Source organism: Hirundo rustica, chromosome 2 (genome assembly GCF_015227805.2).
Source record: "Hirundo rustica isolate bHirRus1 chromosome 2, bHirRus1.pri.v3, whole genome shotgun sequence".
NCBI lineage: Eukaryota > Metazoa > Chordata > Aves > Passeriformes > Hirundinidae > Hirundo > Hirundo rustica.
In genome coordinates this window covers 84,919,472-85,206,733 of record NC_053451.1, presented here as the reverse complement: position 1 = coordinate 85,206,733, position 287,262 = coordinate 84,919,472, and the positions used below count along the sequence as shown (strand labels likewise).

General features: G+C 40.4%; 7 protein-coding genes and 1 long non-coding RNA gene across 16 annotated transcripts; 6 read left to right on the top strand and 2 right to left on the bottom strand.

Annotated features, from left to right (window-relative positions):
• Positions 1 to 5,653: 5,653 nt before the first annotated feature.
• Positions 5,654 to 71,273, top strand: JADE3 (jade family PHD finger 3). Of its 4 annotated transcripts, XM_040056302.2 has the most exons (13): positions 5,654 to 5,690; positions 24,673 to 24,725; positions 27,858 to 27,912; positions 38,704 to 38,763; positions 39,891 to 39,973; positions 50,605 to 50,762; positions 52,623 to 52,813; positions 54,884 to 55,095; positions 57,630 to 57,797; positions 63,410 to 63,526; positions 63,985 to 64,458; positions 66,212 to 66,329; positions 67,803 to 71,213. In XM_040056302.2, the coding sequence occupies exons 4-13, from the start codon at positions 38,715 to 38,717 to the stop codon at positions 68,693 to 68,695; spliced, it is 2,463 nt and encodes an 820-aa protein (XP_039912236.1). In that variant the 5' UTR covers positions 5,654 to 5,690; positions 24,673 to 24,725; positions 27,858 to 27,912; positions 38,704 to 38,714; the 3' UTR covers positions 68,696 to 71,213. The 4 variants fall into 4 exon arrangements, with proteins under 4 accessions (XP_039912236.1, XP_039912235.1, XP_058275412.1 ...); XM_040056301.2 differs by lacking the exons at positions 5,654 to 5,690; positions 27,858 to 27,912 and adding an exon at positions 7,042 to 7,082 and having other exon boundaries at positions 67,803 to 71,273; XM_058419429.1 differs by lacking the exons at positions 5,654 to 5,690; positions 24,673 to 24,725; positions 27,858 to 27,912 and adding an exon at positions 7,056 to 7,082.
• A 7,194-nt stretch (positions 71,274 to 78,467) lies between these two features.
• LOC120748513 (regucalcin) lies at positions 78,468 to 90,006 on the top strand. 2 transcript variants are annotated; one of them, XM_040054915.2, is made up of 7 exons: positions 78,468 to 78,543; positions 78,802 to 79,011; positions 81,856 to 82,038; positions 83,325 to 83,540; positions 85,031 to 85,162; positions 88,825 to 88,979; positions 89,711 to 90,006. In XM_040054915.2, exons 2-7 carry the CDS (start codon positions 78,852 to 78,854, stop codon positions 89,759 to 89,761), a joined length of 897 nt encoding a protein of 298 aa, XP_039910849.1. In that variant the 5' UTR covers positions 78,468 to 78,543; positions 78,802 to 78,851; the 3' UTR covers positions 89,762 to 90,006. The 2 variants fall into 2 exon arrangements, with proteins under 2 accessions (XP_039910849.1, XP_039910848.1); XM_040054914.2 differs by having other exon boundaries at positions 78,539 to 78,632.
• Positions 90,007 to 98,323: 8,317 nt separating this feature from the next.
• On the top strand, positions 98,324 to 104,227 carry LOC120748512 (regucalcin-like). The gene is made up of 6 exons (XM_040054912.2): positions 98,324 to 98,489; positions 98,946 to 99,128; positions 100,339 to 100,554; positions 101,989 to 102,120; positions 102,735 to 102,889; positions 104,068 to 104,227. Exons 1-6 carry the CDS (start codon positions 98,324 to 98,326, stop codon positions 104,116 to 104,118), a joined length of 903 nt encoding a protein of 300 aa, XP_039910846.1. The 3' UTR covers positions 104,119 to 104,227.
• A 22,072-nt stretch (positions 104,228 to 126,299) lies between these two features.
• PLCXD1 (phosphatidylinositol specific phospholipase C X domain containing 1) lies at positions 126,300 to 144,801 on the top strand. Its single transcript, XM_040055929.2, has 7 exons — positions 126,300 to 126,420; positions 130,883 to 131,025; positions 134,371 to 134,507; positions 137,733 to 137,861; positions 138,384 to 138,539; positions 141,994 to 142,177; positions 143,343 to 144,801. Exons 2-7 carry the CDS (start codon positions 130,914 to 130,916, stop codon positions 143,636 to 143,638), a joined length of 1,014 nt encoding a protein of 337 aa, XP_039911863.1. The 5' UTR covers positions 126,300 to 126,420; positions 130,883 to 130,913; the 3' UTR covers positions 143,639 to 144,801.
• Positions 144,802 to 145,030: 229 nt separating this feature from the next.
• GTPBP6 (GTP binding protein 6 (putative)) lies at positions 145,031 to 156,392 on the bottom strand. Its single transcript, XM_040055266.2, has 10 exons — positions 156,038 to 156,392; positions 153,095 to 153,232; positions 152,603 to 152,673; positions 150,938 to 151,068; positions 150,160 to 150,230; positions 149,564 to 149,722; positions 147,991 to 148,199; positions 146,503 to 146,651; positions 146,040 to 146,192; positions 145,031 to 145,746 (listed from the first exon to the last, which is right to left on the bottom strand). Exons 1-10 carry the CDS (start codon positions 156,366 to 156,368, stop codon positions 145,605 to 145,607), a joined length of 1,554 nt encoding a protein of 517 aa, XP_039911200.1. The 5' UTR covers positions 156,369 to 156,392; the 3' UTR covers positions 145,031 to 145,604.
• Positions 156,393 to 156,486: 94 nt separating this feature from the next.
• LOC120747800 (cohesin subunit SA-2-like) lies at positions 156,487 to 214,774 on the top strand. 2 transcript variants are annotated; one of them, XM_040053847.1, is made up of 33 exons: positions 156,487 to 156,561; positions 156,684 to 156,853; positions 161,189 to 161,273; positions 161,897 to 162,043; positions 163,342 to 163,438; positions 164,470 to 164,546; positions 168,541 to 168,612; positions 170,353 to 170,557; positions 171,652 to 171,803; positions 173,048 to 173,121; positions 173,556 to 173,679; positions 177,674 to 177,772; positions 179,861 to 179,940; positions 187,724 to 187,831; positions 189,745 to 189,853; positions 190,696 to 190,810; positions 191,691 to 191,794; positions 192,237 to 192,329; positions 192,415 to 192,504; positions 193,497 to 193,700; positions 195,247 to 195,323; positions 196,272 to 196,359; positions 197,331 to 197,408; positions 199,150 to 199,242; positions 199,864 to 200,032; positions 202,569 to 202,714; positions 203,574 to 203,675; positions 205,004 to 205,158; positions 205,259 to 205,387; positions 209,282 to 209,472; positions 210,567 to 210,741; positions 211,712 to 211,845; positions 213,780 to 214,774. In XM_040053847.1, the coding sequence occupies exons 2-32, from the start codon at positions 156,810 to 156,812 to the stop codon at positions 211,842 to 211,844; spliced, it is 3,615 nt and encodes a 1,204-aa protein (XP_039909781.1). In that variant the 5' UTR covers positions 156,487 to 156,561; positions 156,684 to 156,809; the 3' UTR covers position 211,845; positions 213,780 to 214,774. The 2 variants fall into 2 exon arrangements, with proteins under 2 accessions (XP_039909781.1, XP_039909788.1); XM_040053854.2 differs by having other exon boundaries at positions 156,488 to 156,561; positions 211,712 to 211,799.
• Positions 214,775 to 215,965: 1,191 nt separating this feature from the next.
• On the bottom strand, positions 215,966 to 263,805 carry PPP2R3B (protein phosphatase 2 regulatory subunit B''beta). 3 transcript variants are annotated; one of them, XM_040055472.1, is made up of 14 exons: positions 263,741 to 263,801; positions 261,966 to 262,328; positions 232,289 to 232,474; positions 230,515 to 230,618; positions 229,866 to 229,968; positions 229,009 to 229,083; positions 225,464 to 225,550; positions 224,894 to 225,050; positions 223,482 to 223,530; positions 222,291 to 222,380; positions 221,425 to 221,600; positions 218,571 to 218,689; positions 218,380 to 218,486; positions 215,966 to 217,144 (listed from the first exon to the last, which is right to left on the bottom strand). In XM_040055472.1, the coding sequence occupies exons 2-14, from the start codon at positions 262,311 to 262,313 to the stop codon at positions 217,000 to 217,002; spliced, it is 1,746 nt and encodes a 581-aa protein (XP_039911406.1). In that variant the 5' UTR covers positions 262,314 to 262,328; positions 263,741 to 263,801; the 3' UTR covers positions 215,966 to 216,999. The 3 variants fall into 3 exon arrangements, with proteins under 3 accessions (XP_039911406.1, XP_039911408.1, XP_039911407.1); XM_040055473.2 differs by having other exon boundaries at positions 216,033 to 217,144; positions 261,966 to 262,346; positions 263,741 to 263,805; XM_040055474.2 differs by lacking the exons at positions 261,966 to 262,328; positions 263,741 to 263,801 and adding an exon at positions 246,636 to 247,099.
• Positions 263,806 to 269,087: 5,282 nt separating this feature from the next.
• On the top strand, positions 269,088 to 281,257 carry LOC120749175 (uncharacterized). 2 transcript variants are annotated; one of them, XR_009207577.1, is made up of 5 exons: positions 269,088 to 269,143; positions 271,750 to 271,832; positions 275,608 to 275,699; positions 279,124 to 279,196; positions 280,405 to 281,257. It is a non-coding gene; the product is annotated as an uncharacterized LOC120749175 (long non-coding RNA). The 2 variants fall into 2 exon arrangements; XR_005699566.2 differs by having other exon boundaries at positions 275,608 to 275,705.
• Positions 281,258 to 287,262: the final 6,005 nt, after the last annotated feature.

The following is a 287,262-nucleotide window of genomic DNA, read 5'->3' as shown; positions in this document are numbered from 1 at the left end:
AAAATCCTCCTGAAAACAGGTGAACATTTAATAAATTTCCAAACATGGCTTTAAACTGGTCAGAAATGTGACTCTTTCAAGCAGAGAAGGTCTAGGGTAACTCTCACTAAGCATAAATATTTGGGAAGAACATAAAGTACTGTATCAATACAATTGTATTTTGAATATATTGAGTAAAATTGTGAAGCTTTAAAGTATCAAAGCTTTTGGTTTGCCTTTAGCTATTATTGTACAATTTTACAGTTTAAAAACCATCTTGTTACCCCATTTGGATCCAAGTTGCCTAATAATCTTTTTTTCTAATGTAGTATCTGCATCATAGAAAGCTGCCCTTAAGTATTTTCACCATTTTTACGAATCACATCTTCAAATATGCACATGAAGAAGTATCTGTGCCCCAGTTGCTAGAGGATCACCCACTTTCTTTTGGCATATCTAATATACATGCATTTTTTACATTGACTTTAATCCACATACCAGGCTGCACTTACGTAACTTGGGCAGATTTTTATCAATTCCATAAAGCAGCCTTAACCTTTTATTACAAAATATATGCTTAAGTCATTCTGACTAATAAGGGGGGAAAAAGCTTTACTGACTTAAGCATGAGTAAAACTCTGAAGCTGAATATTTTCTTATTTAAATGCTGGCTTTTAAGTGTTTAGGTTTTATTAATACAGAATTCAGTGTTTTGCACAAATTTAAATCAGCGTTGATAATAGTATCTTGTAAAAGATGTTGATTTCACAGGCTATTTTCCTAAAAAATTAATGTAGGACATAGTGAAATAAATCTTTTAACACCTAGGAGCAGCCTAGTTGCCTGCCTGAGTAGTTCCTAAACTCTAGGTCTTCTGCTATCAAGTTCCTTTTTGACTCATTGGGACCTTTGTTCCATTTCTTTTGTGAATTAATGCATAAGCCTCTTGAATCCACGAGAGTGACACAGGGCTTTGGAGGTCTGCAGGAACAGCTCTTCCAAGCCGTGTTTAAATCTGACCTAAATCATGTGAATTCTGGTCCAACAGTTTCAAAAGCTGAATAAGTGCCGATTGCAAGTATTGTCTCTAGCATCCATGGATTTGAGTGGGATGGTGCAACTGGCTGTAGCACTTTCTGAAGCTGCATGCTGTAGTAGTGCATTTTGCTGCTGTATATGTTGGAAGGCAGCTAGCTCTGGGAGTCCACCCCATTCCCTGGGCATTGACTGCAGAGCTTGCAGTCTGAGCTATAGTAATTTGCTGAGGACAACAATTTCTGGAAAGTAATCATTTGCTGTACTGCCATCCTGGAGGTTTTTCTTAAAGCTGTCTGTTCTGAGTTCTGTCTCTCAACACAACCATCTACATATGGCAAAACTTTGCAAATATCAAACCTGGTAGAAACAGAATGTGCAGGAGGATTAACTGAATGACTGGGAGTCATGGAGCGTTAACAGTCCAGACATTAATATCTTGGTGTCCAGTTTGATAGAAAAATGCTTTTTACTGCTTTCATCTCTTCAGAATACCCAGCTGCCATAAGACTGTTGCTGGTAATGTTTGTGGTCAGAGTCTTCCTGAGACACATGTAGTCATCACTGCTTCTGAGTAAGAGAGAAGAAAAGGAGAGGGAAGTGAGAGAAGCTTTTAAAAAAGCTCTGAAGTTTTCTGAGTACATAAATAAAAATGTGCAACTGTTCTTTTTTTTTTTTTTTTTGCATTTAGTGATTTTTTTTTTTAATGTATTTAGTGTATATAGCCCAGCTATGTACAATTTCATGGCCAGAGTATCTGAGTACTTTCCCAGAATGTATATTGAGCAATGTGACCAGCATCTGTCAAGTATAAGTCATCCTCTTTCCAATTGCTCAAGGCTTTAAAATTGCCAGTGCTGTAAGGGTCTAGGAGATCTTTCAAATATGTGTGGATTTTCCTTATATCCTTTTGCTAAAACAGCTGTAGAAAGTTCGTCCTTCAAACAGGTAAAGTTGATAGATAGGAAATTACAGTGATGTTAAAAGGCTCTAGAACCGTGTTTAAATGAATGTTTGTCTGATGTTCCCAAACTGCAAAGGTTGAAAGCAATGTGCTACTGTAGGTTCTACCCAAATGATGAGGCTAAATTTAAGGCAAAGCACCTCTGCAGTACGGGGAGCTCAAAGGACTGTGTCTAGATGACAGTGGTATGTATCTCTCTGCTTTTCCAACTTCATTTTAGCACAAGTATTGTGGTAGTAAAGTTGCAGTTCATAGAGTCATGTGAGAGTCTACACTTTAATTTTTAGGGACCTTTTGTCATAGGGAAGAAAACTTGGAAAGTTTGGGTTTGTTTATTTTGGTTTTTTGTTTGTTTGTTTTTTCTTTCCTGTTTAAGCCAATAAACTCATGTGCCTCAAAAATAAAAATAAGAAAAAATTAAACCTTTTGGGGGATATGGAAAGGTGGGGTGACCACAGAGCTCTGATTTCTGGGCACTGAAAGGAACAGCAGCCCTACTGTCCCCTGCTTACATGGATGCTGTCTGCTGTGCTGAGATTTCCCCCAAACTGATGTACATCACCAGAGAAGCAGCTAACTTTCCAGGTCTTTTAGGCAATTTTATTTCCTCACTAATACAAGTGTAAGATGTATTATTTGATTCTTTTTTTGTTAGGTACTTACTTCCATGCATTTAAGGTACAGAGCTATAATACTAATCCGTTTTGAAAGCGACTGGTAGCTGTCTCCATTCTGTGCTACTGTCTTAGAAGGAGAAAGATAAATCAAAGATCTCCCTAAGCACAGAACTTTGAACTTGTCAGATTCTGGGAAGTGAAGCTGGCACATTTTGCTCTTGAGAGAGTAAATGGTTCATGATTGTGAAAGTACTATTTTTATTTTATTTTTTGTCTGAATGTGCTGATCTTTTTATGAAGGGAGATCCCCCCCCAATTTCTGAAGTCCCTCCACAAAAAAAACCAAAAAACCAACCAACCAACCAAAAAACCCACACCAAAACACTTCAGGGGCCTTTTTTTATAGGGTCCTGGAGATAAAATGGAAGGCCTGTACTATGACCTGGGGGCATCTTTTGATAGCTGCCCCAACAAGTACTAAAGGATTGGATTCAGGGTTTCAAGACTTATTTTTTGGAATCCCTGAGTGTTCTTTGCTTCTATGTCTACTAGTGAGTATCAGCAACATTTTTAGTCATAAGGGTTTAAAGATGGCTAGCCATCCTTATTTGAAATTCTGCTTTGCATTTTTTTCCACAGAAGGATGAAAGTCTCTCCACAGTCATAATAAATGATCTTGTTTTCAGGTGCATGTTTGTGCTTTATGGTAACAATTCAATAATTTTGCTCACTGTGAAAGGAAAATAAAGGAGTTAAGCTTTTCTGTCTCTTGCCAGTAACTGCCAATGCTTGCTCTGGTTTCAAGGACATTGTATCAAGGTTTCATCAATGGTATCTGCTCTGCTGATGAAGGAAGTTGTATGCAGCAACTACGGATTTCAAAGAAAAGTGGCATATCAGCCTTTGGTACCTGTATATTTCTTTTGTCAGAGTCAACTAGAATTGCTGGCCATGGAGGCTTCTATGTGCAGGTTGGGAATGACACAAACACATGGAGGTAAGGGTTTGAATTAACTCACAAGGCCTTTCCAATGCTTATTTCCCAACTACTTCTCTGTGATGTATTTGTTGTCTTTTTCTCCTCTGGCATCTGATCAGTGATAGCAGATGCAGTATAAAAAAATTCTTGTTGTTGTTGAAATTTGCTGGAGCACTTCTAGGTATTTCAGTTAGAGGTGCTTCTTTTGTGGCTCAGTTTCATGTTAAACTCTGCATGACTGTCTTCTCAAACATTAACCAATACTTCCGTGCAACTTTCTTAATATCCTAATCACAGGCAGCTTTTATACAGCTGAGTTAGGACTTGGTTCAACATGGGTATGGTATATATGCATACATTATTTTACCCTGATCATACCTCTTCTAGTTTCCAGATTATTCTGCCCTTGAGGAGACTTCCTGTTTGTGCTACATTTTATCAACATGTTAACATCTGGCTTTGTAAATTCCTTATATTCTCTAGGTGCGTAAGAACATCTGTAGTTCATCCTTTTGACAGCAAATGTAGAAACTGTGTTGCATGTCTTTAAAAAGAACAGAAGTGTACAATCTGCTTCCTATTCATTCATCTTGCTTGGTGTTCCTTTAGAAATACACAGTGAATGTAAAGCATTTATTGAAATTGGTAGCCCCACAAACTTTCTAATACAGATTTTCCTATGTCATTTTTTCTTTTGGCTATGAGCCCACCCACACTTGTGGATTTACTATAGAATTAGAAGCTTGGATGTCATTTTCTCATGACATGTGACAGCCAGTGTAGGGAGGTGTATGTGATTCCAGACACGGGAAATAAAGATAGCTGCTAAACACCTTTCCTGGGCTGGGCTGCATCTGCTCCTGATGAGGTCATTCATATATAAAGTAATCTGGCAGGAAACTTCTTGTAGGGATGTTTCCTTCACTGATGGGAATATATATTCTTTATTGTCCTTCAGAATGATGGATACTTAAACACTATATGTGTGTGTGTATGTATATATATATATACATATATATACACTCTACTAAGCAGGTTTATGGTTTATGTTTAGTTTAACTCAATCAGACTTTATTTTTTTTGTGACTAGAAAACAGGTCTGTAGTACATGAACTCAGTTTTATCACTCTGAATTCCTTCATTTGCGTCTTAAAATCTCTTGTCTTAAATTCAATATTGACCACCCTGCTGCCTGGTCTGCCTGGTTTGATATAGAAGATTCCACAAGTGGCAGTGGCAGGGTCAGCATTCTTGGTGTTTAACTTGACATTGTGGTTTCCTGAAGCTGCTCAGAGTGCTTTTCTGGCAGGTAAATGAACTGAAGGCAAATGAGGTGATTGCTGGTGTGTGAAGGAAGTCATACGTGTCAGCACTGCTGTTTAGTTGTGGTCTAACTGCATTTGTAGAAAGCCTCATATAACACTCAGGAATTCATATGAACCAATTATTCCAAAGAAACAAGACTATTTGTTTTCATTTTGCAGCAGGTAGTAGATGCATGGAAGTCCTTGCCAGCAGTGATTTACAGTCAGAAGCCTACAAGAATTCAGTGAGAGCTGACTTGGACAAGTACTCGGAGAAGTGATTCGTTGAGGGTTACTAAGCAGATGCTCCACATACTGCTTGCGAAATGTGATTAAGTACTTGGAGGCTTGGAGAGTACTCAGGGGAAGTATCTTTCTGTGGATGGCCACATGGGCCAAGAGGAAGTCAGTGTGAGGTGCCCTTGACTCGGTAGAGCAGGTGGGAGGCTAGACTGAGCTAGATGGAACATTTGGCTGAAACAGTGCCTCCTTTCTTATGATCTGTTTCTCTTCATCTTTCGGCTGCTGTCAGGAAACACTGTAGAAATGCAGCTCAAGCATGCCAAACTACTCTTTCCATGCTCGCTGCTTATCTCTTCCTTTTTCTCCTTTGTACTTATTACAATTTTGCTGTTTCTTCTCTGTGCCTGACCTCAAGAGAAGGCCTGGACCCCAGAGTCCCCAGGCTCCATTTCTTTCTCTGCCAAGTTTCCATAGCCTTTCCATGCCTCAGTTACTGTGTGCATGACAAAATGGGGCTGCAGCAGATGAAGGATGATCTCCAGCTAAGACTCTTTGCAGCAGTCCTTCTGGTAAGGAAGACAGAAAGGGTTTCCATAGGGTTTGATGCAAATGATACTTGGTCATAGCAGTATGGGAAATGAGTACGGGTGTGGGTTGTAACAATGGAGGTTTGCTGAATTTTTGCCACTGTTTCCTTTATTCTAATGCTTCCTTCTGTGCTTTCCATCTAATGTTGTTTCAATGTCATGGGCTGACTGATTAACACTGATAGCTGGCTAAAAGCTGCCCTAAGGTAAACTTTATACTCATTATTTTACAAATTGTGCCACTTAGGCAGTAAGTTTCCAGTTTAATGCCGGACTGGGCTGAGATGGGTGCACTGCGTCCTCAGAAGCTGCAGGAAGGTAAGAGGGATGTGGTGATGAGCTTGGCCACCTCTGCCCCTGACACCAGCTACCCAGTCCAAAGCTGAGCCTCGGTAGAAAGTAACTTCAGGGATGCAGACCAGGCATCGCCCCTTGGCTCATCTTCTGAACTGGCAAAGGGAAAAGTAACACACAGGAGTGGCGGGAGCCAGCTCCTGTCTCTCACCTGGTTTCAGGTATGGTTCTCTCCCCTCCAGCCCCTGACACCCACTGGAAGGGCTGAAACTGTGACCTTCCCTTCCTGCCCCTTCACAGAATCACAGAATGAATTAGGCACTGAGTGCCATGTCCAGTCTTCTCTTAAACACCTCCAGGGACCGTGACTGCACCGCTTCCCTGGGCAGCCCATTCCAATATCTAACCGTCCTTTCTGTGGAAAAATTCTTCCTCACGTCCAACCTGAACCACCCGTCATAGTTTTAGATTATGCCCTCTTGTCCTGTCGCTGGTTGCCTGGGAGAAGACGTGGACCCCCACCTGGCTACAGCCTCCTTTCGTAGTTATAGAAAGCGGTAAGGTCACCCCTGAGCCTCCTCTTCTCCAGGCTGAACAACCCCAGCTCCCTCAGGCGCTCCTCACAGGACGTGCGCTCCACACCTTCACCAGACCCGTTGCCCTTCTTCCTTCCCCGCCGTCCGCTTCCCGCTCGCCCTCCGGGCGGGGGGCGGCTCTGCCGGCGCAGCTGGCAGGAAGGCCCGGCGCGGGCAGGGAGGGAAGGGGAAGAGGCGGGGCCTGGAGCCCAGCAGTGTCAATAATACAATAGGGCTCTTGTGCGGCCGCCGCCGCCGGAGGAGGAGCGGGCCGGGCTGCGGGCGCGCCGAGCAGCCGGCACGCAGGGCGGGAGCCGCCGCCGGCCACGGGCCCGGGCGGGCGGGCGGGGGCGATGCGCGCCGGCGCGGGACGGCACCAGCAGCACCCGCAGCAGGAACCGCCGCCGCGGCGGGAGCGCCAGCCCTGACGGCCGCGGCCGCCCACGGCAGCGAGCAGGGCAGAAGGAGGAGGCGGCGGCGCGCCGGGCCGGGCCGGCGGCGGGAGGTGAGCGCGGCCCGGGCTGCCCGCATGGAGGCGGGGCGGGGGGCGGGCGCCGGGGCCGCCGCGCCGGGCCTGTGCGGGGGAGGCGCCGGGCCTGCGGCGGCGGCGTTTGGCGCCAAGGCCGGGCAGGAGGGAGGAGGAGGAGGAAGCGGCGGCGAGCGCGCAGAGGCGGCGGGCGTCGCGGGTACGTGGGGCACCGGCGGAGAGCGCGCGGAGCCGCGCCGGGGGCGGCGGGCAGCCCGTCCGGCGTGGGCGCCGCGGCCCCGGCCGCGTCCGGAGGGAAAAGTTGCCGCGGCTCCGGAGCCGGGCGGGCGCTGCGTCCGCGGGGGGCGGCAGGGGCCGGGCGACCCCCGGCCGAGCGCCCTTTTGTTCGCCGCAGCCCGGAGAGGCGGCGACCCGGCGGTGCCCGAGCCGGCGGGGCCCTGCGGAGCGCGGCTGGGCGTGGCTGGCGGGCGGGCGGGCAGACAGACAGACAGACAGCCGGGCGCTTGTCCTCCGCCGAGCACCGCTCCGCCGGTATGTCGAGGAACTTGCTAGAACTGAGTTTGACAATGAAGCGCTAGCGCAGCCCTCCCGCCTGCCTGGCCGCGCCGCCAAGGTAAGTTTTTTCCTGAGCGGCGGGGGCGGATGGCGCCTCAGTGCCCCCTGTGCCTGTAGGCAGAGGAGCGGCAGGGTCCCGACTTCACTTCTCCGGATCAAACCTTCCTCTCTCGCATGGTGTTTTCCTTAATGCTGTTCATCTTTCTGCAAAGGCATGGCTTCCGCGACCGGTATCGTTAGCGGCTGGAGATGTAGAAAAAGTATCACTTGCGAATAATAATGGGGTGATGAATGGGAGAATTTGCTACAGGGCACCCTAAAATACATCTTAACAGGCAAATGAACGCCACTTTTTTCTGTCTTTTAACTGGAGTTATTTGTAGTTACTTGAGGAGTTCAGCTATTGTTTGCAAATTGTTATAATGAGTAGCTATGTATTTTTATTAAAATAGCACTAAATTTGTGCTGTACTTCAAAGCTCTATTTTTTTTTCACGTTTGGGAGAAAAGGGATGCTGAAGACAATATTCAAGTGTGGTTAGAAAACCTTCAATTACTACACACTAGATACTGTGTAGAAAGCTGTTGTGCCTCCCTATTAATGTAAAAGAAAGAGCCTTTGCACGAAAACTGAAAGATTTAGAGGAATGTATTCTGTCCTGGTGTTTGCAAGATGCTTAATCAGCAGCCGATTTTTTACATCAGGTTGGTGCTTGTTGTGGGCTGTTCTGTAGAGCATCTTGAGCACGCCTGCTCATCTCTACACAGTGAGACCGCATCTTAGTGATGGTTAGAGAGCTTGGAAATGTGAGAGCCTTAGGCCGGAAAGGTCGACCTGGATGAAGGCACGTTTGCATAACTTTCAAGCTTTCCGCAGAGCTCCTAAAGGAGACATCAGGAAAGTCTTTACCTGGCACTTGCCAATGGGAGAAAATGCAGTTTGAAGTCTCTTTATTAAAGAATGTACCTTTTCAAAGTAGAAGCAAATTAGTACTTTTAGGATCTAAAGTTTGTGTTGTTTTGTTTTTGTTTTTGAACTGAACTTCTGACCTCTTTTCAGACTAGACGTGACATGCCCTGTTTTTATTGCAGTGAAGAGGAGAAGAAAGCTTTATTTGCTAAACTTGGACTTTAGATGCAGTAAAAGTAATCAAAATAGCAGAACTGTTTCTGTTACCTGTCCCGGCTTTGATGTTTCCTCTTTCTGGGTTCCTTTTACAGAACAAGCCTCCCTCCTCCAGAGGGAAAAAAATCCTCTGAGTTGGGCTTGACTGTAGGTCTTTTTTTGTTATATTTGCATTACGTACATGTAGCAGATACCCGCAAAGGTTTGCTAGAGAACTGATCTAGGAACATATGCAGTGGCATTTATTGGCAAGGATGCATGTTCATTTGGGATCTCATTAAAACCATGAAAATCCACAGTGAGTGTAAGAGCCTGGGATAGATAGAGAGATCTCAGTGTAGTGTTAGAAAAAGCCCAGCTGTTTTTTTTCTTTGTGTTTCTGTGGACCTCCCCTCAGGAGCAGAAAATCAGGAAGTTTGTGTTTGGGATTTATTGGGATACCTGGGGTTGTTGTGGGCTTGTTATTTTGATTTTTAGGATATACATACTTTTCATAGACCTGGATGATTTGCTTATGGAGAAGAATTTATGTGATGTCTTCTTATCTACTGTTGAGTATTATTTGTACCTGTACAGTTTTATATGTATGTATGCGTGGGCAGAGACACGTGTGCATGGTCACTGTAGTAGCTACCACGTGCTAAATGCTGTAGAGCATTTCCCCCAAGAGCTTGCTGCAGCTGGCCTGGGAGATGTCCTGACTAGTGACCTAAGCTCCTGGCTAGTGTGTTGGCAAGTGTCCAAGGCTATGGTGAAAATGGCTGGATTTGTTAGACCTGATGGGGAGAAGTGAGGCTAAACCCTGTACAAGCTGACTTGAGTTTGAAACACTCCTACAGTGCTCCCTGTGATCTATTTAGGTAGCTTGTTTCAATTTTTGTGATTAATTTCTGACCATTGTGCCACAGTGGGTAAGAAGCAGGGCATAGTGCCTGAATATTTTTGGTTTGCTTGGTAAGACACAGGATGCATCTGGAGAAGGAATGTGCACCCATTTCTGTAGTGCATCTTTTATCATCTGTGGATGGAAATGTCACGTAATCATCTGTTTCTGTGGTTTGTCTTTCTCCTTTAGTCCCTAGAAGTCTCCTTCAGAAGCTGGTATGTGCTTTGGGGGGCTATTACGTGAGTGGGCTTGTTGGTGCAGTGGTATGCCCGCTCTTCAGAAAATACCAGGCAATTTGATAGCAAAAAATGTTGTATTAAACCGAAATTTAAAAGTTAATATTCTATTAAGCATAGGTATCATTTTCTCAATGGATTTTATAATCAAAAATTTACTGTTTTGTCTAGATCAGTGGTAGTGTTGTGGTTTGGTTGGTGACTTCTTTCATTATGGGCAGAAATGGACAGAGCCAAAACTTGCTGTTTGCACATGCTACTTAATCTCTTCCACAATTTTTGTGGGAGCTATAGCTAAGAGGACTCAGGGACTTTTGAATTTTGTGGAGAGGGGAACCTCTGAAATTGTGTGGTGTTTCTCTTTTCTGAAGATTAGAAGTGCCTATAACACTCCAGGCTTCATGTAATTGGAGACATAAATACAATTTTTGCATACTTTACTTAAAATGGAAACTAACAAGTTAATAATAGCTCTTATCAGGGGTATTTATGTAATGGAAGCCAACAGATGCTGTTTGCATCTTGAAGAGCTGATGTACAAAATGTTATGTCAAGGCCCTGGCAGGTTTTGTGCTGGCGGAGACTGGGTCAGGTGGGAGTGAGAGATGCTGGAGATCTGGAGGACTTTATGGCAGCTCTGAAAAGTGAGATGACTGTATGAAATTTTGCATTTTAGCACATAGCTTATTTTAATCTAATTCTGCTAATAAAAATAACAGAGATTTGATTTAAGAATTGATTTCTTTTATATTTATTCATGTTAAATGATCAATTACACCTGTCACTTTAAATGTACTTTCCTTTATGCTATGTTCTAGCTACAGCTGCACGTCTGATGTTCAGTAATCCCTAAAAACTGTGTCTATAGATAGTATTTTTATTGATACTTCAACTTATTTTGACTACAAGAAGGTATCTGGCAAATTCATTTCAGAAATGTAATGTGACGAACCGGGTGTTGCCTTCTGTAGAAAGATGCCGATGTAATTACCCAGCACCTCCCTATTTCCCTGTTCACTCCTTCATATTCATTTGCTTCCAAGTTACCCTTTTCTAGATGACGTCTGAACTTTTCCAACATTGAATATCTTGTTTCAGTGTGTAGGAGATCAAGAATTTGGGGATTAGAGCAGTCTGGGATGCGTGATCTAGGACCCAAGGAAAGCTCCTGCATTTATAGAGCTATAATGCAGGTTTTAAATAATGGATTTTTGGATTTAAAGAATGGAAGAGACCCCGAGCTGTGAGCATGACTGCGGAGGCTTCGCTGGCACTTGCTTAGTCGCCCTCTTCAGAGAAGCGGGAGAAGGTGGGAGGATAAGCTCGTGACTGCTGATGCTATTTGTTATAACTTTCTCCTGGATTAAATACTGGGATGCTCGCCTTAGCTTGTTAAACTGAAAACTTTGCAGTGCTTTTCTTCTTCAGAGTACACCTGTTACAGCATTAGATCAAAGAGCTGTGTTTCTTGATTATTGAATTGAATGGTGAACATATCGTGTCATTAATGCCTCTTTGTGTTTTAATTAGAGCTCTAGGAGATGCTAAAAAACAGGTTTATACACATGCCTGACTGGTTGCTAAACTGAATATGCTTTTCACACAGTCTTGAAGGAATTATGTATTATTTTGCTAATCTACTGTTCTGGGCTTCCCCCAGCCCCCTTTCTTTACTTTTTCCTTTTAGCCCACCTTGCTCTAAAAAGTTCTTGCTTGAATATTGTCTGTCTTATCTGTTTAAAGCTCCTGACTGTTGATAGCCTTTGCTGGTGAAAGGCTCAGGCTCTTGCTCATGTCCTAGAGAGGAGTTTCATGCCTGCACAAGTGGTTTGGTGCATAGCAAGTCCAACAGCTTCCAAGGGTTAGTGCAGTGCCGTGGGTGAGCAGAGGCTGGGATGCTGGAGATCCGCCAAAGGGAGAGGTGATACCCCACACACAAGGTGCTGCAAAGGGAAACAACTGACCAGGAACATTTACTGGAAGTAGTTAATTTTGTGTGACTGTGTTATGAAGAATTTTCCAAGTTGTGTTTTATATTTTCATGTAGTTCTTGTTTTGGAATATGCTGTTGGGTTGATGACAGAATAGTGAGAGAGCTGCATAGGAGAAGCTGTGCCTGCATAGTGCTATATAGTTTATCACGTAATATTGAATGACTGAAATTCTTCAAATCTGTGGATTTACTACAAGTGTTAAACAAGGGTTACAGTAGCATGGCTGTTTACAAGCCCTTGAAAACCATAACTAAACTATGATTTTTCATTCCTACCACTTAGAAATGTAAGTCTTGCTTTAACAGACCAGACAGTTTTTAAATAATGCTTCCTCCACAGACCATGGTGTTATTGAGTAAATTATTACTTTTAGTGTGCAAATATTTAAATCTTACGCTACGTATCAAGTATAGCAGAATAAAATGGTGGTATTTTCTATCTGCTGACATGTCAGAAAACCTGACATCTTGAACCGCTGGATATAAAAGTGTATAGGAGAAATGAATACCCTATCAAGAGAGGAAACAAATGTCCCTAGTGGGAGTCCTTGTGTTGTTTAATTCTCTTTATTTGTTCTGCTTTTAACTGCTTGTATTTATTTAATATTCTCTCAGTGTTAATTTGCAGGCTTTGATATCAAAGTGGCTGTAGAGGACCTATTACAGGAAATAGTGCCCGTGTTTCTGCCCAGGTTTTGGCTTTAATGAAAAAACAAGCCAACCAAAGACCTAGTGGAGGTGAAATATTCAGTATGTGAGTGCGTTACAGACACACAGGAAAATGTTATGCTCAGCAATTAGCTGGCCAGGAGGAGCCTGAGAGGTAGGACTGATACCACTCCCACTTCTATTAATACTTGGATAGAAAGAGCAGAAGTAAAGTGGTGCTCCTCTTCCTGCTTTCATACTAATTGACTCTTCCCAGCAGGAAAATAGTGACTGAAATAGTGGTAACGAGTGATTACTCTGCAGTGCAATGTAAACTTAGATGTTAGATGTTGTTTGATACGAGGGAGGAAAAAAACGCTCATTTCAAGCACAGGTAGCAGCTTTTTATGTTAGTTTTTATTTTATTTTATTATTATTTAATTTTTGGGGTTTTTTTTCTGAATTGCTGACTGGAGCTCAGAAAAAGGAAGGGGTACTGGTTGACAGTGTTGCTGCTGCACTTTGATATCGTTAACCTTGTTTGTGGGAGTTTTAGCAACTCTTCTGCTTGGGCTTAATTCAAGAGCAGTTGTGTTCTTTTACAAAAGTCGAATTGCCTGTCATTTAAGTAATTGAAAGGGAGATGCTTAAACCTGATAATGAAGTTACAGTCTTCCTTACGGTAACAATGTAATCATTTCCATTGTAGCATGAAATGAACAATCTTAAGAAGTAAGTGAAGCATTTTGCTTGACAAATTTGAACTTGCAGCTCTGCAGCAGAATCTGCCAAGAGTGAGAGAGGAACCAAAAGCTGATCTTAATACAAGGTGCACGTTTATGAGCAACAATATTGTAATGGCTATTGGCATACCTAGGAAGTATAACAGGTACTAACTTTCTTCACTTTCTTTGGTTAGTGCTTGTTGAGTTTTTTGGGCCAAAAAAGAAAAAGCTGAAAAAACCCAGTGGGATTAAATAATTCCATATTTTTATATAAATAGAAATGATGCAAAATTATTTTGCATACCTTTTGCAACCGGTATCCATAAATTCAGGTGGTTTCATTTTGATTCTTGTAGTTTTGTACTTTTTAATGTATCATACTATAATTTCATGGGATATTTTATGAAAATTGTGAAAGCTGTTCTTTATTCAGGTATTTTTTCAGATGCCTAAGTTTGCTGAAGTTAGTAGTAAACATATTTTTGATCCAAATACTTAGGTATGCAGCTAGTGTACAAAGAGTTTACTTAAAATGGCAACTGAATGAGATTTTGCAGGTGACTGGCAGGTTACATTCATGCGTGTTTCTGCAGTTTTGATGGAGATCTGACTTGCCTTATTTGGTTGTATACACCTATACAGAGACAGAATATCTGTGGTATAACACTGTAGAAAATGGGACTCTGCTCTGAGCTCCGTGAAAGAGGAGGTTAAATTTTGTTTCAGTACTTAATATTCTTAAGTAGTTTTTCCTCTGTTGCTTAAAACTGAATACATATGGATCTGATGCATGATGTTTTTATTTTTCTTCCTCTGTAAATGCCATAAAACTTCACAAGGTGGGGCATAAGTTATTAGAAAGCTTACACTCCTGCCAATCAGCTCAGTATCAGTCAGAGCCCTGTGATTCCCAATTACGTGGATTAATCTGGCTTAAGTGCTGTCTTAGATCCTTTGGCATCTTCTATGTACTTGTTCTAGATTTTCAGAAGCCTCTATATGTAGCAACAAACAGGGATGTGCATTAATTTAGCTTACTGAAATCTAGTAGCTTTTGCAGGTGCCATTCTCTTTTTTAGATTATTGAACTACTTTTTTTTCTGTGTTCATGTCTGTGTGCTTGACTTCTACATTTCAATCAGTCCATTTTTGAAGTATGAATGGGTTAACAGTGGAAAAAGGAGTCTGAAGAAACTTAGAAAAGGGAAAAAGTAAAGCCTCAATTGCAGATGAGAACTTGAACATGATTTGTAGTTCTTACTTAGCTCTCTCAGCCATCCATGCCTTTGCAGTCTCCCTTTGGCTGTGCTTTATTCTTTTTGACTTAACTTTCCAACATTTTCCTTATTATTGGCAAAAACAGTGTTTCCAATGAATGTCTCACATTCTTCTTGGGACCCGATAAATCATCTAGGTAAAATTAAATTTCTCTCCTGTACCAGACTACAGAAGTATGGACTTCCAGATTATTTGCAGTCACCCTGAAAGTATTTTGGCAGACTTGTTGGTTTGGTTTTCTTTTGGTGTAAGTTTGCTCAGTCTGATAAAGGGGGCCTTTTCCTTCATCAGTGGGTTGGTTTTTTTTTTTTTGTTTTTTTGTTTTTTTTTGTTTTTTTTTTTTGTGAGGTTTTATTTTTCATGACTGGTACATTTGTGGGGGTTTGCATATGTGTATGTACAAAATCATCATGCACTGCCAATTCAAGTTGTATTTTTAAAAATTCATTAAAAGAAGCGTTTGTGGTATAAAACTTTTTTCCCGGTGAATGCTGATATTGGTGTGATGGTTATTTAGCTAGTGTTTAACAAAATGCCCTTCTGTGTTATGCCTTTACATGGGTAAATTTTGCTTGGTTAAGGAAGTTAAATCTGTATGTTTGACTTTAACACAGATCAGCAATTGTATTTACTTTGGTACAGATAGTAAGAGAGCTTCAAAACAGACTTGCTTTTATATAGGGAGGAGTTGCTAGAAAAAGTGAGACAGTGGCAAAGCATGAGTTTAGTGGAGTAACTTTTAAAACATTTAAATGCATCCTGGTTACTTGTATCAAACCCTTTTTAGCCATTTGCTACTCTATGATAATTTCTCTGTCAAAATGCTTTCTTTTCTTTTCCCCTTTAAATAATTTTAGCGAATCTATTCTAAGGTCATTCTATCAAAGAGGTCAACTTTCCTAACAGCTTGAAGGTGTTGCTCTGGTGTAGTGATCCAACTGGTCATGTACCCCTAATTCTGAAGTGGCATTAGTCTCAGCCTTTGCACAAGGGCTGTACAAGTTGAGCCAGCTTCACTCCTGTACCAGATTCCTTTGGCCATAACTAAGCGTCTTAGATCTATCTTTCAGAGGTTTTAATGTCACAGTAGGGTACATTGTACCTATTTGTGGTCTCTTCTAGGTACATAGGGATTTAATCAGTCAGAATTGTGGATTTAACTGCAGGATGGCAGCTCTCAAAGGAGAAGCAGCTCATCTCCTTTGTGTACTTCTGCTTTTGAGCTTTCCAGGTCTGGCAGGATTATAGAGGTTTTTGTGCTTCAGGTAAGCAGAAGTAATGTAAAACTCTAAGGGAGCAAACTTATTAAGGCAAGTTTTCTCTTTTATGTTTCTTTTTTTTTTAATGCCAGTGTATTGTGAAGGGCAGTGTTACCTGCTGTCCTTCTTGGAATTGGTGGAAGCCCCTCCATGATGATGTGGGTGGGAGACTATCCAAGTCTAGTTTTCTCCCTTGTTAAACAATATCAGAAGTTTTGCCTCCAGAAAGGTTACAGCTTTGTATAGCGGAAGTGTTAGGTTAATAAACTATGAGAAATCAGAAAGGTCTAAGTATTTTAGAAAAGTCTATTAAAGGTTTTTCCTTTTGACAGTAAGTTTTTCTGACAGTGGGTGCTTTAAAAAAAGAATAGTTTTCTTGCATTACAACTTGGTCTTGCAATCCCCCGTCTTTCCCCAATATATTTGCATTAGAAGATTTTAAGAAGAAATAAACTGAGTTTTGTCATTTAGGAATTCTGCTCACAAATTCATCAGATAAATGTTTTGCTAATTTCTGGCTTTATTTTGGTGGTGGCTTTAATTCCCATTGACTCCACCAAGATCAAATTTTCCCTGCTTCATTCTCAGAGCTTGTCATGTGTTTTGTCCGAGTGAGAAATGACTTTGGAAAAGGATTGACACAAGTTTCTCCTTCATAGCAGTAAAAAATACGAAAAAACCCATCACAGCCCTTTCCAACCATTTAAGATCATCTTCAAGGAAGAGGGCATATTTGGTTGCTGCTATGGGATTTGCAGCCACAGAGGCTGAAGCTGATGAAGTCTTGTTTACTATGTTTTAGCGTCTGTTGCTTCATTAATCATCATTTGATTGTACTCCAAGCCTTGTGTTTTTGCGGTCTAAGTGCAAAGCTTGGGTGCTTTATTTATTTATGCAGTTTCTTTGCAGGATAAGGTGACAGTTTGGATGCTGGTGTGATGTCTGACCATGAAAGAACAGAGAAGCTTTCCTTATGAAAAATCACAAATACCGATGACCCAGGTTTCATAAAGGATGTCCAAAGTACTTTAAATCACTCTGATAATCAAATGAAGTTAACACTGTTACCTTTTTCTTGCCCCCTTTTTTTTCTTCTGGGAGCTGTCATTCGGTTAAATACTTACTAAATGGTTTTATTGTGAGGTGAGCTGTTTATGAGGGTTATTTTTCTGTGGCCACTGAGACTCCCTTATGGGACAGGAATATTCAGTATATCTACACTACTCTTTACTCAAATCCCACATAGCCGGAGCAGTTGAAGAAACTAGAAAGAGTGTGCTCTGTAGCCTTTCTGAATCCCTGTGTTGTACACTGGTGAGCATAACTTAATGTATCTAGAAAAGGAGACAAAACCTTTGCTTGCTGTCATCCAGTTGTGCGATAACTTTCCTCCTGTAATCCAGGCATAAATTATTCTCAATCTTTTTGTTTGTAGTTTCCTTTTTTTCCTTTTTGCATTGACTAGGATTGGAACAGCCTCATTTGCTGTGTAAAAGTGGATGGTGGTTTGAGTGAGGAGCTCCTCCTGGCACACCCTAGCAACTGGTGGTTGGTCATCCTGCAAGTAAATGGTTGAAGCAAAATATCACAACATAGATAAGAAATGCTTACACAGAATGATGTTCTGGTGAAGTGATGGGAATGACCATAGATGCTTAAGTGCTGTAGGTAGGCAGCAGTAGTTGTGCAATGGAAAGGGTTTGAGGAGAAGGGAGAAAGTGCTGGGGCAGACTCTTGGTGGACAGGAGAGGAGGGCTGGGAAAATGAGGTGAAAACTAAGGACAGCCTTTGCAGATGTGGCAATTGCTGACACATTATGGGATGCCAAATTTGATGCCTGAAGAGTGCATGTGAGGAGAGGAGGAGGAAAGGTCCAAGCATGTATCTGGTTCCTGAAGGTATCCATTTACAGGACTGCAAATCAGTAATTGAATCTGTGAGAAGAGAGATTTCTGGCATCATTCCCTATTTGGTGTGTGAGCTGGCTGTCCTGAACATGCTGGGCACTTTGAATCCCACTGTAAAGACCTTTCCACTTGCTGCATGGGGAGTTAAAACCTTGTGGGGTTTGCTGTTTCTTGTTCCAGAGCTCTAGCTTGAAGACATTAAAGTGTACAGTTTGGTATTACTTTGGTCCCAAATTTAAATATGTCCCTTTATATTTTATATTGTCATTGTGTGGAGGATCCGCACACTGCTTTTAGTATTTGTGACTCTTGTGAGTGTGGTGGGGTCATGGGACTTGCTGTGGAGAATATGGAAGTGGCATAGCTGTGCCATCAGAAAAATAACATCTGTTATCTTTAGAAGTTCTCACACTTAAATAGTTTTATTTTTTATTTTAAAATCTCCACTAAAGGTTCCTAACTGTGTACAAATATAGTTGTATATTAAATAATAGAATTTGGCTGTGGGAAAAGATGTTTCTTGGTAATCTAGATTATTGCTTCTGAAATGTTTGTCTGAACCTCCCTTCAGAAAACAGCATGGAACAGCACTGCCATCACTCAGGTACAGGAGATGCACACAGGCACATCTCTTTAGTACAGGAGGTACAAGTCGAATGAAGTGAGTTGATACTTAAAGTCCAGCTGGCCAGCGTGTGGCTGTGGTTAACAGCAGGACATGTAATATTCTCCTTCCTCAAGAACTGCATCTATTTTATTTTGCTCCAGATCCTCCTAGCTTGTTTTTGCTACTCTGTGGCTCATAGACTTGTTTTTAAGTTCCTGGTAGTAGGTAGTGCCAAAATACTTTTGTTGTTTCTGCCTGTACCCCACTGTGGATCAGGAAGCCTCCTGCCAGTCTTTTTTTTTTTTTTTTTCAATGTTTTTATCTCAGTTTAGATCTTGTACTGCAGCATTCTGCCTCATGCTCCTGTATTCTCCTTCTGCTACATTCCTCTACTCCGTTGAGGTGCATCCTGCTGCAGGGAATAACCCCACTCTTCAGGGAGATGCATCCTGCACCAGGCTGAAGTAACACATCTCAATATTTCATCCTGAAAAAGAGGAAGAGAGATCTGAGCTGCTGTGCACTGACTGTGCTTGCATCCAGCTGTACACCATAGCATCTGTCAGGGATATCTATATCTATCTATCTCCCCCAGTCTCTGATGTAGGGAAGAGACATTGAATGGTGGGATAGCTACCTGGAATTGCTTTGCCCTCGCTAGCATGTAGTGATACACATGAGTTCTGTGGAGTAGCTGATGCACAGTACTTGCTGCTCCACAGCACAGTGTCTGTATGGTGAGGTGCAGTCCTCAGCGCAGACAGTCCCAACAAACCACTTTGTGCAGTGCTCTTTATAAAGTCCCATTTATTGTTGCCTTGCCCTCCAGCTGGGTTGAGAAGAGCTGAACTCTGTGGAGCATGTTGTGTTGGCAGTGCAGCAACCAGCACTCTTGTCCAATCTTTGTTTAAACGTCAAGAGCTGCAGCCTTCAGTCCTCCCCTGGGGACATGGGTCAGCAGTTCTGACTCTCAGGATGTTTCCTTAATGCTAAGCCTAAGCTTTTTTTTGTTTTTTTTCTTGAATTTATCCCATTACATTCCATCTCTTACAGACCCAGGCTTTTGTTTGACTAATTCTAATCTCCTACCTGTATATGAAGAATGTAAACAAGTTTGCATCTTAAAGTAGGTGTTTATGTTGATCTTAATAGCTTCTCCCTGTAGGGGCAGATTTTTCAGCCTGACTCAGTTTTTTGCATGTATATGTTACTTACGTTGTGTAACAATTATTTTCAAGTAATCGATAAGATGTTTTGAGTGTTTTGCAGAAAGGTTGGCACTACACACAAGCTAAATAACTGCTGTGTTGGGTCACCATCTGAGTGCCTGGGGCCCTGGACTTCAGAGCTTTTCATAAAATGTCTTGATGTTACTTGCTGTATGAAACCTATCCTTCTAGACATCCTGCTGCATTGTTTGTCTGAAAGTGGGGTAAGCCACTGTGGGAAATTGTTTTTCCAGCAAGTTTTAATTGGTTGCTGGGAATTACTAAATCACTGGCTGTTATTAAGAATCGGCTTGTTGCTGCGTAAAGGTGTCATGAAATAGTTTTGTGATAGTGGAAAGAACTGAAGGTACTAGAGAGTTGGGGGTTTTACTAAATGCTTTCAGTGTCTGTGATCTACCTTAAGGCGAGATGGGCTATTTTTAGATTTTTACAATGAAATTGTGAATTTATACTGAATTACTTTGTTGGCTAAACCAGTGTGGAAGAGAAAAATCAAGAAGCTGCAGAGTACTCACTATAGTCAGGACTGTTTAGAAACTTGTGAAGAAGAATAAACAACAAATCAGTTTATTACACGCAAAAATCCAACACTGTTTGCTACAAAGACTTTGTAGGGATTTTACAAGACTTAAAGCTTACTGACTCTTTCTTTTCTACCTTTAATCCCTGTAGGATAAGTATTGCCTGGAAATAGCTCTTCAGTTAAATATGATGGATACTGTTTTGGTATTTGGATACTTGTTCTGTTATGATTTTTTCAGAACCATAAAGGAAAGAGTACCATTACCTTCCTGTTTCATACTGTATTTATAATCTCAAAACCTATTGGCCTTATTTCTTTTGCTGTCTTGGTAGTATTAAATTTTTCATCTGCCTTTTGTAAGAGGTCTGTGTGATGTTTACTGGTAGTCCATGGGGAGCTGTCTGTATGTGCTAGATATCTGAAACAGTCTGTAAAAACCCCAGGAAATTATAAAATTATTTTCTAATACCTTTCCCACCTAAGCAGTGTTATATCCCTGGGATTGTTTATGGAGGAGATGGGAAGCAACACAAGAGACCAGCTTTCTAATTTAGTTTTGCAACTTTGAATTAGTGAGGTAGGAATTGCATAGCAAATGATGTAAGTTATCAGGCAATCCATATTGTCAGAAGCTAGCTAAGGAAGAATGAATTAGCTGAAATGCTCGCAGGAATGTTTGTAGCTTCTGAGAAAACTGAGAGGATAATTGCTAATTAGTTTCAAAGAAGACAGGTGAATTAATATTTGCAATTAATGATGTGGGTGAAGGAATGAGGACTCTTTTCATTCAATACCTGAATCAAGCTGAGTGGAGCAGCATGTGTGCTTGAGAAGATGCTTTGAACTCAGAGGTACTTTGACAGATTGGAGAAGGAGTCTGAAAGGAGGGGTTGGATGGGGCTGAGCAGGGCATGGAGGGGCAGCTCTGTGGCATAAAGGTTTGGCTGCGTGCCTGCAGGCTGGGAGCAGTGGGCCCCAGCAGCAGTAACTGCTCACAGCCAGGACTTGAGACAACGGTCACGCTGTTGCAAAAGCAAATGCGCTGGAGTTTATATGTAGGATTGTTGTCTGCAACTCGTGACCGTAAAGGATATTTTTTCTGTCAAAAGAGAATAGCGTTTTCTGCGTAAGGAAGGATTCAGATAGGAGACTTTGTCCAGGACATCACGACTTCATACTGTTTTAGTGTGCCAGCCCTGGAAAAGGTGGTGGAAGGCAGAAACTGGAAGTATCAGAAATGTAGAAGACGTGTCCTATAAGCAGAGCGTGAAAGAACTGGGTTTTATTCAGTCTGGAGAAAAGATAGGGACCTACTGACAAGAGAGTTAAGTTAGCGTTCAAACTGTGTCAAGAAGAAAGAGATGAAATCGTCAGGGTCCAGTGCTGGGAGAGACCTGGTAAAGGCTTGAGCAGCATGGGGAAGAGTGTGCTTAAAGTGCTGGGACAAACTTGCTGGCAGTAAGGGTTAGCGCAGTGTAGAAGGGGCTCCCCTGGAGAGGCTGAGGAGCCTCTGTTATGCAGAGTCTGAGTTCTTGGTCCTACCTGGCTGTCCTTTTCCAGCACCCTGGCAGGTCTTTTTTCTGTGACCATCTCTGTTTTTGCAAATGGCAGTGCCGTGTGGGATGGTTGACAAGAAAAGCATGAAGCTCTATTTTCAACCAGTCCAATTCTTGTTTTGGTGGCTTGGCTGTTGGTAAGCACTGTGGTAAATTACAGAGAGAATGATAGTATAACAGTAGTGATAACTACCAAAATAGATCTGTGTTCCAAGTGGCCTTCTGTTGTTTTAAGTTGTATTTTAAGAAATAAATCTTTCTGATGCTTTTTTCCCTGGTGACGCTTAGTTTTCAGGGAGTATTTATGAAAAGGTACTGTGCATTTCTAAGTTTGTTTTCTATGTCTACACTGTCCGTTAGTTCCTATTTTTTTTTCCTGTTTCTTCATGCCACAGTTTCTGTTTCTGGCCTATTACTTTTTCAGATGCACCTGGAAAGTAGGGGTTAATCTGTTGGCAGTCTGGGTGGGAGAGGGTGAACATCTTCTGTGCATTCTTTACCCTGCTTCTGAACTTGCTCTCAGGGAGGTTAGCATTCTTCCTTTTTTTGTTTGTTTGTTTTGTTTTAATCTATTGGAGAAGAACCCCATGATAATTAATTTAAGGTGACTTAATTTAGTATTTCTCAATCAATATGTTAAGACATCTTTTAAAGCTTTTAAAACAAGGAGGGGGAAATAGTATTTTGTGGGGGAAACTGTATTTTTCATCCCATTTTGTATATTTGTTTTTGGTTGTGAAATAAGTAAAGTTGGGGCTGAAGATTGTGACTGTATACTGTAAGGATTAGAGGGAAAAAAAATTGTAGCTGAACCTTCCAGTACTTCAGAGTTCATCTTGGCATTTGACTGAGCAAATAAATGTGTTTTTAATGAAGAGTTCAAAAATATATTAGTTTTGTGGTTCAGCTGGGAGGCAAAAGCTGTGGTTTTGTTCACACTTAAAAGTTGTAGGCTGTGTTGCATTTTAATGATGCCATTTGAGCTGCCACAACTGGGGCTTCGCTTGTGTTTCTATGGAAAACTTATATTAAACAGGTTCAATTGGGACATTAAGGAATTATCCCATAATGAAATATGTCATAAGAAAAATTCATTCAGAGTCATGTTTGGGAAATGCAGCCATCCATTTATTAATTATTTACTTATTTTCTTCACTTGCCCTCCCTCCTCCAGTGCATTTTGTGGGTGAGGCTCTTGGCATTTCTTAGCTGGAGGGTAGAGGCAGAGCACCAGGACGGGTAGTGCCAGGCAGAGCAGCTGTTAAAGGCAGCCCCTCTGGTCACCCCCACTCCCAGTGTGCCACGTGTTTCTGCTGCCCCTGAGCTGGGTCCCTCTGGATGGGTCCCTCTGGAGGCTCCTGTACGGACCCTGTGGGTTGCTTCGGGCCATCTGTGTGGTGGTGGTGGTGGTGGCAGAGTGTGTCTGCTTATCTCAAGTTAAAAACCCGACCCACGTAGTGTGATTCATGTTTCAGCAACCTTGGCTCTGGTACTGCTTTGATCTACAGATCTTCTTGTTTGCTCAAAGTTAATTGTTTCATGTGGGGTATAGCCAGAGAATGTCAGGAAGATGGGAAGAGGAACTTAGGAAGATTTAAAAAAAAAAAAGCAAAACAAACCCCCAAACCAACCAAGCACCTCTGCTGCACCGCCCCCAAAAAATCCACCACCACCAACAAACACGCCAAAAACAAAAAAAACCAAACACCCCACCAAACATACAAACACAAAAAATGCCCAAAAATTAAACCTTAAATCAAAGAGAATTAGTAGAGCCAAAACTTCAAAATTTTGCATAGTCAGTGTACAGGAGCTGCAATATGTTATGTGTTCCCCTTCTCTTCCCCACCCCCCAGATTGTAAGGAAATGTTTTCCTTTGATGCCACAGCCTAAGTTGAGCAACAATAGTTGTAATAAGTAATGGGATGTGTGCCACTCCTCAGTGGATGGGTGGTTGTATCTATTTCATGTACTCCAGATGGGTGGAGGAGCGCAGATGTTAGTGTATGGTGCTGACACTTCGGCCAGAAACTGCCTTGTTTCAGTTAGGAAAACACTGTCATATCCCCTTTCTTAATTCTTTTTCTTCTGGCAGAGTATGCAGTTATCGCTTCCTTGGTTTTTACTTGCATTTTTGCTCACTAATACTTTCTTCCACAGTTCATAGCTGTCCTGTTTTTGTTAACTTTTTGCTCCGAGGCGTGGGGTGGACTGTCTGCCAGGACAGCCCCTGGCTGGGCTGCTGACATCCCTGAGGAGTGCTGCAACTCATCTGTTGGGTGTGACTGGCTTTAATGCCTTTGCCATATGCATTACAATAGGGCACAAAACATATATGTGCATGGTCCTGCAGGAGGGGAACGTGGGCAGTTGGTGGAAGAAAAAATTCCTCTATTCCCATATTTAATATTGCTCAAGGCTCAGGACTAGATTAAGAAGGGCGAGTAAGCAGAATCCCTGCCAGGATAGCAAAGCTATTTGGGATTGTCAAGGAGAGGATGGAGGAATGTTGTGAGGAATTGAATCAGGAGCCACATGGAGCTTTCCCTCTATGCTTATTTTGTTTGCCCTCCTATGAATTTCTAAGCACACGTGGTTCATAGAAGACCATCTTGAATGAGGAAAGCATTAGTGTATAAGGAGAAATCAGCACCTTAAGCCTGCTGAAAAAGTTGTGCATCTGTCTGAATGTGTTGTTGAAGTGTTTTTATTCCCAAAACAGAATATATAAGATATTAATTAAAATTTCACTTTGTTGGTATTAGTAAAGTTGGTTCCCTTTCATGTTAAGAGGATGGCGAAATCACCTTGGAGGGTATTCTTACAAATTTGTTTTTAGCTGTAGTACTTACTGCGTTTCTATCACAGTATGTGCACATATAGCTGATACGTTTTTCCACACATCAAATAAGAATTGTGGAATTTAAGGCTTTGTATTCTGGGCATATCATTTACTTGGGAAAGTTGCAATAAAAATATAATACGACCTTCACTTACTTGCCAAAAATTAAGTTGTAGCTCAACCATGAAATGCCTGATGTCACTCCTACTACCTAAAAGCATTACTTTCGTTTTTTTAGGAGCTTGTGATGTCATCAGCTGAAGTGAAAACATCTACCTCATGACCTGGCATGTAAGTGAAGGAGGAGCTGGTACTTGAAAATAAATAAATAAATGTGTGTGTTGGTGTTTACAATGTGTAAATTGAATCTATATACCTTCAGCTTTCAGATATCACCTTTTAAATGAAAGCTTTCTGAATTTTAAAGGAATATAAAGTCTTTTAAAGGGGAGGAAGTCATAAAAGAAGCTGTTAACAGTAACATTTCAGCCTGCAGGACTCCTTAATAATCTCAGTTAAAATCTATCTTGTGTATCCCATAATGCTTGAAATGCTGGTAGGCATAGATGGAATAATTTTATCTTACCTCAGTATTTACATGTGCGGTTTCTACCCCTTTCTATTCTGTGCTTCTTTTCTGGATATAAATTCTGATAGCTGTATTGAATGCATACTGTACATGGTGATACCCTTCCTAAAATTAAATACTGTGCTTGTGCAGAAGATTTAGATTCTTGGTGTATAGTGAACTTTCTGCAGCTTTGTGACACTTCTATTTTATTCCCTTAAGTAAGCAAAAATATTTCAATCCTCTGCAGAGGCATTTTTAGATTTTTTTTTTTTTTTTTTGTCTGCCCACTCTGCTTTTCTTTTATGTGGCTTAGAGGATTAAAGTGCAGTCAGTGCTTTGAGGGGCCAATGTCAGCAGTGAGCTGAGTGTTCCTAATTGGTGCCAACACCTGTCCCTCATTATGAAGCCTTGTTCAAGCTGTCCGGTGAACCGAGGTAACCGGTCTCCCTTGCATGTCTCTAATGTGATTATAAAGCCCTCTCATGCAAGTTTTATTACTTATTCAACTTTTGGACTGATGAGGAAAGTGAAGCTAAGCTGAGCCATTTGGCTGGCTACCAAAGACCATAAGGAGTGGCAAAGAGAAGGGATTCACTCATCTCAATTTCAAGAATTTTAGTTCAAAGCTTGCTTCTGTTTTGACTGTTTGAATTTTTTAAAAAGGAGGGGGGGAGGACTGTTTTTTGGGTTTTTTTTCCTAGTTTTCAATGTCAAATACTCTGAATTTAGAGACCAGATCTACAGACTCCAGCTGAGCTGTGAACATCTGAGTGCTGCTGCTATTGCATAACCCAATGATTTTCTGCAAATAGAGCTTTGGCCTTGACTACTCTTGCACCATGGCTTTGTCTTCGAGGGGTCAGGGCTTAGCAATTCTTTTCTACACAAAACCAGCATCAGCCTCTCCTCCCACCTGATTCTGTACTGTTAGCAAGGCTACGCTGCATTGTGCTTTGCCATTGAAATTGGAAAAGACGACCTCAGACAGATTTCACCAGTGAAATGAATGGCTCAGATGAGATAGATCACTACCATGTTTGGGCTTTACAGGCAATAGTTTAAGCATGGTTACGTTTTTATAAGTAGGTTTTTAAGCACTTAGCTTGCAGAATTCAAGCATGCAGCAATACAGTGCTGGCTGGAGGTTTTGGGTTATTTCCTTATGAGGGAGGAGAGAGACAGAGTAACTTCAGATGTGTATCTTGGAAAGGTTTGAGATAATAAACCTGTAAGAATCACATGAGTACACTGTTAGTTAGTCAGATTTGGAAAACGGTAAGAAGATGAAAGCAAAGTGGGTTCTTAAACTTAAGGCATAGAATTGGAAGTCTAGTTATTACAAGGGATTGAATCTCTGCAGAATAGGAGAGAATCCAAAAGGAAATCTCAGGTGGATAGGGTCCTAAGGTGGATGTAGGCTATATCTGTACAACTGTTTATTTGATTTATTCTTAAAAAAGAAAAATTAAAAATCAACAACTCAAGTACACTGGGAATGATCTAATCTTTTACTTAACAGTTTTGACCAGAATAGTCCCATGAACAGCAATCAACAAACTTTAAGGGCAGCAGTATGTCAAATGTCAGAATCAATGCTGGTTGTGCTCATCATAATCAAAATCTTATTTGATAAACATACCCATTTCAATATTTATCATGGCTCTATAGACACCCATCTGATCTGTAGTCCACAGAGGTCAGGTCAGGAAGTGATAAATTAAAAAACAAATCCATAGTACAGAGAGGAATTAATGGGTTATGAGTATGTGTGGTTTCAGATGATTTACCTTACTCAATTAGGCCAGTTGCTGTCTCAGATAATGGTCAGCAGTGGACACCTAGGGGAAAAATTTTAAGTTCTATTGACTGTTTCTTGTAAAATTTTGGTTTTGGGATTTCCAGCACATTGACGTGAGATTGTGTTTAATAGCCCTTGTTCTCCATTTTGCCTAATTTTCTTCAATCTGTTTGCATTTTAACCTCTGCAATATGCCATAGCATGGAGTTTTTCAAAGTAATTTTGTACATAATGACCTTTTTTTCCCTTCACTTATTTACTTTCCCTTAAAGTTTCTTCTGTAACTTTTTGTTTATCTTGTCTCCTCCTGGGCCATGAGAAGCTGTGAGTAGTCTCTTCATTTTGTTGCTTCTCTTTGCCGCTTAAAACAGATCTCCCCTCTTCTGCATCCTCCTTTCACAGATAGTCTCAGTTTGTTTCATCTCTTACCCTAAAGTCATGGCAAACTTGCCTTAGAGCTGTAGTTGGGGGTTCACATTCTGCAAGTACTTCTCCAGTGGTTTTGAGGGAGCTAGAAGATACAGCCTTGCACTTAGCCTGAATGAGTGATCCACTAACGTTGCTCATCCATAAAGCTTTCTCTGTGTCGCTGAGTGGATGTAGCAAATGAAACCAGGCAGGCTCATGTCGCTTGTCGCTGCTCTTGGGCCTTCCCAGAAGGATGCCTCTCGCATCAATGTGCAGTAGTTTGCTACAGGTGATTTGGGAATGTCCAAGTACCATATTTTTGAAGACATTCAATTTATGTGTGTGTTTTCATCTTCTTCAGACCTAGAGGTGTCTCACAGGTGCTGTGGTGTGGGTGTGTATGTATTAACTGGAAACCATAGTTGACGTTGGGACAGGCCAGCAGCACTCTGCCTCACTGCAGGGATGTCTGATGGAGCAGCTGCACGTGCCTGATCCGTGATCTGCTCCAGGATCACAGCTTCTGTGTGAACAGCCAGTCACTTTTGGTGTTGCAGAGCTGAGGAGGTGGATGGCTGGAGTCTGGGGTGGCTTTATTCTGTCCCAGTCCAAGTGCAGGCTTGATTGTGCCTTCTCTCCTTTGCAGAGGCCCTGGTAACTGGTGCAGCTGCAGTCTGCCCCATGTCCTGCAGCTGGGCGAGGTAAGAGCCTGCAGAGTAGGCAGCTTCTTTACAGGTCTGTGAAAACCTCCCTGAGCAGGTGGAGTTGCATGTACAAAACATATCAGCTGCGGGTTTTGCATTGCATCATGGAGTCTTAAGAATGTAAAGGTGATTTTGTTTGTTTTGTTCAGTTCCACAGTTGTACTTTCAGTTGGAACCTCTTTTCCTGTTTCTCAGCAGGGATTTTAGTACTGCTCTTGGCAGCATGGGATTCAATTGCAGCAGCTGCAGCATCTTACAGCTCTTACAACCATGTAACCATATGAATAAACAAGTGGTGAAACACCTTCCTACTTCCATGGCTTGTAGGCATTTCCATTCCTGCCAGCACAGGAGTGCAGAGTGGGCAAGAGACCTGCATTACCTCACACCTTGGCAGCTTTGGAGGGTCAGCTGTGATAGTTCTTTATCCTCAGGGGATGGAGACTGTTCTCCTCTACTTTCAGAGCTCACCCCTTTAAGTCCCCATGTTCTTTGTGATCCACCCTGTGGATTGGCGCCTTTTCTCCTGTGCCAGAAACCACCTGCATCAGTTCAGCTTCAGCGCAGCTGGAGAAGGACATATTTTCTATTAGGTGCAGTAGGATAGTGATGGTCTAATCTTACTCCTTGAAATCTTGTTTGTTTCCACAGGACAGAAGAGGAAGGAGGAATTTAGAGGACTGTTAATGGTCAGTCCTCATCAGTGTCCCCTCATTAAAAAATACAAAACTACTTTGGCTTCAGCTTGGCCATTTGAGGAGAAATTGAACTTTATGTGGTTTGTAGGATGCATGTCTTGACTGCTTTCCCAAATAAGATGTGACATTTTTGAAACCTTGTGCAAATAGAATCATCCTTTCCTCTTTTCAGCGTAGCATCAGCCCCAGTGAACAAGTTTGTTATTTATTTAACCATTGCTGCAGCTCATGTTATGACAGAGAAAAATACTTTTTTTTTGCCTCTTCCTTGTACATAAAAATGGGCAAACATCACTTGACCACAGTATCTCTTTCATAATGTTTTTCCCCACCTCAGTTTGGTGATATAGAGAAACCTGGAATGGTATTTATTTTAACAAATCTATTTTAAATCTCTTTGACTAAAAGACCCTCTGTGTCCTTTCATGTGTTGTATATTACAGATTGTTGTACATAACATTAATTTATTTGACCAGACATAAAAATTAATTTTAAATCTCTAGTTATTAAGGCAGAATTTTTTGTCTGTTCAAAAGATTTTTTAAACTAAAAAGTACTTTAAGAAACTTTACAGTAAATGTTTTCTCATGCTGTGGTATTTTGATGTGGGGAACCAAAATAATAATGCAATCGCATATATACATGTTGTGTGAAATGCTAGAAAATGTAGTAGGATGTTAGTATTAGATTTGAAATATTCCAAATACTATTTAGAGTTCTGGCTGTGACAGTACTTCCCTTTAATTGTTCCTCTCCAGTGATCCCCTCAGTGCACTCTTCTTACCTGGGGAAAACTTTAGCATCCAGATTGTTTATTTCAGCTTGTAGACAGCCATTTTTCGTCAGATAAGGAAAGAAATTCTCAACCTAATATTTCCTGCAGGAAAATATTTGTGTTCTTAATTTCTTTGAGTAGGATATAAAGATGCATATTGATGTTTTCTGCATTTTACAATCCTTCAGGTTTCGTTGGTGATGCAAAATTTTGCAGTGAAGTAGTTAGCCTCTTCAAAGCATTATAAGTAAGAAAGAAATTATTCAAAGCAGATAAAATATTTAATGCAGGCTGCTGTTGTTGATTATTTTATTTGAGTTTTGAAAAGAAGAAAGCAAGAACAGTGAAACCTACTTCGATGTATTTATTAGCAAGTACAAAAAATTAAATTATTATTTTAAGCAAATATTTTGTAGGATATAAGAACTTTTGCCTATGCTAATAATAGAAAAGGTGTTTTTCATAATCCCAAATAGCGCATACATTTCTAGATCCTTCCTTCTTTGATAATATTTCCTGCCTGTGATCCTAGCTGCGATACTAGTTCCACCTGTATTTTATCATGAAAGCATGCATTAGTACAGCTGAAGAGCCGAAAAAGATACAAGTGGGCAACTGCTGGCAGCATCAGGCAGATGGGGCAAAGTGGGGCTTCACTTGAAATAGTCTAATACTGCTTATTGCTTAATTTTCAGTTAAGTAGTGACACTTCTGTGGGGTTTTTTTTGCCCCCATCTTCACCCCCCGCAAGTTTCGTCACTGTGCAACAGCAGACCAATGCTTAGTGCATCGCAGGGATTTTTCTGATTTTTGTTCTGTTTGTTTCCACACGTGCATCAGCAGGAAGGGCAGTGAGCGGCAAGGTCACAGAAAATGCGCTTGGGAGACCTGGATGCAGCTGCCTGCTGATGCCCGAGGCTCTGGTGTGTGATGTATGGCTGCTCTGCGCTGCAGCTCTGAAATGTCAGGGCTTTCAGTGCTTGCTTAATATGAGCTTATCGTGAGGGTAGATATGGTGAAGACTGAAAAACACTTAGAGCCAAGGTAACGTGAATCATACCAGTTCTTAAAATAGAAAGCCCAGCTAAGCGCTCAGAGGTTTTTCTGCTCAGTCATATTGGTGAAGCGTGTGCTGCTCCTGTTCCTCGCCGGTGCTTGGCATGCCCGTGACTGCAGTCTCCTTGCAGATACAGGGCACGTGGCTGTCTTCGGGTGTCGAATCTCCTGGGCAGCCAGCCCCTTATTTGCCTGGCTTAGCATAGGGTATGATGACCTGTTCTGGTCCTTTTTTAGTAGCACTGTATCCACATCATTCTTCAAAGCAGACGTTGTCCTTAGCTTCATTTAGTAGGTGGGCTTTGTGAGGTTTTCTTCTTTTGTCCCTTGGTTCTTGAATGTCTTAGTGTTAATTCAGGTATGAGTTTTCTTTCGAGGCAGCCCTGTAAAACAGACAGAACACAGTCAAGAACTGTGTGTCCCCCCAGCTGAGGGCTCTTCCGAGCAGATGAGCTTCCTGAGCGTGAATAACTGGGGTAGGTGCTTTTCCATGGCTCTTGGTGCACATGCAGTTAGAGGGCTGTACGTGAGCCGGCCCCTGCCTCCTGGGCACTTCCTTCGGGGATCAATTAGCTGCTGTGTTGTTTCCAACAGCCTGACAAGAGACGCTTTGTGATGCTGAGCAGAGGAAGTGAGAGCTGTAGTGGCATCCCTCTGTTGATGATGTCCTGCTGGCCACCTCAGCAGGTGGTGGTGCTTGTGTGTTCAGTATCACTGTGACTTTCCCGTTGGGAACTTGTTCCTCATTTCATCATGCTGGGGACTTCCTTGCTCCCCCAGGGAGGGACCTGGCTGGGGTGGGCAGGCACAGCACCCTGCTGAGGGCCATGACTCCCTTTCCTGAGGGGTGTACCCTTATTTTAGCCTTTTCCCTGCCTGGGAGTGATGCCGGGAGGAGGGTTTGAGCAGTGTTCACCGGGCTGCTGCCAGGCGGGCACGCTTCAGGCGTGAAGCGTGGCAATGCCAGGCAGCACCAGACTGGTTGTGGTTCTAGGGAAGGAGGTGGTTTGTTTCTTTTTTTATTTTATCTTAAAACCGGACTGGCATTCAAATGCAATATGGTGTTTTGAAGGAAATAATTTTGTGTGTCCAAATCTCTGCCGCTGTTTTAGGAAGATGATAGTTAATAAACAGCTGGTATAAAACCAATGTTTTTTCAGGAGTACAAAATTGATAATGAGGACTGAAGGAGAGAGTAGCTCAGAACCATGTACACAGCGGTATATTTGCTTGAATTAATGACAGTCTGATGTTTATTTTTCTTTTAATTGACTCTGCCCAGATCAGCATTGTCTTTAAGATGCTAATGCTAAAACGGCATGTTTAATGGACAGAAATATTGCCATGTCAGCCTGGCCCAGCTGGCTGTTCTGTGTACAGGCCAACATGAGTAGCTTGCCTCAAAGATGAAAATAAGGCTGCTCAGTCACTGCTACATGTCAGGAAAGCACTGGGAAGACAGTACAGTTTAATCTTTTTGTAACCTCTTGGAGAGTTTCTGTTGAGGTAATGGTGGCACTGCACGTGTTGCTGGTGATTTGTTCTTCTGAGGATTTTAGGTTTTTAACAAGCTGCTTGGTGTGAGGCACTTTAGAAGGCCTCTGGTATAAATCTGCTCCCCTGCCCTCACAATGGGTCAATGCATGGATGTGGTACCGGAAATTAAAACCTGTACTTCTGTTTCAAGGTAGGAAAGGTACTTGGCGTGTGCTGTATTTTATCTTGTCATCAAAGCACGTTATTAATATGAGGTAGCATCACTTACCCTCTTTTTATACTTGGAAGACAAGGCGATGGTTGTTAAGTACTTTGTACTAGACTGAATGGTGGATCATCATGATAAAAGGGCACATGAAATGATGTCAGGGTTCCCTTTTGGCCCATAATCCACAATGAATATGTGTGTGTGATTATATTTGGGGTTTCTTCGTCCTAGTTTTATGATCTGTCAGATGACTTCAGAATTTCGGGGTAACAATTTCAGGGGTAAGTCGTGTTGGAATATGATACTTTGGACTTCTTTTTTCTTTTCCTTTTTTTTTTTCTCACTTTTTGAGGCAACTGCCAAATTGCCTTACATAAAGAGGTAACAAACAAGGAAGACAGAGTTTGAGACTACGTCTTATTGCTGCTGCATTTCATATAGACTCATGTTATTAGCCAGATTCCTGTAATGTGTATTTCCTTGCTTGCTACAATTATTTATTGCCTGATGACAAAGGAATTGGCTGTTGCTGGTACTACTGCTTCTAAAAACTGGTGCATTCCTCCTTTGTTGAATTACAGATTATTATGTTAATCAAGACTTAGTATGAAATAGTAGCATGAAAAAAAATGTTTTCTGGTGGGCACAGAACAATCTTCACAAAATAATTCATTATTTTATTTTGGGAGTTAGGGAAGACTAGGATAGATGTGGTCACTCTGTTATGGACTTCCTGAGCAGAGTAGGAGTATAAAAAAGCAATCACAGAATTGTTAAGGTTGTTACTTTGTTTGCTGAACATCCTCTTCTGTGAATTGTATAACCTTTCAAACCTTTTCAGTGTAGCAAATATTGCTACACCGGGTTCTAAGTGAGTATTTTTTCCAATTTATATGGTCTTTTTCTGATAGGATAGGATATTAAAAATAATAATAAAAAACCTAAACACGAGTGATCTCTCTTCCTCTAGTTATTTGAAAGGTTGTATTAACTCTATTCATATTTTGTAATTTCCCTGGCAGTTGACTATGAAATCTGACCTATTTAAATGGTTTTACTGTACTACATTTCCTGGAGACCTTTCAAGATAATTTGCTTCCTAATCTAAATTTAACAGTTACATAAACCACATTTTGGAGCCTTGGAAATTGCTACCTACTGCCTCTGCCTATTTTTTTTTTTTTTTTTTTTTTTTTAAGACAAGCCATATTGTAACAATGTAAGTACAGAATTTTAATCTGAAATTTGTGTGTAGCATGTCCTTTGGCTTTCATAGATAGATGCTGTTTTTCTTTTTAATAAAATAAAGTAGGTTACTTTTTATCCCACTTGAAAATTTCCAGTGTTGTGGCCAATTCCATTTTTGTCAGGCTATTTTAAGATGCAAAGACGTAAAAACTCACAGGTCTAAGATATATTTGCTCAACAGTTTCTTGAATTTTCTGGTTCTGTTTTTTCCATCTTGATAGGTCCTAACAGGTACTGAGTAGCGTATGGATGTATTTAACCTTTGTCTGAACAAACTGAAGCCAGGAAGCATTGCTATTCCTTGGAGATACTGTGTTGTTCAGAAATCTTGGCTGGCTTTAAGGATTCATTTTGTGCACTTGTCACTGATGTCTTGCCTAATATGCTGTACAAATTCAGACTCTGTGATATCTCACCCTTGTGTCTGCTGTTACTGATGAACTATCCAGAGGAATGCATTAGAAAAAGAGGCTAAATGTAATAGGTTATTTGGTAAATTTAGTTGTTTACTCTGGTGCAAATTGAAAATGAAAAAAATATTTGTTTGTCGTGTTTCTGCAGGTATTTGAAATTGGTTTTTGTTTTGGATAAGGCTCTGAAATTTTGTTACCTGTCTGCTACTTACATGTGCTGCTTGAGTGATTTTTTTTTTTTTTTTTTTTTTTTTTTCCCATGTAATCCATGGTAACTAGCTTTTCAAAAGTGGGACGTGCCTTAAGTCAGTGCAGCATTGATTTTCCTCAGGGGCAGGAGAAAATGGTGGTAGAGGCAAGTGGCTGTTTCTTTCACTTTAGCAGTGCAGATACTTGTGAATAAGCAAGAAGGAGGAAATGGAACTTAGAATTCATTAATTACAAAACATATCCCTTAGATTTTTGGAAATATGAGTGTTACTGTCTTGAGATTCTTGCATGTGCCAGCTGAGGTGTTGATTCTTCTTAGCTTAGGGTCTGTGTTATAATTTCAGCCAGGTGAGTGCAGGGTGGCTTTTTCCTGGCTTTCCTTGAAGGTGCAGTGATGTGTTGGATACAGGCATCGGTTCTGTCTCCAGGGCAAAATTCCCAATATGTACAGCAGCCTTCTGGAAGCCAGGGAGAGCTGGCAGCACAATGTTGCTGTCTGTGGTAGAGGTTGTCCTGGGATTGTTTTCTGCTTAAACACACAAGAAGGTTCAGGGCATCTTGACCTGCATTCACTTGGTTAAGGTGATGGCAGGCAATGAGTGTGATTTCTCTTTTTTAAAGTTGCAGTTCATGTCTAAAGCTGTTTCAAGCAGATTGGGCATAAATGTGCAGCCATGGCTTGGCAAGTCAGAAGTGCAACAGGCGCAGAATACGGTTCAAGTTTAGGAATAACTCTAGTAATTCATAATAAAAATGATGCCAGCAAATGTTTCATTGCAGTAATTGCCTGGAGAGTTAAAGATCTTTTTCCTTGTGACAATGATGATTTCTCACTGCTGCTTCTGTTTTTCAGTTTTCATTTAGAAGATCCCTTAAGGGTGGGCATATTTAGAATTTGTATACGTTGTCATACAAGTGATTAATAAGATGTTAGTCCCTCTGTGGATTCTGTGGATTAAAAAAAAAAAAAAAGGGACACACACACGCACAACCACTTAGTGTATTATGTTTGTAATTTTAATGATAATCTTTGAGGTAATCTGCGCTTGCCTATAATGCCTGAGCACTCCTCAAGTCCATAGCGACAGCACCTCTACTTACTTTCTAAGGTACTGAGAATCAGGATCCAGTGACTGAGAAACAAGGATTTTCTCCAGGCATTTTGGGGGGGGGGGGGGGGGGGGGGCGCAGAGCCACATCTCTTTTGCTCTGCAACAACGTTTCAGTCTTGAGTTGCTGTACACTCTCTTAGATTGTACACTGGAACTGCTAGAAATGTAAATGTTAAAACTTAAGTCTATTCAGTCAAGTTCATTGTGCCCATTTGCAAAATGCCTGGACAAACTGAAGGAGGCCAGTCTGCTTTGGGGATTTTGGACTGAAGCTGGGAAAAGCTGACATCAATTGTCATTGGAGGGGTCAGGGGAGGAAGAGGAGGGGGGGGTGTCCCCTGTTTTTCTGAATTGAGCAGTTTCTGATTCTTTTTCATTCTTCAAAGGCAGGTGAAGTGAGGCAGGAGCTTTCCCACTGAATGGATGTCACTTTGGGATCCCTCTCTAGTGTCCAGGGAATGAAAGCATCATTGTCACGGAGCCTTTCTAATGAGCCCTCATGCTTTGGGGTGGAAGTGAGCTGGAAGTTGTGTGGCAGTCCCAGTGCACACAAGGGTACAGCAAAGGGGTTCTCTGTTAAAAAGAAAAGTGAAATCGCCACTAGAGGTGGTCTCTGCTGAATGGTGCTGAGGCTCTGGGTCCTCCTGCATCGTGTGGGGACATAGGGTGAACTTGTAGCCTGTTAGGCATTCAAATAACCTGACTTACCAAACACAACACTCCTGTAATTTGATGTAACTCTGTGGATTTTTATACACTCTTGATGTGGTTAATATCGCTGAAAAAATCAGGGAGGAATCCAGTGCTATTACTGTTCAGGGCTTTTTGCCTTCAGTGACTGCTTTTTGTCTTTCTGTCTGCTATCATGGAGGTGTAAATCTCTTGCCTGAGCTGCTACAAACCCAGTTCTCAAATAACAGCTTGTTACTTTTGTTTAATGAATGTTTGTTTGTTTTTTACTCTCTTGGAGTTGTTGGCAGAGGTGTGCTTTCTGTTCTAAAGTTTCTGTTAGACTTGCCATTTCTGTGTAAGCTGTCTTTGAAGTGTAGGCATCTCTGCTCTTCTTTCCCAGTTGCCCAGGCAGAAGTCCAGGCTTCCTGGGTGTTTTATCCTGTAGCTGTCTCTCTCAACCTCATGTTTGACCCTACTTTAATTGAATGTTCATGTTTTGCTCTGCAGATAGCTGTCCTTAGTACAGAGTGAAAAGGTTTTCTAGCTGCATGTTTATATAGACTCTAAGAGATGGGAATCACCTGCCATGAGCTTTCAGCACCTTTTAACAATTGCTCAAAAATTCACCTGAATATAAAACCAAAGCAAGAAGCAAGCACTTCCATTTCTTGCTAAGAAATGGAAGTGGTTGCTTATTGCTAAGAAATGGAAGTGGGAATACTGCTTGGCTCATCTAGATGCTTCTTTTTGTTGTCTCCCAAGGTCTTAAAATGTACCTGATGGTCTTTAAGCCAGGTTGTTTGGAAATGAAGCCTGCTAGCAGATAAGTTGTCATGGGCAGAATCTGCATTTTTTTTTAGCGAGACTTGCATGCTTCAAGGGGCTGGGTTTGGCCTGGAGTGCAAGCTCTCAAATGGCAGTACAATTTTATTTGCTCTTGATTAAAATCCATGCCTTTAAATTTCACAAGCTGACAATATGAAAGTAGTCTTCTAGACCTCCCTTCAGTACCCTGCAGCCAGCTTCAAGTCTGATGCCCCCAAAACACGTACAAAGACATGTCCTTCTGACCTGAGTGCCTTCTGCATGTCCAACAGCTTTTGTCCAAGAGCTTCATGGAAGTTTCTTCATCTGTACAAGTTGTCTTACGTTGCTTGCTGGAAGCAAAGCCCTGTGGTGTTTGGGTCATTTAATTTTCGATGTCACTCTTTTCTTGGACACTGGTCTACACATATAGCATGACTGCCTTGTCTCCTTTATGTTGCCTGAGCTGTGAGAAGGTAAATTCATGTGAGATTATTTGTTGTGTAATGGAATTTTATACCTTGCTTAAGTGATGATGCGAATGACCTTTGTCCTGTGTCTTTCTGTCTTCACCCCTGGTTAAATACCTGACTCAGAAGTTCTGTATCTGCTTTCTTGAAAACTGGAAGCATCCCTTCCTTTGTCAGCTTTCATGAGTGTGGACAATGTATTTTTTTTAATAACAGATTGAAAGGATTGATTTAAACTTTGAGTGATCACTGCATTTAGATTCAGTAAACTCACTCTCTTAAATACAAGGACTGCTGAAATTTTCCACTAAATTAAACACTTGTGTTGCAAACAGTTCAATTTCAATCTCTTCAAAGCCTTTAGGCAGGCTTCCCTTATCTGGAGATCTTGTTTATCCTGTGGTATTTGGATAATCTCAAGATCCATTGTACAGTAACTAATGTGGAGTGCTTATCAAATGGGATATTCAGCTGCGTGTCTTTTTTTAATGGCATGTGGTTATGTTTAAGCCATGAAGCTGCTTACATTTCAGGTGTAGCCAAGCTAGCACTTCAGAGTACTGCAGACATTTCAGGTTCAGCTATCTCTAACCTACTTGAGTATATCTTCTGCTTAAAAACAAGCAGGGAAAAAAAAATAGAGTACTTGTATATTCCTGCAGAATTACTTTTTACTTCTTTTCTCTATTGATTTTCTCATTCAATCCATTACAAACATAGTGGTGACTTTTATTTACTGCTATTAATTGTAAACCGCTATTGAACCTTAGTTAACAAATGTAACATTGAATATTATAAAGTGGCAGGACTAATAAGAAGGTGTATGGATTTTTCTTGGCACTTGTTTAGAGTATATAGCTGATAACTGGTTTGATTTTTCTTTTATTAAGTAGAGGTGCAGAAAGTTCTCTCTGTAGCATTACAGGTTCAAAAACGAAATTTGAAAAGTAGAATACTTTTTTTAATGCAACTGGCGCAGTGCCAGTGAAGTATTTCTCGGTGATACTCTTGATCACTTCTCAAACTTCTGAAAACCACATTGCTTGTGAAATAAATGGTGATAAATGGCATCAGTACTGCTTTCTATGATTGTCCCTATTTAAAATCTGCCTTTTGCTTTGCATGGATGCCTTAAGGTTTCTTTGTGCCTTTTTTTTTTTGTTTGTTTGTTTGTTTTGTTTTTTTAAGGTGTGTTATATTTCTAAATCCTTGCCTTGCTGTGCATCCACTTTATTTCCTGGCCTCCACCCGTCTCTCAGCTAGCTGCTGCCACCATGGCAACTCTTCCTGCAGCTGAACAGATGGGACATTGAGTCGAGCAGTGCACCGCTCATGCCCTGCCGGGAATCAGCTGGCGGCTTGCACTTCTTTCTGCAAAATGAAAAGCAAGCTCTACCCAGCAGAGGCATGCTGGTTTTTAGGGTGCTCGGTTTCACAAGCAGTACTGTGATCTAATAGTTGCTTGCAGAAATAAAACATGGTGACTGAATTGGGATTATTTCTATGCCTGAAACCTCTTCAGAGGAGCTTTGCCTTTAGTGTGAAGAACTTGGCATCAGCCAGCAGCCCCGGTGATTTTCTGGTAGAACGATTGTCATCAACTATTTTTTTTTTTTTCTCTTTAGGATGCGTCAGGATGAAACGCCACAGGCATCTAAGCACCAGTGATAGTTCAGACAATGAGAGTAAGTAATACCTGCTAGTGTTTCTTTGGTCTGTCACCCCCTTGTGGTTTCCTTCTGTGGTTTGAGGGCAAACCGCTTCACCTCTTAAAATTTAAAAAAAATATGTTTCTTGATTGATTTCTTTTTGCATTTATGGTCTTTGGTGTTCTGAATCATGTTACAGGAGGAAAGTAAGGTAAAGGGTCTTATAAGGGAAGTTTTGAGTATACTTAGAATTTCAAGAGAAACTTTTATATCTTTCTCATTCACAGTTGGCAAGAAGAAGTTTGTAAATCAAGAGAAATTTTACTGCTTGAGATTCTATTCTCTGATTATTTTTTTAAAAAGAATCCTGTTGTCTCATGGTATGCAGAGCTTCAACGTTAAAATAGTTGGGGGTGGCAAGTTACTTGAGCATTAATGTGTTAGAATTATAATCAGTATATTGATCGTTATATTATCTCATACTGGTTCTTGACCTATTCCACTTTGGTCTGTTCAACAATTTAGTAAAGTTTCATTTTAAGTGTTCCTTGGCAGACCTCTACCTGAATATCTTCCCAAGAAACCCAAACAGAATAACCCTGTGTGGCAGGGTCTTGTTTGTTTCTTATAAACCTGTGCCTGTCTAAAAGCTCTATAGGTAACGATTCACTGTCGTATTCACGGCAGGTCATTGATGTATCCTCTGCTGAAACAACATTTTGCCAGAAACATCTAAGATACCACACCAGGGGTTTTTTACATCTCTCGTTAGCACATTTTAGTATCATTGCTTTGTTCTTCAAGGTTTGTTTTTTTTTTTCTGAGCATTTTCAAACAGTTTCACACTTCCTTCCACTTTGTTAAAAGGGAACTTAATGAAGGAAAGCAGTCTGTCTGCTTGTTTCTGTTTACTCATGCTTGTATTGGGCAGAGCAGAATGTACCCATAAACTTGGTGTGCTGTGGTTTTATAAAGAATGAGTGGAACAGGAGGAGCTGAAATTAAGCCTACAGACTGCCTAACAGTTGTTTTTTTTTTCCCACATCTTGTCAAAAAATTATAATTTAAGAGATTAGAGTGCCTTGTGTTTTACTGGAAAATTTAAATGAATTGAACCGAGCTATAATGATAATTTTTTATTTCTTTTTATTTTTTTTTAACAGGTCCTTCCACTTCCTTTTCTTCTTGTTCTAAATACAGGAGCAAGTCAAAAACACCAGCAAATGAACAAAAGAAGCCTGCTGAGGTAAGAACTGGGTTGGTCACTGGTAGTTTTCTTTCATACAGTTTTCATGTTTCTAAGCCTTGAAGAAGTGAGCTGTGAATCTCGTGCTGGTGAGTCCTTTTGTCACCTGTCAAATTCTCTGTGAACCTGCAGTTTCCTCATTGTGTGAGTATTACAGGCACTGTGGTGTTTAATTGACCAAAATGACTTACAGGATTTGCAGATAGTAACATGTAGTTCATTCTTTCCCTGGAATTTTAATATCATTTTGAAATTGGCAAAAGCTGGTATGGTCTTACAATTTGAGAGCATAGCACAGTGAAGTGTATATGAGCATAGCACAGTGAAGTATATATGAAGTGGTTCATATATATGTTTGGGAAGGATACTGTCTTTCTGCTTCAGGATTGAACAGTGGGACACTTAGGTGGGTAGGATATACAGTGTTTGCTCTGCTATTTTGTTACTCTTGGCTTTTTACTGTCAGTGTAGCTTTTTTGTTTACTCTGCCATCTTCACCTGTTATAACCTCAACACTTACCACCACTGTCACTGGGCCTGTACTGACCCATATAATAAATTGACATTTATGCCCAATCCAGTGTCCAAAGCCATCCTGTTGACCGTTCCATTAGTAGCCCCTCTTAGTGGAAGATTTGTTGGGTGCCTTCTCCGGATTTTATGCTTGTTTTCTTAAGGGCTGAAGTCAGATACTAACTGCAAATTGGAGAAATATTTCTTGTAGCTAATTCCCCTTGTTATCACATTTCCTCTGAATGAGTCCTTCAGAATTTTCATATCACTGCTGAAAAAAGACTGAAAAACCCCACTTTATTTCTACAGAATTTAAAGTTATTTCCCAGAAGTTGTTTACTATACCAGCAGTTTTTTACCTGAGTGGTTACTGCTGTGCAAGGTTGTGTGAAATATGTAGATTATGCTCCTATAGCTTAAGCCATTCAGCGAACATGCTTCCTGCTTCTTTTCTAAATGCTGCTAACTAGGTGGGTTTGGTGTGGTAAGAACAAGGTAAATGATACAGAATGTGTAATTTCTTTGGAAGCTTAATTCTTATTGCAAGTTAATTCAAGGGAACTCACTTATTTTTAAAAGAAGATGTAAAAAAGGTTCTAAAACATAAATTTGACTAGAACTAGCTACATAGTGTTTTATTTGCAGCCACCAAGAAGATTAAGAAATACCCACTAAGCTTTTTGCCCTTAGCATGTTGTTATGAGGATTATGGTTCTGTACGAATTTAAATCTTAAAACAGCTTGTGGCTACTGAGGTCTTGTAAGTGTTGCTCATGTGTGCCTAGGCAGTAGCTTTGTTACCAGTCAAGCTGTGCAAATGAGAGCTGAAGCACATGTATTGCCAGGCTTGTTGCTGTTTAAAATACACCTCAGTGCTAGTCCTTTCACCTCAGTGCTAGTCCTTTGCCAATCCCTTCTTTCTGCCCAGCCATCCAGTTTTCTTCTTGTAACTCTTCATCTTAGGGATTGTCCTATTACTATTATTATCAGCCTTCTTTCAATTTGCTCCATTCTTTCTCTAGGTGTGTATGTCCATTAAAACAATAATTATGAAGATGTGGTCCAGCTATGTAGCATACAGGTGTTCTGTTCTTCTAGGAATTAAAATGAGCAATGTTTTCAGTTCCTCCTTTTGAAATAATCTTTGCTGCCTTTTACCAGTTCCGAGGCAAAATCTTGATTCCTTTAATGCTTGAAAATACGAAACTTTGAAGAACAAAATCTGGAATGTACACTTGAAATTTAAAAACTCTGTTAATAATGTAATCCTTCTAGTAATACTGGAATCTCTTTGTCATATTTGATTTAAGATGCTCCTCTTGAGGGGAAAAAAGGAAGGAAAAAAAAAGGGAAAGAAATCCCAAACTTTAGAATATATCCTCATTAGAAAGAGTCTCCTGAGTATAATATCTAAAAGATCCCTAAAACAAATTCAATTCTCCTGGAAAGGGAATGGAAGAGAAGGTGACAGTAGTACTGTACCGCTTGTACGTAAGACTTCTGGCTATTCTTTATGTTTTTGCTTTTGTTCTTCTAAAAGCAAGCACTCCCTCCAACCTCTTGAAAAGCATATGCTGGGAAGTGTATTATGTGAAATGCTTTTGTCAGCAGAGCATTGAAATTGATTATTTATGCATCAAGTGGTGACAAGGGTGCAAAGCAAATACTGAAAAGGGACCCCACTACACACCCTTCCAAAAATCATGTTGTAATCTCACAAGCTTTTTGTAGTAATAGTTGTTTAATATCTATCAGATAGAAATTTAAATTTTCAGGCTGACAGCATCTCTTTAGCAAGGCCTCTCTGTAACAAGTTGGCATTGCTCTCCTTTCATTCACCTCTGCTTGCCAGGCAGCAGGCTGTTTCTTGAGTTAGCGATGCAGAAAATCTAGAAGGTCAAAGCTATAAATAGCTTTTTGGGAATATTTTTGTTCATGGTCTTCATGCATTAATTTTTCTTTCATGCTAGTAAGCCTTGGTTTTTCAAATAAATTGGATGTGAATACATAGGCTTTCTTCTCCTTCCTCTACCATCATCAGCCCAAGCTGAGTACCTGGGTGCTCTCCAAATAAAAGCTTGGGTTTGGTACTACAACAAGTAAGTAGTGAGTGCATGTGCCAGTTCAGGACTTATCTAAATATGCTGGTGTCCTCTAAGGTTGCCTCTGAGAAGTGATGAGTGGCTGCATCTGAGAACTGCTCTGCCTGGAACTGCCTTCCAGGTGCTTTGGAATCCAGGGGGGGTTGGGAATGGCCTCAGTGGAGGAGGGTCATCTGGTGTTACTGCCAGGCCAAGAGGTGTCATGTTACAGCAAATGTCAAGCCCATTTCCAGAGACTGTATCAATCCAGAAGGGATGTTACTGCCTTGTACCTGGTTTCAACTTACTCCAGTCCCCTCCTTAGAGAAGAAAGTGAGAATAAGGGAAGCCTCTAATGAGGCTTCTTCAGACTGTGGTGCTTCTGTAGGTAGTGTCAAAAGCAAGGCTGTGTCTCTTTTCTTGCTGCTTCTCTTCTGGATTACAGTCTCTCACAAACTACTGAAATGGTGACTTAAAAATCCTGTTAATCCAATTAGCTTTAGTATTTGCTACGAATAAATTAGCAGTGTTGAGGTTAGAGGCACACCAGTAATGCAAAGTCATAGCTGGTTTGGAGACTTATGATGATGTTGGCCACATACCATTTGTGGTGTTGCCCCTCAGTGGATTTAAGCTTAGACAGGAGGGACTCACAGCCCTCTGCAGCAGGCTGTGTGAGAGCAGCAGGGTAGGAGGCATTTGGATGTCTGGCTCAGCATGAAGCCTGTACTTGGCAGTTTCCTGTCTCCATGAAAGCTGTGGCAGAAAATGATGGCAGAGTAGTGGGAATCATTTTTGCAGGGAAAACCCATTAGCTGGACTGTCCTGAATGACTGACCATGTCTTTTCCCTTATGCTTGTGGGATCACAAAAGAGCCTAAGATCTTTATGACACTAATTTATGTATATCTTTTTTTCAATCCTGTCTCCCTCTTGAAACTGCAAAGAAGTTAAGTTAGCATTGTGTTTGTTTTTAAAACCCTTTCCATATAACATGGCAATATTTTACTTCTCTTTGCAAATAGGGTTTTGAGTCTCACAGCAAGAGTAGTTTTTAATTCCTCGTTGCTGATTGTGAGCTGTTTTATCATGTGAAATGCAGCTTATCTCCCAAAAGTAAATGGTCTGCATTCATTACTTGGGTACGTGAAACTCTTTTTAGTGGCATTTAACTGCCACATAAATTGTTGGTCTTGATCCTTAGAAGCACCCTCTAAGGCTAGACTCTTGGCAGCAAATGGACTCTTTTTGCAGTTTGAAAGTGCTTGATTTTGTTCTGTGAATGAATGGGCAATGTGGTCAAATTATATTGCTTTGCATGTACCGTGTGTAATAAGGGACTGTCATTTTTATGTGCATGCTTATCTTAGAAAATTCTGAATTATCTGGGACATGTGTACAGGCTTCTCAAGACCTCTGGCAAACATGCCTTATCCATGAGCTACTTTTTAGCCTGCTTGGGTGAGTTGATTTAAAAAATATATGTAAGATGGGAGGTGCAAACTCATCAGTTACTTCTGTGATGCTTTTTTTTTTCTTTGAGATACTGTCTCAGGCTCTTTGAACTCTTTGGGAAGAGGTGACCCAAATGCAGAAGGGTGTGGAAAAGCTTACTTGTGAAAAGGCTGAACTATTTCACCTTTGAAGTGAACGAGCAGGCATAACAGTAAAGTATGAATGGGTTGGAAACAGCAGAGCTGGAGTGCTTCAGTCCTGCATGTCCTTGTGATGGAAGAACTGGAGAGAGAGAAAAGGCAGCCATGAGCATTGATAAATGAGGCCAAAAGTTAGAAAATCTGTAGCAATTAAAAGGATATCCTTTTCATGCAATTAGACTGGGAAGTTCATCTGCTACAGGAAGTTGTTGAGACTGAGAATTAAACAAGATTAAAAAAAGAATTGGACAGATGATAGCAAGTACAGATTTTTTAAAATATCTGTATAAATTAATGCCACTTTAAAAATTGATTGTTAGGATTAACCCCAAAATCCAAAGCTTATGTCTGATTAGCAACCAGAAGGAAACTTGACATGTTCTTGCACATTCTTCTGGCTCATGAGATACTGTCAGAGACATGATGTTAGGTAGCGTTGATTTAGTATCCGACTTCCTGGCTTTTCCTATACATGCTTGTAAAAGGAGGCCAGGAAGATTCATGGCTACTTAAATGAAGTGTACATGTAATTTGCTTGAGTCCTGGATAATTCATTAAAATAGTTTTAGGGAGTAGGGGGTTTTGACATCAGAATTTACTGCCTTGCTTGTCTGAATATGTGGATGTTTAAGAACTACAGATTTAATTCTACACATATTCCTATCGCAGTATTTTTAACATTTTAAGTTTCTCAGTCCAGTTGGTATATGTGCCTGGAACTGTAGTTTCATTTCCGTTTGAAATTTATGTTGCCTTTTGTTTACTTTGCTGTTAAAAATCCCTCAACCAACCAAAATCCAAAGTAAACCTGCCTTAAGTTTCTACGAGTTTCTCTATAAGGTATGTTGCTTAGTTCAGAAACTTCATGCCCAGGTTGCAATGTATTAACAAGAAGAATTCTGCCTTTCCAGGATGAGCTCACCAAATTCTGTTCCTGGAGCATCATCCCCTGTAAATGGGCAGTCTTTTGCACATACTGTCAAACACCCATACAAAGATAAGCTATGCTCGGATACTATGTGGCTGTATTACACTTGTAATAGGTCACATTAGAATTTAAATTTTTATCATTTATGAGGTGATTTTAGGTGTAAACCTGCTGCGTCGTAAATGTGTTTGCTGAGGGTCTGTACATGAGAGCTACAATAGCAGAGTAAGCCTTAATGCTTGGGAGTGCTTATGGGAATAGATGTTAATGGATCCTTTCAGAGGGGAATAAAAAGATGATTTGACCCTTAACATGATGGAAAAACTCTTGCATAATTTACGTTTCACATAAACTCAAGTGTTTGACAATGGAATTTCAAACTTGACCTTCAAGATGGGTTGGGAGGGACACCAAAATCTAGGTAATTCCAGCTGTTGTCTGGTTCGAGAGGATGTTGGCCCTCATTCCACTCTGTTTGCTGTAAAAGATTTAATATGCTACTGTGGGCAAGACAGGACGTAGTAGTTCCCTCCTGCTTTTTAAAAAAATCATAGCTCTGTGTTTCTGTGCAGTGGGTCCTCTGACTCCCTAAGTGATGGGTGTGAACTGAAAAGCCTGTTGCTGAGTTCTGCTGAGTGCAGGGGAAGCCTCACAACTGAAGCAATTACAGGCAATCCAGCATAAAGTGGGCTTTGATTGTAACAAGAACAGTTAACCCATAATTTACTTAAACTCTGGAGGTGTGGTTCCCAGTCATGGCCTAGATGCCTGTGACAAGTGACTAACCCGTGGTGGGAGTTTGTAAGCAGTTGATCAAAGAGCCTGAAAGGATGGAGAGTGTCACAAGAAGAAGTATCGGCTTTCATTTCATTTTTAAGAGATGACACAATCCATTTATTTTTCTTCGCATGTGCATTTGGGTGAGACGTGGTGAATGAGCAGTGGCATCAGTCAGTTTTGGTAGTAGCTTGCAGAGGAGTATTGGAAAAGGAATTTCACTCATTTTTTTCTTTTCTTAATGTGGTTTTAAGTTTGCAGTGGTCATGAACAGAAGGTGCCTGACAGTCTGTGCAGATCTGACGTTTGATTTGTTCATCACAGATGGGGTTTTATAGAAGGCCATTTTACTGTCAAGACCATTCTCTGTTTTCAGTGCTAGTATTTTATTGTAATTCTCTATAGCATTACTCGTGTTCTCCCTGATATCTTTAATAGATAAGGATACTTCATACAAAATCATAGTCTTTGTTTCAGAGCCTGATTTATTCAGAGTAAGCACAGCAGGGTCCAGTGAGGAAGATTATATATTGCATTTCCATAGAGTGCTTCCAGAAGGAGTTTGGGTTCAAATCCTGGATGGCTTTCAGTGAAGCATTTTAAAATAAATGCTAAGAAATTAGTTTTCCTTGGATATACTGTTTTGCCATAATTTCCAAACAGGACTCAGAATTCTGAAAAACAAATATAATACACGAACCATATCTTTGATAAAATTCTTTCTTGGCGTATTAGTGCTTTAGGGGAGCAGAGCATACATATTTCTCAATACCTTTTGTAGAATTTAGCTTTTAAAGGCTTTATAGATGGCAATGTGTCTGCAGAGCTGACTAGGAGGTTCTCATTTCCTCAGCAAAAGCAGGCAGGCTTCTACTGCAGAGCAAAACACTAATATTGACCTGTCCTGGTTTCAGCTAGGGCAGAGCTAAATCCTTCTCCATAGCTGTTGCAGTGCTGTGTTTTGCATTTGGAATTAATATGGTATTGATAACATGCTGATGCTTTGGTTATTTGGTAATTTGTGTTTACCCCAAGTTTAAGGACTTTTCTTTTTTAACATGTCTCAAGCTCTGTCAGTGAAGGAGGTATGCAATAAAAAACCAAACAAACCACAAAACCAAAAGGACTGGGAGAGAGCATAACTGGGACAAGTGACCCAAACTGACCAAAGGGATATTCCACACCATAGAATGGTTATATAAACTGAGGGAGTTACCCAGGAGGGAGGCTGGTCTGGGTTTGGGAAGTGGGGTCTGGCACTGGTCAGTGGGTGGTGAGCAGCTCTATTGTGCATCACTTGTTTGGTTTTTTTTTCCTTTTTATTATCATGATTGTTACTATTATGTAGCATTATTATTGTATTTTACTTTATTTTCAATTATTAAACTATTCTTATCTCAACATTCAAGTTTTACTTTGATTCTCCTCCCCATTCCACTGGGTTTGGAGGGGAAGACAGGGAAGGGGTTGAGAGAGCAGTTGAATAGTGTTTCATTTCCAGCTGGGCTTTAAAACCACAACATGACTAAAGAACAAGGTCTTTTGTTCTAGATTTAAGCCCCAGTTCTAAAGCATGAAATATGTAATAGAATTTCTCAATTAAATGGTAACGATGAGATTATGAGACAGTGATGACATAAGCAGACACATGTCATTGATGTAATTTACTCGAAGTGCTGCGCTGTTTGTGGTTGAAGCTCAAAATTCCTGGCAGCAAAATGAAATTTTAGGTTCAGACCAAGCAGTCTTGCATGGTAAGACTAAAACTCATTTGTACTTTCATGCTCTCTTTGCTAAAAAATATTTTTTAAAAAATCCTCCTATCACACATACCTACTGTGGAATGCTCTGAGTGCTGGGGACTTATCCACTTCTGTGTGTATGAAGCTGGCTCTGGGAGCTGCGCTCAGTTATAGCTCAGCTCTGCAAGGCCTTGTTCTATTGTGTGCTAAAGACACTTGGCACCAGCTGAGTCTGGCTGTGAGGAGTGATGTTTCTGGATGGGAATACCTTATAAGCCTAGCCATGGCATGCTCAGTTTTCAGGTATTTTCATTATGTAGGATATTACAGGTGATGTTAAGATAACGTTGAGGGGTTGTGCTCTATACAAGGTAAAAAGTAGAACTGCTTTGGGGTGATTGAAAGATGACCACTGTGCTTCATGGTCTAACTGGAAGTTCAGGTAGTTCTTGCCAAGAGGGGAGAGTGTGTGCTGTGGAGCAGACTGGCTGTTGTTCTATGGACACAGGTAGTAAAGGGGCAGCATTGTTGTTCAAATAAATGTTGGGAAAAGGCCATGAGGAGAAGCTGGCTATCTAAATCCTGAAGCTGTGTGTGCTGCTGTTTGTGTAGATGGCTTAGTTCGTAGCCTTGAGGCTGACTGCTTAAGTAGAATTTGCTCTATTTGTCAGAAACCTCCCTTTGGGTCCCCCGAGTGTTTTGGTTTACTTCCACAACAAAGGAAATGCAGACTGAGTATTCTCATACGTTGCCCTCTGAGAGTATTTTACTGTTGGAAGACACTGCTTTGCCACATGTGAAGAAATGAAGAATGACTAGAGCTTAAGATTGTAATGATTCCAAGTGTCTGCAGGAAATCCTCAGTTGCACTGTTAATCACAAGTATGAACAGGCAATTCTTAGGAAGTCTTAGCTGAGTTTTGGAGTCCCTTAAGGTTTCAACAGTTATCTTTTTATTGATTAAGTATTTGACCTTCAGTGGTACCTGTACTGTAAATTGTAGAAATCTGAAGCTGAGAACTTAATGTTGTGTTGTGGTGATGATGTGGTCAGTACTTAAAACAGTCGAAAGAAATGCAGAAGTTCATGCTCCAGGGGGTCTGTGCTCTAAAAATAGAGATACAGTTTGCATACATAATGGATCATCAGAAGATTTGCTGCTAAGCAATGTCATTAGAGTACTGATGCCTTTAATAGCAATTTTCATCTAGTGGTTAAGAAGTAGTGGGTTTGATATGAAGTACTTCACTTTTATATTCTGTCAGTCACTTAAAAGGTAGTTGGTAAAGCACTTACCTCAGATATGATTTGAGAAATATATTTTCTGGTAGTTAAAGCAGTCATTGCACTTTCCTGTATCATACTTTTTCCTTCTGGTGTTCTTTGGAATTGTGCCCTGTTAGTGCATCTCATAATCCTGGCTCTGTACCTATAACACAGAAAACGAAAATGTCTTTTAAATGGCATAAATCATTTTACATTTTATTTTTTGGTGTGTACATATAGTGCTTGAAAAAAAATGGATACTTGCAGTCTCAACGCTTTCACTCTTGACATTCAGATTTTATTATAGGCCTGTTAGGTACCTGAGGAGTTTTATACAGAAGGCAGCAGTGAACAGTCTGTTCTGAACCCAGGCAGATAACACACTAATAGCAAATGCAAGACCCTTGAGTCTGTGGGTTTGAGTAACCTCGGTCAGCCTGGTCTCCTGGCTGCCCATATGAGCTGCAGTTGTAGAACATGATGCTGATGTTCCAGGACACCAGCAGGCTAAATCAATACCTTTTTTGTACAGAGACTTTTATAATAATGTTTACTTCATGATTTCCAAGAACAGCTGAGAATTTTTGCAGTAGGCATAACCGGTCTGGTACTGTCAAATTGAAAAGGGTACATGAAGATACTGGGCTCTGCGATAGTTCATTACTTTTCTGGTTATAAAACTGAATTAGTAAGAAGAGAATTCAACCTGTCACAACTTATTGCAGGGATATTTCCATTTCATTTTATTGCTCTTTAAGGATTTGATTTCTCCTTCCAATAATACAGTTAATTAGTTGCAATGTCGCTCTAAAACCAAGTCACAGTCCCTGTTTTGTTTTACTGAACATTAGGCTGGTGCAGTGTAGTGCTGGAGGAAAAAACCCACAGAGGATATGTATGCCCTTTATTTAAATTATATGTGCCTGTAGTTGACAGATACTAAGTAAGCTTTCAGATGACTGATAATCATGTTTGCATGCTTGTAAAAACTTAACCCTCTGGAGCCAAGTGTTATGGCTATAGATTTGCCACTATGGTTTGCTTTGTATGAGGATGGTGTTTCATTGTATAGGTTTGCTAAAAGATGCTGAGGCTGGATTTTGTCCATCACTGCCTAGACACAGAGCAACACAGGTCTTGTGTTCCAGCAAAGGAAGCTGTTCATCTTTGATCTCACAGATCCCAACCAATAAAACTTCAAGTGGTTTTAATAAATGAGCAAGTGCCAATCCATCACTTTTGCTATGGCAACTGTTTGTAGCCTGTGATGAATATGACAGTTTAAAGTAGCTAAACTGAGTGAAAGAAAAGGATATCCTACCTTGTATCTAAGTTAGGGTACTGCCTACAGACTGGCAATAAGCTGATTGAAAATATGGTGAGGAGTCTTGAATCAGGTGCAGGCTTCCTTACTCCTCTCTCTAGTTACCTGTAAAAACCTTTTTCCTTCTGGTTAGCCTTTGGGCAGCAACATGGTTTTGAATTATGCTGTACCTAATAAATGAAAAATTAATAATCTAGGTAGTTTCAAATTGATTTGTTTGTGTTGATACTCTTTAAAAACATTATCAATGTATATGCATTGTTTCAGTGTAGATAAGAAAAATACTTGTCAGATTCCCTAATGCAATGTTCTTTCTCAAATCCGTCTTTGCGCTGTTTCCTGCAGGTGTTCCGCAAGGATCTCATTAGTGCCATGAAACTCCCAGACTCTCACCATGTCAACCCTGATGAGTATTACGTCTTTGCGGACACGTGGAAACAAGAATGGGAGAAAGGGGTTCAGGTTCCAGCCAGTCCAGAAACTATTCCACAGCCTTCTCTCAGGTATTGGTGATCAGACATGGATCCTGTGCACAAAATGGTAACTCAGAGAAGATGGTCTCTCAAAATCAAGTTGTCTAAGTGCAGTCAGCTTTTCTGTGTTGGAATGTTTAAATCTTCAGTGTAGAAGCCTTCAGACGTGTTCTTAAACCACACAAGTGCCTATTTGGAAAGCATTTCTGTGCTGCTTCAGTCCAGATCTCATTCTGTCTGCACACTGTTACAGTATCTACAATGCAAGTGTAAAAAGATTTTTTTCCCTCAGTCACATGGTGCTATAGATTAAAAGCTGTTTGCTGTTTTTCATTTGAGTATGGGGAGTTGAATAAATTAAAAATAAACTCACATCTTATGCATATTACTTGAAAGGTTTCCCTACACAGCATGATGATATAGAGCACTAGGCTTGCAATAATCACTGATACCTGGTAAAATTACTCATTTGTTTATATAACCTAATTTTGGTTATTCTCAATTTTTAACCCTTTCTACCTTACCTCACCACAGTTGGCTGCTTAACATTATAGAAGTCCAGTGGTCTCAGATTCTGGAGCTAGATAAAGAATCTTCTGTTCTCTCACACTGTGTTTAGACTAGGGAAACAGGCACTGTAGTCCTGCAACCATTCCTGGTGGAAACAGTGTGTTTCGGCACAGAAAGGTTAATGCCAGTGTGGTCTTCAAGATGAAGATAAATGAATTGTCTGGTGAAAGTGCTGAGCCAGCATAATTTAATTTCCACTGAGGCTATTGTCAGTACCAACTTATTAAAAATAAGTATATTGCAGTTCATACCAGCTGTATTATATTAGAGGAAAAAAAATGCTATAGATTTGGCTGGACCAGGGAAAAACAAAGCTCACAAGAGAATCTGAGGAAAAAATTAGCAGGGTGAAGGAGGATGAAGAATGGCAAAAGGACATTGTTTGTGCTCACATTGATAATCCACATTTTTCCAGTCAGAATTATGTAGGATACGGCTTGATAGCTGCCTCCCCTTTCTTTACTGCCTTATTTTCCAGAGTTTTTACCTATTCCTTGTCCTGTGGAGGGTCAGCTCGAGAAAGCTTGTAGAGGTGCTCATGCATGGAACTATTCCATTCTTTATCTCTGGCTTCCTTCCACATGTGGGGCTTTTTGCATTGAATTCAGAGAAAGATCGGACTTTATCTACTTAAGATTATTCTTTCCATTCCAAAATCAAACCAATCAAACACTGAGTTCCATCTCCAAAAATACTTGAAAAATTGAGAACACTAAGTCTTTTTCTCCCTTGCTTCTTGGATGACTGTTCCCCTTTACATTTTTGCTTGGCATCAGAATGTTTCTTGCATAACAAAAATAATGTATTTGTAATGTGGATAAGGTGTCATTTACAAAATAAGGGTAGATTAAGTATCCCAAATGGAGAGCAAGGATTTTTCCCCCCCCACACCCACAGACACTACAGTAGAATAAATCAAGCTTTCGTGAAACAGCTGGTATTTTCAAGAGATCGGTTGACAAGATTTCCTTATATCATTTAGGAAGAACATAGAACAAAGATTGTATTGGTTTTGTGCAAAATGCTTTCTGTGGGTTTCAGAAACAGTTGCTTTGTTGTACTAGTAGCATTTGTTAAATTGAAATCGTATGGACAGGCTTACATTTTAAAAAGGGTTCTGTATATGTAGTAAACCTTAGAACATTTTGGGTGAAAAAATTACATTTACAGAATCCTGTCTCCCTGGGCTGACTGTACTTACTGGCTAGTTTAAAATATATAAAACCCCAGCTTTCTTCGCACTTAGAGCAAATATTTTGTTTTTCACGGATGAGTCTTAAAAAGCTGTAACTATTTATTTTTCTTTCTTTTCACTCACAGGGTTGTAGCAGAAAAAGTAAAAGAAGTACTGTATACACGACCCAGGAAATACATCCACTGCTCCAGCCAAGAACCCACAGAACCAGGTTACATCAACATTTTGGAATTAGCAGAATCTGTGTGTCGCTATGACTTGGATGACATGGACATCTTTTGGCTCCAGGAGCTAAATGAAGAGCTTACAGAAATGGGTAATTCCACAACATGTTCTCATTTTAAAAGCTGCACTTAATTTCTGCTGTTTGAATTGTAGTCTGCTGTGTAAGGTCTCTTAAAGATTGCTGAATGAGAATTGAATGGAAATGCTAAGATAAACAGGAGCTGAAAAAAGTAATTACTTTCTTGATCTGTTAATGTTTTGTGTTTTACCTGTTGTGCCTAAAATTTTTTTGACATCCAAAATCATCTTCAACTTCTGCAGACTGAGGCAGGAGAGAAAAAGCCCACATTAGGTGGAATTAATTTTAGGACTTCAAAAGTTAAAGATTTTATGTAGGGAAAGCAGATGTTTCCATTTTTTGAACTTGGAGCATATCTCAAGATATGTTCTCAAGAGAGTAATTAAGTTTCACACATGTTAGCCCATTCAAAATCAGCTAAGTAAGCTTTCTTTTGCCATGCAAGTTGTGGGTATAGAGGTCTATGAGCAGGAGTGAGCCATGGAAAATAATACTGGAATTATCACTGGATGAATTGTGGTTGTAGCCACTGTGTGGCTAGTATTCTTCCATGGGTGATTGTTGGTCTTTTAGGAAGGACAGGTTGGCATCTCCTGGATTTGCTGTTAATAAAATAGGGAGCACCTGTAGAGAAGTGACAATCAATGGCAGCATTGTCTGTAATAGCAATGATATAGTGGTGACTGAGATCTGGAGTTTTACTGGTCCTGGACTTTCAGGACAGCATGTTTCTACTTATGTAACTGGGCGGGATCTGGGGGGCAGCTCTGAAGGGTGGAATTACTGAAGAGAGCTAGCAGGACTTGAAGAACACTGTCCTCCAAGTGCAAGAGAGTTACAGCTACATTCAGGAAAATGAGTACATGTGTTGGGAGACTGGTTTGGTGAAGTATGGTGTTCATGACTGAGCTCCAGTGCCAAAGGATGCACATAAGTAGAAGCAAGGACAATAACTTCCCAGGCATACAGGAATGCTGTTAGCAAAAGCTGTTAGCTTTTCAAGGGGGCAGATTTTCAAAATATGACTACATGTATTTCTTGAGCAACAACCTTTTTTGGATTTCCTATTGACTCTGCTTGGAGCCCAGGCAGAGGCTGAAGCCCTCTCTAGGACCCTTCCCACCTGAATGATTTAGTAATTCTTTTAATTCAGGCAATGCAAAAGTATTAGGGCATGGGAGAGAACAGTTTATCTCTCCCTGTTTATTGTTTGTAACAAGGAATCACAATTAGTAGACTTATTTAAAATATTAGCCTCTGCAATTAATGTTACATGAATATCCCAGCTTTTGAAGGCCAGAGTAAATCATAAGCTGTGAACATCATGATCATTTTTGAGCACGGATTTTGACGAGATGCAGTTTGGGGATGTGTTGTAGCTGTGAACATCACAGGATTTCTTACTCAGTGCGTGTCCTGAAGCTGCAAGCTGAGGGCCAGTCTCATAGCAAATACTTTTAAGTGATCCTGCTTATGCTGTTTGATCAGTGGTGAGTGTATATAGTGTGTGTAGTATTCAAGGAAACAGATGGAATGGACTGCAACAGTATATTTATCTACTGTTTTATTAAAAAAAAAATCAGAAAAATAAAAACACTTTTCATAATCCTCATGCTTCGAGCACTACATCACAGTGGACTTAGAGGTACTGGGTGGCACAATTTGTGTATCATTATAAGATATGAAGTATTCTTGGTAAGTTTTATTTCCTAGGGCATTAGTCTTCAGAAGAACACGGTGTGATTTTTGGATTTCATTAATGTTTTGTAAAATTTCAGAGGTGCAGGAAGGGTTGTATAAGAGCAGCCAGCAACTGCTGTCTTCTATGCTGCAGTGTTTTTTTTTCCAGGCGCAACCTTGTGGTTTGTGTAAAATTTTTACTCAAGTAGGAGTTCTGCTTGTATTTATAAAACAATGTAATAATTAGTCTGAGAGCAAAAAATCATGTCTATTTTTATTTCATTTTTAGATGCTGTGTCTACTGCATTACTTGCTAGAAATTGTCTTTTTTCTCTTCCTGCTTCTCTGACTCAGTCCCCCCTCTGACTGTCCTCTAATTGCCCTTTCCTTTCCCTGTTGTAGGATGTGGGCTCCTGGATGAAAACACAATGGAAAAGACAATTGAAGTGCTGGAGCGGCACTGTCATGAGAATATGAATCACGCCATCGAGACTGAAGAAGGCTTGGGTATCGAATATGATGAGGACGTCATCTGTGATGTGTGCCGGTCCCCGGACAGTGAAGATGGGAATGACATGGTGTTCTGTGACAAGTGTAATATTTGTGTCCATCAGGTCAGTGCCTGCAGAAATGTTGACACTGTCCTGTGTTCTACGTTTACCCGGGCAAGTGTGGAATTTGAATGGGTATTAAATGTCAAGTGGAGGACTTTGTGGTTTTCTTCATACGAAGGGTGGTGTGATACTGAGGTGAATTTTTGGACTCTAACAATTACAGTAGATTAAGTGGCCTAGCATAGTTAATAAGTGGACAGCTACAGTCTAACAGGAATGCAAGGTGTGTTTTGGGACGTGCAAGTATTTCCTCTGTGACTGTAAATAATTTTTTTTCCCTATAACTAAATCTGCTTTTGAAGATAAACAGGACAGGAAATACTGCCTTGCCTGTTTGTGAGAAATCTAAAGATCATTTGTTTCAGAGCTATTTTCCTTTACTGACTAGTTATTTAGTTAGACATAGACTGTCCAAATTCAGCCATCTGGAACCGCATGTAGGCACTTTAACAGAGTGATTTTTTTCAAAAGCCATCAGCACCCTCAAAAACCATGGTCTCAGTCTGAATGATGCTCATGTTTATATTGTTTCAGCCGTAGCCAAGACTTTGCACTGCCTGAGCTCAGCATAGTCAGGTAAAGGCATTCTTGTAATCAGAAAAAGGGGCATGAATCCTGTGGTTTCTGTGCATGCTATTCTGGAAGGAAGTTTTGCTCTAAATTGAAGAGACCATCTTTTATTTTTACTGTATTTTTGTACTGATTGCAAGTAATATTTGGAAAACGTATCTGGCTGAAAAAAGACCTGTCACCTCACTGCTCAGAGTGGGCTGGCTTCCAGCCTGGCTGCTTTCCTGACCTGAGTCCCCCTGTAAAGCAGCCTGAGAGTCTGAGCTGGCAGTGAGGTGGCCAGTGACAGGAATATGGCTGGCAGCTGGGCTGCCTGCTTTGGTCCTTGCTTGTGTCTGTTAAGGAGTAATGATGGATTTGCAGTCAAAGGCTCATGGTTGTCTGCTGACAGCTGAGCTTGAGTTGATGGGCTGCCGCCTCCTTGCTCCTCACTCTTCCTGGTGCTGGATCTGCCTGAAACAAACCTGGAGAGCATGTCTGGGCTAGAGCTAATCCTAACTATAACAACAACTTGTTTCATTTTTAATCTGGGTCAGCTCAGTAGCCTCAGGTCTGTCTGTCATCACACCGTTTGGAGGTGGAGGGGAGGAGGAGTGTGAGAAAATTCCTCCTTCATGGTACCGTGTTGTGCTGGCTCAAACACCTTGTGAAATTAATGTTTTAGTAGTCTAGGCATCCTTTGCTTATCAGTTAAAATTAGAAAATAGTGTCAGTCCATTTCCAACACCCTAGATATGATCTTAGATGTAATGCCACTTCTTCTCTAGTAACAGAAAGAATTCTAGTGTGAAGGTGCCACCGAGGAGGAAAAGAACACTTGTAAAATTTGGATTGCAGCTCCCCCTCTTGGGCTTTTACAGGAGTTGCCTCATCAAAAAAAAAAAACATTTTAGGTTAGTCAAGTCTTGCCGCATTTAATTTAGGAAAGTCCCCCTTCCTACAAGCCTGACATAAATGTGCAGTGTTTTATGATATTGTTTAATATTAAATACTGAGATCCTACAAACAGAAGGCTGGAAAGGCAAGTATGGGGATTTTATACTGGATTTAATCTGAAAGGATGGTTACAACTAATGATCATGTTCTTTTGAGTCTTTTAATGTTATCATTACCAGAGATAGTGTTAGAAATTGAGATTTCCTGTGATATCCATCCTTTTGATAAAACTTTTATTTGGAGTGGTTGAGTGAAATTAGACTTTGGTGGCAGCCGGTGATTTCAGTCAGATATGCTCAGCTTCGTGGAGGTAGGGGGGATGTGTACGTGTACAGCAGGATCCACCATTGGTTCCATTAAGAACCACAAGGAATTTGAATTGGAAATCAAACTATTTATTTTCTTTTTTTTCTTCTTTTAATTCTCAAGCCTAGCAAAAGGTAAGAAATGTCTTATTTTCCATGTGTTTAAGTGCAATAACTGGGAAATAGGTATAAACCCCAGCATCTTATAATTCCAGAATATGCTGTAAATTTTGTTGCAATATTATATAACTATTTAAATTAAAAAAAAAAAAAGTAGATGGAACTGTACCTACAAACATTGCAGGAAATGATTTTTAGTCAAAGAGCTCATATCCTTTCACATCTAAATAGAATTATGTTAGAGCATTATGTTTTTAACAGTTGTGAGTTTAGAAAGTATTAGATACAGAAGCTAATTTAAAGGAATATCCATGTTGTTTACTTCAGGAATTTAGAAGTCACTAGAAGCAAAGGTGTTTTTAACACCAGTGCTGTTGTGCAGTCTCAACTGATACGTTTTACAAACAGGTGTAAAAACTATTGCTTTTAAGGCTGTTTCTCTCTGAGATTACTTGACTCATTTTAAGGAAAAGAAAGCACAGAAAGATTAAATGAAAGCCAGATTGTGCCTTTACTTTTTGAAAGCTTTGCTCTGTGTGAATAGGAATGCTTGTGTGTGAAATAATTTCATCGCAATGATTCCAATATCTGTTTTTCCCCAAGGCTTGCTACGGAATCTTAAAAGTACCTGAAGGCAGCTGGCTGTGTCGTACCTGTGTCCTGGGAATACATCCTCAGTGCCTCCTCTGTCCCAAAAGAGGAGGTGCCATGAAAGCTACCAGGACAGGGACCAAGTGGGCACATGTGAGCTGTGCTCTTTGGATTCCAGAGGTAAAATGCTAATTTCTCTCCTGTCCTCCTTCTTGTTCCATTCTCTGCCTTTTTACATTCTCATAATTTAATGACATAATACTGGGCTTTGTTCTGATAGGCCTGCTCAGCCTGGGAGAGAGTCTAACTTATATTCTATTAATGAGTCACTTTGTCACCTCCATTTACTCAGCAATCACTTCTTGGTGTCATTATGGTATCTGTGACCTGTTAGAAAGGGCAACTGATATAACCTATATTTTAGAACTGCAGCTTCATTGTCTCTCATATATTTTGATGAATTTGTATGCACAGATACATGTGTAATTTGCATTAATACCTCCACTTTTTTCAGAGTTATGTTTGTTTGTTTAAAGTTTGCCTGCATTACATTATTTCTATGGGATGTATGCTGAGATTTGCAGTTAAAGTTTCTTTGAACTAAATTTTTTCTGAATGATGGGAAGATGAGAATTTTTATCTCCATGTTATATATACTTTAATAAGTAAAGGCTTTTTTGATATATCTGTATATAACATATCTGGAGAGTTTCATGAGGAACAATTCCTCCTCCATTTTGAATCAAGTTTAGCATCACAGTGTAGTTCTGTAAAACAGAAAGTTCACTTAGGTATAGATGGAGTTGTGTTTAATTTTGCACTTGGAATATTTATGTTTTATTTCTGGTAAGATTCAAAAATCTTATGGTGGGTGGTTTAATGTGAGACAGTAGCCAGATCTGTCAGCACCATGAAATCAAGGATACAGTATTTTCTGAACCTTCTGCTCCCAAGTGCAGACAGGCCTGATGTGTGCACAGCTTTGAGGAAGATGTTAAGATTTTGGGTTGGTTTTTTTTTTGACTTGGCAACTGGATATAATGTGTAATTCTTAGTTGTCTTAGGCATGTATATCTGCTTCTTAAGGAGATTATCTTTGTAGTTGCACTTTTCCTTTTAAGCCTACTTGTAATTTCTATCATCTCTTTCACCTTCAAGGAGAGAGGAGTTGAGAAAAAAGCCAAAAGTATTTATTTTTAAAAAATCACTTCTCCTCTTGTGCTTATGACATGTCTTGACTGGAAGCTGGCTCTGAGCTGACTGGTTTTTCTAAGAAATCCATTCTGCATGTGGTTGCCTTGCTGCTCTCATGAGTAGAAGAGGAACAGTGAGGTTTGGGAAGGAGGTGATGGCTGGGTAGGAAGCACAACCTGGATTCCTGCCTGTCCATCTCACTCTGGCTGAGGAAGAGAAGATGCTGGGAGACACCCAGAGTGGGAGAGGTTGATTCCAGCTGTTTTCACAGCCCATTCAGTGATTCCAGGTTTTGGACACCTCCTCTCCACACCAAATGTGTCAGGCATAGTGAAGAGTTAGCACATGCCTGCAGGCATAGGAAATGCCTCTTGGATCCATTCTCTTGGGCTTGTGTGTAGTCACTTGTAAAACAATTCAGTTACCAGAGAAGCCAGGAAAACCCTTTGTAAATATCTACTAAAATGGTAGGTCAGTTCCTGTCAGAAGTGACCTCATGTTCTGTCTGGGGGCAAGAAAGACATAGAGTTTGAAGACCCAGGGATGGATGCTTTAGGGGAGAATGTGTATTCTCATATACCTGTTGTTTTTTTTTCTTCCAAGGTACTAGCATGCTGGAACTCACTAAAAGAAACATTAATTATAAAGTCACTTGTGTTTCCTCTTGTGGCCCTAACAAAGTGGAGCAAGGCAGAAAGCAGGGAGGAAGGGGCTATAAATATGTCTGTGGCTTGTGGCAAAAGGTTCAAAGAGGCTTCATGAGTCACCAAGTGTAGTCTAGCATTGTTGCAGTCAATTGTACCAGGTATTCTCCTGCATTAATTCATTCAGCACTGTCTTAAAATCTTTTTTCTTCCCTGTGAGTTAATGCTGTTTAAAGTTCCCTTTCTTCCTTGTGAGTTAATGCTGTTTAAAGGCTTTCTTTTTGCTCCCTTGACTGATTGGGATGATTGGAAGGTTTTTACTTTCCAAAATGTACTCATTGGTTTATATCCTAATTTTCTTCTGCCTTTGCTTTAGTGTAAATGTATGGTCTATTTAATATTTTTTAAAAAGTGTACTTCTAAATCTAAAAAAAAAAAAAAAAATCAAAAAAGTAAACACTGATACCAGAAAATCTGTATTGAGTGTTTTGAATTTCAAGGTGTTTCTCTGCCTTAGATAACCTGTTACAGATCTGTCCTCTGCCTATCAATGTGGTGTTCGCTGAAGCAGAAAGCAATGACCCCCTTGTGTACTGGTGCAGCTGCTGGTGGCACAGTTAGCAGGGAAGCAGAGGACAGCAGGGTGATTGATCATGTGCATAACAGTTGCAGATAATAGGCTTCAACAACCCATTGTCTTCACTCTCTCCCACTCTTAGAACTTCTTCAGAGTATAGCAGTCAAGATGTAACCTGATGCAAGGTGAAGAAATGGAGAAAATGACTACATTTTATGGCAGATGGATGATTTCTGCCTTGGAATGGGAGTTCTTGGGGGATGAAAATGTTGGCCTCTGCTCTCTGGATCCCTTGTGAGCAGCAAAGTTCAAACGGACTTTGCCTTGATTCCTCTCTGCAGAAACATGCAGGTGGCACAAGGCCAGTATAAATAAATTGCACCTGACTCTGTAAGTGCCTCTTTGTGCTTTTACAAAGTAGGGTAATATCAGCAGTCAGCATTACAAGCTGAATGAACATTATTTCCAATAGAAATGTTTCCTGACCTTACGAGTCCCCTCTGATGAAGGAGCAAGGAGAATATTTAAAAGGCCAGAGAGGGACAGAGAACAGGTCTGTGTCAATTCCCAGCTCCTGCTGGGAATCCCAGTGGAAAGCTGATTCTACTCAATCTCCAGAAAAAAGTCATTGCAGTTTTGGTTTCATTTTGAAAATAATATAGACAACCTGACAGACACATTGATACAATCCTTTAATTCTTAAGGGAAGTCTTGTCTCTCTGACTGTAGTGGTAATAGTCAATCTTTGTACAATATTTCAGAAATACCTGTGCAACTTGTAACCAGCTGTTTTGAGCATGGTCAAGTTAGGTTCATGAAAGGCTCTTTCCTTTTGGAAGCAAAAAAGCTATATTTCATGATATTGAAGAGCGCTGACTGTAATTTTGTTGGACTACTCGGGCATTCCAGGCACAGTCTTGTCACTTTTCCACCAATTTATAGGAAGGCCACAAGAGGTTAAATAGTTAGTCATGGCTTTCTCATGAGCACATCGTGTATTGCCTGACTGCTCTTCTTTAAAACCTGAGCCTTCTGAAGCATCTCATCGTCTTCCTAATGAAGACTTTTGGAAATGCCATGCAGCCAGTTGACCTCAGTATATTCCAGAAGATCTGGCCTTGCACTTGGAAGATCAGAGAGGGAAGTACTGTAACAAACATTATCTTATTTGAGTCAATTTATGTCATTAATTCATGAACTGTTGGTCAACAATTTTTTTTTCCTTTGTGGAAATAATGAACTGTGTAATCTCTTGCAAAAGTATTTTTTTCACCTACTTAAATGATCCTTAAAGCAATGCATGATAAGGAGAGAGTAGCAGAAATATTCTAAGCATAGCAACTGTGACATAGCACTGCTATCTTTGGGTAGGTCTACCCCACTGAGGATGTCTGCTGAAACAAAGCTTTTCATCCTTAGGGATTAAACAGGTTTTAAAATGAGTATGTTCATCAAGTGATTGATGATGTTCCCCCAAAGGGAAGCTAAGAAATTCAGCTTTGTCTACTGGCTCTTGAAAAGTTGCCAGTTTAATTATCACATGTTAAACTAATTCATACAACCAGATTTTCCTGGGTGTCTCTTACTGTAATGTAACGCTCTTGTAGTTTTCTAGAAAAACAAAGTAATTGTTGTTCAAATCTCATTCTTAACTGCTTTTTTAAGCCATCAGCTTTCTTCTGGCCTCACAGTACCACAGAGCATGACCTAGGAACCTTCTTTCTTTGAATTCTTAGGTTTGACCCCTTTGAGAAGAAGCCCATATTCCTACCACAGGAAATACAGATCTGCTCTATTCAGATTAATTGTTTTTAGAAAGTGTGGAGAGCTTCCTAGTTAGTATCAGCATTGTGATTTTGGTTCAGCCAGGTAGCCCTCTAAGGCACACAACTGCTGAATTCAAAAAGTGTTGAAGTGTGAAAATCCAAGCTTTTGGAGACTGATGTTCTTGGGACAGTTATCCCACTGAAATCTTCTGCCATGTGCCATTCTCATACTGGCCCAGTTCTGCATGTTAGTCATTCAGAGCTGGCCAAGTTTTTGTTTCTGTGCTTCGATAAATCCTGTCAGGAGTGGCTCGAGGATGCCTACAGATATAGATATATCTGTTTTGGTTTCCAAATCACAGAGGAAGGTCCTCATTTTCCTTGTATAGACAATAGGCAACTGAGAAACTTCTATCATAATGGATATATGGAAGTTAATACAGCAAAGAATATGAAAAGCTATTCTGTCTATATCTGGGGTTTTCTCCTTTCTTTTAGTAATATCTATAATCTGGTCTACCAGAGACAAATTGATCATCCAGACTAAGTCTGTGAAAACTAGCACAAGACAATATATCCTGCTTTTCAATAAGAGAATTTTTTTGTGTTTTTTCTCAAATTATATTTGATAGGGTCCATAGTCCAGTGGGATTATCTCTTGCAGTGGGAGTGCTCAGTGGAGAGGCAGAGCTGGGAAGCAAGGCTTTTCCTGGCTGCTGACTGATAGAGACCTGGTTCTGTCCCAGATTTTGAGTTGACAGAAGTAGATACTGTAGCAGCTCTAAGGATTTTATAGAAGGAACTTTTCAGAAAAGTGTTCCTCTTTGTTCTGAGGGGCTTGTATTTTGGCACTTTTTAAGTTAGACCTGTGAAAGCAGCACAGAGGGAAAAAAAAATACAACTAAAAAACAAAGCCACAAGGGAATGGAAATAAACTTAAGTATCACTTGCTGGTAGTGGTTTAGGAATGATATTCCCCAATTTAGTGATCCCACTGAAGCACTTCAAACCATGCTTCACTCCCCCCTCCCTTGCAGCAGACTGGAAAGGGGATTTGGAGGCACAAATGGATAAGGATCATGGATCGAGATAAGAACAATTTACTGGAAGCAGCAGTACAATAAGAATAACAAAGCAAAACCAACAGTAAGAGCTACAATATCAGTAAGAAAAGGAGCCAGCACTACCCGACCACTGGCTTCACACTACACTTACCTGACCAGAAGAGAGCACTTCCCCCCACTCTCAGAAAATTATGTGAGCTGGGACCTCTGGGTCCTAGCCATGCTCCCTCCTGGCTACTGCAAAAATTAACCTTGTCCTGGTTGGAACCAGGACACAGGTTCATAACAAGGGCATGCTGTAGGTGCCTCAAATGTTTTGAATAATTGCAACTCTGAATCACCAGGTTAAACTGATAGTATTCCACACTATTGTCTGCATATGGGATCTTTTGGGGTCCCTTTCTGTGAAGTATGAGTACATGGAGGTCTGGCAGGAAGAGAAATGAATGGATGGCTTTCTTTTTCTGGTATAAATGGAGAGCTTGGTTTGTTTTGTTTTTTTTTTTCCTTTGATAACTGTTTTCTACACTGTTTTTCTTCTTTACAGGTTAGTATTGCTTGCCCAGAAAGGATGGAGCCAATCACAAAGGTGTCTCACATTCCACCAAGTCGATGGGCTCTAGTGTGTAGTTTATGCAAACTGAAAACTGGTGCTTGCATTCAGGTACGTACTTGTCCCATAATGACTCTGCAGGGTGGACCTGTCAGAAGGGCAATTTTGGTTTTGCATTTTTTTCTTTGTTCAGAGATGCTTTACAATGGAGATGACTGTTGGATAGATGTCTGCTTCTTCATAGCCATTTGCTATCAAATGAGTTGACTAGACAGAGGTTTAAGAATTAGTCTGGGTTGCTGCCTTTTGAATAAGGCTGCAGTGCTTTTAAGAGCCACTACTGTGTCTGTCAAAGATGGGCAGAAAACTCCTTCCACTGAATGCTCTTTGCAAACAAGAAAATACTATATTGGATAATATCAGCTTCAAGGGGATCAATATTTTTAAGAATGTGTAGGAAATTGGTTCTGAAAGGGATGGATTTTCATGTAGTTGAGGTAGTTATGTCCTTTTTTCTGGTTTGCTGCTACTGTTAGTAATTGGGTCTTTTTGTTTTATTTTGTCTGCAGTGCTCTGTGAAAAGCTGCATCACTGCCTTTCATGTCACCTGTGCCTTTGAGCATAGCTTAGAGATGAAGACTATCCTGGATGATGGGGATGAGGTCAAGTTCAAGTCATATTGTCTAAAGCACAGCAAGAACAAACAGAATTCGTTGCCTGATGTTGAGGAGCACCCCAAGAGCGTGTCAGAGCAGAAGCAAACAGAGAGTGAGAAAACGAGCCTGCGAGCCCAAAAACTCCGAGAGCTGGAAGAAGAGTTTTACTCACTAGTAAAAGTGGAGGATGTTGCAGCAGAGCTGGGCCTTCCTAAACTTGCTGTAGATTTCATCTACAATTACTGGAAATTAAAGCGAAAAAGTAACTTTAACAAACCATTGTTTCCTCCCAAGGAGGATGAAGAAAATGGCTTGGTGCAGCCAAAAGAAGATAGCATTCATACTCGCATGAGGATGTTCATGCATTTAAGGCAGGACCTAGAGAGGGTAAGAATTAATTTGTAAAGTTTTGAAAAGCTATTTGCAGGTGAGCAGGGTCTTTCTTTGTGGATGAAAGTGAGAATGCAGAAAGCAAAGTGAGATGATTTCAAAAATAATAGTTTAAAAAATAAAAAGGTAAGGCTTTCAGCTCCAATCCTTTGATATGCTGCACTGCCTGCTGCAGAGACTTCCAGGAGCTCCCCTCTCAGTCCAGTGAAAGATCCAGTGTGGAAGCAGTGCTTCCTGACTTGCTTAAAGGTTATTCCTTTATGTATTTTAACATGCATATTTCTGTGCACAATGGACAAATATGACTTCAGCTTCAGTTGGGTAAATGTTTAAAAAAATTAGGAAATTTATTTGACCCACTATAGGCATAGTTAGTGATACAGATTAAATGAGGGGGGAAAAAAAGTTACTTTTATTTAAAAAAAATAAGAGTAAGGCTTGTTACCACTTGGAGGCTGCCCATTAGGTTGGCCTGTTGGGTAGGGGTCACCTGCAATTTTCAAGTGCCTAGAGGTAGGTAGTGAACATAAAAAAGGTAATAAAATAAAATAGATGTGATGAGGAGAGGGGAAGTAAAAGCAGAAGAGAGGTAATAGTGTTGTAAGAAAAGAGGAGAGAACAACGTGAAAATACAGGAAGATTGTTGGAGCCAAGATTTGCACTTGTCACTGTAACTGTTGTCTTGAATCTATCATAATCAATCTCAGATCTTTTCCAGGACTGCTTTCGATATGGAAGCTTACTTTAAGAAAAGATTTAAAACTCATAACATGCCTCAGATGGAGGGTTGGTATTTGGGGGTGGGGGTTTTTTTATTTTTCAAGAGACAATGCCAAGCTTTTTGTTTGATAAATATTTGGTTTGCACCAAATTTTGTTGAAATTGATGTATTTATTCTGAGTGGAGGTGATTCCTCATTTGAAATGCCTGTCTCCAAGTTTCAGAACTTCTTGTGCCACAAGATTTTCTACTCTGTTATATCTTGGGAGAAATATAAATTTGGGAATCTTGGAATTTTGTTTCTAGGTAAAGAGATTCCAGTTCTGAACAGATGGAACTGGGTGCTGGGAAAGTTGGCGGATACCTTTCAACCAGCCCCTATGCGGCTTCTGTGTTTTAAAATCACTTTTAGGTGTTTATCAAGAACTTCCAGTGTCTCTTCTTATTCTATTGCCTTAGGTGGAAATATTGCTATTAACTCAAACAAGTAGTAAAAGTAGAATTATATGGAACTGAATCAGAATGGTTTGGGTTGGAAGGGACCTTAAAGAATATCTAGTTCCAATGCCCCTGCCATGGACAGGGACACATTCCACGAGACCAGGTAGCTCAAAGCCCCATCCAGTCTGGCCTTGAACACTTCAGGGACGGGGCCTCCACAACTACTCTGGGCAACCTGTTGCAGTGTCTCACTGTTAACAGTGTCTTTCTTACACCCAATGTAAACTTACCCTCCTTCAGTGCAAAAGCATTACCTGTTTTTCTGTCACTACAGGGTCTGGTCTCTGTTTTTCTTATAATCCCTTTTCATATAAGGAAAAACTGCAGTGAGGTCTCTCCAGGGCCTTCTCTTCTCCAGGCAGAGCATTTTTTTTAATGCATAGTTAGGTATGTTCAGTAATATTTGCACGAATTTTACCAAGGGATTTTGCACGTAATGTTGTTTTGATTCTGTTGTTGATACACTTTTTAAACTATGTCGGGATTTATTTTCTTACTGCTTGTTAAGTCTCCTGTTACTCCTCTGCAGGTAAGAAATCTCTGCTACATGGTAAGCAGGAGAGAGAAACTGAAGTTGTCCCACAGTAAAGTACATGAACAGGTCTTCAACTTGCAAGTCCAACTCATTAATCAGGAAATTGCTGCAGGTAATTAATCATAGAAACATAAAATATTTATAAATCCTGCCTGTATTTAAACTAAAGCAGTGTATTCTCTTTATGTTCCTGGTTAGCGCTTTTAATATGTAAAAATGCCTTAAAGAATTTCCAAGTGCATAGTCAATCAAAGTAGCGACACGAAAAGAACTCTATAATCGCTTAAAATATTTACTTGAATATTTCTTTATTTTATGGCTGTTTCTGGTATATGCCTATTGCTTATCACTGTGGCATCCAGCTGGCAGAAATGAGCTGGTGGTGATCTCTAGGCTTTTACAGCATTGGGTTGCTTGTGCGTGGCACTGGTTCCGCACAGCAAGCTCTACCCCGCTGGTTGGTTCTCCAGCTGAGAAGGCTTTTTTACTTGCTGTCAGTAGTCAGTTCTTTCAGGCACGAGAAAGAGTGACTGATGGGAATTGCTGCTGTTCTCATGTGCCTTGTGCACGTCATGAGCAGCGCAGATTTCTTAGCTTGCCATCTGCAGTTGCTCTCCTGCCTTCAAAAAGAGTTTAAGTACTCTGGTTATTAATAGGGACTGGTAACTGTTTAGGAATGCTGAGGTGTCAAACCCCACTCTGCCCTTCACATTTACAGCAACTTTTTAAAATAAGGAACACAGTATTTGGAAAGAGGAAGAACAAATACATAGCAGTGTAGTTACTGGGATTTGTGAAATTAAGATATCCCTGGTCTTTCCAGATACGAACTTGACCAGTTTAGGGTGATGACTTCGTGTTTTTTTCTCTGCCCCTGAAACATGGATAGGTTTCATTAGTGCTATAAGGTTTGGGGGTTTTTTTTAACTGTTTTAGATCAGACTAGTACTTAATGGAAGCAGCAGCACTCTGAAGCTCCTTGTTTTTGTGTAAATGCATTTTATTAGCAATGTCTACTAAGTTTATTTAATGTCTTTACAAATGCATTTTTTTTAATACTTACTATGATAGCTTGATACTTGCAGTGGGTGCTGTATGCATATATAACCATAAACAACTCATACATTGATGTAAAAAAACTTCTAAAGCTTAGAGAATTTTATAATACGAAGCAGAGAGTTGAACTAAGGCCAAATTGAAACTCAGTTTGAAGCATTGTTTTTTCTTTATCCAAAACTGAATATGAACATTTTTACAGCTTTGTTGGAACAACTTCAGTCATATCTCAAATCTCGTTCAATTCACTGGCTTAAAGTCCCGTAAAAAGGGCACACTGTTGTTTTTAATGGCAATATTTAAATGCTTACCCAAATTCCAAAGTGGTGGATAATTTGGAACAGTTCGGTTATCCCAACTTCTCCTTAGTGTCCTAAAATAATTTCACACTAATTATTTGCAAATGCTTCTTACTGTTGCATGACTGTATAATGGACTATAAAACTTGTTACGGATGACAAAAGAAATTACCTTTTTTAAAAAAGCCTTTTTTCTTTTTCTTCTGCTTCCTTGCCTCTTTCTCCTGTAGGCCATACCCTGACAAGTGCACTAGAGAACACACTGTTTTACCCACCTCCCAGGATCACCCTGAAGTTAAAAATGCCCAAATTAGCGTTAGGAGACTGCAAAAATAACTCGCTGAAGCCTGGCAACAGACCGCTTTCTCCTGACAACAACAGCACTGTTTACAGCAAACGGAGTGTGCCAATGTCAAAGGAATCGTTTGAAATTAAAGCAAAATCTTATGCCAGGTATCAGCACGACAGCAGAAGTAACGGGTTGCTGGCAGGGATGGGCAAGCCTCGGAGCGAGGCAAAGGATTCTGGCCCCACGCAGCTGATGGAGTTTCACCGGGGCCAGCCATCTGGGAAGCCTTTAGCGCTCCAGGCTGCTTTGCATGGACAGTCTTCTATTGGGAATGGGCGGGTGCAGCAGGAGAACTCAAGGCTGGTGTCCAAATCCAATGGTCTGATGGGCAGGGCTGGAGATGTGAGCCAGAGAGACAGCTCCAGCCAGACATCCTACGAACAAGAGTCTGTGCTCACGGCTCACTTGGCCAGCCAGAGTGGATTCCGAAAATCCACCATAGAACATTTCAGCCGGTCCTTTAAAGAGGCTACCAACAGCCTGGTGAGGACCACGGAAGATCTCCGGTGCTGTGAAAAGCCAACGAGAAGACTCGCAACAAAAGATCGCTTGTGGAGCAAGCAGACACTTGAAGGTGCTCCGTACCAGGACAATGATGGGTACTGTCCTGACTTAGAGCTGAGTGACTCTGAAGCAGAAAGCGATGAAAACAAAGAGCAAGTCAGGTTAAGACGAGGTAGCTCAGAGAGAGAAAGCCCAAGTAAGGACTTCGGAAGAGACTGTCACAATAGAAACAAAAAGAATATGATATCTCACAGTTCGGTACAAAGGTGATTAGAAGCCCCCACGGGGTAATCCAGCCTTTATGTATTCCAGTGTACCAGTGCAAAGCTCAGCATCAAAAGGTTCCAGAAATTAGTCTAGGACCTATTTAGGAAGAGCGGCAGTAGGGGATGGGGGAGGGGAGAGAAATCAGAGTAGTTTTGTTCAACTGTGAATTGGTTTGCAGTCTTTGCAAGGCTAGCTGAGTTATCCACAAAGCCATGTGGAAATCGTGTGTTTTATCAGAAGGTAACATCTGGGAGAGCACAAAGCAGTTAATTGTGCAAAACTTCAGGAAACTGCTTCTGCCTTGCCAGCTTAAGTGCAAGGCACCGTGTTCATGTGGAGGTAGTCTGGTGGTGGTGGACAGGTTTTAAAGAAGTCCTTGCATTGCTCTAACGCGTTGCAAGAGACTGCAAATGGAGACACTGAAACTGCGTTGTTATGGCACCTGCAGTATGGCTTTGATCCAGCAATGCACTTGCGGATGTGTTGGGACGTTAAGCGCGTGAAAAGTCCTGCTGGTTTCCCTGGGAACGTTTGTGCTCAGATATCCAAGCACATGCCGGTGTGCTCTGCTGGATCAGGCCCAATGTGACTACTAAGTGATGATCCCCTTCCAGAGGCTTTGAACTGCAGTGGCGTTTGCAGGCTCCCTGCGGAGGGTGGAAGCAGGCGTTGCTGGCGCTGCCAAACTCGCTGACCTCTAGACGTGCCCCCGTTCCCTGCTTTTGCTGAAGGTTGTGTTTCTCTTCACAATGATTCGCTTATTTTGTAAATATACAACTTCTAGTACTTCAGCTTTTTTAATCTCTGTACATAGATGCTTGTTGTGGGATGCACTTGTAAATATTTTACCCAGCTAACAAGTACAGATGGCTAATTTTGTGGATAGTGTTTACAAAAGTAGATGTACTACTTCAAAGAAAAATGCTATTTGACACTTACATTTAGGCAATCACCGGTGATGCCAGGTTCCTCTTGAAACTGAGATTTCATATCCAGAGGTGTTTTTACCTGGTATTTTTAAAGTCAGCTGAATTAGAAATAATTTTTGCTGAATTTTTTTTCAGGTGCAAATTTTCAACCCTAGTTGCCTGAACACAGGCATAGGAGTCTTCTGGCATCTAGGTCTGTAAAATTTTAGCCAGTCATCTTTTAGAGTATGATGGTTTAATTAAAAATGTGGTTTTTTAATTGCTGAAAATCTACTATTTTATTACGCTGCTTTTCAACCTCTGGATCAGTTGCTGTTTCCCAGTCTAACGCATTTTTTGTATGTCCTTTAAAATCAGCAGTTGTTAAATAGTGATTAAATTTCAGCCAGTATTGACTGAGGAGTCAAGAAGGGGAGGGAATGAATCCCTTTCTGTTTGTTTCAAAGACAGGGGATTTTTGTTTGAATGCAAACTAATTTCTTGTTTTACAGATGGTGGTGTGTTGATCAACAAAGCAGCTGCACTGGTTTTGTCTGAAATGCTGTACATTTCATAAACAAGCAACATCCTCTGTCCCCACATCACTGGCTGAAATGACCCATAGGTTGTGCAGGGCACGTTGTACAGCTCTCTTGAAGGTTCAATTTTGTATACAAACAAAAAGGGGTTTCCCCCACAGTGTGAAGATGACTATGCAGGATCTGAACAGCAACTTGTTTCGCTTCATTTCGCGAAATGAAATTTTAATTTATTGCTTTTAGGTTGGGAAATGGCAACGATACTTTCAGATTTGTTTTAAACTTTGGAATCTCCCTAGTTGCAATAGAACTAGCAGGTCAGGGGCTGGAGGACTCTTCAGTAGTGAAATAATAAAAAAAATACACTTGGCCAATCTGCTCTGTTTGCTTCATGCATCTTAAGGTTTTTTTGGGTTTGTTTTTTTTTTTTACTTTTTGATTTTATGTATATTTGTGTAATTGATCTTTCTAGAGCTGTATCTTCAAAATTATTTCTTTTGGTGTAAATATGCAGTAGCAATTTAGGTTTCCACATATTTTATTTTTATGGGAAATGCTTTGTGTTCTAAGCCATGGGTCACTCAGAATAAGTAAACAAATGTCCGTTCATTTGTATTCCAGTTCTGATTCTCTTAGTTCTCCTTCAATATTTATTAGTAATCCTCTCTCACTGGCCATGAAATTTTATGAAGCTTTTATTGGGAACACTTATCTGGGAGGTCAGCAAAGTGTTCGTGTTATTTTGTGGCTGGAAGCATATGACAGAAGAGAGGGAAAATGGTGCTTCAGCAAAACTCAGCATTTCTGCTCTTCTGGGGTTATCAATTCAGTTGTTTCCAGTCTGGGCAATGGTTTTGCTAACTTTTACATGATTTTAATAGACATATGAAGGAGCCCTTGGTTATGTAGTTCTCAAGTATTGTCCCCAAAGTGCATTTGCTAGTTTTTATTGTGCGTTCGGTGGCTAACTGTTTGAAGTATTACCTCTTAACCTTATTTGTCAATTTTTTGTTGTGTTTTTGCATTTTGTTTTATATATATAAATATATATATATTCAATTTTCCAAGATGGACTCGGTCTTTTTCAGATGTCCCCTTTTTACAAGTACTTTTTCATTAAATTATGAAACTGCTAACAATATTTTCATTTGTTGTGATTTATTCAGGGCTTTACCCTCTGCGTCTGGCAGGTTGTAAAACTCATCAGTACTGTGTCTGGCAGGTTATAAAACTCATCAGTACTGTGTCCGTCGGGAGTAAATTATTTCTGCAGATTTGGCAATACTTTAACAAGTTAAGTATCCAGGAAAACCCTTCCCCTTTAGCCTCCCAAAAAAGAGTCGCTGAGCACTAATTTGCTGTGTATAACAAATAGTGCAAGCCTGGCTTTTGTTTCTGCCTGGCTGAGCAATTGTAACAGACCATTTGCTGCCCTGGCCTCACTTTTCAATGTATTTGCTTATGCTGTAGTATGTGTGGTTTTCCCTGGTCGGACAAAGTGAGTTATAGAGGAAGAGCCGTAGCCAGGCCTTCTGTGTGATCTCTCTTCTTGTAGCCCCGCAGACGCGCGCAGCTGAACGCTCACCAGTCTGCATGCAGAGGACACAGTGGGCGAGCAGCTTCCTGGGCTCACGTCGGTCGGCTTCGTGTCGGTTTTAGCCGACCTTTGGCTGTAGTTCCCCCTGCTCCCGCTGGCCGGTGCTGTGAGGTGCCTTGCTGGCACAGAGGAGCTGTTCCCGGGCCTAGAGCAGGGAAGAAGGCACAATGAGAAGGTGGAGGGAAAGGTGCTGGGCTAGCTGCACAACTGATCCCATAGCATCCCTCCTGCTCTGACTGGCTCTGCAGCCGGCAGCCTTCAAGAAGGATGGGATTTGCAATGTGGGTGTTGCAGGCAGCAGAGACCCTCCTGCCTGTGATGGGTCTGGCGGCAGCAGGGTGAGTCAGAACTGGGCAGCCGACAACACACTTGTGGACTGGCTTAAGGACTGGAGTGCCTGTGCAGGTGGCCCCAGGCAGGCTGGAACTGCAGCTGGAGAAAGCTTGGGTGAAATGGAGCCCAAATCCCTCAGCTGAAAAGCAAACAGGAGGTAAAAAAAGGGGAAAAGGCAGTAAAGGTGCAGACAGAAGGAAGCAGCAGTAAGCTTTGGACTGTCAGTTGTTTTTCAGGACCAGGATTTCTTCTTTCCTAAAGGCATCTTGCAACAGATACCAGCAACAGACTTCCTTTTCTTGTGACTTTTTGACTGGTGGCTTCTAATTCCCTCTCCACATGCAGTCTGCTTGTGGGAAGGACAGAACCAAGGAAGGAGACTGATGTCCCCATTAATTTGGAAACAGTTACTATTGGTTTATAGAGTCTTCAAATAACTAAGTGTGCTTACTTGTTGATGGTAACATGGGCCAATGACTAAAGGGGCTACACAACGGTTCTGAGCACCATAATTTCTGCATTTATGTTGCTGCCCTAAAAGAAATGTTTCTCAGTTATAACTTGTGTATATTACTTGTGGAATGTTTTCTTTGCACCATGAATCCCAGACAATTAAAGGAGAAATTACGAATGTTTGGCTATTAAATGTAAGCCTGAAACATTCCCTTGATTTTGATGTGGTACCTCTGGTGACTTGGCCTGGATGTACAGGCTTTACTGCAGACGCATGATGTGGATCTGATACCTGGGAGGGACCCAGTGTTCAAAGCCTACCTCTGTGAGCTGCAAAGATAATCCAGCGTAAGAAACCACTCATTTTGATCATCGTTGGGAATTTGGATGATCCCAGTACTTGTAAAGGTTTAGCACTTCGGGGGAATTGACACATCTATTAGGAAAATATGCTTTTGATGTGACTTAAGGAACAAAGGCTGCTTGCACAATCCGGGAGCTTGGCACGCAAGGGAAAAATACCGGGAAGGGCAGAGACAGAAAACAACAGAGTGCCTCAATGCCACTTTCTTAGGAAGAAGTGAAGACACACAGACTTCTGGACTCTGGATTTGTGGGAGATACCCTGCTGCTGCTGCTTCTGAGCCTTCCTTTTACACCAGCTTCATGGCTGAACAGTTTCGCCAGTCCTGAGGTGAAACTCTGCGTTATGTCCCTCTTGCAGAGATGATTCTGGGATAACTGCGGCCAGGCTCTGCTCCTAACCATGTCAGTGCATCTAGCGGGATGTGACAGGTGGATAAAAGTGACTGCAAGCACAGACTTCTGAAAGAAAATGTTACACAGCAGTTGGGTAAGTTGTTTGAAAATAGCGGATGTGCATGCCTATTTCTGTTCCTCAAGTTCACCTCTCTGCAGAGAGCTTGGATTAAATTTGTGTGACCACGTGTTTGTAGAAGGAGAAGCATCCTCAGGTATTTGCTCACTAGTTTCTCTGCCTCTGTGTATGCAGCTTCCAAATAGTCTTTTTCCACTAGGCTTCTTTTGTCTGGGACAGCCTCCTGGATCCACCTTGCCCTGCCCTTTCTCTGGGATTCTTCTTTTGTTTCAGGCTGGGCAGACGCTCCCTACCTTCCATTGCTTTCTCAGCAGCCTTGGAGCTGGGTATCTGCCTCGCCTTGGCTGCTTTGTCTGATACACGTTGTTTTACATCTCTGGGTAGGCTCCATAATGACATCTTTATGGTTTCTTTTGGCTTAAATATCCTGAAGACATTTTTTCCGGTTTCTGTTGTTTTTCCTCAGGTGCTTCCCCACCCACCCTAACCCGAGGAAAGAGCACCAGGGAGCAGGACACAATTTGTATTCTGCCAGTTCCATAACAGAGCGGAGTTGTTCTTCTCACAAAATCGGTGAGCCGCTGTCCTGAGGAAGAATTTAAAACTTAGCACAACAGCAACATAAAAGGAAGGTGCCGTCAAGAAATCTTTTGGTCACCTCTGAGACCTCTTGAGATTGTGACAGACTTCAAGAGTAGTACCTATAGAAAGAAAAAGCGTTATATGCCGTTTGGGAAAATAGCTCTGGTTATACCTTGGGAAGTGCAGGCCTCAGTGAGGGAATGAGTGATCTGAGGGGGGAAAAACACCTCTGAATTAGCCCACCCACTTCACCTGAAACCGCGGTGTCTGCTTGCATTCCTTTGTAGTTCCTTATCTCAGAAGGGTGGTGCTGAGTAGTTTGGGAACCTTTGGCATGCATTTTAAGGTCCATTTGCATCTGGTTGAGTGGAACCTGACCAAAACGCTTTCCCTCCTTAAAACTGGCTCAGCTATTGTTCCGTTGTCTCCTCTAAAATGAAGTAGGGGCATTCTTCCATCTTTTTCCTAATTATTCATTCTACAACGAGTCAGACATCTCTTCTGGTTAAAGGAAGCACAGAGGCCTAAAAGCTGGATGAGCCAGGTGATGCAGATATTAATGAGCAAGTTGTAGTTTACACTCGTTACAAATGGCTATATCAACCAGACTCCTCAAATTGTCTGCTTGAACATCTTAAATTAAAGCTTCGTGAAGTCACCCTAAACTGCAGTTAATTTGAAATTTATTTTTGATTTGGCCAGAAGAAGGATTTGCATGCCTGTAAGCTGCAAACACTGTTGCTGAATCAATTACTTGAACGAAAGATGCTGCTTTTCCTTGAAGTCCTGACTCCGTTGCATGACCTCTGCTGTGACTATAATTTTGCAGCTGCTGTAGCACATATCAATGCGCTTTTTTTTTTTTTTTTTTTATCCTGAGGCAAGCAAAATGCAAATCCAGGTCACATGGGGTACAAAGACCAGAAAAGTAAGGCATTAATGAAAAATGTCTTGGCTGTGCTCCACTGAAGAATGCTTTCTGAAGCACCCTGTTTGCCTAATTTCTTCCAGTACAGAATGGAGGTCTGGAGAAGCACAGGCTGGGAACTCCAGATTTGTGAGGCAGCTTAAGGCAGCAGAAACTTTCACTTGTTGGTGCTCCTATGACAAAGAAGTTGGAGGTGTATGTGTGACAGTGTGAGGGTGTTCACGAAGCACTGGGGAGACTGGCTGCAGTAGTAAGGGTCACACATTTGCTTAAGCATTGTGTTATTGAGATATGCTTTTTCATGAGCCTGTGGCCAGTACAGAAGGAATTGTGCTAAAAGAAGTCTGTCTAATAAACTGTAATAAGTACAAGGTACGATTGTAATTTTTGTGAAAACTGGTCTTTAAAGGCTAAATACTTCAATATGACTTCATGGTGATTTGATGCAATCCTTTGTAGAAAAGATTCCCTGTCTGAGATTCTTAATCCATTCTGCATTAACTTGTATGATAGTGGTAAGTGTTAGACACATAAATTAGTCAATGGGCACAAATCCACTGGTGCCACCTTCTCCCAAGCAGACATTTGCAAACAGGAAAATGGAGTACTTTGGCAAATGTTTTATTACGTTTAAATATGCAACTGTGATCATCCGGACCAGTAAAGAATTGAAACTTCTCAGCAGTTTGATCTCTCCTGGAGTTACTTGTTGCTTACTAACAAAACTTGATCTGGATACACAAGCCAGTTCCAAGAACTATACTTGGCTGTAAACAAGTGCATGGCAGTGCCAACTCTTGCTTTCCGGCCAACTGATTGCAGTGACTGATTTCGTGGTTCTACCTCTGCTCTTGTTTGGTGTTTTTTGCTTGTCTCTCCATCTGTGCACCCCCAAATGCAGTATTATTTGCTAGTGGAGAATTCCCGTGTGCCCGCTCCGGTTGCCCTAAAGGATTTAACAGGCTAGCACTGAGGTAGTGGCTCCTTGGGCTCCACTGCCCTTGAGTACCTGCTCTCAGCTGTACCTTGCCCGTCTGCTGAGGAGGCCTGACAGACTCCGTACTCAGAAGCAGCTCTTGGGATACAGACAGCTGAGATAGAGCATTTGCACTTTGTACCAGCCATGGATAAGGCCTAGAGCCCTCCCACCTTCACGCAGGAATGAGGACTAACTGAAGGAACTAACTAACTACAACTGAAGGAAAAAAAATAGAGGAATTGCTCTAAAGATGAAGAAATAGCAGGATCAGGCTCATAAAAGGAGAGAAATACAACTGCAACTTCCCAGGAATGAGCAGAAGTAAAACTCAGTCTCTATACCACCTGAAATAGTCCAGCACCTCTTCTTGCCTACAGCCGATCAGGGTGGGGGGATTTTTCCAGCTCTGTGATGCTCTGGGCTGTTCTCTGGAACTGCTGAGTGTTTCCTGACTGGCAAGAAAGGTAATTGCTTCTGGCTGGCTGAGGGGACCTGCAGGCTGGGGCCGGGCTGCCAAGACCCTACAAGGCCTCCCACATTATGCATCTCCTCTTTGTGTTCTTAATGGCTGTAGAGAAGAATGCCACTTCCCCGCTTCCTCCTACCGTGTGGAATAAATGCTAAGCTACCAGCGTGTCCTTTGGAAGCCACAGAGGCGCTGTGTAAGCTCCCTATCAGTCACATTTGGAGGCCACACAGTAGACTCTGTGCCTGCGGTGCAACAGTGGGAAGTTCCCAGTGGGGAAGGCACAAGGCAGCACAGGCTTTGGCAGCCATCTCTTCTGTGCCTTCTCTCTCCCACAGTGAACTTGTATTGGCAGACCTCGTCTGATGCTCTCTGTGAAGGCACACCACCATGGATTCCTCCCTGCTGTATTTCTTGAGAAGCTTGGATTAGCCATTGCAGAGAAGACAAAGCAGGGGTGCTGTCCCATGTAACTAGAGATCCAAGCTCCAAATACATGGCACAGAGTCTGTGTTGTAACCTCGTGCTTACAGAAGCTGTTAATTTTCTCCCAAGGTGTGTGCCAGCACACAGCTTGTTTTGATGCCTCTAAACCATGCTGGCAAATGCTTAAGTCAGCAAGGAACAGAGAGGCTGGTGAGGTGGGTTGAGGGTGTATCCTCCTGTTGCTGCTGGATTCAGTAAGCTCTTGTATTGTATCCCAAATGGCCTTGTAGTGTGCAAAGACAATGGGAGAGCAGTAAATGAATGTGGCTCAGCTTTGTAAGAAGCAATAATTGTTCTTCATTGTACTTAATGAATTCTTTGCGTGTGTGTGTTTTTTTTAATTTCTGCATCTTCCTTCTATGTTGTCAAATGTTTCAAAAAAAGGAGAGAGATGTGGCACTTTTTTCTGGATGTTTCTCTGTGTTGTTTGTTGCTACTACTTTGCTTGCCTCAGGTCTGAGATGAAATCCTGCTATTTGTTGTACATGCAGCAGTAGGACAGAAAGAGAACTTCAATGCTAAGCTCTGAAGGACTACCATGAAAGCCTATAAAATAAAAGCCTAACTGCTCAGATAGGGCAACAATAAGTTAATGAATATCAAATCAGTACTCCATCAGATAAAGCCTACATGAAATACATGTTGGCAAGGTCATGTAACCAATGAACTTTCCAAATATCCCACTAACAAAAAAAAATGTGAGTAAGTGAAGGTGGGCTGTGACCACCTGCTTTATGAATAAAGGCAACCAAATAAAAATATCCAACAGGAGATAATTGCCAAGAGGAGGGTATATGATAAGGAACAGATAAAATCCCTAAGAGAAGCTATCTGGGGACTACCTCCTAAAAGACCCTGCTGGGTGCTATGCCATCACTGGTGTGCAGTGCTCTTAGAATAACAGCCAGCTGGAAATCAGAGGCTGGATGGAGAAGAGGTGAGTTTTGGAGCAGCAGAGTTAATTCTGGTTTGTGGGGACACAGCAGCAAGCCAGCCTGTGCCTACCTTGTGCTCCTGAGTTTCCAGGAGATGCACAAGGCATGGAGCAGTGAGAAGACTGAAGCCTCATAATGTCACAGATCCCTATGAGGATCGCCAACTCCAAGTCAAAAGGCAATATGCCATGGGATGCTCAAGAAGAGACCTGGGATATAAAGAGTACCCCCACTGCTTTGAGACTTGATGTCTGGGAGCTGTAGCGACCATAAGCAAGCGCAACAGAAAACTGAATCTGCCAGTTTTGATGCCAGCTGTTTGCCTCGTGCTTTTGGATGTTTTTTGAGACTATACAGCGTGGGGAATAAAAGAGGACAGGAGATGCTGAAGGCCCGGTATTTCTGGATAACCAAGGTGCAGCAGCAGGAGCTGTGAAGGATCCCTGGTGCTGGAAGTCAGGGCCAAGTCTCTGTGGCCACCTACACCAGAGCAAGAAGGCAGGGAGAAACCAGGCCTTTCGGGAATCCGCCTCTCCAGGGGCTGAGAAACCTGGCCACCGCGGTGGGAAAGCCCTTCTCCCTCTTTCTGCTTCCTGCAGCTCTCGGAAGCGTGGCGTGCCGAGCCGCTGCTGCTTGGACAGCCGGCACCGCTCGCTGCCGGCGCTGTCCTTGCCGGGAGGGAGAGGAGGATCCCTCGGGCCGGGCGGGGGGCCCGCCCCTGGCGGGGTACCCAAGGCGCGGCCGCTTCCCCGCTCCCGGCCCGCTATAAGAGCGGCGGCGGGAGCGCTCCTGCGCGGCTGGCGGCAGGTGCGGCCGGGGCCTGCGTGGGGCGCGCTTCGTCCTTAGCGTCGTGAATATTTATTGCTGCTCCTCTTCTCCCCCGTGTTCTTAGGCGGGTACGCGGGTACACACACGCGCCGGCGTTCGCCTCAGCAGCCGGGCATGCGGGGGCGGGCCCGCCGCCGGAGCGGCCTTTGCCTCCCTGCGCCCGCCCGCGCCCCCCGATTTAATTTTTTTCTCTCCCTTTCATTATTCTCCCTCTATTTTCTCTTTTTTTCCCCGCAGGCCGTGGCGGGGCCGGGGTGTAACACGCGGTGACGAGTCCCTCGCAGCCCATGTCGTCCGTCAGGATCGAGTGCGTGGCCGAGGGCTGCAGGATCGGGGAGTCGCCCGTGTGGGACGAGAAGGAGGGCGCGCTGCTGTACGTGGACATCACGGGTAGGAAGGTGTGCCGCTGGAGCCCCGTCACCAGGCAGGCGCAGGCCATTGCCGTGGGTAAGGAGCCGCTGGAAAACCCTCCTCTGAGTGCGGGGGCTGCGTGTTGGAACTCGGGCTGTCCCTCGGCGGCTGCACGGTGCTCACATCTGGAGACCTTTCCCTGCAGCCTGGGCTTCCTCTGTCGCCAGCACGCTGGGAGACACTAGATACGGACCGGACCTAGTCCTGGGGACTTTTCCTTACGACTTTTTGCTGCTGGGTTATGCCTGATCTATTTCTTTTCCCTATAAGTTGCCCACAGCTCACTCTCTTTTGTTCCCACTTTGTCCCAGAGCTAAAGTACTTCTGACGGTGTAGTTCTGATGTGAATGATCAATGCTCGTAACATTTTCTGCATTGAAAGAAAATTTCCAATAACGATTTAAGAAGTCGATGCTTTTTTAAGGGAGTGGTGTCACCAGCTAGTGTCTTAATTGTTCAAGTATTTTTTCCGGAAAGAAAGAGATGTGCTAACTTGCACTAAAAAGGGATTTCAGATTTACTGCTGGATGAGATAGAGTAAATATTTGTGTCGGGAGACAGCTGTTTAAGTGGTTTCAGTACAGTTTATTATTTTCTCATGTTCAATAGCAGTTGGTGAAAGTCAGTTTTGTCTACCTATAAGCTATTTGCCTTATTCACTAGGAACTGATCTAGGCTTATCTGCCTTTCAAATTACTGTAGTTGCCAATTTCAAGATGAGAGAAGGCCTGATAATAATTTCGGAAGTGTTGTTTCCCAAACTTACTTCCTTGTAGCTTACCTGAGGGAGTGTGCTTCTCCCTGCCTTTCCCCTTAAATTGATCTACTTTCAAAGGTGTAGTCTTTTACTTGTGGCCTCTCTGGAGGTGTAGAAAGGAGAGCAGCTGAAGTAGCTCCTTCTTTTTTTTTTTTTTTTAATTGCTTCCTCTCTTTAGTAATAAAATAGTTATGATTTATAGCTGTGCCTTTGGGAATGCCATGATTAAAAGAAAAAGGAAAAAAAAACAAAACAAAACAAAAAACCCCACAAAAAACGGAAACAACCAAAGAATGCCATGTAATTATAGTAGCGGGTTTCCAAAATTGAAACTAAGAGAAATTATTCATTATTGAAGCTTTTAATAAGAGAATTACGATAACCTCATGCTTAGAAACCACTTTAAATGCCCTGACTCCACAGGGGAAACACTATAGCTGCATAACTGGGCCTGGAGGGGACACCTTATGGTCAATTTTCTCTTGGACATTAGATGATGCTGCAAATCTATCAATTCCTGCAGGTGCTGCTTTAACAAAGCCCTCTGGGGTCACAGTGGGCTGAGCTGGGTGCGTGGGCTGGGCCACTCCTTGCGCTGGGTTTGTGCGGTGAACAGTAGGGTGGCTGTGTCCTCATGCACCCCTTTCCTCTGGGGTGATCTGTCAGGAAGGTATGGAGCTGTTCTTGTGGCTGTAGGGGCACCTGGATGTCCAACACCTCCAGTGAACCGCTGTGCTTGGGGGCTGCCCCCAACGGGGTCGGAGGATCGCCCTGAGTGCTGCCCAGGAGGAAGGACTTTGCTAAGCCATGGCCCCAGGCGTTTTCCTGGGAGAACAGTAGTAGACTTGCAGTCCCATGCTCTGCTAGGAAAGCCCCTGCTGCTGATACAGGCAGAAGCCCTCTTTTATTAGTGTGGTTACTGTGAAGAGCAGGAAAAATACTACATGTGGTAGGTGCCGTATGCAAAAATACTACATGTGGCACGGCTGAGGGGACTCTTCTGTCCTCTGTGCTGGCAGGGGAAGGAGGAAGGACATCCCAGTGTAAATGAGCCCAGACCACCAGCAGCCTTGGCTGCTAGAGCTGAGCTTGCAGTCAGGTGTTCATCTCCAGTGCTGGGGGGAAATAGCATTCAGATTTCTGTCATGGTGGTACTGCTGCCAGGGCTCCAGAGGGAAGGGGCATCCTGAGCCATGAGCAGACAGCTGGAAAGGAGCAGTTCCTCTTGTCACCCAGTGGTGGCTGGTGGTAGTTATAAGTGTTTGTGAAAATATTACCTGGTTATACCCCTGCAAAGCTACAAATACAAGAAATATTTCAGTTTTAAATTAGAAAATTAGTGATTAGTCCCATTTATAGAAAATAATATGCTAGACTTGGCTGCCCTGCCTAAAGGTTTTATTCCTTGGATTGCATCTGATTGTAGGCTTTTACAGAAATGTTGTGTCTGAACTCCCTAGGTTTTTTTGCTAATTCCTTTATAATAACCTGCACTAGAGGTTTTATGCATAATAGCTCAAGTGAGTGTAAACTAATAGTGGAGCATTTACTAGTTTTGTGTTTTGTTTTAGCTCTTGGGAAGCTCTGCCACTCCTTGGTGTGTTTTTGGTGCTGCTGGAGGTTTGTTTGAGTGGCCCAGCAGTGTGGTGCAGGGGTGTGTCTCTCCTGCCCAGTGTGACCTGTCCCAGTGCAGAGATACTCTACCTCCATCACTCCAGGGCTCATTTACACAGGAGCTGTGCTAAATAAACATGGTTGCTCTAGAGCTCTTGTGGTAATTGATTTTTCCCTTGGAGAGAGGGGAACCCACACAGTAAACTATTGTAAAAAGCATATGTTCCTGTCCCCCTTTTTATACTTCTTTTTTTTTTTAAAATAAAACACCTAGCACAACTAGGTGCTGGTAATGATTATAGCTCCTGGTAGCAGTGGTAATACTCAAGGTCACGTGGCATAATCTGTTCCTATGCATTTAAACAACAATTTTGTTGGTAGAAAAGTAGGTTTTTTCTCTTGCCTGTGGTTTCTCTGAGTTCAGTTGGCATGCCTAAAGCGGGCATTTCTAAAGAAAAGAAATGTCTCTTCATAGCACATCTTACTTTTAAATTTCACCCCGTTTCCAGATGCTCCTGTGAGCTCCGTGGCTCTCCGGAAGTCCGGGGATTATGTCATCACCCTAGGAACCAGGTTTGCTGCTTTGAAATGGAAAGAGGAGCTGGTAACCACCATTACTCAAGTGGACAAGGATAAAGCAAATACCCGATTCAATGATGGGAAGGTGGATCCTGCAGGGAGGTATTTTGCAGGTATGCTGCAGTCTCTTTCTTCCCTCTGGTGCTTGCTGGGTTTTGGTGATAAGGTACAACTTTAGTTGTAGATGCAGCAAGTTTTTCTTCATAGTTAAATGGTGGGGAAATTTTTTGTTGTCTTCCAACAGAGTTTAAACCCATTTACACATCTATTTATATCACCTGGGCACTATCTTATCTGGAGTATTTTGTTAAAAAGAGGCTGAGACTACTCAGAGCCTGCCTTGTTTAAGATACTGGCTTTGCCCCTTCCCTGTCAGCTGCTTGTTTTGAATACTGGAAGGGTGCCAATAGAAAATATTTTTCCAGTGAGAAATTCATTATATTGTGTTGTTTATTCCCTGTAACGCAGAGTATTATTTCTAAAAACTAAGGGACTATTCATCCTGAAGATGAGAAGGCTCAGGGGATCCCGCCTGTATGTATAAGTACGTGACTGGGAGGGAGTAAAAGAGAGGAGGCCAGGCTCTGCTCACTGATACCCACTGAAAGACCAGAAGGAGTGGGCACAAACTAAAACTCTAACAATTCTGTATGAATGTAAGAAAACTCTTTTACTGAGGGTGATCAAACAGTGGGAACAGTTGTCCAGAGAGAGTATGGAGTCTTCCTTCATGGAGATCTTCAACACCCAACACTGGTAGGAGGGACCTGTGGTGTCTGACCCTGCTCTGAGCAGGAGGTGATCCTGGATGATGTCCAGAGGTGCCCTCCAGCCTCAGCTGTGATCCTGTCCTCCTGTTTTTTAAAACACCATTCTGTGCTTCTGCTGTGTCGTTTAGTCCTGAGGCCTACCTTAACCTGCATTTACCCAGCCTCTCAAGAGCTGGTCTCAGCTGCCAACTTCAGCCTATGAAGATGAGATTTGATTTAAAAGAGGCTTTAGTGTAAGACTTATTCTGAGGGAGGAGGTATTTTTTTTCCACTCTCTCAGCTCTACAAGACATTAAGACATACTGTAAGTTAAATGCTGGCCACACCTGTCTTAATATATGAATGACTGAATAAAACATTCTGCAGGAATCATGCTGCACACCATTTCTGCCACAGAAACGTTCAACAGAAGAACAAAGGCTGTGTTTTGCCACCTTCTGCTAAAAGCAAGCACTTTGGAAGCCCACCTTTTTCTTTTGCCTTTAACTCGGTTTCTTCCTCAAATTTCAGGAGCCCCCTGCCCCTTCCACATTGGCAGTGTGATCACCGTCACGGCGAGAGGCTGTCCCCAAACCTGGAGGAGAGTCCATTTACTCAGAACCTGCTTTCTCCCCTTTGGCTCTGCACAGGTACAATGGCAGAGGAGATTCGTCCCGCTGTGCTGGAGAGACACCAGGGCTCTCTGTACACGCTCTTCCCTGACCTCTCAGTGGTGAAGCACTTTGACCAGGTGGACATTTCTAATGGGCTGGACTGGTCACTGGATCACAGAACCTTCTTTTACATTGACAGCTTGTCCTACTCGGTGGATGCCTTTGATTATGACCTCCAAACTGGAAAAATTGGTATGAATGGTTGTATTCTAAAATAATTGTTTGTGCCTAAAGATTGTGATGTTTGTTTCTGCTCTGGTTATTACACAGAGGTGATCAGAGCTTTGGGAACACTTATCCAGAAACCTCTTTCGAGCAAAACAACAGAAGCCATATTGGCATGTGTCTGCGCCTGCGCAGGGTCCTGGCTCAAACCAGTCAGCGTTGTTTGGTAATACTATGAAGTATTTAAATTGTGTGGCAGTTTGAGTAGTATTCTGTACTACTGTTGATAAACACAAGGCATATCTGATCTTCCAGTAAAAAGGACAAAGTGTATCTCATTTGTCTGTTCCTCTGGCTGCCTGTTTTCTTCTGCTACTGGCAGCCCAGGCAAAGTGACAGCAAGCTTGTAGTCGTGGGCAAAACCTCTGCCAGCTTCTCTAGATATTTTTTCACCCTGTTTTGTTTTTTTAAATACAAGCTACTAAATGAAGATTCTGCAGAAAGAACAAGGCAGCAACGGTAGCAGTAACTCAGAGTTTCCTTCATTAATTTAGAACAAAACAATGCCTTAAGGGCTTCTACAAGCTTGGGCAAAAGAAAAATTCCAGTGACTTGGACTAGTAATTTGCTTTTGAGTGCATGTGCTGCAGTATTTTGCTTTGGAAGAATTCAGTCAATCTGATGTTTAGTTTTAAAATTGTGAATTTAAAGTAATTTTGGATGTAGCATCTTGTCCTAATGTCTCTCTGCTGTGGCATACAAGTGATTTTTTCCTTAGAAAATAAGGTACTTCTCTCTCTCACGCGTTCTCACTCGCTCTTTCTGTGGGCAGTCTGACAATCCCCAGGAGCAAAAAGGAAATTCATTAAAAGTATTGCTGCATATGAGAAACATTAAAGTTGTCAGAGCATAAAATAAACAGTGTTGGAAAGTTTGGTTTAATTTTCTTTAATAACAGTGGATAAAAGTTCAGATAGGGCTGTTTGTTTTTGGGTCGATAGTATGCCTTTGAAATTGATGCTTTTCCTAACTCTGTGTTTATGTAAGCTCTCAGTTTTATAGATCTGAAAGTAAGTTTTGTGTTGGAACAGTGATTATTGTCACATTCCAGCAAACTGTTTGAAAACTCTCCAGCTGGAGCAACCCATACTGGAAATGATGCAAAGTGCTTTTAGAACAAGTAATTAATTATATGAACATATCTGACATTAATTTATTCAGTTTCTCATTTAATATTGTAAGTAGGGAACACGAGTGGTGCGCTAGAAATGAATGCCAGAAAGAAGGATTGTACTTCCAGTGGATAGAAACTGATCCACAGGCTTTCATGCTGAGAAACAACTGTCTCAGGAGACAAACAGGGTAGCAGACACAATCTATTTCTTTCATGGGAAAAAAAAGTCAGGGCCTCAGCGCAGCTTTTGAAAATAATAGTACAAATAACTCTCCTGGGCTGTGACTGATAAAAATTTTAACAACTGTCTCACTCAGTTCTGTGGGGTTTTTTTGCCCTGCAGGCAACCGTAGGAGTATATACAAACTGGAAAAAGAGGAGAGCATTCCTGATGGGATGTGCATTGACACAGAAGGCAAACTCTGGGTGGCTTGTTATGATGGTGGGAGAGTGATTCGCCTTGACCCTGAGACAGGTAAGTCCTTGCAAAAGATGAACTGGAATTTTGTGTTAAACAAAACAAAGCAAAACCAAACCAAACAAAAAGAAAAACAAAGAGTGAGAGGTGTGGGGTTTTTTCACCTTACAGAAATGATGTATCTGCTCTTTTTTAAAAAACGTGCTTTTGGTGCTTTTTTTTTTCCCTATTATTTCAAACAATTTTATGTCCCTGCTCTCAAAAATCACCTTTGTAAATAAGTCTCCTTTGTTCCCAGCATCTGTTGTGTTGGAGAAGATAGTCACTAAAGAGACCATCATTCTACTTGTGAATTGTTTGAGTTAGCATCCTCTTGCGTCCTCCAAAATTAAGACCAGTGTTTATCTTGCTGATAAATGGGAGAGATGACTTAAACCATTTTTGAGTCTTGTTTCTTCAGTTTAGTGTATTATTTTGGGCAGCCTGCTGGATTTCATTACAAGTCTCACAGGACACTGATGCCAGCAACATCTTTTTTACTGTTGGAAGTTATTTGCACAATCAATTTTGCAATGAAATAATTTAAAAAGGTTTAATGAATTCCACAGCATTTTATCATTCCACAGTAATGTCTTGGATGTGCCCGTTGTCTGAGTCTGTTGTTCATTGCTGCTGTCATTTGGACTCTAGTGATGTGCCAGGGATGATTTATTCTGGGTAGAAAACACTTGTAAAGCACTCAAGGGAAACTGAACCACACTGACTGCATGGGGCTGTTGGGTGAGAATGGGAGCATGATTTTGTCACATCCCAGACAGCACAAGTTTGCATCATTCAGCAGAAGAGCAACTGCCCTGGGATACATTTGGAGCCTAAGGGGTTTTGTGGGACTGTGGATTCAGGGACACCAGTGCCCTGTCTGCAGCGCGCAGCAGACCCTGGCACATGTGCACCTGCCTTACTTCTGACTCTGCTGGAAACGTTTACTTGAGGCTCAGGCTGTGCTTTCCTCCTCATTTTTTGTTCTGTACCCATCCAAAGTTTTGACAACCTGTGGGACTTCTCCAGTTCTGCAGAGTCTGCACCCCAGCCCTAGGAGAAGGAAGCTCCAGTTGGTAGATGCCAGCAGTGCTGGGACTTGTTTCTGGACCCACATCCTCTCACTCTGGTGGCAGAGCACTCCTTGGTGACATCCAGCAGCCCTCTAAATATCCTCCTGGGGTAGTGGATTCCATAATTTCTCCTCTCTGGTTCACTGTTTCTACCTTTTTCCTGCCTGGCCTTTTTTTTTTTTTTTCTTTCCTCTCTGACCCTTTTCTTTTTTCCCCTTCCTTTTTTCACTTATTTTCCTTTTCCTTCTCCGTTCTGGAGGTGTTTTAATAGGGGAAAGCTAGAAGGAATAGTAAGCAGATGCATAGGGATAGTTAGAATATTGATGGGAGAGTACTTACCCCTAATGCATTCCCAATCTTTAACTACGCTCATAGACGGATGAGGTACTGATGTGTTGGTTGTGGATTTCTCAGTGTATTTCTCTTCCACAAACCTGTTCTGTCTCCCCCTCATCCAAGTCATAGGACCTGGAGGGAACGGTGTTCTGAAGTTTCACATGATAAGTGTCCATGTTAAAAAGAGCCACCTTTTTTGGTGAATATCTCATGCTTACCTGCCCTTTCAGGCTATCATTTAAAAATAATATCTAAGATCTGTAATTTGCTGAATTCTGAATGAATTGTAATTATTTAGGGAGATAACCCAGTCAGGTTTGAAGAGAATTCTATGAAAGCCTCTTTTAATGCACAATAGTCGTTAAGTGTGGCTTGAATGGCTGTCAGCCAGTTGAAGATACATCCACTGATAAAGAGCTTATCTAAAGCACATGGGGGATTTTCAGGTTACAGTGATAACAAAACCTGGACTTTGTTTTTAGGGCAATGGGATGAGGAAACTTGTTTGTTTGGCATCTTTCCTAGAGTGAAGGTTTTGAGGTTCAGGGTGAAGCAGCTTTTTGGGTCTAGGCTTCTTTAGCAGAGATGGCTGCTGCCTTTAGATTGAAGATATACTACAGGGAGGGGCTGATTGCTGATGCCACAGGGTTTGCAAAGGACTCAAGGGATGTCTAACTTACATGTTACCAAGACTTATCATAGCTTCTGGTCACTTAGTGACCTGCTAGATTTATTCTTAAAATTGTAATCCTAGAACCATTAAGGCTGGAAAAGACCTCCAAGATCATAGAGTCAAACCATCAGCCGGCCAAGTCCACCCCTAAACCATGTCTTTAAGTATCACATCTACATGGTATTTAAATACTTTCAGGGATGATGATTCCATGACTTCCCTGGACAGCCTGTTCCAATGCTTGACAACCTTTTCAGTGAAGAATTTTTTCCTAATGTCCAATCTAAACTGCAATTAAATGTTATTGAATATTAGTTCTTCCTAATGATTGTTTTTAATATACTTTGACTTTTATAGTGTCACAAAGATTTGCTATATTTGTCTCTTCTGTAGAGACAAAGCACAGACTAATACTTCAGACAGCGTATCCAGGTGCAGATTTTTTTGAAACTTCAGGGAGACACCAGAGCTTTGTAAATGATATCTCCCAGGCTGTTATCCACTTGAGAGCACTCTACAGCTGCAACCAGGGTCTGTCTTCTTCTCTTCAAGGCTCATACCTTTTTTCCTACAGTCCATGTTTTTTCCTTTTGAATGCCCTTCTGACTCGCTCTCTTCCAGACATGGTGTCAGTCCATTTCTAGGGTTCCCAACATCAAAGTTACTTTCCTGCTATTTCAACAAATCACTAAAATTAGTTGCTGTAAGGGGACCAAGCCCTTTACACATGCAGTTGGGAGGACAGAGAAGTTACACATTTTGTAAGGAAATTCATGTGCTTTAGTGTATTTCTAGAAAGAGAATTTCACTTGTAGGTACATAAAATAGGCATAATGGGAATAGGCTGTTATTGCCCAGGATTAGCAGAAATTTTGGTAAAATCTGCTGCAAGATGTCTCGACAACCTTCTGGTTAGGACTGGAGGCAATCCGCTCACTACCATCATTAAGACTGTAGTTATTTGTTGGCATATGAATGCATAGTATTATTTATGGTAACGCTAGTTTTTTTATATACATCAGACATGTCCCATGATCCCTATTTTATTCAAGCTTGATTTGAAAGACAATTGAAATTTCAGGAAAAACTTCTAGGAATTAATCTTCCTTAACCGCAGGCAGTAGAGGTGTAGCAGGAGGTACGCCTCCGTAACACTGCACGAGGTCTGCTCGCTCCAGGCTGCCTTTGTAGTTAAAAGTAGAAGAGTCAGCAGATCCAGGGCGTGATTCATGTGACCTGTTTTAGAGAGGAATTCTATCCCATTTCCATTGACTCCATGGACAGACTAGATGATGAGCTTAGATACATGTTTGTGCTGTGCATGTTAGCATTCAATTAGAGGACAAGCTGGGATTGAAGTGGGATTTGTTGGTGATACCTGAAACTGAAACTTGTCAAATGATACGTCATCAACAACAGGGCTCACAGAAGTATGGTTTCTCCCAGTCATGGTGCTCATCAGTCAGGATGGGACCTCCCCCAGCCCTGGTTCCCACTTTTGCAGAACACCTGGCTCCACAATGGTTATTTGCGATAATTTGTTTAAATTTCTTGTTCCAAGTAGACAAACAGGAACCATCATGCATGTTTTCCTCCAGGAAAAAGACTCCAGACGGTGAAACTTCCCGTAGACAAAACGACTTCCTGCTGTTTTGGAGGAAAGGATTATTCCGAAATGTATGTGACTTCTGCCAGTGATGGGATGGATAAAGAGTGGCTCTCACGGCAGCCGCAGGCTGGTGGGATTTTCAAGGTGAATGATACTTTCTCCTTTCATTTTAGAAGACCATTTTTTCACTTTTCATTTTTTCAGGTAGCAAAACTCCAGTCAGTAGTGGTGGGAAGCTGGAAAAAGATGGTTAGAACATTGGTTATATATGTTAAGCTGTTGTTTGCATTTTTTGTTCCTGTTGCAGAAAGTTAAATGCATTTAGAGATTTGAAGATACTTTAGGGCTTAAACTTTGTACCGATCTGATAGTGCAAATTCTCTATGCAATCATCTCTTTATACTTCTCCCTCTCCCAACACTATTTGCATTTTCTGTTTATGGAAAAGATGGGTAAACACTTACATGTCTTAGTCAGTGTCAGATAAAAGCATCTGCTTTTATTTACTTTCTAGTTAATTATCCCAAAGTTATCTGTTTAAAAAATTGTTCCACTGGGATTTGTTTTAAAGCCCGACTCTTTGTGTGTGCATGCTGAAGGTTACATTGTGAACTGCAGAATTAAGGCTTAGCAGTATCTAAGAGGAGAGGGTTTTGGGGAATGGACTCTGGCCTGTGATTACTGAGCATTAGAGAAAGAGCACACTTTGAAATTCCAGGCTGTGATGAGCTGATGTGTGCAAAATACAGTGGGATGTTGAGTTGTAGGACACAGTCCTTTTCTAAATTAATGCATGTCTGGTTGTGTAAGGAAACCCAGTGTCTGATGATGGTGAATTATCACTCTGATTTTTTTTTTCCTCTGTATTTTAACAGATAACAGGACTGGGGGTGAAAGGAGTTCCACCATATCCATTTGCAGGTTAAATCCATTCCTTCAGAATGGATTGGAGATGGCTGACGTAAGCGAGACAAGTCTGAAGGTCTTACTCTGGTGTTCAGCATCTTTTGCTTGAAAACCATAACACCATTATAATATTTCATCAGGAAAGGATGAAAAACTACTGAAATACATGGAATATTTTAAAATGGATCTTTTTTCTCCCTTAAAACTTACTTTAAATATATGATGGTACTTTTTCTGTTGTGCTAAAAAGATTCTCATCCTAATAAGCTACTGTTGTAACTCTATTTTATGATTAAATAATATTTTGATATCTTTTTATTGAGTATTCTTCTGTCTCATTTGCAACTTACGTTATATTGTTTTACTGATTAAAGTACTTGTACTGTCTCTTTAACATATTTTTGAAGTTCCTCATAAAATGCCCTTTGGTGGTCTTACCACTGTTTTAACTGTAACTTGGTTTGTCCTATAATATTCTCAACAGCTGAAACATTAATACCTCTCACTGTGCATCTGCATCTTCTTCTAACAGGCCTCAGGTGTGGCTGTGCTTAAATTAACTCTGGCTGAAACTGATCACCCGCACCCCCCAGTGCCCGTTGCCATTGTACTCATTTTGTTAAATATAAACCCAAAATGTTTGAGCTGAGAACCATATCCTTTTCTATCCTTTGAAGATCTTGACCTGTTCTGGGGACATCCACAAAGGCAGGAAAACTTTGGGCATTCTTGGCCGTCCTCCAGAACCATTGTCCCCCAGAGTACCGAAAGGCAAGGCAGGCCCACGTGCCCCAAAAGCCACTACTTTTACAAACGTGGAGGGGGAAGATCCACTGCAATTTCTTCACACCACCTATTGTAAATGAAAACTTACTCACTGGATTGCATTTTTGCTTTTGGCTTGAGGCTTGAGGCCTGTATCTGCTGCAACAACTGTGATGTATCTCAGTTGGATTTTAAACTGCAGATTTTTGCTCTTGGAGTGTTGCATGTTCCCATGTTAGTGCACCTCTGTCTGCAGGTGGAATAGCTCTGTGTCCCCATCCTGCTGTGTGAGGGTGACCCACCAAGTGGCTGCCAAGCGAGCCTGTGGCAGTGCGTTTTCTCTCCAGGTAGCTCCAAGAATCAGCACATAATAGTTTGCCATTTCTACAGGCTTGTTGCAGTTAGTTTCTGATGGATCATCTTGTGTCGGCTGTGCCCTCAAGTGTGCAGTGGCTGACTCAGGTGCCCACCAAGGCCTCGGTGTTGCTTTGGTCCTAGGGTTCAAAGATGATTTTGTGCATATTACTGTTTCCCCTCTTTCAGTCATTCAGGGATCTGTCTTGTCAGCTAGAAAAAAAGGAGATTTAAGCAGGCCTGCTTGAGTGTGGATGAGCATGAGGCAGTGAAGGAAGCTGGACCTTGTTCTTCGGAGTGTCCCCATCCTTCATTTGCTTTGTGCTACAAGGCAATCTAAAGGCACAATCTAAAATCTATTCAAGGCACAGTATTGAGAAAGCTTGAGTTGAGGGAGATGGTGAATGTGGCAAGTTTAGGGCTCTGATTTCACTAAAGTCATAAACCTGGTAATACCTGCAGCTCAGGAACCACACTGTTGGGCTGCTGTGTTTGATCACTAGTGGAGGTCCAGAGATGCAGCAGAAAATAAGTGGGCATAAACACAGATAAGCTCCCTCTGCCATTGCTGTTGAGGTCTTGTACTTGTGCTCACCCTCACACCACCACACTGGCAGTAGCATGATTGCCAGCACAACACAAAAAACAAGCCAATCTCTTTTATGTTGTTGCTGCATTAAAAAAGTAAGAGCAATGCTTGTACAGGCATGAAAAATCGGGTGAAAGTTTAGTGTATCAGAGCTGGCCGAGAGGCAGCCATGAGACCCAGGCAGGGGGACACGGCAGCTGGAGCCCCTCTTCCTCCATGCTGTGCATGGGTGGCACTGGGGAAATGTCTAAATAACACATTTCTTTGTGTTTGTGAGTGAGAGCAGAGGCAGGTAAAATAAGCTGCTGCAGACATTTTACAAATGAATGCCACCTCCCCTTTGTGAAAAAGCACCTGCTCGGCTTTGCTGCGCAGGTTTCATGAGCCTTGCATGAGCAGGAATTGCCAACTCTGCCAGGAGAGTTGCATTTTTAATGTTGCCGAAATGCCCTGGGAGCGCGTCTCAGCGCAGCCTCCAGTTCAGAGGCTGTAGCTGCTTCCCGTGCCCCAGCCCTGAGGAGCCCAAACTGGCGCTGCCGGCGTATTTTGACTTGAGTCCCATGACAGAGCGCTGGGTCTGGCAAACTGGAGCTGAGCCGTTGCCGTTTCTCTCAATTAGGAAGGCTTCCTGACTTTTGTTTAATCCCTCGCTTATTAATGGCGCTCACCTCTTTGATCAAAGACCAGCACTGATTTCAATTAGGGTTGAGCAAGAACCCAGTGACAGGAAAGGCTGTATCAGGAGGAGCAGCTGCTGTGCCCTGAAGGGTTTCTTCACCCTCATGACCAAAATCTATAGTCATAGGTGAAGCGTAGTGGTTCCCAACCAAGCTGGAGAAAGCTCCTGTAATCCTTTGCTGGCAAAATAGCTGTGCAATAAAAGCAGGCGGCACTGACTGCCTGGGGAGCTCCAGTTCTTCCCATCTCGAGCAAAAGGGAGGGACCAGGCCCTTCCTACAAAAGGGCGAAACCACGAAAAGATAAGCTTTGGCTTCGCTTTTGGACAGCACTGTCAAGTGGGATATCGCTGGGGTGAGTAGCTATCCCTGTATCTGCTGGGGGTTTTTAATACCTGTGTCTTCGTTAACTCTGACCATGCCTGTTAGAGGGAGGGCTCTCCCTCCAAGAGGAAGACAGCTGCAGAGGTACATAAAACTTTAAGAGATCAGGACAACCAAATAACAAGCAAAGCTGGGTTTCTAGAGCACTGAATGATAGGATGGAACCTCAAGGGGAGTAAGTAACACAAGTATATTTTGGGGAGTTATGGGGAAAAAATGAGAAGCGATGGATTTACTAAATATTTACAAAGCCACAAGAGCAAATTCCAAGCTATTGTCTGAGCACATGCCTGTGGGGAGTGGAAGACAGGTACAGTTATTTAAATACCACATTATGTGGTGCGATAATGCCGTGATACTCTTCTGACTATGTTGATAAAAATTAGGGACTATAAAAAGAACTGGTAAGAGTTGCATCAGAGGACACCAAAGCAGTGGGAAAGGAGAGAGGATGCCACACCAGAAGGACACAAGTGGTTGGGTGTCAGCCAGAGGTACAGGGGTGGATGGCTGCCTTTGGCCAACTTCACTAGAAGTTCACTAGAAACTTCTGCTTTGCAACCCAGCAACATCAGACAAAAACGAAGTGCACGGCAGGGCCAGGCTCTTTATGTTGAGGTAACAATTTAAAAAATAGCTGGCTGACTAGCAATACATGCGCCTGCTACTGCAGACTTGCACCACTCATCAACAACACCCACAAAACCTTTGAGATGTGTCTCTTCCTCAAATGACCAACTTCTGGAAAGGCAGACATGGGGAATGTTGAAATGGTAGAGTGGGAGATGTGGTGTTTGTGTTGGTAGCCTATAAGCAGTCGGGGTAGGAATAAGAGATGGTGCAAAATGTGTCAGGAGCATCCCCAGAGCATTTGCAGCCACATGAATAAATTAGAGAGACGTGTTCTGGTATTATTTTCCCAGCTGTTGTCCTTTCTGTGCCACCAATGATCCAGCATCCAAGCTGCTCACCCAGAACACTGCAAGTTTGGTGTTTTCAGTTGTGGCAGGAAAATTCCTTGTCCCTCTGCCCGACTTGGTTTTACTTTGCTGAGCCTGTGATGGGGAAGTTAGTCAAGTCACCAGAAGTGAAGAGCTGTGTGGAAAATGGGTTTTCTCCTCCAAAATCCATTTAGAGAAAATGCTTTGGAAAATGTTTTGCAGAAAACAAGATAACTTCTATTTTGCAGTAATTTTTTTCTCTGAAAATTATCATAAGCCTGAAAATGCAGTGAAAAAAATGCATATTGTTCTACTTGAACCTCCCTTTGAAGCAGAGAATAACATAAGTAAAGCAGAGAGTAACATCATAATTTTTCTGAGAACAAGCAGAGACTGAGGGTTTGTGCTGATGAGATGGAGCCATTAGAGGCCAAGGAAATCTCAGAAGGGTCCTCAAGGCGCCCAGAATCACTTTGTAATACAATGATTTTGGGAAGAGTTTGACTTGGAAATATTACTGGCTTTTTGAAGCCTAGAAGTGTTTGAATTTGTCTCTGTCTTAGGGCTGTAATTTTTTAATCTCTGAATGTGGATTGATGGTGACTATGATAGGATAATATGTCTATCTTGTCTACTTACTTATCAGGGAAACAAGTTCATCCTGTGAATCATATGAACATCAAATTAAAAAGTTCATTTAAGTCTTTCATGAGTAAAGAAATGCATTGTTCCTGAATGCTGGACTAGGACCAATTTCTCCCAAGTGCTTCTGCCCTTGCTGAGTGTGGCCCTGTCACCAAAACTCTGGTGGTCACTCTGGCTCGCTGCCCAGCTTGGACAGCATGGCACATCTGCTTTGTCCCCACCTTGCTGGTCCTGCCATCACCTACCTCTGTGAGCAGGGCTGCATGGGAGAAGGCACTTGGCATCTTCCACCTTTGCCTCCCACAGACAAAAAAGAAGGCAAAAGACAAAGAAGGAAGAAAATAAAAGCCAGGCAAGACATCGCCACCCTGCAGCATCCATGGCAATTGCTGATACTCCCTAGTAAAAGTCCTTCCCTGAGTGTGCTGCAGGCAGCAGCTCGGAGCTCTTTGCCAAAGTGCGATCAAGCTTTCCATGCTCGAGGTGAGGAGCCCTGTGACTTCACACAAGAAGGTTGTGGCGCAGCTGGGAGTAGGAGCCAAATCTTAAAGATGATAATAAGCCTTAATCACAACAATATTTTTTTCCTTATCAGAATACTACAAAACCCTCCCTTGCATCTTTCATTAGCCTTCCCTTTTCAACACCCTAAATTTTGGAAGACTGGGTTAGCCCTTGGGGCGACTGAATGGTGCAACACCTCAGTTTCCCTCTCGCGCTCTCCTGACATGAGAAAAATACTGAGCAAGGATTTTTCTCTATCACATGTCCTGCTGCTGGCTCTGCAAACCAGACCATTCAGAAAGGCTTTGGTCCCTGCCTCATCATTCATGTGACTGCTGATGAATACAAAATGTAAAAGGTTACCTGCTCCATGCAGATAACATCAACTGGTGCACATTTTTAACCGTCGCTGAAAACAGCAGCCAGTTTCATTGGACCAGTGCTGGAAAAGAGTCACCAACCCAGGTCTTGCAATATCTTCCTCGGCAGGTGCGTTGATGTGATGAACTGCAGAGTTTCGCATAGGTGTCCTCCAGCTTGGTAAAGATATTCAGCTGTTTGACTGAGGGGAAAAGGGTTCTTAAAATTCTTTGCTTTGTGCAGATGGTTGTTTGACTGTACATTAAAAGTTTTAGCTTTCTACCCGCTTATTTGAAGGTTCAGTTTGACATTAAAAACGAGATGATGTGTGTTTGCACGGGAGGGAGAGAGGGAGTGAAACAGCAGAAAAACTTTTAAGGCTGGTCATTCATTTGTATTTTACCTGTATATTTTTAGGGGTACTGAAATGACTGACTTTTGTCCAGATGATTTGAAAAGGAATGTGGACAGAGGTCTAGAAAGGCTATTTTTAAATAGCTGCCAGAGAGAAGGTTGAGTTTCTAGAGCAGGCAGGATGTTTTTACATTAGTTTTTTATACCTAACAGGAAAAATTTCTTATTGTCTCCAAATTTTGGTAACTTTAAATAGTTGAACTTGGAAAATGTTTCAGTGACACCTGTCCATCCCTTAGTTCTCCATAAGGGGTTTGGGCCTGAGTTCAGGAGGCTACGAAGCCAACAAAATGTTGGAAAGAGGATACAGGCAGGTTGAATGTGATGATTTTTTTTTGTGCAGCAATTTTGCTTTGGGAGAATACAGAAGTATTTGGTGATTTTGCTTGGAAATTCTTGTCTTTCCTTGCATGCTCAACTCTGAAGGGTCAGTGCTATACCAAGCAGGGTGCGAGGTGCCACAGATAAAGGTGTCCAGGTGGCAGAATGCCTGGGGAACTGATTATGCTGGGATATTTTGAACCAGGTTTTTGGGGGTCATTTCCTCATTTTTCACTCTGAGATGTTGTATTTGGTGAAAGGTTACTGCTGCATAGCTCCATGGAGTGTCAGCAGGGAGAGCATGGCAGGAAATGAGCAGAGCACTGAGCAGAGCAGGGACACAGACTGGATAAGTAAGACCAGGGCTGAGTCCCTCACAGCTAGTGGGGAATCTTTTGGAGGGCAATGCTGCCACTTAGGGTTGGATGGTCCTTCCTGTTAAAAGCCTCCATTTTCATCTGCTTGTAAAAATTAGTGAAACCTCAGCTAGCAAAACACAGACCTTCCCTTCTAATTGCCCTGTTCTTAAAAACAGGGAGGGGTGATGATGATTTGAGCCACAATATTCACCAGTATGGAAACCTCCACAGCTGGAGTGACACATAGGAGTTATTTGTTTGGCAGAGGGGCTGGATGCTGTGTCTGAAGATGCAGTTAGGGAAGGAGGATGTACACTGAGGGTCCATGGGACAGGGCAGGACTCTGCAGCACCGCTGGGCGAACAGGAGAGAGGGAAGCAGGCAGCTAGTGCAGGCAGGATGGATTCTCCCCTGCCTATGCCTTATGAAACAGCTGGCAATAGTGTGATTGTGTACTCCTCATGTGGCACGTGGGGTGGTTCTGTGAATCAGTATTGCACCACAGCTTATCTACCAGGCTCCTGTTTTGGTGTTGCAGAAGTTGGACAAGGGGGATATAAATGAAACAGGAGCTGGTGGGAAAAGAAAAGTTTAATAAGGCTTGGTTGGGCCAATGAAACAACTGACAAAACAAATACACACTGGCTGCTGCAGGTCTGGAGGCTTTCTGCCTCTGCAGGAACCGCGCTGCTGCCGAGCTCTTGTTTTCCCACAGGGGTGAGAATAGCTCTGTGCTTTCCAGACCACGACACAATAAAGTCAGCATTGTGTCTGCAAGGCTCCGGTCCCACATATGGCTGCCACATGACACAGCTTTAACCCACAAGAAACTCACTACTCCAGCTCAAGCATTGTTTAACAGGTTTCTGGAGGTCAAAACCTGGCATCCTGCTGTGTATCCTTGTTTACGCTTTAGATGCTCTTTGCCTGCGTGGAACAGCTTGCTGCCCAGCCTCTTGTGGCCAGTGCTTTTTGGAAGGGAGAAGGACGTATTTGATAGGTGGCTGTTTGAAACTGTACCTTGGTGGTGTGATTCATTGCAGGAAAGATCCCACGTCCCTCAGCCCTGGCATTTCCTCTCACAGTGATTGACTGGCTCTTCCCACGTATTTTGAAGTGCATTAATGCTAATTAATTATCTGTAAACCTTATCACCAGCTCACCTACTAAGAAACAATACCCACTTGAAGACAGTAATCCCTCTAGGACTGATGTTATGTCAGGGATTGGCTGCCTCCCAAGAGTTATCTCCCAATCTGTGGAAACATGTGCTGAGGCCAGTGGGTGCAGCAGTGGAGGCGGCTCCATTAGGGGTGACTGAGGCAGTGAGTGGGCCTCTTTCTTTTGTAAGAGCTGAATTGTGGTTATTGCTCACATCCCACCCCACAGCAAGGTGAGGGCAGCCCCAGGATCTGTGTTTCAGAGGACACAAACCTGATGGATTGCGCACCCTTTGTGGGTGACAATCAGCTGTGGCTGACTGATGTCCCTGCGAGGGCCCTGCTGCAATGGGGATGGGGCAGCCTGGGCAGGAACAACTTCTGGCAGAAGCAGGCATATGGAATGGGAACCTCACTGATGGCTTTGGCCCTCCGGGCAGCAACTGAGATAATTGCACCCCACAGGTTTTGGGCAAAATTTGGAGTGTGCAGCTGGAGTAGGAGATGAAGATGGGGCAGTGAGGGGGCTGATGAAGAAGGAAATGCTTAGAGGGAAAACAAAGCAGTAGAATTTCAAAGGCAGGAGGCTTCCTCAGTATTTGCATATTCTCACTGACTTAGTGTGGGAACAGGCATTTGTTGTGCAGTGGCCTCTCTGGCAAAGTAGGGTTGGTGCTGTGGGTGTGTAAATGTCTTCCTGTGGAGGAAGTCCACAATAGGGCACAATAGGGCAAAGCCTTGTTTTTCCACAAAAATATTTCTGTCTTATTGGTGCTGGTGCCTTCTGATCCCTCCCTGTGGTCTGGGGGACCCTTAGAATCATGGATTCCCAGATGGCAACTCAGTTCCAGCTCAGGGCCATAGCCCCAGAGCTCCTGTGCTCCATCAGCAGTTGTGGTTTAGGAAAGTTTTGGTGAGAAGCTTTGGCACCTCAAGCTCAGTTCCAGCCATGAGGCCATGGAAACGTCATATGAACCTCCTAAATTACTTTGTCATGTGGGATTTGGAGTGCTTTGCTATTTATAATCTCTGCTTTTAAACATTGTAGGCATGAAAAAAATTCACATGAGAGCTTTTAATTACAGCCATTATTAACTTCCCCTCAGACCATGTCTTCCTCCATCAAAATCGAGTCTGTTGTGAAGGAGAAGAACCGGATGGGAGAGTGCCCAGTCTGGGAAGAAAGGGAGAATGCACTTGTCTACGTAGACATCAACTCACAGAAAGTTTGCCGCTGGAGCCCTGTCACCAATGAGGTGCAGAGCGTGTCTGTGGGTAAGAGTCTGTACTTACTGCTTCATCCTGGGAGCCTTCTCTGTCTGTCCCATTCACCCCTCCTGGCAGGAGCCCTGCTGGTTGGTGGTCTCTCTTACTTTCCATGGGACCACACACCCTGTCTTCCCACAATGCTGAGCTCAGTGTGGCCGAAGCCAGCCGAGCAGAGAGGACCATGCGCATGCTGCCCCTGATAAGCCTAAATAGGAATGCGTGTTTCACTTGGGACCCGCAGAGGAAGAAGTACAGTCCCAACGGCTGTGCCACGCTAGGAGATGGAAAGATCCATTGAACACTGAACCAGTGAGATGTGCTAACAATTCTGGGGCAAAGGATCTCAGCATCAGCTCAGCCTTTCCCGACCAGGGATGTCCCAGTCAAGCCCAGATGCCCTCGGTGAGGGCTGGGTGATGGCCCCAGAGCTTCCCTTCATCTTCTGCTCTCTCTCACCCACAGATGCCCGTGTCGGCTCAGTGGCTCTGCGGCAGTGTGGGGGCTATGTCATCGCCCTGGGGACCAGGTTTGCCTTCCTGGACTGGGACACCCAGGCAATCACCAACATCCTTGAGCTCGAGCAGGATAAGCCCAACAACAGGTTCAATGATGGGAAAGTGGATCCAAAGGGGAGGTTTTTTGCTGGTAAGTTCCTGGCAGAAATTTCCCCTGGAACAAAAGGAAATTAATTACAGTGTATTTTATACAAGGTGTTTTATTCCGTGTCTTGTGGATGCTCTGCTTGGTTACTGCCCAGTGGAGGAGGACAAGGGACTCCACATCTTCTGACCTAGATGAGGACAGATGCTCTTTTCAAGGGCCATCTGACAGGAAGGCTCTCCTACTTGGTGGATGGTGTTTCTCAAACAGCTGCCTTCATGGAAAAGCCAATGAAGGGCTCATGTAGATGGGATTTGTTCTGAAGATGTAGAGAAGGATGCAGCTTCTAGAGCAGAACATGAGCTGCAGCTTGCACCCTTTATGTTCAGCCTCTCTCGGTTAGCCTGTGAAAAACAAGGATGTGGGGGGAGATTCTCAGCCTCCTGAAAGCAAAAAGGAGGTTTAGATTTTATACTATGTAAAAGGTCTTCACTCACAGGGTGGTCAGGCACTGGAACAGGCTCCCCAGGGAAGCGATCATGGCACCAGGCTCAAGAACTGTTTGAACAATGCTCTCAGGCACGTGGTGTGCACCTGTATTTTAAGGTCACAGCCCAGTTAAATCATAGAAGTAGCCTACAAAGAGTAACCACAAAAACAGCATATGATGCCTGCCTGCATCTTGACTTTCACTGTGAGCAAAACCTCAATCCTCTGTCATGTCCTGGTGGTCCTTTGGGTCTTTGATGTCTATGACAAATCTCATGGCAATGCAGAAATCTCCTTTCATTGGCCAGGATCATCTCTGTGGGAGGCAGCTGCTCCTGATCTGCTCCTTTTGCTCTTTCTCATCAATCTGACAGGATCTATTAGTCCCTTTCACCAGAGGATTGTAGAAATGTAGAATCATAGAAAGGTTTGGGTTGGAAGGGACCCTTAAGACCATTTAGTTCCAACCTCCCTGCCGTGGGCAGGGAGTTTTACTAGACCAGGTCATTCAAAGCTCCATCCAGCCTGGCCTTGAACAGTTCCAGAGATGGGGCATCCACAACTCCTCTGGGCAACCTGATCCTGTGCCTCACCACCCCACAGCAAAGAATTTCTTCCTAAAAAATCTTTTTAGGAAGAAAAGAAAAGAAAAATTACAGTCCTATGATTCTCCATAGGACCTCTTGGTAACACTTAAAGGAGGTTTTTGATCAATCATGAGGAGCAAGCTTCTACTTTCTAACTCATGCTCCCACTTCCATTTCAGGTACGATGGCTGAAGAGACAGCACCAGGGGTCCGAGCGAGGCGGCAAGGAGCTCTCTACACCCTCTTCCCTGACCATTCAGTAATAAAACAGTTAGACCAGCTGGACATCTCCAATGGTCTGGATTGGTCCCTGGACCACAGGACCTTCTTTCACATTGACAGCCTGTCATACGCTGTCCATGCCTTCAGCTACGATGTGCACACTGGAAAGATTGGTACACATGCTTTTAAATTTGGTGACAAGTAGTGCTACTGCTCTGTCTGCAGCAAGACCCGTGAAATGCAGTGATTTATTTGACACATCTCATATCTTCTGGTTACAACTTGTCAGATGGCTGACTGTGATTACACCAGGTGTATTTGGTGAACAAACTTTTGACAGTCTTTCAGTTTACTTTCATCTGGAGAGATGGCTCATACTTAGACCTGTTCAAGGAGTTGCAGGGAAGAAACGACACTACAGCATGAGAAAGAGCTTTTAGGATGGTATTTATTCTTGAGTGCCATCTACCGGAATTACTTTGACTGAACTAGCTCCATAAATACAAGTGGAGAATGTGCATGTATATATTTCACAGAAAGGTATTCGGAGGATCAAGCTGTCATTGTGATGCAGGTTTCCCAACCAAATTTTTGAAATTAAGATGCTTTCAAATTTAACTTAAATTCATTTTATGGATAAACTTTTTTTTATTATTATTACATCTGCAAGAAAGAAAATTCAAGTGTAAGCAAAATGAATCTAACCTCATTTCAAAAGTCTTTGAAATATTTTCGTGCTGTATCAGCCTGATATACTCCACAGGAATTTAAACGGCTGAACTGCCTTTGTACTTTAAAGAGTGCAGACTTTGGGTAATCACAGATGAAAATAGCACAAAGTAATTACATTCACTCAGATTTCATTTTGTTGAGAACATATCTTTCTACAGAATTTAGGATATAATGCAACTTTTCCCCTGCAAATATAAAAAAGTGACATGTTTGAGCTTCCTAGGCTTGGCTTTATGCTCACAGCTGTCTATTCATGGGTAGTGTAATGGCCAGAAAGTGCTGGGTGGGTCAGAGCAGGTGGTCCATGGCCCATGGGCCCCATTCCATGGACCAGACTTGCTCACCAACATATCTGCACTGCATCCTAGACAATAAGTTGTTGGTGTCCAGGCTTAATCAAAACTGGTTGCTTGGTTGGCCATTAAAAAGTAAAGTTTTTGATCTTTAGCTAGGAGAGATTGCTTATCACCGATGTTTAAACCCAGGTAATTGTTTATATGACATAACCAGGCTGCCATGACCATTGAAATACAGGAAAAGTTATTGCACTCGCAGCTGTTGTGTTATGACAGGCAGCACATGGGTTAACAAGAGAGATGGGGGCATTTTGTTGTCTTCTCTTGGTAAAATAACAGGAACACTATAATTTGGTACAATCCCAGAATGAAATGGCTGTGCTGGGGACTTGTCTCTACCAGGCTGAATTAGGCTTTTAACCCATCTTCAAAATGCAGGTGTTATGTACATTTTGCCGCACGTCTTTCTCACACAAAATGAACTTAGCTGTTTGCAAGGACATGGAAAATGTTAGGCTGGGATCTGATACAGAATGGGTAGCTGCCCACGTAACATCAGCTTTGTAACTCCTCCTGCAGCCTGCCCCAAGCTTTTGTACCATCTGGAAAAGGAGGAGCAAATGCCTGACGGGATGTGCATAGATGCAGAAGGGAAGCTCTGGGTGGCCTGTATTGACGGCGGCAGAGTCATTCGCATAGACCCAGAGACAGGTAAGGCATCTGCCAGTTTGTGCATGTAAATGTGAGGGGAATGGCAGCAGGAGGAATGGTTTGAAGGTGAGATAAGGTGAAATTTATGGCCCGTTTCTGCCCCATGGGTTGCCAAGAGCATCGCTGGCTCAGGCTCTGCTCATGTGAAGAGTGCAGCTCCCTGTGCTGCCTCCCAGTGTCAGGTACCCCTGCTCCCATTGTTGGCTGATGAACTGCACACTCTTCTTAACAACACCACTATCAAAAAACCCACACAAAATACTGCATGTAAAATTTCTCAGTGTTGAAATGTTTAACTGGAAAATGCTCTAAGGAACAGCGCCCATCCCAGGTCAGGTGTCCTTGCCCTTCCTGACCTCACGTACAGTACTGCTTTGTTTTGAGAAAAGGAAATGAAGCCTCACAAGATGCAGGGGAGAACCTGAAAAATAAAGATGAGGCAGATGAAATAATTTTATTTCCCCACAAACTGTCCTTTAGGATATGATCTCTGTCTGAAGGGGAGGTGCCTTCTGAGTAAATGTCAAATCTGAACCATGTGTAGTAATAGTACATTCATAATTACATGCTTCCTAAAAAATGAACATTAGAAAACAATTGCACATTTTTCCCAGGAAAAAGAATCCAAACTGTGAGGCTGCCTACTCCAAGGATCACCTCTTGCTGCTTTGGGGGAAAAGACTACTCAGAAATGTATGTGACTTCTGCATACGATGGACTGGATGAGGCCACCTTAGCCAAGGAACCTCATGCGGGAGAGATTTTCAAGGTGAGCAGATTTTATTTCTCTCTTTCTGTGCATCAGACCTGCCAAGCCTCATGTTCTGAGGGTGAGGTGGCCCCGGCTGCCCTTGCTCATCCCACTCACCTCAGGAACTGCTCCAGGGGCGTTGCTTGTTCCCCAGCCAGGCCCAGCTGCTTTTGCAGAGCTGCTCATGCAATTGGAAGGAAGATCTGGGGAAATACAAGTAATAGTGTTGATAGCTGGGTTGGCCAAAGTTGGCTGGTCAGGTAGTGAGTGGGTATGGATCTGCCATACGTTTAGTGTATTCTATAATACATTGCAAGGAATTGCTTTTATCTCTTGCTATATTTTAATCACTTTTGGAAAATTAATTCTCAGTTTTTCATTGTGCCAGGAAATCAAAATGCTTACAGAACATATTTCCCCTTTAAAAATTAAATGTTTAAATTTACCAGGGCAAAATTTTGTATCTCAATCCCAAAACTTTTAGGATTTTTTTTGTTAAAAATGGTTGCTACATTTTAAAAAACATTTTTGTCTGGGGCTCTTGAATCTGAAACTTGTTTCTCTCTTCATTTTTTTTTTCTGCTCCATTAGCAAAAAACACATCAGGAGAATAAAATGCAGTTCTTACTAAACAATTGCCATCAACCCAAACCAAACTCTTTTATTGCTTTGGCCACAGGATGAAGACATGTTACAGGAGGAGTGGAGATCTATTCTGAGATCTGTGACACTCCTGTTGAAAGCAGTGCTTAGAGCAGATTTTTCATGGCTGAGAACTGATATGTTCAAGCAGCACAGTTTAGAAGCCCACAGGATGATTAAATAAGCATCATTTTTGGTTTTGTTCTCCAGTTCTACAAGGGAATTGGTGTTTTCCAAATTCACATTTGTCTTGCATGGGCAAAACATGTTAAAAATTACTATGAATTGTTTTGAAGATAAGGACTACATGTAAGAGCCACAGATAAGATTCAAATTAGGAAAATTATTGAGTAGTGCTTGATAATCTTAGTGATCTTAAAGAGTTTGAAAGAACTCCAAGTAATGACTCTTTTTGGGCTTCTCTTGAAGCAGGGGACCCTCCACATAGTAGTCAGTTGCTATATTCTACAATGTTTGAATGTTTTCATTATACTCAGATGGAGATTTTTCTGTTTCCTTTCTTTTATCTTTTAATTTTTATTTTTTTAAAACAGATAACAGGCCTAGGTGTGAAAGGGATCCCACAGAATTTCTATGCTGCTTGAACCTTGACACCAAACAGCAAAGAAGAAATGCTTCCATATTGTAGCAACTCTGACCGGAAGAAGTCAAATGAACGACACAATTTATTTGTGTGAAGATTTCTAAGCCCACATTTGTGAGTGTGCTTGTTTGGAGCTGAAGATACTTCTTCTTCTGTGGGCCTGTGGCTTCGTGCAATAGGTTAGAGAGGTAAAGTTAATCTGTGTTACACCTTGATAGCTCTTGTGACTTTCTGTAAATCTCTAAATGCTCAAGTGTAGTTTTGCTGAACTTTCTGATGACCAGCTCTGGATTTTCAAGTCTGTGCAGTTCCCAAAGCAGAATCTGACTCCTCATGTTACAGTGATGCACCAGCAACAATATGGCAGATTTTAATAAACATTTTAAGAGTGGTGTCTTGAACTGGACTTTTCCTCTGCTGCAGGATTCCTCTGAGGTGTTTTGTTGTTTTATGGGGGGCAGTTTCTTTGTTTATGGGGTTTTTTTTGGGTTTGGGTTTTTTTTTTTTCTTTTTCTTTTTTGGGGGAGGGTTGTTTTATTTTTTGATGATCAGACCTATTTGTAGTATCCAGGTTTCATTTTTACATCCTCATTAGCCTTTTTTCCAGGCTGTCCTGTCATTAGGACACCACGTAGACTGCTGCAAATAAACTACGCAACTACATTTAAAGAGCTGCTTATAGATGTTTTTTCTCTGCATTCAGATGTTACCCTGAAAACACTGACTGACCACACACAGTCAGTGCACACACAGGCTGTGAACCCCCAGGACAGCCTGGGATACCAAACATGGATCTCGGTGGAGTTGTCCTGTCAGGGGTGATATTTACACCCCCACACAACGAACTTCCCTTTGCTTTACGCATTTTAATGTGTGCACGGCCTCGCCGTCTTGTTCCCCTTTCTTCTAGTGCTCATCCACTCCCATTTCAAGTATTTTCCTCCTTTTCCCCTTTAGATCCTCCCCTCCCTTCTCCTCCAGAAAGCACAACATCACGGTGCATTTTCAGAGGCTGTTTCAGGAAGGACCCAGCACCGATCTCACTGAACCACTGTGATCCCTTCAGGGTTTCAGAATGCTCGAGACCGGCAGATAAGCAGTGAAATGTAGCCTTTGCACTGAGTTTGCTATCTGTTTGCTGCCTGGAAAGATACACAGCACATAATACACGCTCACATCTTCAATGCTGACACGTCTCCGCGCTGCAAAGGAGGCAATAATACGCATCATTTACCAGGCCCGAGGTTTCAGTGTCTTCCTCTGAGGTATTTGACCTTTTCACCCCTGCTATTCAGAGCCCTCAGACGCTGCGAGCAGGGAGAAAGTACTGGATGCCTCAAGAGGATAATCTCCCGCAGCGGCCCGTGCAGGGAGGAGCGGAGGAACTGCGGTCAGCCGTGCAGAAATGTTAAACATAGTTTCCGTGCGGCGGTGTGCAGATTGCCTCTGGAATTAGCTGGTTTCTCCAAACCCGGCATCCCTCTCCTGGCCAGTTTTGAAAGAAGCAAGCTGGGTTGATTTTTTTTCCTTTAAAAATACCCATATTGCCCAACTCCCTTACGTGGTAGCCTTCTGGCCCGCTGAGTAGGAGATCTGGTGCTGAGACCTGATCAGGCAGGGGGTAGGTCAAGCCACATGTCCTAGGAAAATGTCTGTGATAAACGCTAATCACTTGTTTTAAAATTTTAAAAGTTTAATAGTAAATAAGATGGTTATAAAAATAGAATTAGAGTCAAAATTGAACAGTTTTAGAGATAGGACAATACGAGACAATAAAAACAAAGTTACAGACGTCTGGGTGCCTCTCCCGAGCCACAAGCTCTGGAGGAGGAGGACCCCTGCTAACAAAGGACTATCTCTTAAAAGCAATAGCCTGTTGAATATTCATATATTTTATACATGATGCATAAACTTGATTTAAACAAAGAACTGTCTCTGGTTAGTATCACTTTTTCCTTTAATCTCTGTGGCATTCTCAAGGCTGAGAGAGGCAGGAGGAGTTGGTTTCTTCTGATAAGGAAGTAGGAAATTCTTTTTCTCTGAAAGATTTACGTCTTCCTGTGGTTGGCATACAAAAACTACACTTTAACTACAAAACTTCATTTACTATACTATTAAAATATTAATACAACACCAACAATTAACACAACACAACACATATAGTAAATATCTTGCATAGGGCCATATAATATGCACTTTTCACAATGTCCTACCCATTTCAACGGTGGGGGTGACAGGGGAACATGATGTGGAATATTTGGCCCCTCAGTTGAACTGGGCCACAGCCTGGAAAGAAATTGGAGATCCAGAGGACCAGGAAGGGATTCACTTTATTCACTAAGTACTTGGAACTAACTAATGCTTGGAACTAACAGGATTTTCCAAAATGCATTGTTTCAATGCAGTTACGCGAACTCTACTCTAAAACTTTCATTAGGTGTTTTTCAGATATTTATTGTAGGTGGTTATTTTAGGTCATCAACAAGCACTTTGCTCCTGTGCTGCTTGACCAGATTATTTGTATAACAGGATAAAGGGGCTTGCCCTATCACTCCTACCTTTTGTCTTGGAAGGGAGGTGAGTCCATAGAGCTGCACAGAGACAACTTGATTGAGAAACAAAACATTCAGCTTATTGTAATGTTTGCTCAACAAATAGGCTGTTGTTTTTCTTCCTAAGTCATAATTCCAATAGTAATTAAGCTGCTGGAGGTTCTTAAGAGCAAAGGTGCTAAATACCCTTTGGCACCGTGTCAATGCCAAACTGGTATAAGGAACATGGACAATTATGCAAGATTTCCTGTTTACCCCATCTGGAGTGTAATGTGATGGCAAGGTGTTTGGAGGCAAGTCAAGTGTTCTAACCTTTAATTAAAAAAAATGTAGGAAGTGAGTGCAGATACTTTATTTAACAAAAAATACCCATTTATTTGCAAAATTGCCTACCTACTAGGTCCTTTGCTCTGCCAGAAAAACAAAGTAGATAATTTTGAAACAATTTATATTTGAGAAATACTTACTACACCTGCAATTTTGTTGTGGTTTTTTGGTGTTTTTTTTTTTTTTTTTTTTTTTTTTTTCCCCCGAGATCTTTCCCAGGCATGTAAGCTAGGGTTGCTGGTTTATTATTCTCCAGCTACTCCTTCCTCCATTTCTAAAGAAAGGCTTGGTGTGTGCTGCTCTCAGATTCCAATGTCTGAGTGCTTTGGAAACTCTCTCTTTGTAGCACAGCTTCCCAAACCAAAAAAGTCTTGAAGATGAGTTTCTCTCTGTTACCCAAAGGCCCACTGCTTTGCTTCTCTTCAGATTTCAGAAGTTGCTGGTTTGTGTTTCTGCTTTCTAAAAAAGAAAGTAATAATTGAAAACCATGTTGGGGCTGTTTTCCAGCCTCAGTTCACCAAAGAGAGATGAAGTCCCCTTGCCTTGTGGCAAAGGATGAAGGCATGAAGGAAGCGGGTACAGGACTGGGTTCATTCTTTTTGTGCCTATAGGGAGCAATAGGGTATCCACAGTCCTTGCTGAGGATACGCTCTGAGGTGGTTACTGCGTGGCTGAGTGCTTGATTGGTGTATGTCAGCCCGACATATTGAGAAGCATGACAGGGAGGGTGCTCCTGCCCAGGGGTGACCTACAGAAAATAAACCATGGCACAGACTGATGGGAGCTGGCTTCCGTTTTAAGGGGTTGCTCTGTACAACCTGCCTCTTAGAAGTATTTATTATGTTTTATCTATATTTAACCTATATCACACTGGATGATAGTATTATATACTAGAAATATTTTAGTTTGCCATTCCATGGTTAAGTGAAGCATATTAAAAATGTGCTGGTGACTGACTGGTTTTGTAAAATTCTCTACCTGACTGCAGCAAAAGTTGGTCCGAGCTTCCTCTTAGTAACCAGTCATTGGTTAACTTTGTTTTTGAAATGCAGCAAACTGGCGGAATAGAAATAAGTACAAAATTTGGAATTTAAAGCTTTTGATTTATACATGTTGTGATAGGCTGCCTTTGATGCAGCCCAGGACACAGTTGGCTTTCTGGGATATGAGAACACATTGTCAGCTCATGTCCACCCTCTCACCCACCAGCAGCCTCAAGTCTTTCTCAGCAGGGCTGCTCTTCATTACTGCACTGTGACTGATCCAGGGTCTTGCAGATAATCCTGTCAGGAGCAGGAAACTAACTCCGTTTCCTCAATGTCAGTTCAGGAATTTACCCATGACAGAATCAGGGAAAAATAAATTAGATTAGAGCGTAATCTGAAATTTGGGGAAGCTTTCTAATGACTCTCTGGGGCTTTAAAGAGAGGAGTTACTTCATTTCTGGCATTACATCTGTATAATTGTGTTCAGGCCAAGCATTTATTTTCCACTACAGAAACTGCCTCAAGGCTCAGTGGTTTTTTTTTTTTTTGTCAGATCTTCCTTTGCTGGTGTACACTAGCCTGATGAAATAGTTGTCTTTCTTTTTTGTATTATAACATTAACACAAAACCCACACAAACATTAACAGAAAACTTTGGGAAATTATTAGGAAAAAATTAGGGTGCACTATTTCTTACATGGAGATGAGAGAAGAAATGCGAAGTTTCACAAGCCCTCAGATAAAGAATATGTAAATAAGAAGATGTGAAATCTTTATTAAGGACTTCGATTTTAGTCTTGAATGTTGGAAAGATATTTATTTCACCTTCAGTTTTTACTTTATTACCGAGATCTCTAGTGACAAGAAAGCTTAGAAATAGAATAATGGGAAATTATTTTGTTCTGCAATGGTGATAGCTTGCTGTTTTAATTTTCTCTTAAAAATCTTTCCCTAATTCTGCTTTCCCAAAGGAAGGATAGTGTAAGGAGACCTACTTATAAAGCTCCAGCACTTGTATCTTCTATCCTGGGTTCCTGGTGATTCCTCCAATAAGTCTCTGTATAGAAATACAATTAAAAACCAAAACAAAACAACAACAACAACAAAAACCAAACAAAAAAACCCACACCACCTTCCTAGATGTAGGAGAAATACTAGATGCTTTTGAAGGCCTCCAGTGAGAAATCTACTCCAATTAAAATGATTTTTAAAATTTTGTAATGTCAATAATTAAGTGCTTACTTTTGGTAAATTGGAGCTTTTTTGGATATCTTCAAAACACCTTCTTCCTTTTATTACTGACTCATTTACTTGAGGAAGACTGGTCCAACAGGTTAACTGCTTAACTGTTAGACACAACCAAACCCCCAAATCCCAAATAAAACAGAGGCAGAATTCTTTGCACGTGGGACAGCTCCTGCATTTTTACATCTCAGTGTGGTACACTAACCATATTTATCACATACTTTTGACCATCTCTACTAAAATTAACTTGGTATGTCAAAGATTTTTTATAATTGTTTGTGCTTATGCAAAATTTTATTTTTCTTAGGCTACAAGACCAGATCAGGTCAATGATTAAAGTAGTAGAAGATTCAAGTAATGCTGGAGGGTATAAGTTCAAACCATTCTTATGTGCCTTAAAGACAGAACTCTGAGATCAGCACACAGTAGTCAGAAAGGGCTGAAGAAAATGTTTATTGATATAATTTTTAATTCTAGCCAGACAACAAGATTTTCCAGTGATACATTGCCTGAGGGTGATCATCCCAAGACAGTGCTAAAATATTCCTTCATTCTGTACTGCATCTACTACCTGTGAATGTTTGTGTTAACTGTGATATAAGAAATGGCTTTGGGGAACAATAAGACTTTAGTGGACATTTTATGTCTTTTTTAAAAGAAAAGGGTACTAGCTGCCACATCTGCTGGGTTTTGCATCTGTTGACCCAACTCAGTCCAAACTGGAAGACAAGGGGGAGTTCCAAAGACAACCTTTGTGATGAATACCGATGCCTGGGTGTTCTTTCTGCTCATAGCACTGAAACTAGCATAATTACCTAGATTTGGTGTATTTGGGGAATTTGATATAAAGAAATATAATGTTTTCAGGGCCATGTCCAGCTGTGTTGAAAAAGGAATGCTTTTAATGTAAGGGGTCTCCTCAATATTCTCCCTTTCCTATGATTCAGTGATGTTATCATGACTTTAAACAGGACATACATTAGCAGCCAGCAGCATGGCATACTCCTAAATCCACTGATTTCTAGTGTTCAGACCCCTCAACCCTGCAGGCAAACCCCAGACTGACTGTAGACAAGCACATGGACTATCTAGACGTATTCAGTCTCTGATGCCGTATCAGTAGCACATGAAATGACCTTACTTGCAAGATCTCATGTGCTCTGGAGTAAATTGCATCTTACTCCCCAGGTTGGTAGCATAAACAGAAAAGAACTGCAGAGGAAAAAAAAGATTGTTATATGTTGCACAAGGTTACTGGAGATAATGAAGGCTATCAGCTGGGAAAGAAATACAGCAGATTGCTTGGAAAATTTTTGCTTTAATTTGGAAAAATGTTTCTGATTCAAGAAGTAAAGTAAGAAAGTAAAGGAGTGATTTTTGTATATTCATTGACAATTGTGAGGAATGGATGAGAATTTGAGGCTGGAAGGTCCATTGAAAAGTGGCCATTAGAAAAAGGATTCCTGATTATTCCAGTACAAGATAGAGGAATAGCAGCTGAGTGATACAAGGTAGACTTCAATAAAGGCTGCTGAAGAGTCAGTGCTTTACAAAAAATACACACAATAACACAATATCCATCCACTGGCACATAGTACCCCATTGTGAAAAAAGAGAGAAAGTGTATGTAGTGGTTTCACGTTCACTAAATTTTGGTCTTGGTACTTACTCTTTTTGTGAGAGAGAGACTAGGAGAAAAACTAAGCAGGCTCAACTTTAAAATGAACAAATAGCTTATTAACATACACTAAAAGAATAGAAAAACAGAACGTTGGAAAAAAACTAAAATGGAATGAAACTTCAAAAAACCACTTTCCTCTCCCCTTACAAACTGTTTACTTTCTTACAAAACAACATAAAGAGACAAAACTTGTAATTTTCAGTCAGTTTCACTATCTGATAATAGTCTTTCATCAATTCATTAGGGGAAGAGTCTCTCTTAGAGTCATGGATCCCACTGACAACTTAGAACAGTTCTCTTGTGGGTTTTAAACTGTCACAAAAACAGCCGCCTGGGGAAACCTGCCTTTGTGACCCTCCCATTAGCAGGTTCCCAAGCTGCTTATGGGTCATGGGTCTTAGACTTTTGCATACTGGGGTGTCACTTTTTAAAGATGAATAACTCCAAAGCAAAGGATTTTTTACTTTAAAGTACAGAGATATCTTCTCACTTCTTCACTGGCGCAGGGGGCTTCTCATCTTTATCTCTGTTCAAGCATCTTATAGAATATTACTCAGTTCATCACAAACACCTTTGCTTAAATCTACACACAAATAAAAACAATCATCTCCCCAAATGCATATCTTTCCCATGATTTAAAGGAATGACCTAAATATAGAGTTCATTTCCATGGCTCAAGTAAGAATAGAACAACTAACTCTTCAACCCTCTGTCCCAACAGTCTTTTCACTCTTGCTCTACTGACTTCATCCTGCTGTTCTTTATGTTCACTCTGTCCTTTCTTACTCTCTCAGAGAAGGGCTGAGCTCTGGAAGCTTCATGCTGCTAAGAAAGAGTTAAATCTGCTCGGAGTCTTTGTTTCTCTCTCTGTAGCTTGTGGTGTTAGATGTTCAAGGCCGAGCTGGTGAGGGAGGAAGAACTCACAGAAACATCAGAGATCGGAGCACTTGGGCAGTCTGGAATCACAAAAAAACCCAGGCAGGATCATAAATGCCTTCTCAGCCCACCCCTCGGTGTAAATTGGGGTGGCTTCAGCCCAAATGGTGCCCATAGCTCTTATCAGGGCCCAGCAGGGATCTCTCCCTGCTCCAGAGAAATCTGAAGAAAGTAGCTGTTGTAAAGCAGCAGCCTCTCCTTCCCCCCCTTCACCCGGGAGCCGATGGAATCCGGCCAGGCCTCAGGCCAGATCCCTCCCAAAAGGGGGGAGCAGCAGGCCCAGCTCGATGTTACCTGTCTCTCTCTGGCCAAAGGAAGAAGAAAAAGGACCCACCTACAGGAAATCAAGGGGTTTTATATGGCACTTCCCAAAGTTGCAGCCAACAATTTCCATGGTCAGGATAGATGTCAATATTCTAACTAACTCTCTAATAAGTCTCTGTCTCTTCCAAAGCAGTTCCCAGGTCCTGACCTAGAGAATTATTTTACATTCTTTTATAACTAAAAAACCAAACTGTACTAACCCATGACAGTGTAGAAAGAGATCAGCTTGATTAAAGCATGAACTGCACATGAACCTTAAACACAAGAAAGGATCAAGCTGGAAGCAGAAACTAGGTCAGGCTACTGAGGATGAGTGATAAATATAACATGAAGATAGAGGAACAAACTTTTAAAAAATAAAAGCTCAAAACAAGATGCATCTTCCAAGAGGTATCAATAATTTTAGAAGTGCAGTTGTTACAGAGGGAAGGTGAAGGCAATGATGAATTAGTCAGCTGTCCAGAGAGAGAAAAAGGTATTTCTAGATGATACTCGTATGGTAAAATTCTGTAGTAACACTTTTTTGCCTCTGTCTTTAGAAGAACAATAAATTTCAATTGAAGGATATTATAGTCCGTATCAGTGATATAAGTAAAGATGTTAACTTTGAATGGGAAAAGAAAAATTTAGTTTTTCAAGTCAGCAAGGGATTATGAGTTTCCTCATGAAGATATTAAAGAACATCACAAGGAATATTGGATAATAATGTTCAGGTAAAAACCTGAGAACATGTTACAGGCAGGAAATGTCTTGAAAGGTTCATGAAGAAAAATGTAGCGATTGTCTTTAAATAAGGAGGAAGGAAGATTAGGGTATGATCCAGCCACTAGCTTAATTTCTGTTTAGAAAAGGTTTAAAAAAACTGACAAAACAAATTATTTGTTAGTACTGCAAGAAACAAGGATGTCAGCAGCAGCCAATAAGCCAATGTCAAATCCGTGCAATTTCTTCCTATAGCAGAACAGGATTTGAAATACCATGTGCAATACCATGTCATGTCAACAAGGCAGCTATCTCTTTATTCTGCCAGGGACCTGTTCATCCCCAGTAGGTACCATTTGAAAGAGCAGCAGATTAAATTTATCTAAGATTGTAGCTTGTTTGAGCTGCATAAAGCACCACTTTATTGAGTTTGTTTGTGCTGTGAGTTGCAGTATTGACAACCTGAAAGTTAAAGAAACAGTTGGTGTTGATGTCGTGTTCTCCTCCTGCACCAAAACAAGACTCAGGCAAGCTGCAAATGGGTGGGTGGGTTTTGGGCTACCTCCCAAATGCTTTGTCAGATTCTGCACAGCAGGGAACAGGCAGACTAATTTGGCTTTAAAAAAGAGTACTATGGACACACTTGACTGTGCTATCTTCACTTAAGAAAGGTTGTACATTTGCTGGCCTTGAACAATTTGGCATCTGGAATTGTGTCTTCCAGTCTGTGCAGACACTACTCCTGGGGTGACTACCCACAGCAGTGTGCTCTTATTGCCTCTGCCAGCCTTCAGCCTGGGCCAGAGCTCTTTTCACTGGAAGACACAATTCCAAATCTCAATAACCTTCAATAAAAGGTTATTACTTTGAAACCAACAAATTCTTCACTATGTGGTCACAAGAAACAGGCAGCTTTAGGGTGTAACTCAGCAGACAGATTTTAGAGGCTGATGAATTGCACACTTTTAATTATTTACTCCCTTTGACTGCAAAAGGAGCCTTAGCTGCGTAGTGCTTGGCTGGCTTGTGCATCAATAGGTGTCTCTGCTGCAGGTATCTGTGAAGCTGATTGAGCTGAATCCCACTTCTGTGTTTTGGTGGTCTGGACTTGTCCCTAAAATGTTGGTAGCATTGGTCAAAAGGTCAGAATGCTACCTGGGAGATCTCTGGGTGATGTCATAGGCTTGTGCCTTTGGGCAGTGAGGCTGTGTATTGACAGTGGTCACTTCTACCTTCCCAGTGCTTGGAGGGCTTCTCCAAGCTCTGTTCTCAGCAGCCAGTTTATGTAGTTTGGCACATGACTCATCTCTGTTAAGGGATACTGGAGCCTGACACTGCTCAATTTTTCCCCTCTCATTTGATAAGAGCTTCCTTTTTCACAATTAATAACCTTCTCTGTGGCTCTCAGTGTCCATTACACTGCTGGTATGAGATTGGGATGTAAAGGATACCAAGGGCACTTGATAAGAGAACCATGAAAATGTCTGGGTTGAAAAGGACCTTAAAGATCATCTGGTTGCACCACCCCTGCTATGGGCAGGGTCACTTCTCAGAAGACCAGGTTACTCCAAGCCTTGAACACTGCAAGGGATGGGGCATCCACAGCTTACCATAGAACAGTAAGAGTATTAATGGTTGGAAGAGACCATAAAAATCATCTAATCAGAGACCCTGCTGCCATGGTAAGGGACACTAGACCAGGTTGCCCAAGGCTTTATCCAACCTGGACCTGAGCACAGACAGTGTTGGGGCATTCACTGCCTCCCTGGGCAACCTGTAATTTCTTCTTAATATCTAACCTAATTTTCCATTCTTTCAATTTGTACCCCATACTCCTTGTCCTATCACCACCACTTCCCTGAGCACACCCTGTCAGAGAAAACTTTGTACAGATACACAAGGACCATCTTCCTGGAAGAGCTGGAGAGACATCAGCGTTATCATCTCGACACTCTTGGGTAACTGGTGCACACACCAGACTGTTTAAGAACTCTTTAGCAGTTTTGAAGAACCCCAGCAGAGCCCCATCTGCTGCCTCCTACTCCACTAACACCTGGAGGGTTTTGGTGACATGGGGACTGCAGTAATTGGAATTAGTGGGAGTAACTGCTGAGAGAGGGGAAGGCAAAAGTTAGTGCCCAGGAAAGCTGATAGCAAGCCCTTCAGACTCCATCTTTCCTGCTCTGGCTGCTGCTGCTGCTGCTGCTGCATTCTCCCACTCTCTGCCAATGCCAGTGAGGTCTGTTCGCCTCTACTTTCACAAGAGTGAGTGGGAGTAACATGAGTCAGCTCCTTACCACTTCTTCATTGCAGGTAATCTCTGCTTGGCATGTAGGCATCAAAGCTACCAGGGCGGTTTCAGAGTGGCTATCCTAGGAATTTGCTCTTGGTTCTCCATAAGAAGCAGGTCACTGAGAATGAGTTGCTATCTTCTACAATCTGTCACTAGGGACTTCCCAATAGGGCAGATAGCAAGCTTCCTGTTTAACAATTGGCTTTATCCATTTCAACCACTCATTTCCATGTACAGTTGATTGTTGATGCAAAGACAGTGTCTTAGGGTGAACTGAAGTTCATAAGGGACATCTCCTGGCATGTTAGTGAATTTTCTTATAATTAAAACCATATAGGATAATTTTATAAACTTTTCATTTATTTTCAGCCTCTGCTTTAAATGTTTGTGTAGTTGAGGTATGAGGGAGAAACTTGTTAGGAAGATTAAACCAGAAACACCAGAGGTTTATGTCCAAAAAGGAGACAGAGGAATCCTTTTACTTTATTCGAATAAAGGGAGAAGCCACGTGGCATTTCCCCTGTGGTCTCTCAAATTTTCAGAGGATGCAGCCTCCTTTTTATCCTAATTTCCCGGCTGTAGTTCCCTCTCTCTTTCCCTATTGGCTGAGGTACTAGAGGCGTACAGACTTCCCGAAATGCCTAAGACCTAAGATTTTCCTTTTAATGTATAACACCCCTAATTTTTAATTCTTATGGGATTTATGGGTTTTCCCCATTGTTACTTTCATCTTTCAATATCCAATTTCATTAATAAACAAACCTGTGTTTTATCTTATCTCTGTTTCCATTCATCTATCAGTAGAATCCTTCCCATTGTTTCGCTTATCTCTCAGTGCTAGTTTTATCTACCAGCAGACCCAGGACTTGTTTGTAAAGACAAATCTTGTCATTCCTCTCAAATTGATGTCAAAAAGTGCTAGAGTCATAAATGTTCTTTCTTTTTATTTAAAAGTAGGGACTTTTGTTGTTCATTCTTCCTCTATTATAATTCTCAGGATGAGCTAGTGACTAGGATGATTCCTCTTCAAACATGTTCCTTATAAATATTTTTAAAATCACTTCCCCCTGAAAAAAGCCCCATGATCTGCAAGTTGAACTTTTTTTTTTACCAGGTAAGATAGAAGATGTTGAGTACGGTGATGCACTGACCTCTGCTGGCGTCATCCTTTCTTACTGAAACTCCTTTTAAATGCTGAAATCGGTGCTCCAAAAAATAGATACATCTGAGACAAGACCTGAGGTAGAATCAGTTCATGATGAAGCCATATTCCAGTGTTACATTAAATCTAACACTGTGATTCTTCAGCCAATCCACAGTCCTTGGGCATAATGACACGAGGCGTTGATTTCCTAAAGAAACCCTCAATCATATGTTTTAAATGTGCCGTAAGAGCTGGATGACTTCTTTTGTACCAGCAGGCTCTTAGTTGGAGCAGGTATTGGACCAGGTCTGTCCTTCTGTGGCAACATCACCCTGGGATGTAAAGACAAAGTGTGTGCAAGGTGTCTGTCAGATGCTCTGGCTAGCGGTGAGCTGTGTGCCCTGCCTGACTCCAGCCTGCTCTGTACTGCCACATCATCCCGAGCCAGTATGAGCCACCAGGCACATCTCGTCATGCAGTGTTGGCCAGTGTCTGCGAACTTCTCTGCAACGCCCTGAAGCAAATTCGACCAATCACTCCCATTAGAGCCGTTTGTCTCCTGGAGATGGGGTGCTAGTTGCCAGAAGCACTAAAGGAAGCTGGTGGACAGAAATGGCAATTTCAAGGCTGTAGTCTCTCTGGTTTTAGTCGGGGATGGAATTACTTTCTAGAAATTGCTCTCTGCTGTAGTCTCTGCTCTGTGGCTCTGATCCTCCTCTGATGGGAATGACTTCCAGGTAAAAGCCAGGTTTGGTTCAGATGAAACTCCAGGTGATACAAAGAGCTGATGGGTAAAGCAATCAAAATGCTGCTAAGGAGCATAATACCCTCAGGAAAATGAACACTGTGTGCAGGGAGGAATGACGGTAGGAGATGATTATGTGAACTGTGGCTGTCCTAGTACAAGGAACTTTCCTTTGCTCTTTGCCCATACAAGGACTAAATACCTCAGAATTTACTGTCTATGAGATATCTGTTTTCCTTTCCAGTCCCCTAAGGCCACCTGCACATACAATTTGTGTGTATTTAAGAAATTTCCTAGAGATGTCTAGGCTTACTGGATAACTGAATAACTGTAGGAAAACCCATGTATCCATATTTTGTTTGTACTCCTGTCAGTCTGCACACGTTTTGAAGTGAAGCTGTGCCTGTTGCCTGTGGGCTAACCTTTGGAGATGAGATAAGTTTTAAAGTACAGTGGAGAAAAAAACAGGTTCCCCAGCCCTTGTTATGTAGTGAGCAAAATGATTGGCTTTTGTTTTGGAAGGAGACTTGCCTAATCAAGACGAGAGGGACATGCCTGCTCAAGTGCTGCTCAAAGTGGAGGCTGAGCCTCAGCTGCTCTGTCAGAATATGAGTCATGTTTTTATTTGTGTTTTTCTGAGCCCGAATTGAGAAAGCTTGTATAAGAAATTTTACAGCCCTTGACATCACTCTGCACTTTTGCAAGACAATAGCCTGACATTTTGCCCTAGGTGTTGGATTAAATAGTAACTGGAGATTGTGCAAATACTTCTCTTAGCCATGATTATCACGCCAAAGTCTTGTGCAAGCTGCAGACTTCTGCAGCTGGGGTGGTTCCTCTAACATGTGACATTGAGATAGCAGCTCTGTATGTCTGTCTGTCTGTCTGCATTACTGTTGGCTGGATTTTCTTTGAAAACACTGGTAGAAAGCCCACACGGGAGGACCCGACCACGAATGCTTGCCATCAGGGTGAATCTGGGTGGTACACAGAGCCCATACTGAGCAAAGGTAAGCTGCAAGTACACCATTCTCCTGCTGTACACAAGCATTTGGACACATGAATATCACTGGTTTTCGTTCTCTAGGGTGTCACAATCTGGTAAGCAAGGCAATTGGAAAGAACATAGACCTCTACATAAATGTGCTTACACAGTTGTATCCCATATTTCTTTTAAATGACCCTCTCCTAAACTCTGTCTGTGAGAACAAAGGGAGTTGAGATCGTAAGAGCAAACAAACTTGCATTTCTCAACCTCATGCTAATAGCTATGAGCCTGAAATCATTTGGGGATTTTTTGCTTACACAACAGCTGAGGACTGTTGGGTGAAGAGTGAGTTTCACATATTTTGATGCCTTATGGATATGTTCTCAGAAAAAAAGTTAACCTTTTAGGACCATTGTTTTCCCCTTCACCCAGCCCTGCAGTGATTTATTAGCTGTAAGGAAATAATCCCACCATCTCTTTTCAAGCTGCAAGTAAGAATGTGGTGCCAGCACTTTCCTTTCTCAGCAGTACACTTAGTGGGTAAAATATGAATGCAGAGTCAGCAGAACGATGTTCCCCTTTTAGCCTCCCACTTGCTCTCCAGCTGCTAACTTTTGGCTCTTGCATGGTGGTATCTTGTGGCCTCTTTTCCTCATGTAGCCTTACAGTGCTAATGTGAGCCACTGGGGGTGACCATTTCAAATTTATCATACTTTCTCTCACAGGAAAAAAGAAAAAGAAGAAGAAGAAGAAGAAAAAAGTCCAGCATCTTTGGCTGCCTCTGTCCTGAGGTTCTTCTCTTCTGGTTGTCCAAACTGGGGGACCTGCTCAAGCCCCTTGTACAGAAATGAGAAGCACAGATATTTGTGTGCAAGACACAGGTCTGGAACATTCCCTGTTGTGCTCCTCAACACCAGAGCTGAGAGACAGCTCTGTGCCCCAAGCTGTAGGCATGGTCCTTGCAGATCATGGGATCCAGTGGGAAAAAGCAGGTTTGGAAAGGAGCAACCTGACATTTATGAGGCAGAGCTTTCTGCATCCCCTGGTTGAGGATAAAGGAAAGCAGATGTTTTAAAAGATGACTGAGTTTCCTTGCTGAGATTGTCATCAATGAAAAGGAAATGGACAAGCAGCAGGAAGAAAAGCAGGGTTGGAGACTATGGTCATACCACTGAAAAAGTAAGGGCACCTGAAATGTGAGTTTTTAGTAATGTGGTGTCCTCAGGAAGGAGGTAGAAACCAACCAGAAAGCTTTGGTAGCAGTGTGTCTCTTTTTGAGCCAATCTGAAGAAGGTTAGATGGTGGGCATGCTACTGCTGCTGACTTTACAGGATTGTTGGCTTGTACCAAGAAGCAGCTGGGAAGGAAGAGAAGATATGATGGGAGGAGAAGCAGGTGTATGACAGTGTGGCTGCATACACCTGACCTGCTAAAAAGAAACCCCATTTAAAAAATAACATTAGTCTGGCAAACTGTTTGTCCCATGAGGCTAGGACTGTTTGATTCTAACTGTTAGCCTCCTTCTAATTCTGTTTTTCCTGTCACATCTCCTGGCCTGGAACGTGGCTGCAGCCTCAGAGCACTGCTGGGGCTGCAAGAGCCCTTGCAGGGGTCTCCTTTTCAACCTCCTGCCAAGGCCAGGCAGCCCTGGGATGGGATGGGATGAGCTGCTCAGGGTCCACTTGATGCTGCAACACAACTGCTGCATGAGGAGATGCAGCAGGACTTTAGGTGTGATGCTTACAGATGTTTAAAGGTGAATCACCAGGACCCTCTTAGACAGGGTACCAGCAACAAGTACACACTATGGTGTACAGCCCTCTGCAAGGGTATCAGCCTCCTCTAGCTATGGCAGTAGGCAGAAAGTGAAAAAAAATCCCCTTTCTTGAACCTTCTGCCCTCTTGGTCTGTGGATGTGGCACTTGGGAACATGGTTTAAAGGTACACATGGTGTTGCTGGGCTAAAGCCTGGACTCAATGATCTTAGAGGTCACTTCCCCAACCTTAATGATTTTAGGATTCTATGTGACCTCCACAAGAGGCATGCAATGTCTACTCCTTTGCATTTGGCCTAAAACCCAAGGGTCTGTTTGGTTATCAAAACATTGAAGAGAGGCTGTTTTCAAGAACCTCATGCTACAGTTGACAAGATTTTTCTTCAATTCAGCTTGTGGGTAAGGAAATAGGAAGAAAAACTGTACCAGAATAGGCAACTGCATAAATCTCATTTCCCTAAAAAAAAAAACCAAAAAACCCCTTCCCCTTATAAAAACCCCAAACCCAAACCAAGCAAGAAAATAAAAACAAAAAACCCACAAAAAATAAATAGCCCTGACCTTCCTTTTGACATGGTGCAGACTGAAAATATGGGTCAAAGCCCATAGGCAGATACAAAGTTTTGCGGGAGGACCATTTCAGGATCAGAAATTGTTCAAAAATATTTAGAGCAATGTCTGAATCTTTAGTTGATGGTCCTTATCACACCCATGAACTTAGTGAAATTCTTTCATCTTTCTAGCACAGCTGTTCATATAAAAAAGTCAATGAGTGCAACTATGAACAGTGGGCGTGACATCATGTTCTTCACTTGTAACCAGGGAACAGGAAAAACTTGCACTTCAACTTGCCATAAACATCCTTGCTTCCTTTATCTTCTAACATGCGTGTGCAAAAAATGTGTTTATATGCTCTTGTAAGGGAGATTTATTACACAGCTTTATTAATATAAATTGATTAATTGCCCTTGCCATGATAATTTCAGGTAAAATAGATATGGAGGTATGTAACTGAAAGAAAAAATAATCCAGCTTTGTTTTTACAGAAAAACCTGTCAATCAGGAACATCCTAATCCATGGAAAAGCCAATTGTCAAAACAGTCTTCACACGTAAGTCTCGTGTAGGATTAGTTTTGTTTATAAAAGGCAGTGGATTTTTTTTCCTGGTAAGGCATAGGGTGGTTACAAGAATCTTACTGCATCTGGAGTCCAACAGAAAGAAAATTGCCATGGAAAATGAAAGATGAAAACAACTACAAGTCAGGTGGGGTTTGGTCACTGCTAGAGCAGCTTCTCTGTGTCTTGCTTGTGACATTAATGTAGACAGCTGCTGAGCTTCCAGTGCATTGGAGTGGCTTCTTACCACTGCTTTTAGTGGAAGGTGGTTTGTTAAAATTTTGGGGCTTGGCAAATCTGCTTTTGTGGCCACACAACATTGCAGTCTGCATGTGATAGCAACATCCCCTGAGTAAAAAATGCTATGTAACAACTGGAAGGGTACTTATGATACTATTTTAAAGTTTAAAGATGGGCATATTTAGTATATGTCTGAACACCGATTAATTAGCTCAGGCTAAAAAACCCGGTAACACAAACTATTGGTGGGAAATGTTAACTGGAATGTTTGTATGAACCCTTCCAGCAAAACTGCTATCCTGGGTGTGCAAGAGTGGGACTGCCCTGGTAGCTGCAGCCCTTAGGCTGTTTTTCACCTCCACATTCCTGACACAAGTACCAGTGGAAAACAATCTACCAATGGACAGTGGGATTTCAGAGATGTGGATAGAAAAAAAAGGCCCAGTAATATGTATCAAGTAGTTTATAAATTACTATGCTATTAATTACCACCCTGTGGTAGAGCGGGAAGTCAACATGGTGCTTTGTTACCGTGCAATAAAATAAGTAAATGTAATAAGAGATAAAGTAATTTCTTAGGTTATCTGTCCCTCTGGGAAACTTACATAATTTTCCTGTTGCAGATTTTAGCATCCAATATTAGCAATGTTTGACCCAGACTGACATCCTGGGCTCAGCTTCTACCTGCCCTGCACCCAAATCCTCTGCCTAGTGCTGTTTGTAGTGTGAAGTTCTGTTGGAAGATGATTTTTTACTGCAGATCACTGTAGATCCTACCTGCACTGCCCAAGACATCCATCCTTGCCTGCTTTTGCTATTGAGCCCCAACAGGCGTGAAATGCAGGCAGAAAGGAAAAAGAAGCACCGAGTCTATGAAATTGTCAAAGATACAGCTCTGCAGGGCACAGAACAGGACTAGCTCTGCACTGAGGATCCAGTTTATCTGATCTGTATTAGCCTGTGAGTCATCTTGGCTGCTGAAGTGTGGACTTTAAAATGTCTTGCTCCTTGGCAGGATATGGTTGACAGTACAAATCAGCAAAGCATGGGGAAAAAGGAACTCAGCAGCTTTTGGAGAATATTCAGTTATTTCCCAGCAATCCATTATCAACCCAAGGTCACCAAGATTTAACCAACATGAGAACCACAGGAGTTAAAGTCTGAGTGACTTAAAGACCCAGACACTGTTACCTCCAACCTTTGCCCAGTCCTGGAAACTTGACCCCAAAGACACGGGAGCCTAATTTTCACAGCTGATCACAGGAAGAAAGTGGCTATTTAGGGCACCGAAGGACACAAGACTCAGTCCCTCAGTTTCATCAAAGTGATGAATTTAAACACAAAAAGAATCCTTCCTCCTCCTCCTCCCCATTGTGTGCCACCAAGTTAGAAGCTGCACACAGAAAAGACATGGACAGGGCACAGTGTCTTTATGCTCCTGCTTTTCCCAGGGCAATGCTCCAGCCTCATCCTGCCCAGGCAGCTGCCTCTGATGCTGAACTGAGAGCTGCCTTTGTGGATGAAAAGTGTGAGTCTATAGTCACTTCAGCTTCTCCAGGGACTGGGACATCAGAGTAGAGGGCTTTGTTCCTATTAGGAAAAAAAGACAGAGATTCCTGCAGGACAGAGTGTTCCCACAAGTTTGAAGGGTTAGATAACAAACTAATGGCAAAGGGAGGAATGAGGACATTTCCTTTCCACCTGTAACTTGAAATCCTTTCTACTGGACAGGAATGCATTTAATATTTTGCGTCTCCCCAATTTCTCTGTTAGGTTCCAGCAGCAAGGCCCAGTTCTCTTCTTGCTCATGTTTTTTCAGATGCTGGGTCTGAGGAGAGAGTTTTGTTTATTTCCCCCTTAAGTTTCTCTTCATAGCAGGCAGCTCTCCTGTGCATGTTGGAAGGGCTTTTTAAATCTTGTTTTACACACTGTTAGTGCCAGACATGAAGTAAGCTGGCTGTACCAAAAGTATTTTAGGGCATTTTAACTCTTCTTGTCAGTAATGGTGTAGTTAAGTTGAAATTAAAATCTCGCTTGCTTCTGTTTGAGAGGAAGATTATTTTGCCTGCACCTTGATCCACGCCCACTGAAGCCTCTCTTATATTGGTGGGAATGGATCAAAATGGAAGAATCTGAGGACTTTTTCCCCACATTTTTCTGTTTTAAAAATTCCGGTAAAAATTTTCGCTAAAAAAATTCAACTCTATTTTTTCCTCTCAGCAGCACTGTATCCCATATTTAACCAGCCCAGTAGCATTTTTACCAGCCACCAAATTTTATCACTGGCTTTACCTATTGCAAATAAAGCCAGGGGTGTTTCTTCATGGTGGAATTGACACACAGCAATGTGTTTGGGCAACCTAAATCCCACCCCAGTGCTTCTATCTAAGGTTTCCTGCCAGCTAGTGCCAGATTGTCAGAGACACATCACTGACAGGCAGCTCCACACACAGGGACCGAGTCAAAGAAGGGCTCTTAGGAGACATCATAGCTGTTGCCCCATGATATACAACCTTCTCTCAGAAATATTAAGCTGCCTGTTTGTTCCAAAGCCAGGAATTAGGTGAAGGTTGAGAGAACTTATCAGTAAGTCAGGACAGAGGCAAATATACACATTGCCTTGCCCAGGGTGTTGCAAACATCCTCAGAACAAACACTCCAAATCCAGGGAATTCAGTTAAGGTTGTTTAAATACTTAGTGGTATTTCTGTTCATTACAGCATAAAGTAAAGATGTTCCATATCTGAAAATAAAAAACTTGGATTGGAAGACAAATGTCTCATGCAAGATCTCAAATACTGTACATTTTCAAAAAAATGTCATAAACCTCTAATTCATCTGAACAAATCAATTGATTTTTCTCAGACTGAGAGCATCATATTTTGGTATGCCAAAGTGTTTAAATACATAAAGTCCAGTTTAAGGCTCTATGACTGCTGCCTCTGTGACTAACAAACCAGAATTTTCACTCTGATCTGCAGCTATAAATCAGACATGCACTTCCATCAGTCCCCACATGGATGTATCTGCCTGTTTTGACTCAGATGCTACCAGCTTCAAACCTATTCAGTACTGAGTGCTTCAAAACCTGATAAGCTCCTTCTGGGTAAGTTCTTTGTCTTTTGAGCTCTGTCCTGTTTTTTTAATGCAGACATTTATTTTGTAAGGAGGGTAAATCTTGGGCTTTTTCATGTCCCTGCTTCCTCATCTTGAAATTTGCTCATCATTATTTCTGCAAATAGTGCTAAAAGTTATCCTTGCCTTGACTGCTCCTCAGAAGACATGCTTATTCAGGGCTTTAATAGTTTGCTGATTAACTTCCTGTCATTCCCTGGTTTATGGAATTCCTAAATCCTCCCTGGGAGACTGTGATCTCAGAACTCGCTGGACATCTCTAGTAATTACAGTGCAAACAAAGAAGAACTGAGACAAAAATTCAGACTTGAAAGGGTGGGAATTAGAAGGGTTTGGACAGGGCTTGAGATTTCCTGATAGAGTCTTTCTGTTGAGGTGAGACCTGCAAGATCACATCCACATCACTCAGCAGACACTTCAGATTACTAGGGTGTAAAGTCCTGTGTTAAGGGCCTCAGAATAAAATGTGGGATTTCAGTTTCATGGTTTGAGTTTTCTGTTACTCATTTCAAATCCACACCAAAATAGCTTTTAATTTTTTCTTTCCACAGTCATGTTTTGCCTTTTAGTCCAAGCAACTTCACACAGGTTTTTTTTCCCAAGACTGGAACCATGTCTGGCTGTACTGTATTCATCATAATAACATCCAGAGATTGTCTGACTGTTGTTTTGTCACACCTTCATAGTCTTAACTTTCTAAGCAAATGAAGAATTAAAGCTGACTTTGATTTTTACTCCTAGTCTCTTCTAATTGAAATACTTTCCTATTTATTTCTTTCCATGAAGGGCACAATAACACTTCTCTCTAACTGTTTTCAGCTACTTTTATTATGGTGGTGAAAACCACACATCCATCAAATACTGTCTTTTCTTTCCTCCCTTTTCCTTTGCTTTACTTCATTCCTTTTGGTGTTTCATCCTTTTTGTGGCTAGTGCCACAGCTTGGTGCAGTTCTATTCTGCAGCTACCCGCAGCTAGGTTTGTGGCACTCTGTAAGAGTTGATATAGAAATAGCAGCCTGAACTGATACATACAACTGACATGTAAGCATCACCCTGAAGCCCAGGCAGCCCAGGCAGATTTACCAATGGAAATTACTCATTTAGCTGAATGTTAACCTGATCTTGCTGCTGTTGGTACCACAGCAAGTTTTGCTCTGCACATGCACACTGCTCTGCCTCATGCAAAAATGACTTAGTGAAAAAGGCCTGTCTGGAAAATACATCCATGCATTAAGAAGCGCAACACTGCAGCAGCCTGAAGTATTGCTAATCCTGACTCCAGTATGATCCCAGAGCAGTTAGATCCCAGTTCCATTGTAGGTGATCCTGTAGGAATGCTGCCCTGTGGAGAAAGAGGAGCTAATCTTCTCTATCCATTCTTTCTGTTGGAGTTTCAGCTCACCATTCTTAGCGAACTGTGTGTTTTAGTGTGCTTTTGGAACACTGAGGGATAGGTGAGATCCTTTCTCCGTCTGTCTGGGAAGGCTGAGAACATGTCTTGCTAAAAGAGCTGCACCAAGGATCTGCACGTTTGCAAATTCATTCATCTATTCACTCATCTATTCACTCAGGCCATTCACTCATCTGTTTACCTCCTGCTTCTACATAGAAAAGCTTTTTGAAGAGCTTGCCAAGATTTCTGCCAGGTGACATCATAAGTGAATTTCATCACAGCTGAGGGCCCGACAAGCTTTGCTGCACAGACACACCAGGAAATCAAGGTACTTTTAACATATATATATATATATATATATATATATTTGTAAATATTTATTTTAAGCCGTCTTGCACGAATAGATTTCAAAAGCAGCAGCAGCAGCGTGGCATACACTGCTACCTGGCGGTTCCTCCGCCTATCCCTGCCCGCAGGCTCCTCCTGGAGCAATGCCCCGGCAGTCCAGAGCGCGGCTCTGCGCTCCGGGCAGCGCCACTTCGCCAGAGCCACTTCTCCTCCTCTTCTTCGTCCCTCCCGCCCCTTCGTCACCTTCCTCAAACCTGCGGCACTTGAGCCGGGCGGGGCAGCTCCGCCCCGCCTGTGTGCGGGGCCCCGGGCGAGCTGGGGTGCGCACGGCTTCCCCAGGAGCCGACATGGAAACGGAGTCGTTCCTCGGAGTGAGTGAAGCGGTTGGGAAGGAGGGGGAGGGAGGGAGGGATGCGGCTCCCCGGCGGGTCGGGCGGCGGGAGGCGGGGGCAGCGCGGATCGCCCCTGAGGGGCTGGCGGCCTCCTCCTCGCCGGGGCTGCTCCGTACTGCTCCTCACAGGGTTTCCTATCATTCCCTTGAGGGCGTTCTTAGCTTCTGGGTCGTATGTTTTAGTGTTGTCATCGCGGATCGTTCTTTAATTTCATGTCCCTCCCGGAACGGCGTTGTCCGTGGTTTGGCCGTGTCCCGGCGCCCGGGGCCGGCGGGGCTGTGCGAGCGCGGCGCTCCGGCGGGGCACTGCCCGGGCGAGGGACAGTCAGCCCCATCATCTCCTGTCCTGCGGCTGGAGGACCGTGATCTCTAGCGGCTTTACGCCTCTGCATGTTTTGTTGCTTGTTTATTGCATGTGTCCCTGTACAGTCCTCAAAATGTAATTGCTGTCTGTATGCAGAGCGCCCAAGGAAGGTCAGACACATGATGTGAACAAGAGGAGTGAGGGTACTTAGGGTGGGCTGTTTCTGACTGGAAGCCCGGCGCTCGCCAGAGTTTCCCTATCACTCTCCTGCTCAGCAGGGAGGGAGAAAAATGTAATGAAGGGCTCATTGGTCAAGATAAGGACAGGGAGAGATCACTCACCAGGTACCATCACAGGCAAAGCAGACTCAGCTTGGGGAAAATATTGAATTAATTACCAATGAGATCAGAGTAAGGTAATAAGAAATAACCAGCAAATCTTAGAACACCTATCCCCCACCCCTCCATTCTTCCAGGGTGCAACTTCACTTCTGATTTTCTGATTTCCTCTACCTCCTCTACCCACAGTGGCACAGGGGGATGTGGAATGGGGGCTGAGGTCAGTTCATCAAGTATTGTCTCTGCTAATCCTTCCTCCTCAGAGGGAGGACCCCTCACTCTCTTCTGCTCCAGCATGGGGTCCCTCCTATGGGAGACAGTCCTCCACAAATTTCCCCAGTATCAGTCCTTCCCAAGAACCGCATTTCTTTGTGACCTGTTCCAGTGTGGGTCTTTTCCATGGGATCACAAGTCCTGCTAGCAAACCTGCGTCGGTGTGGATTCCTCTCTCCATGAGACCACAGGTCCTGCCAGGAGCCTGCTCCCACATGGGCTTCCCATGGGGTCACAGCCGCCTTTGGGCATTCACCAGCTCTAGTGTGGGACCCTCCACAGGCTGCAGGTTGGGGACTCTGCTCCAGAATGGACCTCCATGGGCTGCAGGGCACAGCTGCTTCACCATGGTCTTCACTATGGGCTGCAGGTGAATCTCTGTTCCAGTGCCTGGAGCACCTTTTCCCCCTCCTTCTAGTACTGGCCCTGGTGTCTGCAGAGTTGCCTCTCTCACATATTCTTACTCCTCTATTCCTGGCTGCTGTTGCACAGTGACTTTTTTCCCCTTCTTGAATCTGTTACCGCAGAGGCTCTACCACTGTTGTTGATGGACCCAGCCTTAGCCAGCATCAGGCCTGCCTTGGAGCCGGCTGACATTGTCTCTGTTCTACATGGGGAAAGCTTCTGGCAGCTTCTCACAGAAACGAGCTCTGTAGACTCCCCCACTACCAAAATCTTGCCACGTAAACCCAACACAGTAGTTTATCACAGTACAGTGTGTAGGATGGACTTACATGGCTGGAAAAGGGGAATAAAGAAACAGTTCTCATATGTGAAGTTTAGGATTTAGTTGTGAGAGGCAGCAGTTAATGGTGGCAGTTTCATTTCTCCAGGCAAGCCTTGGTTTCTCCCTAAAGGTTGCCCCTCAAGCATAAGGTAGCAGCTGAGTTTACAGGTGGCAGTGTGAAGGCATCTAGGGCTTTGCATTGCATGCGGGAGCAGGACAAAACCCGGTCCAGTCACTTTTGTAACAGGACTTGATCAGCAGCTGGCCGTGGTGCAGCTCCTGCCATGCACTGCCAGTGGCTGCCATCCCCAGTCTCTAGGTATTGTGGAAGAAGAGGAGAATGAGATGTGAGTCTTGCACATGCATGTGTTTGCAGGACTGCAGTGTGTCTTGGTCTTGCTGTTTCTGCTCTCTCCTGGCTTTCCTCAGGCCCAGCAGGACACTCTTTGTGAAGTGTCCTGATCCTGCAGAGGCTGTGGAATTGATGGCAACTTGAGCCAGGCTGAGAACCTGCTGCCCGTGGGCTTTGGCTGGGCAACACCAAGGGGTCTCTTGCACAGCTCAGCAAAGGCAATTGCAGGGCTTGATGCCTCTGCAGGGACTTCCTCAGCATGTGCTATCCTGACTCCGTGGTGAAGTGGAGAAAGGGACCCGCATGGCAGAAACCCAGTTATTTTTCTGTCAGCTGTGAGGCTGTGCCTGTGTTAGCCCAGGCAAGGTGGTGAGAGCACATGGCAGGAGGAGAGTGGCAGCAGGCAAACCTGCACCCTTGGATGCATCCTGGGGGTGCAGAGGAGCCTGTGCTGGGACAAGGCGTGACTGCCTGACATGGGTGCCTGGGGTGATGGGTGCCTGCTCTGTGGGATCATGGGTGGCTTTGTGGAATTGGAGAGCCCCAAAGGCTCTGGAAAGGGAGCTGCAAATCTCCCCCCTCAAAAGAGGAAAAGCAATGCTTATAGTCAGGTTTCTAGTCTGTAAACAGGACCTGAGTAAATGCTGCCAGATGCTGGGCTGTTGCAGCCTCACAGCTCCTGTCAGCTTCAGAGCTAGAGAAGAAGAGACACCATCCAACAACGATGCTGTTTTATGCACCTGCAGCCCCTGTCCACGCTGATGCTACTTGGTACAGAGACTAGAGCAGAGCAGCTGTGGGTGAGCAGTGGTGTGCAGTCTGATGAAGAGTGAAACAGCAAAAGGTGACAAAATGAGCTGCAGACATCTGCTGTCTGAACAAGGGTCTGTGGGCGACAGAAGCTGATCATATTAAAGTGCAGAGCCAGAGGGTGGGTGAGTTGATCTGCCCAAGATCTGAATATTTTCCCAAGAATAAGAATAGCTGATGTGGCATATAGAGACCATTTATTTCTTTCAACTCAAAGATTCACCGAAGGCACAGCAAGGCAGGCTGGGCAGGTGATGCTTTGTGCATTGGCTGGTATAAAAGCAGATTTTATCTTTTTGTGTGGTATGGACATAAAACTTAGGAATGCAGCTCCTAAAGTTGCCTTTCAGATGACCCTATGTGACTGTCAAAAGAAAAAGAAATCTATTGCACCATGTTTAAGGAGATGTTCTTCATATAAGCACTGTGGCTGTCCGGTATATAAGGAAAACCCAATCACCTCCTAGGAGAAACAATCTTGAACGAATGTGATAAGATGCAGCAAAAGGGACCAGGGACCAGTGAGGGTGTTTGCAGAGTACAAAACCTCAAAAATATGTATCTGACTGCAATTGCTATAGTAGACAAGAAGGAATCATTTACATTGGCAGCTTTTAAAAAAAACCATAAAAAGGAAACTGTGATATTAATGATGGTAATCACTGTGTCATGATCTAAAAGAAGCTCTCACACTAGCTGTGACAAAATAAAGCCTTGAAAGCAGTGAAGAGAAGGAAGGCTCTAATCTCCAGACCACCACCTGAACTAGGAGTGTCCTAGGAAAAAAAACCCCAAGACATAGAGAGCTTATTTTTGTGTTCTGCACAATCCAGGAGATCATAAAATGAGCAATGAACAGGATAACTCTAGTAGGCCCTGGTGATGCCATGATTTCTCATCTGGGTTTCATCCTCTGGCACTCCTGCATGACCACTGCAAATTTTGCAGAAGATCCCAGAGAAGAACAGTTCCAGAGCAGTTTCAGGAAGATCAGACCAAACTGAAATACTTATGATCATGGACTCGTAGGGGTAATAAAAACAGCTTTGGTGTTCTCCAAAGCAGGAATAGGGAGAGGTAGGTTTTCTCTTTGACCCCATTGCTGGTATGACCTGGAAATCCAGTGTCCTGATATCTTTGTAAAGGCTTTTCATAGATGTACTGCTGTGGGTACCTGATTTGATTCTTCAAGGTAAGTTCTCTAGGGACCTGAGGGTAGCAGACCCAGCCCCTGTCCCAGCCCTGCCATCAGTCCCTTTGCTGTGCTCCTGGGACTGCAAAGGGTAGAAGAATGGGCATAGTTTCGCACTGGAGGGAGGTGCTCCTTGAGATTTCATAAAAGCCAATATAGGCAGTAATTTCTCCATGCCAGTGAAACTGTGTATATTTGTCTTGGCTCTTTTCACTTGGTCAGTTTGCAAGCCTGAAGCTGGACCCCACCCTTTGGCATTGTGCTGGGCGACAGTGTTATCAAAAGCAGCCGTGGCTGACAAGCCCTTGACATTTTGCGGCAACTACTTGAGAGAAGGGTTGGAATTTTTTAACATCTATAAATCCATCCTACACAGGTGCAATGTCACTAATTAAACTGCAGTATATGGAATGGTTTGTTGTTTTTCTTTTCTTTTTCCTTCCCAGAACACCCTATGAAGTCCCTTAGGACATACCAATGGAAGGCCCTTTGCAAACCTTTGTTCACGTGTGCCATGAAAATGGTCAATGGATGTCACGGTTACCGGAGAAGCTCTGGGATATTCCCCTCTATAACTTAGCTCTTCCAGGTAAAGATTAACTTTTGTTCTCCACTGTTTTGCTAGCTTGCCATTTAAGCATTGGAATATCCTGTTTGTCCCATTTCAGGATGTCTGTGTTCATTATTTGGGTCAGTGTGTGGGGGAGGGTTTGTGTGATGTTATGTGAATAATGTTGGTCTGCAATGTTTGGGGTTTCTTAGAGGGGAGGGGTTAAAAAGGAATTTTTTATTGTTGTTTAGAAATGAAAAGAAATAAGTACTTTGCATCATGTTGTCAGATAATATTAATAATCTAAGGACTGACTTATTTGGGCAAAGATAAAAATTTCCTAATTAATTCTTGTGACTTCCTATATAATAAAATGTTTCCAGAGCGGAGAATTAATATTTTACCTTATTATTTGTTTCTTTGTACTGTCTAAAAGAGGCTGGGAAGTTGCAGAAAAAGGAGAATTGAAACTTGTAATTAACATGTTTTTATTACTTTAGACTGTTATTTTTCTACATGATGCAGCTTATAAAAACTGGATTTATCACGTTATGCGTAACTGCATTTAAATAACACCTGTGTATTATTAACCTTTCTTTGGTCACATTATTGCTTCTTTCTGCTGCCTTGATTTTTTTTTCCACTCTCATTCTGTCCAAAAATTTTATGGTATAATATGATTTCACTGACACATGGGGAGGCACTGAAGGACCATCAGCTCTTAAGTGATTCCCTTTGGCTCCACGTCAAAAATGGCACTAAAGAAAAGTCTAGCCTGTGTTTTCTCTCACACCTGTAGATGTGACAGGTAGTTTGGGGGGAAAGCAACACAGCGTGTAGATGAATGTTTTATGTAGGCCATAGGAACATCGGTTAATTTTAGGAAAGGCATATATTTAGAAATAGTGTGAATTCTTGTCTTCAGTGGGTAGAGCCCTGGGAGAACCCAAGAATTGTAATGCTTTGACTTTTTTCTGCTTGTTGTGAACTAATGGAGTGTAGAGTTCCAATTGAAATGGAAACCCAGAAACTTATTTCATGGAGGCTTCTTAGATAATGTAATTTGAATTGATGTTAACTTCAAAACAAGCACATCTCTGTATAGGCTAAAGCCTACGTAAGAGGACTAGGACAGGTGCTATTAAAAAAAAAACCAAAACAAAAAACCTCTAGATTTCTTATTTAACCACCAAGAGAGAAAAAAAGAAAATACATATCTGTCTTATGACTGAAGAAAGAAGGTAATAGTCTTCTTTTTTTCTATTTTTGTTCCTATTGCAAAAATCATTCAAAAGTCAGTAGCACACTCAGTGGGATTTTGTTTTGCTGGAAAAGGAGCCATGTTGTTTCTATAAGGCTTTCACATGATGTTTCTTGGCCATCATAGAATGGCCCATGCTGATAGGCTTGTTTGCCTTCCTGGTTCTCCTCCTAAGTGTGACCTTGTTATTCTTGCAAATGTTTGTTGTTCTTGTGAATATGCCTCCAGGGAGAACAGGCATGAGGAACAGTTGAAGGCAAGTCCATTCCAGCAAATGTTGGAGGACTTTTACAGGGCATTGCATGCTATTAGCTTGCAATATTTTGCTGTCTGTCCGGCTGACCTACAAAGCGGATCTAACCCAAGTCAGAACACAAACAGATCAAGACCAACCAGGTCAAGACATCTCTGGCAGGTTTCCAGAGGGAGGAAACCCAGTTTGGAAGTGGAAGTTTATCTCATAGAAGGCATGCAAGAAATATGACAGAGTGGATTCCGAAAGCATGATGAGGAGACAGCAGCAAATCTCATTAATTAGTGTTGTGCTTGCGCCAGATTTGGCACAGTGCTGCTGGGGAGGTGTGGGTTCATGGTGTGGAGCTACTTGGCTTGGTGCTGGCTCACTATCTTTGCATCATATATGTTGTGTCATGAATGTACCCATCTTCCATTCATTACTATAACTCATGACACCACAAAAGACTTGTGAGGAAAAGATTACAATCCGTTTGCTGGTTGGCATCCATAGATACAACACCCATCAATGGAATCCTGCTCATCTCTCTTAGACTTGGATTTGGTCCATGGGTATTTAATAGTTTGACTCTTACTTCTTCTAACATATACTACTTTTATTGCATGCCCTCAATGTTGCAGATCTTCCATCTGCAGTGAGTGTGGTTTGGGTGTTTAAAGCAGTAAAATAGATCAAAAATGGCTTTTAGAAGGTGAAAAAATGGAGTGTGACGTCAAACTATTATTGAGAGTTCCAAAGAATTTTTATTTCCAAACCAATCCTTTTTAATTTGTTTACTAGAAATGCTACCACTGGCACCAGTAGCACTGACAATTGAAGAAAGCAGTTCCTAGCACCAGTGAACAATTTGTTTGACAGAATGGTCAAGCATGATAAGCAGGTCAAATGATAAGCAGATTCTTTGCAAATACTCTGTTAAGATCCAAGCAAGTCACTTCACTGAGTTGTTAGCTTTTCTTATTGACGCTTTATAAAACTGGAAGAAATAATGGAACAGAAAAGCTAGCAAAATCACGGTTTCCTGTCCTGATGAAATTGTGAGTTGCAATAGTTTCATTTAAACATGATGCAAGAGATGTGTCAGATTTATTAAGACTTCAAGGAAATAAAAATATTTGGGCAGACTGTTCTTGGCTCCGATGCCTGCATAATTCCCTGTGCTGGAAAGAGTCAGGTAATTTTTGAAGTCCATCAAATGAGGATCTTGTTCATCTTTTGCTCATAAACAGACTTGGATTTGCCTAAGAAACCTTCAAGCACCCACCTTGTTTGTTGTTTTTGTGGTGGAGGTGGGGGTTTAGTTCAGGAGGACATTTTCAGCAGATATTTAAGACATAAGTGGTTAAAGTTCCAAGTTAAGTGTTGGTGCAGAACATGAATTTCTGCTTTCAGTCATGTTTTCCTGTGCAGAGATGAGGGTATTGGATAATGAAGTCTTGCATTTAGACAAATGAAAACAGGGCAAATTCTAGATAAATTCAGCCTTCAGCTATTTATTCCCTGAAAAAATATGTTTTCACATCAAGATAATTATTTTGAGAGAAGATGCCATTTGAAACAGACCATTTTATTGTGGTTTGGGGCAAACAACAGAGATGTGTAGTTTAGATGGGGACTGTTTTATTGAAAGTGTCAATGCCCTCTCTTCACAAGGATTTCATGCTAAGCTTATTAATATTAGATGAGCAACCTCTGTGGACAATTCCACCTTTTTGCCATAAATAAAGAGGCTCTCAGACAATATAGGTGTGTGCGTTGCAAATGTGGTGGTCTATCAGGTGTGTGCACATGAAATGTAGCCATGGAATGTGGTCTTGAGTAGCTAAGGAATGAGATTTTTCTGTACATTTATTTTTGTATTCTACAGGGAGTCATGACACTATGACCTACTGTTTGGATAAAAGCTCTGCTGTTAGTGTCAATGAGTCCAAGCTGGTGAAGTTTTTAAACAAATGTCTGCCCTGCATTGTGCGCCCCATTATCATGAAGTGGTCTATAACACAGGTAACCATTGTCTGGAGTTCTCTTCTTGCCTTGGCAAAGTTGAAGCTTGTGCTGCAGGGCTGAGAGTGTACAATGACAGAATAGCCTGCTGCCCAGAAATCTGCGCTCTCATGAGGTGCCATGCTTAGGTGTTGTGGTTTAACCCCAGCCAGCAGCTCGGCCCTGCACTGCTGCTGCTCACTGCCCCTGGGTGAAATAGGGGAGGGAATTGGAAGGGTAAAAGCTGGAGAGCTTGTGGGTTGAGATAAAGACCATTTAATAGGTAAAGCAAAAGCCACATGTGCAAGCAAAGCAAAATAAAGAATTAATTCACCATTTCCCATGGATGTGCAGGTGTTCAGTCATCTCCTAGAAAGCCAGGCTCTATCATGTGTCATGGTCTTTGCATGACAAACACCATCACTCTGAATGTTCCCCCTCTTCTTCCCCCAGCTTTATACGCTGAGCATGACTCCTTATGATGTGGGATATCCCTGTGGTCAGTTAGGGTCAGCTGTCCTGGCTGTGTCCCCTCCCAACTCCTTGTGCACCACCAGCCTTCTCTCTAGTGGCTTGGGGTGAGAGGCAGAAAAGGCCCTGACTCTGTGTAAGCACTTCTCAGCAACAGCAAAAACATCCCTGTGCAGTCAATGCTGTTTCCAACACAAATCCAAACCACAGTTCCATTCCAGCTAATATGAAGAAAATTACTCTTTCCTATCTCAATCCAGCACTTCGGAGTATGAGATAGGAGCCATATGTATCTGATCATCTTTTCTGGGGAAAAAGCTTGCAGGTGAGGCAGGGATGGTACTTAAAGTTGTTGCTTAAAGCTGACCCTTGTTACTAGAAACCCTTTTTCACGTATTTATAGTGGTGATAAATAACACTTAATATTAATGTAATCAACAGAGGGTTATTTTCTCTTGCACTTTGTTCGCAAGGTACTTCCTTGTCATTTTTACTATCACTGTTGTGTGAGATGTCAGTTGTTTTCCCCACCTATAGTGGGTATTTAACCAGCAGCAGAAACAGAAGAATCCCTTGTTGAAGGGATTTTTTTTTCCCCATAAAGATTAGGAGAGTAAAGGTGTGGTCCATCACATAAGGTTTAGTTAATTTTTAAAAATGTGCAAATATTAAGACAGTAGTTATCTCTTTGTTCCCCACAAATGTATGTTAAAGACAAAATTGTGGGTCATGATTTAAGCTGCAGCTTTTGAAGATTCTACCAAAGAACAGACTTTCCTAACATCAAAGAGGTACCAAAAATCTTTCTGTTTTTGTTTTTATTGAAGGAGTAGTTCATTATTAGGGAATTAAAACTGAATAATTGATAAATAGCAATAAGCATGCCAAGGTTTCTTTTGCTGTGGCACACTGGAATCTTAGACACTACTAGGTATCAAATATGAACTGGCAATGATGATGAGCTGATGTTGAAGGGCGTTTGCTTAGCACAGATCCTTGTTTATTTTGAGCTGCTTTTTTGGGGGAGTTCAGCTAATGAAAGATTTAGAAACCTCCTAACTTGTGGGCTTCTGGTTGGCAAAGTGACCCTGTTGGTGACAAACAATCTCTTAACATCATTATAGTAATTTTCTGGTCAAACCCAGTGTGACAAGCAGGAAGTGGCCCAGTGCTGATAGGGCAGAGGCACAGCTACGATCCTGCCCCTCCTTAGCTCTGCCATGCTCCAGTTATCTCTGTGGGGAGATGACTCCACCTGTTTGGTATCCAGAACAGACACCATGGAGCCCTGCTGATGATAGGATCCACAAGTTCCTGGATGGCTCAGTGCCTGGGAGTTGCCTGCTTGAGCCCCAGCTGCTGTGGCTGTCAGTCTAGAGGCCCAAATGTTTCCTGTATAATGGCCATGTAACTTCCAGTCATGCCCTGGATGTCTGGTGTGAGATTAAAGCACTGAGCGCATTGCTCCTCAGGGCTTCCTTTTAAATTTTGCCCTTCAGGAGGCATTGTTCACACTGCCTGATTCAGTATCCAAACCCAGGTGACTAATTAGAGTCTAATTTGTCTCATTTTCCCCATATAGTCAACAGATAAGAAAAGAATTCCTCTGAAGGGCAGTTCAGAGCAGCTATTTCGTTTGGTGTTTTTTCTGGCCACAAAGGTTATGTATGACCCACAGCCATGTTACACTCCTATTTCTAATATACTCTGAGCAAAGGCATATGGATCATCCAACTGCTTCAGCCTGGTGCCTTCAAGCAGGCTCAGGAGGAGCTGCTGGCCAGACCCACTGCACCCCCTGGACCCTGGAGCACACAGGGCTGGTCTGTCCCAGCCCAGCCCCTCGGGCACAGCCTGGGGAGGCTCAATTCATGTCCAAAGAACAGAAAGTTAGGGTATTAAACTAGGCAAGGTGAGCATGCTGCCATGTGTCTTAAGCTCTGCCTCAGTGTTAAAGCTAGAAATTTGGATATTCAAGAGCAATGCTTGTACTGCTTTAGCTCTTGTTGAATCGTTTCTGACTTAAATCAGTACCATGTATGGTTTCTGAAGCCTAAATTTTATCCCTAGCAGGTTGAGCTGAGACAAATTAGTGTTTAAACATATTTAATGAAATCTATTTTCTTTTGCTAAGGGAGTCCTGATACAAGGAAAAGACATATAATTTGGAACTTTTTGTCTCAGAAACAGCTTTATCACCTGTTCTATTCAGCCCTCAAATCCAGTGGAAGTGCTGTGAGGAAAGTGGATCTAGAGGAGTGCCTTTGTTTTGTAGGACTTCTACAGGGTAATTCAACCTTTATAAGAAAATTTATCATGAAAAAGAACAATAGGCAGTAGTTTTTCTTTTTGTTGAGGATGTGTGAGGTCCACAGAGACAGCCATGGTAAAGTCTTTGATCTAATAAAATTAAGACAGCATTTCTAAGGCGCTGATCCTGCAATGTTTTTTAAATGAATAGTTGTGTGAAGAGCAATCATGTATTTATGCACAGGTTAATTGAACTTTAACTTTCAGAATACAACAAGGGCAATTGTCTAAAACTAATCTAATCTGTACTTGAAGTTTATGCTGCAGGGGAATTGGGATCCCTCTTGTCAGAGAACAAAATGCTTCCAAGTTGCAATTTGGTGCCATACAGTGACATTTTAAAGACAAAAAGACCTGTGAAAAATGCCATAGGGCTAACTTTGTACCCCTCTTTTAGCCTTCTGAAGTTAAAAACTAAATCTCTTTCAAGCTCTCAGGACCTTTTTCCTCTGTTTCACCTTTCAGGTCCTGACAGTGACAGAGCAACTTGAGGCTGGAGTTAGATACCTGGATTTCAGGATTGCCCACAAGGCTAATGATCCATCTATGAATTTGTACTTCGTGCACATGGTTTACACAACTGTTACCGTGCAGGTATTTTCCTTACGTTTGTGATGGCTATAAAACCAGTGCCATTTCTTTCATTTAAGGGCCATCATAATATAAAAATTCTGGCTCAAGGTCTTCTGAGTAGGTTATTTGTTTTTCTTTTGTGAGGACTTCAAACTAGAGAAAATCAGCAGGGCTGGAAGTTAGTTTCAGCAACTGCATGTGATACTGGAGCATCAATATTTTCCTCATCCTCAAACCAGAATCTTTGTGCGTGCTCTCCACTGCCTATCCCCTACCACATGCCCAATGTTCTGGGGTCTAGTATGTGTTGTCTCAGGATGATACACAGGGCATTCCTGTTTCCTTGGTAAGGAGAGAAATTATTAAAGTGAAGAAGGCATTAAAAGCCCTATACAGTTACAGAACCACTTCTTTTTTTTTGAGAAAACACAGGTTTTTGTTTTTGTGATTGTGAGGCTACTCCATCACTGCTCTGTTGATTGTATGTCCTTTCCCCTGCATAGCACAGATAACTTTCTAAGTTGCCATACCTCTTTCTTGTAGGATATTCTGTGGGAAATATTGCGGTGGTTAGAAACTCATCCTCAGGAAGTTGTTATCATAGCCTGCAGGAATTTTGATGGATTAACCAAGAGACTTCATAATCATCTTGTTGCCTGTATAAAAGAGATTTTCCAGTGTAAACTGTGTCCTAGAAATGTAAGTACGGGATCTCTTTATTCTCATTTTTAGAAGAATGATACATCACAGTGAGATCTTTGATTCCAAATTTTTAGATATATTCTTCCTTCACTGTGTTTTTAACCTTGGAAAGGTACCAATTGCTGCATCAGAGATAGGTAATTACCTAACAGAACTGAGGAGATAAGGCAAACCTACATTCCACAGTGTGAAGGAGGGAATTTAATTTGACTTATATCTGTTGAGTTGCGGGACAATAGTAGAGACGACTGTCATCCATTGTCCTGTCTGAGTTTTCTTGGAAAGGAAAGGGAAAAAAGGAGAGAAAAGAGAGGAAAATAAAGGAAAATGAAAGAAAAAAGAAAGGAAAATAAAAGTTGTGCATCTTATATATTTCTAGAATTTAAAGAATCCATTTTCTGCCTTTTTGCAGCAATAATTACAAATTTTTTTTTTCTATTTAAAATAGTTTTGGTTAGAAGTACCTCTGGAGGTCATCTGATCCAACACCATCATGCAAGCAGGACCAGCTTCAAAGTTGCATTGGGAGGCATCCTGTTCATTCTTGATTATCTCCAAGGATGGAGATTTCACAACCTTTCTATGCAAAATTTGACCACTCTCACAGTAACCGTGTTTTCCTTCTCTATCTGATCAGAATCTCTCTTGTGTCAGCTGACTTCCATCCTTTGCTGTGCCTATCTGAGGCGTCTTCTCTACGTTTACCTGTTACGTATTTGCAGACAGCAGTAAGACCTTTCCAGTGTTCTCTTCTCATGCTGGACAGACTCAGCTCCCTCACTCATCCTGTCCTTGTGTGTTGTGCTCCAGCTTCTGCTCCAGCCTCTGGTCGCTCTGGTTGTGTGCTGCTGGATTCACTTCAGCTCACAGTGACTTTGTCCTGGGGAAGCCCCATCTGGAAACAATACTTGAGCTGCAGTCCTACAACTGCTGAATAGAAGGGAAGGTCCCCTTTTCTTGTTTTGCTGTCTGTGCCTTTGCTAAGAACAGCCCAGTTCACAATTGACCTTTTCCAGGTGGGCACACTACTGGCTCATGTGCAGCTTGATGTCTGTGAGAATCTTCAGGTCCTTTTCTGCAAAGCAGGTTTCTTGCCAGCTTCCACCAGTCTGTCCTGGTCTGTGGGGTTAGTGTCCTCAGGACTTTGCATTTGCTTTTGTTGAGCTTCATGAGGTTTTTGTCAGCTTGTTAAAGTCCCTCTTAATAGCATCTCTGCCCTCAGTGCATTTCTGATGGCATTGACTTTCCTGGAGCTGGCCTCCTAACCAGTCTTACAGTTACCCAAACATCCAGAAAAGCCTTAATTTAAATAATCAGCAAATATTTGATTGCTAGATTTTAGAAGTTGAAACTTTTAGCTCCCTCTGTTTTTTACAAGGTATGGGAGCTTTTAGTAGTTAAACAATTAACATTTCAAAGATGCACAGGAACAGAGGGTTTTCTCTGGAGATGTGAGTGGTACAGAATGATGACCCTGTTCACAATTCAAATGCAGCCTTTGAAGCTGGTGTATCAGTAACGTGTGAGCATTACCATTTCAAAGCATTTTGTACAGCAGAGTTAAAATAGAACAATTCTCAGCAAAACTAGGGGATTCTGAAATATTCAGGCCTCAGATGAATAACTGAAGACCTGAGTGACACTATTTTATTGTTCCCCCAAATAACCTGAGTATGTAAGTTGTGGATGAGCAGAGATACTGGAGAAGGTGGTCAAATTTGCTTTCAGACACACAGCCAGCTCTTAAAAAGAAGAAAGTTATTAACTGCAAAAGTTGCAGTTAAAGTTGCTGACGACAATTTGTTGAATGAAAGTATTGAAAGAATGGTCTGAGATCACTTCACTGAAGAAAGAACATTTCTGAGTTGTGTCCAGTAGGACAGAGGAAAGAGAACTGGAGAAAAGACAAACCAAGTACTTCCCTTGAGTAGGAAAACCATGACATCTGTGACTAGCACAGTAGATCTCACCATTTTTGTTAGTGGTACGATTGTAGGTTAGGCACCTGTGGCATTTTTCAGGATCACCGATTTAGATAAAATATCCAAGCGCTTGCTGACTTATTCTAAAATAAACCGTTACCTGCTGTCTTCAACCACATCTCTGTTGTCGTACAGAATTAAGTGTCAAAGTGTTCATGAGGCAGCTGCTCAGGCAAGGTCTGTATGTAGTACTGGCACAGGCCACAGCGTGACAATATTACACTGCATTTAAAATTTTAATTGTCCTAACTATGCAAGGTGTCTTCCTTTGATCCGGATTACTAGGGTTTAAAAATCCCTTGCTAGACTTTTCATTTCTGCTTTGTTTGCAAAATAAGCACCTGTTTTCATATACGCATCTCTGGTAGCTTTGGGTTTGCTTTTTTTTTTTTTTTGGCTTTTATTGCACATCTTTGCTTGCTTGTTTAAGAGGTTCCAGCTTTAGAAAGGCAGCTGGAGTAAAGCAAAGGCTTCAGTCAACCATGAAGTTTTGTAGCTTAAGTAGCTCGTGCCTTAATGTTGCAATATTTTCTGACCTAATGGGAGCTTGCATTCTCTGTCTTGTGGATGAACTGAGAGGGATTCATTCAACCCTCAGCTTTCTTCAGATATTTACATTATTAATTTTCAAGTGCCTTTGGCTTTTATTTAAATTAATAAGCTAATTGGAACATCAAAAAGTTACCATTTCTTTTTCACAAGCAGCAAATGTAGTTTTTAACTACACATCCTTAGAAAAAGCAATGCCTGTAAAATATGTTGGTTTTGCAAATAAAACTAGTCAGAGGGCCTCAGTTCTCTCCAACGGTAACTTCTGAGGCTGGAAAATGTAATTTCATATTGAGAGACTTAAATTTAACAGCTATTTTAGCCCATCTATCTAGATAGAGAAAGTATCTGACTCAGGTCTTCCTCTCTCTCAATTAAAATGTCTGGAGCATCCAGACTTTCTCATAAACTCATAATCTCATAAACTTTCCACTTAGAGAAATGAGAATTAATGTAGCTCTTGGTGATACAGATTTAGTCTTACCAAGTTTTAAGCAGTTCAGTTTTCTTTGATGGTTACTGTGCCAAATTTGCATTAATGTGCGGAATCTGCCAAAATGACTCCTTGCTTCTCTCTGTCTGCATTCCTGCAGCAGATGGATTGTATCTTCTCCCCTAACAATTTTTCAGCAGTGGCCTGTGCATGAGGGCTGACACAGAGATGTTTCCTATTACGCAGGTGTAAGACCTTGAGTTATGTACATGGTCGTAGTTGAATTGTTTGCGGAAAGGAGGAATTTGCTGAAGCTCCCAGGGTCCTATTGCCCTGCAGCTTGTAAACCAGCCCATCACCTACTGGGCTGCTCATTTAAAAGCTTTATCTGAACTGAATCTGTGCCAAAGTGATGTCACAAATCAGTATTTGGACCTTGGGAATGCTGCTGTGTTGCTGACTTTCACCTGGGCGTGTTTCCTTTTAGGTGGTGCCGACACTGCGGACCATGTGGCACCTCGGCCATCAGGTTATAGTGTCATATGAAGAGGAGCTGGAACTCGAGAAGCACTGTGAGCTGTGGCCCCCCATCCCGTACTGGTGGGGAAACAAAACGTCCACTCGTGCTCTTATCCGGTATTTGGAGCGCATGAAGCGGATGGGCCGTCCAGGTAGGCACAGGGAGTTCGCTCGGAGGAGAGAAGGGGCACTTAGAGCAGCGCAAAACAAGTAGGAAGTCGGGCAGTTGTTGCCTTCTGGGATGTAACCACTCTGTGTGTGTTGTGTGCTGCTGAATGCTCTGCCCACCCCTGTGGTGTGCTTGGTGGTGTGGATACTGCCCGTGTACGCACACGCACAGACTGCAGAGACTGTGGCAGCCACCTGGCCCGTGTGACCCACCGAAAGGGAGCCCTGAGTGCACACCAGCTCGCTGGTGCGCTTGTGCCTGCCTCAGGGGCACTTCCTCAGTCCAGTGCTTGTTGCTCTAGGCAGTGCAGATGATGAGACAAGTGCATTCCACTAGCCTAGCTCTGAAAGGAAGCCCCTACAAGGTTTCTCTCAGGAGGACCTTATCAGTCTCTACAGCTACTTGAAAGGAAGTTGTAGCAAGGTGGAAATCGGCCTCTCCTCCCAGGCAACCAGCAAGAGGAAATGGCCTCAGGCTCTGCCAGGGGAGGTTGGAAATCAGGAAGAATTTCGTCACTGAAAGGGTGGTTAAGCATTAGAGTGCGCTGCCCAGGGAGGTGGTGGAGTCACTATCCCCTGGAGGTGTTTGAGAAACAACTGGACATGTTTAGTTGTCATGGTGGTGTTTGCTCAAATGTTGGACTCGATGATCTTGGAGGCCTTTTCCAACCTTAATGATTCTGTGATACAAGAGCAGTATGAGAAGGGTGCAGCTGCACATTAAACAGCAGCACTCAAGCATGCTGGTGTAGTGCAGTCTGACAGTGGTTCAGTTCTGAACCTCTGACACAGCTTGTTTCCCATCCGTTGCGGGGGAAGGCTAAGAGTTTGGAAGCAACCCTCATAGAAACAAACAATTTACAGGGGAGGACTAGTCAGTGGAGAACTTTTAGACTGCAATGAATAACTAGACAGATTTAGCTAACTGGAATATTTGGATAACCAAGCGTGGCTCAGGAATTGTTTACTACGGCATGCAGTTGCAACAAAGGGAAACAGTTGTAGGGATATGAAACAATACAGAAAGAGTGTGAAGTTACTATTTTAATGATCCCCACTGGAATGAGATGTGAAGGTAATGCAATACTGAGAAGTTTCTCTTCTCCTCAAAGGAGTATTTAATGTGTCACTTTCTGATTTTTGTTTCAGGAAAATTCTTTGTGGCAGGGATTAACCTTACTGAAAATTTAAGGTATATTCTTGTACACCCATTTGGATCATTGAAGAAACTGACACTCCAGAGTCTTCCATGCTTGAAAATCTGGATAAAGCAGCAGAATCCAGGACCAAAAAAAAAGTGTATTAACATCATTGCTGGAGACTTTATAGGAAACAATGATTTTGTCAAAGATGTGATAGAACTTAACACAAAAATTAATACTCCATTGCACTGTCAAAGTGAACTGGAACAAACAGCCTTTCATTCTCAGCTTCCTAATCTATGAAGTTGAAAAGGTTATTTCTGCATTTATTGTGCCCTGCTGTAAACATCCTGAATCCCATAAAAGTCCAATTAATTTAAACCAGGAATGTTTTCAAGGCTCAGTAGGAAAAGGTCTCTCAATATCATCAGGGTTTTGAGGCCCTTCGACAGAAAAGAGAGCAGGTGTACACCTTGCTGAAGCCTCTAGAGAACTATGGTATAGGTGTAATTTTTTCGGAGGTGCTTTGATTCTGTAGCAGCTGGCAATACTGAAAGATCCAAGAACTCAATCTTATTTTACATAGGACTAAGAAGGAGGAAAATGTCAGTACTTGCATGATTTAGTGGTAAGATTTTATCTTATAATTGTAAAGATATTCTGCACTACTTGCAACCCAAATTCTTAACTCTTTTATATCAGTGTGAAATTAACTTGTCCGTTTTCATAGTTCCTGTTAAATAAACAAAAGGAAAGTTAAAAAATATTTTTGATATAGGTGCTGCACTGACAATCCAGCTTGAAATTATTTTATATATACACACCAATGTGCTGAGTATCAGTTGTGAGCTACCAGGGCAGCCACAAAATTATTTGGAATTTTTAAGAGGTAATTGAATTTGCACTTAGTCATGCCAGTTCTGCAGGGATAAAGATAACAAAATGAGGCCCTCACAGTTTGTCTGTGGCAGTTAAACATTTTACTAGGTGTTGCCTAAGTATGCCTTACACTGAAAATAAACACAGAGGAAACAAATTCCTGATCTTAACTTAAACTGCCCTACAGATTTTTGGCTTCTATCATGCTCATTTGGGGTTTCACACCTGGTCTTTTATTTAGCTATTTTAGTAGCTCTGTAATTATTTTTCCTCCCACTAAGTAGTTTCTGTGTATGTCAAAACTACAGTTTATGCTGTTTCCCATCGCATACTAATTCTGTTTTTCTAAATGAACAGTGTAATAACGGATCATGAAGGCAAGAGAAATGTCAAGCATCAGGACTAAAGTAAAACAAATTACTGTGTAAAGTTCACTACGCAACTTCACCCATATACCTCACTTTTTAGATGCACTTTATATGCAAAAGCTAAATTCAGATGTCTGCTAATGTTTGCAGAAGCTTTTCTGCCTATCTTTTGTGCCTTCTTTTGTACCTTTGTTATTCTAATAAAACTTGATCTCTCTGTAATATGGATTGAAATAGTTTGGTTTTTCCTTCCTGTGATACTGTTTTATTGGTTCTCAGTAGTAATTCATAACTAAAGAAATGGATCTGTTGTGGGTTTTTTTTTTTTTTCCTTTTGTGAAAAGGAAAAAACCCTTTTCCTCTGTGAAAATGTTTGCTGTACCTTAAATGTTTTCTCCAAGAACTGACAGAGTAACAGTGGATAAATTATGTAGGCAAGAAAACTATATGGGTAAAAGATGTTCACAGCTAACTTTATTAATTGCCTTAAATTGATTTTTTCCTTCAGTGCAATAAGACATGGCAGTTATTTTACTTACATTCATGCATTCTACATTCATGCATTCTTCTTGTACACATATTTATCTTCATTATTTATATACAACCAACAACATTTTGTTCACTCACTTTCATTTTCCAAAGGCCATCTGAAACACCTTAACTATAATTAATACTATTTTCTTCAGAAAAAGGCAATGAAAAGCTTTATTTATACGATATAAGAAACTTGGTTCTTTTCTGAAGGTCAAGTCAGATGCCATTCCATGTGTTTGAGGTCCTCAGCTTATAGCCAGCAACAGGTTTAACATAAAAAATTTAGTGCTGTCCTGGTACTTGCTGACAAAATTAAGCTCAAAGCTCTTATTGTTTCCATATAGAAGTGTTTTGAAACAGCGTCCATTCCAAAAAACATCAAGTGGGGAAGAAAAATAAACTATTCAGCAGTGAGACTAACCAGTCATTCACTTCATTTCACATGCTCTTGAGGAGATCAGCTTTCTCTCCTAGAACAGGATGCAGTTTTATGATATGAAAATCTTACTGTTGGGAAAGAGGTTTTTGTATCTGCCAAAAGCAGAATTGCCGATTATCACCTTCACCCTGGCTGTGCCATCTTCAGGCATGACCTCTACTTCCTGAACTGTTGCTTCTTTATAGAGCCAACTGTAAATACAAAAGCCAATTAGCATCTTAAAAGTATGACACACTGCACAAAATGTTATCCTTGGTCTAGGTCAGAAGGTTCCTATCTAGATAACACTTTAAAAGATGAAGTGCTTCACTCCGCTTCTCTAATGGGGCTATTTTTTGTCAATAGGTTGCAAAATATTGATAATTATCTCTGTTATTCTTAATGCAGATTAAAATCAGTACAATATGATTTGAAAAGTTTACGACACGAACGACTAAGTGTTTCACATTTCTCCAAGTCCTTCATAAAATTCAGAATTATTTACCTTAGCTGAGGTCCCTCTAAGTTGATGTTAACTGTTAGAATCTTCTTCCCTGTTGCTGTCAGTATTTTTTTCTCTATTTCTTGTTTCAGTTCTTCTAAACCATGCCCATGCAGAGCAGAAACAGCTAAAGCATTTTCTTCAGTGGGTTTATACCTGAAAGAAAATTGATTGCTAGCACATTTTTTCATGAAGATTAGGTTGTGAAAATATTCCAAGCACAGACAATTTAACTGAGTTACTTTGTACTGACACCTTCAACGGAGGCCACTTCTTGTATGACTCAAGTGATTTCTTTTGTAATGAAAAGATAATTAATTCTTTTTCAGACCATAGTTACATATGTAAAAGACTGAGAAACACTATTAAATGTATTCTGATGTGTGAGATCTCTTTTCTAGACTAAGAATTAAAAAGCTTCCAGAACATAAGAAATGTTTAAGTACATTTAGCATCTCTTGCTTACCTTTCTATCAAATCCACTTTGTTATGAACTTCTACAATTGAGTCCAGCAAATGGCTAGGAAGATTAAGATTCCTCAGAACTGACAGAACAGTTGCTTTCTGGAGGATGGTTTCTGGATGAGTAATATCCCTCACATGAACTATCAGATCCTAGCAAAGATCAATATGCAACACCTATTACCAGGTTCTAGAGGCTGTATATCATTTTTGCATTGCTAATTCATGTAAAATACTTTCCTATCCATTTGATAATACACTGTCAGATTAGCACTGTAAAATTAACTAATAAAACAGTATTAAACTACTACTATAAACTGTTTCTTAGACCATGATGGAAGAAAATCTGCAGCAGCTTACTCTTCCACCTCTAGGGAGTACAAATTGTGTCCCACAAACCTGAAGCAAATGTTGTCAATCAAGCTAGTTACAGAATCAGATTTCAAATAATAACTGATACATTTTTTTCAAGGCCAAGGCTTTGTAACAATAAGGCTTCAAAAATACTGGAGATTAAAAAGAGCAATCTCTAAAAAAGTCTTTTAGAAGAGGAATGGTTGCAAAACTTTCAAAAACAGAGGGGAAAAAACTCCATATAACTTGTAATTCTATTTTTACATTCAAAATATAGATTATCCTTATGCTTAGCTCCCAGGATACTACTGCTTCAAAAAAAGCTTTATACAAAAGTGTCCAGTTTGAAGTATATCTATATAATGTTTGCTATGATAAAAAACAAGCAAGCAACTCAACATTTGCATTCAAGTTATTTCATCATCTTTGCTCAAGACATTGCTTTAAACTTTTGAAAAAAAGTTATTGAAAAATAGTTAGAAGTAAGTGACAAATGATGCTTTCAGCCAGCTTTTGAAAGCCCTGCTATTACATGGTGAAGTTTAATCTTTAGCAGCATTCTGGCATCTAGCTACCACTGAATTTCATTACTCTCCATAATACAGGGTTTTTGTTTGAAAGTCTGTGTGTATGTATGCAGCTTTACACTTTGTTATAGCACAGGCAAACAACTTTAATGAGAAAATAATTGCTAAAGTAGATTTGTATTTATTACATGCTGCCTGCATCACATCAAAATCACCCACTTGTAGTTCTACAGGAAACCTTAAGTTAAAACCAGGTAATTTCAGATGCTTTATTTAATTTTTGCCTCCCAGAAAAGCTAGCCTCAACTCACTTGGATGCAGTGTTCAGATATTTTATCAGAAAAATCTGGTTTATCTGTCTATGGAGATGGACATATATACTCCAAATAAGCCCTTTCTGAAGTCCTTTCATAGCTGTATGTTCTGCATAGAAAAAGTATCAGAAAATTAGTTTATTTTAAGAAATGTACATCATTTTCTCAAGAGTTTACTATAGTCAGCCGGGTGCTTTGATAAGAACAGCATGTCAATTAACTTCCCGTTTTGAAGGGGTGAAGATTATCTAAAAGGAAATTAGTTTGATTTCTAAATTTTCATAGCTGACTACTTACTGAGTAAGCCACTTCTTCTAGTGTAGCTGAAAATGACTCAACCAGATTATGTGGAAGATCAGTCAGAAACCCAATGGTGTCAACATAAATAACTGCCATATGTGAGGGCAGATAGCCAGCATGGGCTGTAATATCCAGAGTAGCAAACAGCTGATCCCTGGGTTGAAGTCCTGCTTCCCCAGTCAAGGCTTTGATCAAAGTAGTTTTTCCTAATTAAATGAAAAAGGACAAGATTTTAATGGCTTGTTCCAAGTAAATTTTAATTTGCAAGGCTCAGGTAAAATGTATGATGTAACATATATTTTTAGATCTATTTTAGTAGCTTGTGATCAGTTATCTATATGATAGGAAATCTGAAGACAGTCTTACATTTTATAACTTGGAATTGGGTTTAAGGTCACGTATGTAATCACATACTGGTATCTACAGCTGTGCTGTGAAATCACAAGATGATCAAAGACGGATTCGACCTGCAAAGTGACCTACCCACATCTCTCACCTGTAACTCTGAAGAGCGCTGCCATGACAGCATTAAGAAGCATGCACTTACACACGCCTCATTGCTTCTGTTGTCAAATGAAATAACTTACTTGCTAAATAAAAAAATAAAGAGAAGCGCTAATAATGTCTATCTTATGACGCTGAGGCCTTTATCGGGCATTTCCTCATGAACATAATACTAGAGACATTTATTTGACTCAATAAATATTTCACATAATCAGTCATTAAAGTAATTTATAAAGTATATAGCCTAATTAAAGTGTTTCAATTATTTGTATACAAAGCGGTTTTATATCTCTCTCTATATCTATCTATCTATATATATATATGTGAATATTCAGTTTGAAAAGTATGGAAGTGTAACATTTAAGAAAAACATACAGTATAATCCAAATCTTTGAGTGTACAAGTCATAACAAAATTAGTGCAAGATAGGTTTGTTTTTTTAAAGAAGTTGAATAAGAAAACGAAATTGTCTTAAGATAATCGAGCCTGATTATCCAAAGTCTATTTATGCCTTGAGTAAGAATTCACTTGTGTAAGCTAAAAAAGCAAAGCAAACAAAAAAAAGCAGAAAAAACCCCCTTTAGCTTTATTGAGATTCTCCTAGAAACACATCTCGGAATGCTACACATAATCCATGAGAAGCTACAGCGCTCCTTAAGCAGGTTTCTCAGATCAATAGCCAGCTCTCAGTTGTCTTCCTATGCCTCAAGTCTTCATGGAGATCTAAACACCCGTGTACTTTTCTGTACCCATTCTGATCAAGTAGTAGAGATTCATATAAAGGGACATTAACAGTGTAGTCTTCAGCACTATATATAAAATATTTTTGGCACAATAGGTGCTAGGCGTTTCTCCAAAACATGTTTTTGAGAGACTGAAAAAACCAAGGAGCTTAATTTGCTTTCCTAATTGCATCCTAACTGAAAAATACTCAATACACAATTAAAAAAAAATAATTATAATACAAAGCCTGTACACACACAAATGAGAATTTGGCTAGAGTTTCTAATTAAAAATTAGACAATATAAGCTCTTTTGTGTTATGATTTCAGGAGGTTTTGCTTACCACAGTTGGTATAGCCCATTACTGAGACCATCGGGAACTCGCATTTTCTGCGCTGAGTTCGAAGTAAAGCCCTTTTTCTCCTCAGTTTCTCCAGGGCATTCCTAATTTTAAGTTCTCTCTCTTTCAAGACACGATTCTGTGTTTCTAGAAAAGTTTCACCTGAAAAATACAAAGGACTAACTGTCAGAATAGTTTACAAGAGAAACTGTAAAGCAAGTGATGTGTTTGGAAACCAAGTGAGTTAGCATTAGGGCTTGTAAAAAGCCACTAAACATATGTATTCTTGACTAAGAAAGTAAGTAATTATAAAACATTTGCTAACCACTCTATATTATCTTTGTACACTTATGAAAAATCCCTGTGGCAAGAAAATAGTTTATCCTTGACCACTTATTGACCAAAAAACTTGACCAGTACAGACCCAAACCTTATTATTTAACTTACTTTCCAATAAATTTTTGTACATTTGTTTAATTAGATGCAGAACACTGTTTTTCCTCCTGACTTCCTCCAAATAAAATAAGATACAACTAAATTTGTTTAAAAGCTATGGAGAAAAAAAAATCCTCTAAATCATGAGAATATTTAGACTTTACCTGAACCCATGATGTATCTTGAACCACCTCTCTGCTGATCTCGCTGAGACACCTCGTTTTTCAGATTTGACCTGGCAGCAAAGTAACTGTTAATTAGAAGCAATTTTCTTTAATCCAGTTAATACCAAAATACTTAAAAATTGTGAAGCAGTAGTGGTATTCTGATAGTACAGATAAAACTACTAAATGACTGAGTTGTAAATAGAACTTGCTCATGGCAAGAAGCCTGGAGAAAAAAAAAAATCCAGATTTTTCTGGCTCAACTGTAACTTGAAAAAGCATACAACTCTCTTGGTAAATTATAATTGCTATTCTGAAATTTCAGAGAGCCAAATATATCTCTAAAACATCCACATAACTCTCACCAACTGCCATGTATACATTTCTATGCCACATAATGCAGAAATATGGAAAATTTAAATACAAATTAATCTTACTTGTTTATAGCTTTCTTTATTAAACTCAACAGTTTTATACATGGTATATACATATCCAATTCCTACATATTCCTGCAATCCATCTTGTATCTTAGAAAGAAGCAGGACCTTTTAATGAAAAATACGTTTTTAAAGATCACTGAACATATTCTGGTTTTGCCTGTCAGCACTGCAGAAGCTTAAAATAATGACATTGTAGTAAATAATTCTGTGCTCTAATCAATCATTGAACACCCTATGTATTTTTTCTTTACAGTAAATATTGCTGGGTTCTGTTACTGTAAAGAAATAGTCACTAAAACATGCAGATATGAGTACATGATTTGCAGAGCCCCAGGTACCTGAGAAGTGGAATTTCAGCCAGTGCTACCTGCAGTTTGGCTTCTTTCGTCTGGGCATTACAGCGAAAAATGTGAAGTACCACGGTGTATCTGTCAAAGACTTGCACGCCCCAGGCACCTTCTAGTTCTTTCTTTAGCCATGTAAGACAAAATAATCGAGATGTCTTCTGTCCCCCACAGTATCACTAGATAATTCCTACACAGCAAGTACACTCAGTTAGCTGATGGACACTTGAACTCAGGATGTCAGGATTCCACTGCAATTGATGGGCAATCATTATATGAGCATGCAAAGTCAAAATTTGGTTGACCAGAAAGAGAAGGAGTTAAAGAGAGTTTAGAAAGTAGAACTTTATGTCTAGGCCCATCAAATTCAGTGAGAATCCTTCCACTGCCCTTTAAGGATTCTTGCAACAAGTTTTACAACGTATTTCAGAACCAAGAATCTCACTGGTTAAATCCTTGTAAAAAATAATTATGAACTACTGGAATGGGAAAGGCTAGTTATAACACATGAAAAGAAAAAAAGATTATTGAAACTTGCAAACAGATAAGAGAGGAATGCAGGAAAATTATTTAATAGCAAGCTTTTAATGAAATAGTTAATAAACCCCCAACCAACCCAAACCCCTCATCCTTGCTCTAATTCAGCAAAAGACACTTAAAATATGCAGTAGTTCCCTTATGCCATCTCTAAAATCCAGAATGTTTCTATACATGTTCTCAAACACTTTCCTGAATCAACCCTGTTTAATTGCTCTTAAGATCTATGTTTGTGGAAAAAAAATATTTAGCAAATCTAGCACTAAAAGAACTCATACTATAAAATAAAGTTTTCCTAAAAACTAGAAAATTGAAATGAAACATTTTCCACTTTTGTCATCTCTTCATTTTATAATCAGGGAAAGCATTCAAAACTACCAACAAAGCATTAATGTTTGCTTGCAGAGTTTGCCTACATTTTACACCTCGCATGATGCTGCACATACTAAAAACCAAAAAACAAAACAAAACAAAACAACAACAACAAAAAAAAACCAAAACAAAAAAATCAGTTTGTCCAAGAGTATGTGTAGTTCATGTACCAGTTGTTTTACTGCCGGTGTTAAAGTACTGAAATATGCTGCATCACACAGTGCTTCTTTTTAAGGGTTAGGCATGAAAGTTTAAGTATTTGAAACATTCAACTATAAGCTTGCCCTGAATTAACACCTCGTATTCAAAATACAATTCAGCATCCGCAGCATAAGGAAAAAATATGCTATCCATTATAAATATAGAAACTTGAGCACATAGCTAATCCAAAATGTTGACATTCTTCATAACAAAACCTGTGTCAACACCGTCATTATGTAAACGAACACCTTGAGTAACTTCTTCAACATTTTAAATAGGGCCAGTGTCAAATGTGGGAGCAGAGTCTAAAATAAATTTTACTAATAAATTTTAAAGCTGCTGGAAAATTTCATGCACACGAGCTGGAAACATATATAACAACTGGAAGAATGCAATAGGTATTAAGATTCTTTTCAACAAAACTCAGTCCTGGTGCTTTGTATATTAAAATTTGCAAATTCAGAATCTTACCCGACCACTTCTCCTAACACCAATAGCTTCCAAACAATACTGATGAAAAGAATGTGATTTGATATTATATTTAATTACCTTTGTTAGTGAAGATATTCTTTCCATATTCAAGAAGACAGCTGTCACATGGGGCAATTTTTTAATCTTTTCTAAAAGATGGATAACGATTGCAAAATACAGTGTTAAATGTCAATTCTCTTTTTAAAATGCCCAGACTATAAATCATTTTGCACTGAGCAGAATGCTCATAAAACATCAAATGGCACCATATTCTTTGTTCATAGAGCAGTTATAATTGCTAATTTAGTACTGTGCCAAGAACAGCATCAGTTTCACTTATGTCAATCACATAAAGTTATGGACTAAGTTGCCTCACACATTTTCAGTGACTAGGGGTTATGTTTATTCTGCATTGCTTTTGTAACCTTAAAAATTCTTTCAAGTTTGCCTGCAAACCTGCATGGATTAACAAAATTCTCCCTCTCTTCAGCTTTCACATCCATCCTTGAAGAGTCTGACTGCAAAAGTCTTCCATTTAGTGGTGAAGTGCCAAAAGATCTCAGTCCTTACCTGTCAAAACCTGAAAGTTTCCTTTGCCAAAAACAAACTTCTTGTTGGGACTTTTGGTAGGAATAATTATTTTATCTAGAACTGTCCAGTTCTGAAGAGTATCTACAAGAGCAACGGCTTCGGCAATCTGTAATTCAGCTTCAGGAACATAACAATAATAGAAAAAAGACATAAATGTTACAATGTACCATCATAACTGCTCAGATCTCCAATAACTACAGTACATGCATGAACAGGAAAAGACTAAACTACACTGAAATTCTTTTAACCTCTAGCACAAGGAGCAAAGTGTCTTACCTCTAATCAGAGTAATTGAACAGTTTGATGCAATTTTATCAAACAAAGAATCTTTTTGACAAGTATAAATTATTTCTGTGGCTGTTGGCTTAGGAGAATTTTTAATTGTATTGTCAGGAAAGAAATCACCAAGCCTTTTTTCTCAACAAGTGAAATGAGTAACTAGCTGGAAAATCTGTTATTTGAGATGAGCACAAAGCCACACAATTCAGTCTGTGGCTTTGTGCAAAACACTTCGGTGTTTTGTAGCAATAATTTGGGAATTACTAATATGGAATATCCTGCTGCTAACTTCACTACCACTTATTCATAAGGGACCAAAACTGCTTTGTAACTTGCTAAAACCAGCAGATTTGAATTCTGTGTTCTGGTTTATCAATTACTTTTGAGTTTTTAACATCTACACTGCGAAGCAATGATTTTCGAGGACTCTGTGAAATCCAAAGACTACACAAGAATATCAGATCAGCAGTTCTAGTCTCGATATGACAAACCTTCTCTCTTCAGAACAAGTTTGTCAAGTTTCTCTAGACAGCAAAACAAAATTTATATACTAATAGGTTACATTGGTCCAAAAGGGAACATATTTTTAAAGATAATAATGATCCACTTTTTCCTCATATTGTTCATTGTTTCTTGTAAAATACACAGATTTCCTGTTGTATCTATAGTGCTTCAAAAATCATTCCAAAACATTTGTTCAGACTTCAGGCTCTTTATCTGGAGGGCCTAAATAAATGAAAAGGGACCACTACTATTCTGTATGTTTCGACAGAAAGGTGCCTTCATATTTTACCTACTTTTCAGTTGTAAAATTATGTCACTTACGTCAATTCTGAAAAGGTTAAAAACTTTATTTTGCAATGTGACAATTTGTTAGAATTAGGAGCACTACAAAAACTAAACAAAGATTTAGGTTCATCACATAATAAACTGGAACAAAATAGTAAATATATATAAACTGTTTCTTGCCATGCAGAAAGACATGGACAGGTTCAAGAAGTGGGCTCACAGAAAACTAGTGAGGATCAACAAGTGCAAGGTCCTGCATCTGGGTCAGGGCAAGCCCCCAGTACACTGATACAGGCTAGGGGATGGAGAGATGGAGAGCAGCCCTGCCAAGAAGGACTCAGGGGTATTGGTGGGCCAGAAGCTGGACATGACCCAGCACTCAGTGCTTGCAGCCCAGAGAGCCAAACATGTCCTGGGCTGCATCCAAGCAATGCAGTCAGCAAGGCAAGGGAGGGGATTCTGCCCCTCTGCTCTGGTGTGACCCCACCTGCAGTGCTGCATCCAGCTCTGGGGGCCCCAGCACCAGGTTGACACAGACCTGCTGGAGCAAGTCCAGAGGAATGCCACAAAGACAGTCAGGCAGCTGGAAGGTCTCCTGTAAGAAAAGTCTGTGAGAGTTGGTGTTGTCCAGCTGGGAAGACCTTTTTATGGCCTTTTAGTACGCAAAAGGGGCTTATAAGAAAGATGGGGACAGACTTTTAGCAGGACCGTTGCAATAAAATGGGGCAGTGGTTTTAAACCAAGAGATTGATTTAGATTGGATATAAAGAAGAAGCTTTTTATAATGAGAGTGGTGAGACACTGGAACAGATTGCCCTGAGAGGTAGTGGTCCTGTAAACATTCCCTGTGAACATTCAAAGCCAGATTAGACAGGGATCTGAACAACCGCGTCCAGTGGAAGATGTCCTGGCTCACTCATTGCAGGGGGGTCAGACTAGATGACTTTTAAAGGTTCCCTCCAAGCCAAACCATCCTATAACTCTAAACATAAAAGGCTAACTTAAAAGATGCTTTTATCCTTTATATGGCAACCTTATAACTAGAGAAGTGGTCAAAGAGAAGCATCAAGTTCATAATGTATCTTAATTGCAAGTGATTAATGCTTATATAGTAGCTAGATACGACAGTTTCTGAGAGAAACCTAATAGTAGTCCTAAAAAAAGTCCCTACAGAGGAATTATTGGTGACTGCATCACTAAGTAGCTGCATAAAAGCACTTAAGTCCCCGAGAGAATTTATACAAGACTTCATCTTCACTGCACCCTCTTCTCTGGACCAGGAGGGAATTGCCGCTCTTCAGCCACCTTCTGGGCAAGCCTAAGGCCAAAGGACTCCAGCGCACCTGGGCAGGCTGCACGCTTGAGGGCTGAGGGCAATTAACAGGCGCTAATAAAGGGAACATCCGACTGCCTGCCTGAGCAACCTGCACTGGGGTGTTCTGCCGTCCAAATTCAGTGAGCATGGTTTGCAAGTCAGAGCACAGACCTACTAACGCTAACAGCTCCTTGTCTTTTAAAAAGCTGTCAAAGGAAAGAGCGACCGAGACCTTCCATCCAAGCTTGTCCTTTGCAAGCCGCATGTCGCGGTTGCACCGCAGTGACAGCGGGTCCACTTCACACCAGCGGCACAGCCACAGAATCAGTTAGGCTGGAAAAGACCTGAGATTATCGAGTCCAACCTGTGACCGAAAACCACCATTGTCAACAGCCCACGGCACTCAGTGCTACTATCAGTCCTTTCTTACACACGTCCAGAACAGTGACTCCCCCACCTCCCGGGCAATCCATTCCAAATCCCCTGAAGGTATTCCCTTTAGCGCTCTGGGAGCCCGCCCGTCGCCCGCAGCCCCGCACCGGTGGTGAGCGGCGACTTCTGCGGGCCCCACTTGACCGCGGGGTGCACGATGGCAACGCGCTGGGCGCCGGGCCCCGGGCCCAGCGGAGGCGGGCCCAGCAGCTCCTCCAGCTCCGCCTCATCCTCCTCTTCTCCTTCATCCCCACCGGCGCCTGCCGCCCCGTTCCACGGCGCTCCGCCGCCCGTGCCCGGCGGGCGCAGGGGAGCCCGGAGCGGGGCGGCGGCGCTGAGCGGGCGGGCGGGCAGCGGGCGACACCGGGGCGCACCCAGAGCCGCCGCCGCCCGCCGGCAGCGGAGCAGCAGCGGCCACGAGAAGCGGGGGAGCCGCATGGGCACCGCCGGGCCCGGGGCGGCGGGCAGAGACCGTCACCGGCCGCGTCTTTCCGGCCGCTGCGGAAGCGCCGCCGCCGCCGCCCATGTGACGGCGCTCCCCGCCCCTGCCGGGCCCAGCGGCGGCCGTGATTGACGGCGGGACCGGGCCGGCCGCGCTGGGCAGCGCCCGGGACGGACGGCGCTGTTGTCGGTAGGTTTAATTTCTTTCCGTTTCATCCTGTTCTGCGCGGGGAGGAGGGGATGGGGTGGGGGGGTGCTGTTTCTGCCGTGGTTTGCCTGGAATTAAGTCTCTTTGTGTGCTTTTCTTGGCAGTTTTCGGCCGCTGTTCCGCCCGCAGAAGCCGAAGGGTTGTTAAGTTTTTCACACTCTCGATTTCGGTTGAAGTTTCCTCAGAAGGTCGTGTCAGCTTGTTTGTGCTGCTGAAATAATGTAGCGGAAATGATAGCCGAGCCCAACGCAGCCAGTAACCTTCCCAGCCAAAAGTAAGACCTGGAACAGGTTGCCTGTAAAATCTATTGGTAAATTTGGGTGCAGTCCCTTGGGTCTGTGCCGTGCAGATACCGCGGCAGTCTATAGTGTGTCATCTTGGGGGAAAAGGGGGAAAAAAGGGATTTGCTGTGCATTGTGCTTCGTTACTGATCACTACATTAAGAAGATGCTAAACAGTGCATGAAAGGAAATAAAATGAAGATTTTTATGATGTTTGACAGGGACCTTGGCTTTGCAAGCTTTTCTATGCCTTATTCATCGCAGTGCAAATTTGCACCCTGCTTAAAAAAAAGGGCGCAGATTCATTGTCAGTGCATGAGTTTCTTCATTGGAGAATTTGGGGATGCTGAGGGGGAAGAGTGCTAAGTAATCTGTAGGCTCCCTGTAGGCGTTGATGGGGGCATTGTTTCTATATATTTTGTATTGTTTTTATGAGGGATCCATCATGTCTTCTCCCTTTTATAATGTACCTTTTAGTCATCTGTTGAGATGAGCTAAAGTATTCATGTAATTGTTTACACAATGGGAATTAGAAGTTCTACTAGAGTAAATATAAATAAATGGTAAATTTAAAACGTTTGGGCATTTCTTGTTTGGTTTTGAAGAGTGAGACTTCCTAGAGGTCCGCTGTTGTGTGCTTTGAGCCCATTACAGCCCAGGCTTTGCTGATCCTGTCACGTTCTGGGCCGTTTGCTCCATGTATTTTGCTTCATTGTGCTCTAGTAAAAGCTGAGAGAGTTGTAGCCCATGATGACATATATAGCTTCCCATATGTCCGTTCCAGTATGTTTCATCTGAAACCAGCCTTTTGCCTTCACAAGTGTTACACAGGCACATGGCAGTAGTGGAGCTTCTTATATTGCTTCTAAAAGATGAACCAGTTGTTTTGAAATTTATAATTTTAAAAATTTACAGGTGGGGTTCTTTCAGTAGCACAGATTAATTGTTCCTTTTACACAGCAAAAGGACTATATTGACTCCTTGATAAAGAAGTAGTTTTCTTTCCAAGTGTGAGTCACCAGATCTGTTCTAAATGTTTATTAAGATAAGAAAACTGAATTCAGAAGTTATCGAAGGATTAGATGTGAGACTTGGCTTCCTTCGTACTTCAAGTGTTTTATCTTATCAGTAATACTTCAAGTGCTAGTGAAAGGACAATATTGTAGCAGGAATACAAGGTAAAAATGGATCTCTGAGCCATATCTAACAGGCTGTAAAGATGAAAACAGAAATGGCATTCTGCTTATGCTTTCTTACTGATTGCTGATGGAAGCAAACTAAATGGCTGAGAGATATTTCTTCCAGTGCATGAAGCAGTGAATGTATGCATGCAGAAGTGCTCAGCATGGTGTAGATTAACAAAGGGAGGAAAAAAAACCCAAAACCCCAGCTAGTTCAAAATTTGTCAAACCTACTGTTGCCCTCCTGTAGTTAAAAAGATGTTAAATGGAGATATGTATAGGGATTGCTGCAGAAGTGACCCCCGTGTCTCCCCCAACTAGGTACAGTAGTTCCTAGTTTGCTTAAGAAGATAAGAGGATGTCTTAATTCTTCTAAAAGTTTCTTCAACAGAAATTTAGTTGTGCAGATGAAAGTTCCATTTAAATATCCCATTTAATTGCTTAGTGGTTCCATGGGGGTCAGTTTCTACATGCTGGTCTAGATTCTGCAAATGTTTGTACCTGCCTTATGAATAGCCTTTCTGGACACATCATTATTAAAGACTACCGAAAAAAAAAAACCAAAAAAAAAACCCTGTACTTTTGTGTAAGTTGTCTGTTGTTGCCCAGTGCTTCCTGAGGCAGAGCTATGTGCCATGATGATCTGATAACTGAAACAGTTTGGAAACTAAATGGCTTTTTAATATTAGTATTTAGTGCTTAGTTTGTAGGGTGCTTAAGATAGATGTTTTGTTGCATGTGTAACAGTTACTCTAACAGGTTTCATCCCAGATATGTTTTCATTGGTGTTTATTTGGCCCAGTGTGAGGGAACTGTGGATCTGTGGTCTTCCCACTCTTGGAGGTTTTGCTGAGCTTTGGTAACATGCTGTTCAATATAGCAGGCATTTCCTTACTTTGTTGGGCCCCTTTTGCTACATTTTGTCTGGCATAAGAGACTAAAAAAATAGCACAAGGCCAGTAGATACTGTCCAGAGTGGTGTCCTTCATGATGTTCTTGAGAAACAGAGGCGTGAATTAGACCTTCAAAGAAGTATGTTCTAGACAGAGATACTAAAAGCAGTATGTGATCAGACAAGTCCTTGATGGAACTGTCCTGTGGCAGTTCTGATTTTTTAATTAAGTGTTTTAAACCATCCTGCACTCAAATATAGTTGCTATAATTAAATGCAGTGCATTTATCTTTATTATGGGACGGAGTAAGTTGCTAAATAGTACTTGTAGACAATTCAGAGAAGGTTTTGAAGGTGTGTTGTGTTATGTTGAGGTACGATGCAGAAACTGGTAGCCCGTGTTACTGCAGTTTTGGCTGGCATGGGAGTTGTAGTTCCAGTGAAACAATGCAAGTAAGAACCTGTTAGTCCAGCCCCACAGTGATGCATTCTGCTTGGAAATCAAGAGTGAAAGGATTTAGTCATATAGGAGAAACAGCTCCTTGACAAACATGTTTGGATTCTTTTTGGTTTTGTGGTCTGTAGAAGCATGTGAGAAGAGCAAACTGGCATCAGAAAAGCCACACATATTGCTGTCTCTTGCTGTTTGATCTTTTCAGCTGGGAAGTGTCTGGTGGTACACAGGATTCTTAATCTCTGTGGCTTGTAATTTTAAGTCAAAGAAGACAATTGAAAGCTTTTGTGAATGATTGTTTATAGAATACTGACTCAGCTGGGAGCTACAGTTTATCTTCACATGCAGAAGTCCAGACAGCTGGTATGAGGTTTGGTTCATCCTGAATTATTTTCTTTGCTTCCATCTGTCAAACACTGTGGCATATTTTGAACTTTTCTGTAACAAGTAATTAATGGAATTTAACTTTCATGGGACATTTCTCTGTAGGGAAGGTAAGCATATGCATAGTTGCATTTAGAAATTTTATGTATTTTTGTGCAATTTTATATTTATACATAATTTTTATAGGAGTATTTGGAAGCCTCATTCTACATCACTTCTCAAAGTGTCTCAATAGATCAAAAAAGTAAACAGAGACATGTTTAAATAAGACCTGTCTGCTCTTACCAACAAAATAACATCAAGACCTTGGTCCTGCAGTTGATGCTATTCAGTCTCAGAATTTGCTTTGCAAAACAATCTTGGGAAGAAGAATTATAAAAATGCTTATGCTTTTGGTTTGATAAACCTAGGTGGCTTTTGCATTTATAAACCTAGGTGGAGTTGAGCTGGCTCTGCGTCCATAGAGCAGTTAATTCTCCATCTGTGTTAGCTAACACTAGATACTGGAGAGTTGACTGTATCTGATAGTGTAACACATTGTGTTTTTGTATGTAAAGTGGTCACTTGTGTTAGTGCAGTCTCTTGTTGCAGTAGTATCAGGAGAATAGAAGTAACTGTACACTCTCATATTTACTTTCTTTTTGTGCCTTCCTGTAGTACAAGTCAACTGGCTTCATGTCTTGGCCACTGTAGTTTAAAGGAGGCCACTGCAGCCAGCTTCCAGTACTGGACCTGCTGCACAAGTGCAATCCAGCTCGTCTACTCAAACGTGACCTTTGGCAAAGCACATTGTTAGCATTGGGAATGATGAAAAATGGCATGGTTTCATTGCAGATAAATGTATGGCTTTAGATCTCCTAGAAGGTGCATCTTTCTTTATAAAATTATTCCTCCATGATATTAGCAATGACATGAAAATGAAGTTTTTAATGTGTCTTTTTTCTTCAGCATGTTTTATAAACAAAGTAAACCAATTTCTTCCTCTCATTTTAAAATGTATACCCATCAAATGTTACTGCCTTGTTTAGCTTAGGGTACCTGCAGGGTGAATGCCTACTTGTATTATTGGTTCGTCGTGCAAAGCTCTTAAGTCAACAAAGGCTGCATTAAGTCAACATCAGCTTTTTGTTTCATTTACTTATTTTATACTTCCTTGATACCTTTGATAGCTTTGCTAGTTTTCTAATTGTCTGCTTGTCTTAGAGGAAAGCCATTAGGCTGAAAAAGGCCTCAAATTTCTGTTGTACTTTTAAAGTTAGCTGTTTGGCTTTTAGTGATGAAATGTCACCACTTCCAAACAGTGAATTAAAAATACTAAAGTATATGTATTTGCTTTTATTTTCTTCTGGTTTTGTCCTGAAGTGTGTAGTTCTGAGTGCTCACTGCTAACCCCTTCAACATGTTTGTTACACCTTAGAGAGAATGCCGTTCATGATGAGACTGTGCCCGAGCCTGCTGCGCAGAATGGCACCTGTGTAAGAAATGGCAACCTGAAAACACCAGTAAGTCAATTTTAAAGCTTTTAAAAGTTTTAATTCTTTTAAATTGTGGAGTTTATTTTGTATCTCATTCGGTTGTTACAAAATTGAGTATTGCATACAGCAATCACAGTGCGTCTAAAAGCTGGTCACTGGATACAGCTTGACCTTCAAATTCCAGTGACAGAAGAGCCTCAATTCTGGCTTTCGAAGAGTCAGTTCATTCCAGCATGTACTCTTCCTTTTTATGCTTTATGTGCAGCTGATGTTAATTTGCATGTAGTGAGTTTAACCTGTGAGTGAAAAGATGTAGAAGAGCTATCGTGCTTGTTTTCTATTCTTCAGAAATGACAGCTGCCACTGAAAACTGCCTTCTGGGTAGCATGCAACTGTACAAAAGCTTCTTTCCTGTTACACATTCCTGTGCTTATTACTCATTGTTAAGAATAAAGTTCGAACTGGTAAATCCTTTCTTTCATCCCCTTTTAGTATGGTTGTGTTCGGTTAAGGAGTTGCTGGGGTCCTTGGGGCATAAAACTGAGCAGCCTGGGGAAGTGATTACAGTAAGAGCAAAATAAAGTTGTGTCTGTGAATGTCTGTTGTGTGTTGTGTTTTCTCACATACTTGGTTTACTTGACTCGTTTCAGAGAGAGAAGCGGAGGGTCCGAGAACAGTGTGAAAACATAAGGAGGAATTCTACCAGTAGCAGAAGAGTGAGCCAGCTGCAGAATGGTGAAGTGGTTGAGGCAGTCACCTTGTTTGAAGTGGTTAGCATGGGGAAGCAGGCCATGCAGGTATTCCTAGCACTGAGTTCTGAAAGCACTTGGTGGAGGGAAGATGAATAAACAGTGGTCATTTCCATTATTTGTACTGTGGAACATTTAAATTTTGGCTTAGGTGGGGAAGAAACATGTTTGATTGGAAAACTGCTGTGAGTATGGCTCTTGGAAAGAACGTCTTACAGCTTCAAGAAATTAGTGAAGAGGTAGCTGTCAGATACTAGAGAGAGGAAGGAAACCTTGTTTCTCTGTGCTTGCCTTGTACTATTAATCTTTTACCTTCATTCCAATGCAGTTTGCCAGCAGCTTGCATAATAGCCGGGTTCCCTGTTCATCTACATATTTAGCAATTTTCTTCAATGTGAGGAAGCCCACCTCCCCATATTCTTGAGCACATGTATATATTATCTTTGTATGTGTGTATGAAAATCTGGAGCTCCAAGTATTTTTATGTAGAGTTATAGATATGTCTCTAGTATGTAGTGTCTGTAAGCAAAGTGTGTGTCTGTGTGCACAGATGCATAAAAAGTACATTTATATTTTGGATGTGAATCCTTCATTTTTCCAAGATATTTATGTGGATGGCTTTTGTCATGCTACAGCTGTGATAACTTCAGTGGAGCTCCCTGAAGAGCTTGGCTTCTGCTGTGCCAACCATCATGGGAAGGTCTTGGAAGGGCAGCAGAGCCTGAGTTCTGTTGCTGCTAGAATTTATTAGACCTGTGGGGAACTACTAGTGGGTTGAAGTCTGGATGGCTTGTCCCAGGAGACCAATGTCACTTATAGGCTGTAAGCTGTACTGCCCTAGAAATGAAATACGGTGTTGTTTTTTGGCTTATGTGCAGTATGTGAACTGTTTCAAACCTACTGCACAAATCAAGTGCTAGAGAAAAATAGAACTTCCAGGGTAAATTGCTGCTATAGTTTAATACTAATTATTAGATGGTGCAGAGGCTAAATGTGTGTGTGGATTTTTTGTTGTTAAATTAAATTGTTACCTCAGTACGATCAAGAACTCAGGAGGACAACTTTTTTTTTTTTTAATATTACATTTATTAAAACTGTGGTAATTTTCCCTGTTAACAGGAAGCAAAGCATCTGTGAAAGGCGACATTGTCTAGAGCAGTTTAAGACTTGAAAGAGTCTTTTAGAACTAATAGAAATGGAAGAGTATTGCTTGGAGTTTATTCTCGATTTTGTAATTTAATGGAGATGGAACAGTGTTAGTTTTTGTCTTTATTGTGGGTATACTCAGTGGAGTGCAGCAAACTGTGTTCATCTCCTGACTAATGAGCTTCTTTAATCTGTTGTAGTCTGTAGTAGTTGACTGGGTTGAAGCCTATAAACAAGACAGGAATGTGGCACTTCTGGATCTCATCAACTTCTTCATTCAGTGCTCAGGCTGTCAAGGTAATTTACCTTCTTCGTAGCCCTTTCCACTGTCTGTGTGTAGAGGAGTCTGAAGTGTGCTTTCTGAAATGGAGTTTTTCTCTCCAGTAAATCACGTACTTATAATCTGTGCTGTTCGTTAAGACGAACTCCAGATGGACAGACGAAATAGAAAAGAATGCCTCTGGTTAAATTCTTTGTGCTTGCAGCATTCCAGCTCTGAGAGCTGTATTTGAACTAGGTTTGCAGGGTCAGGTTTCTGAAGTGGCATGTCACATTGCTTTGCAGAATCCTCACATAGGGACAGTGCTTTTGATGAGTGTTCTAATTAAAATCCAGTGTTTCAGTTGCCATTTGTTTTATATTTCCTGGTGTCTTTTGTTTTGCTAGTATCCTTGTTTGAAAACGAGCAGCTAGCAAATTCAGCTCCCTGCTTTGGTGGCTAGAAAAGCAATCTCTTCCCTCATTGCAGTTGCTTTTACTAGAGAGTTGTGAAGCTCTCTGTTTCATAACAAACGCTGAGGCACTGACTTCTGGGGACAGTCTGCTAACGAAATGCTTTAAGATGGCAAGTAAGAGTTTTAAGAAGACTGTCCTGTTAGTTTGAAACTTCTGAGTGTATTTAAGCAGTTAGAAATATACCTTTTGCACATCTTTTTTTTTTTTTTTTTTTTTTTTTTTTTTTTTTTTTTTTTTCCCCTGGGTCTTTGACTAATATGCCTTCTCTTATGGGAAGTAATTTGGGGTTTTTGACTAGCAGTGCACAAAATTTTAGGCAATCCTTGAAGTAAATGAATGAACAGAGAAAACAGCCTTTCCAGACAGCTCAGAGCAGATGTCTCTAATGGGAATTTCAGTTTTGGTTTGTCAATACTTTATCCTATCAGTTAATTTACATGTCTTTATATATGTTGTCTATACCAGTGTACACACAGAACAGATTTCCCCTTTTTTCAGTGTTTCTAAATTTATTAATAAAGTCCATACTGTGATTTGGACTTGATTAATGTTGTAGAGTTGTCAGTAATTCTTTTAAAACACTACTTTTTTAGGCATGGTAACAGCAGAGATGTTTCAAAGTTTGTACAAGAAGGATGTAATGCGAAAAATGACAGAGACCTTTGATAAGGTAAGTGCACCTTTGATTATGCATGTCTTTTTCATATAAACAATAGGCTCTACCTTAATAGCCAACCTGGATGGAATTCCTGTTGTTTATCAGGGGCTCTGTACTACTTCATTAATTTAGTAAAATAAACCTGTTTTTTGCATGAGAAATTTGGTGTCATAATGACCCATTTTAACAGCAGCGGGATATGTTTTTTTTTAAGTGACTTTTTAATGGTGACTTTTATTTTGAGAGTTTTATTAGGGCTGTCTGACTGCAGTCTTCCTAAATCTTTCTCTTAGGAGTTATTTTGATAATGACTGTATAGAGGTAAATATAATCCAGCACTTCAGCAGGTAAATGGTTCCTTTGGTATTTGGTTGATAGGTCCTTTAAAAAATACTAATATGGATTACTGATGAGTTAATTAAAATATATTTTTAGCCAATATTTTATTTAAATATGTTCTTTCTGCTTTACTGACAATTATGATTTTTAATAACTGTATTATGTCATATGGAAGAGGAAGAATGCATTTCAGATTTTTAGATAATTGTGAAAACAGTAGTGAGTATCTCATTTCTTGTGGATTGTTAAGAAAAGCACATAGCTTTACAATGCTGTTTCACTGCTTGACTGCTCCTTGACTAATTATGGCAATACTAAATTTTCTGCAGTGCCCTCACAGTTGCTTCTGTGCTTTTTTCCCCATATTTGTCATCTCTGAATTGATTTGTCAAGCAGCAGCCATCAACCTTGTTTTAACTGAGCATCTCTCAAAGACCAGCTGCTGTAGAAATTCCCACAGAGGATGAATTTGCCAACAAGGTTTTCTTCATTTTAGAAGTGTAGTAGCACTTGAGCTAATTTTTTGACAGAAATGAACCTATATGTGTCTGGCCATATGAATTAGTAGTCTGGCACTTCCTTGCTAACTAAATTAGCACGAATAACATTCATGGTAGTGCAGGCATTCCGGCAGATACAAAGATATGATTATTGTTACCATCAGCCTGGAAATATTACAGCTTTGTAATCTTTTTACCTGTCCTGGTGGGCAAAAAGGCAGGTTCAGCAATGAAACTTCTGACAGCAGTTGTAAGCCTTAGAAGCTGTGTTCTCCATGCTCTGTAAAGAAATTAAGTTCTCTCTTATCTTTTTTCATAAATAAAGTAGAATGTGGTTTAAGTTAGTTTAGAAGTAGTGCCATATGGGACTACTGTGATTTCAAAAATATTTTTTGAAAAATAATGACAGTAATAGTGAAAGTAGTAATGAGAGTGGAAAATATTGCCAGATATCTGCTCAATATCATCTTGCCTTTTAATTTTTATTGTTTATTTCTAGCATTCAGAGGATTCATTCATGATGATTTCAGTGATTCAGCCATGGTATTGCTGTTCAGTTAATTAATTGCAGCACTAGATCCTGGTACCAATACTTCCTCCTAAGATTCTTACTAATGCTAGTGGAAAATGTTGACAGAGTTCAGTATGGCAAGAATAGAATTTGTAACATCCTCACAGACATGGTGATGAAGTATGAGCTAGTTAAGTGGTCAGTGAGGTGGACTGAAAACTGGTGGAACAGCCAGGCCTGTGGGGGAATGATCAGTGGCAAAAGGTCCAGTTGGAGGCTAGTCATTAGTGCTGTACCCCAGTTTGAAGTGGGGCCAATGCCGTTTAACATATTTAATAATGACCAGGACACTGGGGCAGAGTTTACTCTTAGCAAGTTTTTGGATGGTGCAAAACTGGGAGGGTTAGCTCCCAAATTAGGTGGTTGTTCTGTTCAGAGGGACCTCAACAGACTGGAGAGTTTGGTAGAGGGGAACCTCATGAAGTTCTACAACAGGAAGTCCTAGGAACCTGGGGATGAATAACCCTGTGCGCCACTACACACTGGGGGCTGATTGACTGGAAAGCAGCTCTTCAGAGTAGGATCTTGCTGTGGGTGACAAAAGGAACATGAGCCAGCTACGCACCCTTGCCACAAAGTTGACACAACCTCCTGGCCTGCGTTAAGCAGAGCATTGCCAGAATGTTATGGGGGGTGATCTTTCCTCTTTGCCCATACTACTGAGACTCATCTGATGTGCTGAGCCAAGTTCTGGACCGTACAGAATAAGAGAGAGATGGGTTTACTAGAGTGAGTCTAGTGAAGGGCAACAGAGATGATTTATGATCTTGGATGTGAGGCAAGGCTGAGAGTTGAGCCTGTTCAGTCTGGAAAGAAGCTGGCTCAAATCTCAGCCATGTGTTAAAATATCTGATGTGACAGAACGAGGAGGAGGAAGCACAACTCCACTCAGTGGTGTGTGATGAGGCAAGCCAAGATGGGCAGTGGGCACAAACTAAAATGTACAAAATTTTACCTGAACACAAGAAAACTTTTACTGATAAGATGATCAAACAGTGGAGCAGGTTACCCAGAGAGGTTGTGGAGTCTCTGAAGATATTATTTGACTGCTCATGGCATCACCTGACACTGAGGGAAAAGACGTGTACTTTGAGGGATCCTTGACAGGATGATGATGGCACAAATTGTAGTTAAAATTAAAGCTTTATTTCTTAACAGTATGTTATTATTAGTATAGAGCAGAATTTATTGTTAAAGTGACATGGGATTTCTACAAGCAGAATCAATATAATAGCATAATACAGAATTTATAATATAGCTCGGGTCTCACTGTCCAGCAGGAGTTCTGGTCAAAGTTCATCACTTAGACCTTGCAGTACCTTGATTTTATTGACAGTGCTCTGGGTGCTGTGATACTTCCCTGTTCTTTGACTGGGTCGTTGCCACCACCTGCTTGGCTGGATGCCTGGGACCTTCAGAAAGGGAGGGAATGATTGGCCTGGCACTCAGGAACCGTGAGACTACGAGGGAGGGAAATTAATCTGTTTGATTTGTCTGCTTGGTTCACAGGACCTTCAGGGCCTGGTAATGCGGGAAAGGGAATGAATACATGACCTTGCTTGGTCACAGAGAAAGGCTGCTTGCCTCTTAAAATGGCATTAGTTATACTAACCACATTTCCAGGGGTTGAGAGCAGAGGTGCTGGTTGCACACAGCACTGGGCAGCCTATTCTGGCTGACCCTGCCTGAGCAGGTGGGATTGGATTAGATGATCTCAAAGAACTTCTAATTTCACCCTTTCTGTAATTCTGTGAAAACTTGTACTGACATTGGAAGCAGAGTATGGCTTTAATATGGTCATTGAGGCATTTATTTAATCTTTGTGAGCTGTGGTATTCCTCAGTGATGAGACAGTCTTGTCCACTATTTTTTGTTTTTCTGCTGTTTTAAGATACTTGATTTCTCTCTTCTGCTTTTGTTCCTGTTTGTGGCATTTACTTCTTGCAGTTCTTTGTTCTGCTGTATTTTTTCTTCCCTTTCCCATTTTCTTGCTCAAACATCTAGGAAGGGAAGAGTTAACTTTGGTGCTCAACTCCACAGCTAGATGGGGATAGAAATACTTGTGCTTCACTGAACCTGATAAAGAACTCTAGATTTATTGCCATCTGTTTTCAAATAATTGCAGAGTTGAGAAAACATCTTTGAATCAAGTCACACTAGTGCTGAAAACATTTCTCTCTAATTTGAAAAGCTCAGAATGGTTTTTTTTAGGGTTTAGATGTTTTACATCTAAGTACCAAACATTGAAAAGGGATATATATTTAGACTTGCTGAGGAGCCGTATCTTAGAATTAATAATGAGGGTTACACCTTGTATATGTTTGCTTATAAATTTTGGAAACAAAACAACTCAGGTTTTATATAAAAGTGTGTCTTTCTTCTGTCATTGGTCATAAAAAAACCCCAAAACAAATCCCAGATGAGAAGGATTTAGGTTTTGTGTAATATTTTGACTTGTGTGGGCCACCTGTAACACACATTGGCGGAAGTTCTAATGGCCTTTGAAATATATTGCATGTTTTTTAATGCTTTTGTCTATGAATTATCTGTGCCATATCATTAACAAGCTTTCAAAATTTTGTCTCCTGCATTACAGGAAACTGGGTTGCAGTATAAGAAATTCATGGCCTATCCTTGGATCCTGACAGTTACTTGGCCAGTGGACATGGTAGGGCTGTTGCAGTTTTCACAACTCTAGTATAGCTTTTTCTGTGGGGAATTTACCTAAACTCCTTGTTGGCACTTCATTTTGACTTTCCTCTCTTTCCGTAGACACTGTATGAAAGAAGGGAACATTTACAGTTCGAGTCAGAGCAGGAGCTCACATTACTCTGTTGAGTGATTTGAAAAGTTCTTTGGAAGAACCCATGTTAAGGGCCTAATCTGACTTGATTTCTGGAAGCAGAGTTAATTCTCTAGTGGTTATAAAAGGAATCTAAGGGAATCCCAAGTTAGGTGTCTAAATTTAGGTGGTGTGCTCTTCATGTTACGTATATGTTTGCAGCATACATGTTACCATTAAAGAGTACCCCAGTGTGATAAACATGGACAGTAGAAATGTTCTTAAAAAGTGAGAGGTCTTCATGTATTTTGTGCTGCTTTTCAGATTGAGGAGTAAACTGTGGTGATAAAGTAGGTATTTCCTGAGGGTATAGATGGTCTTTCTACTGTTCATGTCATGGTCAAGGAGCATTAAATGAGGCTTGCTGGAAACTTCCCTTTCTGTTTTGGTACTTGCTGCTACTGTTAGGCTCTGAACTGACTCTTACAGCCTGGTCAGGAACATATTCCAAATTCCTGATGTGCTTTGGCCAGCCCTGTGATCAGTCTGTATTTGCTTTGCTCTTTAAAGAAAGCAGCAGCCTGTATGCTTTGGAAACCTAGTTACAAGAGAAGAGCCTGAAGTGTACTTTATAAGCACAGGAGGTTACACTGGGTGTGAACCTGTGTTAGAATGTGGCTGAGAAGGTGTTTACCCTCTGGTGAAGGACCAGCTGAGCAGTGGCTTGCCTTCTGGAAGAGGTTTTCCATAGTGAGTGAAATTTTGGAGTTCCTTGATTCCACTCACACCTGGAAACTATGAGGATACAAATTTATATTCTGAGCCATTGCAGGATCTGAGTGTGAGGTGTACATGAAATAAAGGTTCACACTGTCTGAGGTTGCCATTTACGAAGTCTGTCTGGTGTGCATTCTGCTACTTTGTGTGAAAAGTCACTTCACCTTCCCTCTGTCTGCTTTCCTCCTGGCAGTATCAACTGTACTGCGGATACTTATGTTTTTATTGTAACTTGATTTTTGCATGCTGTCAAAGGTGTTGCCCACTTACTGTTTCTGTGGGGGTTTCTGGAGACCCAGGTGTGGGTGGTAGGTGAATGACCAAGTATATGGCATTAAGCTTTAGCCTGATAAACTGCTCAAGCTGGCAGTGCTGCTGAGGAGAACAGTCCTATCCTGTTCACGCTGAAGTTGTTTGTGTCCACTTTTCACTTTGCTTTCTGCCTGGATTTTACCATGCTTCTGCAGGAAGGTTGGGGAAGTGGGAAAGCACTGCTATGTGTGAGAAAGTAGAAGAAGCCAGGAGTGCTCGTGGTTTATGCCAGTGAAAGTTACTTACTCTGCTCTGCCTTCACACACTTTCTCCCTCCTGTCTGTTCACAGCTACCTTGCATACATTGCTTTCAAATGTGAGCTGTTATGACAGTGTAGCTCTAATAAAGCTATTTTCTTTCTCTGCTTGCTTGTATCCTAGTTGCTTGTCTCTGCTTTGGAATACTAACCATGAAAAACGTTATGGAGGATGAAATGAAACTGTCAGCAAAAACACTCTCTGGTGTTCAGTGGGGGAGATGTGAATGCACAAGCAGAACTACTTGGTGTTTTCTCTCAACTCGTCTTTCTTGTGCAGGACAATGAAGACTACCCACTGATCAGAACAGGACCCTATTGGAAGAAATTCAAGGCCAATTTCTGTGAATTCATTGCAGTGCTTGTCCAGCAGTGCCAGTGCAGCATCCTGTATGATAACTACTTGATGGACACTCTCATCTCACTGCTTACAGGTTTAGCAGATTCCATGGTCAGAGCATTCAGGCACACAAGCACTTTGGCAGGTAAAATCACTTGCAGAGGTTGCTGTAGAGGTGCTGAGTTTTATTGACTTGTGTACTAACAAAACTGCTCTAAATTGAAAACCTGTTTACTGGAGCAGCTCTCTTATGCACTGTGAGAGTACCTTCCTCCTAGTGTATGTTATATAAATGTCTATAATATAAACTGTTTGTCCCCATGTGTATCTGAATTGAATTTGAATGTGAATGCTTTAGATATGATAGATCTAACATATTTTTTTTCTTTATAAAGAAATCTTTTTTAATGCCTGACATGACTGACTTCAGAATTTTGCTGTTCTGAGTGTTACATTTTTCAATAATGGATTTTTCACAATTTTGTATTTTCCTGTTTTTCTCCCTCCACTAACAAATGTGATGAGGTTGTAGTAGATGCTTCATCTTAAGAAGCTTCCTTTGGAGAACTGCTACTCTTTTGGTCCCTGTGCTAAAAAGAATGTTGCTTTTTACACATTTTTGTTTCATGCAGTATGATGATACTTAAGCTACTACTTTTTTTCTACTAAAGCTACTACTTCTTTTCTCCTAAAGCCAGTTAATACCCTCTTTGCCATACAAAGAGCACATAAAGTATAATTTATTTGAAAGTATGCTGTTTGCTTTGAGGGCTCAAAAAACTGACTTGAAATCTGTTCCAACCATCCAGCAATCCTTAGAGGAATGTGAATTTTTGTCCATTCCAATAGTATATTAATATTCCTAGTAATTTCTGAGTCAGCTTAATTTTTTGTTTTGTTTTGTTTTGGTTACCTACAATCAGCTGTTCCTCAATTCTAGATTCTTTTGCAGAAAAGTCAGAATTACATAAACTTAGAAGAGAGTTGCCCAGTAAATTACTTCTCTGACCAGAACTCTGACCAAAAGTTGTAAATCACCAGAAATAGAAGTTAATTTTCCCTTTTTGATCATTGTCTGCCTTTAAAATAAACACTGTATTTTAAAACAAATTACTATAATCTAGTAGTGTTCATAGTTTTGGATTTGGCTAGCCATATCCTTTTTGTGGTAGTGGTGAAGATAGTTATGCTGCATATCTCTGAGCTAGGCTAATTGTGCTGGGTGTGTTTCTTTTTTAGCAATGAAACTTCTGACAGCAGTTGTAAGCGTCCATCTGAACCTTGATGTCAACAAGCACAATGCTCAAAGATTGTATGAGGTGGAGAAGAAGAGGATAAGTGGCAAGAGGACCAGTTACAGGCTTGATCAGCTAGAAAGGAAAAGGAAAGAGGTTAGGGAAGTGTCTTGTATGGGAGATTTGTGGAGGTGTAGAAGGATTGGTGGCTGCTTGCTTTTGGGTCCCTGCAGCTCTTTGAGGGCTATATGTTTATCTAATGCATGGTGCAGAGCACGTGGGACTGGCTGGATTAAGTGGTACAAACATGACTAAGCTAATAACTGCATGATGTACTGTTAACCTGTGATGACTGATTGCTTTTCTAAATTGGTGTCATTAGCCCTTGATCTTCACACGTATGGATTTACACACAAATTTAATTGTCTCAGTAGCTCTGGTGCTGTTTGAGTGCACTTCTGTATATGTTTGTACAAATTACAAGCCTGAATTTTCAGCAATGAATCAAAAAGAACACAGGCTAAGTGTCATCTCTGTATAAGCAATGCATTATAAAAATGGATGGAACTTCAGGGATACCCCGTATAAATTTTGCTTTTCAGTTTCTGTTGTTTCTTCCCTGCTCAAAGACAGCTCCTTTTCAACTCCCAGAGGCAGAGCTATAACTGTAAAAAATAATTCTGGCTTGAGGGAGAAGGTGACTTGATGAATGAATATCAAGTATAGTTCCTTGTCTCCTGACCTTAGAATCCCTCATCTCTGTTCTGAGTTTTAGATGTCTGTGGGCTTCTCTGTTACAGAGACAATACCCTTTTTGTGAGGAGGAGTGTTTGGGTGAGACAGGATATTTTAGTATCATTGTTAAGTCTGATCTTATGGGAAAGACAAAGGAAATGGGTGTGTTGGAGGGAAAACTCAAACTTGTCACCCTTCCTGATGCTGTTAATTTTTATTAGGTGACTTGGATTTTCAGAAATTCCTACCTACATTTTCAGGATTCAGTTTTTTAATATGTTCATTGTGTATTTTGAAAATTCCTTTGTCTGCCTTTTTTCCATCTCTGTTCAAGTACATGAAAGGAGAATTTGGATCTGTATGTGAGGATCGCTTAATAGTTGTACTGTATCTTTCTGTGTGATTTCTGATAGACCAAGACTCACTGTATCAAATGTACCTTGTTTCCCAAGGCTAGCAGTTGGTATCCAATAAACTGTTCCTCAGGATGTAGCCACAAAAAGGCCAGTTGCTAGTGCACATACAGACCACTCGTTTTGTGTTGGTACCATGTGTAAACACCAGCAGTTTGCATCACAGTAGTATTCCAAGGGCCCTGATGCAAATTTTTCATGTGTAATGAATTGTGGGACCAATATTAACATTCAGTTCTCTTTGTATTTCAGTATGAGCATAAGCTTCTAGAGATACAGCACATGATGAATGCTATTTTCAAAGGGACATTTTTAAACCGTTACCGGTAAGAGTGAAAATAAAGCTGTGGCGTGTATCAGCATTCCCCAGAACCTCTTGCTCAGATTGTACAGATACGAGAATCAAGTTAAACATCCTGGAGGCACTAATGGTGTCAAGGAAAGTGGAGGAGTTAAATTATTTTTAAGAATCTGGGCTTCCAAAAGGACCTCTGAAGTGTGTTCTTTCAGTTCTTTCTGCTGGCTGTAGAGCAGCGCGTTTGTGAATGAGAAGATACCCAGAATTACAAAATAATTTGTGGCTAGAAGTGGTTGAAGTATTGACTGGAGAATAACTTATAATATTAATATGAAAATACTTGGAATATATTTTGATTTATACATGCTTTTGAAATTCCAGAACATAAAATATTGTGAATAATATAATTGGTTTTAAAATTAATTTTTAATGTATTAATGTTACGATTTTATAATTTCACAGTGATGTTATCCCTGAGATCAGAGCAACTTGCATTGAAGAAATTGGCTGCTGGATTAAAACATACCCAGATGCTTTTTTGAATGATAGCTACTTAAAATATGTTGGGTGGATGCTGTATGATAAGGTAAAACTTAATTTGCTTTTTTTTTTCACTTGGGGCGGAACATTAGGTTTTTTGTTTTAAATTTTTTAAAAATAATCCTAGTGTTTAAATTCCTGAGAGTAGATGTTTAAGACTGTGGTGGTACAAAAAGAATTTACTTTCTTCTCCATTTCAGATTTTATTTTAAAAGCCATTTTAACACTAAATAACAGATTATTTTTTCCAGTTCTGTGTGAATCCCTGTATGTGCAGTTGTATGAATTGGGAATTATTTCTGAACTGTAAAATTACTTATATCCTTTGAGAGGGTTAAATGTTGACTGAAATCCTGCTTTTAGGCTTGATCGACATTTACAATTTTGTTTAGATTTATTAAAAATCAACAAATAAATACTGCCTGTAGTAGAATAGTCTTCAATATCCTCATCTGGAGTTAGACGGATACAGAAAATATTTACGGGAAGTCCAGCCATTTTCCAACAGGTTTTCACCTTTTCCTTATAGTTTGTTTTTCCTTTTGAGTAGAGGGACTTTTAAATTCCTTCAAATACCACCAAAACAAACGAGCAAAAAACCCGAAAGAAGTCAGTGAGTCCAAAACACCAAGCAGTAGAAGAAGAGGCAACGGGCAAAAACTGATGCCCAGGAAGTTGCGCTGGAACGTCAGGAAGAACTTCTTTAGTGTGTGGGTGACTGTTCCTTAGAGGACATTGCCCAGGGACGTCGTGGAGTCTCACTCACTGGAGATACTCGGAGCTGTCTGGACACACTCCTGTGCTGGGATGACCCTGCTTGAGCGGGGAGGTTGGAGATCATCCACTGTGGTCCCCTTCCAACATGGCCTGTTCTGTGCTTCTCTGAAAATACATGTTTTCTCTTGCTTCATAAATGCATGAGAGACTTCAGGGGGATAGGAATATTTATCGGGAACGGCTAATTAGCGAAATCGACGCGCTCTCCTTCCGCAGGCCGCCTTCGAAGGTGTCTGTAGCTGCTGCGCGCATCCCGAGGCGTGCCGGGTTTGTGCGGGCCGCGGGCGGTGCTGGGTTGGGCGACACCGGCTGCGTTCTGCCGGCGGGCCGCGAGGGGGCGCGCGAGGCTCCCGCTTCCCGGCCGTGTGCCGTCCCTCTGAGGGCGGTGTTTGGGTGTCTGTCAAGAACTGTGCTTTGTTCCGGCATAAATTTTATCTGATCACAATATCTTTTTAGTGCATGTTCAGTTTGGAGAATTCTCAAAAGAAAAAAGTCTCTCTCTTTTTTTTTTTTTTTTTTTTTTTTTTTTTTTTTTTTTATGATGATGTATCTTCATTTAAAGTACTTTACAATGAAGATTAACAGCTGGTGTCTCTGATTATCGCACACCGCTCATCCAGTGCCATTTACTGGAAACTGGAAGTCGTTGTTTTTTTCTAAGGCCTTTTTTGTCTGACAGCAATGCAGATGCAAACAGAGTGAGATACAGTGAGATGTTGTCCATATTCTACATTTGACTGGGACCTGATAGTATGCCACTACTGGTGGCTGCAGTCCTGTCTGCGCTTTATAATTTGCAGCCACTGTCAAATTGCCTGATTTCAAAATGAGAGCACCAACAGGGGCTGCAGTGTTTTTATACACTGTTGTGGATTTTGGGGGGATGGGGCCTGGGGAGAGAGAGCAGTTTTAAAAATTATTTTGCCTCAAAAGGTAGTTGGGTTGGCTTTGCAATCCAGGAGTAACTCAGAAGCAGACCTCTGCAGATCATAATCTGGAGAGTGTTGACCCAGCAGTCCTATCTAACCATCCAGGTCCCAGCCTGTATTTGTAAGGTTTATTGAACAGCCCCATCTCTGTGATAGTGATGGGGCTGAAATCTCATAACTGAATGTGTTCAAGTAGTGCTGGAGCCTGTGCAGAGCTCTCTGGGGTCACTGGAGCTGCCCACCACTTCACTGATGTTTTCTGTCATCAGGTCAGGATCAAAATATGCTATGATGCAGCTGAGGGACAGTGTATGTGTTCAGAGTATCCTGAAAATGTGCTTACATAGTTCCCCTTCACTCTGTCACAGCTTTGAAGGGCCAAACAGGCAGGTTTTTTGTTGAGATGAGAATGGTACTTCTGATGAGGGGAGTAGGTGGCTGGGTGTGTGTGTTTGCTGATGCTGCTGTTGAAAGAAACTGAAGGTAGTGAGATACTCTTCATCATTCAACATTACTTCACTTCCTTTCAAAATTGTGGGGAATGTTGAATTTAGAAAAGGAGAGGTGGTTGAGAAGGAGAAAATGCAGATGAAAATATAGGAAAATAACAGAAGTACTCGTAGAAGTAGTTAATTGTTTCTGTTTACTAGAGTTAGTTTTCTCAGCACTTAAGGAAACATACATGTATGGGGTTGTGACAGAGCTTTTGGGTGGGAACAGGATACCTCAGAAGGGAGATGGTACACTTTAATGTGTTACACTTCATGTCTGCCAGCCTACGCTTGACTCCACCTGACTGACAAATGACATTAGCAGGCACAAGCCATGAGCTGTATGACCATTCAGCAAACCTGTGCACACTGTTGTCCCATTCCCCACACAGAAATTCAGTCCCTATTCAAAAGCAGAGTGTTGTGAAAAATAACCAAGGGCAGCTGGAGCCAGTTTTGCAGTGCATTGGCTGAGCTGAGTTTGTGCCAGTGTGCAGTGATGGGTGTCACCTAGGGACTGTCTGTGAGTGAGTGCTGTGCTGTGCAGCCCTTGTGGCAGTAGGAAACAGCAGGTGTTGGCAACAGTCTTTTTCTCAGAGACTTTAAAATTAAAGTACAAGGTAGAGTAGGTACTGCTGGTATGTCATGGGCAGATTAGAGGGCAGTGTACATTGCTATCTGTTGATCTTTCATTATATATTTCTAGCAAAAAGCTGTCTTAAGCAAAACTGTTAGTCAAAGCTTGCCACTGGGTATCATCCTTGGCTTTCCATCTAAGCAGGTGAACAGGAACTTGTAGCAATGGATAGCCTACGTGTAGGTGGTCTCCTTTCTTGGATTTCCATGTTTATTCTTAATGCTATTGTTAGCAAGAGGAATTAAGAAAGAAATATGAAGACACTGATTCAAAGCCTGCAGTTCATCTTAGTGTCTCTGCTGATATGCTTAGCATTATAAATATACAAAACACATGATTTTTCTGTGTTGGATCATCAAAATAATTTTCCTAATGCTATTTAAAGCTTTGTCCTTTGAATGATGTCACAATATGCATGAGATAATTGAAAAGCTGGCTAAGGAAAAGACATCTTTTTGAGGCATTTATGAAGCAGCAGTATTAGTAGTATGAAATGACACCTGGTATGGATAAATATATTTTGCCTAAATTAATTAATTAGGCTGAATTCAAAGCAACCCTTTTCCTAGAATACTTAAAATACTGTGTTCTAGTGTAAAACAGAAATAGGAAGAAGGTATAATACTTAATTCTGTAAGAATTCACAGTGATAAGCCAGTGCATTTCTAAGTTGTACCTCTTCCTCTGGGAATCTAGAGGAATCCATAATTTCTTGGACTCCTTGTCTGTGTTTAACAATTGTCCCTTTTAGTTTAACAATTGTCAACTGTTGACAAGAAGCAAGCAAAGTCTGATGTGTGGGAGAGTGCTGGTTGTACAAAGTAGGTCATCTATACTCCTGGCTTTGTATTTTTAACAGATGAATAGCACAGTCCCTGTATCTTTTGCATTCTGTTGCTTTTATTAACTGTGAGGTCTGTGAGAGTTTCTTTGACTCTTAGGGAGCCTAACACAAACTTTGATGTTACCTTTAAGTTTGGCTCACTGCAGGCTTCCTCTGTGTGTATGAGAGAGAGATGAGCATGTGTACACACAAACAAACTGATACTGATGTCGCTACTAAAGAAGATGAGGCAGCATTTGTATAGTCTGCTGTAGGCACCCACAAAGATATCATTTTTATATCATTTACATGATATAAATGCTGATAGTGACTAACAAAGATACATGTATTTTACTGTTAGCCAATTTCTCTTTGTCTTGCAGCAACCTGAGGTGCGGTTGAAGTGTCTTCTGGGACTGCAGGGAATTTATAGCAGAAAAGAACTTGTTTCCAGGATGGATCTCTTTACTAATAGATTCAAGGTAAATAAATTACTGTTTGTTAGTTTTTTAAGTCTAGGCTGGGTGTATACAAAGGGCTTGATGTTTTGATCAGAGCTGATCTCCCCATTCTCTTGACTGAGAGGACTCCTGCAGAAACAGCCTTGTTGACTAGAATAGATGAAAGAGTTTTGCAGGGATGTTTCCTTCTGCTTCTATGAACTCTTCCATTTCACTTTAGGTCACACAAAATGGTGTTAGCATGCACTGTGGTCAGTTATCTCCACCATTTATCCAGATTGGCCCAGGTTTTTTTACAGGATCTTTGGTAGATGACAAAGAATTTCGTGTGCTAAAGATCCTCTTTTTGCTGCCCCTGGTAATGGGTTAACCTTGTAAACAGCGGGCTGCTGTCCACGTATCACACTGATGTGGGAATGGCTCTCTCCTGGTCTACATGTCAGTATGAATCTTGAAGAAGGATCCCGTATCTCCTTTCTGAACAAATCAGGTGATACACTGTAGTTTTGAGAGCTTGTTTTGTGGCTTCACAGACCCTGTACTCTGCCTTTATTGTATTCCAGTATCTTGACTGTAAGAAGTAAGCCCTTTACTTTTTTTAACCCTGGCCCTGCTAAGGATTTTATCAGCTACTCTTGCCCTAGCAGGGTTGCACCTTCTCAGTACCTAAATAAGAAAGCTCAAGATGATGCAATTGATATCTCAGTCCCTGTGAATCAGGACATGATTCAATGTCAGGACAAATCAATGCCTGCATGTGGTGGTAATCCATGGTCTTTTTGCAAAAGGTGCAGGGCTTACTGAATGTCAAAGCAGTTGCTAATAGTGAAAAATGCCTATCACATATCCTCAAAGAGCATGAAATAGATTAATATTGGGATCTTAGTAATAAATTATTCAGAATTAAACTCAGCTATCTAAGATTGAGCCCTGTTTAAATGATTATGTGGTAGTCTCTTATCTTTCTGTCTGCTTTAAGCTGTGTAACCAAATTCAGGATTGGTATTCAATAAAGACTGATGAAATAGCTCCAGGCTGTTTGTACTGTGATCTCCTTGTGTGGAGGATGCAGTATAAATGGATTATTGCAAACTCCATCCCCCATTCAAAAAACCCCTACCCAAAACCAACTCCTTCCCCTCTAAACAAAATAAATCCAAACAGCTACAAACAAAATACCAGTTTCAAAGTTTAAATCATGCTTTCTCAGTGGTGGGGAGGGTAATCATATAACCATCAATCCATTTCCTGCAGACGGGAGTCACACATGTTCCCTCTGTTACCCTTGAGCGTTCAAACTCAGGGTTTGTGGATTTAGACACCTTCCACCTGGATTCTGAGAAAAACGAAAGTGCACAGGAAAATGAATGTAGAGATTTAGAAACCATATGTTAAATGGGGAAACTGTTAGTCCCAAATCAAGCAGGTCTAAAGGTGTAATATATCTTAAAGATGTATATAATTAAATAATTAATTATTGCATTAAATATTAAATATTGCACACACTGATGTGTGCAAGTTCCTGATTTCATAGGATAGGAAGTTTCTCAGCTTTCTGAGCTGTTTGCATGTGTACTAAGTCAAAATTTTGTGAATTCTGGAGGTCAGCAATATTGCTGCTATGCCATGAGGTATCTTTATGACTTTAACTGTCTTTTCAGCAAGGCACTGACTTCTGTAATGTGTAGGTGCAGGCACTTTACTGTTAATGGGAGAGACTGATTAGATAATGCTTGTAATTTGAGGCTTACCTTCATTTAACATACTGAAGTGCCATTTAACATACTAAGTAACATCTTAGAAACAAGTTGTCAGTCACTTTTAATTTGTAGTGTGTAGTTAATTTCTCGTGAACGCATGCATTACATGTATAAAAAATATCATATTACTGCATGATTAATTCAGTTAAAAATTAACATGCTGTTAATTTTCAGGGGCTGGGGAACTACTTGGTAGTAATCAAGTTGCCTTATGTCTCTTAGGAAATAGCTGCTGAAATAAAAATAAATCTCTGCTGTACTAGTGTAGATGATCTAGCTGTAGCAAAAATACATGTTTATTGAGAACAAACCATGTTACATCTTTTTATTGTCATTTTACATCCATTAGGATCGAATTGTGTCCATGCCTCTGGACAAGGACCATGAAGTAGCAGTTCAAGCCATGAAACTCTTGATGCTTATGTCACAGTAAATAATTTCTTTTTTAATTTACTGTATTGTTTTAATGGCAACAAGATCCAGGTACAAACCTGATGAATCCTCCTGTAATCAGTTACTTGCTGGGAAACAGTTGCTTCTGGCAGGATATGAGTTACAGTTAAAGCTGCTCAAGACATGACATTTTCTTTCTGTGGGAAATGCCAATGTTAAACCCTTGTGCTGAGATTCCATCTGAAAACTATGTTTTAATATCTTTACATTTCTCTCTGAAAGGAAATTCCACCTTTTTTAATTTTGTCTTTTCTCAAAATGAGCATTTGACTGTCTGGGGGAAGTTACCACTGAAGATGGGGTCCCCATCCTGTCTTCTGTCCCAGGATTGCCAGGCCTTGACCAGGAGCTTGGAGAACTCTGCCATCTTCCCTGTCTCTGCACCTGATGCAGGAAGCCTTGAGCTTTGAGGCTGTTGCTAGAATTTGAACCATCAGAGTCTTGGCTTCAGGGCAGAGAATCTGGTAGCCTTTGAGCCCATAGCAGACTTACAGGAGATGAGCAAGTGTGTGATTTTGCTGAGGTGGAAAACTAGCAGAAGAATTGTTTCCTTGGGAAGTTTACCTGACAGCCATAGATTTGGTAGGATAATGGCAAGCTGGAAGTGTGGGGAAGAAATAGACTTAGTATTACAGAAGTATATAAATCTTATTCTGATACATCCTTGAGCAGCATGTTTATTTTAGAAATGTCTTTATTTGCAAAACAGGTGTAGAATAAATTTTCTGTCTGTCTTTTTCAAAGCAAAATGGTAGTAAAAAATTTACTGCATTCCATTGGTAATACAGTTGAGATGTTAGGACTCAGTGTCTCCTCTGTCTGAGAGTGTAAGTTCAATTTAGGTGATGCAGATGCTTATTTCCATGTACAGCATGGCACATCCAATAGCCTTGTGGGGTTTGCTTCTCTATTTAAGCCCAAAGTATTAGTCATTGCTAGAGGAGCATGTAGACCCTAGTGGTGCAACTAATATGTTGCTGTATATTTACAGTAAATTTCATGTATGTCTGTATATTGAGGTGCTACTTTATAGTGCACTTCACGTTCCACTGGTTTGAATGGCATTTTTCCAGGCCTCCTTCAATAGGCACATCAGAACAGCATACGATGCTGTGGACACTGCACCCTCTTCTGAAGGTAGTGCCTTTGTTTGGGCCTCACTGGTAGCAGCCAGGGTTAGATTGTTCCTGTGTTCACAATGTCCATTTCTACGTCCCTTGGTTCCCCATGGTGCCTAGCTGTTGGAACAAAGCACAGTGCTGTGTCCATGGAGAGCATGTCCCTGTGCCAGGAGGAGCAGCTCGCCATTGTTGAAGCACAAAGATTCCATACACCAGTTATGGCTGCACTTGTTCCACATCTGAATTAACAAGAGCTATATTGGCACTGCAGCTGTTTATCATCTCTGGCTTTATTATAAGGGATCGTGTTTTCATTAATGCAAGCTGCAGCTATAAAAGTTTGATCAATATTTCTTTTCCCTGAAGCAATTTTTTCTGAATTTTGCTTAAATATGATTTTCAGTGTGAATAAATGCCTTCTAAAGTTTTCTGAATTATATTTTTCCATCATAAGATGTAATTTTTGTAATTAAAATTAATACATTATGAAATTGTTTTTAATTAAGCTATTTAGAGACCTAGCAAATACATACTTTTCTTTCTTTTTGCTCATCTGTTGCATAGCCATCCTGCTTTCTTCCACTGTCCCCCCCAGTTGCTCTAAGCCTTGCTGATTTGGCTTAATTATTGGAGTGGTGAAAATGTGAGTTGGGGACTCAATAAGCAAATTCAACAGCAGCTCCTCTCTTTGATAAGAGTAGTGCTGACCAGTCTATCTGTGTGAAGCGAGTGCAGACAATACAGCCAGTCACATGTGCAGGCTTCTTAATAAGAGCCTGCATCAAGATCCTTTTCTAGCAGGAGAAAAGCTGATGCCTTAGTACCTATGGTAGCGGCAGAAAGGACTTGCTGCTGGCACTGCAGAAACAAAGACCTGCAGGGCTGATGTGTCTCAAATAGGTGTATCATAGCCAAAACCCCTGTCTGGATATTGAGCAGTGCTGCTTAGATACATGCAGTAAAGCATGAAATGGGGTTGGGGACAGCAACTTCCTTGCCTTGAAGGGGATAATAGAGTAATAAATGACAGCTTGTATAAATGACATGGCTACTAATATGCATTGGTGTAATAAAATTTTTGCCACTTTTGTCATGCTGTCTTGGCTTCTCTTTGAGTGACTAATTTGTGTCATCTGCAAATTTGACAACTGAATTCAAGTGGCCCAACTTGCATTTTTAGCTAGATGTTAGAGACCTTTCAGGTCAAGTTTCTATTTTTGAAGCTACTGGCAAGAATCTCTATCTGAATTCCCTATATTTGATCTGGAATCATTATTTTTTAAATAAATATACAGTCTTCACTGGTGAGGTGCTGACCTTCAGAGCATGTCCCTAATCTTGGAATAAATATTTTGTTATGTCATGACATGAGTCATCAAGAAGCAAGGCCAGGAATCGCTTTTTTTCTTCCAATTACTCAGTTGGGTAATTTTGCTTTGGAAAAATATATAATGTCAGTAACTTTCTTTGACTGATTTACATAGTTGTCTTTTGGGTGAGCACAGCAACAAGACCTTGTTGCTAATTGACTTTTTTTTGATGTTTTACAGCAGAGCTGTGCTCCATGTATGTTAATAACACTTTCGAGCATCTCTCAACCATCACTGCATTCCAGTCCTGTGGAATATACACCGACTACTCTGTGTACTATACATAAAGCTGCTGTGCCTTTGCATTCTCTTGTGATAGCTAGAGAAGTGGTGAAAACACTGATCTTTTCAATTCACTTATATGTGTTACATTATTAAAAAAAAATCCCAGTGCTGATTCAGAACTCTCTTGCTTTGCATATACTTAGTTTTTTTCAAATCCGTATTTGTATTTTCTTCTTGTGTATCTCTGTGAGCTGAGATTTTTTTCCTTCTTGTTTGTTGCTTGTTGTCTCAATTGAATGCCAGTCTTTGGGCTAGTGGATTTCTGTTTTTCCACAGCTTGATGTGATCTTGAAATGGAAATGAGCCTATGAGGTTTAGCATAATAGAAATTATTAATGGTACTGAATTATGCATAATTGTTAGCATTAATGTTGCAAAGGATCTGACGGGGAATTAGGAATTACAGAACTAGGAAGGAAATAAAGAGGCAGAAAACATGAGTGGCAATGAGAGACTGAGGTAAAAAAAAAAACATTGCCTTTTAGGAGGCAAATTAGTTTAGTATGCCTACTGTGAGACAATTCTGTTAATTTTTGTGCGCTTAACTACCTAAAAGCGTAGAGGGATTTTGGAAAAGAGCAGCAAAAGTAATTAGGTAACTGCAGTAGATGCATGGAGAAAGGTTACAGGTGGTGTTGGTAGGGGCACAAATCTACAATTAGCTTGAATATGTAAATAGCCCAGGGGAAAATGACTTTGTTTACTTTAGTTAAACGGAATTAGAAATTAAACTAAGTTTTAAACACAAAACATCAGTCTGCCATAGCATAATCATAGGGTATTGAAACATGCTAATACCATTGTACAGTGGTTGGGAAAGGACTATTGTTACATTTTAGTGGCAACCATATTGTCATTTTGCTGATCACCAAAGTGTGTCTTGAAATACCTGAAATGAGAGCAGAGGAGCTAGAGTGAGATTACAGAACAGTTTAGCAGTACATGATTTTTGTACTTAAAGTTTTTATTGCAGACATTAGAATATTTTCAACTTACTTTTTTTTTTTGGTTTATACTGCTCTGTGCACAAGTACTGCTTTTACAATGCACCTGTTAAACTTAATTTTTAATGCAAAGTGAACAGATTCTTTTTGACCGAGATGCTATACCTTGGATTGTCATCACCATAATGTGTACCAGATCTTACCCTGCACAGCCACTAAAAACAAAGACTAGCATAAAACTCTGTAAAGTGCGTCAGTGTGTTTTTGTTTTACTTTTGTGATTTAATGGTTATCCTTGGTATGAGCAACATACAAGTCAAGCAACTCCAGCAGTCATATCTCTTGCATGCAACAATATGGAACAAAAACCAAGATATGATTTCTTTCAACTGGTGCTATATGCAGAACAAATTGGGTCTGTGATCTCCCTTCAGAATGTCCCAGTTTCTTCTTTGTGACATGTTCACACTGAAGTGCAGAGAAAATGATATGTCATGAGATTGGTATGTGGAAGGCCATGCCAGTTTATTTTTAGGCATCTAAACACTGGCAGGCACTTCTAGCTTAACCTTTATCTGTTGCTTGGCACTTTGAGGTCTGTAAATTTGCAGCAGTATTACTGCTGTATTTGAAGTATTTGTGTGGTTAATGATTGCCTTATGGGTGTAGAAAAGCAAGACACCCCTTTAGGGTGGTAGCGTTAGTGCTGGTGGTAACAGGTGTAGTCAAGTGCTGCTGCTTGCAGAGGAAAGTAAAATGCCTCAGCACTCATTTCAGTGAGAAATATGAGTGTAAACCTCATCGTGGCTCAGAGAGTAGTGGTTGAACAGTAGTAGTAGTAGTACACACAGGTATTCCCTCCCACTCAAGAAAGGAAGAAATGAAAGATCAGGTGCTCAAATGTGTCAGGAGTGTCTGTCAGCTTGTGTTGCAAAGAAAATGGATTCTTAGCCCTTCCTTTGCTTCTCTGCTGTTTGTGGGTGCTCGATTTGCAGGTGGAGCAGCATCTCACCTACTCGTTTCTCAAGGAGGGAGGAAATTACTCTGCACTAGATTAATGTAACGGGTAAATTCACAACCTCTGAGAAGACAAAGTTAAAGACGGTGATGTTGGGATTTTGGAAATAACAGAATGGCTGAAGTTAGAAGGGTTGTCTGGTCTAACCTCCTACTCGAGAAGAGCCACATAGAGCACATGGCCCAGGACTGTATCCATATGGCTTTTGAGTATCTCCAGCAATGGAGACTCCACAGCCTCCCTTGGCAGCCAGCGCAGTGCTCTGTCACCCTCACAGTAAGAACATGTTTCCTGATGCTCAGAAGGAGCCTCCTGTATTTCAGTTTGTGCCTGTTGCTTCTGGTCCTCAGCACCAGGAGCAGAAGCCCGTCTCTGTCTTGTTACTCCCACCACCAGGTACTTAGGTTGCTAAGATCCCCCTGAACCTTCTTTCCTCCAGGCTGAACAGTCCCAGCTCCCTCGACCTTTCCTCAAAGGGGAGATGCTCCAGTCACAGGAGAGATGATCCCCTGATCATCTTTGTGACCCCTCCTTGTACTCTCCCCAGTATGTCTCTTGTACTGGGGAGCCCAGCCCTGGACCCAGTGCTCCACGTGTGGCTTCACCAGTGCTGTGTAGAGCAGAAGGATCACCTCCCCAAACCTGCTGGCAGCTCTTAATGCAGGTTGGGATACCATTCACCTTCTTTTCAGCAAGAGAACATTGGTGGCTCATGTTCAATTTGGTGTCCACCAGGATCCCCAGGTTCTTTCCTAAGGATAGAAAACACCTATGGAAAAGCAATTTCATTAGTACTGGAAAGGAGGAGTCCTTAATTTCTATTGAGAGAGATAGGTGATGCTGAGCTCTTCAAACTCTTTAGTCAAGGAACTCTTTTAAAATAGAAACATTCAGATATTGCATTCATTGTTTCTGTAAATGTGCTAAAGAGAGAAAAACTGAAATATAAAGAAGAAAAAAGTTAAGTATAAAAAATGTGTGCTCTTGACTGGCATGTTCTTAGGGGAAAATCCATTTAAGCATAAGAAGGAGGTTTTTCACTGTGGGAGTGATCCAATACTGGAACACATTGCCAGAGATGTTTTAGGGTCTTGACTTGACAGTTTGCATACATCAACCTGCTGTAGCTGATTCTCTTGTGAGCAGGGGTTGGACCAGATAATCTGCCGAGGTGCTGACCATCCTCAGCGCTCTGTGGTTCTGTATTGGTTCAGTCTAGATCACTGTCTGTTTGTGAAATCTCTTATATTCCAAGGTGTCCACTGGTTTTGAAAAAAATAGAAGGAGAGAAAAAATGACAAGGACGTCTTCATGGAAACTAAGAAAATGCTTTAAAAGAACTGAACAATAGATTGACATTAAAAAGAATGAAAGAAACATGGTCAGACTGCTAGTTTTTTACCATCAATTCCCCATAGCCTTTTAATACTTATTATAGCATGTCTCTTTATTCCTGTAAATACTGCTCTTTGTTGTCATTCTTTGTTTTGCTCTCACTTGTTAAACTTGTAGAGGTTTAATAAATTTGATCATTCATGGCTTCACAGGACACACCACTGCTGATTCATATGCACTAATACACCATAAAAACATTTTACTTCCTCCATTTTTTTACTGTTTAACCAATAAACACATTTTTACTCTACTTTCCCAGTTCTGTAGATAGTTAAATCAGTGGCATATTTTCCTTTATGCTGATTTCTTGATATGTATTCCTTTACACTTCCTATATGTTCTATTACTGCAAATATATGCTCAAGGTAATTACATATTTAAAGAGTCCACCAAAACCTGCCTTAAGTATGTAAGGCAGCTTTTATTTCACATTATCCTGTGAGACTGATACATCACTTTTGGAGACATACCATTAGCACTTTCCATTTAAAGACATTTTTAATGGAAGCTCCAGTGGTAATCTCACCTAAGGTGGGCTCACTTCTTTTTCAGTCAGGTTGGAGGATGTTCTGGGGCTTTGTGACTTGTGAGGGTGCTAAAGAATGTGATGGGTTGGAGACAAATGGGAAAACTTAGGAAGGACTGCTGATTTTTTTCAGACATCACTCTTAACAAGAGAATAGCATGAGTCCTCAGTTGGAGAGAGGGTGTTAGACCACAGCTGTAGATGGTTTTAAAATGCTCCTACTCAAGGATTGAATGGAGTAATCAATAAAAACCCTTTCCTCTCACCTGGGTGTAGTAAGTGTAAGGATTTCATATGTTACTCTTTCATTCTCTGAAGCAGCCTAGCCTAGCCTACTTAGTGACATTGTTGTGGCAGCAAGAAGCATGTATTTGGAAACTGTAATCCTTGCTTTGGACTTTACTACTCTGGTATCTCTTCTTTGGGTTATTCAACCTTGATGCTTCAGTTTCTTTTTTGTAAATATTTGATATTCTATCATTCCTACCTCTCAGAGAGTGTTCTGGGTTTACTGGTTGGCATGTGGTGTTCTCAAATGTGTAGCTGAATGAAAAAAGTCATGACTTTGATTGTGTTTGTGCAGAGAGGTCACAGCCATAAGAGTGCCATCAAGAAATGTGTTTTGATTTCTTTTTACATGGGACTTTAGTGTAATAGAATGTAGATTTTAAAATACTGGAATAAATAACTTAAAAATAATTTGTACTACAGAATGGAGGTTTCTTATTGTTTATTATCTTCTATGGTGAACAACTAAGCATAAAGTAATGGCATGATTTTCCTGTTTTATTACTATTGCTCTTTTTACTGTGATCGCTAATCAACTGTAAAATATACTTTAAGTTAATGTTCATGTCTATGCAGTGGGCCTGATTTGTCATGGCTTACACAGACCTCTGTTTGTCTACAGAGTGAATAAAAGAATGCTGCCAATCTTGTTTGAGAGCATTTTTAGAAATGCCCCACAAAAATTTACTCATAGCTGTGTAAACAAGTTGCACAGTTATGGAGAATCAAGTCTAGTAAAAGCTGGACATAGCATTCATACTATTCTTTGCAGATAAACCTGGACTATAACTTCCGTTGTTATTTTTGCCTAGGAACTGTGAGGATGTGTTATCAGCTGAAGACTGTGAAATGTTATACCAGTTTGTTTATACCACTCACCGTCCGCTTGCAGTAGCAGCTGGGGAATTCCTTTACAAAAGGTATCTCTGCCTGTCTACTTCTTCCATATTCTCATTTGTTTTGGAATGAAGGTGGATTTATTTAAGGGGCACTCTGCTGAAAGAGTGTGCCAGCTTTCTTCTGGTGAATCAGAAGAGAAATGCTGTCTGGGGGTAATTGTATGTTTTCCTGCACAGCCCTGAAACAATCGATGTGAGAAAAGTTGCGAGACTAACATAGGGAATATGAAACTTATTGATCCACAAGTGCCATGCTATGTTGAGAACATGCCCTCTTTCTCTCTACTTTCTTTTCCTATTGCTTTGCTTCTTACATGCTAGTCTGTCACCTGGCATATTCTGGATTTTCATAGTTTGGTGATTAATCACAAAAATTGCCTCCACTTCTCTCTTTGGAAGTTTCCTTAAACATTGTAAAAGCTTTGAATAATGAGAGATGAAGCAGATTAAAAAGCCCTCTCAGTTTCCTTTCAGGTTAATGAAATACAGGTTTATCTTCCTCAGGAATAACACTTAGAGATGGGCTTCTTACAACAGTGGTTGCATGAAGTTGGGTGGAGTTGGCATGCTAAAAAGGGGAGAGACAGGTATTCTGTCTCTATGGCTGAGAGAAATAATCTTGCCTTACAAAAAGGAATGCAGAGAAAAATATTTAGGCAAGGATTTTGTGGGGGAACATTCAGAAATAATAATTGTTTCCACACATGCAGAATCTCCTCCTAGTTGTCTTTTCCTGTCTAACTGAAATGCTGGCATTCTGGAATTCGTGGAGCTAAATCCAACAGAAAGACAAATGAAGAGAAACTTCTGTTTTGATGAGTCTGCTATTACGTCTGCTAGACTTAGTCTTTTGTGTTGGTCCTAATATGCTCTCATAAATTTGATGTTTCTCCTCTCAGAATTCTGCTGCATTTTGCTACCAAAGTGATTTCCCTGATAACTTTTTCTACCCTACTTGCCAGTGTCTTGTGGACACCTTGACCCTGTAAATCTCATCCTTGTTCTTGTTTGCCCAGTGCTTCTCTCCAGCACTTTTTCCAGTATAGAATGTTCATTTTGTTGTGACAAGAGGTGTTAGTGGCAGCCTCCTTTCCCTGGTTATACTGCTAAGTTTTAGTATAAATGCTTGTGCTTTCCACCCCTGCTGACCCCTTCTTCTTGCTTTGCACAAAATCTCTTCCATGTCTGCATATTTTAACTTAGGTTACTTAGCTGGCATAAATTATACTAGCAGAAGCTCTTCCTGAGGGCACAAGCTTTTGGTAACATTTAGTAGTGTGGTCTAGCTCTTAAATCCAATCTGTTTGGGCCCTACATTAATCTGCAGGGATGGCCTTCCTGTATTTATTTTGGGATTAGCACTTTCTGTGGATAGTAGACAGAGTCACTTTGGATAAGGGGGAAATGGAAGTGTCATACTGTGCTTCATCCTTCAGACACAAGAGGAAGAGCAGATTTTCCACTGTATTTGTGACATTACTTGCCTCTTAAAATTACAAGATACCGTGCTTTCCTTAGGAAGCTACAGTTCCAAGATGCACTGTGATTTGAATAGTGGCTGTGAAGTAATATCTCTGATGTGTTATTAAGGTTTAAATTTGGCACAGAGCAAGCCTCTTTTCAAGCATGAGCAAATGCCTACCTCATTGTATGATCAGTCCTGTGGAATCTTCATCCATCATCCAGAAAGTGGCAGGATACCTGTGAAAGTGCCAGAAATACCCCTGCATCTGCAGGGATAGCATATCTCTCCTAAGGGAAAATGATCTTTTTTCCTTTCATCTTATAAAAAAGTCTGATGAGATTTGGGGTAAATAAGTAGACGCTTAAGAGAAATATAGTCCATGTGATCTTGACAGAATTAGTGTTACATTGGTAAATGAGTGTAAAGAGAATGTGGCAGCACTGGACTGACTTGCTTTTCTTTTTGGCAGGCTGCTTTGCCGTGAGGGAGATAAAGAACTTCAGCCCAAAGGAGGAGGAAAGCTTGGGGCCAACACTGACCAACTGAAAAGATTAATAAACTTTTTCCTGGAGAGTGAGGTGAGAACAGGTCCTGCAGCCCCTGTAAGCCTTTTAAATCCAATGTTGCATGTTAAATCAATTATCATCTTGATTTTGAAAGCAATTTCTGTTGGTGAGCTCAGAAATGTACGGTGTTTGAAGTGTTTTTACTCTCTAGGTTGTTTTTAATGAAGCCATTTCAGTTCTGTTGTATTAAAACTAATTTCAAGTGTGCTAATGGAGAGAATCAGTGCTGAGGCAGTTTCTGGAAACAATCTGAAAGATTAATGCTACCAGGTCAGGGTTTTTGGTACGTGTCCATGTCTTTCTGGAGGTGGATGTGGGTAGCTGTATCATGGCTCCATGCTGACCAAAACTTGTTGTTTTATTGAGAGTTTTATCAGCTTAAGTGCTGCTAAACAGTTCATGGTTTGGCTTTTGCAGTGGTGCAGACCTCTGTCTGGCCAAAGTGTCTCAGGCACAGCAGTTTTGAATCTTTCTGCAAAGAATTGGATAGATTGATTACTTGTTTCTAGTCCTGTTACTGGATTTTTGGCTGTTATGATCAGCAATATAAAGCAATACAGAAGCTAATTTCAGAGATTATTTAATTTAAATTTAAATTTCTATTTAAAAAAGAGAAAACGAAATATTTTTTGCCTGCTTTTCCTTTTTTTTCACCCCACTTTCCTGCTTTGTATCAGACTGAAGACATGGTGTTAAATGTTGATTGGCTTTGAACTAAATATGTTGGAATACTGCATGTGGATATATGTGTGAATGACAGAGCTTTGCCATTGGACAAAGAGAGGGGAACATATGAAGATGTATTTCTTTTAGTGATATATTTGCTTCTATAAGCCTGTGTTTTTAATCCCTAGCTGCACAAACATGTTGCATATCTAGTCGACAGCTTGTGGGACTGGGCAGGCAAATTCCTGAAGGACTGGGAGTGCATGACCACTCTTCTGTTAAAAAATGCTGAAGTCGGAGAAGGTGGGTAAGCAAAATATTGAGTTTTGTCTGAATGAATTTCCCTGTGCTATTTTTTGAACCTTGCCTTAGCTAGTTTAGCATCATTTCGTATTGCAGCATCATTTGGTCCCAAATTGCAGTCCTCAAGTGTCACAAAGCAGAAGCAACTCAATGTACTGCTAGTGTAGTATATATATCAACATATTTGTTTTATTCAGTATTTTATGTTTATGTAATGTTAATTTAGAACCTGTGCAATAAATACTCATGTAATTAAGCCATAATGCTTATTTAGTGTTCACTTTGTTTGTCCAAAACTTTAGAATCTAAAAGTATTAATAAATTGAAATGCAGTTATTGTTAGGCTTTTATTCCTACCTCAAAAGAAAATGAGTAATGTATTGAGTTCACTGACATCTAACACTAGAGGGTTTTTTTTTCGTAGAATTAATTTGAAGTGAACGTAAATCGATCTTTAAAGTCCCTTCCAACCCAAACCATTATATGATTCCATGAACAGTTGTTGTAGTAGAACTGGAGTTGGTTGTGTGAGTAAAATCAGTTTTAGATGCAATGAATTAGAGCATTTTGGTGCTCAAAGAAGATTTGTCCTAAATGAGACACTAGTCAGTAGGAGACCTCATTAAAACTGCCTGTGTTTTTGCAAGCCCAACTGCCCAAAAAAGTTTATCCATTAAGGAATCAATTGTAATTGGTAAATGTAGAAAGTGACTTCCTTCAAATGAAGTCAAACGCTCTTTAGCTGTTTATTTAGCAACACTGCATCTCCAGTTCCTTAGTGTCCTTCCACAGTTCCTCAGGTAAATGAGTAGCCTTTATATCAGTTGTTGCTGCATCTTCACTTTTCTTCTGTGTGATGCTGAGGCTGATTTACTTCCAGCACTGAGCGATGCCGAGGAAAGTGCTCTCATTGAAATCATCCTCGCAACAGTCCGAGAAGCAGCTGAAGGTCATCCTCCAGTGGGCAGAGGTGCAGCCAAAAAAGTCAGTGCATCCTAGTCTTATTTATTGTCCTGTCATCACATTATCTTTGCCTTATGTACTTTGCCAGACAGCTTGTTCTTAGCTGCAGAATTACCTTAGGAAATAAAATAGCTTATTTTTCTGAAATGTTGCAGCGTCTTTTCACCTCTAGATCTTACTAGAAGTAGATGTTGAAGGAGATGAGCATTAGAGAAGAGGCACTTGCAGCATGTTACTGACAAATCATGAGCATTTTATGCATGACATATGGCTGGTTAGCAGTTTGCATCTAATTTAAGGTTAACAAAACAAAAAAAAAGCATCTGGTTTTCTTAATGGAAAAGTGTCTCTATCTTAGCTTGATATGCTTGAGACAATGCAATATGAGTTAAGCTTGGGTTACATCTAAGATTCCTCTCAAATCCCAGAGTTTTATAATTGAAACCAAATGCTTTATCTGCAGATTTTGTCAGTAAAAGAGAAGAAAATCCAATTGGAAGATTGTACCAAAATTACTGAACACTTTATTACGGTGCTTCCTCAGCTCTTGGCAAAGGTAACTAACAGCTGCTCTGTGAATGCATGTTAAATATTTCATTAAAATTCCTGCAATGTACTCATATCCTGTTTTTTCTCTGCAGTATTCAACAGATGCACAAAAAGTGGCAAATCTTCTGCAGATTCCTCAGTATTACGATTTACATGTTTACAGTACGGGACATCTAGAGAAGGTGAATAGGAATTGGGGTAATCGGTTCATGTGGAGTGTACTAAGTTTATGTGACAATGTAGGGAGTTTAATGGGATTTAGAACAAGTAGAAAACTGTTGAAATACAATGAAATGATCTCATGGCTTGAGGAAAGTGGTCTTTTTCAGGCTTTACTTTTTGATTTGGAGCTGCAAAGAAAAGCCTTAGTGCTTGTCAGTTCTCATATGCTGTGTCTGGCCTTAGTGGGCAACGATTTGTGCTTTTGTGTGGTAGACCCAGCCCTGGGTTTTTTCATTCCTGGCTGGAGGGAGGGTGGGTTATGCTGTATGTCTTAAGTTGGTGTCTCCCAGGAGTTTACTACAGAATAGGTTTCATTCTCTGTGAAGGCTGACTCCCAGCTGCTGGGGAATGACAGTAACTGAAAGATAAGAATGGAGATAGTATATCTGCTGATGGGAAAGGGGCAGTCAGAAGTGGATAGATGAAATCCTCAAAATAGCTTAACTTATTCTTAAGCAGGGATGTTTAGAGGGAGGCAGTGTTAGGCCAATACTCTGAGGGTAATTTCAGCCCAAAACTTGAACTGGAAGAGAGCGAGTCAGCAGAATGGCACAAGTTACCTCCTCTCACTAAGAGTGAGGACGTGATCCAAAACATTTCCATTCTCCATTGCTGAGGGAGACAACTTCCATTACTTGAAGACAGACTTGTCCTTTGGGAAGGCATCTTTTATTCCCTATGTAGCGCTAGACATGTATTGCTAAAGTAGAACTTAAAGCAGTTGCTTCATTCTTTAGGAAGATCCAGAGAAATAATGATGAAAGAGAGCTATAAAACAGAAAAAAAAAAAGTTGTGTCCTCTAATCCTGCCCCTCTTCTCCTTAGACTGGCATTTGTTTCATCTTATTTAAATGACCCGCAGGGATATATATGGGCCTAGTGAAATGATTTAAAACATTAGAGGATTTTTTATACAATTTACCTATAAATACCCCTTTTATCACCCCTGCAGCATTTGGATGCTTTGCTGAGAGAGATAAAAGACATTGTGGCCAAGCACTCCGACATGTCTGTCCTCGAGGCTTCCTCCAGGACTTATGATGTCCTCTGCCGTGAAGAAATTGCCATCTATAGCCAGGTGGATTGTGCTCGAACTCAAATGATAGATGAGTTGATGAAACAGCTTAACCAGCTACTAGATTGCTTCTGGCAAAAGGTGAGTGTGACTCATTGAGCGGTAAGCAGACTGCTTCCCTAGGAAAAAAAAGGAAGACAAAGAAAATTAAGGGGGATATGGAACTAATCTTTGCCTGCTGATTCTGCTTGAAGGAAGCAGAACTCTAAAAGATGGATTTGCACCTCTGAAAAGGATGATTCTTTTAATGCAGCAGATATATTTTGGCAAGAATAGAGTTGGGAAAGTAATAAACAAGGTAGTCCACACCGCCAGCAGGACATTGTGTGTCTTCTGGCAGGCTTTTATTGGACTCTGATGTTGTAAAATGCGTCAAGCCAAAAGGTCCCCTAACCTCAGACTGGAATTATTTTGTTGATCTGTGCCAGTGTGGGAGAATGTGTACTTGTGAGGAACAAAATTTCTGTACCAGATATTCTGGACCTAAGGTCTGTAGTTGCTTTGTAGTTACTCCAGTACTATGCCAAAGATACTATGTGCAAAATCAGCTAGTGAGTGCTGTCAATCTGCAGGTGATGAGGCTCTTCCCAGAAAGGTACAGTTCTGTAGTTCTCCATCTTTGACTGTACACAGGATGCCCTTTGTTCTGTCACTTTGGATATAGGCGAAAAAACCCCAGCAAACAGCAGTCTGTAATGCAGATTATTTAGCTTTGAGGGTCTTTGAAATAATGGCTTCCCCCTTGAAAGAGAACTGCAGTCTCCCTCAAAGCTTTTCATTAGGTCTAAAAAGCAGAAACAGCCGGTGGGGATATGAATAGCTTGCTGGCTGAGCTGAACAACAGAAGCCTGCAGCTGATCTGATCAACTGTGCCATCATGAACAGGTGTCATGCCATGGTATGAGAGTTAACACTGGCAGGATTTTATTGGACACAGGGATATTGCAAAATGTGTCAAGCCAAAAAATCCCCTAACCTCAGATTGGATTAATTTTATTGGTCTTAAATAGAGATCTATGTCAATGTGGGAGAATGTGTACTTATGAGAAACAAGATAAGTGCAAGACCAGGGATTCTTCAACTCCTCCGTAGTGTGATCTATATCTAAATAAAGAGATTTTTCTCCTGGAACTCCTCCCTTCTAATTCCTGGTCGTATATTTCGTCCCCCAGAATCACATAGTATACTTGTGGAAACTACAGCAGTTGCATCTATGGGAAAGTATTTAATATATTTTTAGCTATCTTTGAATGTGATCTGGCAGCTGGAAGCAAGGAAGGTCAGCGCCATGTGAACGCTTAGCTTTCCAGAGATCCTTAACAACTGTGTGCGGGACCATGTTAGACTAATTGCTGCTTTTTACTCTGTGTTAGCAATACTGCAGTCTAGGGAGGCTGCCATTGGTTTATTAAAGACCGGGATTTTCCCTTATGCAAAATTTCTATGCATTTATATTGTTTTCTTTTGACTGTAGAGGAAGACATGAGTAGTGTGGTTAAAGGTAAAGGTTAAATGAGGGCTGGAGGAGGGTGATCCAAGCTTGTGGGTTGGTTGGGAAGAGAACACAGTAGTTGCCTTGGCCCACACTGGCTAATTCCTTTCTCTTTCCCAAACTTTCATGATTTAGGAAGGTGGATTTTGTACGGATGCAGGAGAAATTTCCCGGATGCACTCTACGTTGAGAAGAATAGCGGCTTTTCATAAGTGAGATGTTTATTTACACAATTTATGTTCCCATATGCTTAAAGTGTCAGCATTACACATGCAAAGTGAGAATTGCTTGTTGGGTTTAGTGGGGTTTTTCACAAGAGAATGAAAATAACCTCTATGAGACATGCTGCAAGGTTTAGTTTCTTCTTAATAGAACTGTACTCTTGGATATAGAATTATTTTTGGACTCCTCACTGAACATCAGCCCTAATGTGGCTGAGAAGTGTATGCTACAGAATTGAGATGTCAGAGTGGACACAGAGATCCCTTCTTTGATGCCTCTGTCCTAATGGGATGTTTTTCCACAGCCTTACTGCCAATACTGGTGGTCAGTCTGAAGAGGGTATAGTGAAGGCAGTCATTGTTTGTAGCAGGTGTAATCTGCTTTTTATTTTTAGTTTATCTGAACTTCTTTTGTTAAAAGATGATTTCTCAAAACCTTGGTTCTCCAGAGACTGGTAAACTGTCAAGCGAGAGAGTACAGAGGTTAGAGGAATTGGGCCTTTTTCTCAATGTGTCTTTTACCTGTCCAACATGCTGGGGCTACTCTGGTTTTGCAAAGAGAAGTCCAGTGTTGAGCTGAGAATACTCAAGATGATTAGAAACAGTCTTTTAGAGTGGGCTAAGGAAATTGTTCTTTAGACCTTTTTGGGCACTTAAAGAGTATGCATCAAGTATAGCAAAAGATACAGAACTCAAGCATCTTTTTCCTTTCCTCATAATGCTGAAGTTTTGTGGTAGGAACGCTGACTGTAAAGCTGAAGTCTAAAGGTTGCAGTGTTAAATGGTGAAAACTTAATTTCCCCCCCTTATAATTAATATTTAGTTGTTTAATGTTATTGCTATACATCACATGAAGGCAAAAATAGGATACATTTAACCTTTGATCAGGTGAGTCTTCATTTCGTGCTTACTGTATCATTATTTCTTTTTCACCTGAAGTGCCCATGATCTCACCAAGTGGAGTCTGTATGACAAGACTTTAAGGTTCCTGGTGTTTGAAATGGAACATGGCAGTTTGCCTGTTCTGGTGAGTAGTCAATCTTTAACGTTGAAAGATGTTTTTCTTGATGAAAGCAGAAAGAAATGCAAAGTATTAAATGATCTTATATATCAATGTCCTATGAGACAGGAAGATACTTAGTCTATTTCTCAATCTGGGAAACAGGCTGTCTTTGGTATAATATTATTGGAATCTGTAAATTCATGCCTTTATATTAAATAATTTTGGAGATTTTTCAGAACTGTGATAATCATCTGACATCTGGATTGATCCTTTGTCATGTTCAGTACTTCCAGTGATTGCACAGTCTCAGTTTCAGTACATATGAAATTGTTGGGACTGTGAGGAACCCCTTTTAGATTGCATGTAACCAGAAATTGGAATACTTTAGATCTCTGCAGCCTTTTGATTTTCTGGTTGCCTCACCTCAAGCATTGTGTGAAAATGGAGTTGTGTATTCTAGCACTGCAAGGTGAAATACTTCAGCAGTTATGGACGCTAACCAGTCCCTGTTTGCAGAAGAGAACCTGGGGTTTTTTTTAGCAAGGGTTGAAGTTTAGTTGAGCAGAGAGAGCCTGCAGCCGATGGGTAGAGGTGGACTCCTTTAGATGGAGCATTGGAGCACCAAGGTTTGGCTTCTGCTCTGAACTGGCCTCTGGAGGAGTCTGCCTTTCATCAAAGGCTTCAAAGAAATCCCTAAGAGCTAAACTAAAGTGAGCCTCTGGGAACACACTCTTTGATATGTGGGTTGTTTTCCCTTGAGCTCATAAAGCTGTCAGAGAAGTTCTGCAGAAGCAGCACCTCAGTAATGAAGTTTCTCAGGGGGCGATGCTTGCTTGTATGTAAACCTGTTACATTTATTTTAAGGATCTAAATACAACTGGGAAGTGTGCATGCAAGCAGCATGCAGAATGCCGAGCTTGAATGCTTTGTTTAGTCCTAAGCTTTTTGCTGCTGAGCCTTTCATGTAAATAAAGGATACATGTTTTTATTTGCAGATTATCCTACCAGCTCTCCAGTGCACATATTTTTCTCTCCTGTGGCAACTAGCTGCAGTTTCGGAAAATTCTCCCAAGGTTGGTCACTGATGTAATTTTGAAACCTGGAGTAGTGCTTATAGAAGTTGAAGCTAATTTTCCTGTTCTGGGATTTCTTGAAAAAGCAAGCTTATAAGAAGGCAGTTTGTCTATTTTCTTGAGGAAACCAAATTGAATTGAGGCATTTTCTCTCGATCATCTCTTTTTTTTTTTTTCTTTTTCTTTTAAACTGTGTGTGCTTATTCAGTCTGCAGGAACAATGGTTCACTGCTATTTTTACTGCAAAACATGTGCATCAAATTCCTAGGGCTTGATGGAGATAAGGAACTCATCTCATTGCCAAAGAGTTGTTTTCTTCTTTTAAGCAACAAAGAATATTCAATGAAAACTCCAGGCTATTCTGTAGCTTTGTTTCATTTTTTTGTTTTCTTGATTTACCCACATATTTCTGTCAGGAGGGTCGAGGAAAGTGGTAATTTTCTCATCGGTTGACTATTTACTTTCATAATTTATAAAGTACCAAGCTCTAGCAGGTATTTCAGAAGAAAGTCTAGTTTAAGACACCAGAAAGGAAAACTCTTTTATGTTTTGCTTCATGTGTGAATGTGTACCCTGTGGGACTCCTCTTCATGTTGATTTCTGACTCCACTGAGCGCTGCTTTGTCATTCTGTCCCCTTCCCTGGCGCTCTGCGCACACAGGACAGGGCGCTGACATGGCCATTTGTGTGAGGAATGCTAGTTGGAGGTTACCCATTTGGCCCCTGATTCACTGTCTATTCCCGTCCCGTTCTATTCCTGCGTGGATGTCCGCATCTCTCACTGCTCTAATGTGTTCTGCCTTTCACTCCAGACACGGTTAGCTCGACTTGGTAATGGTAATGGGGCAACACATTTTTTAATTTGGCCTTTCGTATGGGGGCAGATTTTGATTGGAAGCAGATGTGCCGGCCCACTGTGCAGGGCCAAATCTGGATGTTGGCAGATAGAGAAGTTCCAAGAGCAAAAAAAAAAAAAAAAAAAAAAAAAAATTTCCTGGACAGCAGCTCTGTTATTTCCCCTTTGCTCCTCCCCTAGCAGTGTTAAGGCAATGTGTTGCTCCTCACCTGGTTCCCCTCAGCATGTCCTGGGATGCATTCCTTTTCTTATAAATGCCAAGCTGTGTAGCATGGAATCTGGCTCTCTTGTAAGGGCATTCCTTTTACACTGATGGCTCAGAGCTCAGTGCAGTGCAGCTGGGACCTGGTGGAGGATAACAAAATCTTTTGTATGGTTGTGAGCAAACCAAATAGTCTCCCGTGCTGGATTCATCTTAACGAAAAGTGGTGTCTTAACCTTCTGAGTGCCAAAGTTAAACTCTAATCCCTTTGTAGTCATTAGGGGAGGAAGGGAGAAAACCAACTCCAGAAGGCAGTGCACTCTGAGTATTAGGTGGGATGGACCAGAGGTTTTTGTGGCTCTACTTCCATTGTTATAACTGTTTTATACAGATAAGATGAAGTTAATAAGAGAATACATGCTGCCCTCCTTACAGATGGAGAAACAAAGAGTTTGTGACTTGCTGAATTCCGCTGGCCTCAGCAACTGTGACAGATGCAGTTGTTCATAGCTAGTAAGCTGTTCTGTGAAATGCCAGCTTCTTTCATCATGTCATCAGCTGTGCTATCTTAAATGAATAATATGAGTAGAAGAAGGATGCAACTGTTGTTTGTTCTGTAATTCTCTGTTGAGTCATTGTCTCTAACATACTGGTCCTTTCATTTCTCCTAAATGTGTTTTTAGGAGACTCTTTTTCTACTAAGAAGGGAGCTGGGACGTTTCAGTCAGATTTGCACATGCTTCCTCCACCATAAGGAAAGAGATGTAAGAGAAAAGGTTTGTGTTCTTCTATCACTTAATGACCATTTGTGCTCAGATCTCCTTTTAAGTGTCTGCCTTTTTTTTTCATATTGATGTTTCATTCTATTAAATTTTTGCTATGCTTTTGTCTCTCAGCACAGAAATAACACATAACCCCCCCAGTCTTTGACTATTTATTTTAAATAAAATCTAAAGTTATGTTAGTTAAAATGCTACAAGTTAGTGCTTTAGTCAAGCATAGATTTGTGACTGCATGAGTCCATCTGCAGAATCAAGGCCTCAATCTGAATGAAAATCATTGTGTTTTCTGGTTAGACCTGTCAGTGTGTTGGTTGCTACCATTGCGTCATTAATGTTTTGCTATGAATATTACTTAAGAAATGGAGAAATTGTCCAGGGGTTCATATGTTAAAACAGGGGTATTTCAACATAATACAGTCTTCTTCTTGCCCACGGAACTTTGAAAATCTTTAGGTGGTGCCTAAATTACCATGGCTGAGACAAGGAGAAATCTTTAGTCTGCAAGGAAGAAGTGAGATAGAAACTTGATTGTGTTTGATGGAAATGCAAAGTGGAATTGGCATGAAAAGTAACATGGTCTCTAAATCTTTCTTTGGCTTTATTTGCTTGGTACAGGCCTTCATGATACTCTGTGACTGGTTGCTGATTTTGAGTCACCTGGATTCAAATAATAATGAAGAAACAGTTGGACTTCTAGGTTATCTTCCTAACACATCACTTCAGGAAAAACTCTTCTCATTTATCCAGGAACACATTTTTATGGATGAAGAAAAGGAAAAAGAAGGTTAGACATCATCACTGGAGAAACAATCTGCCATTTTTGTTATCATTTGTCACCTGCAGTGAATGTATTAGGGAAAAGGGCTGGCCATTCTTTTGTTGTTGTTATTTTGTGAGTTGCTTTGTTTTTTTTCTGGTTGGTCCCCTTTACAAACAAAAAACCTGTAATTCTTTGGTCTGTACAGACTGCAGATTAGCCACACAATACAGATGCCAATTTACCTGTATGATGAAAAGGGCTGAAGTAAAGCAGGGCTGGGTGAGTAAAAGGGTTTGTTGGACTGACTTCCTAGGTCCAGATGATGGTGTTAGAGGAAGGCCTTGCAGTGTGTCAGTGCATGGACCCTTCTAAGCCTTCTGAGTGCAGAACCAGTGGATTTTGATTTTGTGGCTGTGGGGCAGATTTCACAGAATTATAGACTGGTTTGGGTTGGAAGGGACCTTAATGATCTTAATGACTTCTTCCATGGACAGAGACACCTTCCGCTAGACCAGGTTGCTCAAAGCCCCATCCAGTCTGGCCTTGAACATGGAATGGGGCATCCATAGCTTCTCTGTGCAGTGTGTTTCAGTGTCTCACCATCACCACAGTCAAGAATTTCTTCCTTATGTCTGAGAAATAGATCTGCCCTCTTGTCAGTTTAAAGCCATTCCCAATTGTATCACTACATGTTACAAGTAACAAGTCCCTTTCCACTTCTCTTGGCCCTGTTTAGGTACTTTAAGGTGCTACAGGGTCTCCACAGAGGGAACCTTCCCTTCTTCAGGTGGAAGAACCCCAACTCTCTCAACCTGTTTTCATAAGCAACGTGCTCCAGCCCTCTGAGCGTCTTCATGACCCTCCTCTGGACTCACTCCAGCAGGTCCACATCCTTCTTATGCTGAGGATCCCAGAGCTGGGCACAGCACTCCAGCTGGGGTCTCACCAGAGCAGAGTAGAGGAGCAGAATCACCAACCTTGCCTTGCTGGCCATGCTGCTTTGGATGCACTCCAGGACACAGTTGGCTTATTGGGCTGTGAGCTCACAGCAAGATCAAGCTGGATCTTGCTGAGCTTCCCATCAGTCAACACCTCCAAGTCCTTTTCCTCAGAGTTGCTCTCAGTCCAGTGGGAAAGTATTTGTTGCTCTACTGCCTTTTTTCAAGCACATTTGGATGCTGTATTGAGGTTATAATTATGAAGGCTGGTTTCTTTTGGGAGTGTTTTGAAAATAGATTGTTCATTGTGGTTCTGAGGACAAGTTCGAGTGCCATTCTTTGAAAAACAAGCATTGTTCTAGATTTCTTTAACTCTTGTCCTTCAGCTGTTCAGATGGAGTTCTCTGTTCAGTTTTGGGCACCACACTTCCTTAGGTCATGGTGTATATGCAAGAACCACTGATGGGCAACATTACATGGCCAAAATTGCAACAGGGAGATAGTAAGAGAATCTGAATTAGTAAAGATACAGTAGAAAAGATTGTACAAGTAGGCAGTAGTGTCCTAGTTGTGGGAGTTGAAGCAAGTTATGTTTCAGGTTGTTTATTTTATGTATCTGAAACTGATAAAATTGATCCTTCTCTGGGTTAGATAACCTGAGGTCTGTTTCCGACCTTTATTCTGTGATGCCTTCAATTTCTCAGTTCACCCCACAAAGGATCCCTGTTATCCCATTGCAGATTCCTTCCTGAATGAGTGATTTTGTGATGCAATGTGTGCTTGTCTGTGTGCACAGCTGGCAGCTGTTTCATTCATGTTTAAACTCTATAACTTTCAGATATTTCTGATCAGTCATTTGCTTTATGTTTGTTTCCAGGCCCAAAGTCATTCTAGAAGCAGAAACAGTCCACATCAAAATTACAGGGCAGAGACTGAAGTCTTTTGGTAGCTGATAGCTTGCATGTGCAGCAGGAAAAAGTGTTTCCTGGCTCTCCTGCTGCAAGAAACTCTCCCCAAGCACCTTTGTAGCACTGTTGGAATACTCGTAAGAGTATCTGTTTCCCATGAGTTACCCAGATAGTAATTAGCTCATGTTCCAGACACTTAATATATTCTTAATATATTCTATATTAAGTGACTTTTCTTCCTTTCATTCTTGTTGATAAGCGCTTGGAGAATTTCACTGGAGCTCTTGCTGACTGTGTGTGACAACTTCTGTAGGGTTTCCAATGAGTTATGTGCTACTCTTCTACCATCTGTTTTATTCTAGGAAAAAAAAAAAAGTGATTGCAGTTTTTCTAGTCCCTTCCATTTGGTGTGTTTGTGCCTTTTATTCTACTCGCTGGTTCAGTTCTGTAGCTGTGAGCAGTGTTGTACTTGGAGATTCCAACTAAATGCCAAAGTCCTATGAAGATCAGAGTAAGAGTCTGTGGAATAGGACTGTTTTCACTGTTATCAACTGCAGCTTTGAAATGAGAGTAAACCTGTATTTTCTGATATACACAGGAATGATCACTGGTATCTGTTACTGAACAGCTGAGTCTGTGCTATTTAGGTGAAAGTTGGTCATTTAAACTTGAATAAAATAATAGAACAAAGCTTCAATGCTTTTGTTTCCCTAGATGTGACAGAAGAGGAAAAGGATGAAACTTGCAGACTTGATGACTTGCACGAAAAGCGGCGTCTTCTGGCAGCATATTGCAAGTTAATAGTGTATAATGTGGTTGACATGACTGCAGCCGCTGAGATCTATAAGTATTATGTGAAGGTAATGTTTTAGATAAGGTTGTTTTTCCTATCAGTGTGTTTTAGTTTTTGAAAGTGTCTCCAGTGTTTGTGAAAGATAGGGTGTTAACAGTGTTATGGCTCAGAGTCCTGGAATAATCACAAAAGGGCTATAAAATCAAGCAAGAGTGGGGCAGATCTCCTCTGTTGGTTCCACAAAGGTACCTCATTGCAGACAAAGCAACTGAAAATTGAGGAGAGGACATGTCTGGACATCTGCTCCTCAGCTTCTCCAGAGAGGCCACTGCAGAGCAGCAGTTTATGGCTGGAGAGTGTTTTGTCTGTCGAGGTTATCACACTGAAGTGGTCAGCTTAATTCATACAGCTCACATAGTGCATATGCAGGTGCCTACATTTCACATGAGTCCCAGGCTTTAGATGACCAGGGTTTAGTAGAGCTCCAGCCACTCTGAAGGGGGTTTCAGAAGGGCCAAGAACATCAGAATGGGCAGCTTTGGAAATACCTGAATATAAATCTAGTTCTTTGCTTCATTGGCAAGCACTGGTAAAGTACAGAAAACTCTATTTGTTCCCTGATGAGGCTTTGCTCTTTTTCAAAGAATTACAGTGAATTATGAATTAAGAATTGTCAATCAATTAGTTGTTAATACTTAACAATTTCAGTGTAACTTTGATTCTCACAGTACTCCTAAAGGAGCATACCATTGCTTTACATACAAAATATTATAAAAGGTCCAGTTTTCATCTTTTAACTTGCATGTTCTGATACTGGGAGTGTTTTAGGAACTTCTTGTGTCACTTGAACAGTCATGTGGTTTTGTGTACTCCCAGGGCTAAAGAAGGGGAATGATAACTCTTAATTGTTTTGCTGCTGTTAATAGACCTACAGTGATTTTGGAGACATAATTAAAGAAACGTTAAGCAAGACGAGGTACAATAACAAAATTCAGAGTGCCAAGACACTGATTCTCTGTCTGCAGCAGGTAAGGTTAAGATTAAAGCAAAAGGCTAGGGGCTCTTATGGTAGCTGTATTCACAGTGAAGATTTTTACCTCTAGTGCCATAATTATTCAAAATCATTAGAAAACCTAGTGACAGAATTTACTTCCTTTCCTGCACTTTCTATATGTATGTTGTTTTTGCATGTCATAATTAAAACTCCTTTCAAATCGTGATATCAATTTTAAAAGATGCTTTTGTCCACAATTTTTTGGTCACGTTTTTAATCTTCAGGTGCATAGTATGTTAGAACAAATGTGAGATTTTGAAGGGTTTCTTGGGACTCAGTGTCTCTTAAGCTTAACAAATGTTAAGGATATTATGCTGTGTTTTATGGACTACCTTCATTCCTTCTGAAGTTGAGGAACTATGGATGTGCCTGTATCTGGTCAGCTCCACCCCCCCTGTATTTTCAGGGTTTTTTTTCTGGAGGAGAGTGGGTTGCAGCTCTTCTGAAGGGTCTCAGTTACTGGGGCTTGCAGCTGCTGACTGATAACCAGTTAGCTATTTTAGCAGCTGCTTTTGCCAGCTCTGCCCGTGGCCAGAGATGCTTCTAGCCTGGAGTCCTGCTGTAATCCAGAGAGCCGGCTCCTCCCTGGGATACTGACACATGAGCTTTGCTTATTTCACACACATTGCCGGGGGCTTAGATCTGTGAACCAGCCCTTGAAATCTGAGCTTAGATGAGTCTAAGCAGCATTTGGCTACATATATTCTGCTGACATAGTCAGGACTTTGTGTTTAGGTATCACATAGACAACAGGCCCTTTTTGGCCTTTGGTTGACCTTGAAAGTTAACAGGTTGACGAGAACAAGCTACTTCCATATTCTGTTAGAAAAAAAAACCAACTCCAAAGCACAGTTAATTGAGCTCAAGATGTGCTTTTGACCTACTCTTACTCTCCGAAATTGGACTATAGTGCTGCCAAACTCGCTGCTTTGTATCTGCACTGTACTACTCTAAAAGCATCTCAGGCAAATTAGGCCTCTGGGACTTGTTTCAGAAAAACCCAAGAGGAGATGAAGTCAGTGGGACCATCATCTTCAGGAACCAGTTCTCTGTGTATGCACATCATTTTTATTTTTCATTTTTTGATTTGTGCCTGTTTTATGAGCACAGCAGTGTCCTTTGTGTCAGTTCCTTGTCTTTGTTCCATTCAGTGCTTCAGAAGCAAGTGATTTACCTGCTCTTCTGTACAGCTTCTGTCTGTGTGAGGTGACTGTTGCTTGCTGTGCCTGTCTCTCTGTCTGCCTCGTGCTTTGTTTGCCTGTAGGATTACCTGTGTTTGCTTATCTGAGACTCCTCTTGCAGCTGTTCCAGACACTTGTAGAAAGCCAAGACAGCAGTAGTGGTGTGGACTACTCCTCTCCTTCCTTTGCAAACATCAAAGAACTTGCTCGTCGCTTTTCACTGACATTTGGCTGGGACCAAGTGAAATCTAGAGAATCTATAGCCATGATACACAAGTATGTGCCATGTTACATCGTGTTGTCCATGGTCATTGCTTTTGTTAGTTGTCTGGTTTATGTGTTTTATCACTGTTCTTTTCTGTTTTTCTTTCAATAGGGAAGGGATTGAATTTGCTTTTCACGGAGCTACTGGAGTAGATGGAAAATGCTTGCCTCCTAACTTGAGCTTTCTGTTAATCATCAGTGAATTTTCCAACAAGCTGCTAAAGCCAGACAAAAGACTAGTGTAAGTTAAGTTCTTGTACACCATCACACACAGTTTGTGATTTGTGTATCCCTGTACAAAGGACACTTGAACTTCAGCGTGGCAGAATTTGCTCAAGGGCTCTTCAGAAAACCTCTGAAATCAGTCTGCCCCTCAGGCTGTTAGTTTGAGACTCGTTGAATTTTGTAGTAGTAGTTATTTCAGATTGTATGTGCAATAAGCATTCTAGATTTTTCTTACACATAGTTGTGGCCACATATGGCAATTCTTCTAAAGGAAAGGCCGTTAATTTGGTGAGAGAGATTTGCAACTTGACTGGTTAGTGGAGTGGCAGGAATGCTTTTCTGTTCAGAAAGGCAAATCAAAAGATTGTGGAAGAAATAATGCACCGAGCATTATTTTGTAATTATCTATTTCCACAACTTCAGGCTTCAATTATGTGGATTCCATGGAATGTGTTTGGAATAGAAATATATGTGACACTCTTCATAATATAGATATTTAAATCAAAGAATTTGCTATTTACATGGGAATATGCCCTGATCCAGTGGGCCCATGTTTTAGAGTGGTTTAAATATTTACATTTAATGCTATAAGAGTGATAGCCTTCTTTTGGCATCAGTGCAGTATTATGCACCTGAATGGAGAGATGTATGAGTATGTATCTTATACCCTTCTTCACCTGCCTCCGCTCTGATCAGTCTTGAGACAGAAGTGACATTCTTCCTTCTCTTGGACCCTTAGCATTACTTCCTTAGTCAGTGCTGTTCATTTTGTATCTGGATCTCTGCACTTCAGTATTTTAGTTACAGATACTGTAAAAATCAGGTATTTCCATTTTCCTGAAAGCATATTTGAAGACATGGGACATCTGCCTTTTTGCATTTCTGAGCAAGTCACTCCAGTACAAGAAAAGTTTTACTTTTGAAAGGAAGTCAGCAGAAATGGAAGAAAACCAACCATCACATCTTTCTGAACTCTGTGTAACTTGCGTGTTCCCATGTCGCTTTGTCTTAAATTGGAGGATAACTTCCATGGGAATTATCAACTGGGGTTTATGTAACATGGCTTAAGAGCAGTAAAGTATCTATTTATTTTCCTGTTACTTCACATGACACAATTTATTAATGATTGCCATCAACACAGACAATTCATTTGAAAAAATTGATTCAAAGCTGGTATGCAAAATGCAGGAGAAAAATAGTCAACATACACTGATTACAGACTCTGTAAAACCTAAAGTGGATAATCTATGGGTACAGATAACTTCATTTGTTATTCTTGCATTTTTCTCAGATGAGAATCTTTGAGATCTGCTACTTAAATTGGTTTTCATAGAATCCATAGGACCTCAAGGATCGTTTTGTCCCACTCCCCCCTGCCATGGGGAGGAACACTTTCTACTAGACCATGTTGCTCAAAGCCTCATCCAGCCTGGCCTTGAGCACTTCCAGAGATGGGGAGTGCAGAACTCCTGTGGGCAACCTGTTCCAGTGCCTCACCACATTCACAGTCAAGAATTTCTTCCTAATATCTAATCTAAACTCACGCTCAGTTTAAAGCCTTGTCCTATCTCTGCATGCCCTTGTAGAAAGTCCCTCTCCAGCTCTCTTGTCAGCTCTGTTCAGGTACTAAAAGGTGCTGTAAGTCCTCCCCAGAACCTTCTCTTCTCCAGGCTGAATAATCCCAACTTCCTCAGCCTGTCTTCACAGGGGAAATGATCCAGGCCCCAGTCTGGACAATTTCTGTATTACTCTGTCCATGTTGTCTGTATTTTAAAGAGCTGTAAGCTGTGGTGACACCCATGCAGTAAGAAGTTTTCTGTTAAACCATCCTTGATTGAAAAACTGTCATTTCATTTACCTCCTGGGAGTAGTTTTTAATTAAACAAGAGGAAAATATTTAATTGTTGATGGGGCAGATCAAAGCTAAATCCTGATAATTTTTTTCCTAGGACTATATTAAACCTCTTGATCAGAGGATATATTCTGGAAGTATATTCCTGAATGTGTCAGATACATTTGATACATTCAGGTAGGTGTATTCATGGAAAAGTTTTGTGGGGAATAACAGAACCTAGCAGGGAATGTACTTGACTTCAGTTCTTACTGCTTTGGGCCTTCCCTCTGCTGCTGGGAACAAATGGGAAACAATAAAATTCACTAGAAGGGAAATTGCAGTTTATCCACAAGTACATTCATACTGTTTCTGGAATAATAGTTTCTATTCTGGGAGGCCTAAAGTGCCTTGCAGAGGCTGGAGATTATATTTCCTCTTAGAAATATTTAGATTTAGCTCCATCATAAATTATTGGATGGAATGTTTTAGGTCAACATGAACTTTGAGAAACAAACATCTGGTTATTTTCATTTTTCTTATTAATAGTGGGATTGATGTCCAGGTCTGTATGTTAACATACGTGGACGTACCTGTAACAGATGAGATACAGAATATGGGCATTTGTTAGAAAGGACTGTATTTCAACACCATCAAAGTATATGGACTTTAACCCTCTCCCCTGTAATTGCCCAGGCTGTAGCAGTAAAATACCTGGCTTGTCAATTGCTCTGTGCCACAAAATGCACACAAGAAATGAATTGCTGAATAGCAAGCAGCATGAAGGGCCTGATTCCTGAATCAGTAGGAGTCTTTCCATTGACATTGATAGCAGTTGGATTAAACACTGAAACTGTAGTTACAATATGTGCTTGTTTGAAACCAACAAATTCCATTACCAGGGTTTCTTGATCCCTTGGGGCCCCCAGAGTGCAGGACTCTAATTGTTTCAGAGTTGGTGCTTACCCTGACCTCCTCTCAGCACTGGTTTTCTTGTTTTGCAAAGCGAATGAAACATCTGATATTTTCCAGGCCACTCTCCTAATCAAAAAAAAAAAAAAAAAAAAAAAAAAAAAAAAAAAAAAAAAAAAAAAGAAAAAAAAAGAATAATATGTTGCACAGGCTGGCGTTAAAACTGTCACTTCTGGTATTTGCTAAGGTGGGGTCTGTTTTAACAGCACTGGGCTTGATTTTAAAGTGATGAGCTGTAGCTGAAATGTGGTGAATATCCAGTTTCTAATCCTGCGTCAGACTTTGGTTTTCTTTTCTTATTAAGTAGGAACCAGTCAGAAGGACTTTGTTGGAAATGTCCTCCTGTTCTTCATATAGAGTGTTTGAAGGCCTTTTTGTTCCAGGAAAGGATATAGCTTTGCCTGGGATTCAGGAAGGCCCAGTGTCAAGTCTCTGGACTGAATCAGACAGAACAGGGATTTGAGACAATGTTTCCCACATCCCATGTACTGTCACAACTGCAGCACAGTTAACTGCTTCTTGCAGACACTTGACATTTTAGTGAGAGAATTGGATTGAATTTGAGCTGATAATATAGAAAAATGGTTTAATTGGTTGTTCTTGTTTTCAGTTTTGACAGAACAGGAATTCATTGTATAAAACCCCCATTGCCTGATTTGTACTGTTTCCTGTACTACTGAGTCACAGGGAGCATCTCTTGCTTGGGATCTCCTTTGTGTTCAGTCCATGAGGTAGAAAAGGCTGCCAGAAGAAGTGAATCCTCACAGAATTCTGCTCTGTTGAGGTTTCTACTGGCAGCAGCAATTGGCAGACTTTCCCTGCACAGGAAACTCCTTACAGAAATTGACGTAATTTTGTAATTTCTGGGGATCCTGTATTGTTTCTAATGCTAAAAATTCAAGCCCTCTTTTAGCTTTGAAAACATTTGCATTTTAAATAGATGCTTCAGAGATGTCAGGTATTTCAGAGAGAAACAGTATCTTCTCTTCAGCAGTTCTGTTTGCACCTTTGGAGAGTAAAGTGAAAAGCCTTTCTTGCAATACCTGCCCCAAATATTGAAGGGAAGGATAGTGAGATTCCTTATGCTTGCTTTTGTTTTTGTCCCAGGTACAGTTACTTACAGAGGTACATAACAGAGCCACTGTCCTGCAGAGGAGATGAATGGCAGCCCTTGGTCTGGTACAGAAACTCTTTACTGGCAAATGAAGATGAGGAGAGCTCTGTCCTTGGCAGCTTGGGAGAGTGGGCCCCTATGGGCTCATCTAAGACATCTTCTTTTAAAAGGAAATTGTCTAATGGTATGAAAACTTCCCAGTTCTTGATCAGCTGTATTTTCTTTGTCTGTCTGTCTGGCAAAACTGCTGTATTTGCTATTTTGCTTTGCTGTAGCAAATTTGCACGTGCTGAAATGTATTTCATTCTTTGCATTAGCAGTACAGTACCATGATGTGCTGGATGTTGTGGACTTCCCAGTTAGAACTGTGGTTTTTGCCTTCAGCTTTGTTGTTCAAGGTCCCTTGATCACTCAATAGCAGTAAGGTTGGACTGAGGACTCCAAGTGAGGACAATTCAAGATTATCTGAATTCTGCTGTGTACTAACATCTGGTATTTGTCTGAGCCACTGAGACTTGGTTGATTGCTTTTAATTGTTAACTTAAGGGCATTGTTGCTTTAGACCCTGTAGATAATTGAGACAGGAGAGGTGTTTCCAGAAGTTGATTCAGATCTTCAGGCCAGATTATCTGGGCCAAATCATCTTCTAGGGTTTTTCTCTCTGTTGAATTTCTGGAGAGCCTGTAAGATTATATTCCTACCTTAAAGAATTATAGTTAGATGGGCTGCATCCAGGCTCTGGCAGCATTCATGGACTGCCAGTCTGTAATGAAGTATTCACTGCATGGATATGGTGGGACTTAGTTAAAATGTAATAAAGCCATTATGAAAACAATTGCTAATAAAATTGCTAAGTGTTATGGACATGTGCAGTTGTATGTGGAGGAAGGGAAATTTTTCCACAGTGTCCTTTAGTTTCTTTCTCATTCTTTCTCATAAATCTTCTTTTCAGTGACTTGCCTGCAGAGAGCTTGTTCCTTTGTGTCCCTAAAGGCCCTCCTTTCTTGAGCATTATATAGACTCAGCAGTACTGATAGCAGTTATGGACCAGGGCCAAGTTCATAAATCTGGATTGCAAAAATGACCAGTGGGCAAATTAAATGGATTTTCTTTTAAGTGGCTTTTAGCTGTCTCCTTCAATAAAGGAATGCTTTGCTCCAGATGTCCTTTGGAGCTTGGCCCAGTTGTTTTACTGCTGTGGGGAACATACTGGAAATGTCCATCTCAAGACCTCTGAGGGTGAGGCTACAGAATGACTGCGTTCACTCTCTGTTGCAGGGTCTTTGCCTGAAACCAGCCAGACTGAAGCAGCAAGTAAAGCCCCAGAACAGCAGTGTGCTTCCCAGCTTCCCTCTGCAGCAGGGAAAAGCAGAAAGAGGCTGAAATCTCAGGAGATGTGCTTGCAGGAACATTTGCCATTCCTTTGCCCAGGAGGGCTGCGTAGAAGATACTGGTGAGAGTTTGATGTCTTACGAGCTCCTTCACCTGTTCTGGCATTGACACTTGGGGTCTCTCTATCCGCCTTCTGTTTTTTGTAATACCTCCATGAGCTAAGGGTGTTTTCCCTCCTGTCTTTCTTATGGCTGTGTCCCAAGGACAGGTTAAGCTTTTTTGTTTCCCTAGTCCAATATCTGCATTTTCTGCTTTCTCCTGCTACTGTCACAGGGCTTCTGTGCCTTCTTGGAGTAATACCAGGTGTGCAGAGAAAAAGATGGGGATGGAGGAAGGTTCCCTGTCCCGCTTCCCGTATCCAGATTGGAGATCTGTGGCGCTGGTTACTCTGGGGTTTTTTGCTGCAGCCAGACAATAAGTGTTTTCTGCATCTCTGGAAATGAAAGAGCATTCTTGTCTCTGCAGATTCTGCTGTTAACTACTGCGTATGCAATGGCTTTCTTCTAGGGAAGTGTTGGTGTGCAGCATGCAGACATGCCCGAGGGAAACTCCACACAACTTGGATGTGAGAGAGGTGTTGCAGAAACAAGGAGTCTGGAGTCTACTTTTGAGCAAAGTGCTCAGTTGCAGTGTTTTTCTTTAATTCAGTTAATTTATTGAGGCGTTAGGTGCCATTTCCCCTATTAGTGTGAGGGGAAACCCAAATCCTGAGAAGATGCATACTTTTCCAGATTTTGGGACACTTGTTAAATGGACCTGGTGAATACAAGCAAAATAGAACAAAAATTTATTAAATATGAAGGTAGCCCCTGTTTAAATCAGTATTTTGTTTCTGAATTGCTTTATTGAAAATTCCTCATAGCATATTCCTGTTTCATACTGGGAAATTTTGGGCAAGTAACTTTAGGCTACCTTACATGGAGTATCAGCAGCAGCTCTTACTACTTACACTGCCTTAAGCACACTTGTGCCATGTCAGCCTCTGTTACGAGATTTCTCAAGACTTAGCTATTTTTGGTTTTTGTTTCCAGCAAAGATGAGATTAAGACGGAAGATGTCTCTGAGGAAGGTCCAGCAGAAGACACGACTGAAGATGTTGATGTCATTGGTACAGACCAGGTAATTCTGGCTGGTTTTCCAGCTCTGAGGACAGCTGTAAGTTGAGGTAGGTGAATGTCAGGTCAGAGTCTCCTGGGTAGCTATGTGGCAGCAAAAGGCCCTTTTCAGGATGAGAAAAGGAGGATGCCTTCTTCCCTTTCCAGCTGCAGCTGTAGTTTCCTCCTTCAGCTTGATCTACATTTTAGAGGCAATTGTAGCATCTAGACATCCTTAGGTCATTCTTAAGGATTGAATGCCACTTAGGGTGCATTAAGAGGAGGATCCCCTTTTTTTTTTCCCTGTGAAGCATCCTTATTAAGAGGCATTTGCTGCAGTTGCTTCATGTTACTGACACGTTGCAGAGATGGCACTGCTGTGTGGCCTGCAGGGAATATCTGCTTCAGAAATGGTGTTTGCATTGTGCTCTCTGGATGGAAATACTTGGAATGTGTCTGATCGCTGGACAGCCCTGGGCTCTTGCTGGAGTATCCCATGTTACTTGCCCTTTTCCAGTCAAGGCTGTTGGGCAGATTAAATTGTCCCCGAACAAACTGAGGGTTTGAAGGCAAGCATGAGAACATTGTGGGCTTGGAGTGGCAACCAGCATAGCCAGGGGCTTGTCTCATGGGCACTGATTTTCTTTGGGATCCACGTTTGGCAGAGCTGCAGCTGTCTGCCTGGGTCTCAGCTCAGCCCTGGACTGGATCCTTGCAGCAGGGAAGGACTTTAGCCCTAGTTTCAGATGCCTTGCTGTTCCAGCAGAGTCACCAAAAACTGATGCCTCAAGAGGCTACCTAGAACAGAGGTAGCCTAACAGTGTTAGAGGAGTAAAATTGGTATTTATTAAAAAGGCCTTCAAAGAATACACCTTGGGCAGTACAAGAGCCCGGCTGAGGCTACATCCAAGACAGACAACAGGTCACGTGTTTTTACACTTTGATTTTTGGTCCATTTACATATTGGGGTTAATTGTCCAATTACATCTTCAGATAATGGAGTTCCGTCCTCCCAGGCTGCTCTCCTCAGTTCCCTGTTGCTTACACTTTTTGGGCCTGAAGCTGTAATGGTGTCCTTGGTTCTTGGGCTAGAAAAGGATTGTCTTGTCTAAGCTGTGAAGAGAACTCACTAATACTTTATATAAAGTTTAGTTATATACTAATACAGTACAGAGTCTGGAAAATATGAAAACTAAAACTTAAGACATCACTTTGGGCCAGTGGAGTGCAAGGACTCAGACAGGATGTTGTACAGCAGGGTCTTGTGGAGTGACTGTACAAGAAAAGGGGTGGTGGGGGGGAAAGAAATATCGTGATTTTTCCTGTGGTTCAGCTAATCACAACCCTTTTGCCCCCTAAGGGTTTCTGTGTCAGCCACTACAGGGGGTAGAGCAGTTCCTTCGGGTTTTTTGCCTGTATTTCCCCCCACTCTCTGCACTTCAGAACATAACCCAGTGTTTGGCAGACAGTATTTTTGCACTGAGTCGGGCAACCCCTTGATTTCCAGTGACTCTGGCTATCTGGAATCTAACAACCACATTCAGACTGCATGATTTTTGTCTTTTTAAATGAGTTTTTGCTGTAAAGTTCAGCCAGTGGTTTTTTTAACATATGGTGGGCTTTTATTTTTAAAGAAGGCTAGAAGGGAAAAAAAAAGGGATTTCTGTCTTTTCTTTGAGTCAAATGTAGATAGTTAAAATGTAGATAGTTTGGCCCATGTAGGTGAAGCTGCTCCTGCTGAAGCTAGATAATAGAAGAATTTAACTCCATGGACAAAGATCAAAACCATACAGAAATTGCACTACTTATGGAGTATGGTGCCTTTTCCAGGCTTTTTGAGGCATGGAAATGCTTCTTTCCTTTTGTGGAAGCTGTAATTCTTTTTAAGAGCTAGCTCTATGGCTAAGCTGCTGAATGGTTACTGTTACTCAGATTCTTTATGGACTCTTACATGATGTCTCCTTTATAGCAGAGGACTGACACTCTTTTTCTTCTTGTGATGTAGGACAGTTAAGACACAGAGGATGAACAGAAGTGAAGCACATGCTATGTTTTTTCTGCAAATTGTTTACCTTGTCAATGTGGTATGAGAGCATCAACTGAGATGGCAGGAGACGTGGATCAAATTGTCTCTGTGTCTGTGGCCATCCACCCAAAACCAGCTGGTAGCACTGTGTTTGATTTCTCACCATTGCTGGCTGTGGGCGTTACTGAGGTGGCTGCTGCAGTTCTAGGGTTGGGTGTTCTGAGCATCATTACTCAACTGCATCCTGATCCTTGATGCTGCCTTGGAAGAGCTCGCAGCTGAAGGATTGGAATTGGGGTATTGACAAACAATGAATCAAAGACACGGTGAAGCAGGTGAGAGAAGCTTGTTTGAAGCATGCTGGGGCAGTGCTCTGCTGGATGTGTTCTTTACCGTTCGAGGTAACCAAATGGAGATCTCTATGTTTCCTGGCACCCGGTGTGAGGGAGAAAGGAGCCTGGCCCAACTGTGAACGCTGGGACCTGCTGGGTGATGGCAAGTGCCATTTCCTGCCTGTAAAATGGAAAACCTGGATCAATCATCTGAAAGGATTTGTGAATTCCATTGCTTAGAGAGATGTGGTTAGCGGTCTGTAAGCATCAGGACACGTTGCTGGGAAACTTGTGTCAAGGCTTCAAAGTAACAAAGAAGAAAAAGTGGACCAGCTGACAATTTTCCTCTGGAAGAAGTCCTTTGTACAGTGATCATGTGGTGTTTACTTGGAAAAAGCCTGGAAAGACTATGTAAATAGACTGTAAAGATGGCCACTCAAAAATAGAGGGTTTTTTGCATTAAGATTTTCCAAATGATCTTCACTCAAGAGTGTTTCAGTGGCAGTAGGCTGGGGAGTGCAGGCTGCTTTCGCTGACCCTTCTCACTGCTCCCTGGAATTGTACATTGTAGTAATCATATCAGCTTTATTTTATATATTTTTTTGATTGTAACTGTGTAAAATAAACTACAGAACTATTGCTTTCCATTAGTACTGATTGTCTAAGTGATATGTCCACACTCTGTCTGGAGAAAGAATGGCAGCAATTGTGCTGGCCTTTGCATTTGTTATTAGGCTGAGCAGGGAGTTCCCATGAAGATGGAAGTGAAAGCCATGACTGTTGTCCAGGTATTGGGTACATTGAAGCGGCCACAGTGAATCCATGATTTTCCTTGTGCGTAGTTGGGTGTGCAGGCTGACACAAGGGAGGTACCACTCCCCAGCTAATGTGGTTCTCGGGGTCCCCTGTGATTGCATCTGTGGATGATTTGTGGATCTACGCCTAAGCACGCACCAGATAGGCAGACAGCTTGACTGAAAACAATTATACCTGGAACCACATCAAGCAGAGGGATGCTTTAATTTTTTTAACAGTGGGGTAGGGATGGGAATTACCCTGCAGAGACAAGGTACATTAATCCTCATAAGCTCATGTATTTTAAGAAAAATGTTCTACTTAGGAAAGAAGGGACTTGGTTAGCACAAGTATAATAGAGAGCAGGATTTAACAGGCATTTCATTAAACACCAAGTGGCAACAACTTCTACAGGCTCTGCAGAAGCGATCGAGCCTACACCATAGTGATGTGTGACAGACATGTCACTGGCATGCTGGGAAAGCCCCCTTCTTAAAAAGGTAGGAAAAAGCATCTCTTTCAGTGCAACAGATGTTCAGGATCTTCTTCTGGAACACCATTTGGTCATCCTTTCCCTGAGGGAACAGAGCTTAACAGAATGCTCTGTGTATCTTTACTGTTTGAACGCCCCAAACCATGGGCAGTTAGTGAAAGGTATCCGGTCAACCCTAGAGAAATTTGACATTGGTGAGTCTCTAATAAAACTGGAATAATTAACCAAAATCTTTCAAATGGTATTAAAATTACTTGATTTTCCCTCACTAAGGTTCACCAGCACTTCAGCAATGAGTTTCTTGATACACAGGTGTGTAGGTTTGCGCAGGAGCCGGTGAGGAGTTGAGCACAACAGGTTTCTCCCAGCTGCTCAGCAAATACTCTTTTGGATGAAGAAAAACCTGCTAGAAGCTGATTGCTTTGCATATGCAGGTTGTTGTAATTACCCAACCAGACTGCATACCCCTGTAACCCATCCTATGGTGAATGGGTCTTTAATAGTAAGACGTGAATTGTGTGCAGTATGTAAAAATTAGAACTGTTAACTTACATGTATGAAAATCTTTATTTAAAAATACAAACAGTTTTTTTAAACATTTTAAAAGATCTACACTGCAACCAAAAAAATAACTTACATCTTTTTGTACATTTTTTTTCCCTGTTTTACAGTTAAGAGTGAGGCAACAATTTCAAGCTGCTGTGACACTGATGAATATCCATGGAATGTGTCAATAGCAAACAAACAAAGGGGAGGACAGACAAAAGCACTGAATGCCCACAACAAATTAGTGCACATCACTGATCAAGTAACAATTATACAAAGGATTTAAAAAAGATTGGTTCCTTCTGCATGAATTAACACACCCATTTTGGATCAAGTATGAACACTCAGACTTCATTGTTAAATAATATTTTTATGATTAACATCAACGAAAAGACTGAAGTTTAAAAGGGCATGCAAAATTAAAGTTGGGGACTACACAGAGAAGAAAAACAACTTGTCTTGGGTGTTCACTTTAGTGTATTCTACTAATATGCACAGCTTGTCAAACAAAACTCTGCTTGTAAATGAGTGCTGAACTGTGCACTCACTGTCTTATCTCCTGCTTGCCAAGGCATGAAACCTAAAAGAGGGCTGTCTATGAGCACGAGCACATTGCAGGTGTAAATCGTCTCCTCACCTCCCATACCAGGACAAATACCTGTTCTCAGGTGAGATGGATATGGTCAGTGCACCACACATCAACTTCAAGAGAATTATACAGTTCTCTTAAAAATAGTAGATAACTTTTCTCTTAAGTCAATTATTGTTACTCTTCCAAAAAGGAATTATGCAACATCTGTAAATAAATATTTTAATCTATTTTACAAACAATAAACTATTGAATAAATACAAAAATCTCATCATTCCATATAAATGCACTTCTTTTACTTAAAAGGTAGTGTAGTGATTAGATACTTTTAGCACAAAACTAAGCTGACTCCCTGGAAACAAACCCCACTGAAATGTATCAGTGTGAAGCAGACCTGCTGCAGACTGTCCCTTCTCTTCTGCAAGTGCTGACCATAAGTAACCTCTACTCAAAATCCTCATCATAGTCATAGTCATCCAAGTTTACATCAGCCAGATGGGAAGGCATTTCAAAAAATGGTCTTTTCTCCATTTGATACTTTAGAACACTGGCCTTCTGATGGTTTACAGGGTTCAGTTCTGCTTCATACCTGGAAGCAGACAAAAAAAAGAAAATTAAAGAGTCTAACTATGCCAAGGACTACCTAAATATTGGAACACTAACAAGGCAGCTGCAGGAAAAACATACTTTCCAATATTTTATAATAAAGAAATATAACAAGAACAGCACCAGGTTTCTTTAATAATTTCCTGAATTTAAGTTAGTTTATTCTCCTATCACATGCCAAACTTTCCAGTGTGAAATGCAGCTCTACTGAAAGGATTCAAAGCACACACTGAGACACTGCTCCAGTGGAGTACTTATTGGTGAGAAATGGTCAAATGCAAGACTTGCCAGAAACCTCTCAAATTATTTTCAAGAAAGCTGAACTGAGGCTTTGTTAGGAAGAACGAAATACAGCGGCAGTAGGTATGATAAAAGAGAAGGAATACTGGATTGAGGGTCTTAATGACATGCGCATGAGCACCGGGAAGCAATAGCAAATGTGCTTTTAAGCAGATGCTAGAAAGCAAAACCCAGCTGTTAACCCAGAAATTATTGATAACCATCTGCTGCCGATGCAGATGAATAGATGGATAATGAAATGTAAGTTTAACTAACACAAGCCAGTGAAGGCTGATATTTAAAAAAGGTTAACTTCAACACTTTAGGTGGGATCAATCTATAATTCATAGCTTTTAAAAAAACCACAGTCTCTGTGGAGACTTATGGTAGCTGATTAAAAACTTGACCATTTCCTGGGTTAGGGTGACTCAGGTTCATGCCTGTCTTCCCAACCACTACTGAATTTCATCACATCGTTTTTTCTATCTACTTAACAGGACTGTGCAGAGAATGAGCTTTAGATACTGCAGTTCTTTTTCTTTAAACTGCTTTATAAAGGCATTACGTGCTCATCAGTTGTTCTTTCAGAGGAAGACGTAGGGCAAAGAAGAATTAAATACTAAGAATCTATTATGAACACTAAAATAGAGCAGCACCTTGGGTTTGTCCCATGAGTTCACCACTGATTTAAACAGAAAACAAAGTTCATCTGAAGGTTCAATTCACCAAGTTACATATTTAAAAACATGGGCTTGTAAAAAGAGGTGCACATTCTAGAATAAGAGTTTCAGCTCACACATACATACTTGGTAGTCTCATACACCATTAATTAAGTCTTTTTGAGAAGGATGTGTTTTTTCTTTTTAAATGAATGATAGTGGTGGCGAGGCTCTGCTTTAGTAGAGAGGATTCATATCAAATGTACTGCTGCATTCTTACCCGTCATTCCACTGGTCACTTGCTGCCTCTTCTGCTACCAAGATATCATACTCTCCAGCAGCATATTTCTCCCAGTCAGAGACCTCTTGACTTTCACCTTCACCATCCTAAACAATCACATTGCATGTTATACAAAACAGTATTAATTGCTAAGCCCATAGCTATAAAGACTTTTAAAGCTTCCTACTCACCCGCAACATAGAATACTGATCCTTCTGTTCATGTTCAAGGTATTTGTCAAGGTTGAAAAAGGTATCAAAGAACACATTTGTCAACTTACATCGCTTTAAATCATGCAGAGTAATTTTTCCTGCAAAGAAGATTATGAGATAAGATAATTAGAGATAAAATTATTAGAGCTGAAGAGATTATTTCTCAAAAGTGGAGGAATCAAAAGGTACATTACTCAATCACCACTCAAAAACATTTGTCACTGATCCTCAATGCAATGGGAGAGATGCAAACAGATGAAATACACACCTAGAGATGTGTTCTTCTAAGTGTACAAAACTTTTAAATGATTCAGATTTTCTTCCTTGCTGTGGTTGTCATATCACACCGCCCATCAGTATGTTGGCATGAGATGCAGTCTACCTCCCTTAACTATTAATAATCATTTAAGGTATTAGTTTAAGCTTCTTCAACAGACAGAAGTCTCCAGTGAGTTAGCCATTCCTTCCCAACAAGTGCTTGGGTAGCAGGTAGGAATCTCCTATGGCAGCAGCCCTCTCTCTTCCCTGACTTGAGCAGACAAATTTATGACAGAGATGACAGCGTGTGGTTATGCTTCATACAGATGAATTTTTCATAAAGTCAAGGTTGCCACACTTGTCCAGTCTGATCAATATTTACTGCTTGAGAGGAAAGCTAAATGCTCAGAGGTGTTTTGTTTGATTTTTATAGTGTGATACTTTAAAGATTCACATCAATGGATGTGTTAAGCATTAGAAGTATTTGTCAGGTTGCTCAGAAAGGTTACCCTATTTCAAAGCTGAATATTGAAGCTTCTTCAGAAAGGCTAAAAAAATATGAGATACACAAGGGAAGACAGATGACTATCCTTAACACTCCCCTTTTATTGATTCACCTGGAACACAGGCAATCTTCCATTGTTAATCAAATAGGAGCTAACTGAAGATGTTATGGAAGAGTTCAATAAAAGCCAGACTTGGAACAGTATTTCCTCAGCACAGTGTCTCAGCCTCTAAAAAAGTGTAACTCAAGGACATCACAGGGAAGCAAAATCCGAATTCCATTTGTACATGGTTGCCACGCTTGCATCTGTCATGAAGGGCCCCAGTGTGTTCTGCCTGGCTCGTAGCTGGTGCTCCAGAATGACACAAATCCCCCATGGCACCTGTGCCGTATCTGTCAGACCCACACAGATGTCTGCTGCACTGTGCCATCTCAAGTGGCAGAGGCTCTCCACAACCAAGTAAATGATTTGAATCCCAGTTACATAAGCTCCCAGTTTAAGTTAGACTCCTATATTTGGTTCATTGATTTGCTCTCCAGATTCCATTTATTGCAATGGGAGCTTAGACACGCAACACTCATGTAGATGCCTACCACTGTCTCTCAAACACCAACACAACAGAAGGAAAATGTAAGTAATTCATTCAGGTCTCTAGAAATTAAAGTTTGCTTTTCTGCACACAAGGCATTCTACAGAAACTGTATCACAGTTTAGCCATAACTTTATGAAAGTGTCTTCTTTTGTTTCAAAGCTACGAAGGGAAACATCAGTTTATGCTGTTAGTTTTTTGTAATAGAAAAACAGAAGATTTTTTTCTTAATCCACCTTTTAAACATAATTCAGTTTTTACTTAAAAAAAAAAATAAAAATCAACCCTTCTCAAGTGGCTTTCCTTTTTATTACCCTGAGTAACTCATCTTGGTTGTGTTTAATAGCTTTATTATCCTCAAGACATAGAGGAGATACATCAATCTAGTTTAATTTTAAATGCAGAACAGAAATGTTATTATAAATGCCTTTCAGAAGCATAACATAAGACTGGAAGGGAACTACTGAGCTCAGGAGGAGATTGTGAGCAACCATATAACATAAATGTGCCTCTCAGAGCTTGCCTCACTTCATTTTAAGTGCCCCCTAGCCCCCATGCATTACACAATATTGGTCTAAGGCTTCATATTCCAGTGATATCAGGGATCAGGAGCTTTCAGATGAATCACACTTAGTATTCCTTTTTCATTTTCAATTTTTAAATTTGCCTTTAGAAGTATGTTTTCACTAAGCAAATCCATTTTAACTTGTTTAAATAAGAATAGCAAGCTTTACATTCTAGTTTTGAGCCGTTTCAATTCTCTTGGCATGCAAAAAATCACATTTCAATAAATGACAAGTGTCTTTAAAAAAATTAATTTTCCTGTAATTTAAATATTCTTAATACTAGAAAGAAAGTGGGCAATAAGCACGACTTACTAATTGGTTGTCTAACCATAACAGTACAAAACATCATGCCCACTTCTTAAGTTTTTTTCAGGTGTGAAATGTAAACTGAAGTTTCATCAGCTAAAGATGATACAATGTCAAATGCAGGAGCAGAATGCAGGTCTAGGAAAGTTCAAATGGTTGTAAAAAATAGCCAAAACCTCAGACTAGTTTATTATTCCGTTAATTTTAAGCCCCTTTTCCTGAATTTCCTAAACTGGTTTAAGAGACAAACACTGTTTTGAAACTGTTCCCTCCAGAGAAACTCAATTGAATGATCACTGGAAGAGGTGAGAAAAGAGATCCTGAGAGCATCACCTCAGCTAGACAGGGGACAAGGTTTTACTTAAGACTAAATGTGGCTACAAGCACAAAATGAAAGCTGACAAGGAATTTTAAAGCAGCGTATTAAATTTTAGTATGGAAAGCATGCCTGCCTATTGTTGGAAGACTGATCAATTATTAAGCTTTAACAAACTTCAGTAAAAAGACAACCTCAAGGCATTTTATTTGTATGACCAAGCGCTCTTAAGGCTGCACTAACTCCTAAATCCAGAGAAACAGAAGTTACAGATGGAAAAGGAGTTTATTACCTTCATGTTGTGGCTTCACAAGATCCAGCATCTGGCACAGACAGTCTTCAAATGGCAAAGGTTCTATGTCCATGTTAACTAACTTTTGGCACTGTTCTTCATAGAAATATTCCAATTCATACATAGACAAAGCACCATCCCCATCGAGATCCATGCAGCGGAACCAGTATTCAATGCTGAAATTCAATCATTAACAGCAAAGAGACAAACTTACTACAGAATTTCAAGAATTCACGTTGCCTGTTTCAAAGGCAAAACTAGACTTAAGAGTACGTTCCACTAATCCATGGAAAGTCATTGAACACCACTTACTGTGGTAAGAGTTGCTGGTATTTGCTGTGCCATCTATTATTGCACTTGAAAATACATTTGTTAATAGCATGAAGAAGACGGTTTTACATTAAAAAAAAAATCAAAGGAGACAATGAAAAATTGAATTGTACAAGAAAACTTCAGTATTTTGGGTATGTTCCCATATTGAACAAGCTAGTGACATGTCATATGATGGGTTTCTTATCAGTACCTACAGCTAATAGTAGCTGCACAGCTTTCCAAAGTCACTGGCATCATGAAACAGCTGCAACATCTTTAATGTATGGCCCTGCTCATAAATTGGCCACACACAAGTTATGAAACAATGAAATTGAATTAGTCTCTTAAAAATCATTAAAATAGACTTCTACAGCTACAACAACAGGAAGCACTGATAAACAAGGACAATGCAAAGAACTGGGCCAGTTTTCCACTCATGTTTTGATAGTTTAGCCTCTTCCATTAGAGTTGCAGCTGTTCATCAGTGGTCCCCCAATTAAGGACTGGAAAAACAAAGGCAGTATTTATTTCTGCTGAAGCAAATTCATTCTTACCTAGTTGGTGTTTTCTTGTCCTCTTCAGATATCAAAAACCAGACAAAATCAGCATAGCTAATCTTCCCATCTTTTTGTGCTTTTCTACCTCTTGAAGGCCAAGGAGGAAAAAGAAAATTTATTTTAGAACACATAGCTTTTACTAACCAAAATTAAGGATTGTTTTCCTTGTTGGTATTAACTAGTTGCTCCTAAATGATCCAGTGTTCATAAGGGGCTTAACTGTTAACAGAAGAGCCATCTCAATTTTGATGATATATTATATACAAGTTCATATGCTTTTTAGAATTTCTATTCAGGTAGAAGTGATAAGAACTTAAAAGCTTTAAAGAACTCCACTAGCTAACAGTTTTTGAATGAAAATATGAAGATAAAAATGAAATAGAAATATTCATGAAGTAAGTGTCCATGGCAAGAACATAATTGTCATTTTCTACTCATAACTGCAGAAACTAGATAACTTGCACATAGTCACGCAGTCTAGTAAAAAGTCAGGTAGGCAGTTCCTAGACATACACTTCAACAATGAAATTAATTTTTTGCTGTTTCATCTTCAAGATGTCTGTGAAAATGTGGTATATGTTTTGTCCTGCCCAAATACTACTCAGATAAAGGAGTAAGCTCTAGACATATGCCTGCTAGGTCTCTCATTTCAGCTTTTATTTCTGTGTTGATTTCTATCTCAGATACTGTGCTAGGAAACATTTCAAAAAATAATAAAATTCCATAAATACTAAAGAGGAAGTCAATCCCAAGGCGGGGGAAACCAAGAATAACTGTCAAAAAAGTGAATTAACTCAACTGGAAGCATTTTTGTAAACTTACTGATGCAATAAGCATTGATTTTACAATTAGTACTTAAAAGCTCAGTTCTCCTTGAACATTTTACAGGTTTGAGGGATGGAAAAAGAATGATGCTAACATTTCTTCCTTCTTCATTCCCAGTCCTGCTAAGTCATACCATATCCAGTGGCCAGTGTTCTTATGGGTAAAGACAGTGAAGAACTGAAGAACTTGAACTATGCCCAAGGTTCCAAGACCACTCTAGTACTACTAGAGCTTAAACTATGATATTAATCTTGAAATTCACTGCTCTTTTGTGAGGGGGAGCCATCTTTTTCCCTTGGAATAAGACACAACTTAACAAGTAAAAATTAAAAATGGATTTAGATCAGCATACAAAATAAGTACCTTGTTACTGCTCCTGAAAAGATGCGCTCTATCATCCTATTTGAAATTGCTGTGAAGAAAAGTTCGAAAGTGTCAACTCTATGCAAGTTATTTTTGCTTTGCATTGTGTTGTTGAACAGTTTACTGGAACACTCCTCTTACATACACAGAGCAGTGAGAAAGATCAAGTGTAGTGCTCATTAATCCCTTTGAGTCCTTTTAGAGAGGATCACCTAACACAAAGTCTCCAAAAGCAAAGCTACAACCACCCAGCTTTGAATTAAAACATAATGCAGAAATAGTAATAAAGTTGTAATACAAGAAATAAAATTGGCTGATTAATAAAACTGCATATCCCAGTTCGTTGACAAGTAAATTTTGTTCTCCAGTGGCATTAAGTTTAAATGACCTTGGCAAAGAGCCAAAACAGAACTGGCATGATCAAACATAATAAACATACCTTACTGATTCTGACAGGGGTCTATTTTTGACATGGTTTTGACCCATGCTTCTATTTTGAAACCATTTCAGAGATTTTGGAGACATGTCTGAACTGAGCACTACCTTTGTAAAGGATATTCAATTTATTCTTAAGAATTTGCAAAATTAAATTGCAGGTGGCACGGTATTAGTTGTGCTTTCTTTTTAAAATATACTAACTTAATGGAGCAGCCACTCAAATGAAAGCAGTTTTCCTCTCTCACTGTCCTAAAGCATAGTCAAACTTCAGCAGGTAAATTTTCAGAAGCAATGAGAATTGTGTTTATCCTTTTTAACGTGGGATAATACTCCATAATCACTTTGTGCTTAAGTAAGATTTCCAGTCCTGAAAGGAACTCTATTAAGATAGACATGGGGCATCTAAAAAGAGCCCCAACAGCTCCATACAATCTAAAGAATATTTAAAATAGGAACAAGTGTGCAAGACTACAGAATCACGATCATTGCATATTACATGCAGCAAATGTAAACCTGCTAACTAGTGCTAAATAGTATTAAACCAAAGCACACTGCAGCAGAGTTAGCAAAACTCCAAAAATAAGCCAAGTACCTGAAGGTATGTTTGCCTTTTCTACTCTTTCCATACCTTGCCATAAAAGTAATGCTACTTGAATAATATCAGTAAAATGGATTGCATCCAAGATAACAACCCAAAATTGCCAAATAAAACCATTTATAATACACCAACACTTAAGTGATATTTCCTCTGCTTCTTTGTCAAGATCAGAACTCAAATTCAGAATTTTCCTCAAATGTGGTATTTGTAGATGCAAAGTAGCATCACAGATGACTTATCCTCGTTTAGTTCACTGAGTCAGCAGGACCAGCTACACTAACAGACTCATGAAACCAGCCTTGGCATTAAACCACTTCCTCAACTCAAAGTTACAGGTCATTTAATACATTAGACAAAGGTGCTTCATTTGTCATACCATAATCATTATGTCGAGCTAAATCCTTCCGATCAATATAGAGGTCATGGTCTGTATCCAGCTCCCAAAATTTGCAATAGATAACATAAAAATGTTCATATGAGAAGTACTCTGTCAGCTGGTTAATATCAGCTTCCTCTTCCAATAATGCCACATTCTATTATCAGAAGGATAAACAGAACACATGAAAGAGTTTGTAAGACATTCATTTTTTGAATGATCTGAGTTCTCATAACCAAGTTAATATCTAATGCTATTTCAGTGGAACAATTTTTTTTTCAGAGACAATGCACACCATACAGTGTGACATCAAAACTGAACACACATGGCAGAAAATGAATGCATTCACAGAAGAATGAGTAGATTAGACCATCTTCTGCTACACACATGCATACATGTCTAGATACAAAAAGTTACATTTAAGCATATTCTAATGTATGAGAATTAATGCAATTGGGTCTTCCTTACTTTTTGGAAAAGGAAGAAATGCTATTTATGTTACTCCCTTAAGCCTTTAGTTAATGCAGTTTCTAGAAATACCTGTCTTGCAAAATTTTATATATTACATACCTGCAAAAAGTTGCTTTTCCTGAGCTCATTACAAGTTATTTTCCCAGACCAGGACCTATTTACTGTATAAAATATTCTCTGTATGACCTGCAAAAGAGAGAAAATGGAAAGAAACTTTTAGCTATGGTAATATATGTGTCATATTGTATGACATATATGTGTCATATGGTAATATGGTGTCATATTATCCACTATCCAAACCATTTCTAAATCTACATCTAAACTCATCTAGAGAAGCGTTATTTCAATGCTGCAGTACCTATATCTCACTCAGTAATGTTGCAGAATACTCATACGCTATGAAAATATGTATATGGTCAATTTCAGTACCTCAAGTCTTCCAGTTCTACATGATATAATCTAATGAACCTATTAATGTATATTATTACTTCAGATTTAAAGACCTGCATTTGCTATAAGACTATTTTACTTCATAATTGTATTTACAGAAGTAGAATTGGGACTGTTTAAGGATCCAAGTAGAGAAGATGTTGCTACTTCTGAACTCTACAAACACAACAAATCTGCATTTGACAGAAATACTTCCTGCAGGTGCAAAGCGAATGTTTTTCCTCATTTAACTTCATTCTACTTGGAAGCTCCTTGAAAAAAAACCCCCATTAATAGCATTAAAAGTAATACATGAATATTTTCCAATTGAAGAACAACAACAACAAAAATCTATGCAATAAAGATGACTAGTTCTTGTGCTATGCATGACTGGTACTGGAACCAGAAACAAATGCATCCAGTTGAGTACCCAACACTTTTTTTTACATGTACATCAACTCGAAGATCTTACAGATCTTTTCCAAACTAATGGTTCTATGACTATTTTGGACAACTCATGCATTCTAAACCCATAATTTTCTTGGATTTAGTTTACAAACTAAAGACTTTAAAATAAGTGTTTTCTGCTACTTAACTTGAGTCACCTCAGTTAGTTTGACTTAAGACAACCAGTCAGTCATACACTACTAAACAACAAACAAACAAAAGCCCAGACAAAAAACTCCCAACATATTATGGAACTATGACTGCTCAACTGGTGATTAATTATACCTGCTAATTGGAAAGGCTCAGTATTGCATGTGTAGTGAGCAAGAGACCAGTTACTAAGCTCCCCACCTCTATGGGAACCCCTTTCCTGCAATTAATATGTCCTCCCAACTACAGGCTAAGCTTTTACACTTCAGACTTTAGTTGCAGTAAATCAATTGTTTAAGCTAACCGATAAATTTTAAATTACAAATAGAAGAGTAATGTACTGATGAAGTTTTGAAAGAAAGCTTAAACTGTAGAGCAGCAAGCTCCTCAGTTTTCCTCGAACAAGAACAGCTGGTTCAATGACTCCAGACAAAAGAATAGATTATCCTGCTTCTGAAACTTAATTAACTTAATTCTAATTGTGAGTTTAGGGAAGGTCCCTTTTTGGCTTATAATACAAAGTAATTTTTTCATAAAAAGGTTTTTGCCTTAGCTTTGCAACTTAATCCATCTGCATGTCATTTTCTCATCTGTTATACATTTAACTGGTCTAAAAATAAAAACAAAATTGAATGTTTAGTAAAGACAACTGGGAACAGACAAACTAAAGTCAACTGATGCAGAGTATAAGCAAATTGTCAGAGAATTGCCTTTACTATTCTGTCAGAAGGGAGAAGAAATGGTGCAATACAGACTACAATTTCAAGAACTCATAGTTCAGGTATGCACCTAACATCCTGGCAGAATAAACACAGTATCTCATTTGTCACAGCAAACATTTTTAACTTATTTCAGTTCTGTCTTGTAACTAACCTGGCTACTAGACTGACCAACAAACCTATACCATATCTTAGCAGACAGAACAGATTGCTTTCATGGCTTACACAACATGTGCTAAAGAGATGTATGTAATGTATATGCACACACACATACATATGTGTAGGTATATACAAAAACCCAGCAGAAAAACGGCTCATTTGGTTTGCAACCAGAAGTATTCTTTAGATAATACTTCATGTAGCAAGGTTAAACTAACCAAATACAGGTATGAAATGGCTTCTTTCATTATAGGTAAAATAACCTATTACTATCATTAATAACCGGCAGGACAGGATTTCAGAAGACTGTAACAAGCTCAGCTGGTCAAAGCATGGTGCAAATAATGTCAACGTTGTGGGTTTGATCCCTGTATGGACCATTCACTTAAGAGTTAGATGCGATCCTTGTGAGTCCCATCCAACTCAGAATATTCCATAATTCCGTGAACAGTTATGCCATCCTAAAATATGACAAGAAAAAGGCACAGTGCTCCTTCCATTTCTTAATCTGCAGAATGGCATACCAAATATTGTTGATATTTTCATACTAGCTTACTTTTTAATTTAACACCAATTTTTTGATTAAACACTAATTTCTGTTAATAAAATACTTCCAGTACTAATTTATTCAATATTGTTAGACTCAACTCAAATAAGCTGCTCCTCTAAAGAAAAGTAACTGGAAATGGCAGGACCTTTTCCTTCCTACTGTTCTTCAGGACAGGCAGCATGCTTTCACAATTTTTACCAGAGCAGTCTTTCATACAACCAAGAATCCATTAAGAATCCATTAAGAATCAAGACAACTCACTGGCAGAACAATTCCTTCAATCACAACTGACAAGAAAGTTCTGTGAGCTCAGGTAATCATTATAACAAGAAGCAAAACATAATGCAGCAGGACATACTTGATATGCCAGCAACTCTCTATAAAGATGGATGTAATGAACAAAATCCAAATACTCTCAAAAAAACCCTTCCACAGTTTTAATCTGGGTCAAAGTATAAGATGGATAAAAGATGATCAATGCTGCATGTTTTTTTTTTTTTTTGCTGGAGAATATTCATTAAGCTAGTTTTCACATTCACAAAGAAAGTGAACTGAATGTCATTTTGAAGAATTTTAATCTTCTGAGACTTCAGTGGAATCAACTGTCTAGTCTACAGCTGAGAAAATTTAATGTCACTGATTTTTCCCTTGGGTTCAGAACAAATACTTCAGTCACGTAACCCTGGGAAGAGAGAAGTGAAACTTTTCATGTATAAAACCTTCCTTGGAAGAAAAGTCTCCAGAGAGAAAAGCGGCAAGAAGCTTCAATATTATCATTATTCTCTTAATACTGAACATAATCATATTAATATAGATGTTTCATTCAAGATTTCATTTAATTAATCCCAGACTAAGGTCAGGATTCTAATGAATGCAGTCTACAGCCACAATCAAGTGTTTAAGATAACAGCCTGCTCCTCATTTAATGTTCATTAACTTATCCGACACTATTACAATTCACTGCTTCTCTTACTAGTATTAAATTCAGCAATTCCTTACAAATGTTAAGAACTGTCACGCTTAAGAAAGACTCTTTTTCCACAAGACTTCTAATTGTATAGAAATGAAGAATGACAGCCCTACTCTGACTTCTACTCTTCCCAATGGACAAAGATGCTTAGACATATTGACTAATCTTATTTTTGATTTTCTTAGTTAAAAAATAGCTTTTCCAGATACAAATCACTTACTGTTGTAATATACCGAGAATGGAATTCAGATGCTTCTTTTAAAAATGAAAGGCCTGGATGACTATTCACCACATCCTACAAAAGAAATAATAATTAAAAAAAGGAATAACAATATCCTAAGGAGTATTCATTAGTGACCATATAAGACAATTAGCAAAGAATAGCACACCCATTTCCTTAACCAAAACAGTTCAAATAAACTACCATGAACATTACTGATAACTTTGTTTTCACCAAGGCTTCAGACAAATGACACTACAAAACCTTTTTTTTAAAAAAAAATCTTTTAAATAAATCAGACAAACAAAAGCTTTCCAAAATTTTAGAAATATTATAGGATTTTTTTCCTATATTTCAGATAGGCTGAGGATTTGAACACTGCTGACTGTGGTAGCTTGTAATTCTGTGGCTATGATTCAGTAAAGTCAACTTAGGTTTTATTCAGTCATTTCTATACGTGGTGCTTGCTGCTCTTCCAACAAAGACTTACTAGGTTTTGAATTCACATCTCACTTCTCCTTTGCCCTCCAAAGTTCTATCCTGACTTAAATAACTTTAACTGCCTTCTGAAACAGAAAAGATTCCAATACAGGTGCTATTCCTACAATCAATTTTAAATCTCACCATCACGCTTAAAAAACACCTCACCTTATACAAAATGATTAACTGTAAAACTGTAAATGTTTAACTGTAAAACACTATAATCTTAGTGGATCATGCAAACACAGTTGCACTGAATATTATCAATAAACTTTAATGATGACCATGAAAAAGTAGGTTTAGTTCAAACAAAACTCAGGGCTTTGCCAGTTCATAGTTTTGTTGTGTTCCTAGAAATAGTTTTAGTTGCAATTTACTTGTACAAAAGGAATGAAGTCTTCTTGCACCAAGTAGTTACAGCCAGGGTTCATCAGAAGGTGAACAAACTTTGCAGCATCATCATAGCAGGTCTGAAGTACTCTGAAATGTAAATACTTCCTTTTAATGTTCTACAAAGAAAATTGCTCATGCTACCTCATGCAGGCATCCTAGAGCAAGGCATATGAAACAACATTTATTCAAAAGTTCATTACAAATGTCAAACCATACTCCAAGGGAACTTATCAAAGCAGTACTATCTCTTAAATTTATGTTAAAGGAGGTAGGTACACCATGTCATTGATTACATGAAAGGACAGTTCAAAGTTAGAATTAGAGAAGAACTAGAAATAAAAAGCACTTTGTCCAGAACTGGCATCTAAGGGCCATGGTTTTCACTTTTCTCATGAACTGTCAGTCATTTACCAAACACTTTTAAATCTATAAACCCTATAAATGAAGATTTGTTTATTTTAAAGTATTAAAGTATTATTTAGTCAAATTTTCCCATGTACAAGTTTGATGACAATGGCTGATTATGGCAAAGTGTTTTATTCCCCTTTACAGACAGGCTCACATTCAGAGCTTAAAATATCACATTTCAACGAAAAAACCAGCAGTGCTTCTAAAAAAATGTAATCTACTTACTTCCGCCACATTGCAACAAATTTATGAACTGATACGTATCCTGTTCGTTCACCTCCAGCACAATAAAACAAAGGACCTTTCCAGTAAAGTGGGCATTCACAAGCCTAAAATTAAAGTATATATCAAGTCAGTTTATTGATTGCTTATCTGAGGGCTACTCTTTTATTTATAGATCCTTCAAAAATTACAAGTGTTAAGAAAGCACTAGGGAAGAGGTTTTTTTAAAAAGACCTGTTTCTGAAACCAGCTTCACCTTCTGAAATAATTCATTCAAAACAACTGCTTTAGGCTGAAATCCAAAAGTAGAGAGCAAAACACAGGGCAACTTGTAGCAATCCTAATAGAGTAACACAGTCACATGTCTGTCTGTCCATGCTCCAAGCAGCTGAACAGAGCCCATCTTAAGCTCCTCTCAAGAGCTGGACATCTTTAAGCTAAGCTCAAGACAGCACATTTACAGACCTTCTGAACTGGTGCAAATTGACATTTGTCTGGCTCAGAGGATGGCTCAACTCATCTGCATCCTTGCATGAGCATGGCACATCCTCTATGCAAATTTAAGCAGCCTGCCCTGAGCAGCAGAATCTTGCTTTAGGGTACTCAATAGCTACACAATCCCAACTCCTGTGCAACCCCATGCACCTGAAGTCCAAGTGTCTGCAGCCATAACAGCCCAGAGCCCAATTTGTCTAAAATTGACTCCATCTGGGAGCAGTCAGACATACTGGCATCCCCAAGGGCCTCCAAAAAGACTGAAAACTGCAAGAGGTGTAAGGTCACTGCAGCATAAGTACAATTACTTCTCATGCAGTAGTTTAACTAGTACTTCAAATAAATTTTAAAAAAGTGGTTTTGATGAATACTGTCCTCAGACAGTATTCTTCAGGACGGTATCTTTCATCACTGAATTGTAGGTGAGTTGACCCTTTCGCCTTCCTTGCTGAGAGAGAAGGGTCTCTTCCCTAACTCTTCACTTCTGTGTTGGAAGGAGATGTGGAAGACAGAGATTCTATCATTCAGCTTAGCAGTAAAAAAGTTTTGGTGAGGCAAACCCTGAGTCCTACTCTTGTGAGAAGTCATACTTTCCATTTTCTAGACCCTGGACAAAATGACAGGAACATGGCTGAGAACCTGAGACTCATTATCAAGACCATGACTTGTGGTGAGATTTCACTCATTGATTCAATATAACAAAATGGAAATTTAAGTTTATTTTAACAAGCTTATTGTCTCTAAACTTACACAGAAGTTTAAAAATATTTGCTGCTTTCTAAGCTAAGTATTTTGTCACTCTGACACAACTCTAAATTAGCTCTTCAGGAATAACTTGAGAGCTATAATCTCAAGTTACCAAACCATTCTATCTTTACCAGTGTCTTTACAACAGGGGTTCAACAGAACGAGAAAAAAACCCTGACTTGTGCAAACATCTGAAAGCAAAGCATATATTAGCAATGCTTTTGCCTTAAATCTCTTGGTCAATATGGAATGGAGAACAACATACAATGTTGTTCTTTTGTATTTGGTTGTTTATGCAGCAAAAAAAGTAGTTCAAGTTTTGATTTAATATTTTGTTTCTTTTTATAAGGTCATTTTAATACACAGTTAATGCAGAAAATTCCACATAACTGTGGTACCAACAATGTAGAATATCATTAAATACTAAATGTGTGGGAGATGGAAACACACAGTACACGAAAACCAGGCACAGAGAACTCATCTTTCCTTTCCACACGAGTACAGTACGAAAAGAAGATGGCCAGCAAGTTCTCACCTTTGCAACCTTACCCATGTCTTCTAACGTTGCCCTCTCATTTGGAAATTCAGAAAAAGTCTTCTCAATTTTGGCAATCACAGCATCTATATTCACTTTTTCCTTAGGACATCCTCGAGGAAAATAAAAAGTTGGAATGTTTTGACTATGTGATGGTGGCAAAGTTTCTTCCTTCTTTGTTTGAACCTAAATAGATAAATACACATTTGACAGTCAAGTACTATGAAATCACATAGTTCTCCACAGATGACTTAAATGTCTGGGTATTCTATGTTTCAACGCACCTTCAGAAGGATTTCAGTTTATAAATTGAAAAAACTGTTACAGAATAAGAGCACATCAGAAAAACTAATGAGTATTTCCAAAAATGTTAGTTTAGAAAGACTCTAGGATGGTAAATATTTTTTTAATGAAAACAATTTTTTTAATATAAAAAGAACTTCAATCTTCAACATATCAAGTTTCAAGACTAATACATTGGACAGCTTCTTGGAGATTTGAAATTAATCAAGTTCTATTATCTGTTTCAAAAAAAAACTTTCAACCTCTATATTAACAGACATTATGAAATAATTTGCTTTTGAAATACTTCTAGTTTTACAGCTTCAAGCTTTTGAAATAAGTATAATAACTTTGTTACAAGCCACCAACCTATTTAATGAAGTTACGGTGAAGATTTTTTTTTCTTTTAACCTAAAAGTGATAGATTTTGTAAAGGTAGTAAAGACTGCCTGCAGAGGGATTTTTTTGGGTAAAGTATATACAATGAAATGAGAGCTTAGAAATCTGTTTCTCAAGAACTGTGATACACCATATCACTAAACCCCCCTCCCCCCCAGATGACCTGTAACAAGAGAAATTTATTTAAAAGCATTTAGGTCCAGTAAGGAAGAATTTACCTTGTAGTCAGTTTCCAAAAAGATGTCAAATAGGGCAGAGAAACAAGGATAATAGGCAAAGTAATAGTTAGGAGACAACTCAAACTTAGCAATTAAATCAAAGTCTTTCTTCCCAACACTACTATGCAAATGTAAAAACACTGCTATAGGGTGACTTGTCCTAGTGATGAATGTGTTCAAGATTCTGCATCAAATCTCTCATTTTCAACCAGAATTGAGGGAAAATAAACCCAAGATCCCTTCAAAAACTCTAACCCTTGTTTTACTCTTTATCACCTTTACCAAAATGCCTGATCTCCTACCACAATTAAAGTCCTTCCCTATGTGACTGGACTAGGTACTTATGGACAACAAGTTTTAATTTGCAGAGTTCCAGCCTAGGGGCCTTCATTGGAATGCTACGTATAACAAAAAACAAAACAAAACAAAAACAAAACAACAACAAACAAACAAACAAAACCCACAAAACAAAACAAAAGCCTGAGCTAGCCTTTCCTTCCTCTCCTCTGCATTTGAGCCAGAATTCCTGTCCACAGCAGCAGAATTACCTTAACTATGCTAACAGTTTTATTTCAGAGAGGAAAAAGTTACCTTGAATCTGTGATACCAGGAGTCAATGTCTGTCACTTTCTAAGAATCCTGTAAGTAACAACTTTTGATATCTTATCATTGGTTCAGCAGTCCACTTGACTAGGCAGCTTAAAATAAGTGTGCTACAGGGTATCAAAATTCCTTCCAACTTCAGATTTCCAAAATTTTAGGAAGTGTAAAGACAGCAATGTTTTAATCTCTAGGTAACGTCACCATCAGCACTACAAATAACGTCTGTAATGGGGTGAACACCGTGTTTCATTCTAAAAGCCCGGCTCTACCCATCAGCACTTTACAAGAGCCCTTGTAGTTACCCTATTTCCCCTTTTCCCCATTTCCAAGAACTGCCTGGACTGACGTAAGATTAGCTCAGTTGGTCAGAGCATGGTGCTAATAATGCCAAGGTCATGGGTTTGATCCCTGTATAGGTCGTTCATTTAAGAGTTGGATTTGATGATCCTTGTGGGTCCCTTCCAATATTCCTGAGAATATTCTGTGATTCTGTGACAACTCCCATGTGAGCAGCTCAAATGGCCACAGAGCAGCAGGTGTTCCAGTTCTTCAGAGGTGCCCGACGAGGAATGCCTCACTCGAGAAAAGGGAAAGTACAAATCACAGACTACTAACATTCCCTGAATGTTGCAGATAAGATGAGGCAAATCAGCATTTTAAGGAAGCTTAGTACAGACAGGCAAGGCATTTTTATAACCCACACCTAGGGAAATTTAGACCTTCAAACTGAAAAATTTCTTTCAAAAGGAAAGGTAGACGCAGAGGAAAGACTGCACTAGAAAAGGTCCCAAGAGCAAAAGAAAAGCTATCATCAGAACCCTTTGTTAATTGGATAGTGTATTTTTTTCAGAAACCACTAATTTAGATACCTCAGTTACACAAGAAATGATTTCCACTGGTCCAGGTTAAAAGCTGTTCTTAAAGACATATGGAAATCTCAGTTTAGGGTCTGTAGTAAGACCTATCCAAGCACAAGTTATTTAAAAGAATTATACGATAAGGGCTTTTTATTTACTTTTCATCTTATAGTCTGGAACATGTTCACAACAGACAGACTATAAGCAAGAAGTTCAGCAACCTATTCAGAACTTAAGATGAACATATAGTTGAAGAAAATAGATTTTTCTAAAATGAAAATGTTATATTTAAACATTTGAATTTAGCATGCTTACTGTAAAAATATATAATATTTAATCTATAAGACAGAATATTCATTAATTTCTAAGACCAAATATAGACTACAAATCTGTCGTGGCAAGGCAAATTAACTCTCCCTATACTGAAAGATGTCTATTTTTATATGCTGGTTTCTCAAAGTTGGCAAAAGAAGAAATCATAAAAAGGCTTCATTTACATTAGCAAGTGTATGATCACTTCACAATCATTTCTGCTAGAATTATTTGGTGCCTACATAGAGGCATCGAGTGAGAATACCATCTAGGGCACAAACCAAAATGCCCTTGAACATTCCTTGTGGTATCCAGCAGGCAGCTCCAAGCAGAGCTCTCACTCTGCATCTGCCGCGTGGATGTTCTGAGCACATTAATGCTTCTTAAATGCCACCAGCAACTTGGAATGGGACAATTGAATTGTGCTGTTAACGTCAGTCAACACAGGGATAGGAACTGGAGGAAAGAGAGAAGCCTGTCATCCCAAACCATTAGTTCCAACTAATGCACCATAAAGTTGATATTACATCTCCTCCCTCTTCTCACCTTCCCAAGAAGGGCCAAAGCATCTTCTCTCAGTCTGAATTCCAAAAATGAAAAGGTTCCTTGTACAACTGAGGCTGCTCTGCTGTATGTGCTCTAATGAAGGAACATGTGATACTAAAAGGGCTCTAAAAACTTCACTATTTTCTGTTCACGTGCTAGTTACTTCTGTAGAGGCACATACTGCACAGCTGATGAAGGAGTCAGTTCTGTTATTTCAGGGCAATCAAAATGCACTAATTGTGTGAGATTAGGCTGTTCTAAAATGAATTAAAATTTTAACTGGGGAATTCCTTCATTAACAAGAACTGCCAGAAGTCTGCTAACATCAAATATTTGACGGGAAAATCTGCAGGAACAGTTCATTAATCTTTTTGCACAACTACTCCATTTCAATGGTCAATTTTACATTTAGAAAGTGATCTACATTTTCCTGTGATTTTAAGTTAAAAACCTTTAAAACTTGTACCAGTAAGTTAAACTCAAAAAAAGGGGCTTGTTTTGTCAGTGGAAAATTTTCCCTGCAACTTGCTGAGAATGAGTACCAACAACAGCATGCTTGGAATTAAGGAAAACAGCCAAATAAGCTTGTAAATAACTAATCAAACAGACGTGTGCTGCAGTGTCAGGACTGAAGGGAGCATTAACCTTTGCAGTAAGTATATAAGAAGTCCAGGATCTGTAAGTGCATTGCAAAGTTGCCACTACAGTTCAGGTTTTATATAACAGATGGGAAGTGAGGATTCCTTGAAAACTTGTTTGCAGTAATGTAAACAAACTTCTGTATGATTTGTCTACAGGAGAGTTCAAGAAAATCTTTAACACACTAACAGTTTTCGTTCTTGACATACAGAATTTTAAGGACCACCCAACACTTACTTGCCTTGATTTTTTTACAGTAGAGGAAATGGAAGTTTTTATCCCATTGAGGTAACTGTTCAAAGGGCAAAATATTCTAATATTCTAATATCAAGTTTGCAGCTTTCCAGATCCTTTTCCAACCATTCCTTCAGCAATTGTTTCAACAGTAATGGCATAAAATCAGTATTATTGTTACAATACAGTAATATATTAGTAAATACCAGAGAACACATATACACCATATTCCAAAGAGAAATAAATTCTTCAAGCTAGACTGTCTTCTTACATCTACCACCTGATGAGTTGCATTCAGCAGTTAACTTTGTTATAAGCCAAAAATAAAGACAGTGGGAATTTTAAAAGAGTAGGCTTTTCCTTCTCTCTTAACTGTAAGAAGTGATGCTATGATACAATCATTCAACTACAGGATATATTTCTGAAATAACAAGGAAGGGAGGACTTGTTCCCACACATTTTAATAATGTATGCTCAGTAATGTCTAGATCTAACACTTGGCATGTGGCAACTGCCAAGGAGAAATATTGAGCCCCATGAAGATGTTGACTATGTGGATTCAAATGCAAGTGAGTAAAACCGTACTTATAAAGGACTTGCTGGAAAAGGAAGCAAGGTAAACATGTTTGTGAATGTAATACTCTTTTAGACATTGAGATTAAGACGTGAACTTGGATTGGAAGGGACATCTAGTTCCAACCACTCCTGCTGTGGGCAGGGATGCCATCCACTAGGTTGCTCAGGGCCCCATTCAACCTGATCTTGAAAATTTCCAGGGATGGGGGATCCACAGCTTCTCTAGATTGCCTGTACCAGTGCCTCACCAATCTCATAGTAAATTATTTTTCCTCTCCTCTTTTAGTTTAAAATCATTCCCCCTTGTCCTATCACTATCTGGATTGAACTGATTGGTATTTACATTGTTTTGACAGGACTACAGAATATGATAACTTCATTCAGAAATGCTGATGACACCAACATTTTTCCTGTCTGTTTCTCTGAAAAAAAGACTAACCCTAAACATTTTAAAGTATTTACCGAGTTTGCAGGCAGCTCTTGCTATAGTATTTGATAGGAATTTCCTGTCAAGTCTAGTATGGACAACGTCTATACTAGAGAAAAGTCATCAGAATGCATACAACAGAGTCAAAAAAGGACCTCAAAAAAATTCTACCTCACATATACACCCAACTTCACATTAAGATTTTACTAAGTGATGCACTGTAATCTCCCCACTTAAAAAAAAAAAAAAAGGCACTAAATACTGAAAATACTATAAAGATATTGTTGCCTATCAAATAGTCTTTCAATTCCTTAGTAGTTTTTAATTAGGCATTTAAAAGAAAAAATGTCTGTTCCAATATTGTTTATGATGTGCAATACATAAGTTAATCTAGTTCTTCAATAGACTAGGTCTTCTATACTTATATATTCTACTTTATGCTAAACTTACCTGGACGAACCAAAGTGCATAATGAGCTAAGAGGATTTTCTGCAGAGATATGCTATTCGGCCTTTGAAATCCTATCATCTCTGCAACCACCCATGTATAAAGCTCATCAACCACCTAACAATGAAAACAGATAACTGCAGGAAGTTCCCTGACACACAACAGAAAATGGAAACCAACATAGAGATTCAAAGAGTAACATTCTTTTGTATGAGTCTTTTCTTTATTAAATTCAGGGAGTTCTTAAGAATACAAGATGTGTTACAGCCAATCAGTTAAAACAGTAACTGTGAGTGTAATAAAATGTTATCAGTAAACAGGCTCACCAGGAATAGCTGACCAGCCTTCCCATCCCTCTGCTCTGTTACTGCTGTCAATCTAAGTCTGACCAATAAAATCACAGAAATGTTTCTTTTTTTACTTACTGACTGCAAAGTGAAAGTCAATATTTCTCTCTTAGATAAACAACTGACATTATCAGTAGTTGTATAGAATTTAAATCTCAAAAGAATCACATAAGACTTGCACTACTATTATTTAGAAAAGGGTCCATTCTCATTTGGAAGAAAGACAACAGTTTTGAAAAACCTGTTCTAACACGTTGACTACTTCAACAGGCTGAAGTGCCTTCAAAAATGTCTCAGGACAAAGTAAGGTTACCACCAGAACTTTCCTCAGACGCGCAGAGAAACATGTCTTCTGTAACATAAGCTCTCTTGACCTTGTGGTAGACATACATTTACAATTATTTAAGTTGAACTGTGATGCTTTTTTATTGCTTTCTGTGTCATCCTCATTAGCATCTTTCTAGCCAAACTAATGAGATTTTTTACTACAAGAGTTCTACTGTACTTGTACTACTCCCTGTTCAGCTTGATGTGCTAAACAGTATTTTTTCATCTGTGAAAGATGATACTTGGACAACTTAAAATTTTGAAAATTTCTGGGTCCTTCTCCTTGCCAAGTTCTATTACTCTAAAATTAAATCACTGCATTGAAAATCAGCTTGAAAGCAGTAAGTTTATCTGAAATCTTAATAATGAAGTTTTACAGCATGGCATAAGGTAAGCTACACCACAGCACACCTCCTCTTCCCCCACACCTACACAGAATTTACTTGCTTCACTAGTGACAGTGAAGCAATATAGTGAATTGCCTCAGGCCACCAAGATAGCTAAAGAGCAAAATTAAAACCCCCCGTTTGTCTTCATCCAATCTCACACAGTTGGTGCCACTTAGAAGCAACATGGTTCTGTTGCTAACATAAGGCAGATCAGGGAGCGCTGCAGCAATATAGTTTTAAATCAGATTACATTAGGCTTAAATCCATGCTAAGATTGTGATGCATTTTGCATAGCTTAGACAAAAATATAAAACATAGATCAAACCCTGAGAGATACCTACAGATAGTGAACCCGTGCTAAGCCAGTCATCAGGGTATATATGTAAGAGTCTTTCCTCTGGCAACAATCATTTTAGTCCCAGTTGTTTCCTTCTGTCCCAGACTTCAGCTTGCTATCCTTCAGCCACTGTCTGGCAGCTGTTTTTAGATGGGCTATAGAGACTAATTTTATCATACATGCTTCTCTTTCCTTCCACAGTAAGAGATAAACATCCATTAATTTTAACCCTGCTGCAGTTTTACACTAGCTTACTTTTGCTGTTAGCCTTAACTGTGAAAATTTCATTCATCTAGTTTGGTCTGTAGTCAATATTTGTACTATGTGAGGGGAAGGAAATAGAAAAATTAATACACTTTCCCATTAAGTTCTAGCAATACACCATTAGAAGTAAAAAAGTACTTTAACCTACACTGTTTCCAGTTTTATATTTGTGACCTGAGTTAATGCACAAGAGCAGGGTTCAGCAACTCTCCCAATGCAGTTATGTTCCAGTTAGCAATCCTGTGTTCAAATTCTGACCAGAAAAATACAGTGGGAGTCTCCTTCCTGCATACCAGGTTGAGCACTCATCTCAGTTTTAAATAAATTGATTATCATGCTCATCTCATTTAAGCATACTCTTGGCCATTTTACTCTCAAGACTATCTCTGTAAAAAAAGTACATGGTAATCTGTGTTCAATGTAAATGTTAATCCTCAGTGCTAAATCAACTTTACTCCAGAGATGAAGCTGTGCACTGCTCTGTCCCATTTTGGATCACTGACATATTACAGCATGTAGCAATTCCATAAGCAAATCAAAAAGAGATTCAGTGATGTTTAGAGCAGTCAGGAGTAACATAAGGAAGGATCCTAGGTAACAGTAAAAAGGAAGTCTAAAGACTCTAACTTCTGATTCTGAGGAAAAAAAAAAAATTAAGCTATTTGCTATATAAAACTAATTTCTTCCCTTATTTTAAGTCTTAAGACAGCAGTGTAAGTAGTAGTACTCTTAATTTTGTGATAGCCTGGGAAAGAAGCACCCCGTCCAGTTCAAATGAAGTTGCTGTGCTACAGGCTACCACTGGATAGTCTTGAAAGTCTTACTATAAGGCATAAAGAATTACAGTACAACTTAATTTAACCAAGCCAAACTGAAATAGCCAAACCACCCTCCAGAAATACCCACTGAAGTGTCAGCACTGCAGCAGAGCATGCAAAATTTTGGACCATCTACACAAACCTATTTGGGAAAGCATGTTAGTTCTAATGTAGGAGGAGGCAGTAGGCAGTGGCATCCAGCAAAAGCTTCCACCTGAAACTATGAAATGCATTCCATACATACCATGTGGGGTATTGAATTTAAAACCACATTCAACTAAAAGCATTTGTGAATGGCCACCACAGGCAAATCATATTAAACACACACAAACAAAAAGTTAAGCTGAGAAACTTTCAAATGATCAAAATTCACTTGTTAGTGAAGGCTGAGGTAAACCGATATTTTTCTGCATGATACCTAATCATTATAGCACACACTTACCAATCTCCTGCCTTTCAGTAATATATATGCTGCACTAACAGATGTCTCACTCAAGTTCTTCTACAACTCTGATTTTGGAAATACTGGGATTCTCCCAATTTGCAGTTTGGTAGAGCTGATATAGGCAAATCATGCAGTCCTGCTGGGAACTGGAGGATGCTACTACAAAAGCATTATTGCTGTTGAAACACCTTCAAATATGGCTGAACACTTTTTTTCTTTGTATAGTCACATAGAGCTTCAATATCAAAAGCATGCAATATGAAGAGCTTATTGATTTATTCAGAAAACATTTGGGTGGGGACAAAATGGAAGATGTGCCCCTCAAAGGCATGAACACAAGACCTTTCCACATTACATCCATGTCCATTGGTAACTTGCTTTATTTTGCTGACAAAACTTTTATCAAAGGCTTCTAGAGCAAGGCTTCCTCTGAGAATTTGCCACCACTGGGAATGATGACATTTTTCATCCCGTGAAGATATTTTTTATCTCTTTCACATGCCCTACTAATTTAAAAATGGAAAAGGGTACACAGTATAAAATGGAAAAGAAAGCAAGATTTTTCAGAAAAATCAACCCCATGAAATGCAATTTCTTCTACATTTTGTGATAAGACAAAAGTAGTGGAAAATATTAGTCACTGCTAGCATGACTGCTAGTGCCTGTGAGTTATTGTCAAATAGGCTACAGTCTATGAATTATGTCAAATTAAGTATTCTTATGCTAATATATGCTGTTTGTCATATAATTGCAGCTTCCTCAGAAAATACTCCAATCACAGGTTAAATCAGTCCTTCTATTCCTTCCCAGTGTATTCTGCTCCCCAGCAGAATACTGTTTCCAGGGCACAAGCTGGTAAGTTCCTCCGAGTACATGATTATTTTGATTGTGCACAGGCAAGGGACTGACAGGTACACTGAGGCAATTCTAACATTTGTCTACAGCAAACAGCCCTTGTCAGGACAGGCCATCAGTTCAACATCAAAAGTTAACACATACAGCTAAGAGACATCCACTTACTCTGCAATAGCTTTTTATCCGTACATGCTTACAACAAAGCAAGTTTCAATCACTAGATGCAATTGACTTCAAGAAGAATCCTCTCAAACAAGAAATGTCACCAAGTTCAGCCCCGCTATGGAGCCGCAAAGTCAACACCTGGAGCAAGTATTTTGTCAACTGCTTGTCTGCTCATGCCCTGAAAAATTCTAATTTGGACAATTGTGAAAACAATCTCATATTCCTCTTGCCCTGTAAAAGTTGAAGGACATTTTACATGAAGGTGTGCTGGACATTCTAGCACTACCACCAACAGTCATACATCTACTATTAGTAGTGTTAGTTAAAATAGAGAAAAGAACGGTGAATCTTTTATTTCAAGGGAAAAATAAGTATATCTGAACTCTTCAATGTATGAAATGCCACATCACAAAACTTAGCTGCAGAGGGAACTGACATCTAGACTCTTAAATCATGCATGCAAGTAAGCTGTAACAAACTTTCACCATATTGGCTTTTCTATAGAAACAGTACACATTTTCTTAATAATTTAAAAAATAGATTTATCACTAGACATAAACAGGTAACGAAGCTGCTATCACAGGCAACCAATACATTTTATGTTTGAACCAGGAGTCTCTATCACAGAAGTGGTAAAAATCTGCCAGCTTGCTAACAGTTTCTTTTTAAGAGACTAGAGCTTAAAACCGGGCAATCGACTAGCAGCAAACAATTTATGGAAAACCTCATCTTAACTAATAAGTCTCAGTGGGCAGCCTATATATTTTCATTCTGTTTTAAATGTTGGCATCTGCTCTGGAAAACAGGCATTATATCAGCAAGCTAGCATCATGCGTACCTATTAGCTACAGCCAGAATGAGATTTGTATTCCATCTCCAGCTCCTCTCAGCAAACACTTGTGTTCTTCAATAAGGTATTTGTTGCCTGATGTAAAAGTATTATGCAAAAATGAATATTGGGTCCTCCCCCTGCGGTATTAAAAGGTCTACAAATTATGTTAAATTAGAAAATTGATATTAACAGCAAAGCTGTCGTGCCTGAAGACTCTAATTGTTACACAACCTTTTTCTGAGACTATAGCTATAAACCCAACAGCCTCAATTAATTTTTTGAACGTAGTTTTGTCTCAGAGACTGTTATCTTCATGACTAAAAGAATCACTGTGTGCACTACATCACAAATATACACCAGCCCAGCACACATTAGTACCTACGGACTCTGCGTTCATTGCTGTCTTGAACATGCCACAAGCATTTATGAAACATTTTGGTAACGAAGGAATGTAAAAATGATCAAGAGGCACTGAAGTCTAAAGTTACTTCACTCAGAATGTAAGCCATTCTCGTGAGGCACTGCAGAAGCTGAAGAAATAATTCTCATACAGCTGACATAAATAGCATGTGTAAGGAGCATTTAGTATCATTAACAGGTGGCCATGAAACTGGGAGTTCTCCGTTTTCACACGGAGTTGTGACGCATACAACTGCACCAAGGAATCACCCAGTAGGTACAGCAGATAAAGGTATAATTCATTAAAAGTAGCAAAAGATATGCCAGCACAGGTCTGTCACTAACATTGAGAAGATTAATTAAACACTTAGGCCAGATTTTTTATTTTAGCTCCTTTTTAAAAATCATTACATTCAGCATGAATTTGACTTTTTAAGAAGTCTAGTTTTAAAGTTAGAACTCCACAGTTTTGTAAGGTGATGTGGCCTCTAAGTAGTGGATAAATACCCATCTTCCTAGTTTAGCTAACACTGAGTTACAAATGTATAAGCATGTCAGTGTACACACATGTATTTTATTCTAATTTTGTTTCAAACTTCAGGTATATTTTCCTCATATAACATGGATAATGGTGATGCTTATATTCCAACTCTGACAGGCAGGGATGTCACCAGATGTTGGCTAAAACAAAGTACTTAGCCTTTAAGTTCACATCTTTAAGTTGCCAGTACATTTGACAAGCTGAGAGCTTCGTCTCCCTCCAGAATTTCAGATAAATTGACAAGCAAGGTGGACACAGTGACTCTTCAAGTGTTGCATTCCCATTTCAATATATCCCATAGGTGTTAAGTACTTAAGAAAGATCTTGGTCTTAGAATCAACATCAGAATAAGATGGACTGAAGTTTTACTTCATTTTATACAGAGATACCTACTAAGAAATTTAGCTCCCCAAGGTAATAGAGAACATTGCAACAGTTACGTGTTGTTTTATCCTTCTTTTGAGAAATAGATCTTTCCACAAAGCCCTACTTTGCTCAGGTTTTTTCAATTTTCATCAATAAATGAAAACTGAGGAACTGCCTATTCCACCACTTTCCAGAACAACCCACCTCACTACTGCTGGTCTGTTTAAAGATTTTCGAGAAACTTGATGTACTATGTTCTAGTGACCACTCCTTCTACCCCACGGGGGATTACCTACACAGATTATTTACTTACATGGCCTATATGAAAGCCACTGCCTTAGAATTCTTGGAATCTGTGGAAGACCCAGTCATTCCCACATGCCTCAGAGCAGATTCTGAGCCATGTTATTTCACCATCCACCACAATTACTAATTTTTTATTTTAAGATGCTACTTTTAATGGCACAAACCTCTTACAGAGAATCTGTCATTTCTTCAACAAATTATAAAATTACAAGATTGTAGTAGAAATATGGAAGAACAGATTGGCTCCATTTCTGCTTGACTTTAGCATGCTAATTTTTACATCATATTCATGAGCTGTTGTGTCTGAAAGCCTATTCAGTGGAATAGGAGGTTGTAAATTCCCAAAGCAACAAAGCTTAGCAACTAAAATGACAGTTTTGTTTCAAGTTATTCTACAAAATCTCTAAGCAGTCTTTAATTTTAGCATGAAATTTCTTCAGTGATTATGTAGCTAATAAATATTCTTTGAAATGCACCTAACCTACGAGAATAAGTTGGATTTCACATTAACATAAAACGGCAAGTAAAGAATATCTATCTTCTGTACTAACAGTTACTAGCACCCATATTTAGTTTTTGATGATACTTCCAAAAAGGTCTCCTTAAAATCATGAAGTCGAAGCAAGCCACCACCGAAAAATGGAACTTCAGCTAAAATATTTTTTATCGAACAGAGCAATGACAGATCTTACGTTCTAGTTTTATACTCCTATTAATTCTTTTCTATTCTATGAATAGTTTTGCCCAAAGAATTTTGTAATCTAATTAAGTAATTAATCATACATTATTCTACAGTTGCCGTTTACCCAGGAAGTGCAAGACTGGTTAAAAATGAAAAATATTTGCTCATTGTTTCCACTGGAGATTTTTAGCCAGCAGCATCCAAAAACAGAAAAAAACCCCTACAGATTAGACAAGCTGTTTTCTAAAGTAGTTAGCAGCTTGGAGGTATGCTTAAGCATGCTACACTAAGATGTTTTCTAGGTCAACATAAAAAGGCCCTGTAAAAGTACAAGCGATCCAACTATTGCTTGATGAAAGACAGATCAAGTTAAGGGGCACCACACAAGGTAATGCTGTGTTTGTTTACAACGGGATGCCATGACTAGACTACACTTGCCTCCTCCTCCTCTGAGGTGCATAAATATTATCTGCTATCACTACTTTTGGGTAATGAAGATAGCAAGAAAAGAAAATACTATCTCTAGTCAGTAGGTAAGTTCTCTTACCTGCCTCCAGTTTGGCATAGAAAACACAAGTCAAAAATCCTTTCACTCGCATATCTATGCTGAATGGCATAAACCAGCACAGTCAACGCTGGCACTCTGCTTTGCGCAAAGGAATAAACATTGCTTATAAAGATCACTTGAAACAAATTCTTGATAATCATATAGAAGACAGAAGGCTAATAGATTCTTAGGGTCATAGGGCTCTGTGTCCCTCTTTTGAAGGTCACCTGAAAGGGACACTAGTGCACTGAATTCAAAATTAAGTAGCAGGCTATATTTAGAATAACTAACAATGCCAGAAATTCCAAGTTAATGTAATTTTTATTCAACTGCTAAACTTCCCTTAAAGAAGGGTGAAAAAAAATTCACACCTGCCTTCACTGACACACCTTAAGTACATTAATTAGAAGTGAGGGTGAAGTAAGGTCAAAGTGAATGCTTTCAGATACCACCATATGTCTTAAAGGGTATTCAAAGAAATACCAAATTTCAGTTTCTCAAAAAAAGTTGTACTCTTTTTCTCACTCCAAGAGATAACAAATCTCTGAACATTTACTCTTTAAGTAGTTCTTCTGATTTTACTTTTCAAATACTTCTATTCTCAATTTTAAGCACACTTTAAAATTGTAGCTTTAACTCACTGTTACAAAACAGCAGAAGTAGATGTGTGAACCAAGCAGCAACAACTGATCTCATCCAAATGAAACATTCAAAATAGACATAATCTAAAGGAATTCAGGATCATCATGCAAGTATGAAAGCACTTTTAACTATATTATGTTTGAGCTACTGAAGTTACAGCCTATATCAGTATATTTTATACACCCAGCTCCGGTAAGAGGTAAATTAACCCCCCCGGGGAAATGCATGTAGATTACAATTATGCAGATTAAGGAAAGCAGTCTTTAAAAGTCTAATAGCATTAAATGCACCAACTTTTCACTGCATATACCTCTGTGCAAACATCATCCGTTAGCTGTGCTACGTGCTTCAGCAAACTCACATTTTTCTTTGCACAAAACTACCTGCACAGTCTTATAAAACACAGAAGAAATCATCATATATGGAACAGGATATCTAAACCCTGCTAGTTTAGTAACAGCTTCCATGTATTGCCTGCAGTTTGAGTTGTTGTGAAAGTACAATTGACAACATTAACTTAATTGTGTAAGAACAGAAAGACAAACCTGAACCTGCTGAAAAGCTTTCAGTCTCTTCTTGAATCTAGAAGGTAAAACAAAATCACATCCTCGAGCTAGCAATGCCAATTCCTTTCTCAGATCAGGATCTTGTCGCAAAGAAATCTCCTTTATCCTCATGCTTTCGGATTTCATATAATGTCTGTGTGCCAGTCCAGGCACTTGAGTCCCAGTAAATAGCAGGGCTGTTGTATTATCACACAGGGCTGCTTAAAGCAGCAGCTGCGCCCAAGTTCTGTGATATTCTAAGTCAGCTCAACTTCGCCCGCTCCATACATTAAAGGGAACTTGGCTGGAATTGCAAAAACAGATTGGAAAGTCACTTTGGGAGCCTGTCCTTTCATCCAGGCATTCCAAAGTCTAAATGGGACAGTATGGAAAATGAAAACCGTGTTTGGAGGAGCATCTATAAAAGCAGCTTCCAATTTTAAAAAGGCAAGCCCTAGAGGAATGCAGAGAGGCCAGTTGTGGTTATTTTCTAGCTTCCTCCTCCTCCCATCCCCCTCAGCTCTCCCTTCTGTCACAAAACACTCACTGTCTAGCTTCAATAAATACCCCACCAAAGGATAAGGCTTATTACCCAGCAATTAATTCCTTTAAAACTCTTTTGTCCTTTAGCAGAAACCCTGTTACATGGGGAAAATGAAAAAGCTTCAGACAGGCTTTAAGAATGGCTCACATAATCAATCAATTTTTTTTTTTTTAACATTCATCTAAGCTACTGTATTTCAAGAATCTAAAATTTTAAATGTTAAGATGGAAAGCCATAGCAGAAATGAAGCTAATGGTACTCCATTGAAACACTGCTTTAAATCATGTTTTACCAAAAGGTTACATTAGAAATATAACTTATGCCACAAAAATAGAAAAAAATTGACAGGATACTTTTTTTTTGCAAATAATTTTATAAATATTAACATCCCCTTACTAGATTGCATACCTGTCACATTTCATTAGCATTACAGTTAGACTCCACTATCACTCTATTTTCAATCTATTGAATCTCAAATATATTTTATGGGAGTGGTCAGGCCAAGTTTTAGTACATATCAATATTCTTCATAGAAACAGAAATCTGATAAGCTTCTGTGAAAGTTGAAATGACCTTCAGTTCCTTCTCCTTTATAGTTTAAGGACCATTAACTTAAAACTAGTAGCTTTCACATTTAAAATGGTATACCTTTATCACAGCAATCTTTGGGAAATGCTGCTATTTTGATGGATTTTTTTTTTTCAAATATCACCATTACAGTTATGAGTATGGCAACTCTTACTATTCCAAGCTATGAACACTCTTAGCACCTCCAAATTCTTTTAAGATAGAGGTGTTGGCTATTTATTATCTATACCTTGTCATGCAAAAGTATAAAAGGAAAGACCTGGCCAATCCTACTTTGTTTTCATCCCTCCTACTTAAATAAGGCCATTTTCCCGATTACACAAATATGTACACAGCCCAAAACCAACTCTTTAACCACTGTGTCAGAGATTTCTTTTACTGGATGGCACAGTTTTACTCCCATATATTCTTTAGCCCTATTTATCCATTCATAGCCATTCTATAATGTTAAAACCCCACAGTAAATATCCTTGTTCAATTAAGAAAAGGAAACTATGAAAAAGTACTAGTGAAACATAGTTTGTCTTAATTGATTCCTTTTTTAGTCTATCACACACCATTAGAAAGTAAATAATCAGAAAATACTTGCTTTCTTGGTTTTAATTTAGTATCCAGTCCTGACCCCACCTCCTGCTTCTTTATTGCAACTTGTTATGAAGACATTTATTTCTTTCGGAAGTGGGAGAACAAGAAAGGAATTGACAAGGCAAGAATCAGACTAGTAGTGGTTGGCATGACCAGACAATCCAACTGCATTGAGCAAATCTGGCTGTCACTCACTGTCTTTCAGGAAGACTAAATCAACTAACCTGGGATAAATCTTGGCCACAGGGAAGTAAACAGAAAACTGGGCATGCAGTACACAACAGCAGCATGCCTGGAACTTGAGATGATGGACTGAGGTGTTAAGAGTAGGAGAGGAATCCTACTCTGGCAACAGATAACTGTTCCAGACCAAAATGTGGAAGGTCAGGAAGGTTGTATTGCAAGGCAGATTGTGTTTCACGTTAGGCAGAACAGGCCTTACTTAAGGTAAGGAAAGGTATCTTGTCACCTAACTTGCTTCCTATTTTCATCCTTTTCAACCAGGTGATGCACTCCCATTTTCTGCTACATCCACAGTCTTATTTGATGTGGCTGTGTTATGTCATTAAGATAATGGACTGTCACATGGAGAGCCAACCTAAGAGAGTGAAGTGACAGTCTGGAACCTAAAAGGCCTGGAGCTCCTGAACCCACTGAAGGAGCCTCAGTAACAAAGAAATGTTTTGAACTCCATTTTGGAAAGAGATACGTATTTCCCTCCTTTATTCAAGTGGAACTCAGAATCCATCATAACTTAACCAGCAAGCCGGGTTCAATATTTTGAATATTCTGCATTGCTTTGCCATAACATTACTTCACTGCTCCAAGTCAATCCCACTGTTAGCCTAATATGTTTTAGCACTGTGGTTTCCAACCTAGTGGTTGTTTATATAGCTGGGTATTTGTTGTTCACAGGATGAACAATCTCCATGCAATTGAATACACTTAAGTACACTGGCAGCTACTAATCACATCCTTTTCACCATCTAAATGGAAAAGGGGTTTGTATTGCCACATTTAAGGAGACTGAGTATTTATAAAGCAATGTGGTCATGAATCCCCCAAGATCTGTTTTAACCTTTTCAGTCATGAATTAACACGGGGGAAAGAGAAAGTCAGCTTTCATCCAGATTGAACTGGAAGTGTTAAAGTATAGTGTTACATTTATTCTAAATCTGAATTCTCTCCAGTGAAAGCTAAGGCAAAATCCTTTACTAGGTGAAGGTCTGGGTGCCAGCCATGAAGCTGTTCAAGTATCCTGGCAGCTTATTATTAGCTCGATAAACAAACAGAGGGGAAGATGCATGTTCAGAGCTTCCTTCCAAAGCTAAAAATAGACACTATGAATGGGTTGGACTTCAGAGACTGTGGCCAAAGAGTTTACCACTTTAACAAAGATATGAACATACACAAGAATAACACAATATTCTAGGTATTGTAGAGGAAATACAATCTTGAAGACTACTGTAAAAAAACCCCTTCACTATTTGGCTAGCAAGCCAGAGTTTGTCAGAAACATATACCAAAAGCATATTAAAGTCTTCAGAGATTAAATGGAAGTGACCTCAAGCTGGAAGAAGCATCCCAGCATCATAGGAAGCCCCCAAGAAAATAATTTTCAGCCATATAAAAGCTTTAGTTGCTGGAGTCTAGTCTTCAATCCACTAACACATGAACCAAGATGACAGAAAGCCTGTTTGGCTCTTGGAGGAAATTTAAATAACGCTGAATAGCCAAGCCCAATGGCAACAGCATGGAACCCAGTAGCATCCCTCAGCCTGTGATGGTGCAGAAATTGAGTGGCTCCTGGGTTAACTGTGGGAAAAAAAAAAGGTATCTCCAAATCAGCCAATGTAAAAGGGCTGTTACCCAACTACTGCAACCCTTTACAAAAGTAACTTAATAGTGAGGGGCAGAACACAGCAGTTAAGAGAAGTAAGGCAAGGTAGCACCTTTTCAATAAAGAAATAAAATGTTACAGCATGACTATGGTAGTATATTCCAGAGGTGTAAAGTGGAAATAAGGCAATAATAAAAACATATAGTTCAGGAAAATATACACGAAGTCAATCAGCTAACGGATGCTTGCTAAAACACACCTACTATGAGGCAGGAAATACAACAAAGAAATTACATAAATGTACTAAAAGACAAATTAAAGCAGCAATTCTTTGCTAGACTAAGAAAACAAGCAAAACCAAACCACCCTGAAATGCTGAGGTTTTTTTTTTTTTCCTCATCACAAAACATTGTGACTAGACTATCACCATTATTTCATGTTACCAAGAATTATTTCTAAACCAGATAGTCCACACCTGGCCTTTGCTATACAGAAAGATCCTGAAACGAATTTCTCACTGGCAACTTGCCATTTGTAGCTGCTCTGCATGAAGAGAACAATGCACTTGTGAGCTGAACAGAATAACAAAGTTCTGTGATCCATCCCTAACTCTCCTTTGGATAGGAGTCATCCCTTTCCAGCAGTACACTCACAAAACCCAAGGGAGGTAACACGTACAACGTGTACACAGCAGAAGGAATCATGTTATTAGGCTTATATTCAGTTATGGAAACTGATTCTTTAAAGTTTGGACTGTGTTTTGAGTATGACATACTGATGAACTGCTAGATGTTGACACTGTGCAGTTAAGAAATCTACCTTCACAAGAAGAAACTGATCCTTTGGCCTTGGAAAGGAGCTCAAGTGCATCAGGGCCTATACATTTTTTTTTTTTTTTTCTTGTAGGATGCAATGCCTCCCCATTGGAATGGTTAGTCTTGCAGGTAAATGCCTTCTCAAATGATTATTTAAATTTTCCAGTACTTTTCGATTAGACAGAGCAATGACTGGCTGTTCTTTCCAGTTGCTAAGAGAATCCAGAATTCTTAGGAGGCAAAACAGTGAGTAAGCAAAAAGACAGCCATTAGATGCCAGATGTGTGGTCATGTTGGTAGGCCAGGAAGGAGGGGCTGATGGGATTTTCTACACATTATCCAAAGAAAGTCATGTCTGAACACCACAGCACAGGCCATTATCAGATTACAACTAAGATAAGATACATGTCTCCTTGCTATGGTTACACAGCCTGGACTCCAAAGACATAGCAAGGGCCTTTTTCAGTTTGTTAACTGCATCTGACAGACTAACTTCAGGAAGCATCAATACTAGAAATTATAAAACCAATGCCTGACAATAAAGGAATGGTTTATATACCTTTAGAACAATTCTCATGCTCTCTGCCATCTTAGAAAATGTCACTTCATATTTTTATTTGTGTACAGCATTAACTGAATTTTAAGGGAAAGGTTGTTGGAATAGTTCTGCAGATGGAGCCTATTTACTGTTAATGATCTTCAGATGACCCTATTCATCGGATCACGAAAACCAGGACCACCCAAATTGATGCTGATGAGGTATTACAGAAAGATATAAGAAAAAAAAAAAATCTAGTATGGATTGCACAAATTAAAGTCATATTTCCTCTAATAAGATGCTATGTTTTAACATTTTAGATTAACCGTGATGCTACAGAGACTATCCACTCTATCCAGATGAAGCTACATGTAGTCCACAATATATGCACTTGTAACTTTACCAATGTAAGCCTCTGAATAGCAGAATTAGGTTGAAATAAAGAATCAATTCAGGCTGTCTCAGAATGCCACAGGTTTGTCTACAAGAGACAGTAGCTTTTAAAACCAAGTCTACTGACGTATATTATGGAACATTTCAAAGTCACACTCACCATTTTGAATATTTAGTCATTTATAGACTGTTATTATTTATATTGTGTCACCCTAATTTAGAAGTTGACAGAGTAGTCTGGTAATAAGAAGATGAATAACATTTAATAACTGTCCAGCAATTTATTTAAACATCGTATAAGCTGTTCAGTACTTCCTCTTTTGGAAATTAACTGAATTTTCAATTAAACCTTTCAAAAACATTATTTCCCAGACTAGAATGATTGGTGCATGAAAGTACAGCTACTACTTTAAGTCCATCATCAGAGGCTAACCTGACATGTCATTTAGTCCCTGAAATCACAAGACAATAATTTTGAGTCAGTGACAACTGCAGGACAGCTTCTTATGATTTTGCTTGAGATTCTTCTCCTTGAAGGTCTTAACACAAAACCAACAAATTGGGAAGCCTAAGATACAGACTTTGTCATACAAGTCCGTCAGTAAAATCACAAATTGCTAATTTACCACCCAAAACCAGGATTTCTGATAGAAGTTCTATGACAACTTAATCTACCATGTTGTTGTATCAGTCTGAAATCATTGCTGATACAGGAAACAGAGGCAACAGAAACTATACTGATTTCTACAGAACTAAATGGAAAGCAGTGCACATCCAAAATTGCAAGCAGGGTACAGTGCCAAAGGACAAAGCAAAGAAAGAAGACAGAGCAAAGAAAGTGGTCACTGGTAACCATGTGAACCTGAGCTTTCAGAATAACTAAAAGGGCAATCATTACACACGAAGAAAAAAGACCCAAGAATTAGACATCTTACAGAGGCAGAACACCACATATGCATTGCCAGAACAGGAACAGTAGTCCTGACTTTCCTCCAATCTCCAATGCTACTGTAAGTCTTTATGCAAAGTTTACATATTTTTTCAAGCATTCTAGAAAAATCTTTCTAAAATACTCAGTCTAAATTTGTCACTTGATAACTAAGTAAGGAGTCAAAATTTTAGGTGGTGCTTTTAGTATGTTAAAAGCAAGTAAGAGAAGAAAATTAGTGATCTTTTGTTTAAAATCGGATGTTACAACAGAAGACTTACAGTATTTGTTGTACATGATGACTATTCACAAAGATTTACCAGGTAGAAGAATAATCTAGCTCATCATTGTTTTCAATATTGCATAATTTCAAATAACTTGCTTTATCTTTTGGTAAAGTATGCCACAAGGATTATTATTCACAATATGTCAGTATTGATCATATCTACTAGAAATATTTACAAAATTTAGAAGATTATTTATTGTTTATCGGTACAAATCTAGCGTCTAAAGGAATAAAACTCATTAGAAACTGTTCTCTTGGTTCTGCTGAATCCAAAAAACCTTTTCAAGCCATTTGATAAGTTCTACTAGCCTTGTTTTGTCAAGAAGGCCGAATTGAACCTAATTCACACTGAGCGCATCTTACAAATATTTGGCAATGATTTCCTCAGCACCCGCTTGATGTTTTCCTCCCACCGTTTTCCTATGCAGACTTCATGCGCATTTTCCTTTTAGACTTCCAGGTCATCTCACCCCTAAATCAGCCAAAGTTACTAGCAAGACCTGCATGGAACAAATATGCAAGTCTAGTTCCATATGAAATGAAACTAAACAGCATGCACAAGGTTAATGGGACACATCTCCCAAGAGCTCATCATTTCTGCAAGTACCTGTGGTCAAGAAGCCGTACTTAGGTGGCTCTAGAGTTTCTAGCTATTTTTTACATGACTGCTATGCAAAAGGGGCACACCTAACATTAAGTACTGGAACACACTTTTAAAAATACCTCTTTGGTCACTGTAGGTTTCAATGGACCCATTTTAAGTTGTATCTGTTGTTCACAGAACACAAATTAATCTTATCTACCAAGACATTGGTACCACGTGGTTAACCGGAAGACAAGAACACCACGCTAACAGCCCGACACAAAGGAGTTATTTACATATTATGCCACACTTAAAACACTAAATTTAGTAACCATTTGCTGCTGACTGTGAAAAACAATGAGTATGCTTAATTAGTATCCTCTTGAATCAATGTAACAACTTAAATTCAATGAAAGCGAGGCAACTTCAAGACAACTGTGTGCGCAAATCCTCTTAAACTGCCAAGACTTGGCCATCTGGTTTTACTACTGGTATTTTGAAGATTTTTTTCACAACGTGGCTTGCTGAAAAATCCTTAGTGCAGCCATTGTCTAGGTCCAACAGTGGACAAACTAGCTCACTGGATGAGCTGCATTTATGATTTTGTACTGAAGCAAGCCCATACAAACTTATGGCCTTGTGATATATGTCCTAAAGTTAATTCGCGTTGATAGATAAAAATGTAATATCATCTAAATAAATGTAAGTTTTGTTTTAATCCAACAAACTATGAGTTAACTCAGAGGAAAGCAGCTCAGAAAAAGTGCAGGAATTTCTCTCTCTTGAAAGGACAAGGGAGGGGGAAGCACGAGACATAACATGATTAAGAATTACCAGGAGAGAGACACAAACATGCATTAGCTACCAGGAGAGAGACACAAACATGCTTTGGCTACAAATCGTTAAAAAGGAATGTAACATCTGCTCTGAAGTTACTTCATGTTAATAGAATATAAATTGTAATACTGAATGTATGATTATAAGTCCTGTATAAACTAGCATGTTAGAAGTTAGGTTTTGTTTTAGCATTTTGTGGGTTAACTTGGGAAGAAGGGGATTCAACAGAATACAAAATATCCCTAGCCTGAAAAGGTTTGGGAGGGACACGGAAAGAGCTTGATTGGAATTACCAGAAAGGAGGACAGAAGACTGTCACTGCCAGGAATCACTGAAAGGAAACAAAGGGCAACAGAACACAGAGATGATAGCCTGGAGAACCCGATGATGGTTTCAGATCTGTATCTCGATGGTCTCCGGCCAAAAATCAGCATGTCTACACCACACCTGGAACCGACCATCGACAGCATTGTCCTCCTCCGCTGATCCATTCAGACTCTTAGAACTGAAACTTGCATACTTAATGAAGCTGCCTCGGATGGAGGACTTACATCATCTCAGGCCTCTCTCCGCGATCCAGTGTATAAAAAGAGGCTGCTGCAAACCCCAGATGTGAACTTGGGGGATAACAGACTGGCAGAGTGTGTTATCGTTGTTCACCCGGCGCCGACCCCGGGCTCGACGCTGTCCTTTTAATTGTGGCTGTCCGAGACTGTTATTTTGTCTCTTAATAAAATTCCAAATTTTGATTTATTGAATTTGGTCTTCTCATTTATAACAGCCTCACGTTCATTTCTTGCTGACAGAGTAAATGTAAGGCATATGAAGGGGTTCTCAAAAAGTAAAACAGGTTCTTAAGCATCACTGAATGCAAAAAAAAAAAAAAAAAAGAGAAAAAGCTATCTCCTTTATATCAATCACAGATTGAACACCCATTAAAAAATGCACTGTTTAAATCATTGATGTAAAGCTATAATTAAGTTTACCTGTTTTGAAAGACTGGACAGAGAAGCAACTGGAAGTAATGATCTGTAAGCTATGATTATATAGCTCTGAACTTTTTTTGTTTAAGTGTCAGTTACTCACAAAGGAGTTACTGATTAATTAATGTCATAATTCAAAACTGAATTAATTTTAATTGTCCTGTGTCAGGATTCAGGTAAGCTTCAAACTTGAAGAAAGCCACACAATTCTGAATTCCTTTTCTCAGTACTAGAAATGCAAAAAACTCCTAAAACTGGATGCAGTATATAAAAATATGAGTTTCCAGTAGGACACAAGTGCAACTGCCACTCTGAAAGAGGACAAAAGTTCACTATTTCTTTTAATAAAGCACAAAGTGTAAACAAAATCAATATAACTGCTAACAAAAGTAACATTTATATGCCAGGGTAACAAGATACACATAGAATAAGGAGCACTATCAAAACCCTACAACAGTGAATAACTCAGTTTCTCAATTATAAATAAAAAGAACAGTTAGTTCTCTAATCAGGATAATGATTCTTCTATTCCAAGCTATTCAGTACAGCAAAACTTAAGATGAATAACACAACATACTACCAGTGCTGCTTATGCTGGATACTATTATGTCATCCCACTCAAAACTAATAACGATTTTATAGGAACACCTATAGCTGTGCTCTTCCAGACATTAATAAGAACTTTTGCCTTCCCTTGCTTTGTTGGCACTATAAAAAGGAGCTTTATTGAGATGACACTAATGCTGACATCTCTCATAGTACCCTGTTATCATTGTAAAAGTACATCAGTTTGATACCAGGTTATTTACAGTCTCCCTTTAAGTCACGAGTTGAGAGCCAAGTCCACCATGCTCCCCACTTGGTGATAGGACATAGCACTACGAACACTATCTTTGCATGACAGGGAGCTGGGGAGTGCCTGTGTTAGGCCACACAGCGCAGCCTGGTGTGCAGTGCAATGCTAACACAGCTCACACCGGCCAGGCTCCGGAGCCAACAGCGCTGCTGGTACGAATGTGTACGAGGCAGCAATGCAGATGCAGACACCTTGTAAAATGATGGTGTCAGGCAAGCCACCCTCTACCTCAAGCCCACAGAATTAAATTGTTTCAAAAAGCAACTGTTAAGTGTTATTCAGAGTTCAGTCAATGTTAAAAGGTTTCATAATAGCCTCCCTGTAAATTAAAACTCCATGTTTAAACCAAGTAACTGCTTACAAAAATTTGGCAAGAATGTTATTCATGATTAAAAAAGCTAAGCAGCTATATATTAAAGAAGTAAAAAAAAATTACAAGTTTTATCAATAGGAGGACAATGAGCCTTAATTGCCACAGGATAACAAGCAGGAACAGTATGCTTATCAAATAAAAGATATACAGAAACCACTCCAAGAAGTGCCTTCATATCAAAGGTTGACCCTGCAGAGAAATGGAAAATAACTTTAAAGTATTTCTGATTGTATCACATTCTTTCCGCACCACCATCCCACAAAATACCCATAGGAAATTCTGTGAATTGTTTCCCCAGAGGCCTTTGTCTTGGATTATGGAATCTAGAAATGTGTATTATATTCGATCTCTTAAAAGCTGTTTTTTGGGAGATATTTCATCCTTCTCTCACCCTTCCAAGGGGGAGGGGGGCCAATGCCTTCTGGTAATGGCCCAGCCATTAAAACCAGGTGGGGCAGTGTTTCTTATCTCTTTCACCTCCCCTCCATCCTCCAGGGGGACATCTTCTGATAATGGGCCATTAGGGCCCACCAATGACATGACACATTCCATCATCCCATTGTGAGATGCTCCACACAGTGGGGGAGCAGCCAGCTGTGCCCAGCCAGATAAAAACTGGGACTGAAGGACACAAGGGATCCGGGTTTTTCCACTGGATTCCTGGAGGAAGACTGGACCCATTTCACCACCACTGGACTTTCTACAGAACCATCTCTACTCCACAGAACCACATCCATTACTCTAGGAAGACTTATTTGGACTGCTTCCAACACTCTGACCAACAGGGTGCCAGGTCATATCCCTGACTCTGTCAGGGTTGTTCCAGGATTTTTGTTTGCTTTGTTGCTTGTTTTATTGTGTTTCTTTTTTTTCTTTTCTTTTTTTTTTTTTTTTTTTGTACACATTTGTATTTTCTTTTTTTAAAATATTCCTAGTAAAGAGCTGTTATTCCTATTCCCATATCTTTGCCTGAAAGCCCATAATAGCAAAATTATAATAATTTGGAGGGAAGGGGGTTTACATTCTCCATTCCAAGGGAGGCTCTAGCTTTCCTTGGCAGACAACTGTCTTTCAAAACCAAGACAGCCTTGCACACCAGCTGGTTAGGATTAAACATCTTGCTTGTGGCACTTTTTAGGCCTTGAGGAATAGCATTTTTGACAATGTGATGAACAGTGTACAATTGTGTATACTCTACGTGTTTAAGGTAATCTAGAGTCCCAGAAACACTGTTTAATCTATGGACAGTAGTGCTCAGGGTTAGAAGAAATCTACAACAGCTATCCTTCAAGTCTGAAAACTACAGATCTTGAATTTCTTCAACAATATACTCAGAAATCATTTGAGACTTGAACGCTGACATTTTTTAATGTCTCTAAATTTTTGTTATTTGAAGTATATAGTACATACAAATCACAGGCGTACTTTGCAGAATACCAAGTGCTAGCAAGCACTTCATATCACATAAACAAAGTGACCAGAACTTTGCAATTACCATGTTTATACAATGGGTACAGTCAGATATCCACCTCACTGTGAATGACACCATACAAGGGAAGCAAAGTACCTCTCAAAGGAACAAAACCCCAATCCTTAAACAATGTCTTGTTTCCATTTGTACTAAAACACACTGAAAGACGAATTTTCATGGTAGAATTCTGAACAGATTTTAAAATGTGCATTTGGATTAAGTCAACAGTTTACTCTTAAAATGGCTTTAAGTGACCTGTCCAGATGAAAAAAAACCCATAAAGACCATATAGGTTCTTTCATTATTGGAATAAGTACTTTTGACTTGTTAATCAAGGGAGGGCTTCAATTATCTTGAAAGATAGCAAATTCTCCTCTGACAAGACATTAGTGTTTCAGCAAAATATATAGCAACTTCTGAATTTTGGATAGAAGTATAGCCCGAAGGCTTCAATTACAAGCTAATCTCTGGAAAAAAAGAAAAGATCTCCTTGAATACAAAGCTGACAGCTACAGTACTTTTAAATGCTGTTAAATGGTTGCAATCAGCACACCAACTTATTTCGCTCATATGCTAGTGTTTAAAGTATCAAAGATTAAATATGTAATTAGATTCTAATTAAGAATGCTTCCATTCAGAAAAAACATGTTTTGCTAACAAGTACAGAAACCTGTAGCATGAAAATTATGTTTTCCTACACATTCATATTTACTTCCTGGTAATTACTAAGGATGATGGTTTTCTGTTATGGTTTGGTGTTCTTCAAAAAAGTTGCAGGAATATTTTAAAAAACAGGGAAAAGTTATACAGCAGCCTCACCCATAATCAAATGCAGTGATTTAGCTCAGTGATACTGAAAATGTATCACGCCAAAGTAAGTTAACTGCTTGTATGCTGCCTTAGGAGATTTCCAGCGCACAATAAGAAAAAGTTTAGTAAGATGCTTAAGCTGACTTATGTAGGAAAAAAAAATTCCAGCTCTTTATGGCTGGATGTAAAAGCCCTTTTCTGATAACACCCTCATGCATAAAGAGCTAAGCACATTAACTTTTACCATTTCCTAGGACTGCTATTTAGAATTTAAATCTGTATTAGCTTGTACAGTAGGTCCAGTATCTGAAACATTTTCTTCTACTTATAGAAACAAGATGAGGGCCTCAAACTTACTTAAAACTCTTATGAGGTAGGTAAAACTACTGTGGCTTCATCTGAGAAATACAGTAAGATGCACAACAGCAGATACATTAGCTTTGACACTGCATGAGGTAGTTTGTGGAAGAAAGTGGGGTACAATATGCTTTCTAAGAGAAAACAGACTGTCATGGAAAAACATGCAGACTAAATTTATATTTAAGACCTGGTGCCAGCTGCAAATGCAATTTACACTTAGAGATTAAGAAACTTTTGGATGAAGATTAAGTTCACCTGAAAAATAAAGCTATAAATAAATTTCTCATTGCTTGGAAATTCCTCCTTCCCAAGCCACTGAAGCAACCAACCACCTAACCCCTCTAGGTTTCAATCTCAGCACTATACAAACAATTCCAATTTAGTCAAGGACATTACTCTTTATTAACCTCTTCTAGTTCTTCTTTATGGGATTTACTTCAAGCAATCAACCAAGAGCATATGAAGAGAAATTATAGTACACAAGTTATTGACCAATAGCAAATAACAGTGGTTTTTAATGGAAAGTCTTCCTTTGTTTGTTTTTATCTGATACAAGAATAAACTGAGCATCTGCTGACTGACTTTCTGCATTTCACTAGAACAGGAAATACAATAGTGTGAACAACAACAACAAAGTAAATCAATCATCATGTCCTGTTGTCTGGCTGGTGATTATACATAAATACATGTTTCTATTATTGTAAATCAATCTAGACAAACACTAGACTGGACAGTGGTGTTTTGGAGCAAAGAAGTTGTCAAACTAGATTTGAAAATTAGTATTTATGAAACAAAGAGGTCAATTCAGATTAAATATTTAAGTGCAAAATAGTCATGCTCTTACTGTTGTGGGTTAATGGATAAGTCTATACACTCAACACATATCAACAACAAACAATAAATAACTGATATTCTTAAACATTCCAGCTTCATCCTCTCTACCCTCACCCTACTGAGCAGGCTTCCCTGGGATACCAGGTTTGGACACTGTAATAAGTTAGATACCAAAGTACGCAGAGAGATTGAGTTACAACCTCTCAAGATTTTCCAGTCTTATTAAAACGTACCTAATCCAAGACAGTGAATTTAAAGTCCCATAGCACAAACAGCATAATGACTCTTTGAAGTCCCTTATGAATGTCATGACATTCAGTGAGGTCAAGTGGAAGGTCCTGCATCTGGGTCAAGGAAATCCCAAGCCAAAAACAGGCTGGGTGGGGAATGGATTGAGAGGAGCCCTGAGGTGGAGGACTTGGGGATGTTGCTGGATAAAAAGCTCAACATGGCCCAGCAATGTGCAGTTGCAGCTCAGAAAGCCAACTGTGTCCTGAGCTGCATCAAAATCTGCTGGCCAGCAGGGCAAGGTTGGTGATTCTGCCCCTCTGCTCTGCTATGGTGTGACCCCAGCTGGAGCGCTGTGCCCAGCTCTGGGATCCTCAGCATATGAAAGACATGGATCTGCTGGAGCAAGTCCAGAGGAAGGTCACAAAGATGATCACAGGGCTGCAGTACCTTGCCAAAGAAGACAAGCTGAGAGACTTGGGGGTTTTCCACCTGGAAAAGAGAAGGCTCTGGGGAGAACTTACAGCGGCCTTCCAGCACTTAAAGGGGACCAACAAGAGAGCTGGAAAGGGGCTTTGTACAAGGGCATGTAGTGAGAGGACAACGGGAAATGGCTTTAACTGAAAGGGTAGGTTTAAATCAAGTATTAGGAAGAAATTATTCAAATTCTTTACTGTGAGGATGATGAGAAACTGGAACAGGTTGCCCAGAGAAGCTGTCCATCTCCCATTCCCGGGACTGTTCAAAGCCGGGGCTGGATGGGGCTTTGTGCAACCAATTCTAATGGAAGGCACCCCTGTCCATGGCAGGGTGGTTGGAAGTAGATGGTCTTGAAGGGCCCTTGCAGTCCAAGTCATTCTATAATTCTATGGCTGTTGATCATACATAAGCAACACTTAACTTTGTCAGTTACGACAATGTTTTCTGTCCAGTTTTGCTTTTACAATTTATGAAAAGAGCTAGAAACTAGATTGAACTGAATTGCAAGCTTAAAAAGAACATTTCAGGTTGGGGGCAGAGTTATCATCCTTGCATAGAGAGCATTGTCTGTTCAAAATAACGAGCTCATTAGGAAGGAAGTGCTGAGTGTACCATGCAGTACCAATACAATTACTTTGTTAATATGCAGATTCAGTGAAGTCAAATTTGAGTCTTCTACTAACAACAGTGCCTGGTATCATTAGACAAAGGGATATTTGCAGTCAAGGCAGTATGTTACAAAAGGAACACAAACACAAGGACTTAAATTTATCCACAATTAGATGGCAAGGAGCCAAGACAGTCTTATGGAAGCTTATGCCACCTATCCACTAACACTAATGACACACAAACATTGGTATTTTGTGTTTAGTGCTGCTGCCTCACTCCATTCCTGATACCTCATCCAGGGAAACTATTTACTGACATAATTTGCCAATGCCACAAACACAAAAGTCAGTTCCATTTAAACAAATAAATCTAGTAAGAAACAAACTTACTTCTTTGGTCCTCAAGGATCGACGTGTTGCTCTAACATTAGAAGTGTTCCTTGAGCTGGCTGGAGTCGCCAATGGAAGAGTAGTAGAAAGCTGAGGAGGACTGAAAGACATCAAAGGCAATCTGGTATCTCCTAATATGCACTGCTTGGAACTGGAATCTTTACTGGTGAAACTCTCATTTTTACTGTTTCCTGAATCTGTGTTACCAAACTCTGTTTTCTCCTTATTCTTGATTCTTCTCAACCAGTCCTTTAGTGTCAGCTGAGTTGCAGGCTGACTCAACCAGCACAAAAAGAGTTCATCCACCTTCATTTTCACTGCAGGTTGCAGAACTTTTCCAGGTGACATTTTCTGCCAGTTTCCCTGTTTTGTTGGTTCAAACTCAAAGTAAATATTTGAAAATCATATAAATATTCCACTCGACTCGCAGTGTTTCACAGGCATTATTTAACAAAGTATTGATATTTTTTCCCTCAAGATACCAACAGAAGCTGGGAGCTATATTTTTAACACGTGATTTCAACAACATTTTATATGTTAGCCACAAATCAGTCAGAGTCAATTCCAATAAATTCTATTAAATAATGGATAACTTCTTTTAAAAGCATACTGTGTAAATGGTGGAGACTAGAGAACAAGAAGCAGCACTCGGGCGTTCTCAAAGAGATAGCTAATAAATATTACAAATATCCGCTAAGAATATGTGTTAAAAACACGTGCATTATCAGAAATAAAACTTGAAAATACTTGTAATTGAAGATACTAAGAACTAAGTACCTAAAAGCAGTTTATACTAAGCCCTGGTAATAGAAAAAAAAAAAAAAATTTAATAAGTAAGTCTTTCAGTCAAGGGGTTTAGAACTAGGACTGAAGGCTCAATTTTCATTCTGAGGTTGTGATACGCATTTAAAATCTTACATCTCCCCATGTGAGTGACTCCCAAAGCCCTGTCATTTGATAATTTAAAATCCTCTCATCTGACATTCACTTTTGCAGTTTTTCAAAACCAGTGTAACTCAAGAATTGCAACAGTGTATTTTCATGCTCAATTACACACCCGAAACAAACTTTTTTTTTTTTTTTTTTTTTTTTTTTTAATTTGTTTTGGAGGTTTTTTTGTGAATGGAACGCGGAGAACGGCACCAGAGTTACTATCAAGATTTTCGGCATCCAATTACTTGATGATTTGTTACAGTTCAAATAAAATCTATGCTTCCTCGTGTTTGTGGTTTTTTAAAGCCCTTCACAGAATCTGATCTACATGCATAAAGCACACGATCAAAGATATATGATTGACTATCCTGGACGTCTCTTCCAACCTAAATTATTATAAATACAAATACTTGGCTGAACAAGCCTTAAAACAAACACTTCAATTTGGAAACGAATACCTAGCAAACGAACAACGTACTAAAACCTAAAGCTCATCCTCGTCCCACGGCAGAACTAGAAGCCTTTTAACACTGCACCAATTAAACTTTCCAAACCGCTAAAACTTCGCAGTTAAGTTATTCCGTTTCTGAAAAGGGAGGCCACCTCGTTTCCCTGCTTTTTAAAGCTCAACACCTTCGCGGCTGGCGGCTGCGCTCAGCCATCCTCAAGCGCCATTCGCCTGGAAAGAAACGGTCCTGGAAAAGGACCAGCCCGGCGCCGCCCCGGGCACGGGGAGCCGGCGCTGCAGCCACAGGCTCGCTCCCCTCGGGCGAGCCCCGCGCTTCGCCCCGCAGCAGCGGCGGCTCAGGAGAGACGAGACGCCCCGGGACAAACGCACTCACCGGCCCCGTTCCACCTCCGCCACAGCCCCTTCCCGCCGCCGCCGCCTTCAAACGCGCGCCTCCTTCCGGCCCGGCCCGGCCCGGCCGCCGCCATCTCGCGAGAGCGCGGCCCTTCCGCCCCGCGGGACGCCGCCGGCGGTCGCCATGGCGACGGGCCGCTCCGGGCCGCCGCCGCCGCCGCCTGTGCCCAGCTTAGAGCTCTGACGAGGTCTCGGCATCTCACGGGCTGCTCCTCGCTGGTTCTCTGAGAGGAGCTGGCAAAGTGATGACGGGGCAGGGTATCTCCTCAACAAGTTTACTGATGACACGAAACCGGGAGGAGTGGCCGATACCCCAGGGGGCTGTGCAGCCCTTCAGAACGACCTCGATAGCTTGAAGAGAGGGTCAGAGGAGAACTGCCTGGAATTCAACAAAGGCAAACGCAGGGTCCTGCACCTGGGGAGGAACAACCCTGGGCACCAGCACAGGCTGGGCTGACCTGCTGGGGAGCAGCTCTGCAGAGAAGGACCTGCAGGTCCTGGTGGACAACAAGCTGTCCCTGAGCCAGCAGTGTGCCCTTGGTGTCAAGGCCAGTGGTGTCCGGGGATGCATAAGGAAGAGCATTGCCAGCAGGCCGAGGGACGTGATCCTGCCCCTCAGCCCTGGTGAGGGCTGGAGTGCCCAGTTCTGGGCTCCCCAGACCAAGAAAAGTGATGTCATCATTGAGATGGCCACGGCACTCAAGAGTGCTCCTTTAAAATCTTCTGGAGTCCTTAAGTATCATTTCCACGTTATTTAAAAGTCTTTCATACCCTTTCTATGTTGCAGTTCCATTAACACCTCCATACAGTTCTGGCTTGCTTGCTTTCTTCCTTCTGCAGCTTCAGCTCGCTGCTTCCTGTCCCTTGCACGGCCACCTAACCCTGTCTGTCCCCTGTACGATGTCTCACCCTGTCTGCCCCTCACACAACCTCCTGTCCCTTCCTCTTCATAGCACAGACAGCAAACTCCAACTAACTACTCTACCAACCAACTCACTCTTACCACCCATAGCTGTGAGGGCGAGGCTGTTCCCACTCTTTGGTAATTAACACAGCTGCAACACATTAGGAGCAAGAATGCCCCCAGCACCACCTCCGCCTGTAGTCCCACAAGGTGAAGCTCCTGGAGAGGGTCCAGCAGAGGGTGACAAAGAGGATAAGAACATCTTTCTTGAGAGGAAAGGCAGAGAGAACTGGGCCTGTTCAGCCTTGAGAAGATATGATTAGGAGGGGACCTTATTGATGTGTACAAATATGCAAAGGAGGGGTGCTGAGGAGATGGGTCCAGATACTTCTCAGTGGTGCCCCCCGCTAGGACATGAGGCAAGGGGCAGCTCATGCACAGGAAGCTCTACCTGAATATGAGAAAGAATGTCTTTACTGTGCAGGTGACCACACACACTGGAACAGATTGCCCAGAGAGGTTGTAGAGTCTCTCTCATTGGAGTTATACAAGACCCTTCTGGATGCACTCCTGTGCCATGTGCTCTAGGACAACCCTGCCTAAGCAGAGAGGTTGGATCCACTGTAGTCCCTTCCACACAATTTATCCATTCTGTGCTTCTGTGGAAGTGAGCTGGTTCCATCTGCTAAATGCTGTTAAAAGGAGAACACTAAATGCTTTTCTACATGATGACTATGGTTACCACTAGTGTTATGGAATTGCAAATGACAGGATGAAAGAGGAGGTGGAGGCAGTAACAAATAGAAGGATAATCCCCTTATTAAGAGAACGATGTGTGCCAATCTGTTTGCAGTGCCTTTTTTGTACTGGTAAGCATATACTGGGATTTTGTGATTGTCAGCCCTCAGGGACATCCCTTTGAGGCTCCCTGGGTGCACTTACCAGTAGAGTTTAGGTGGTTGACCATTGGCCCATATAGTTTTTTTCTTTGGCATTTTTTACATCAGTGACTCATTGGTATTTTTACATCAGATTCCCTACTTCCACTGCATTGATTTTTCTTCATGTGGCTACGCTTCACTTTTGTTAATCCATTTTATATTCTGCCACTTCCTTTACTGGCAAAGACACTCCAGATTTATGAAAGGTTATTATTACAAATTCTTGGAATGTTAATGCTGTGGAAATGGGTCTATACTGAAGATGATACAGTGGTTTGAAGGGAAGGCTTGAAAATGCAGGCAAGAGTAAAACAGGGTAAATGAACGTATTGGCTTGCTTTCTCATTTTTTGTAAGCTTGTAGAGAGGACACAGAGATAACTAATGGCTGAGGAGAAGCAAAAGCCAAGATGCTGTGATAGAAATCTAGCACAGTCCAACACAATTATATTAAGGTAATACCAGAATGATATTTTGATAACAGTCATCTGGCAAAACCCGGTATTACTCTTCTAAGTATACCAGAAGGCTTTAGCTTACAGCTATGGACACTGAAATATATTTTCACAAGTCTTAAAATGAGATTCTGCATTTAAGAAGACATTGAAGTTCTTGAGGGAGTCACCACTTTCTGAAGCAGGGTAGTATTCTGTTTCCTGCCTATTGGTTGGTGAAGTTAGAAAATGTGGTTTTGGAAAGCCAGAATGGAAAAAGTGACATTTTAAAAACTGGAGTAAAACATTCAGTGTAACACAGTGGAAGCAGATGTCAAAGTATGGATAAATCTGTAAATATTATGGAAGTAGCTTTTAAGTAGGGGAAAAGAAATTTAAAACCCTATGTTATGGATAGCAGCAAGATTTTTGGCAGAGAACTGAAGGGCTGAATTAAGAAGACTGATAGCAGAGCAAGAGACGTGGAACAAAGAGGACTTTTAGAACATTTTGAATGCCTTTGAAGCATTCCTTAGTGATGGTGTAGCCATCTGTTGATTGACATGTTGAAGACAGGTGGCAAGAAGGGGATCAGAGAGTGACTTGACAGAGTTGTTGAGTTGGATATCATCTGCAAAGAGATGATGCCCTTTGTTAAAACTGGCAATGAGATCTCCCAGAGGAACATGAGAAATAAGAAAAAAAAAAGAAATTAAAAAACCTCAGAGAGATACACACAGTCATAATGTTCTCTCATGCATGCTAGTGAAGATTCAAAGCAATTCTAATTCTGACTTCATTGCACTGTGTCATGGATAACATTGGTGTGAGAAAGGAATCAATTCCATGTGCATTCTGTGTTACTCTGGTTTTTCTGAGTTTCTTTATTAGCCTTTTGATGTTCATAAATGGAGTCAGATCTTTTAGTTACTGTAGAATATTAGAGCAGTTTTTTACCTTTCCCACAGAAATGATATAAACAAATCCTTTGTTTTTCATTCCCTGTCCTTTGTTTGCATATTTCTAGCCTGAAAACAATTGTAACTGACAATTCGTCTGGCCACTGAAGCTGAGGGGTGGAAACCCCAAGAAGCCAATCTTCTGCTAGACCCACAAATGTATAAAAAGTAAAAGAATAAACAAAGGAGTATCTTCCTCTCTCGGTTTTCAGCTGTGAGCTGGGATTGGAAGGACCTCTGCCTTGCGAAATCTCGTCTGCGTGTGACTGCTTTGTGTGTCTCTGTGACACATTCTGTTAAGCAGAAGACACTTTGGGCATCCTCACCAGGTTGTACCAGTACTGGCAATTGAGACAGATATTTTGAACTTGTGTCTGGATGAATCAGGTCTACTCAGCAGTGTGTCTACATGTAGGGATGTGTGTTTGTAGAGATACAGGGGCTCACACTCAGCCAAAGGTGGAGAAATACTTAAAATTAACCTCTTTGTTCAGATCTTCCACCAAGAATTGAAACTTGAAATCTTTTTTGTCTGCTATTTCCTTGTTCTTGCTTGACATACTGAGTACAGAAGCTGAACCTTTTTTTACATTGTTTTCAATGTATGGAAAACAAAAATCTGTTCTAGTGTCTTACCATTTTTACGAAATGTATCCATGTGGTTTAAGGATGGGCTCCTTTAAAAATCCACTGAATAATCATTAAATATTAAAGTACTGAGCATGCAATATCCAACTGATACCTGAAAACTTAGTGATGGGGTCACAGTTAGTGCTGCTGGAAAAGATGCAGACTATGCTTTAGGTAAGGCATTTGTAAGTGCAAGAGAGTGGTGCACTGATATAGCTCGAGCCAGTTAATAGCAGGAGTGCTTGGGCCTAACAACCCAGTTCAGTGGAGTTGGTACACCATGCTGGTGTACCCATGTGGCCCAGTACCTCCCTCCATACTGTGCATGGAGGTGCTGACCCCAGTGCAGGAAATGAAGAGCCACATCCAGGTCTTGTTGGCTCTCTTGCCTACAGTTCCTTTCTGACCTTGCTTCACTAGTCTTGACTCAGCAAGTGTGATGTTAGCAGTACTGCCAATGGATGTTCCTGGCTAAATATCAAAGTCTTCCTTTGCCTTTATTTGTCACTGTGTACAATGACACAGGGCAGTGGTGTTCATAAGGAATATTTCCATTCCTAATCAGCATTTTGCAGTGAGAGCTGGGCTACTTCCCTGGTAACCTTGGGTCTGTACAACTTAGACATACAGGTAATAAAGAGGTGTCACCAATCTTTCTGTACTAAAGCAACACTTCTAAAGCCTGATAAATGTTATCCTGAGGTAGACATCTAACCTAGATCAGCGGTAACATGACTTAAAAGTGTTCCTCTCCACTATATAATAAAAATCTCAATTAGTATTTGAGGTATATATTTTAGAAATCTGAAGTTAGATAGAATAAATGTGTTTGGAATATTATATTTACTTGCTTGCACAGGGCTGTGTCTCTCATCCAGTCTCAAAATTAGAGTCATCATCTGCTGCAGTCACTGACCACTGAAGGCCAGCCTCAGAGGCTCTTCAGGGTGCCGTGACCTTCCATGGCGAGTCATTTTTAGTAAGACACTCTCTGCCCCAGAGGCACACCCAAGTGATTTTTAGCTCTTTTGTGATGGTTGTTGGGACAACCAAACTCAAAGGTCTTCAGTGCCTATCGAGGCAGAGCTGATGGGTCAGCTCAGCTAGGCTGCTACTTCGAGGGCAGCTCCCTACAGGGGGCGCAGGAAAGAAGAAGCAGGAGTCAGGGAGATTCTCTAGAGGCTTCTTTATTCACTGGAATCAATGACCCCAGAAACCTGGAGGTTTCAACTGCCCTGATTATATAGGGAACTAAGGGGATAGGGCTTACCACTCGGGCCAATGAAAACAAAGAATGATGGAACAACCAATTAGGGAAAGGATCCAAAATAAACCAATGGGGGAACAGGAAAACCAGGAAGTACAGCAAAAACCAATGAGGCTCAAGGGATCTGCATGTGGGTAAGGGCTCATGGGTTTTTAACAGTGTGCTTGCCCTAACCAAAAGTATAGGTCTCAGAGAGGCTTCCTATGGGAAGCCTTACTGTTTCCCAGCTCACTTTTCCTCCATGGGAAGGTATAGTTCCTTATGGGGGTCTTTGAGGCTCCCACAATCCTTCTTAAACAGAGTGGCAGGTTGGGGTGGAACATGTGGCTGAGATCAAAATACAGTTCCCTGCAGGATATTTCTGAGTCCTTTTTCTAGAGCTTTTCATATGCCTTTGTGCTGGTTTTATCTGGAGTAGTGTTATCTTTCTTCACAGGGGCTGGTATGGGCCTTGCTTTGGATTTGTGTTGAACATAGGGTTAATAATGTAGAGATGCTTTTGTTATTGCTGAGCAGGGCTTACACAGAGCCAAAGCCTTTTCTGCTTTTCCTACCTCCATGCTGATGAACAGACTATGGATGCGTGGGAGATTGTGAGCCTGGACAGCTGACCCCAGCAGAACAAGGGGATGTTCCAGACTATATGACGTCATGATCTGTATAAAAAGTGAAGGGAAGAAGGAGGAAGAGGGGGATGTTTGGAGGGATGACTCTTGTCTTCCCAAGTCACTGTTCTGTATGATGGAGCCCTGCTGTCCTGGAGGTGACTGAACATCTGCCTGCCCATGGAAGCAGTGATTTAATTTCATTGTTTTGTTTTGTTTGTGTGCATAGTTTTTGCCTGTCCTCTTAAACTGTGTTTATCTCAACCCATGAGTTTTCTCACTTTTGCCTTTCCAATTCTCTCCCTGATCCTGCTGATGGAGGAGTGAGTGAGCAGCTGTGTGGTATTTGGTTGATGGCTGGGGTTAAACCATAATAGCCTGTCAGTCAGGGAAGAGAACTACAGTACCTCTTTTGACTGCTTCTTTAAGGACAATATTGCATTTTGATTAGGCTTTTTGCTTTTGTGATGCTTTTATAATGCTTTTGCTGACATATTTCACAACTTTGAAATTTAGGCATCTGAAGTCCAGTTCTAACCTATATATAAGCACTAAAATAACTGTGTCCCGATTTCCTGATGTGCTAACTTAGTTGGAAGCAGGTGTGCTGAATGCCTCTGACAAACCAGCCACTTTTATTTAAGTTGTTATTAAAAATTTTGGCCAGATGGGTTCATTGAGGTTGTGCTGCCAAGTTGATGTTCCTTGTACCCCTGTGTCAGGGGCTTTCCCTGTTTTTCAGGTGGTTTCAGGGTCCTTTGCCCCCCTGCACAGCTCTGAGCCAAGCCAAAGGAAGAGACGGAGTTTTCAGGTTTAGATTTTTCAACATTGCATACTTCGTTTATTGTTTCTTATCTTACAATTTTCTCAGAGTCCAACAAGGTGTTTGCAGCTGCATGGACTCCTCACGTCTCCCCCAGAGCTGGGTCGTCCTTAACTTTTATACTAATTGCTACGTATTTCTTATTTACTATTTCTCACCAATGTCTATCACTATTACTAAAAAGGTCATCTTTACTTTGACCCAATCCTCACTAACTACTTTGTGCCACCTCAATGCAGAAATGAAGTGAGGGAAGGAGAAGGAGACAACGCCCCAGATTCTCCATCTTGTCCCCATTCACTTCAATGCTAGGAATCTAAAATTACTGGTTTTTCACCCTGTGATAAGTTAAACTACTATTTTTCACACTCTTGTGGCCTGTAAAACTTCTCTCAGTGTAGGAAGTTTTTCCCATGGACTGAGATCAAAGCCAGAGTCTCTCTGAGCTCTGGGCTGGGGTCCCAGACCCCCCTGCCCAGGTCCCTGACCCTCCAGGGCAACCAAAGGAATGCCCTGGACTCCAACACCCCTGCTTATGGTATACAGTCTGAGAGACTTCAGGGGAGTGTAAATGTTACTTTCCACTAAAAGAAGGATAAAGTCTAACATACTGTCACTCAAATTCCTAGTCCTGGTACTAATTTGGGGGGAATGGAGAGGGTTTGCATGCCATATGCTGCATCATTTAAGATAAATATTAAGAAAACAGTAGTAACTGGTAATCCACTGAACTATGTACCCATACCAGCTAACCATACCACTCCATCCTTTCTTGCAGCAGCTTACCAAAAATAGAGCTGGGATGGTGAACTGTAGGTCATATGGCCTCCAGAAGTAGCATCATAAGCAGGCAAAAATATGTCAGCAATGCTGACTTTGTGCACATGTTTGGCAGCCAGCGATGGTCTCCAAACAGTCTGATACTGAGATGGGAGGCTTGAATTTTCTGTTTCCTACCACCTTGAGGTTGAATACTGCAGCATTATAGGATCTGGTTAATAGCTTGTTGGTACACAACTCCTTAAGAGCAAATCAGAGATATAATTACAAATTCTTTCGTAACCTTCCAACTTGAGTCGTGAGTAGAGGCATTTAAACATTCTGTACTTGCAGACGCATTTTGTTTCCTCCTTATCACATGCACCATGTAGTTAGAATAAGGCCTTGTCACTGGCTCTCTCCTTACCTGGGCAGTTGGTTTGATGCAGAAATATTTACATCTCTGCAAGAAAAAAAAATGAGTATAAAATGTAGATACTGTAAGAGCAGGTGCACTACAAGCCAAGGAAGAAAATTGATTCAGCAGTTGTTTGCCATGATGTTTTTAGATTAATTCCTACTGCATATCACTGCAGGGCTCTAGCAATGAGCAGTTCTTGCACATTTTACTGAATTACCGTTGGTGTGTTGTTTTTTTTTTTCCGCAGGGGCCTTGGACGGAGCGATGTTTACAGCAGTCCAGATGTGAAGGCTGGTTCCGCATTAAGTCACCCTGATCTTCTAATCCCAGGTTCACATGCTTCTAGTGCTGTATTTTATCCAATGGTTTTATCTAGCATTGTATCCAGGTCACATGGAGTTTATGGAAAACTGCTTGAAATGCAGTCTCTGGGGTGGTGTTTAACAAGGTGTGCGTGAGGATGTTTATGGGGTGTGAGAATGGGAGTCCATTCATTCTCCACGTTGAGTGTTACTGAGCCCAGTTCTCTTCTAACCTTGTCCTGGTGCAATCATTTAAGGGGAGAGAAGACTCTGAGCTCTTGTATCCAACAGCCTGTAATGTCTGCCAGCTACTTGTCTGCTACCATGCCCAGGTGCTTGGCTCTTGCATCTCTATCACCTGGCTAGGACCCAGTCTGAAGAACTGAGACCTAAACTTGTTTTGGGATAGAATCTACTTTTCTTTGTTTCATCAGAGCAGTCTTAATCAGATTATCAAGGGGGCAGTGTAAAAACAGCACCTCTACTCTTTTTCTACTTTGGCAGTTCAAAAGAAATGTAAATCATGTAATGGATATGTATATTTTTATTACTTGGTACCTACAATTGTTTCTGTAATAACATATATATTTCTAGGGCAGGTCTTTTGAATATCCATGTACATAAATACATACATTAAATAGAAACTGCAGTAAACCACAGAATTTTGCCAGCTACTACTGCTCTAATTAGCTCACAGAACTAAAAATAATTAATATAGTTAGTTGTTGGATTACAATACAATGAGAAGTACACACTTAATAAATCACTTTTTTTTTTATTATTATTTGCTAAGTATCTGGCTGCTTGAGTAATATTTTACTACTTTGGCTAAATTCACCTTGTGCTCTTCAAAGCCAGTAGCAAGATTTCCAGTTTTCATAATGCTATGAGATCAGATACCTATACTCTGGGGGGTTTAATTCACGACTGTGCTACTCCATTTGCAAGATCTGATCTGTGATTTGACCACTATTTTCATTCAGCAAAACTTAAAGATTAACTATTTCTAAATTTATGAGCTAATTAGTACACTAATATGAACCACATTTATAATTTTCCTGAGTTTGCTTAATCCTTCTTCATTACGAAAGTCAGTTCAGATGTCCGTAAAAGCTTACAGGAAAGAAAAAAAAAAAAGTATTTGTTTTCATTTTCATTAGGGAAAAGTGAAAATTCCAAAAGATTCTGGGCAGACAGAGCCACATTCTTTTGCTCTCATTAAAGTCCTTTTAGTTACAGTAGTTAGAGGAGGAAAACACTGTGCAGCTCTAGGCATATGTCTGCAAGGTTGCCAACACCAATAATTTTATCACAAGTTTAATAAGATTTAGTGTTTTCCTTATAAAGCTCCAGAGTCCCATGATTATGAAATAATGTTATCTTCCATTAAATGTGCCTATTAAAAGGAGTCCTTGTAGTTGCAAAAAACCAAAATTTTGGAAATACAAAATAATTGGTTCAAAAATCCTAATTAAAAAAAAAAAAAAATTACCCAGATTAATTTCTTTAAAATCGTGATTTTAGAGGCAATCTCAGATTTTGAAAAGTGTTTATTAATCAAAATATTGTGTCAGTAGTGGCACTAATTCCAGCAGTATTGCTCTTCAGGTATTTCTATATAGAATCTGGTGCTACTTTCTTGATATTCTTCTCCTACTTTAGGAGCTTCACTTAAGATATAGAAACCCTACATGTTTTTCTGATTTAAGTGCATCAGAATGCTGAGATGTAGGGTTAAGAGTTGGCTACATATTTTAGATATTGGAGCCAGACAGCAATTCAGTCTAATAATGTGCATGTCTACTATTTCCTGAAAATTTGCTGGTACATGACCCTTTATATGCATATATGTGACCTTACAACAAACTCTTTTATGTGGTGCCAAAAAATGGCATTAGCTTCAGCTGCTTTATTAAATTGCTACCCAAGCTGGCGTACATTCAGAGCGTATCAGCCACTCACGCGTGCTGTGCCAGCTAACGTGGGAACCTCTGCTCCCCTCTGTGCTCACTGGCAGGGGTTAGCACACAGGCGAAGAACAAAAGCCTCTTGAACGCTGGGCCAGAGTATTTTGCACACTGTCACAACCGTGTTTGTCCTTTGGTCTGGAAGGAGCACTGGAGAGGCTCTAACAATGGCTGCCTTGAGCTGCTTTGCTTCCCCAGTCCTCAGGGAGGCAGCATATCCAGCAGACAAGGAGTCTGGCTTTTAAGAAGCATTTATCAAATGGGCTGCAGCTGTGATGAACGATAGTGTTCCCAACTAAATATTCTGTCTGAGAACAAAGTTAGAGAAATAGTCCCTGTAATTAACATTTACCTTTTAATGCTACCAGCTGAAAAAAGAAGTGAATGTGACAGCAGTCAGCAACTGCCGAGGTATAGATCCAATACAGGACTATTATGGAAATGAGAAAAGTGCACACTGGAAGAAGACAAAGCTTGCATAATGTTCCACATGATCCTGGGCAAAATAATTGCGGCTACGGGATGTAATTTGAATGTATGAAGAGTATTCACAGTAGCTAAATTTATCTGGGTGATGCAGACTCCTCTGGGCTGGAGCTGGTTTCCTGATCTGAACTGCCCTCCAGAAGAGCCTGTTGGTATCCCTTGGCTGTGAAAATTCCCCCATGGGGCTTAGTGGCCATAGGCTAATATGGCCTTTGGGAATAATCCCTATGGTAACATGAAACCAGCTTGTATTAGTATTTCAGTGCTGCTGTTTCCTGACTTTTAAGCACCTCCTCACATAGCTTGACTATCCTGACTCAGTACTTAGCCCTTTTACAAGGATTGGTACTAAGAACTCTTTCGGAAGAAGCTAGATTGGAATGCAACTTTTCAACAAAATTAAAATATTTTTCTAATTTTCCTTTTTACTGTGTAGTAAAAATTGCTGTCACACGTGTCTTACACTTCTCATGTTCCCATAGAGGTGTTCACAAAAGACATTCCAAATGACTCTCAGCAGAAGTAAACTCATGCAGCAAATGTCCTTAGTGTTCTGGATCTTGAAATGGAAATAATAGATTAGTCAGATCTATGCACTTGTTTTCCATCCTGTTCAGGACAGAGGACAACATTCTGCTTGAATTACTTCAAAATCACATGCTTAAATCCTCTTCTATGACAGCTTAAACTAATTTTTGTGTTTCTGATTATATAACACTTCAAAATTTGTGTATCTATTTGGTGTCTATTCACTTTAACCTATAAAATAATGCATTTCAATTATTTATATTGCTGCAAGTCCTTCAGATGTAAAGGGACCTGGGAAGAGTATTTGGGCTCTTATTTTCTTGTTCCTCAGTGTACCTGTTAGTAGCTTCCATTGAAGAACCACCCTTACAACATACAGTTGTGCATATAATGTTTGGTTCCTTAATTGCTCTTATGGGAAAGGTTGAGAATTTTTTTTTTTTAAATCGGGGCTTGACTGAAATGAATATATTTGTGTCTTAGGTTCAGCTCTTCTCTCCACAAGTGCTGGTGGGGTCACAAATTCTTGCTGAGATTCACCATTTCTTCCCAAAGTCTCTTAATTTAAGAGTTAGTTTAACATTAAGAACTTTAACTTGTAAATATTTCTAAAAAAGCCATTATTCTTGATACTCTGAGCACTTATCCTGCTCTTGAGAGTGCTTCTGTGCATACTTTTTCCACTTTTCTCACACCCCATCTTTATCCTGTGTCTGTGAAACTACACAAACTGATAAGGCAAACTCCAGTGATAGGTGACTTAGAGAACATAAATGCCCTGTGTACATGCCCAGCATCGTGCAGAGCTCTGTCTTTCCCCAGGGGAGGATCAAGTCTGAGCACTGCTTGCTTGTGGTGTGGAGGAAAGAAAATTGATGAAAAATGTTCTTCAATTCTGAAGGTGTATCTGCCAGGTATGGGTAAGTTTCTCTGAACAGGAATTCCCCTCATCCTGCTGTCCTGGATAATGCCTGTGCACCAGGTTCATGTGTGTGAGGTGAGAGCAGAAACATGGAGGAGGCACAAACTCTAGTACAGTCAGTAAGGGCAGCCTAGGACTTATTTTTAATACTGTGCCTTAACATTTAGGTTGCTGCATTGCATTTTTAATTGCTAGTGGTGCCTACAGTTAGGCATTCCTTGTGGCTTAAATACTCCAGATAATTAGAAAAGAAATAACTGGTATACAGTGTTTGAAAATCAAACAGGATAATTCCATGCACCTCTAGAAGGAAGGAAAGTATTGATAGAATTTTTAAACCAAGCCAAATTTATGCAGTATCATAATCCTCTTGTTTTCCTGGAGACATCTTGTCCAAGCCCAAATGCCCAAGTAAGTTTCATCAATAATGTGGTGTCAACATGTTGTAAAAATCAATTCTTGTTTTGGGGTTGAACTTCACAAGTAGCAAGAGGACTTTCCAAAATGAAATGGTAGTCCTTTGGAAATAATGAGATACCTGATGACATTATTTGACAAAACTTTCAGGGATGGTAATGAAACATTGCAGTGGTGTAGTATATCAAACAACTTGAAGTAATTAAAAGGGCTGTGTTTCTTTCTAAAAAAACAATTAAGACATATTAAAAGGCTTCAGTAACCTGTCATTGGAAATTGTGGGTACACACTGAGAACAGATCTGTTTTTCCCTGTTTTGTATGTGTTTATCTGTGCACTCTTACAACAATGCCTGCCTTTCCCCCCAAAGGTGGCTGCTTTTCACATGTTCTAACCTAAATAAATTCTTAATGGTTTACTATACTTTTTGTGGTTGAAATGTTATTGGTTAGATAATAAGAAAAAACCCCCAGTTCTACCATGTAATGTGCATTTTTTTGCACCTTATGAGAATATTGAATAGACTTCATTATTTTTTTCAATACAAGTCTGAATTCTACCATTTGATTACCTGAACCAAAAGTATTTCAATTTGCCATCCATCACCCTGACCAGTGTAAAATGCTGAATATTCAGATTAAATTGGAACTTTTTTTCTATGAATAAGGAATTTGATTCAATTCTATAATATACAGTGTCTCTGGGGAGAGGAAATTGAGCTGAAGGTCGCTGAAGGCAAGTGAGAAAATTGTATTATCCAAATACAAAATTCTTTTTCTTATCATCAAAACCTGAAATACAGCCATGGGGAATAAGGGGGTCAAGAGAGAATTCAATTAGAGATGAAAATGGAAAAGGTGCATTTTTCAACTTACCTTTCATTTTTCCAAACAAGTGGCAGCAGTGAGCTGTACAGGGACAATGAAATATTTGTCAAGCAGTTTAAACTTTTTTTTTTTTTAAGTATAAATCAGAAAACATTCTCAATCAGTTATAAAGAGATAGTAAAAGTCCATATGAGCATGGAATGGCCAATTCTTTATAGCCTTAACCATTGCAGTTTTAGCTTGTTCATCAGCGATGGGGAGAGGTAATGAATATCTTATTACCACAGTTTTTATGGATAAAATTGTCTTGTTCAGAAAGACTTCTTAAATTTTTGTAATAATTTTCCTCTCTAAGACAGTTTGTGATAGCAATTTCTGCCCTTTTCTCTCCTTAACTCATAATTTTAAATGATAAATGTTCAAAATCATTGTAAAAGTGTGATAGTGTTATACCATAAAGATGCTTTATTTTCTCTTTATTTTGAAATTTCTCTTTATTTGTTTTAGTGTGGATACCAAGAACTTGTAAAATAAGCCAGGCCTTGGCCAGTGTGGGCACCTGTGAAGCACTAACAATCACAGATACAGGCAGTGATTTAGCCAAGAGCTGCTGCGCTTGCTCAGTTCTTGGCTGCACAACTGCTATCACTGCACTGTGTCTGCAGGGTAGGAGGTCTTGAATGCCTTAAAAGCCTTTGGGCTAATGCTGAGAATAATGGTAGAGGAAAGGAGATTTCCAGTGAGATCCTGGAATGTTAATTTAGCAACTTCATAAGCTTGCTCTGTAAATTTCACAATGATTTATAAAATTAACTTGAGATATCTCAGGAGTTCTTATTCTGTGTCTGTACTTGTTACTTTAGTTTGCAGTCATTTCCTAAACATTTATTCTTTCCAAGAAAGATATTTACAGAAACCTTTCTGTATTTGGTAAGTGGTAATTTTTAATAATTTATGGTTACCTAACCATTCTTCCTAGTTAGATGGTGTCATATATAAACAAACATTCAAATATATTTCAATTCTAAGGAGTCTTTCACTCATGTTGCAAGCACCAGTTCTGAGTTTGGATTTTATCCAGTGTTTGCTAAAACTTAGTGAAGTTTTTCTCATATTCTATAAAAAGAAATTTGAAAGTGTTGTTACTCTTGAAGACAAATGCAGTCATCTCTGAGAAATAACCTGAAAAGAAAATCTTCAAACTCAGTGTAATAACTCAAATCTGATAATTGCCTTTTTGGTGCATTTGTAGTACTGTATAAATATTAAGTTGTGAATTCCCTATCCCTGGAAGTGTTCAGCACCAGGTTGGATAGAGCTCTGAGTAACCTGGTCTAGTAAAGGGTGTCCCTTGCCAGTGGCAGGGGGATTGGAACTAGATGGTCTTTCAGATCCCTTTCAACCCAAGCCATTCTATGATTAAAAACATGTTATATTGACTATGAAGCTATTCTGCTTTTCAACAAAATAGTCTTTTAAAAAACTGAATCAATCCCAGCCTTGGTTCTCTAGTGGTGCAAGGAGTGTACGTGCAGATGCAAAATGAAGCCTTTTGCCTCTTTGAAAGCACATGCAGTTGGTATTGTTTGGAAGTGAAAACGATGCAGTACCCGCCACATCTCTGAACTCATGACAGAATTCAGAAAGATGAATTGTTTTCTCCCAAATTCAAAGGTCTTTAAAACAAATGTCCTAAACATTCTCTGAATTATCCTTTTCTTGTTCCATGGGACATAAATTTCAATTTTTGTTGCTTTTTTAAATGTAAACCAAAATTATGTTTCAATTTTTTTTTTATTTTTTTTTTTCCCCTGTTTCATCTAAAATATAATGGGCTATGTTATAGACACAGAACTGAGCTGGAGTGAGAATTCATTTTCTGTACATTTTTTTAAAGATTTTCTTATGAGCCTGTCTGCATTTTAAAGTGCCAGAACACCTCTATAAGCCTAGTGCCTAATGGATTCACTAGCTTTCAGTGGAAGTGAAAGGGCTCTTCTGTTCAGATTGGATTGCAAGATTGGGGTCTTTGTAAAATAAAATGCCTACTAGATGGATCAGCACTTGTCTGCATGTTACTTATATAACGCAATATGATTTTTTTTTTTAAGTGACAAAGAATTTTATATTTTATATCTAATGAAATAAGGCTTACTCTAATTTTCATTTCAGCCTGTCATAGGAACAAGAATTTCATCTACAGTTGCTGAATTTTTCAAAGTGAAGGAAAAAGAACATTACATAGGTAAGATTATTCAGTCTGGTTCTGTTTGAATCTACTGAACTTCCTTCTATTTGACAAAATGTAAAATTAATGTTTTTGGAATCTGGGGACTTCAATAACCTAAGAAAATTAAAAAATAAAGGGAGTTTTACTGAATTGAAATAGATTGTTAGAAGAAAACCAGCCTCTGGTAAAGGGAAGAGAAGAAAAATGATAAAGAGAAATCACATTGACAGAAACCTCAAACATTATGGAAACAAGTAGGTCAAAAGAGTTGTTCAAAACAATATACCTTTGGAGTACATTTTATCAAAAGCACCACTAATTCTTTAGGCAGAAAGACACCTGAGATCAAACAAATGCTGATTTGTAGCTAACCATTAAACAGCTACTTGGGTGATGGGAATAAAAGAATATATATATAATGCAGAAAATTAAACTGAGATTATTCGAATGAAAAGGTAATATACCAAAATAATATAAAAGTAAATATGAAATACACTTGATTTTTCCAAACAAACTAAAGCCTCAATGTTTGGGAATCAAGTTCTGTTGGATAGATCTTCTGTAGAAATTTGATTATTAAATCCTAAGATACGAGAAAAGGAGCTAAAACCCATATCAACTACCTGGACTGTAGAGAAGAGTTTTCTTTTTTAACTAACTTTTATGGACTGATGGAGAATGCAGCAAAATAGAAGTTATGCAGTAAAGTGGCAGGCAGGCAGAAGCAAGCTGTAATAGCAAACCTTCACTTCCCCTCAGAGGTATCAGTTTAAAAACAGATGGGTTAGAAGATGTAGGCAACAGAGGAGGAAAGGGTTATATGAAGGCTCTAAGCATGATTTGCAAGATGTTGTAAGATAAATGCTGGAGATCTTCAGTTCAGGTGATCTCAGTGAGAGTTGAGGCTGGGTACCAACTTGTACTTGCAAGGCCAAACCAACGATGTAAAAGGCCACATGTATTTATTTGTGACCTTAATGCAGACAGATAATTTAAATGGGAAAATACTGCTTGAAAGTGCAGTCTTAATGACTGCTCTGTAGTAAAGTGAAGGAGCTGTGTAGGCAAGAGACTGAGCTACCTAATCAAATACCTTTGGGAAGAGCTTTTAAGTATCAAAACCCTTTTCCACACAGTGTTAGGGTTGTGATATTTCGCATTCAGTAGTCAGGAGTTCCCTATGGGTAAGGTGGTAAGCTCCATCCAGCCCTATTGTTTTTCAGCATTAAGAAAAAATTATACAGATGGAGCAGGAGACAAGACCAACGTGTCTGTGTGGAACTGCCTGTCCCCAAGGTTCTGGGCATTATTAGAGACAAGTTGCTTGTTCAATTGTCTTTGAACATTCTACATCTCCTTTTGACCATTCTACATCGTGGACTGCAGCCCAGGGGATGAACCAGGCTCCCTAGAGCTATTCCAACTCCAGCCTTTGTCCTCTGAGACTATGTCTCTCCTAAAAAGGGAGAGAATGGAGGGATAAAAGTATAAGAAGTCACTGCCCCTCATATGACCTCTGCTGGACTCTCATAAAATATGCTTAAGAGGATGGGACTACCCTTTCTAATGCAGTTTTTTAATTTGCTTTTGTTTTATCTATGGTAAATTTAGATATTTAGAAAAGTTCACTAAGAGTAGAAGAGATATTTTTGGAGAAGGACACTTGGAATTCACTTGAGTAAGTGAAATTTTTTTATGACTCTGCTGGCACATGTGATGCAAATCTTTTTTTCCTCTGAAGATTTCAACTTTAGCAGCTTACAGATACTGTTGGTTTTGCGGGCCAGGGTATGCTGACCAAAAGAGCCATTCCAGCTCCCCTTGATACTGCTGGAAGAGTCATCTTTGACTTTAAGAGTGTGTGGTCTTAGGCAGCAGTATGCAGTTGTGCATAAGTTGGGTATAAGGGAATTTCCAGCCCCCATGTCAATACCACAATTTCAGAACAGTTGAGTTCAGTGCAAATGGTGTAGAGCATTATGGAATACCTGGTGGAAAAAGGGCCTGCTCAGGTGATTGTGATATGAAATGTACTCTGTTGAGAGGAATGCATCAGTTATCTCAGTATATTTTGGATCAGAGTCTAAATGAAATGTTGAATACCTTGAGATGCCAATGACTTTAGCAATACTTAATGTTTTGACCACCAGGATATTACTTAACCAAGACAGAGAGGCATAGTAGAAGACAATTTTACTTAGTAAAATATAAGTGGAATAAAGGCAGGCTGAAGCTGCCAGAACTGGGAAGTCATACTTCATGGACTTGTTTCATCTATTTAACAGAAATTTGCACAATGGCAACAGCCTACGCCCCCCTTCTCCATTTTTATAACTCTACAATACCAGGGAAATATGTTAACATGAATATGACTGTGTTTCTTTTATTTATAAGAATGAATGTATTTTCTTTTAGCTGCAGACCCATTATTGCAACAGTAAACAAGAGAAGAGGGATCAATTTTAAACTGATAAACAATGAAAATTTTCACTGGGTAGAATAAGTTATGTTGAGGTTACTTGCTGAGAACAGATTAGGAAAAAGCCAAGACTTGTGTGTATTGAGCTTTTGTAATGAAAAGTAAACTCACAAAGCCTTGCTTTTTTTTTTTTTTTTTTTTTTTTAAATAACAACAAATTGAGTGCTGTGGTATGCACATATACATATTGACAGTTAAATCTGAACTTGTTCTCCCCCCTGCATGAATATGTAAACACGTACTAAGCATTTTACATACAGAAACAGCTGAAAAGCCCAGAGAGACTCTGGCTCCAGCAGAGCTTTTCCTGTTTACTTTGTTGTCTGTTGGATCATGGGCTTATTAAAATACAGCTATAATTTGGTAAAACTCACAAGTAGAATTTGAAGCAAGAGGTTGCTTTGCACAAGTGCACAGTCCAATGGTTAGTTTGCCATTGGGAAGAAAGAAATGCACATAAAAAGATAAAACCAATCATATAATTGGGTTACATGAGTGTATTGCAGAACAGTCTGTTTTAGAAGAGATACCAGATCGGTAAATATAGAATTTCCAAACTAAATTATTTCTTTGGATACCCATCTCTTACAAAAAGAGAAGAATCACCCCTTTCCTTCTTCTCTTCTTTACAAGCAAATAAGAACCAAAGCTGAATCCTCTTTAGACCATAGCTTTTATTTACCATAGTCTAATTGCCAAAGACAGAATTCAGATGAGAATAATACATATGCATGGTGATGGACTTGTCATCCTTGCCTAGTGGGAAGGAAGGTTCTGGATGGGGAAAGTGAAAGGGAAAAATTAAGCACTAGCTGAAAATTCTTTGAATTTTGAACTCCAGGTGATGCTGTGCAGGATAGGACTTTGAGAGCATCCTCTTTGGACTTGAGAAGTGGGAAAAACTAGAAAACCTAAAGTAGATCAAACCCATACTGATGGGTCCACAGTCAAGTACAAAGGCTTGTACTTGTGGGCAAGGTAGCGATAGATGTAGAAAGCAGAAACCTATTAAGCTTTGGAAAACTCTTTCTTGTATTCTCTAATGACCATGCTGCTGTCTGCTGACAGCAGAACATGAAAATTCTATTGCTAGAGATGTGTGCAGGGACTCCTCAGTGGTAACTCTGTGCAGTTCATCAAGTAAAGCCTCCCTTTTTGCCATCCCCAAAGGCTGAAACAGAGTTACTTGAATGGTCTTATATATAAACAGAACATCAGTGTGTATGCTACTGATATAATTTTAAGTGTTTTGCTTAAAAATACATAACTGTGAATATTGAACTCCTTAGACAACTCCTCTGAGGATGAATAAGGAAACTTCAAATTCATCTGTTCTAAATAACTTGAGATGTAAAGGATCTGTATATGTTATCTCTACCAGTTCCTCTTCATTCTGTAGAAAAAAGATGAAATACTTCTAGCCATAATGAAGAAATGATGCACTAGAGTCTCTAAAGGCCTCACAGGTGAATTTTATTTTGAAAGAGTGTGAGAAAATTCTTCTCCATTTTCCAATAGTCTTCACTCCTTAACAGTTGGAGACTTGTATTAACCTCACCTATAATCTTGACCTCAGTTGCAACACAGGTCTTCCAAATCCTGAAGCAAAGAAAAATAGAGAGTCTCCCATTACTGTTACAGCTAACGGACCCTTTTTGTTTCTCTACATTGTAGCAGCTGGTGTATGTGCTTACCTTGTCTTTCAGGAAATGAGAATTATGTGAATATGCTAAAGGGAAAGGATTCTCTTGCTTCTCCTCTTGGGCACCTGCACATGCCAGAGGCTGTGCACATACTGTATCTGCCATGCTGCAGTACATCTAAGTCACTTTTGTTGTGATACATTATGTCATCAGTATTACAAAATTCCTGAATATTTACTGGGGATATTAGATTTACTCTCTCTGAAGTGAAGCTTATAAACTGCATCACCAGCTACTAGGAGAAGACATGCAGTACATTTGTAGCTGTAGGTTAAGAAAAATCTGTATATATCTATGTTTTCTGTTCACTGAAGGAGGAATCACCTCTCTCCTCCTTATCAAATCCGATGCGTCAGATACATATCTCTCTTCCCTATCAAATGATAATGACATAGTACAAATACTCGCCTTTCATATAAAAAAGTGCCCGCCTCTCTTTTTCCTTGTAATGTTGTAATGTTGGATCAAGTGTTTCATTCACTTAAAATGTATAGTGATTTCAAAATCGCAACAGAATTTTTGTGTTATTTGTGATGGGTTAGGTAGCACTAAAATGAACTACTCCAATCTAGTGCTTTAATTATTTTCTTTTTTAATAGAAATTTCAGCCTTGAGCTACTTGTGAGGCAGTAATGTGCGTGCGTTATCTTCACGTCTTACTGATTGTGCTGCTGGGTTTTTTACTGTTTTCAAGGTAGTTGAAACAGCAATGTATTTATGGCAAATCAGGTCAATGATATGTTGGAGACATATAAAACTGTCTTAAAAAGCATTCATAAAAGACTTCTTTCCCAGTAACTAGTAGTAGCTATATCTCTTACAGCAGGATATTCCTTGCTCTGAATGTCTAAATAAAACCCATGACTGTGCAGAGGAGTGATTTTTGAATGCTGAACCAGTCTGGACTATTTATTCTCTTGAAGTGCCATAGTGTCTTGGTGGTCTGCTGAAAAAGCATTTCCCTTTCCCTTTGCACTATTTCATAATATAGCTATAAAAGGGAGTACTGCAATATTCTTGCAACATAACTGTTTCCTGTAATGCAATGCATATGAAGTGCAGCCTGAAAAGATACCATGAAACAAGAAGTCCATTTTTCCATGACTTACTGTCACAGTGGGTTTAGTTGTTGAATTTTGAGTAGAAATGTTGTTACATATATCTATCTCACAAACAAAGGAGCAAGTTTTGTTATTCATAGGCCTTGTATAAATGAATGTAATATTTACCAAAGGTGATTTTATATTTGTATGAACACAAAACTTTTTCCTGATCACTTGTTTCACGTAAAACAAAGATGTGCATTATGGTGTCTCAGCACTGTCTGGTCTTAGCATGAGGCCCTGGGAGGCATGTAAGAGAGCAAGGGGGAAAAGGGTTGGTCATAGATATATGACAGATTATAAACTGCATGTCTATGTGTCCAGAAGTTATTGCAAAGCTACACCCCGTTCATGTAATGGTATTAGTATCTATTGATTTTTGTGACAGAGAGAATGACAGAGGAACAGTGAAAATTAAGAAAAAATGAGACAAAAAATAACACATTTAAAAGCAGCCTTGCTTTTATAGAGGTGATAGAGGGAGGAGGAAAATTAAAGATGCTCAAGTCTTTACCCTTAAATGCAGTAGAAATTGACTCTCTTTTCCTTATCACACATACATTGTACATAGAAAATATCATACCAATGATATTGTCAGATATCTGACAGATACCCTGTCAGACTGATAGACTCAAGACTTTGTTGAAGGTAAGAGGCAGAGAAGCCCTAACAAGCCCTAACACTAATGTGCTGTAAAGCAAGAACACAGCTCTGTTGGTATCTTGTGTTCCTGTGGGCTGCATTCGTTGAAGAAGGGGGCAGGATGCATATGATTGGTGTTTGAAATGCAAACATGGCACACATTGAATTCCTACAATGTTCACCTGGGTCTGAAAGATTTGGAAAATTCAGGTGGTATGTGTATACTTGCACTTCTACAAACACATCCAGAATGGATCCGCCTACGTTATCCACACTGGTTTTTGCCAAGACACGCAATTGAAACCCAGCTCAGAAATATTGCCTGCCTGCAAAGGAAACACTACAGAGCTGATAGCCACTGGTTCAGCAAAAACAGTTCACTGTTCATTTCAAAATAAGAAATTCCCAGAACTATGTACCTCTACCTGTAATGCAGCTGATTTCTCTACCACTGACATCACTTACTGTCCATTTTTGCTTTTGCTTATTATCCTCTGCAGTGTAAGACTATAGCCCTGTAGTTTGCCAAACTTTTACATTTTCTACCCTATTTACCTTCTTCTTATATGAGCAGTAATCTGTTTGGTTTGGGTCCCCAGGGGCTGTGGCTAATGCTGCTTGTGTGTCATTCAGTCAGTCTTCCTGCCTTGCTGAATATACTCTTCTCTTCATGCTCATAGAAATGCACATATTTCATAACTAGTGAAGTGCCATTAACTCTGGGTCATATATGGGGCTTCATTTCTCTGATTATCTTTTTGTTTAGAAATATCTTCAACAGGGATTACTTGATACTTTTTTTTTTTTTCATATTTTTCCTCTCAGTCTTATACCATCAGTTTCCTCTTTCAGATGCTCATGTAAACTTTAAATATATGGCATAACATGCAGGAGGTGGCCAGATAACAGTACATTTCTATATCACAGCTCTGCATACCTGGTAGTCTTCATAATTAATTCCAGTTAATATATTTTCTCATACCCAGGTGATACTTTAATGGAAGGAATTTTCTTGCAAAAGCTGTAAACAAACAAACAAAAAGGTCTCAATAATAAATCCTTGAGATGACCTCACATGTTTGCTAAATGTTTATCTTTTTTTTCCCACACTTAGACTGTGAGGAAGGAGAGGAATAAGAACATGATAGATTATAGAACATTGCAGAGGACAACATGTACAAGCAGTTTAGTTATGTCCTTCTTTCTGCTGTACTTCTATGAGAATAGTTCGATCTCAAGCAGAGAAAAAAGTGATTTTGTCAGCTCCTGTGGACCAAATTTCAGCCTCAAGCCAACTTATGCCTCTTTGAGCTGGGGCTCATGTGGTCTGAATCAAGGATGGCAGAAGCAGCAGCCTCCTCTTCCTGTTTCTGAGCAAAAGATGAATGGATGTGGTACCAGATGAAAGGCAATGCTGAATCTAATGGGATTAGTTTATGGGGCAAGCTCCACCCAAAAGAATTTTATTTGTCTCCCAGTTACAAATGAAATTCATTTGTTTTGCACTTCCTGACAGATTCAAATGTGTCAAAACATTAGGGTCACGAAGGTGGGTGGTTTGCATTGACAACTGTGGTTTTTTGTGGCACGCTGGTTTAAATCAGCAGATTTCAAACAGATTCTGTATTGAAGTTTAGGACAGACTTGAACCCAGTTTTCATGAAGAGAGTTGTGGTGTGTGAACAGATTTATATGGCTGGTCAGTAGCTGGAAGCAAAGCCATTAATGTTTGAACAACTCTGGATGTTATCTGGGAAACTGAAAAAGCAATTAAGTATTTAGAGAGACATTTAAGGGACAAAAATCAAATACAAAATAAAGGCTTTGTGAATTCAGTGGTACAGGGGAAGAAGACTGAAGAAATGTTTGAGGAGAAAGCTGTAGTAGAATGGGTAAATACTGTTTAGAGAACAAGAGAATTAAATTGAAGACAGTTGAAATCAGCCGGACAACTCCAAGCCCTTCATCTTTAAAGCAGTAATAGGTTAAGGGTGCAAGTACTAGGCATTTTTCCTGTATCAACAAGAGATGCAGTCATTCAAATTTTGCAAAGATGTGCTAATTAAATGCATGCCTTGCATCAGCTGAAGAGTGTGAGCTTGATCTTAACAGCTCTTTGTAATTTTTCAGATGAGAATCTTACATTTTGTTGCA

Coding starts and splice junctions, on each gene's coding strand:
- GTPBP6 (XM_040055266.2), bottom strand. CDS start 156,368: ATGCGGCTCCCCCGCTTCTCGTGGCCGCTGCTGCTCCGCTGCCGGCGG. Junction 151,069..152,602: donor GAATATCTTCACTAACAAAG/GTAATTAAATAT, acceptor ACATGGCTAAAG/AAAGAACTAGAAGGTGCCTG. Junction 150,231..150,937: donor GCTGAAATTCCACTTCTCAG/GTACCTGGGGCT, acceptor CTTTGCTGCCAG/GTCAAATCTGAAAAACGAGG.
- LOC120747800 (XM_040053847.1), top strand. CDS start 156,810: ATGATAGCCGAGCCCAACGCAGCCAGTAACCTTCCCAGCCAAAA. Junction 156,854..161,188: donor AGTAACCTTCCCAGCCAAAA/GTAAGACCTGGA, acceptor GTTACACCTTAG/AGAGAATGCCGTTCATGATG. Junction 173,122..173,555: donor ACATTTTTAAACCGTTACCG/GTAAGAGTGAAA, acceptor ATAATTTCACAG/TGATGTTATCCCTGAGATCA.
- JADE3 (XM_040056301.2), top strand. CDS start 38,715: ATGAAACGCCACAGGCATCTAAGCACCAGTGATAGTTCAGACAATGAG. Junction 50,763..52,622: donor ATTCCACAGCCTTCTCTCAG/GTATTGGTGATC, acceptor TTTCACTCACAG/GGTTGTAGCAGAAAAAGTAA. Junction 52,814..54,883: donor TGAAGAGCTTACAGAAATGG/GTAATTCCACAA, acceptor TCCCTGTTGTAG/GATGTGGGCTCCTGGATGAA.
- PLCXD1 (XM_040055929.2), top strand. CDS start 130,914: ATGGAAGGCCCTTTGCAAACCTTTGTTCACGTGTGCCATGAAAATGGT. Junction 131,026..134,370: donor CTATAACTTAGCTCTTCCAG/GTAAAGATTAAC, acceptor TGTATTCTACAG/GGAGTCATGACACTATGACC. Junction 137,862..138,383: donor ACACAACTGTTACCGTGCAG/GTATTTTCCTTA, acceptor TCTTTCTTGTAG/GATATTCTGTGGGAAATATT.
- LOC120748513 (XM_040054915.2), top strand. CDS start 78,852: ATGTCGTCCGTCAGGATCGAGTGCGTGGCCGAGGGCTGCAGGATCGGG. Junction 82,039..83,324: donor TGCAGGGAGGTATTTTGCAG/GTATGCTGCAGT, acceptor GGCTCTGCACAG/GTACAATGGCAGAGGAGATT. Junction 83,541..85,030: donor CCTCCAAACTGGAAAAATTG/GTATGAATGGTT, acceptor TTTGCCCTGCAG/GCAACCGTAGGAGTATATAC.
- PPP2R3B (XM_040055473.2), bottom strand. CDS start 262,313: ATGTCACCTGGAAAAGTTCTGCAACCTGCAGTGAAAATGAAGGTGGAT. Junction 218,690..221,424: donor TGTGAAGCCACAACATGAAG/GTAATAAACTCC, acceptor TCTTCTTTGCAG/GAAAAATTACTCTGCATGAT. Junction 218,487..218,570: donor ATCAGTATTCTATGTTGCGG/GTGAGTAGGAAG, acceptor GTGATTGTTTAG/GATGGTGAAGGTGAAAGTCA.
- LOC120748512 (XM_040054912.2), top strand. CDS start 98,324: ATGTCTTCCTCCATCAAAATCGAGTCTGTTGTGAAGGAGAAGAACCGG. Junction 98,490..98,945: donor GGTGCAGAGCGTGTCTGTGG/GTAAGAGTCTGT, acceptor TCTCACCCACAG/ATGCCCGTGTCGGCTCAGTG. Junction 102,890..104,067: donor ATGCGGGAGAGATTTTCAAG/GTGAGCAGATTT, acceptor TTTTTAAAACAG/ATAACAGGCCTAGGTGTGAA.